The sequence below is a fragment of the Symphalangus syndactylus genome, chromosome 13 (assembly GCF_028878055.3).
Source record: "Symphalangus syndactylus isolate Jambi chromosome 13, NHGRI_mSymSyn1-v2.1_pri, whole genome shotgun sequence".
In the NCBI taxonomy this organism is placed as follows: Eukaryota; Metazoa; Chordata; class Mammalia; order Primates; family Hylobatidae; genus Symphalangus; species Symphalangus syndactylus.
Window position 1 is genome coordinate 86710351 of NC_072435.2, and position 288358 is coordinate 86998708.

The 288358-nt window shown below is 36.6% G+C and overlaps 2 long non-coding RNA genes across 2 annotated transcripts; one reads left to right on the forward strand and one right to left on the reverse strand.

Annotated features, from left to right (window-relative positions):
* Positions 1 to 41539: 41539 nt before the first annotated feature.
* On the reverse strand, positions 41540 to 131238 carry LOC134732154 (uncharacterized). The gene is made up of 4 exons (XR_010115036.1): positions 130962 to 131238; positions 130161 to 130283; positions 62345 to 62514; positions 41540 to 41643 (listed from the first exon to the last, which is right to left on the reverse strand). It is a non-coding gene; the product is annotated as an uncharacterized lncRNA (long non-coding RNA).
* LOC134732155 (uncharacterized) lies at positions 104766 to 219625 on the forward strand. Its single transcript, XR_010115037.1, has 4 exons — positions 104766 to 104801; positions 128385 to 128518; positions 185813 to 185975; positions 219390 to 219625. It is a non-coding gene; the product is annotated as an uncharacterized lncRNA (long non-coding RNA).
* The last annotated feature ends 68733 nt before the right edge of the window (positions 219626 to 288358 follow it).

The following is a 288358-nucleotide window of genomic DNA, read 5'->3' on the forward strand; positions in this document are numbered from 1 at the left end:
TTGTTGAAATGTCCACACTACCCAATTCTATCTACAGATTCAATACAATCCCTACCAAAAATGCCAACGGCATTTTCCCCCAAAATACAAAAAAAGTTAAAATGTATATAAAACCACAAAAGACCCCCAAATAACCAAAGAAAACTTGAGAAAGAAGAACGAAGCTGGAGGCATTGTACTTCCTAATTTCAAATTATATAAAAAAAGCTATAGTAATAAAAATAGTATGGTACTGGCATAAAAGCAGATCCATGATTTTTTTCAGACCAATGGAACAGACTGGAGAGCCCTGAAATAAACAGAGCATGTAGAGTTAACTGATCTTTGACAAAGGTGCCAAGAATACACAATGGGGAAATGATAATCTCTTCAACAAATGGTGTGAGAAAAGCTAGATACCCAAATGCAAAAAAACGAAATTGGAATTTTGTCTTAAACTACATACAAAAATAAACTCAAAATACATTACGTACTTAAACATAAGACCTGAAATCATGAATCTTCTAGAAGAAAACATAAGGAAAAAGCTTCTTGACATTGGTCTTGGCAATGATTTTTTGGATATGACCCAAAAAACACAGGCAACAAAAGTAAAAATAAACAAGTGGTACTATTTTAAACTAAAAGTCTTCTTCACAGCAAAGAAAATAATCAACAAAATGAAAAGGCAGTCTATTTACAAATATTTACAAATCATTTACCTTATAAAGGGTTAATATCCAAAATATGTAAGGAACTCATACAATTCAACAGCAAATTAAAAACAAAAACCTGATTTAAAAATGGGAAAAACATGAATAGATATTTTTCCAAAGAAGACATAAAATGGCCTTCAGGTTTATGAAAAGGTGCTCAACATTACTAATCATCAGAGAATGCAAATCAGAACCACAATGAGCTATGACCCTGCACCTGTTAGGATGGTTACTATAAAAAAGGCAAGTGATAACAACAGAATGTGGAGAAAAGGGAAACTTTGCATTGTTGGTGGGAATGTAAAGTGGTACATCAATTATGGAAAACAGCATAGAGGTTCCTCAAAAAATTAAAAATAGAACTACCATTTTGCAATCTCACTTCTGGATCTATATCCAAAGATACATGAATTCAACATATGAATTCACAAAGAAAATGTTAACAAATACATACACAATGGAATCTTATTCAGCCTTAAAAAAGAAGCATATCCTGCCATTTTAGACGATATGGGTGAACTTGGAGGACATTATGCTAAGTGAAACAAGCCAGGCACAGATATACAAATACTGCTTGATCTCAATTTTATACACAATTGAAAAAAGTCAAACTCATAGAAGCAGAGAGTAGAATGGTGGTTGCTGGAGGCTGGGGATGGGAGAAATGGGGAGATGTTAGCCAAAGGGTATAAACTTTTGTTTATAGATGAAGAAGTTTTCTGGGGAATCCAATGTACAGCATAGTGACTATAGTCAATAATACTGTATCATATACATGAAATTTGCTAAGAGAGCAGATACTAATTGTTTTTAACATACACACACATACAAACACACACACCACACACACACACAAATGAGTAACCATGTGAGGTGATGGATGTGTTAATTAACTTGATTTTGGAAATCATTTCATAATGTGTACATATATCAATTTATGTTGTATCCCATAAATATATACAAATTGTCAATCTTACATTAGTAGAGCTGGAAAAAAAAAGAGAATGTCAGAAGCCAATAAACTATCATCACCTTAAAAACCACAAAAAGAAGAGAAAACTATAAACAAAGCAATCAGAAGGAAGAAAATAAAGAACAGAAATGAATGAAATTGAAAAAAGAAACAATAAAATCAACCAGACACTATGGCTCATGCCTAGAATCCCAGCACTTTCAGAGGCTGAGGTTGGAGAATTGCTTGAGGCCAGTTTGAGCTCAGCTCAGCTTTGGCAAGAAATTGAGACCCCCATATCTAAAAAAATTATTTAAAAAAATAAAGGCCGGGTGCGGTGGCTCACGCCTATAATCCCAGCACTTTGGGAGGCCGAGGCGGGTGGATCACAAGGTCAGGAGATCGAGACCATCCTGGCTAACACGGTGAAACACCGTCTCTACTAAAAAATACAAAAAATTAGCTGGGCATGGTGGCAGGCGCCTGTAGTCCCAGCTTCTTGGGAGGCTGAGGCAGGAGAATGGCGTGAACTTGGGAGGCAGAGCTTGCAGTGAGCCGAGATCGTGCCACTGCACTCCAGCCTGGGCGACAGAGCGAGACTCTGTCTCAAAAAAAAAAATAAGTAAATAAAATAAAATAAAATCAGTGAATCTAAAAACTGGTTCAATCTAATTGATGAAACTATAACCAGAACAATAAAGAATAAAACAAACTAGAAAAAATTACCAATATGAGGAAAAAACAGAGGACATAACTACCTGTCTTATAGGCATTAAGTGGATAATAACAGAATATCGTGAGGCCTATGATAGTAAGTTTGAAAACATGAAATGGATAAATTCCTGCTAAAAGCAGACTACTGAATCTCACTCATAAAGGAGATAAACTGAATAGTATGTCATTTACTAAGTTATATGAATTTTTAATTAAACATTTTCTCCCAAAGAAGACTCAAGGCCCAGATGATAGCATGAGTGAATTCTGTGAAGCATTTAAAGAAGAATTATACCATTTTTATACAAACTGCTTCAGAAAATTTAAAATGAGAATGCTCTCCAACTCGTTTTATGAGACCTGATGATACCAAAGCCAGACAACAACATTACAAGAAAAAACGAAAAACTTAAACCAATACAAAAATGGTACCAAAAAATGGAATGCTGACATGGTTCAGTATCCTCACCTGAATCCTCACCTGTAAAATTCTTTAATACATTATTAGCAAATCAAATTTAGAAATGTATAAGAAGAATGATACAGCATGAAGAGTGGCATTTATCTCTGGGATGCAAGATTGATTTGCCATGTGAAAGTCAATCAATGTAATTCACTATATCAAAATAATGTAGTAGAAAAGTGTATTAGCTCAACAGATACAATGAAAGAGTTTTTTAAAAGTCAACCTGTATTCACAATAAAAATATCTCAGCAATCTAATAGCAGAGGGAAACTTCCTTAACTTGATAAAAGACATCTATAATAACCTATAACTGACAGTAATCTTAATAGTAAAAGACGCCTGTAATCCCAGCACTTTGGGAGGCCAAGGCGGGTGGATCACCAGGTCAGGAGATCGAGACCATCCTGGCTAACACGGTGAAACCCCGTCTCTACTAAAAATACAAAAAATTAGCAAGGCGCTGTTGCGGGCGCCTGTAGTCCCAGCTACTTGGGAGGCTGAGGCAGGAGAATGGCGTGAACCCGGGAGGCGGAGCTTGCAGTGAGCCGAGATCGCGCCACTGCACTCCGGCCTGGGTGACAGAGTGAGACTCCGTCTCAAAAAAAAAAAAAAAAAAAAAAAAAAAGATATTGGGAAGGTGACTCAAATTTTTTTTTTAATTTTTTTTTTTTTTTTTTTGAGACAGAGTCTCACTCTGTCGCCCAGGCCGAAGTGCAGTGGCGCGATCTCGGCTCACTGCAAGCTCCGCCTCCCGGGTTCACGCCATTCTCCTGCCTCAGCCTCTCTGAGTAGCTGGGACTACAGGCGCCCATCACCACACTCGGCTAATATTTTGTATTTTTAGTAGAGACAGGGTCTCGATCTCCTGACCTCGTGATCCGCCTGCCTCAGCCTCCCAAAGTGCTGGGATTACAAGCATGAGCCACCGCGCCCAGCCAGACTCTAAAATTTATACGGAAAGGCAATGGTGATAGAATAGTCCCATCAATTTTGAAATTAAATAAAACAAATTTGGAAGACACACAAAACCTTATTTCAAGACTTATTATATGGCTTCCGTAATTAAGACATTGTGGTTTCAGTGGTAGGATAGACTTGTTAATTAATAGAACAAAATAGAAAGTCTGAAAGAGACTCACATATCTATGGTCAATTGATTTTTGATAAATGTAATGTGCCAAGGTAATTCTAGAGAGAAAACATATTCTTTTCAATAAATTTTACTGGGACAAAAAACCTAACACAAACAAACAAAAACCTTGTCCTAACCCAACACAAACAAACAAAAACCGTGTCCTCTCTCTGTATTTGTATACACACTATATACAAATGTTAACTTGAAATGGATCATATAACTTAGTGAGGAACTTAGAAATATATAACTTCTAGAAGAAAATACAGGAAGAAAACCTTTGTGAACTTGGGGTGGATAAATATACAGCACACCAAAGCACAAACCATAAGATAAAAATTTTGCATTTGTATTTCATCAAAATTGAAACTTTCTGCTCTCAAAAAGTCTCTTAAAATACAATAATAAGAAGATAAGCAATCCAATATAATAGGCAAAAGTTTGAAAATAAATTTCACACACTCATAAAAAATATATATGCCAAATAAGAACATGAAAAAAATGCTTGGCATTATTAATCAGTAGGAAAATTCAAATTTGTTTTTTTTTTTTTTATTATACTTTAGGGTTTTAGGGTACATGTGCACAATGTGCAGGTTCGTTACATATGTATCCATGTGCCATGTTGATTTCCTGCACCCATTAACTCGTCATTTAGCATTAGGTGTATCTCCTAATGCTGTCCCTCCCCCCTCCCCCCACCCCACAACAGTCCCCGGAGTGTGATGTTCCCCTTCCTGTGTCCATGAGTTCTCATTGTTCAATTCCCACCTATGAGTGAGAACATGCGGTGTTTGGTTTTTTGTCCTTGCGATAGTTTACTGAGAATGATGTTTTCCAGTTGGAAAATTCAAATTTGAACAACAAAAATATATAACTATATACCTACTAGATTGACTAAAATTACAAAAATCATTGCTGGTGAGGGATGCAATGCATCTGTTTCTCCCATTTATTACTAGTGGGAATGGAAAATGGTACAGTCACTTCAGAAAATAGTTTGGCAGAATAGAGTTAAACATATAATTAACATAAAAGTCAATCATACTACTCCAAGGTATTTTCACAAGAATGTTGAGAACATATCTCCACACAATATCTGTATGTGAATGTTTGTAACAATTTCATTCATAATCACTAAAAACTAGAAACAATTCAAATAGCACCAACTGGTGAATAGATACAAGTTGTGGTATATCCATATAATAGAATATAACTAAGCAAAAAGGAACAAACACTACATCAACAACATGATGCTGTTAGCATTAAGCCAAGTGAAAAAGCCCATGTTTCCAGTTATATGACATTCTGGAGAAAGCAAAATTATGACCACAAAGATCAAATTAGTAGTTTGCAGGGGTCCAGGGTAAGTGGAACTTTCCTCCATGCAAAGATCCATAAAGACAGCTCTTTAGAGTAATGGCAATATTATATAAATTGGGTTAAAACTGTGGTCATACACATTATATATTTGTCAAGCTCAACAAACTGTGCAAATAAAATAGGTAATTTTCACTGTACATAAATTATATCTCAAGTAATAACAATGAACAAAAAACTAAACAACAAAAAAGAAAAATCCACATAGTAATACTAATGTGTGTGCCTATATATTTTAGCACCAACTGGAGCAGAAACATTTTGAGAAATAATTTGGCAATATGTATAAAAAGCTTTAAATATGGTCATACATTTAATTTGAACATCTTCATTATGGCACCAAAAGAAAATAATCTAACATATAAGAAAAATTGTGCCCATAAAGATGTTTACTGCAGAATTATTTATAATAGTGAAAACATGGAAGTAACTTTAAGGTCTAACAAAATATGTGAAATCTGTGAAGGACTGAGTAAGATTTAGAGTGGCATCTTGATTAGACTTTAAATAAATACAGTTATTCAATAAATATAAAAGGTCATGATGCAACGTAAATTAAAAAGAGCAATATACCCAATTTTATTTAAGGTCTTCTTTTAAATGATGGCTGACCAAACACACACATGTACTTTTCAGTTCCTAGAGCTGTTATAGTTGAATCTACAGGAGCAGTAGTGAAACTTTATCCAAATGGTCCTTTTTTTTTTTTTTCCCCTTCAACCTTCTCTCAACTCCTACTTCCACTTTTGAGGCACCTAATCACAAACAAAAATTCCATGAACCTCATTTAAAAAATCACCACGGTAAAGTAGTTTTCTCAGCCTTTTTTTTTTCTGTTTTGAATTTAAATAATAAATCTAAGGTCATGGCTATATAAATAAAACATATAAATAAAAATTAGTTAACAAAGAAAAACAAACAAACATAAATAGCCACAAACATACTACATACTTTTAAAAGTAACTTTATCATGATAAATATCTATTTGATTGTAGCATTGATTTGATCTGATATTAACTCTTCAGTTATTGATGATTAACAATAATAAAAATGGTGATATAATAGGTATGTGTGCATGCAACTTATTTAAACCCTCTTTGCCATTTTTTAAAATCTTAAATACTAAGAGATGATTTTCAAAGTTATAATGTTGTGATAAATATTATATTTTAAGGATTAACTACTAGACTACCAAAAAGTATTTAGGACTACCAAGACAATTTCTAAACAGTATTTTAGTAGGTTTTAAAGTTTCCTAATTATATTCTACATCGCTATCCAAACACAGCCTTCAAATATCTTAGTTTCTATTACACAGATGGAATCATTTTTCATTGATTTTTGTTCAATTTGACTGATTTTTAAAATCAATTTTTACTTTTGAATAAAGATAGATTCAAAACTTACTAAAAAGATGATATAGAATATTAACTACTCTGAATTTGCCTTACATAGAATCAGACTTGTAAAGATTGTCTTTAATTAATTGAATATTAAGAAATATATTTGCTGTATATAAATGTATTTACTATCATTAAATGTTATAAACTTTCTTTACCATCAGATTCTCTTTATATGGTAATCAATAATCTGAAATGCTACTGATTTCCGGCATTTCCATTCTCTTAACATTATGATTGTTTATGTAACTAATTAGTTCATAAGCTCTGAATCTTAGTTATCATTGTTTTCTAATGCTAATCACAGCTCAAGGAATTAAGTGTTTAAAAAGAAGTGTTTGTTAGATTTAATGGAGATATACCATTTAACAATTTTTTTAATATAATATCTTGTTCAGCAAGTACTGAACTGAGCCTATATTCAAATTTCATTGCATTCCTTTTTGAAATCTATCCAATTTTCCAGAAAATGCTTGAGGTAAAAATGGACTCATGTTTATGTGGGATTTTGGCATAATTTGCCCCAGCTTAATATCTTCCAAAGAATCTTCATTATCTTAAAAAAGATACTTAAAAATATACAAAAGTCACTCTCACAGCTTCTTTGTGCCTGTTTCCTCATTTATAAAATGAGGATGATAGTAGTACCTACCTCAAATGATTGTTATAATGATTAAATGAGTATAACTCTTAGAATGCTGTTTATGGCACGTAGTAAGTGCTATATGTGTGAGTGGCAATTAATATGGTCCCCAACTACACTTCCACCTCAGTTCTTACCCCAACAACCTTGTACACTTTCCTGAACTCACAGTACTTTACTTTCTAACCTCTTTTTACCTTGGTCGTGCTGTTTCATTTACCTAGAGTACACAACTTTCTCTAGTTGGCTAACTCATGATTGTCTCTTCAAGACTCAGTTTAGCATTGTGTGCTTAGGAGAGCCTTTTCCAGATCCCTTTGTAAGTGTTCCTACATAGAAAAGGCTTATTGATTATTATACTTTAAGTTTTACGGTACATGTGCACAACGTGCAGGTTTGTTACCTATGTACACATGTGCCATGTTGGTGTGCTGCATCCATTAACTTGTTATTTACATTAGGTATATCTCCTAATGCTATCCTTCCCCCCTCCCTCCACCCCACGACAGGCCCCAGTGTGTGATGTTCCCCTTCCTGTGTCCAAGTGTTCTCATTGTTCAATTCCCACCTATGAGTGAGAACATGAGGTGTTTGGTTTTCTGTCCTTGCAATAGTTTGCTGAGAATGATGGTTTCCAGCTTCATCCATGCCCCTACAAGGCACATGAACTCATCCTTTTTTATGGCTGCATAGTATTCCATGGTGTATATGTGCCACATTTTCTTAATCCAGTCTATCATTGATGGACATTTGGGTTGGTTCCAAGTCTTTGCTATTGTGAATAGTGCCACAATAAACATACGTGTGCATGTGTCTTTATAGCACCATGATTTATAATCCTTTGGGTATATACCCAGTAATGGGATGGCTGGGTCAAATGGTATTTCTAGCTCTAGATCATTGAGGAATCGCCATACTGTCTTCCACAATGGTTGAACTAGTTTACAGTCCCACCAACAGTGTAAAAGTGTTCCTATTTCTCCACATCTTCTCCAGCACCTGTTGTTTCCTGACTTTTTAATGCTCATCATTCTAACTGGTGTGAGTTAGTATCTCATTGTGGTTTTTATTTGCATTTCTCTGATGGCCAGTGATGATGAGCATTTTTTCTTGTGTCTGTTGGCTGCATAAATGTCTTCTTTTGAGAAGTGTCTGTTCATCTCCTTTGTCCACTTTTTGATGGGGTTGTTTTTTTCTTGTAAATTTGTTTGAGTTTTTTGTAGATTCTGGATATTAGCCAGAAAGGGCTTATTCTTGTAATAATCATCTACACAATGTATTGTAACAGTTTGTTTTTCTATCTCACTGTATTAGTCCGTTCTCACACTGCTATGAAGAAATATCCAATACTGGGTAATTTATAAAGAAAAGAGGTTTAATTGAGTAATATTTCTGCATGGCTGGGGAGGCCTCAGGAAACTTATGGTCATAGCAGAAGGGGAAGCAAACATGCCCTTCTTCACAAGGCAGCAGGACAGAGCATGAGTGCTGGTAGGGGAAATACCAGGTGCTTATAAAGCCATCAGATCCTGTGAGAACTCACTCACTATCACAAGAACAGCATGGGGGAAACCCCATGATTTAATTCCCCCCTCCCCCACCGGGTCCCTCCCATGCCATGTGGGGATTATGGAACTACAATTCAAGATGAGATTTGGGTGGGGACAAAGACAAACCATATCGCTCACCATCCCAGTTGAGTAAGTACCTTGAAGACTTTGGTTGTCCTTTGTCACCACTATATTCTTTGCTCCTAACTTCAACATTTGGCCCATAATAGGTGCTCACATAAATGTTTAACAGATGGGTGAACTGAATCAAGAGTATTATCAGTGAGAAGGAAATATTTGACGAAGAGAGTTGTAGAAAAAAGGTGAATACCAAGCTAGTTTATAGTCTATAAAGTTCCAAAAGAGTGGTTTCTAATGCAAATATACATAAGAATTTCTTTTCTTTTTTTTTTTTTTTTTAAAAAAAAAAAGGCTTTAAAAACACAGATTCCTGGGCTATGCTGCTAATCCACTGAATTAGAATCTCTGGTTACAGATATTTAAAACAAATTCATCATAGTATTTCTAACATGGTTAATAATCTCTGCTCTAAAATGAGCTCTTTTATACATGATTTGAAGTGTTCTACACTTTCACCCTTAGCAGTTATATAAAGTTCTCTTTAGAATAAGCTTTAGGTTAATTCATTATTTCAGATTTTTAAATAGTGAGCAGTTAATCAATGACTTGATAGAACATGTAAAATTATTCTGAAATATTTCCTATGTAAAAAATTCTAGTAGTTTAAAAGATATTTTTCAATCTTTTTCTAACAATTGTCATTTTATTCTCTTCATCCCAGCCCCTTAAAGTAAGTATAAAAGTTCCAGATTTAAAATGTGCCCTTGCTATAAACCACTCCAAAGTAAAGGGAACCAAGTAAATTCAGGCGATTTCTTACAGTGTAATTGCCTTCTTTTCATACTAATAAAAGTGGTCTCTCATGCCTACTTTCTCTGGCTTGTTCATATAACATAGGCAACTGTGTCAACATTTAGCAACCTTAAATATATGCCAGACACTAAGGTGCACATAAAAAAACGTTTCTGTATCCAATAACCATCTTATAAATGTTTCTGTGCTCAATGTGCATATTAAAATGCCAGTTTTTCCCTTCCAACAATGACACGTGTTGAAATGTGGATAAATGTTGAATATCTGTTATGTATGTTGGCAAATGATAAAACATTAAATAGACTGCTCTAAGTGAAATCTAATGAAAAGACCATTTCACACAAGTTCTTTCCACCATTAGCACACTCTAACCCTCATTCTGAAAAGATACGACCTCTGGGTGGGAAAAGAAAAACATCACAGTTGGAATACAGCAGTAAAAAGTATCTATAAAGAAAGAGACTGAGGGCATTCATTTTAAAATTTGAATGTAAATGCTACTTTTTCCACTTCAATTTTAATTAGAGAATATGTATCTAGAGTTGACAATAAACAAAATCTAGTAATACGGGTAACTGCAGAGCCAGTTATATTGATGGTAAAGAAGGTTATTATTTCTGTAATTTTAAGAGTGATAAATGCTCTTGGTGTTTTTTAAAAAATTAATCAATACAATAATATATTAAATTTGTATGTATAAAATAAAAAATGGAATTCCTGTCTTTGAATATCACTATTAATGAGTCAGCTAAATGTTTCCAGAATTGTAAATATATAAACACATATATACATAGGCATATACGTGTGCAAGTGTGTGTGTGTGTATGTGTGTGTGTATGAAAGGTGCCCTATGTTGAAATTCTAATGGCTTCCATAAATTTGGTAGAGACTTTCTGCCAGTATGTAATAGAGATATTCACATCACTGAAGGGAGAACAGAGCTGCTCCTAATTGCCTATCACATTACTTTTGGAGCCAAATGGATGTTACATTATTCAGGATTAAGGGATACATTTCCAAAGCACCAAGCAAGATGGATGCTTCAGAATCCCTTCGTTGGCTCCAAAAGCTGTTCATTGTTTGCCTTTTCATTGCTTTGTCATTGCCACAGTAAAGGATACCTTTGGTGCACGATGCTGTTTGCAGGGCAATTTTTGCCACGAAAAAAGGATTAATTTTTTCTGCCATTTTCCATTTTCATCACCAATTTCCAACTGTCATGAAAGTGAGCTCTGTTTTTACACGACATTCCACTCTTATTACCGTCTTCGTCCCAAGAATGAAAGTCTGTAATGAGAGCAAAGCCATGGCTGGCATCTGAGGGCTGTTATAATTCACTCTCTTGACAAAGATAGTAATGAGAAATGACAGTGGCACAAAATGAATCCTTTCCGATCCCAGCCCCTTGGATGATAATGAAAACAGAAGATGGCACCAACTTTATTCATCTTCTTGACACCTATTGTGACAGGATTGAAAGCTGCAGCAACAAACATATCCGAGATTACAATTTCCCAGTCTCATTCACATATTGCGTTTTTTTAAAAAAAACTCCCTACCACTATTTCTCCTGGGAATCCAGTTTTGGGGGGTGCTTTCAGAGGTTGAAGAATTTTCTTTACTGTCCACAACTTAAAGTATGTCAGAGAGGTAGAAGTGTTTCCAGCTTTGAAAAGTATGTGGTTTATTATTATCATTATTATAAAATCAGCTTAGCAATGCCTGTAAAAGAAATGATGAGGAGGAAGCAGAGAATATGGAAACAAAACCACTTTTTGAAGTTCTAATTCAATTCTCTGACTCTCCAGAAAAAAAATGCCAATTTAAGGTGTAAAATATTCAACTAACACAATGAATACAGGATCTTCCTTGCACTTGCATGATTTCCCTCTCCACTCCCCTCCCTTCCCCGCTCCCCCTCTTCCCTTTTCTCTCCTCTCCCCTACCTTCTCCTTCCCCCTCATCCCTCCCTTCCCTTTTCCCCCCTCTTTTAGCTATGATTATATCTTCATAAAATCTGAAAGGGAATTTTTAGCTAAGTTGATCCAATCTCCTCATTTTATAAATAAAAAAAAGAAGGCTTCAGATCCTGGCTAACACGGTGAAACCCCGTCTCTACTAAAAATACAAAACAAAATTAGCCAGCGTGGTGGCGAGCACCTGTAGTCCCAGCTACTCAGGAGGCTGAGGCAGGAGAATGGCGTGAACCCGGGAGGCGGAGCTTGCAGTGAGCCGAGATCGCGCCACTGCACTCCAGCCTGGGCGACAGAGCAAGACTCCGTCTCAAAAAAAAAAAAAAGAAAGCTTCAGGAGGTGAAGTCACTTACTCACAGTAACCCAGACAGTGTCGGGATATGTCATTCCCAGTGTTCAATCTCATCCTTCTAAAATATAAGTTGAAAATGCCAAAGACAAAGACAGCACGGAATATATGTATTACATTCAATTTCTTTGCAGCCTCTCTATAGAGGGAATGTGGCATTCTCTCAAGAAATTTATTTTGGAGTCACAAGACTCAGGCTCTGTGATCTCCTACCTCTGTGTCCTTTGGTCACTCCTCTTTCTGCATTTCAGTGTTCTTCAACGCAAAACAAGGATAACTAGCATACTAAACAGTCTTATCTTCAATAGAGTAAATAAAGTCGCCATTTATTCTTTCTTCTCCCTGCTGACTTCAAATATGACTTTGTTCTCTTTGTGTGGGCTTAATTAGGGCTCATAGAGACCAAAAGTAGAAAAACCTATTCTTTCCTGTTCTTGATCTGCTCTGAAAACCTGTTTCTCTTACCTCTTCCTCACACTGCTTCTAACTGTTCTGTGGTCAGGAGCTAAGAAGAGGCGCAAAGTAAAGTGGCAAAAGCCCCTCCTCTGTTGCTGGGTATCTCTGCGCTGCACCATTTCATGATGTAGTAATAGACCCTCTGGGAGACGTTTTACAACTCACCCTTCTCTCCTGGCAAAAAAAGGAAAATGGTCCATTTTTCCTCTTGGCAGGCATCCAAGTCCTTTCAAAAATATTCAAGCCTGGCTAATTTACTAGGTCTCCAGGTGGTCCATGTGAAAACGCATACCAGCTGGCCCTGACAAACTTCAGGAGTGAGGCCAATTCATTGCATTCTTTTTCTAGGGGCTGCCATTGAGACCTACTCTAGGCAACCTCCAGCATTCAGAACTCTTCAGGCAAGACACAGCCACCATTCTCTCTGCCTCTGCAAACTCCAGAATATAACTCCAAGCTGGAGATATCTGTTCTATACCAACATGAGCAGACTTAGGCATTTTTCTTGCTGCCAAGCATCAAGCAAGGAATTAACAACATGTTAGTGAAACATTAATCTCCCCTTTTAACACAAATTCCGATCTCTCTGGGTGGTTGTTGGGAGGCATCCTTACTAGACTAGAGAGAAAAGGGAATGTGATAGTCTTATATATACCTATTAAATTTGCTCATCAACTATGCTTTTCAACAACCCTCTTACCTACATTTACATTGGCTACTGGGAAGTATGATGGCTGAACTAGTTTGGCCGTTTGAGGATAGATCTGCTGCTTCTTTTTAGATAAGTAACAATACTTCTTCATTGTCTCAGCTTTCAGATGTTAAATGAAATGTTGAAACCCAGCAAAAAAGTCTTACTGTATTTTCTACAGTCCTCTCATGGTTGTTGTAATAAGCATACCATTTTCATATTGTGGTAACTTATTTTGTCTTTCTATTAAGTGCTGGTATAATATCTCTTGTGTTACGGGATAACTAAAGCATAGAAAGAGGAAATGTCTTCTTCCAATAAAGGGAATCAGTGATCTGGTTAAATCAAGTATTTAAAATAATATGAAGTAAGAATATGTGCTACAGCACACTGCAGTGCTCAAACAATTAGAACATCCAGGGATCCTAGAACGTCTAGAGCTTTCTATGCCTGATAGTTTCTGTGACATTATTAAAACTCAACTACAGTCTATCTGATAGATCCTCTAAACTGAAGGTCCAGTATACCTTCAACCCGATCCTAGAGTTAGCAATAGCTCTTGTTCTTGGGAAATACCTCTGGTCCTCTGGGATGAGGTACACAATAAAGCATTCATGGTTTTAGTGGCAGCCAGAGGCCCACCAGGCCTGTGCGACAATGGTACTTGGACTGAATAGTTTGCAGTCCCCTTAAGATATTGTACTAAGAGCTCTTCCAAATGTTTTGTAAGTTCTTTGGCCTATTCATAGGCTTTCGGGTGTTTATTTTCACAACACCATTCTCCTCTTGCACTTTCCTTTGAACATTTTCAGACAAATGAAGACAACATTCTATTAAACAACAATAGTAATTTTGATGTGAAAAATGCCCCAGATTTGTAGGTATGCCTCATTCACTAATTAATATAACATCCACCCTGGCAACTTTATATTTTGCAACTTAGTATGTACAAAGCTTTGTGTTCTGTGACCCTCATTTGTGACAAGTTGCTTCATGTCTTCAGGTTTTTGTTGATTTATTTGTAATATGAGAGAAACTGGAATTGCATTTGCAGTGTCTTCTGAGGGCCTCTTGTGTTCTGTTGAGATGCTCAACAGCCTACTTGGATAAAGATGGAATGGGACAAGTGAATTGCATGGGGAAACTCAGTAGCCTCTTACCCAGTCAGTGAAGGAGCTCAGCTTATGTCATTTTATGTATAGGGATTCTACACAAGATTGATTTTTAAAAAGGGAATTCCATTCCAAAACCACAGGATTGGAATTTTCTTCTGATTCTATTTATCCACGATTATATGAAATAGCATATGGATTAAAAAACTCCTGAACACCAGAATTTAATTCACATATTATTCATGACATGGGGTGAGACTGGAGTCATATGAAATTGCTCTGATGCTTGATATCACCTACTCAATGTTATTTAGTGAAGAAATAATATTAAAAAACAAAGTGCCTCTTTCCATACTCATCCAAGACAAGGAAAAACTGTATTTTAAATACATATTATGTGGTTCAAAGTAACCTCATAAATTGGTATAAACTTGTCAAGTGGGCAAAGAAATATGCTTCAGGCCTTATCACAAGAAGACAAAGAAAGAAGTCAGCCATGATGTAACTAAATAGCTGTGATAGTCTCAGTGGAATCTATTTCCATAGTTCCTGATTGCAGCTCCTTTAAGAAAAGAATGGCAATGTGCAATTTATTTCTATATGAAAAATAGATTTATTTTTGCTTAAGGATAACTGAATTTTTTTTCTAGTCATGCATGTAAAGATGAAAATTATACTCAGTTAAAATGCTATGGATATTTTCTATAGTCATTCAAACTATATAGAATTAAAATCAATGAATAATATCAGGACAAACATAGATTAAATGCATATAAAAATCTTGATTCTATTTCTAAACCTACTGTGGAGTTAAAACAATAGCAAGAAAAAAATTTATATTAGCTTTAATTTTCATTTTTTTCCATTTGTAGATTTACTAGAAGGTATAGAAGATCACCGAATATTTTTGATAAATTAGTCTTACATTTCGTCATTAAGGCATCTGTAATATTAAAAAGATGGTTCAAAAATTCCATTCATGGTGACTTAAAACGAAATTACAATTACTGCTTTGTCTTCCTGCTTGGTTAAATGCAGTGTTCCCACCATATTTGGATTGCTATGATAAGTCAAGCTTAAAAAAACGCATATACAAAAACTTGCTTGCAGTAACTTTGCCTGACATTCATGCAAAATGCAATTAAAAGGTTTGAATTGTACAGGTGCTAAAAAGAAGTGTATTACAAAACAAGCAAACCATAATGTCAGAAAATTCAGTTTGGTTATTAACATTTTATTACCTTAATTATGACATTCAAGCATTATAATCCCAGGTCTATTGCTAAGGAGACGAGGTTATAAAGGTAGGTTGTCAAAATCTTTATCAGAGAGTAATTTTAACATGTTTTTAAAGAGAATTTATTGTTTAATTATAAAGGTAATATAACTACAATCTAGAAAACATGTAAAATGGTGAAAAGAAAAATAACTGCCTATTATCCCAGCTCTCAAACCACCATTATTATTATTTTGGTGGAGTTCCTTCCAGGCTTTCTCCATAAGCTTTTATTAATTATTTTGTTTACAATTCTAATGTGTGCACATCACATTTTGTACCCTCCTTCTTCACTTTATTGTATATTGTCAATAGAGCTTTATATTTTCAAAATGAGTCTTGTTTATATCATAGGAAATTACTTGGTAAGAGAAAGTGGTCAGCATGAGCCTCAGTTCTGGTCCAGAAGGTAATTCCATTTTGCTGTGAGGCTTGAAACAACTAGGTCATTTTCATCCCCTGCAACCATTTCATGAGAAATACTTTGCTCTATCCTGAATACTAAATACAGGACAAAGTCTCCACCAATTAAGTCTTGGAATTAGGCCAGACCTAAATCACTGGGGGTAGAATCTTTGCATCTCAGCTTCATAGGGATGGCCATAAAAAGAGACCAGATGATACAGGACACCATAATTGCTGCCCACAGAAGCCAAAGAAGGGCATTTTAATACATTGAAATAAAAGCACTTTTTCCCAAGGACACCTTAAGGATGTCAGGCAACCAAGAGCTGCAAGAAAATCAAAACTGTTTCAAAACCTAACTGCAATGTATAAACCATTGTAAGAGTGAGTGTGTCTTGAATTTAAAAAAAAAACAAAACACATATAAGTAATGTAAACTCTCAGGGTCCCTGCATTTTGTTATTTGAGACAGGAAAGAGTGAACATGCAAACACATGTTAATAAAATCAACTTTATGTATATATGTATAGGCACAGTTTAGCAGACAAAATGCATAGCAACACTAAGTAATGTTTAATATAAGCCATACCTAAGTAATCAAAAAAAAAAAAAGAAGAAGAAGAAGAAGAGGACAAAGTTCATGAAAATGTTCTCAAACTCTGAATCTCTCTAAAGCTTCAAACAGCTTCATTCATCATTCAGAAACTGCAACAGGTTAACAATTAAAGCACTTTATTACTGGTGTATAGGAATGCTTGTGATTTTTGCACATTGACTTTGTATCCTGAGACTGCTGAAGAGCCAAATCATGAGCAAACTCCCATTCACAATTGCTACGAAGAGAATAAAATACCTAGGAATACAACTTGCAAGGGATGTGAAGGACCTCTTCAAGGAGAACTACAAGGAAATAAGAGGGGACACAAACAAATGGAAAAACATTCCATGCTCATGGATAGGAAGAATCAATATCGTGAAAATGGCCATACTGCCCGAAGTAATTTACAGATTCAATGTTATCCCCATCAAGCTACCACTGACCTTCTTCACAGAAATTAGAAAAAACTACTTTATATTTCATATGGAGCCAAAAAAGTGCCCGTATAGCCAAGACATCCTAAGCAAAAAGAACAAAGCTGGAGGCATCACACTACCTGACTTCAAACTATACTACAACGCTATGGTAATAAAAACAGTATGGTGGTACAAAAACAGATATATAGACCAATGGAACAGAACAAAGGCCCCAGGGATAATGCCACAAATCTACAACCATCTGATCTTCGAAAATCTTGACAAAAACAAGCATTGAGGAAAGGATTTCCTATTTAATAAATGGTGTTGGGAAAACTGGCTAGCCATATGCAGAAAACTGAAACTGGACCCCTTCCTTACACCTTATACAAAAATTAACTCAAGATGGGTTAAAGATTTAAATGTAAGACTTAAAGCCATAAAAGCCCTAGAAGGAAACCTTGGCAATACTATTCAGGACATAGGCACGGGCAAAGACTTCATGACTAAAACACCAAAAGTAATGGCAACAAAAGCCAAAATTGACAAATGGGATGTAATTAAACTAAAGTGCTTCTGCACAGCAAAAGAAACCATTATCAGAGTGAACAGGCAGCCTACAGAATGGGAGAAAATTTTTGCAATTTATTCATCTGACAAAGGGCTAATATTCAGAATCTACAAGAAACTTAAATTTACAAGAAAAAAACATCAAAAAGTGGGTGAAGGATATGAATAGACACTTCTCAAAAGAAGACATTTATGCAGCCAACAAACAGATGAAAAAAAGCTCATCATCACTCATCATTAGAGAAATGCAAATCAAAACCACAATGAGATAATATCTCACACCAATTAGAATGGCAATCATTAAAAAGTCAGGAAACAACAGATGCAGGAGAGGATGTGGAGAAATAGGAATGCTTTTACACTGTTGGTGGGAGTGTAAATTAATTCAACAATTGTGGAAGACAGTGTGGCAATTCCTCAAGGGTCTAGAACCAGAAATACCATTTGACCCAGCAATCCCATTTCTGGATATATATGCAAAGGATTATAAATCATTCTACTATAAAGACACATGAACACGTATGTTTACTGTAGCACTATTCACAATAGCAAAGACTTGGGACCAACCCAAATGCCCATCAGTGTTAGACTGGATAAAGAAAATGTGGCACATATATACCATGGAATACTATGTAGCCATAAAAAAGGATAAGTTTATGTCCCTTGCAGAGACATGGATGAAGCTGGAAACCATCATTCTTAGCAAAGAACAGAAAACCTAACACTGCATATTTTCACTCATAAGTGGGAGTTGAATAATGAGAACACATGGGCACAAGGAGGGGAACATCACACACCAGGGCCTGTCAGGGGGTAGGGGGCAAGAGGAGGGATAACATTAGGAGAAATACCTCCTGTAGATGACAACTTGATGGGTGCAGTAAACCGCCATGGCACATATTTACCTATGTAACAAACCTGCACGTTCTGCACATGTATCCCAGAACTTAAAGTACAATAAAAAAAAAAAAGAGCTTTGAAGAATCTACTACTTAGAATATCAGTTACACCAATATTTTTGACAGCATTTTCAAGAGTGTGGGGAAAAAGTGCAGAATTTCTGGAGAGTAGATTGCAAATTCACATCACAGTCTTAAAACTCATTAACTGTTTGACCCTTTAATTGCTCTTTAACTTTTTTAAAATTTTTCTCCCTCTGGCTGCCTTTCAATATTTCACTCCATGGTTTTCAGCACTTTGCTTATGATGTCCCTAAGTGTGTTTTTCTTTTTATTTATACCATGTGGCGCCTGTATATCTTTTTGAATTTATGGCTTGGTATCTTTAATCACATCTGAGGAATTCTCAGCCAGTATTTCTTCAACAATTGCCTCTTTGGTTAAACATGTTAGACGTTTCCCTTGTACTTTACATGTCTCATATGCTCTTTGTATAATTTTTCTCCTTCTGCATTGTGAGGCTTGAAACAACTAGGTCATTTTCATCCCCTGCAACAATTTTATGAGAAATGCTTTGCCTTTCTCATGGTAAATATACACAATGGAATACTATTCAACTACAAAAAGGAAAGAAATCCTGTCATTTGAAATAACATGGTTGAATATGGGAGACATTATATTAAGTCAAATAAACCAGACACAACAGAAAGTATCTGGATACATTTTATTGCTCTATCATCCATATTTACTAATTCTTTTGTGTGTTGATTTGTGATTTCTAATTTGCTAATAAACTACTCTAATGAATTCTTAATCCAAGCCACTATTATTTTTTAATATAGAATTTCCATTTGACAAGGTTTCTTTTTAATAGATTTTAGGTTTCTGCTAAAGTTTCCCATTCTTTCCTCTATTTTCTTGAATTGTATCAAATGTGCTTATTTTAAAGTCTCTCATAACTTCAATACCTGATTCATCTGCAGGTCTGTTCCAATTGTCCGTTTTTCCTGTTTTGTTCAGTTGGTCCTGAATCTTAATATGCCTTTAATTTTTAATTTGATATTTAAAATGACAGGGTTTTGAAAATTGTGTGAGCTCTGAAAAATGTAGTCCTCTAAAAAGGATTAAGTTTTCTTGTGGAAGACAGATATAATATTACAGTATCATCTTAGTCCCTTCCTAAGTTGATTTTCTTTCTTTTTTAAAGGTTTTTATGTTTCCATTTTGTCATTATTCTGGCATGGCCCTTCTGAGAACTCGGTGTATTTACAAGTTCCTCTGAGTTGATAGAACTTGAACTCCAATCTCATTCCTTAGCAGTAGGCAGATACTAAAATCTGCTCAATTATTTTCCTTCCAGATGCTGGTTTCTGTTGGTTTTCTTGCATGCATAATTAATAATCCACCAATATCTTGCAGAGAATCAGTAGGATTTTAGGGCTCTCCTGAAGCTTCTTAGTCTTTGGGATATTGCTACTCAATTTGTACCTTCTGTTTCAGTTTCAAACTCTGACTCTATCTCTTTAGTGGTGTAAGACTCTTCTGTTTGGACTCTATTCCCTCACATTGCAGAAAATTTCTAAATATCCTCTACAGAAAAGCCAGCTAAATGTAAAACTCCCCTAGTGCCCTTTCCTCCTTATAATGGTATAGTTATTCTTGTCCCTGACTACTTTGATTGTATGCCAGGGCCTTCAAATTATTTGCATTTTATATCTTGTTCATCTTTAATAATTATAACAAGAGGAAACTTAGACTAATAAAGTCATTCCATTCATAACTGGAACTCTAATTCTAAAAAAGAAATTAATTAAAGAAAATAATTATTGATGTGACCAAGGTTTAGCTACATGTATAATCTACAACAGAAATTTTTCTATCAGTAAAAAATTGGAAACAACCTATAGGTCTGACAATATGGAATTATTTAAATTATGATTGATCCTCTGTAAGTCAGAATTGCTGCCAACATTAAGGGCTTAACTGAGGTCATGAATTCAAAATGTGACCAAGCACTACTTGTGTCTGTGTGTTTTCCTCCAGTCCCGTTTACTCCACAGGTGCAAACATAAATTACAGTTATTATATTGACCCCCAAATCCCATCCAATGTCTACACAAATCAATAAATGTGATACATTACATTAATAGAATGAAGGACAACAATCCTCTGATCATTTCAGTAAATGCGGAAAAAGCATCTGGCAAAATGCAACATCCAGGCCAGGTGCAGTGGCTCATGGATGTAATCCCAGCACTTTGGGAGGCCAAGGCAGGTGAATCGTTTGAGCCCAGAAATTCAAAGGCAGCCTGGACAACATGGTGAAACCCTGTCTCTACAAAGAAGAATACAAAAATTAGGCAGGTGTGGTGGCATTTGCCTGTGATCCCAGCTACACAGATGGCTGAGGAGAGAGCATCACCTGATTCCAGAGAGATTGAGGCTGCAGTGAGCCATAACCTGTCACTGCACTCCAGCCTGGGAGATAGAGTGAGACCCTGTCTCAAAAGTAAAAATAAAGATAAAAATAAAAAACCAATAAATAAATACAAATTTAATATCCCCTCATGATAAAAAATGTTTAACAATTTAGATATAGAGGGAATGTAGCTCAACAAAATAAAGGTCATATATGACAAACCCACAGGTAACACTATATTGAATGGGGAGAAGTTGAAAACTTTTTCTCTAAAATCTGGAACAAAATAGGGATCCCCATTTTCACTGCTTCTATTCAACATGATACTGGAGGTTCTAGCCAGAGCAATAAGACAAGACAAAGAAATAAAAGGCATCCAAGCCAGAAAGGAAGAAATTAACTTGTCCCTGTTTGCAAACGGCATGATCTTATATATAGATAACCCTAAAGATTCCAGAAAAAAACTGTTAGAACTAACAAATTTAATAAAGTTGGAGGATACAGAATCAACATACAAAAATCAGTTGTGTTTTTATACACTGAATAAAATTTTATACAGTGAATTATTTGAAAAAGAAATCATGAAAACTATTCAATTTATAGTAGATGTATTTTTTAAAAATTAAATAATTAGGAATAAATTTAACCAAGAAGGTAAAAGATATCTACATCAAAAATTGTGAAACATCAATGAGAATAACTGAAGAAGGGGCACAAATAAAAATATATCACTTGTTCATGGATTAGAAAAATTAATAATGTTGAAATGTCTTTATTCCCAAAGTAATCTACAGATTCAGTACAATCCCTATCAAAACTATATTCTTCATAGAAATAAAAAAATCTTAACATTCATATGGAACCACAAATGACCCCAAATAGCCAAAGCAGTCTTGAGCAAAAGAACAAGGCTGGGAGGCATCACGCTACTGACTTCAAAATGTACTAAAAAGTTGTAGTAATCGAAATAGCATGGCACTGGCATAAAAACAGACACACAGACCAATGGAACAGAATAGAGAGACCAGAAATAAATCCATGCATTTACAGTCAGCTAATTTTTGAGAAATATTCCAAGAATACGCAATGGGGAAAAGACAATTTGCTCAATAAATAGTATGGGGAAAACTAGATATCCATATGAAGAAAAATGAAATTAGACCTTTATCTCTAATCATATACAAAAATTAACAAAATAAATTAATTACTTTAAAATCCCAAACTATAAAATTAATAGAATAAGTCAGAGAAGAAAAGATCCATGACATTGGTCTGGACAATGATATTCTGTCTATGAACTCAAAAGCTCAGGCAACAAAAGCAAAAAGAGACTAATGGAATTGTATCAAACTGTAAAGCTTCTACACAGCAAAGGAAACAATCAACAGAATGAAGAGACAGCCTACAGAATGGGAGAAAATATTTGCAAACTATACACCTGATAAGGGTTTAATATCTAAAATATATAAGGAACTCAAATAAATCCATAGCAATAAAACAAATAATCCAATAAAAAATGAGCAAAGAACCTGAATAAACATTTCTCAAAAAAGAGATATATAAAGGGTCAACAGGTATTTTTTAAATGCTCAATATTGCTAATCATCAGAGAAATGCAAATCAAAACCACAGCAAGATACCATCTCACTCTTGTTAAAATGACTTTTATCAAAAAGACAAAAAAACGTGTTGGAAAGGTTGTAAAGAAAAGGGAACCCTTGCACAATGTTGATGGGAATGTAAATTAACACAGCCATTGTGGAAAACAGTATGGAGCGTCCTCAAAAAATTAAAATAGTTCCAGCAATCTCACTGCTGGATATATATCAAAAGGAAACAAAATCATTATGTTGAAAAGATATCTACACTTTCACGTTTATTGCAGCACTATTCACAATACTCAAGATATGGAATCAGCTTAAGTGTCTATCGGTGAATACATGGATAAAGAAAATGGTAAATATACACAATGGAATATTATTTAACTACAAAAAGGAAAGAAATCCTGTCATTTAAAACAACATGGTTGAACCTGGAAGACATTATGTTAAGTGAAATAAGCCAGGCACAGAAAGACAAATACCACATAATCTCACTTACATATGGAGTCTAAAAAAGTTGATATCCTAGAAGTAGAGGGAGAATGGTGGTTACTGAAGCCTGAAGTGTTTAGGAGGGTGGGAGGCTAAGGAATTGTAGGTAAAAGGATACACATGTACAGTTAGGTATGAGAAACAAGTTCAAGAGATCTGTTGTACAGCATGGTAGTTATAGTTAATGACAACATATTGTATTTTTAAAAATGCTAAGTGTGGATGTTAAGTGTTCCTACCACAAAAATAACTATGTAAAGTAATGCATTTGTTAAGTAGCCAGATTTAACCATTTTGCAATGTATATGTACTTTTAAACATCATGTTGTACATGATAAACACACACAATTGTATATGTCAGTTTTAAAAATATAAAGGTTACACACTAGATACATTAAAAAAATTAATGCACAATGAGAACATATTTTGCCCAGGGTAGGCTGAGATAAAACTAAAAACAAAATGTCAGTTTTATCACATTAAAATACATGCATGAAATCATTTTATTTATTTATTTTTTCTTCCAACTTTTATTTTAGGTTTGGGGGGGTTACATGTGTGGGCTTGTTATATGGGTAAATTGCATGTCACGGAGGTTTGATGTGCAGATTATTTCATCACCCAGGTAATAAGCATACCACCCAATAGTATTTCCATCCTTACCCTCATCCCCACCTCCACCATCAAGTAGGCCCTGGTGTCTATTGTTCCCTTCTTTGTGTTGACATGTACTCAATGTTTAGCTCCCACTTATAAGTGAGAACATGCACTATTTGGTTTTTTGTTCCTGCATTAATTTGCTTAACTCAGTAACAGAAAATCAAATACTGAATTTTCTTTATCCAGTCTGCCGTTGATGGGCATTTAGGTTGACTCCACATCTTTGTCATTGTGAATAGTGCTGTGATGAACGTGTGTACGTGTGTGTGTGTGTGTGTATGTGTGTGTGTTTCTTTAGGGAGGCCGAGGCGGACAGATCACGAGGTCAGGAGCTTGAGAACAGCCTGACCAACATGGTGAAACCCCGTCTGTACTAAAAATAGAAAAACCAGCCAGCCATGGTGGCACACGCCTGTAATCCCTGTTACTCAGGAGGCTGAGGCAGGAGAATAGCTTGAACCCGGGAGGCAGAGGTTGCAGTGAGCCAATATCGCACCACTGCACTCCAGCCTGGGCAACAGAGCAAGACTCTGTCTCAAAAGAAAAAAAGATTATATTCCTTTGGATATACACCCAGTAATGGGATTGCTGGGTTGAACGGTAGTTCTGTTTTAGGTTCTTTGAGAAATCTCCAAACTGCTTTCCACAGTGGCTGAGCTAGTTTTAGTTTACATTATAATCAGCAATGTGTAAGTGTTCCCTTTTCAGTTAACCTGACCAGCATCTGTTTTTTTTTGTTTGTTTGACTTTCTAATAATAGCCATTCTGACTGGCGTCAGATAGTATTTTATTGTGGTTTTGATTTGCATTTCTCTAATAATTTGTGATGTTAAACATTTTTTTCCATATGCTTTTTGGCCATGTGTGTGTTTTGAGAAGTCTCTGTTCATGTCCTTTGCCCATTTTCAAATGGCTTGTTGATTTGTTTAAGTTCCTTACTGAGGCTCAATTATAGACCGTTATTAGATGCATAATTTGCAAATATTTTATCATTTTCTTAAGTTTCTCTGTAAACTAACTTGCAATAATCCAAAGCATTTTCAGATGGTTTAATTCTGTTTTAAATAATTAATATCACTTATAAACTCTCAAGGATTGATTTGTGCTATTTGAATTCAAGACATCTATACATAATTGAATATTGACTTTACATATATGTATATGTTTAATTTAATGGATATTGATAAACTTTTTACTACAGGCTTAAAGAATTCAGTTTAATGGATAGTGCTAATTTTTCAGAACTAATTTTTAAAATAAAGTTATAATGAGAAATAACCAAAAAAAGAGAGAAAGTGAGAGATAGAAGCAAGAATGTATTTGAGAACATTAGATAGCTCATAGATCTCTGGGAGAACCAGAGGAGTAGGAATGGGGCTACACTCCTAGGAATGGCTTCAAAAATCATACTCAGAATTGCTCCATGTAGACACTATAGCTGATATCTCTTGGCAGGGATGCTGTTACTGATCCCCCTGATACCACCAATATTTGACACTGGATGTTACTACTAGAAACATCACTGCTGTTTCTAAACTGGAAACAGCTTTGACCACTGTAGCAACTCATTCCTGAGAGATTCTGTAATTGTTCCTTAATTGCTATGACTCCTTTTTGAAACAGGTAAGCCCTTCCAAACACCAACTATTCGCAGGTAGTTTATGTAGCTGGAGGGCAAACAACATGTCCTTGGTTATCAATAATTCTCCATGTAATTCAGGATTGTATGCATAAATTATTTAGCTTTTAATTCTCTGAGCCATCTGAGACTGGCAGGACAGGATGCTCACCCTGGAATATTCTTCTCCTCCATCTTGTCTGTTTAAAAGACTGCATTCTGCAGATGTAACCTTCTGTGCATGATTCTGCATTTAGCCCAATCTTCTCTCCTTCTTAAGTTTTCATGGCCAAGCTGGGTCCAAATAAGGAGTTATCAGATTCTCCCCCTCAGTCTAGGTTTAGGCTATGTAATTTCGTAAATGGGCCATTTTTTTTTAATATTCAGGCACAGACATTGCCTTTTGGAAACCTTTCATTTCCCTTTATGATAGTCACTAAATTTAGCAGCCCTTTCACATATTTAGGATATTTTATTTGTTTACTGCTGTACATTTCAACTCTGTGACAGCACTTGGAGACTATAGGGTACCCCATAACCATTTTAAAAACATTTTATAACATTTCACATAATTACTGAATAAATCAGCTCTCTTCCTAGTTTTTTTTAGAGATTCCATTTGTATTTCTATCGCTCATTCTTCTGATGCTTTAATGCAGCTTCCTAGAAAAAAAAGAATGAAGCTGCCATCTTTGTTATTATAAAACCACTAAAGTAGCCAATTAATAAATTTTTTTGGGCTGAACTAGTAGATATGCAATAACAATGCTAAATGGCTGTCTGTAGGATATATCTAGGGACAAATACATTTATATCTCTAATCAAAAATTAACGTGACTGATTATTGAATTATGCATTTTTCTTTACTCTGATCTATACTTAAGGAGGAAAATGGGCCCTCAATATTCCAATTGTTCAGTGTTACTAACAGTGAGACTGTGGGGATAAGAAGTTTAATACAAAATTTCCATACCCTGCACAAATGGGAATTTGGGAGATCTGTATTTGGGGTTTATAACTTTCCTCTAACTAAATAATAAACAAATTGTCAAACTAAATTCATCATCAAGCAATGTGGAGACTGTTTACTCTGCCTTTAATTTTGTGAAGTCTGATGGAAGCCAGAAAGAAACAAACCAGTAAAAGCAATAAAATAAATCTGAAGAGGTTAGTAAGGTAAGACTTGTACAGAAGAGGAAATCACAATTATAGTTATAGAATAAATATGCGGTGTTAATAATTTACCCATTAAAAAAGATACCTGATGGAAAACTACAGAAACATCACGGCTTAGCCATCAGACCCAGAAACAAGTTTCTCTTTGGATACAGTATCTATTTGCCTTCTGTAAGAAGCAACGTGGAAGAACAAATCTCTTAAATTTATATTCCCCTTAAGTGATTCTACTTTTGCCAAAACTCGGTATTGTCAAACTTTATATTTGGTTTTTCTGATGGGTCTGTAGCAATATTTCATTGTGGCTTTCATTTCCATTTCCTTGATTACTAGAGAAATTGTTCTCCTTTTTATCTGTTTACTTGACTATCTTCTAAAATATTTGTTCAAGGCTTGCATAATTTTCCATTTGGTTACCTTTCTCCTTACCTATATGTAGGGGTTCTTTACATATCTTGAATATAAAATCTATGGCAGTTATCTGTATTGCATTTTCTCCCACTCTCTGGTTTGCTTTTTTGCTTTCTACATCTTATATTTTCTAAGGTGAATTTCTTATTTTTAACTAAAATTTGAAAATATTTTCTTCTATCATTAATTACTTTTGTATCCTCTTTAAGAAATTTCCCATTTCAAGGTCTTTAAAATGGTGTCTTATACAATTATTTACAAGCATTGTTTTGTTCTTCACATTTGGAAATCTAAATGTACCTGAAATAGATTTTTATTAGTGCTGTGAGATGAATCCTATTTTTAAAAATACAGCTATCTAAATACTCCAGCAGCATTTGTTGAAAAGAGCATGTAACATTAGCTTTGTAACAAATAAAGCATCCTTAAATATTTGGTTCTGTTTTTGGACCCATTGTTTTTCTTTGAGCAGTTTATATATTTTTTGCATCAATATTGCATCGCATTAGTGAAACTTTGTAAGTCTTAATGATAGATAAAACTAGTCCTTTATTGTTGTTATTGTATAAGAGTGCATTGGCAATTTTTATTTTTTATAAAATTTAGAATATTTGTCATGTTTCTTGTAAAATTTTTCCTAGCATTACATTCGATTTTAATATCAACTTGAATAAAATAGATACATTTGCAATAATGAATCTTCCAAGCCACGAACATGGTATGTCTCTCCACTTGTTTTTGTGCTCTTTGTCTCAATAATATTTTGTAGTTTTCAGTGACAAGGCCTTGCAAGTTTTTTTAAGTTATAGTTAGTAATTTGAGATTATTGGGTGATCTTTTAAATAGTACCTCTTAGTAGGTAAAGAGTATTGAATTATATCATATCTACAGGAAAGGAAAAATTAGTATGTCCACCGCTCTATGGATATTTACAAACCCATTACACTTTTGTAATAGGCAAGCAGATCAAGAAACAGAATGTAAGCAGCAGCCCAGCAGCCCCCATCAAGTCCCATTTTAGGCAGTATCATGATTTCTAAAACAAAAATAATTCTGCTTGTTTAGGGTTTACATAAATGGAATCATACAGTATACATAGTATCTTGTGTCTGGATTTTGTCCCCCAAGGTTTATTTGTAAGATTTCTCCATTCTCTTGTTTTAGTTTATTTATTCTCATAAAAATATAGTATTTTGTTAAATAAATACATCATAATTTATTGTCCAAATCACTATTTAGAGACACTTCAGTCGTCTCACATTTTTAGCCATTATGAATATGGCAGCTATGAACATTGATGTTTTCCTGTGTTGGTCTTGGTCTTGAGGTTATTTCTTTTGGCTGTTGGGAATAATGTTATTATTTATAGATTTTTACATGTCTTTTAGTGAATACATATGTATTTTCATTGGACATATACCTAAGAGTAGAGTACTATATCATAGATTATGCACATATGTACCTTTAGCCCACAGTTCTAAACTGCTTTCCAAAGTGGCTATGCCGATTTGCATTCCCACCAACAACATATGAGATTTGCAATATCCTTTCTCAATATCCTTGTCAAAACTCCATAGTGTATGTCTTTTTTTTTTTTTTATCTTAGCCATCCTGGTAGGTATATACTGGTATTTCATTGTGATTTTATTTTCTTAAAGACTAATAGTGTTAAGCAACTTTTTATTTACTTATTATTCAATTATTTTACTTTATTATGAAGTGTCTCTTCAAGCATTTTAAACATTTACTATTGGGTTAGTTACATTTTCAATTGATTTGTAAAAGTTTATATATATATTCAGAATAGGAACCATTGGTTAACTATATATTTTGAAAAACTTTCACTTTGTGGCTTTTCTTATTTCTTTTTTAAGAACTTCTTTTGACAAATGGATTTTCAATTTTAATGTAACCCAGTTTATAAATTTTTCTTTATAGTTAGGGTTATTATTTACTATTTAAGAAATTTATGATCGCCTCAAGCTTGTAAGACATTCCTTATGTTTTCTTTTAAAAGCCTTATTGTTTTACTTTTGCTGTTTACTTTTACACTCCATTTGGAATTAAATTTTGTGAATAGTGATGGTTATTGAAAATACCCAACTTTCCAGTGTACTGCATTTAAATCAGGTAGCTGCATATGCATAGGTCTGTTTTTGCCTTCTCTATTCTGGTAAGTTGGCAAATGTCAAACTATATTAATTGCTCTAGCATCTATATTGATTATTATTTTTCTTTCTGAGATTCATTCTGGATATTTTTTAGCTTATCTTCCACTCTACTAATCCCCTTTTTACTCAGCTCTAATCTGTTAAACCCATTTCTAGAGTTCTTAATTTTAATTCTTCATCTCTAAATTCTATGATGTTTTTAAAATATCTTTTCTTTTCTTTATTGTGGCACATATATACCAGGGAATACTATGCAGCCACAAAAAAGAATGAGTTCACGTCCTTTACAGGGACATGGATGAAGCTGGAAGCCATCTTTCTCAGCAAACTAACACAGGAACAGAAAACCAAACGCCACATGTTCTCACCCATGAGTGGGAGCTGAACAATGAGAACACATGGACACAGGGAGGGGAACATCACATACCGGGGCTTGTCAGGGGATGGGAAGCAAGGAGAGGGGGAGCATTAAGACAAATACCTAATGCATGCGGGGCTTAAAACCTAAATGACGGGTTGATAGGTGTAGCAAACCACCATGGCACATGTATACCTATGTAACAAATCTGCACGTTCTGCACATGTATCCCAGAACTTAAGGTCAAATAAAAAAAAAAAAACTCAATAATCCTATTTATCTCCATCAACACAATAAGCAGTTTTTCTGTAAAATATGTATCTGACAACTGCAAATACCGGTTCCTCTTTTTCTTCTTTCTTTCCCTTCCTTTTTCTTTTTTTTTTTTTTCCTCGAGACAAGTTCTAGCTTTATCATCCATGCTAATCTCAAATGTCTGGGCTCAAGGGATCTTTCTGCCTCAGACTCCCAAGTCACTGGGATTACCAGCATGAGCCATCATGCCCCCTGAAGCTCCTTTTTCTGCTCACTCTGGCTCATGCTGTCCAATCCCTTCATGTGTGTGGTTAAACTGCTTTTTTAATATTTTGTATCTCAGTATCTCAGAACATAATTTTCCCTTCCATACTTTGAGGTATAGAGCTCATTGAGGTATAGAGCTTATTGGTATAAAGCATATCTAAGAAGTGCTTTATAACAATACTAAAGCAAACTTGAATGTCCCAGTAACCTCCCCTTTCTCCACTTTCTTATCCACAGACCTGGATATCATGTGTAAAAAAATAATTTGAAGTCAAGGACAATGTTCTCTTTCTCCAGAAATGATGGGCTTTTCTTTCTGTCAGGCCTAACTCTTGAAATCTATAATCTCTTTAATCTCATTTCAGAGATTGGCATACTTCAAAACTGGGCTTCCATCTTTGTGAGAACCATATGACTTCCTAGTCAACCTTTGCAGTGTACATACTGCTTATACCCACCCTCATGGGTCTGCTGCCCCCATTTTCATATGGATCCTCACAAGATGCTCCAGTAATACCACTCAGTTTCCCAGATGTTCAGCAACTCTTTCAGAATCAGCAAATATCCACAGGGGACAAGCACCCTGAACACCAATCATTTATCTGTGTACATCTCTGTTTTCTTTCTGATCACAAACTATTCAATGATGATTTAGCATTCTAAGCCTTTAAGCAAATTATTTTATTTTTTTCTAAGTTTTCAAGGATTTCTTCAATCAGAGGATTGCTTTGAATTACTTAGTGCATAATTACAAAAACAAAAGTCTTTCTCAAACATTTTTAAAGGTATTTTTTTAAACAAAGCAAGTTTCTCCCCATAGCATTCCTAGGAATGCTACCGAGTTGCAGAACAAATATCATGAACATATACATGTTCAGGCCTGTGTGGAACAGGGGGAAGAAGAAAAGATTGCCCTTGCTGTGCACCTGGAATATTTTGAGAGGAGAATGGGCAAAGGTAGTCAACTGTTGGTATATGTGATCAGAATTCTCCTTAGCTTAATTATATTATAGCTGTAGGAAATGTTTTTTTTTTTCCCACCTGTTAGGGAAATTATATTTAAACACAGCAATAAATGAAATAATCTTCCCAGAGGATTGGACGTTAGCATAGAAGAGGGTCATAGAAAGTGGGAGGGCTTCAAAATCAGAGCATTTTAGAGCTTTGGTGAGTCTTGTGGTACCCTGTTGAGGTCTAGAAGTAACTACTGGGGCCAGAAAGTGTTGCGGTGGGGAGAATTCAGCCATACTTATCAATGCTGTTGTCCACATCTGCTCTATTATCCTTCTCTGAGCTAGCAGACTAGGATAGACCTGTTAACAATGACACAAATGGATATCTGCTATTAAAGAGGTGAATGACAGTCTCCAATGAAGGTGGGAAGAGGGTCATGTCTGATTTTATTGATAATTGGACTGCCATGCCCAGTGTGGTAGGTAGAAAAAAAAAAGAAGAGAGGAAGAAAAAAAAAGGGAGAAAGGAAAGAAAAAATGTGTGTTCAGTAATTCCATTAATTTTAAAACATCTGACTTAATAAATTTATTGCTGAAAAAGGACAAAAGAGAATCCATGAATTGTGGGTCTTCATTCTTGCAATAAAATCAAATGCTTTTGCTTATTACTAATATAGGAGGTTTTTGTTTTCAAAAACAGCTGTACTATGACTTCGGGCCATTCTGTGGTACTTTTCTGGTCAGTGCAATACATTGCTAATTTATATGATAAAATCAGTATCTCAGAACATAATTTTCCCTTCCATACTTTGAGGTATAGAGCTCATTGAGGTATACAGCTTATTGGTATAAAGCATATCTAAGAAGTGCTTTATACCAATACTAAAGCAAACTTAAATGTCTCAATAACCTCCCCTTTCTCCACTTTTTTTCCAAATTCCCCACCCTGCCCACACAGATACATACCTATTCTCCTACATCCTACTATTATGCTTTCTGAAAATTATATGGTTTTCTATATGAGTAAGAAGGCAAAACAGGCGCCTTACATTCCAGAAGATTTTATAAACTCTGCCATCTGCACATCTGGTATGTAAGATGCCTGTAGTGCTCTTTAATCAGCAACACAGATGTATGCGCTTTAGGCACTTGTCAGAGTTACTTCACAAATTGACTATAAGTAACCAGGTCTTGTCAAAACTTTACTTGAACATGGGATGATTTAAAGAGACAAGCTAACCACCTACTTATACATTTTCTCCAAGCTCTTACCTATGTTAAGAAATATAATTAGAAAACAACATTGTTGAATGATGCCATTCATTTTCCTGAAATTAAAATTGGTTTGGTCCATAACTTTAAATATGTATAATAAAAAAGAATTCATCTTTATAAAGATTTCTACAATCTTTTGGTGAACTGTGTTTTTACCTATTGTCTATTATCATGTACACAGCTTTATATAATAATCTGTGAGATAAAATTTTTTTTCATATACTGATTTGTTTGTTGGGTAAATGCCTATCTCCCTCAATGGAACTTAAGCTGTATGAGGGGCAGAGACATTGTCACATTTATAGGACTCGAAATGGCATTTGGTATACAGTTGGTATTCAATGATTACTTGTTAAAACTTATTAGCCATGTCTGATACAATCTAAAACTATAGAAAATTTAAAATTTATTAGACAATATGAGACTTTTGTAATATTTAAATGTTAAAATAGGGGACAACTTCCTAAATTTTTATTTTCATTGATAGAAACTGGGGTTGTTATATTGTCTAAAGTAATATCCACTGAAAATGAAAACAATTAAAATGTAAATATATTGAGTGGCAACTAAAAAGCATGCTTGAATTATTTTTCCAGGAATAAAGGAGTTGCTATGTGCTAAGAGTGTTTCTCAGTCAAAACCTAGAGTCATAGTCTAAGCCTCTGACCTTTCTTCCATCCAGACCCTCCAGCTAAACCCTTGCTCATCCTTTCCTTTCCTGCCTCTGTATTTTGGCTCACACTCTTCTTTTATCCAGAACACCCTTGCCCCACATCTATGAGATAAATTTATCCTAGAAATCAGAAGCAAAAAAAAAAAAAAAAAAAAAGGCTTTTCAAGTGACCTTATTATGTTTTATTCAGTGGACAACTAAAAGTACATACTTTAATTTCTTTTATCATTTTTTCCTTTTTTTAACAACTTATCTCCAAGTTCTATAATTCCTTTTTTTTTTCTTTGTTGTCAGGAAGCTCAGAAAACAGTTTAGTATTAAATTCCCATTTACTACAATTTAACAAATATAAAGTGAATAATAAAAATAAGGAAGGTTCTGTACTGGATGCTGCAGAAGAGAGAGAGATAAATGGTTCAATCCATCCTTTAGGCAGGGGGACAGTCCGGAGTTCTTGTTGTAGGGAGAGGAGAAGCTAAGGCCAATAAACAAACAAGGTGGATAGGACAATAACCATTGATGGTTCCTGCAGACAGAATTAAGGGGAGGCAAAGGAGGAAAGGAAACATTCAGGTCTGGAACTCTACAATCTGTATAAAAGAGATGAGCGTTTTGCATTAACATTTTGGCTGAGTTTTCGTTCAAGTTTTGGGGTAGGAGGAGAAAGCACTTCAGGTGGAAAAGAAAAGGAAATGAGATATGTAGGGCTTATCAAATGGTCTGCTTTGATTGGAGCAGAAGATGTGTGTTAGGACAAAGTGTGAAATAAGCACAGAAAGGTAGGTTTTGCTGTATATTGTGCATGACTTTCAAAGCTATGATGAAGAACTTCAGTTTTTACTTCATGCCAGTTGTTTTCTTATCTTCCTGCAGAGATTTATTCTGTATGTTAATTTAAGTATTTTTTAATAAATGTATTTCCTGTTTTTCTAATGATTTAAATTGCCTCAGACTCATTTTGATGGTAGAAAGATATAAACACTATAACGTATAAATGTTGCTAAGAAAAAAAACTCTAATAACTTTCATTTAAAAATATCATTCAAAACAGTTATCTGACGTAGGATAGAAAGGACATAAAATGACAACTCAGTTTGTCTAGAGCATCTGCAAGTCACTATGTAATGTATTTTTCCATGTTTTATTTAATCAATGAAAATCTGATTAATAAGCATTTTTATCTCAATTTTATAGAGGATATTCTAAAGTTCAGAAGATTAAATGGCTTTCCCAGAGATACAGAGCTCATAAGTGTTCAAATTCAGATTGGAACACAAAACTCTCTGACCCTGAAGCTCATTTTTTTCCTATGACATTGTGCCATAACCAATATAACCACTAAGTTATCAATTCACCCTGATTTTTACATTTTTTGCTGATTATCCTGACACAATCTTCCTATACTTTCATATAAATATAACATTAACAATACACTTTCAGAATTTAAATAAATGAGTAAAACAAAATGAACAGGCAGAAAGGAAAATCTAGAACATGAAACCAGTTTCTGCTTTTATCCATAAGAGTATTTAAATATGGATATAATTCGTCAACAGATTTAACTGGTACAGAATGGATACTTGGATGATGGTCGTATTTACTATTTTATTTTTTGAAACATGCTGAGATCATTTATTTTGAGAACAGAAACTGCCTAGGTATGTAGTGAGGCTGTTTTATCATTGTCTGTGTAGATGTTGATTGACAATAGTTGTCCTGAAAGTAGCCACACAGACTAGTCTTCTTGGCTAAGACATCATAGCAATTAACAAATTCTAGACCTTAGAGGAACATACCTAGAAAGACATGAGAATCCAAGGTTCTTTGGAATTCAGAAGATGGTTTCTCCTGTGAAAGCTCTATTCTGTTCAACAAGGCAAAGTAACATCATGAAATTTGTTTATATAAACCCCATAACTATAAATTGAAAAAAAGAGCTAGTTTCTCTCAATGTAGTATATATGTCATGACTGAAAGACTTAATTCCTTTTCCTGTGCATGTATTTACATTTCAACGTAGGGTGAAGCAAAATATAAGCTACAAAATATGGAAGACTGAGGGACCCGACATCCCTCCGTCAATCTCCCGGTCAAACACCTTCAACAGCTACCAATTACTATGGAAGAAAGCTCAAGTCCTTACCATGGTATTTGACATTCTCCACATTCTATTTCCATCTGCTCTTTCTAACATTCTTCGCATTACAACTTTTCACGTACCCAGCATACCACCTAAATGGAAATATTTGACATTTCCCCAAATATTCCTGTGTCTTCTGGATAATATAATGAAACTAGACAGGCTTGGGCCCCGCCCCCATGGAGCTTACAGTTCACCTTCCATTATATAAGCAGGTCTTGCTGGGCTTTACCAGCCTGTGAATATAAATGGGACCAGACTAGTAGCAATAATAATTATATCACCCACTCTTGCTAAGTAGCAGACTCTTTAGCTTCCTTCAAAGTTTTTCTCGGTTCCATCTGAAGAGTCTCAGATGGTTCTCACTTAACACACAAATCATCTTTTCTAGCATGTGGCACTGGCCACGTTCTTTATCAGCACCCCTTCTTGACTGCCCCAAAGCTACAGATCAGTCATAGGCCAAAACAGCATTGTATTTCCCAAAATCCTCTGTGGTTCACACAGAAACAGAAAAATGTCCCTGTTTCCCTCTGCGTGTCCACTTTCCCACCTAGGCATGAAAGTATGTAGCTTGTGAACATGTATTGTAGGATCCTGCATTAAATCCAGCAACTTCCTTTCCTGCTCATAGCTCGTCTCAATGTAGCTGAAGTGATTCTCTTTTGATGGTAAGTACAGAAGATATTTTCATAAGAGACATTTCTGATACTGTTAGGGTAATATTAAATGTAAGTATTCTTCTCAAAATTATTCTATGCTTTGGTTACGAGCAGTCTGCTCAGCCTTCAAATCTAATGTGTTCATGTGTCAGGAAAATTATTTTCTTTTTCTTGACTAATTTTAGAATAATTGTAGAACAAAAACTAGAAAGACTTCCCTGTAAGGAAAGGATTTAGTGGGAAATATATGCAGTCATTCGTGTATATTATACTCCATAATGTCAAATGGTCACTTATTGAGTGTTTGGAAAGTCAGTGGAGTCAGTCTTGGGGACCCGTCGCTGACATAGACTCCAAGCTGCTCTTCCCGCTCTATCCTCCTTCATCTTCCCCTCAAACTGTGAGATCCTGCTTGGGGTCCTTTAGGCTCCTTCAGCCCCAACTCCTTCAGTCAAGTGGCAAAATATAGGTCCTGAGAATTCATCCTAACTGCTAGAGGAAGTCTGCACTGCAGCAGGAAGCAGAGACTAGGCCATAGCTTGGCCCCCTGTTTCGGTTTTTTATCTATGTAGCTTTTCATCCTTTTTAGTTTTAGAACTTTTAGAAAAAATAACCAGAACTAGGTTCCCTGTAAATCCTAGGACTCCTTGCACATAGTATTCACTTGAAAAATGATTGTTGAATTGAATTTTTAGGGTCAAGTTATACCCACTAACCTCAATTTGTTCTAAATTAAATATTACCACATACACTTTATATCTAACCTTAAGTCACTTAGGAAGAAATATAATCTCATAAATAATTTCAAAATATAAAACTGATTGTTTTTTGTTTCAAAATGAAATAGATTTTCCTGCTCTTTATTCAGAAGTATGATGTTGTGTAGACACTGCATTGAAAGTAGTTGTAGAAAGTACCTGAATTATGTTACAAAGCCATCTGATAGAAAAACAATTATATTAGTATTACTCACATGATATTTGATGAGGAATGATTAAACCATCAGTTCCTTGGAGTACTTCTAAACTACTGCTGCTGGAGACAGAAAGGAAATATAACAGTGGCTATATTTTACACAATGAGGGATTCATTTTTGATGGGAACTTTTCGAGGGAAACTATATTTAAAACAGCATTCTCATCAGAAATAATAAACCTAATAGAGACTGCAGACAGCAAAGAAAACTGAGACTCAGAATTCTTAGAGAAAGAGAAAGCTTAAGTATCACAGTCTTTGCAACATTTCGTAGAATGTATTGGAAGAGAGCAAAGATTTCAGCAGAAATCAAAACATACAACTTTTGTATTTAGAGATGATATTTTGAAAGTAGGCATAAACAAAATCAGACTTAGTTAAGAGATACCGTACATCAAAAAGTAGACATCCTAGGAAATATGTAAGTTGGGACAAAGTAAGCTGTGATTCACGGGAAATTTCTCCCACCTTAAATGAAAATACCTGTAGCCATTCTGGACACCCACTTATCCTTATTGAAGAAAGAATAGAGAATGGTCTCGGGTAGCAATGATGTAGTTCAGAATAGTCTAAACTGTAAACTGCATATATTCCTTATTATAGTGTATGGATTCAGTTTTATTAATGAATGCTTTCTTTGCCTGCATAAAGTGCTAAGCTGACAAAGCCATCTGGTTCTAATTATAAATACATAATGGACTAGTGGAACCATGAAAATTTGTAGAGTCAAAATTACTGTGGGTGAAGTTATACAGTGCCCCTTAAAGAATTCTGTCTGAATGAGGCCCTTTCTCTCTGAATGTAACATATTTTAAATTTTGACACTAGATATTCTTCACTTTAACCATAGGTGATCCCTCAGTACCTCCTTCAATAATGTAGGTCAGCAAAGATCATTCTTCAAAGAGTCTGAAGAAGCTGATGTAAAATTATTACATAAAGCCAAAAGAAAAGAGTTATATAAGATGTAACCCAGAGGCAATGTGCTGTGGAGAAAGAAAGTCTGAGAGGGAGGCAAATAATGAATTCTACCCTTGGCTTATCTCTAGCTCTTTTTTTGGCTTCAGTTAAATCCCTAAACCTCTGCTAGAATGAATCTTTGCTTTCCCCAGACTGGTCAGGGCAGGCCACTCTTGTGAGCCTGTAAAACCCTCTTTTCACCTAGGAAGCTGGACTGCAGACCATTTTTGGCCATCATTGTTACCTGGGGACCGATTATTTCCCATTTTCTGGGCTCAGGAGGGTGCATGGCTCATCCATACATGGTGGTGAGAACTGGGCTAATTCAGTAAACTCTTGACCAATGCCGTCCACCTCAGTCCCCCATGGAGCACAACCCTGCATGAAGCTAATGGTTATATGGCATGTTTAAAAGTAAAACAAAACATTATTGTCTTTTTATAGCGCCTCTGAGCTGGGCTCCTGTTGCTTGATTTGAACTTGTTAAAAACATTTAGGATAGAAACACTCCGGTGGCACTTTGAAAAGGACAACTGTTAAAATGATGACTCACAACTCCAAGAGTATGAAATTAGTAGTGGTTCCCAAGTGAGTAAACAAATATTACATAAAAATTTTTCTTGCTTGCATATTAAAAAGTATTTAGTTTGGTGCTATGTAAAAATAATTTTCTAAAATAAAGTCTAGATTTTTCTTTCCAAAAGCAAACCCTAGACACGAACACAAATGGATTTTTTTCTATATAAGTAAAAGCAAGGCATCTGGATATTTTAAAATATTAAATTTGGGGCATTTAGCAAAAACTCAAAAGCTTTTTAACATGAAATTATAGAATCAATAGCATATTTGAGGGATAATAGTCTAAAGAATAATCTTATCTGGCCATTTGCTGTTATAGATGAGAGGAAAAAAATTCTCATGTCCTCCCTGAAAGATTTTTATTCCAAATATCCCATAGGTGTCTCTTGATTAACTCAAAATTTCTAAAAACCTTTAATATAATAATAGTATTAATTTCAAAGAGCATTTGTTGTGTAACCTTAACTAATTGGACACAACTGAGAATCAGTCATTTAAAAGCCAAAATAACACAAAGAATCCTTGATGAACCAAAATTGGCTCATTAAGTTTTGACAGTAAACTTCTACACTTATCATAGGTGATCCCTTAGTCCCTCTTTCAACAAATATTTATAATTGTTTTAGGTCCAATGACAATAATTTCACTTCTCATCTTTTGCAAATCACATTAAATTTAAAATAGCAAATATAAAAAGTATATTAAGCTCATACTAAGAAAAGGCCTGCAGTGGTACACAGAGGTGATGTAAACAACGATTACTCTTGTTTTGTGGAGTTGATAGTTCAGGATAGGAATAGAGAATTCCTGAAAGAGCAAGCTGACTGACCATGGAAATAAAGTATCTGTAGAATGACAGAAAGAAACAGAACAGAAAATTTTAGAAAAATAGATGCAAGAGCTGGACTAGCATCATTTGTTTGTTGAAACTTAATGCCTAGACTTAAGGTCAAGCTGCTCTGTACATATCAGGAATTCCTGAGCACATCATCACAATACAATATTTTGTAGTCTGTGATGTTCTAAATGATGGACTTGGTCATCAGGAAAATACTCAATAAGCTCTATTTTAAAAGGCAGAAAAGTATGTGCACATTGCAGATTTCTAAGAGGGATCTCTTCCTGAGCCAGGTTTTTGTCTAGTGATGAATGTTGCAAGATATTTGGTTATTTCTGGAGAATGACTGAGGGATCCCACAATGTCCACTTACTGGAAGGAATGTCATATTTTGTCCGAAGTTGGTTCCTGCTGGTGGGTTTGTGGCCTCGCTGACTTCAAGAATGGAGTCATGGACCTTCGTGGTGAGCGTTACAGCTCTTAAAGATGGCACAGACCCAAAAAGTGAGCAGCAGCAAGATTTATTTTGAAGAGCAAACCAGAGAGGGTTGCTGTTGCTGTTTGGGGGTGGCCAGCTTTTATTCCCTTATTCGTCCCAGCCCATGTCCTGCTGATTGGTCCATTTTACAGAGTGCTGATTGGTCCATTTTACAGAGTGCTGATTGATCCATTTCACAGAGCACTGATTGGTGCATTTTACAAGCCTCTTGTGAGACAGAAAAGTTCTCCAAGTCAGCACTCGACCCAGGAAGTCCAGCTGGCTTCACCTCTCAACATAAGGGATCTCAGAACAAAAATGTAGCCAGGTACAATAAATGGACCCAGTAATAAACCTTAATCATGGAGTAGAAATCTTGAGAAAAATATGATAGTTATTATTTTAGCTAGCTTCAGGATTCTATCTCATTTCAAAGAGGCATACAACAAAGATTGAAGCTCACCTTGAAAAATTTAAAAGCACTTCTCTGTATTAACAATAACTACCTAGACGACATAAAAATATGAATTATACCTCACAATAGAGGCGGAACCAATAAACTATACAGGAATTAATAGAAAACAAAACGATCTCTATGGAAAAAAATATTCTTTTCAAAGGCATAGAAGCTGATTTGATAAATAGTAAGGTATTCCATGCTCTTTAATAGCTCTTTAAAAGGAAAAGGGAATGTCAATCTCCTCTAAGTTGTCAATAAATTTAATTAAAACTAAATTAACATTTCAGTTATGGTTTTTTTTTGAGAAATATGAAATTAAAACATAATACAAAGCCACCTTTGAAAATAAAAATCTGTGGCATTGGTGGTAGAGCAGAGAAATAGGGTGTCTTAGCTCATTTGTTCTGTTATTAATAAATACCCAAGACTAGGTAATTTATAAAGAACCTAAATTTATTTCTTACAGTTCTGGATGCTGGGAAGTCCAAAATTAAGGCACCAGCTGGTTTGGTGTTTGGTGAGAGCTGGGTCTCCATTTCCAACATGGCACTTTATAGATACTCTGGAGGGGAGAAATGCTGTGTTCTTTCACAGTGGAAGAGTGAAATAGCAAAAAGGGACCAAACTCTTTGTCATGAGCCCTCATGTCTTAAATGCCTCCGAAAAGGCTCAATCTCCAAATACTGTGTTACTAGGGATTAAGTTTCAACATGAATTTTGGAGGGAACAAAAACATTCAAACCATAGCATGAGCCAGCTGAAAAGAACAGAGATCTCAGAGCAGAATTATGTAATAAACAATTGTGGCACTATAAAGCAATTGGAGTGTTTAGTAGATGTTATTGGCAAAACTTTTTCATATTTATGTGCTAGATTCGTACCTAAACTACTCAAAAAGACAGCACTAGAAAGATGAAATAAAAATGTGAAAATTAGGACTGTGATGGTAACAGAAAGGAAATAGTGTAAATATTTTTGTAGCTTAATAAAAGGTAAAAACATTTTAACTAAAACTTCAAAAGCAGAAACTATAAAGCAAAAATGGATCAATTTGATTACATCAAAACTCATGATTTCTGTTTACAAAGGACAGCTTGAACAAAATTAACAGATGAGACACTGGAAAGAGATATTCTGATTGCCTAACAAGAGCTAATGTCAGAACATAGAAAAAAATCTACACATAAAATTTAAAAATAAATCGCAGATCTCCAGGTAAAGAAAAATGAATGAGAAATAAATGCTATATTGAGTAAAGAAGAAAACAAAAGGACCAAGAAATACATGAGGAGGTGGTCACAGCCACTAGTTATCAGAAAACTATAAATTAAAATTACTTAATTATTACTTTGTGCTTCCTATACTGGCAAAGTTTAACAAGTTGTATGTGTGAGTCAGAATGGGTTAGGTTATGTTGTGGCAAGAAGCAACACACAAATTCTAATTACTTACAAAAGAAGCTTTATATTTTGCTTACGCTACTTGTATATATTAGACCAATGGGTCAGTTTGGCTCACTTCATCTTCTTTTAGGCCTAAGACTTATGGGCTGTACACAATCTAGAATGTTATTGGTTGCAGTGTCAAAGGCAAAGAAAACAACTCAGGCATCAGCTCTCATGCTGCTTCTGTACATATTCCATTGCTTGCCTGGACAAAGGAAATAAATGAGTAAAGGAGTAAATGAGAAATTTACATTGAGTAAAGGAGAAAATGAAAAGACTAAGTAATGTTGTGAATCAGAAATATTGGAGAACATCAGTAAGTTGCTAGGTAATTCCAGGTGTTAGTATAATGTGAATATGGATAGGATGTAGTGGTGGAAATGTACACTGATATTGATATTCTAGAGGGAAACCTGGAAGCACATAGTCAAAATAGCTGTATTTATATTGTGTCACCCAGCAATTCTTGTTCTAGGCATGTAACTCAAATAAATTCACACAAAGGACCCTGAGGTGGTGTGACATTTCATGTCAGTTTTGGCATTATTAGATGAGCTGGCTGCAATCTAGGTGTCTATCACTAGAAGTGGATAGGCAAAAATGCTGGACTTACACACACTAGAGCACCATGCAACAGTCAGAAGGAATGGAGTAGACATTCATAAAGCATACTCGAAAGCATAGTGTCAAGAGGAAAAATAAGAAATAATTACAATATATGGCATGATATGACATTATGACATCCATTCAAAATAACAATACATGTTTCAAAAGCGTAGTTACAAGACCAAATAGATATGCCTTAAACATGTTAGAATTATTGAGCATGAAGAGAAAGGAGAAAACAAAGTGAGAAGTGGACCTAAAGGAGTGTGTATAAATGAATACATCACAGAGGGACTTTGTGAAGGCCAGTGATGAAAGAGATTAAATCAATGACCTGGACCTACAGTCCAACAGAACAAGACAAGCAAGCAAAACAACCAGTAAAACTTCAGAGAATTATTTCAACTAAATCATAAAACAAACCTCCACACAAACATCATTGCCTTGAGGTTTCCCACACTGTCATAGCCAGCTTTTGCCTTTGGCACAATGAATATTTGGGCAGCTATTGAGGAGTCCTTAGAATAACAGCAGTAAAGTTTCTAATACTCCAAAGAGCAGCAGGTAAAACTGGTGGGGACCTCCTGGAACCTAGTAGAGGGGAAACAGTGGCAGGGACTGGAGCTAAGGGAAATGGAGAAGGCAAAATTCATTTTGCACTGAAGGGGCAATGGCATAGTTGTTTCGCCACCTGGCAAAAACTTTGTAGGCCAGTGAAGCAAGGCCCAGTGAAGAAGCAGTCACAAGGGTGGGAACCTAGAGGTTCCAAGGAGCTCAGGGAAGAACACAGCATTTATTTGAGTAGTGTGAATGCTCTGGTAGATCTCTCAAATACCTAAAAATAATTGGCAAAACCCACAGGAGTGCAGGTGGGATGTTAACAGAAAGGGATAAAGGAGTCTAAAAAACTCAGGTGTCATATTAAACTAATATCTCTGGTCACTGGCTTGGAGACAGTTGGGTTACATATAGTTAAAACAAAAATGGTGCCTAAAGTAATATATTCTTCAAATATTCAGAAAATTCCCTTATATAAATAAAATTCTCCATTTTGATGTTATTATGAATATAAAGCATTAATGTGATTGAATAAATGCTCCATTAATTCATTCTAATCTTTTCAGTTAAATGTGAATGTATAGCTGTTATAGTGAAACAGTAGCAATCAGTTTGTGTAAGATTATAATAATGGGACAGAAAAAGTTGAGTCTTTCCTGAGAACATAAATATATACAAGCTGGGTATCTGTCTCCAGATTAGTATTTCAGAAAAAGAGAGAGAGACAGCATCAAGAAATACTGTAAGAAAAAAATGACTAGTTAATCCATTCTGTATGTCAAAAGGAATTAAGAAAGGGTCTCAAAATCACACTGAGGCTGAAATCTTCAGAGACAGGAAAAATAGTGCCATCATAAACACTAACGTGAAAACAAAAAAGAGAGAATACTTGGAGAGAAATATTATAATTTTAGTTTTTTAAAAAATCATCAATATCTGAGGCTCAGCACATTCATAAATCAAGGGATAATAGAAAACACAAGGACAGAAAACCAAACATCACATGTTCTCATTCATAAGTGGGAATTGAACATTGAGAACACATGAACACAGGGAGGGGAACATCACACACGGTGGCCTGTTGGGGGGTGAGGGGCTGGGGGCGGGATAGCATTAGGAGAAATACCTAATGTAGATGAGAGGTTGATGGGTGAAGCAAACCACCATGCCATGTGTATACCTATGTAACAAATCTGCACATTCTGCATATGTATCCCAGAACTTAAAGTAAAATTTAGAAAAAAAAAAAAGAATAAAAAGAAAACACAAGGGAGAGATCTCAAAGAGACAAGATATCAATGTGAATTGATGAGTTCTATTCCTTGGTAACTCTCTGCTGCCACAGATTTTAATATTATGAAGTTGGGAAAAAAGTCTTCAATCTGCAAAGTATGTAATTATACATGTAATTAAGTATGTAATGTATGCCTTTACCAATTCAATATTACAGGCTCTAATTTATATATAAAGAATAGTGGAGAAGCAGAAGAAAAATGAGACAAGAAGCAAAAGACAGAGATTTCACCATAGGCCAAGACTTGAATATCTTTTGGCAAAGAATTTTGCTTATAACTTCCAATTTCCTGGGCTATGAGATGGAAATAATGGTATGATTATATCTGTCAGGGTTGTTAAGTACTCAGATAAAATCACCTGTTTTGTTAAAGTCCTTTCTCAGTGGAAATGTGCTACAAAAACATTACTTATTGGTGTTATTCTAAAATGTTCTTAACAGTGTTTCTTCTCCTATAAACTGTATTTAGTTGGAATATCAAATTCTAGGACTGTCCAATGCATAGCCAGATAATATTTAATACGCCAAATCTTAGATAGTATAATATAATCGAACTTGCCCATAACTATTACAGAAATTGTTCCTGTTAAAGAGATCACTGGAAAGGAGAAAAAGATAAAATCAGGAAAAGTGTTCACACCAGACTTCCACAGACAAATAAAAGGTGAGATGTTTAGATTCTTGAGCCAAAATACAATAATATACAGGAATAATATACAGGAGTTATAATTTTTTAAATAAAATCTAAGATATATTTAATTCTGAACTTTTCAAACTGAACTTTAAAATCATATTGACAAAGTTGAACATTTACATTTCAATCAATTTTTAAATATCCTAGATATGAAGGAAAGCATTATATTTTAAAAATGAGTGTGGTTGCTGTATTAGTTTGTTCTCACACTGCTAGAAAGAAATACCTGAGACTGGGTAATTTATAAAGGAAAGAGGTTTAATTGACTCACAGTTCTGCACGGGAGGCCTCAGGAAACTTACAATCATGGTAGAAGGAGAAGCCAATATATCCTTCTTCACATGGTGGCAGGAAGGAGAAGTGTGGAGCAAAGGGGGAAAAGCTCCCTATAAAAGCATCAGATCTTGCGAGAACTCACTCACTATCACGAGAACACCATGGGGGTAATGGCCCCCATGATTCCATTATCTCCCACCTGGTCTTTCTCATGACATGTGGAGGTTATGGGAACTACAGTTCAAGAGGAGATTTGGGTGGGGACATAGCCAAACCATATCCCTTGCTAAAGTTGAATTAAAAAAAAAAAAAAGGTAATGGCCGGGCGCAGTGGCTTACGCCTGTAATCTCAGCACTTTGGGAGACCAAGGTGGGTGGATCATGAGGTCAGGAGATCGAGCCCATCCTGGCTAACACGGTGAAACCTGGTCTCTACTAAAAATACAAAAATTAGTCAGACGTGGTGGCAGGTGCCTGTAGTCCCAACTACTCAGGAGGCTGAGGCAGAAGAACTGTGTGATCCTGGGAGGCACAGCTTGCAGTGAGCAGAGATGGCGCCACTGCACCCCAGCCTGGGCGACAGAGCAAGACTCCGTCTCAAAAAAAAAACCAACAAACAAAAAACAAAAACAAACAAACAAAAAACAACCAGGTAATATGTTAGGCAATCACTTGTCCCGGAATAAAAATCAGTAGGATAAGTGGTTTTGACAACCACAAACTATAGAATTAACTGTAACGCCAATCTGGCAGATTGTATGAAAATTAGTAACAATAATAATAAAACCAGCAATTTAAATAAAACTAGTTGAGTTGGTTTACATATTGATTACATATTCCAAGCAAAATAACATGTGATTGAAATACCTGACAGCTTTAACCCATCCAATTTCATTTATAAAATGAAAACATAATATTTTCATTTTAACCCATAAGGTCTTGTTGGGTCTCACTTGTCTATGCTATTTCATTCTCAATACATAGCAATATCACCTTTTCTCTCTTAACCCCAGCCATAATTGCCTTTGCTTAGTGCCCTGTGTGCATTAGCCTCTTTCTGCTATTCAGAGACTTCCAGCACACTCTGACATGCTCCTTCTCCCATGCTTTGTGCTACTAATTCTGACATATCTTCCATGTCTTGTCTCAAGATCATTTCTTCATTGAGGTCATCCCTAACTCTCCAGACATGGCTGGCATCTCCTCCTATAGTATTCCATATGTTTGTTTCTGGTATTCATTTTATAATTATTAATGTATATCTCTCCTACAAAATAATAAATTCCTTAAGAGTAGAGACCATGTATATCCTTCTCATTATTGTATCCTTAATATCTATCAAAGTGCTTGCCCATAATAAGGAATCTATCCTCAAATATTAAATGATGAACTAAATATTTATCTTCTAAATGGCAGAGATGCCATACAATCTTCAATTAACAAGTAATTTTCTTTTATGTATTACCAATAGAGAATCCAAATGCTAAATATCATTATGTAATATTTATTTTGTTGGCCATGTTGAACTAGTTATACAAAATTAATAGTAGAAGGGAAATAAGATTTACATTCAAGAGAACATTTAAGCTCAATTTGTAGAGCACATATGGACTGGTTACTCTATTCTCTGTTCAGATTCATTCCCATCTTCACTACCCTGTGGTGGGTGAGTATTCCTATATATAAGCTGAGGACAAAGTTGTTCAAGTAAGTGTTTCAGCTTATGGTCTGCAGGTGTGACATGCGATACATAAATTAAATAATAAATGTATAAATAAATCGCCTATATAAAACCCTTACAATGATTTCTCAAAGCAATCTGCACTTCCATCTGTGTGAAACTCAGAAATTCCCAGAGCAGTCAGCACATAAGAACTAATCAATACCTGGCTTCATTCCCAATATCTGCTCCTGAATTTTATTACACTGTGGAGCTGTTGTGATCAGAGGAAAGTAAGATGCCCTATTTATAGGTGGGCTCGCGTTTTCAGACCCCACCAGCCCTGTTGGTATATGATTGCTTTCAGAGAAAAGAGTGATAAGACAGTACCAGTACCATGCTTAAATGCGATTAGTCTTTAAAATTTCGGAAGGGAGAAAGTCTTTCTAAAACAACGGAGTTTTGGAAAATGTCATATATAAAGCAAGTCTGAGAAATATTTCAACTGAGCCCAGTCACTTATGGTGTGAATATAAGTAGGAAGGCAGCACAGTGAAGTAGGGTGTACTTAGAACCACACAATCTAATTGAATCCCTATGTTCACTTTTGAATAGTTGCATGACTTCAAGTACATTTTTGAGCACTTGAGCTTTACTTCCTTCATGTGTTAAATTGGGAATATAGAAATTACCTCTCAGGGTTCTGCTTTTTCTTTTTAAAATACAGTCATCGCTCAGTATCCCTGGTGGATTGATACCAAAACCTCCCTCTGATAACAAAGTCCACGGATCCACAAGTCCCTGATACAAAATGTCATAGGATTTGCACATAAACTACACACATCCTCCTGTATACTTTAAACTATCTCTAGGTTACTTATAATACATAATAGAATGTAAATGCCATGCAAAAAGTTGTTATACTGAATTTTTCATTTGTATTTGTTTATTGTATTGTTTTTTATCGGATTTTTTTTCCTGAATTTTTCAATCCACAATTGTTTGAATCTGGGATGTGGAATCTGTGGATGCTGGATACTGAGGGCCAATTGTACTAAATAGTACCTTCCACTTGTTGAATCCTAGGTAGTGCTAGGTACATTTACCTGTTTTCATCTAAATTTTCTGTAAAGTGGTATCAACATTTCCAGTTTACAGTGAGGCTCACAGAGGTCAAAGTCTCACAAAGAATAACTATCAGAGTTCATGACATTGAATGACATCTTTAGGGGGCCTCTATCAAAGCTGAGACCTTACAGCTGTTGCCACAGCTGTTGAAGCTGTGGACCAAATCCCAGCAGCTCTGAACCAAAAAATGGTTCTCAATGGTGTCTGACCTTGGACAACAATATTGTTAGCTTTAATGTATGCACCATTATGATTATCAGAGGATGCTCCTTTGTGATTTTGTAACCACCAATTCCAAGCTTAGTTTCTCCAAACATAAGGTAAATCGACAGGGATACTCTCTAAATATGGATATTATGATAGTTGTCATTGTTCCCCTTCTACAAGTATGTCGTCACGTTAGAGATGTCGCAGAACTGAATTAAAAAAAAATTTACATAAAAGGATTGTGCAACCTTGGGATCTTGAGAGGCCAAACTCATCATATTTAAAAGTGCTTAGGGTTCGAACAAGCTCTTTCCTTAAAGCCATCTCACCTGCATATTCCCTCTCTGTATCCCAGCAGAGAAAATGCACGTGATAGTAGTAGCACAGAATAGGAGAACAATATGTTCAATTCTCTCTGTGAGAAAGTAAAAAGTTATTCTAAAAGTCTGAACCCCAAAGTTTTTACACAGAAAATTTTCAGAGCACACATGACATGTGACTAATATTTTTAGATTTAAAACAGTTTAGGGGGGAAAGTCCTGGCCTGGTTGTTAGAACACCTGGTTGTAAATCCCAGTTCTACCACCTATGGGCTGTGTAATGTTTTCCATTGTCACAAAACATCAGCCTGCTTCCTCATTGTGAAACAGCCATAACAATGCCTTCCTAGCCACTTTCCAGAGTGTAGTAAAGTCCAAGTGAATAAGAGAGCGTGGCAAGGATATGATTCCCATATTTTGTTTGATTTATATAGTAAACTCTTTTTATTATAGGGAGTATCTTCGAAAATGTGTTTTACAGAACACAAGTTTTGTTAAGAAAAGCAATGGAAGTTATTTTTATAAGGGGTTTTGCGCTCAAATATGTTAAAAAAAAAATCCTGGAGTAAACAAACTTAACCCCTAACCTCAGGACTTCACAGAGCCTCTAATGGGCTAAGGTAAATTTCCAGAAAGGGAAAATTCTATTCAATACTTTCCTAAATTCATTTAAGTTCATACCTTTTACCTTTAAGGACTTGTATTATCCAAAACATATGGGAAACTTAGCTCTTTGAAGAAATGGATAGGTCTGAATTAGATTATCAGATAAAACCTTTCTATACATAAAATAATGGCTCCATGCATGATTTTCTGTGTGCCAAAAACTGTACTAAATGCTTTAAACCTTGTAACACAGTTATAAACATGATATAAACAACTTAACAATAATTTGAATTTCATGCCTTATCCTCATTTTATGTGAAGGAAACAAAAAGGTCAAAAATAGTCCCCTGCTTGATGAGTAACTGTGACATCATCAAAGTACAATAAAAAATGGCAGAGCCTCAAAAGAAGAATATTGAGATGCAGATTAACCTGTCAAGAATATATATTCAAGTCAATTTAACAGTTTTATATAGAATTTCAAGATTTTAAGGATCCTTTTTTTCACATAAAGCTATCTAATTTTATCTCATCCAACTCAGCTTATTTTTATATTAAATTATTTAAGAATATTGGTGTGATCCATAAAAAAAGAATGTGAATATTATAAAATCTCTTAAAACATACCGAATGTGACTGGGCACTGTGGCTCACGCCTGTAATCTCAGAACTTTGGGAGGCCGAGGCAGGCAGATCATGAGGTCAAGAGATAGAGACTATCCTGGCCAACATGATGAAACCCTGTCTCTACTAAAAATACAAAAATTAGCTGGGTGTGGTGGCGGGCGCCTGTAGTCCCAGCTACTCTGGAGGCTGAGGCAGGAGAATCGCTTGAACCCAGGAGGCAGAGGTTGCAGTGAGCAAAGACTGCACCACTACACTCCAGCCTGGTGACAGAGCGAGACTGTCTTAAACAAAACATACCAAATGTATCTATCTGTGATCTTATCATAAAATCAAAAGTTTTAAATTCAGGCATTTACAAAAGACACCAAATAGAGGCATTGAGTATAGAATTATTCCATTACTAAGACTGATCTAATGCCAAACAGCTTTATCAGCAGTGTTCATATTTTTTTAACTAAAAAAATACTCTCTTTAAATAATATTTTACAAAGATATCAATATGTTAAATGAAAAGAGACAGAACTTGTCTGCAAGAAGCAAGAGTGGAAGGCTGGAAAAGCTACCTTCTCAGACTATCCCTTTTACCAACTTCTCCAGCCCCTGAAGTCTGACAAAAGACCCCAGGGTCCTCTATGAGCCTGTGAACCACTGATCCAGATAACATTTCAAACAAAAACTGGGGAGAGGTGATTTTTCTCTGTTACTTAAGCTGACACATAATACTAAGCACACGCATAAGGGCATGAAAAAAGCATTTTAAAGCTGGAAAAGATCTTGATAATCAAAAAGTCCAATGTCCACCAATGTTATGAATGATGAAATAGGCCCAGAGAATTGTACTGATTTGGCCAGGATCACACAGCTAATTAGGGGCAGAGTCAGAAATGAAATGGCTGCCTCCTGACGCAGTCTGGTGCTCTCCTTAACACACTACATGGACCTGCATAAATCATTTGGAGGTAGAATAATTTTCCAAAATGCTTTATCATGAGAGAAAATATATAAAATATATTAAGAATGTATCAGACCGTTCCTTCAATTTGAGGCATAAGTATAACATCTCCAGTGAACCAATACAGTAATCAATGCATGTTTATGCATCCTGAAGTCTCCTTCTGGTGCCATGACATTTCTCTGCACAGAAGAGCACGGAGAGGGGATCTACATATCACCCCCTCACCTCTACTATAGTGGGGAAGCCACTGCTCAGCTGAGTGCTTTTGTCATTAGTCCTTCTCACCATCCAGAACACATGCTGAACAACTGCCCCAGAGATGATCCTTCAGCATTTCCAAAGGTTTACATTGCACATAATCAAAGTACTTCAAAAATCAAGGATCATAGCAATTTAATATTCTCAGCTTATTCCAGAATGTTCCAAGTACTTAGAAAATGATTCAGAAAATAATGACATTTTTCATGAGAACATTTTCCTTTCCACATCTTATATTTTAATGTATTTAATATGAACATATGCATGTGCACTCTTGTCATCTTTTCTGCTTTTATTCCATTTTTTTTTTTCTGAAGAAAGAAGATCCCTTTGGAGAAATCAATAAAGATCTGCTACCTAAGTGAGGATAAAATTTTCTTCCTTAAAAGTGTCACATGAACTCAAATTCCAGAAAGATGATACAGTGACAATATTTTGATCATCCCTTCGGCTCTAAACAAATAGCAATGATAGGTAAAATATAAAAAAGATATGCCTTGGCTCAAACACAAGATAAACTACTTTGTGACAAGAAATGAGACAATGTGCAGAAATGGTACCGTGGAATGGTCAAGGTTCACATCCAGAAGCAAATAGTGGAAGCCAAGAGTTTGACTCCTGTCAGAATAAGAAAATTAAAAGTATTCTTTGTGGTATTTGGGAGCTGACTCCTGCCTTTCTCAGTGAAGCCAGAGTCCTCACCTAATAAAAAGAGCCTGAGAAAGACTCTTCCATTGCAGGGGCTGTGGCACATGGTGTGATCCAGGTCTACGGGGGCACATGGTGAATGGCAGGCCTATGGGGCAGGAGGATATAGATAGCTTTGAGCTGAACCAACTCAAACCCTCACTGGGTAGCTTCATTTGGGTTTTCCCTCATACCTTCAGGATGAAATATCACAATTCGAAGAATGGTTTTGAATTGAGCCCCTGAAAGGAAGCCTTTGCTAGAGAAGGATGGATGAGGTTAGAAGAGCAAAGAGAAAGAGGAAAACAAGAAGATAAAAACAAACAAACAAAAAAAAACACACCCCCCTCTACACACTATAAACGAGTCTGTTAAACTGAAGGCAGAAACATGTATTTGCAAAGCTTTCAATAAAACTTTCAATGAAACTTTATTTATAAAAACACATGGTGGGCTGGATTTGTTTCACAGGCCATAGTTTGCCAACCTCTGACTTGGAAGATTATTATGAAAAGTCCAAGAAGTAAATGCTAAAATCCTGAATGGAACTTTGAGCATTGTGATCTTAATACCTTGTCCTTATTTACAAAATATCTGAAAATGTTTCATAAAAATATTAGTTAAAACAATTTTAAATGGATGATGAAGATTGCAGTGAAATAAGCTATCCCTCCTCAGAGGTTAGAAAACTGAGAGCACATATCCAGAGATACATGACCAGCACCTGCTAATCCTAACTGAGTTTCATTTTAAATGGTCACACAATACAAGGAAGAAAAGTCTTCAGTCCATTCATGGTGAGAAGGTCAAACAGAGACTTCCACATAAAATGAAGACTCTCAAAGACATAGCCCTTGTATAAATTGTGACTTATTAACAACAATGACAAAAAAATTCCCACAAAAAGGACCAGGGCGGAAATTGTTCTGTCTGGACTTTAGCTCTTGGTGGAGGAGAAATATCAAGTGTTCTTAAGCCAACTGTAATACGTTTTTTGTATTACGAATTCACACTACCTAAAGGATATAAAAAATCTCAAGTAGAGAATTGGATTTAGGTTGCTGCTGCCAGGTTGGTAGTGCCCCTTACCCCATGTTCTTTGAAAAGGGAAAAAGAAACCCTTTCGGAATAATGCATTTTAAATACAGGTCTTAAAGAAGGCCCACAAATAAAATTTTAATATGTATGACATCACAATTATTTTTTTTTAATTACAAAGCATGCCCCCAAAAAATACCATGAGGGAGAGTAAGCAGAAAAATAGCTTAAGAATGAGGCCTGCAGAGACTTCATACACTGAAATTATCAGAAAGATGATATGCTTAATATGATTGAATAAATAAAAGAAGAAATTAAAAGCATAGGTAAGGAGTAATAATCAATAAAAAATAATCACACATATTTGAAAAAGAACCAAAGATATATAGATGGACAGATACAGATGTAGACATGTAGGTCTAACTATCCATGTCTATCAACATGGCTAACTATGGAGCTGTTTCTACTTCAACTTATTGCAGATTACAAAAGCTATGGTTGAGAAGCTTTGCAGAGCTGCAAGTAGACACATGGAGCTGAAGAGGCAAAAACTGGCATTCAGAGATCTACAGGTATAGAGTCTCTCAGCTGGGAACCTTTAAAAGCTATGTCCTAAGATAAAGGTGAATTGGAAGTAGACCAGTCCTCCCCCAAAATCTCAAAGCCTAATTTCATGCCCTTTCAATCCATTATAAAGAAATTTTCATCCGAAAATTTTCCCACTCTGAATAAAGATAACATCCTGTGCCTTCATGTTATTTCATATTTTTTGTTATAATGTTTCATACTTTTTAAAAAATGGTTAGACAAAAAGCTAGTCTTGAGCAAAAACTGAAAGAAAATAAAGCAATAGAAGAAAGAGATCTAGATACAGGCATACTCGAACACAGATTCTTAAATGACTATAATTTATATACTAAAAGAGTTAAATGAAAAGATGGATAATTCTGGTGGAGAATCAGAAACTATCAAGATGAATCAAATGAAATTAGAAAATTAAAGTACAATACCTAAAATTAAGTACTTGGTGGATGAGTCTACTAGTAGTTCAATCACAGCTGAACAGAAAATTAGTAAAACTGGAAGATACCCAAAATAAAATACTGAGAGATAAGATGGAAAATACAGGAAAAAGTACTATAAACCGATGGGCTGTGGTGAATTGAAAATGACTAAATTAACTAGGCACAAAGAATCTCACAGCATATTATTGAACATAATAAGAGTAATTCACATACATACAACAGTATTTATTTATGTTGTAAAATTACAAAACTGAAAAAAAAACTTTTAAATTTTCCTTATTAGTACAAGTCTAAGGAAAAGAGAATAATATATGCTCAATTCAGGATAGAGGTTACCACTTAGAGGTAAGAGGGATGAGCTCATGGTGGGCCACACATGGAGCTACAGCAACATTGTTAACCTATATGGTGGGTACAAAGATCTCTGTTATATTATCTTTAATATAACAAACAGATAACTTAATTTTCTGTTACATATGAAATATTCTAAATAAATGCATCCAACAAAATTAACAATAGAAACAAGTTTACTCTAGATAAAATTAAACAACACAAAATTTAAAATAAAAATTATTGGTATATACAAGCAAATTAATAAAAACAATGAAATTCAAGCTAGCAGAAATGAAACAAGAACATACAGCTATGTAAAATAATTAGAACTCTTGAAAATTTTTAAAAATACTGTAATTAAAATATTCAGAAAAATTCAGATTGGACACAAAGAGTTAACTGGTTAATTGAAACATAGTGAAAGGGCACTCACTTGGAATCTGGGGCAGACAGAAAGGAATAAAACTATGAAAGAACAATTAAGAGTCATAGAGGATAGACTGAGAATCTTCAGTGTTTCTTATTTATGAAAATGGAGGCCGGCGCAGTGGCTCATGCCTGTAATCCCAGCACTTTGAGAGTCCCAGGTGGGTGGATCACAAGCTCAGGAGTTTGAGACCAGCCTGGCCAACATGGTGAAACCCCATCTCTTCTAAAAAAATTACAAAAATTAGCCGGGTATGGTGGCGTGCACCTGTAATCCCAGCTACTCGGGAGGCTGAGACAGGAGAATTGCTTGAACCCGGGAGGTGGAGGTTGCAGTGAGCTGAGATCGTGCCACTGTACTCCAGCCTGGGTGACAGAGTAAGACTCCATCTAAAAAAAAAAGAAAAAAAGAAAATGAAAAATATAGTAAATGACAAAAATGAAATATATTGATGAAACTTTAAACTAGAAACAGTAAATAGTGAAGATGCTATTTACTGTGTGAATAGTAAGTGAAACCCCATCTCTACTAAAAATACAAAATAGCCAGGTGTGGTGGCGGATGCCTGTAATCCCAGCTGCTGGGGAGGCTGAGGCAGGAAAATCGCTTGAACCCAGGAGGCAGAGGTTGCAGTGAGCCAAGACCATGCCATTGCACTCCAGCCTGGGTGACAAAAGCGAAACTCGCACCACCCCCCCAAAAAAAGGCAAGAAAAATGAGAACATGAGGAATATGATTGTAACATGAACTACATTGTTTCCTTTCCAAATATTGAAATCCTAACTCCCAGTATCTCAGAATTCCACTGTATCCCCAAATAGGGCAAAAGGAATAAATTGAATTCACATGGGGTCATACTGGAATAGCGTAAGCTCCTAATCTAATATGACTGGTGCACATATAACATCATATTGTACTACATAAATACGTGCAATTATTATTTGTCAATTAAAAATAAAAGAAAAAATGTAAAAATATGACAAATACCCCTTTGAAAGGGAAAATTTGGACACCCACACAAGGAGGACGTCATATGAACATGAATGCAGAGATCAGGATGATGCCTGTAAGTCCCAGAATGCCAAAGATGGCCAGCGAACCACAAGAAGCTAGGAAGGAGGCTTGAAATAGATTCCCCCTCACAATCCTTAGAAAGAACAAACCCTGCCAACACCTTAATATTGAACTTCTATCATTGAGAACTATGAGACCATGAATTTCTGTTGTTCAAGCTACCCAGCTTGTGACACTTTGTTCCAGCATCCCTGGGAAACTCATACTATGATCCTGTTGGCTTGTGATTACATGAAACCATATTAAATTGTCATTTTAAAAAATAAAAAATTGTCAAATAATGGCAATTTCCTAAGATTTAGGTATCCATGGAGCTGCATACTGGCAATTTTTATGGCTTGTTATCTACAAAAGAAGTTTTGCAATTTGGAGAGAAAGAAATAAGCAAACTTTAAATCACACCACTGAAGTTCTTCTTACATAAAGGCATGTTAGAATTGCAAAAATCTCCTCTGTTATATCATTATACAGTTTGTTTTTTTCCAGTATGTGGCCTGCTCAGCATCACAGAAATGCAACTATTACTCTGAATTGTTATATACAACAGACTTATTTCTGAGCCACTTTTGCCTTCACCAATCCCATACAAAAGAAAACAATTAAATTTTTTTTTTCTCTCTGACCTCATGACTGATCATGAATCATTGATTTGCCTTCTCACCCACTGAATCTGAAATTCTCTCCGTTTTTTTAATCTGAAAATGTCTTGATTTATGGATATCTAGTAGACTGTATTGTTTAACTATTTAGTACTTTGCAGTATACAAAATGAGATGACAGGGTACATTGAATGGTAGATAAATAATTAGCAAAGAATAAGGCCCTCAAATACAGCTGCCACTGAAGAATTTCTGTAAGAGAGTAGGACTGGTAATACAAGATCAATTTTAACTTTCAAAGATAAAATGAAGAGTTTATATAGATCATATTGTTACAGCTCAAGACGTGTTACTGCTCCCAGTAGGGATGCAATAACAATTTGTAATAACATTCAACTTAACCGGCAGCAAATTAAACTGGGCTTTGAATAAATAAAAAAGAAATTGGGGCATCCATTCATTAATATTTATTATTCCCTAATAAAAATGAGAAACATCTAGGCCATTTTTCTAAGATTTCCTAAAATATTTCTAAAAAAAAAATGATATATTCCTTAAAATCTATTTCAAAGGCTAAAAAAACTTACCATTAAAGATTTTTTTTGGTCTCATCTAATTCCCTCCAGCTGCAATTTAAGCTTCTTTTTGTCAGTCTGATCTTTCTCATATTTTAATTGGCATTAACAAAGGATATTCTTACCAGGGATTTCCAAGGCACTGAATTTCCACTCAAGAAACCTTGGAAGCCTGAATGTGAAAGAAGAACTCCAAAGTAACTGAAAGTGGCAAGACTGTGTTTGTGTTATGAGATTATAAGGAAGAAGAGAGAACAAACGATCATAAGCCTCTAGTAGGAGAATAAAAACATTTCTCATGAACTATGTATTACCTTTTTTTTCCTATTTTTAAAGTCTTTTTCTCCATAGTATCTTAGCAAAGGAAACCATTTAAAATTTTGCTTATGGACGACATTTGAAAAATGTTCAGCCTCCAAATACAATCTACAAAGTATATGTTTTAAAGGTTCTTTGAACACAGAAGTTATTGAGATTCTACAACTTGTCAGAGAAAGAAACACCTTCTTGAGGTCTTCAACACTCTTTTTAAATTTTTGTATGGCTCATAATTTACTTCCCAAATGTAGGTGGAACCTGACCAAATACTGAAGTCTTCAGAGATTAAGAAATTCATTTTAAAGAACAAAAATTACAATTCTTGATCATAAAACAGGCAAAATTAAGGTTTCTGGAAAGAAGGAGAAGTTTTGTTATCTTGAAGAATGATCCAGGAATTGGAATTTCTGAATAAGAAATGTTTCTGAAATTGTAGCCTATGGAGTAGTAAACATACTTTTCCTTAAGGAAGCATCACCCAAGGTGGTGCTCTCATTACCTCATAAAAAAACTAAGTTTCATATACAGAATTGCTATTTTGCATATTTATTATGTCCAAAATATTTATATATGCATTTTAAATCTGATCCTTTTAATAGCTCTGGGAAACAGGCATTTTCTTATTTATTTAAAGGATATGAAATTGTAAAATTATAGCAATTAAGTAACTTGACCATAGTCACAAAGACAATGAGTAAGCAAACTAGGACTCAAATCCATATGAATTTGTCTCATTTCCATTCTATGAGAGCAAGCATACTGCGTTTGAATTAGATCTCTAGAAATAGAGACTCCTATAATATTATATAAACATATTTAAACACAATTAGCCTGTGGGAAAGAATGTATTAGTCTTGTCCCTTGAAATCTTTATTATTAAGGGGCTCTGTTTTCAATGAATGAGAGTATTTTCATTGTCAATATTCCAAAACTTTAATTTAATTCTCATTATACTAATTTACATAGTAATTTTATTCTAGTTTCTACTTTAATTTGACAAGAAAATTCTAGTTGTAGTAAAATTTACATTAGAACTCATCTAGGAACACAGCTCATCATGTTGATAGCCCCAGGCACCAACTGATATATTAAAGAATAGCTTTAAACAAATATTAAATATAGAAACCTAGGATATAGATCATACTGAAAGATGGTAAGAGGCTTTGTTCATTTATTGATAGGAAAAATCAGTTGTGTTAATGAAACTAAATATTAGGAAGGAAAACAAAAGTGCTATTGAAATGGGAGAGTTCCCTGATCCCCCTCACAGGATGTGTGACAGAGGTGTGGCTTGCCTGTTGTTGCCACTGCTACTCAAACCCCTGATGGGAGGCAGACCACGCAGATGGTCAGGTGCAAGAGGTGGGGCGAGTGCTTTGGGCTCCAGCCCCATGGCAGTATCTAGGGGTGGGTGCCTGCAGCCCCAGTGTTACAACGCTCTTTTAGTTCTTTTAGCCTTGCTGTCCACAGACAGCTTAAGTGTTAACCAACTCAACGGACCCTCTTTTTGCAGGGCAGAGGCCCAGTGTGACAACTTTGCAAGGGCAGAGGGCCGGTGTGACAACTTTCTGTATCCTGAACTCTTGCCCAGAGTCCTGGAAGAATTGGGTTACACATGGGCTTGTAGGATGAAATTGGGGTTTTATTGAGTGGTGGAGGTGGCTTTCAGCTAGATGGATGAGGAGCTGGAAGGCGGATAGAGTGGGAAGATGATCTTCCCCTGGAGTTTGGCCATCCAGTGGCTGAAATCCTCTCTGAATGCCCCCAGCAGAACTCCTCTTGGTGTTCAGATGTTCCTTCTATTCTTTCTCTTTCTCGGCTGTGCCATTCTGCCATTCACTGGCTTGTCTCCTTGTCTCCTCATCTCTGCTTCTGGAGCCTGGAGTTCGGGGTTTATGTGGGTACAAGATAGGGGGCGTGGTGGGCCAAAAGGCAACCTTTTGATGCAAAAACAGGAATGACTGTCCCCATTTAGGGCCACAAGTCTCCAGGCTTGAGGGTGAGGCCTTTGCTGGGGAAATGCCCACTTTTACCCAGTATTTCGCTGTCTCCTGCCCATATCATTATAGTGCCTTGAATAAATAGCTCCTAAAATGTTAAACTTACAAGCATATGTGTGTATGTGTGTGAGTTGTATGTGTGTATCTGTGTAATGGTAATAGCTCTGGTAAGGGGATAGTACAATGAACACTCTAAATAATGTCAATGAGAATATAAATTGCTTCAGTATCAATGAGAATATAAGATGCTTCACTACATACACAAGGCATTTAACAACATTTATCAATAATTTAAATATATTTAAATCCTTTGTCCACACAATTTCTAGAAATATTTCAGAATATAAATAATAAAAAATACAGATAGAGCTTATGCACCAGATTATTGATCTGAGTATTATTTTACATAGCAAATAGTTGAAAACAATTTGATGTCCCACAATAGGATAATGATTAAAAATTATGCTAAATTTGTTTCACAGATAATTACATACAAGTTTAAATGATATTTTCACAGATTGTTTGCTACTATGATGAAGAGTAAACTATAAAGTTATCTACAGTAGGAGCTCAATTATATGTGCACATATGCTCATAGAGAAAATAGATAATATATAGCAAAATGTTAATAGAGGTCACCTGTATAAAGTGTATTTTCTTTTTGTTCTTGCTACTTTTACTAAAAAAATTTATAATAATTATGTGTTATATTTTAATAAAATAAATCATCTTTAGAAATGAGCACTTGAGAGGTGGTACCCATAGAAGTTAAAATGGAGTCCTCAACACCTCACTAGGGTGATTCCAAGGAAACCGGCACCCCATATGAATGCACATCTCTGCTCAACTCCACATGCAATGGTATCACCTTGTGCCAGTCAGATAGTGTGTTTCAACACTTTTCACCCGCCTCTGTTTGGGGTAGTTCTATAGGAAATAAAGCTTTCAGTTGTGATGATTATTTTCTTTCTCATTTATCTCAGAACAATACTAGATGCAAGTATTATAATCCACCAGGCATTTAGAGGTAATAGACTGGGCAGAATGGTTCTAAGAGAAACTTTTCTGAGTTTCCAGTTGAGATAACTATGTTACATATATTATCTTTTTAACATTATCTTTACAATATCCCCTTTTGCAGATTTGGAAGCTGAAGCTCTTGAAGACTGTGAGATTTGCCCATGTAAGCATGGTGAATGAAGGGCAAAATTAGAAGTCTTTACTCTTTCTACTGCAGGTAGTGGGGTACTGCCTCATAAGAAATTACCATAGCTTTTAAGCTGTATTTGTACTTAGTGTAATAAACATAATCAACCTGGTATATAACTTTTGGGATAAACTGAATTTCAAGGACTTACCTGAAGGGTAAAATTCAGCCAAACTATGCTTTCCTCAAACAATCCTTGTGTTCCAAACAGGGAACATAGAATGCGTTGAGTTCGAAGGTATAGTGGAAAGAATTCTGAACTAATTCATATGTTGAATAGGGGCAGACCTAATCACTTTGTATATTTTTGGTTTCATATGTGCAAATAAAATATATTCAGACTGAGATTAGTAATTAAGCAAATGGATTACATTTTACATATATAAACCCAGACAGGCCTTAATATAAAAATATATAAAGATACCATTTGTATTTATTTATCCTCACAAATTTATAATAAAAATACAAATAAATTCTAAACTATTACATTCAAATAAGAGAAATGATACACAAGATGGACCACAAAGAGGAAGGTTATATTACATCTGTTAGAAATATGCTTTGGAGAAATCTATTTTTCTATACACTGTGGGGTTCATTCCAGGTAGCAGTTCAAAGTTGTATTTACCATTTTAGAACAATCACAAAAAAAAGTCCCTGCTTGCTAATTTTTTTTTTGTTTTTGAAAAAGTCATCTTGCGTTTTTTTTTTTTTTTTTTTTTTTTTTTTTTTGTACCAAATAAATGAATATCCAGCACATTAAGGAGCCACTAGCTCTAAATTCACTATTTTAATCAATGCTGTGCAGCAGCACTGGGCTTAGTCCAAAGAAACTTATTGTTAAAGTAGAAAACCTCCTCCAACTCTTCCAGAATGTTATTTTAAAGGTCTCAGGAATTAAAATTAAAACAAATGCTTTAAGCCTTTTCAAAACTCTGTCCGAGAAAATAAATGTCAAGTGCCTGCTCTCCAGAGCATTACGAAGAAATGCATTTGGCTGAGTTTGAAAATATCTCTTTAATGTGAGCAATTGGAAAAACTAGGATTGAACAATGCTAAGTAACTTCCTTGAAAGATTAAAAAACAAAGTTAGGATTATTTAATCAGCAATATTCATTCTAAAAGAGAAAATGACCTTACACATTTAAAAGTATATACATTACTTTTAAAATATAATTTGGCACATGTAGCATTATGAATAAGAAAATTTAAGTCTCCATTTCTGCTCTAATACTCTTTTAATAGACCAAAACAAAGCAAAACATGACCTATCTCAACCAACAATTACTTTCATTAACTTCTTTTCAAGAGCTCTTAGGAAAGGAAAGCTGTAAAGAGGTTGTTTCTATTGATATAATTTTGGACATTTATGTAAGTATAAATGTTGGTGTTGACTTTAAAATATTAATGTAATTAAAATCTAAAATGCTCAATCTATATAAAAATAAAACTTTTTAAGGTTCTGATGCATTTTTCCCATCTTATACTTTAACAGACTTTTTTTAAAATTATATTTCAAATATGTTTATTTGAGAACTAACATTAAAGTTGAGAATAATTGTAATTAACCTTTTCCACCAAAATATTTGTGGAAATGGTTTGGGACCAGTAAGTCCAAATAATTGTCCTCATCTAACCCACTACTTTAGAAATGAGTAAACTGAAGACTTATTAGTGACAAACACAAGAATGTAATATCAGTCTTGCCCTCCATCTAGTATTCTTTCCTTTCTCGTCTTCGGCATTGTCTCCATCTACACAATAAATACTAAGAAAAATGCTAGTTACATTGACTCAATTTTTGGAAGTAAATGCTCTAACGCTTCAAAGCCCAAGCTTTTGCTTTGTTTCTTTAACACGGTCCCCCACCCCTTGACCAAAAGGGAGGAGCTGAAAAACAAATTTCATAATGCATGTTCATTACAGAGACAGTCTATAAACCCAAATTGAGTAAAATATGCATTATTTCATTTCAGGATTTGAGTTTAATACAAAACTCAGAAAGGGACCCACTTTTTTTGACTCTTTATTCATTCTTATGGCATACTAAAATAATGGATGTTAAAATGGTAACACTTTCAGAGGATGCTCCTCAATGGAGTAGATTAAATTGATATCTCGACTAGCAAAATGTACAATTGTTCTTGTCCATATAGGAAACTATAACATCTTTATAGTATTTTTAAGGAACTGTAGTTAAGATATAAATCAAGGTGACCATTTCAATGAAAGACCTATGAATTACTTGGTGGTTGTGACTTTTCCATTATAATTCAGAAGATTTCTATTATGCTTAGACTAGTCAATGGTTGTCATGCCGATGCAAATATTAGCTTATCTCCATGGCTATATCCACCTATTTGATCAAGTAACAATGGTTTATCTAACTCCAGATATAAAGCTTTCAGAAAGAGGAACATAATATATTACTCACTTGTTTTTTTATGGAACTCCAAAGAGTAGATGGGAAATTAGTTTTGTATTTTTGTTTGAAGAAGACTATTTAGGGGAGAGTTCTTTGAGCTCTTAGCAAAGTAAGCTCCATTTGCCTCTTTTCTTTTCGTCTGTCTAGTTTTTCCATGAGACGAGGATAATTGTAGGAAGCTGGAAATAATAACACAAAACTTCATAGATTTCTGATTTTTAAAAGTGTTTTAAGCATTAGAACTTTTTCTCAAGGCAAATCTTAAGCAGATTTCCAATATATAACAAAGGTAAGTGTCAAGCTTTTAGCTATGAAGCAGATTTAGAGAGCTGAGAGTAGGGAAATTCAACCCCTCACCTCTCTCCTGCATTATCAACTTGACAGAATCCCAGGGCTCTGTAGAACACAGCTTTGAAAGCATGGTTGTGAATGACACAAAAGAGTAGGAGAATAAGTGAAAGAGTCTACAAAGTGTCATTACTTTGCTAGGTTAATAAAGATTATTTATGATAGGAAAACATGTCTGCAGAAGGTCCGATGCATACAGACAGAAATTTCAGTTCAAATAGTTAAATAGTTTTTACGAAACCTAGAACTGAAAATGAATTAACAAGAAACATTTTTAATGAAGTACATATGTATCATGGCTTGATTAAGTTTTAAAAGAAAGAATAAAGAGAATAGAAATTACTAGTTACTTTAAAAGTTGCTTGATAATTTTCTTCTAGTAATCAAAGACTGCACATCTTTTATAAAACTATGTGCTTGAAAATTTGGACATTTGTATGTCTGGAAGTAATTGGATGGAGAGAAACAAGGCTGAAGGTCTTAATATTTGCAAGCAATTTGGGTCAGTAGACTAATGAAAAGCTAAGCTATAAAACTAAAAATATTTCTGTTGATGAAGAAACAATGTTAGTATTCATTTCAAACAATTGATGAAATTATGAAGTTTTTTCACCAGTAAGAAGAGAAAGTCTTCTCCAGATTAGAAATGAGTTATAATAACGGGAACTAACATACTCAGTAGATTTAATGAGAATATTGGTATATTAGATCCAAAATTGACACCTTAACATCACAATTAAAAGAACTAGAAAAGCAAGAGCAAACACATTCAAAAGCTAGCAGAAGGCTAGAAATAACTAAAATCAGAGCAGAACTGAAGGAAATAGAGACACAAAAAACCCTTCAAAAAATTAATGAATCCAGGAGCTGGTTTTTTGAAAAGATCAACAAAATTGATAGACCACTAGCAAGACTAATAAAGAAGAAAAGAGAGAAGAATCAAATAGACGCAATAAAAAATGAAAGAGGGGATATCACCACCGATCCCACAGAAATACAGTCTACCATCAGAGAATACTACAAACACCTCTACGCAAATAAACTAGAAAATCTAGAAGAAATGGATAAATTCCTCGACAAATACACCCTCCCAAGACTAAATCAAGAAGAAGTTGAATCTCTGAATAGACCAATAACAGGTTCTGAAATTGTGGCAATAATCAATAGCTTACCAACCAAAAAGAGTCCAGGACCTGATGGATTCACAACCGAATTCTACCAGAGGTACAAGGAGGAACTGGTACCATTCCTTCTGAAACTATTCCAATTGATAGAAAAAGAGGGAATCCTCCCTAACACATTTTATGAAGCCAGCATCGTCCTGATACCAAAGCCTGGCAGAGACATAACCAAAAAAGAGAATTTCAGACCAATATCCTTGATGAACATTGATGCAAAAATCCTCAATAAAATACTGGCAAACCGAATCCAGCAGCACATCAAAAAGCTTATCCACCATAATCAAGTGGGCTTCATCCCTGGGATGCAAGGCTGGTTCAACATACGCAAATCAATAAATGTAATCCAGCATATAAACAGAACCAAAGACAAAAATCACATGATTATCTCAATAGATGCAGAAAAGGCCTTTGACAAAATTCAACAACTCCTTCATGCTAAAAACTCTCAATAAATTAGGTATTGATGGGATGTATCTCAAAATAATAAGAGCTATCTACAACAAACCCACAGCCAATATCATACTGAATGGGCAAAAACTGGAAGCATTCCCTCTGAAAACTGGCACAAGACAGGGATGCCCTCTCTCTCCACTCCTATTCAACATAGTGCTGGAAGTTCTGGCCAGAGCAATCAGGCAGGAGAAGGAAATAAAGGGTATTCAATTAGGAAAAGAGGAAGTCAAATTGTCCCTGTTTGCAGATGACATGATTGTATATCTAGAAAACCCCATTGTCTCAGCCCAAAATCTCCTTAAGCTGATTAGTAACTTCAGCAAAGTCTCAGGATACAAAATCAATGTACAAAAATCACAAGCATTCTTGTACACCAATAACAGACGAACAGAGAGCCAAATCATGAGTGAACTCCCATTCACAATTGCTTCAAAGAGAATAAAATACCTAGGAATCCAACTTACAAGGGATGTGAAGGACCTCTTCAAGGAGAACTACAAACCACTGCTCAATGAAATAAAAGAGGATACAAACAAATGGAAGAACATTCCATGCTCATGGGTTGAAAGAATCAATATCGTGAAAATGGCCATACTGCCCAAGGTAATTTGTAGATTCAATGCCATCCCCATCAAGCTACCAATGACTTTCTTCACAGAATTGGAGAATATTGGTATATTAGCCCATATAGTTAGATCTTAAGAGGATCTTTATTTCTTTCCTCCAAAAAAAAAAAAAAAAAAAAAAAGGTGGAAAAGAAGCTGTGCCCTTCAGTATCCTCTGTTTTTCTAAGTTCTTCTAAATTTACTTTGGTGAACAAGGTAAGTGACCATTTAGCTAGAGACTGCCTTCCTGTCCTTCCTTATAGTCAGTGACTATATTTAGGCCAGTGGGTCATGGCAACAATATGTAAAACTCCTAGATTGTTTTCTTAAAGATAAGACTGCTGGCCTAATACATTCTTGTTTCTCCTACCCTTGGCCAAGAGTAGGAGATTTGCAGCTCTAGAAGATCTTGGACCCAAAGATGGAAGTCACATGTTGAAGATGATATATTCAGCGAGTCAATCAGGGTTATTGGGCCCCATACACTTATCACAAGAGAGAAATGTTTTATCTAATTAAAGATCCGTATTTTGAGGCTTCTTTGTGATAAATCTTTAGCCTAAGTCTCAGCTAATGAAAAACTTGGTACCAAAGTGGTGTAACTGCCATAGAAAATATGTGGCATTTTCTTAGTAGTTGAGTTGCAGACTATGAGGACATAAACATTGTAGGCTGGAAAGCTAATGACCTTTCTTAGGTCACAGCAAAATATTTACTAAAACTGTTTTCTGTAATGAAACAAAGATATACCTCTGAATTCTCTTGCTCTAAGAAAGATTATTAGGTAAAGGCAAAATATTTGTCTATGTTATCTGCCCCTTGATGCTTTTAGCCATATACAATGAGAGAGAATAGCCTGGGTAAGTATTGCCAATGTGCAGGTAGAAGTAGAAATAAATAGACCTTGCAAAGGGAATCAGTCTCTGACAGAGGTCTAGACTTGAACAAAAGTGGTACATCTTATGAGAGGACAATCTCCTGCTTGTATGTCTTAACTAGCAGAAGATAACAGAAGATAAGACTATTGCTCAGAGACGTTCTCAAAAGCCTCTCATATGTACTTTTCAGCCAGACAATGGAAGCTCTACTCAGCTACAAAGGTAAGGTAAAATTGTTTTAACTTCTCTCCAGAGTCCAGTCTCAGAGAGATGGTTCTAGTACAGAAGCAGAAAACAAGAGTGAAGAAATGGGAGAGATCATCAAGTATGGTAAATTTCACACAGAACTGATTAGAAAGCAAATAGAAACTTCACTACGTTTTTGAGGAAATTAATATTGCTTTCAGAAAAAGAAAAAAAAAAGAGAGAGAGACAAAAGCCTGGCCTACAAGCAATACAGCTAGGTTCCCAAATGCGTATCATCAAAAAACAGTGTGTAAAAATTATACAGCCCCTAAACACAGCATAACCCCAAGAACTCACTTCAAGTTTGTCCACAAAGTATAGCAACGTCAAGAAAAATTTTCAGAGGGCTTCAGAAATCATGGAGGACAACGGCCAAGAGAGTCATCCAAGGGAGCAAAGCCTGGGGTAAATTAAGCAAAGACGGGGATATTTCTGAGTTTTTACATGTCAACATGTAACCGCCTTGGACCACTGAGTGCTCTGTGTTTTCTATTTTTATCTCTATGAATACATAATTTTCTATTAATTAATTAATAGATGAGGATCAGCAGAAGAGATAACATGTCTCTTGGTTTATAGATGAGGGGGTCACAAGAAGAGGATTGCACATTAGTAACAGATTCTGGACTTTAAATGGGATGCAGAAAATATAAGGGGTATGTGTGTCTCCACTGAGGATGGTGAATACATTCTGTGTATGCAAAAATGATATACAAAGGGAAGGCTATTGTCAACAGTCTCCTATATCTATTCTGTTTTATCTCTTGAAGCAGAAATTTACATATGTTTAAGGCCTAAAGATGGACACAAGAGACCATATTTCCCAGCATTGCTAACAATTAAGGTAGCCATGTAATTAAGTTTAGGCCAATGAAACATGAATGACTGATATATATGAATGAACTAATGATGATTGAGAACTGTCCCTAATCATAGGGGGAAAATTGCTAAAACTAAAATAGAAAGGCCTATGAATTAAAATTATGATATAATGGGAAGAATCACACTTCCCCACTCAAGATTTCAGTTATTCTATAACATTTTCCATAAAATATCTTCGAATCTCCACAGTGAACTAACAATCAGTTGATAGTTTAGATTAATTCATATAACTTGAGTTAATCCTGATTTATAACTTTAATCCAATTAGAGGAAAAACTGTTTGATTTGGAATTAAAGATTTTTATTCTTTTTGCCTCCCCATGCTTCACAAATTGAGCGCAAATTAGGGGGGAAAGGCATATTAACAATTAGGTAGTTGATCCAAATTAGTTTTTGCTAGTTCAAATTTTAGAATATCTACCCCAGCTTTTATGTTCCTTATTGTTACTGATTTTTAAAACTTATCAAAATACTTTTTTCATTCCACTTGACTTGGCTTAGTTACATGTTTCTGCATTTTAAATTACAAGACTTGCACAGTATGTTCTTTTTAAATTTCATAGAACACCACAGGTACAGATGGTCCATTAATAGCAATAAAAAGGCAAATTAAAATTATGCAAAACTCTTTGGAAAGCAATTCATTCCACAGCTATTTCAAGGAAAGTGTCTGCATTTTAAATCTAATGTGATAAGACTTCCTGCTGATATGACAAGTCATCCCAAAAGAAGTGTGTATCATCTGAATTATCTTCTTTTGGCAAGAAGGACAGACTACCTAATTGATTTTAATAAACAATAGCTATGAGTAGGATTCCAATCTGTCAGGGTTACATCCTAACTCTTTATATGATTTGATAGACAATGACATTCAAACTCACGCATTTCTGATTCATGTATCTACTATTTACTAATGTATCTCTATCGACATGATAGAATTTTTCTATTATCTACAATTATTATGCTAATATTTCTGTAGGTGCTGTGGTTTATGAAGCTTTTGGTTGAATGAGGCACTATGTTGCAATAGATACCAATAAACTTTGCAACTAAACACACACATGGGTTTAAATCTGCTTTTTACTCTTTGTTATTTGTATTTATTTGGAAATATCTATTGGTCTTATTTTTCACCTATAAAATTATAATAATAACAAGCCTTTAAAATGTTGTAGTCCATTATTATAAATGTAAAAGTATATTATATATTTTATGTCCAAACAAATATTAGTGTTACACATCTAGATTGGGAAGAGAGAAAGCAAGGTATACGAAAAGACTTTCATTTAGGATTTGATGTAACTGCCATTTAGTTAATTTTCTTAGAAGTGTAAGGAATGACTTAAAGAAAAACGTGTCAATGGCAGAAAGGAAAAATAAATAACAGTACATTTCTGAAAAGGAATAGATGAATGCAGTAGAAAATTGGAGAAAGATCCAGAGAAGAAAAGAGGAACATACCTAAAAAAGAATATCTGAGCAAATGAATAAAGCCTTCTCCGGTGATACATTGTCAGAATATTAACAAAGGGAGAAGCAAGATCAGGCACGGTAAAGAATTCTGACAAATTATTCTCCAAAAGAAATGTATTTTATGGTAACCCCCAATTGTAGTCTTATCTATATGAGTGAATGAATTAGGTTAAAACCATACCAAACAAATCCCCATTCTTAGTCGTTAGTTATAAAAATGTCATGCTTGAATGGGTATTTTTGGAGGTTAAAGGACCAGAGATACTTCAAGCAAGGAGCATAATCAGATTGCATTGGACCTATAAAAAAGAAAGCAGGGTACCTCTAAATTTTTGGAGCAGCTGTGCAATAATTATGCCACAGTTAATTTTGTGTGCATCTGTGTATGCGTGTGTGTATGTGTTTTATTCTCAGGATTACATCTTTATCTTGTCCAGCAATTTAAAATAATCTTAATTTCGTGGAAGTTGTTTGGAGTTTATTATGTGCCAGGATGCTGAGATACTGAGTTTACAGCAACTTCCTATGTTATTTCTTATAATGCTACAGATGAGTTGTGTTCTTTGTACAAAAATATATTTGAGGTAAAATTCTTAAGGATAAACCATTCTGTATTCATAGCACAAAAGGAACTGTGTATACTAAGCAACCTCATTTATGATAGGACTATAAAATTTTGATGTTTTTCCTGGGGCCCATTTTCTCTTAACTTACCACTTAAAACCCTTTGAAAGGTTTCCCAGGGATTAATGGTCAGCACCAGGGAAGGAATTGGGGCTGTTTCAGAACTGCTAAGTGAGGCTGACACAGACTTCATTCTTTAGTGTCCTGGGGTACCAGGTACACACTTTTAGACTTCATCACCATCCTAAAGAGATGAAAGCCCCTTGAAGTCAGTGGGAGATTCATTTTAAAATTAGTTCTGTAGGAAGCAGAGTAATCTGAGAAACTGGGCTGCAGGTACTATTTGAATAAGGCTGATATGCACAATGCCAGCTTTGTTATTTGAACTCGTCTCAGTGTAGGTGGCTCTGTGTGTGTGTGGCAGGGAGGTGGTGGTGGTGGTGGCGGGGGGGGGGGGGGATACATTGTGGAAAATGTGCATTTGAGACCTTACTTTGTTTCAGTAACTTCAATAGTTTAGGAAACTTCTCATCATTTGTTTCTAAAATACCTGTGTGCACATAATTGCATAAATATCAAAACCAACGTCCATTAAGAACAGATTGCAAGTAAGCTGTGTGCTTACTTATGTTTACATCCTCAAAATATGGTTTATTTATGTTAGTGTATGGTGTGGACCTCATTGGAGGCAACTGAAATAGCCAAAAGGGGTTTTTGAGACTGGATTTTAAGAACCTAAAATGAAACAAAATAAGGAGCATCATGCATTGGGGAGAAACCAGAACTTGTTGCCAATCTCATACCACAAACTTCCAGCAATGACTAGGATGAGGAAAGATACCAGAAGTCCATATATAACGCAACTCTCCTTTTGCTAAACTGTAGGAAACAAATGTTAAAACAAAACAAAAAAACAAAGTGAAATCCCCCAGTAATTGGTATGCCATGGAAAGATGAGAGGCACATTACTTAAGTACTGCATCTCATCATTGTTACATTTGCTTTCACAAAAGTTGTAACCCAGCGTCCTGCAGCCAGTTTAGTAATTGCAGCAGGGGCTTCCTCAAAGGGTGAGTTCTGGAAGGAACTGTAATCAGTAAGGGAGACCCTGGGGAAGAATTAGAGGAGATAAATTTTCACAGCTGCTTACTATAAAAACAAACAAAGGTGGCTGTGACGAGGAAAATGTGAAGGTTTCCACTAATCAGATAATTAAACTGCAGATCATTTTTATAATCTAACCTGATGCCATCTCCTGGGTGTGACTAGCTCACTCTGAAGAGAGGAACAAATTAAAACTTAAGGATTCATGTGATTATGTGTGTGTGTTTCCCCAATCAGGTTTCTTGAAGGATTTGAGTCCAAGGAGGAGGATTGAAGGATAGGAGAGTGTTACTCTGAGAAGAATGGGTCATTGTGAAGGACTTTGGAGTTAAAGTAGATGGTATACACATGTCACAGAGGCAGGAAATTGGGCACCAGGCAGTTCCATGCTACTGCAAGGATGTGGCAAGAGATTGGGTTGCAGAGTCAGAAGCCTGATTATCTATCATATGTATATTTATAGAAATGTACAGATTCATGCATATGCATATAAGTGACTCAAGGAATGTGTGCATATACAAGGAAGCAGAGCTCGCATAAATTTTTACCTTTACTCTTGCACCCCAGCTCCAAGCAGAAGAGCAGCATGATTCACTTTGTCTTTGACATTTCTTGCATAGCTCTTACATAATGCTTTGTCTACAGTGGGCCTCTCCAACAACATGGGTTTACTAATGCTGTGAGCAAAGTGTTTTCAAACCATATGGATTTAAACTTTGGGGACAACGATGCAGTTGGCATGCATAGGAACACCATATTGATAAAGAAAAATCAGAGTCATTAATTAGTTTAATAAGACACATGTACAACTAGCTAACAGCATGACCTGACTCCTATTATGGTCCAGGGACATGGCCGAACTCCTTGCATCATTGCCTCATTTTCTATTTGTTATTCTATTATTTGGAAGATTACCTGCTTTACTTGTAGAAGTGAATGGGTACATTTAGAATAATAAGAAAAGAAGTCAGCCTAAGGGAAAATAAGAAAAAGGTATGAAAGCTTGATTCAAGGACAGTGATTCAGGTTTGAAAGTGGCAGATATTTGTGAAAACTATATGAATATATAATGAGTAGAAACAAGTGTGTGTTACTGCTACAGTGAATCTAGTTTTCTCTAACATGGTTCTGTGTACTGGGACAGCTGGATTACAAATATCAACATAACCAAAACCTTTAAGGAAAAGTATACGATGATAATATTCCTGCCATGTACATATGCCTTTTTCTGGAGAAGTTAAATCCCAAAAGGTTTTCATTGGTTTATTCTTTAAGCGAAGGTGGCAGGGTAAATAAAATTGTAATGTTAACAGCTGGCTCAGAGTTCTCCTTAGAGAGAAAACTGTCTTTGTTTAGAAAAACACCTTGCTATTTTGCTTTAGATGTGTGAGCCCCAAGCATGTGTTCTGAAAGGATCTCAGAAGAAAAAAAAAAAGACATCTTTTTTTTGTCCAAAAATTTAATAAGAATTTAAAAGAACACATGAAATAGGAAAGGGCAGAAACTCAGACATTGCCCCTTCCAAAGTAAAGATAGAGATGAGAAAGAAAGAGAAGAGAAGAGAGAGAGAGAGGAGAGACAGAGAGAGAAGACAGAAGAAAGAGAAAGAGACAGAAAAAGTAGCAAAGCAGGAATCCAGAGATGCAGGAACTCTGTGATTACTAAGAAATTTATAGTGGGTGGCTCATGGACAAAAGCCCCTAGAACAGGTCTAATGCTCAGTATTAAACAGTTTGGAAACTATTGCTGCTATACAATACTCTTCTTGGTAAAATCTGATGCACCTGCAAATGACTTGTGTGGGTGGCACTTTGGAGAAGGCAGAGATGAATAGGTCAGCATAGGACCATATGTCATGAACAAACATTGGAGATGAGACACTCTTGAGAACCGGAGTTCAGTGGGAAGTGCAATTCAAGGCTGGAGGCAACCATGAGAATGTCAGTCATTGGAATATTGTTGAGAACCTCAAACTTACCATCCAGGAAGAGAGATTGTTGCAAATTTATGTAAACCTTGAATGATGGTGCAAACTCAGTTGGTATTAATGTTGTTTAGGACAAGATCAGGAACTAGGCTGGATAATTTCTAGTTATTTCCTTGGAAAATCACAGTAAACAAGAAGGGAGAGAAAAGAAGGAGGAGGAGCAGGAGAACAAGGAGAATGAAAAAGAGGTATACGTGGCATGCAGATAAGTAAAATAACAGAAAAGCTGTTATAGCTGAATCCAAGTATAAGGACTAATGAGATAAACAGTGGACAAACTAGACTCCAAATAGTATGTATTGGGAAAACCTGTAGCTGCCTAAATTCTCAGTCTTCTTCCTAGGACCACTTTTATTTAATTCAGAGTAATCCAAAAGTTATTATAAATTCAGCCTAAGCTAAATAGCCATGACTTGATTGCTAGCATAAGGATCGTATCTGGCATGAAGGTCATAAAAGCTAAAACTCCATTATTATGATTCTTACAATCAGTCAATTCTTTTTAACAGGAGGCAAATTCTAAATCATTTCTAAAACAAAGCAAGGGAAAATTAGAAATATGAGCCAAGTTCTTCCTAATATGTTTAGCCATTGACATTAAGTAGTTCTACCAAAACATTTTGGTCATGGTCACAATCAGATTCTAAATAAGCAGGTTTATAATAAGGGGTAAATGGGGGTAAAGAATTTGCATGGATCATGTATGTATAGTGCATTTCAGGAAATATATTTCATGCATATACCTTACACAGAATATCCATTCTGCCTACCACTAGCCATTTATGTAAAAAGAAGTTCTTCACAGGGCTGCAGCATCAGATCAGGGAGACTATAATTCTATTACATTAAGAATGAGTGAACAAATTAGGAATATTATACTCTGACAACATTTTAAGAACATTAGAAAAGACTGATGTTATCGAACACAATCTCTAGTAACAGCAATTAACATTCATTGATCCTTTATGCTACCCTAAGCAATTTTCATGTACTATAATAATTCATTCTTACAAAAATCCCATAAAGTAGCTCCATCTTATAAAGGCAGAAGCTGAGGCACAGGGGAGCTCAGAAGAGTTTAATTACCTATCCAAGGTCACCCAATTAAGAAGTAGAAGGGAGAAACTCAGGACCTTTATGCTCATTTGCCTAAGAATCATGTTATTTTTACTTACTAAAAATGGATGTCAGCTTGGTTCATCTTTTCTGAGTTTTCTCCTAGGTTCTCTCACTGACTCTGGCTTTAGCTCGGCCACCTATTTAATTCCTGTGTGTACCTAGTCTATTATGATTTTTATTTTTCTTCCCACTTTTGACTCTATGTTTACTTTTGAACTTAAGCATAGATTAGCCTATTTCCTTATGACTCTTCGATATATGGCTTGTTCTTATCTTTAGCTCTTTCTCCACTTAGCTTTTCAGCACTCTAAACATTGAGAATTTATTATGTTCAAGATATTTTGTCAGTCTCATAAAGGGAAGTGCCAAAAGAAAACACCACAGATAATAGTTATGATTGAATTCTTTATTTTAGAGAACTAATCTCTGTATAGGGTGGGGGTTGTTCTAAAAGTCTTGGGACATAAGAAAAATTGAGATCTGGATGATATAGACCATCACATAAGAAAGAATGACCTATCCACTGGAGTCTCTGCCTGCACAGGATGTTTATCAGGGCAAACCCCAACCCAGCTAGTCATGTGCACCTGTACATTAATCCTGACATCCTAAAAGTCCAGGAGTCCCAGAATTCTACTGTGGTCACTTGTTTGAAGTAAGGCACATAACCATGGCCTTGGCCTTGCCTGAGCCTCCCAGCAAAGCTTAAATCCTAGACCTGCCATAAGGAAGGATATCAAACAGTCTTAGTCTTTCATCAACATAAACATTTATTTCCCTCCAGTGCTGGGTCATTTTATTATCAACTTGATTAAGCTGAAACATGTTTCCAGAATGTCCTTCTCTGTGTGGTGCTGGGTTAGACTTGATAAAGAGGGAGAGAAACAGACAGAGAGAGAGGCACATACACAGAGAGAACTTTGAGAGATTGGGAGGCAAAACTAAATCAGTCTCTCAGTAACTATTACTCTTGGATGGTTTTCATGGTGATATGTGATATCACTATGAAACTCATTCTACTGCATTCTCAATACAGTAGAATGCATTTGAGAATCTGCATTTGAGAATCACTTATCAAAGTGATGACAGGCAATTTTCCATTGCAAATGTGCCTGGTGGTTTCCTCTTCGTCCTTGATCTACATCATTCTACAGCCCCCAGCTCTTCACCCTAATTGTTGGACATTCTGACCAACACAAAGGGAACAGCTTCCAATAGATCTGGCCACACCCATCTCTTTCATAGCTCCACTTCAGTGGCTGGACTTGCTTGGCTTTTCAGATTCTGCATGTGAGTTCCAACTTGTCATCCTGCACCAAATGCTTTGGGAGAGCAGATTAAAGATTATTTTTCTGATCCTTCAACTCATTCTTCAAGACTTTTACTTCCCAGATCCTCTAAAAATTATGTAAGATCTAAGTCTTGTACTAAATACCTTAATGTTTAATACTCAAATTGACTCTGTTTCCTTGACAGAACCCTAACTAATTCAAGCTTTTAAAAGTGGGGTGTTCCAGAGATAAAGCCACACACCTACAGCCATCTGATTTTTGACAGAGTGGATAAAACTAAGCAATGGGGAAAGAACCCCCTCTTCAATAAATGGTATAGGGATAGGTGAGTAGCCATATGCAGAAGAATGAAACTAGACCTTTCCTTACCTTTTACCATGTACAAAAATTAACTCAAGATAAAGATTTAAAGTTAAAACCTCAAACTATAAGAATCCTAGAAGAAAACCTAGGAAACACCATTCTGAATATCAGCCTTGGGAAAGAATTTATGACTAAATCCTCAAAAGCAATTGCAATAAAAACAAAAATTGACAAATGGGACCAAATTAAGCTAAAGAGTTTCTGCACCACAAAAGAAACTATCAACAGAGTAAACAAACAACATACAGAGTGGGAGAAAATAGTTGCAATCTATGCATCCAACAAAGGTCTAATGTCCAGAATCTATAAGGAACTTAAACAATTGATCAAGCAAAAACCAAAATTTAAAAAGGGGCAAAAGATAAACAGACCCTTTTCAAAAGAAGACATATACGTGGCCAACAAACATATTAAAAAATATTCCACATCACTCATCATCAGAGAAATGCAAATCAAAACAACAGTGAGATATCATCTCATACCAGTCAGAATGGCGATTACTAAAATGTCAAAAGCAACAAATTGCTGGTGAGTCTGTGGAGAAAATGGAATGATTATACACTGCTGGTGGGAATGTAAATTAGTTCAACCACTGTGGAAAGCAGTTTGGAGATTTCTCAAAAAACTTAAAACTACCATTCGATCCAGCAATCCCATTACTGAGTATAGATCCAAAAGAAAATAAATCATCTGCCAAAAAGACACATGCACTCACATGTTCATTGCAGCAGTATTCACAATAGGGTGGACATGGAACCAACCTAGGTGCCCATCAATGGCAGATTAGATAAAGAAAATGTGGTACATTTACACCATAGAATACTACACAGACATAAAAAAGAAAGAAATAATGTTCTTTTCAGAAAAATGGATGCAGCAATAGGCCATTATCCTAAGCATTTAATGTAGGAATCGAAAACAAAATACCACGTTTTCACTTACAAGTGGGAGCTAAACATTGGGTATTCCATGGACGTAAGGATGGCAACAATTAAAATTGGGGACATTTTTTCACGTGACTGTTGGCTGCATAAATGTCTTCTTTTGAGAAGTGTCTATTCATGTCCTTTGCCCACTTTTTGATGGGATTGTTTGTTTTTTGGCAGTATGGCCATTTTCGCGATATTGATTCTTCCTATCCATGAGCATGGAATGTTCTTCCATTTGTTTGTGTCCTCTTTTATTTAGTTGAGCAGTGGTTTGTAGTTCTCCTTGAAGAGGTCCTTCACATCCCTTGTAAGTTGGATTCCCAGGTAATTTTATTCTCTCTGAAGCAATTGTGAATGGGAGTTGACTCATAATATGGCTCTCTGTTTGTCTTTTATTGGTATATAAGAATGCTTGTGATTTTTGCACATTGATTTTGTATCCTGAGACTTTGCTGAAGTTGCTTATCAGCTTAAGGAGATTTTGGGCTGAGATGATGGGGTTTTCTAAATATACAATCATGTCATCTGCAAACAGGGACAATTTGTCTTGCTCTTTTCCTAATTGAATACCCTTTATTTCTTTCTCCTGCCTGATTGCCCTGGCTAGAACTTCCAACACTATGTTGAATAGGAGTGGTGAGAGAGAGCATCCCTGTCTTGTGCCAGTTTTCAAAGGGAATGCTTCCAGTTTTTGCCCATTCAGTATGATATTGGCTGTGGGTTTGTCACAAATAGCTCTTATTATTTTGAGATATGTCCCATCAATACCTAATTTATTGAGAGTTTTTAGCATGAAGGGCTGTTGAATTTTGCAAAAGGCCTTTTCTGCATCTATTGAGGTAATCATACGGTTTTTGTCTTTGGTTCTGTTTATATGCTGGATTACATTTATTGATTTGCATGTGTTGAACCAGCCTTGCGTCCCAGGGATGAAGCCCACTTGATCATGGTGGATAAGCTTTTTGATGTGCTGCTGGATTCAGTTTGCCAGTATTTTATTGAGGATTTTTGCATCAATGTTCATCAGGGATATTGGTCTAAAATTCTCTTTTTTGTTTTGTCTCTGTCAGGCTTTGGTATCAGGATGATGCTGGCCTCATAAAATGAGTTAGGGAGGATTCCCTCTTTTTCCATTGATTGGAATAGCTCATCATCACTGGCCATCAGAGAAATGCAAATCAAAAGCACAGTGAGATCCCATCTCACACCAGTAAGAATGGCAATCATTAAAAAGTCAGGAAACAACAGGTGCTGGAGAAGATGTGGAGAAATAGGAACACTTTTACACTGTTGGTGGGACTGTAAACTAGTTCAACCATTGTGGAAGACAGTGTGGCGATTCCTCAGGGATCTAGAACTAGAAATACCATTTGACCCAGCCATCCCATTGCTGAGTATATACCCAAAGGATTATAAATCATGCTGCTATACAGACACATGCACACATATGTTTATTGGGGCACTATTCACAACAGTAAAGACTTGGATCCAACCCATATGTCCATCAATGGTAGACTGGATTAAGAAAATGTGGCACATATACACCATGGAATACGATGCAGTCATAAAAAAGGATGAGTTCATGTCCTTTGTAGGGACATGGATAAAGTTGGAAACCATCACTCTCAGCAAACTATCACAGGGACAGAAAACCAAACACCGCATGTTCTCACTCATAGGTGGGAATTGAACAATGAGAACACTTGGACACAGGAAGGGGAACATCACACACTGGGGCCTGTCATGGGGTGGGGGGAGGAGGGAGGGATAGCATCAGGAGATATACCTAATGTAAATGATGAGTTAATGGGTGCAGTTCACCAACATGGCACATGTATACATATGTAACAAACCTGCACGTTGTGCACATGTACCCTAGAACTTAAAGTAAAAAAAATAAACAAAAAACTGAAGACAGAGTAGAAAGAGAAGGAGGGGGACAAGGGCTGAAAAACTAACTATTGGGTACTATGCTCAGTTCCCGGGTGCCGGGATCAATTGTACCCTAAACCTCAGCATCATACAATATACCTAGGTAACAAACCTACACATGTACCCCCTGAATCTAGAATAAAAGTCGAATTTTTTTTTTAAAGAAGTAGGGTGTTTGTAGTCTCAAAAACCTAAAACATGTGGCAGCGGCTAGGAAGTAAGTGCTAGACAGAGACTGAAAGGCAGCAAGAAATCTACTAGGAAATGCTTTCGAGAAAATAGGCAAGATGTCTTGTAGGTTAGAGGAAGGTTGATCCTTACTATGTGACAGTGAAAAAAAATGCAAAATGCTTATAACAATGTGAAGGACAGAAAATAAATCTAATGAGTTTGTAGATCTGGCCAATTTTACCTTTACATAAAATGTTGAAAGTGCCAGTTGGCTTCTTCTAGCTGCATATGACAAGTTATGTGAAGATAGAAATGTGAAAAGGAACTGTTCTGTTTATAAGCAGAATGCTCAAGGAAATATACAAAGGTCAGGACTTACTGGGCTGAAAAATAAAACTATATTTCATCTCAAGTATTATCAGCCACTAAAAAATTCTCAAGGTGACATGAGGCATGAGACCAAAGATCAAATCTAGGGTTTATCTCTAAGACCCCTTGTTAAGATCGCTGGAAGATTTAAGGCAGTGTTACACATGTAAGTCCAGGTGATTTATGGAAGAGCCACACTGTCAGCTTACATAATTGTGAGAAATAATAAGTCATCGTGTTTTTAAGCCACTAGAAGTTTTGGGATAATTCACTGTGCAGCTCACAAATATAAGAGTTATCTATAATTAATTTCCTTAACATATTTTAAATCAAAATTTACTCAATATGTAAATCTAAACATGGGCAACACAACTCTCCCTGCAGACAAATTAATTAATTTAGTGTTCATTAAGATATTACTCATATTATAATTAGTAACCCAATTTCTCCCAAAATAACACCATGAAATTCTTTATAATGATGTACTTCTTACAGGTAATACATATTTTTATTGTAATGAAAGCTTTCTGGAGCTTACTGTACATAGTGGTTGAATACATCATTATTGAACACAATAATCTGAATGCAACTACTTGATATTAAACAAGATACTTCTCTGAGCTTCAGTTTTCTCATCTATGTAATGATGATACATGTTTTCTCAGCGTTGTTGTGAAGAATAAATGAGGTTATGCCTGGTATAGAGTAAGACTTAATATATGTTAGCTGTTATTAGTTTTCAGACAATGATTTACATGCTAGAATGAAGGTCAAGTGGCATTAGGCATCAGACCATATCCAGAAGAAGAGCCCAATTCTGACACTGGGCAGAAGGAGGGATGTATAGTTTTAAATCCACTGCTGGTACTACAAAAGCAATCCAGAGGGCAGATCTGCTATGGGCGCATTTTCCTTCTTTCTGAGCATCTATCCAGAGAGATATATTTACTGTTAATATTTCTGGAAAGGCCAATAAATTATCAGATGAATTTACAAGATCCAAACTGAAGATGTAAAACATCCAATGATTATTTGTCCTGGCAAGATATAGGCTGATGTGAAAAACTGGGAGAAAAGTCAGGCACATTTTCCTTGATTGCCCCCACCAATTTCTAATTTTTAATAAAGAAATAGTTTTGTTTAAAAATGTTCCCAGTGTGCTTTTATTATGTCTTTATAGTTTTAATTCTTTTTAGAAATGTAGCTATTTATCTAAAATCTTAATAGGTATTCATTATTGGATTACTCATATAACAAATATTTATTAAATGCTTGCTATGCTCCTATCACTACTTTAGATGTGGAAATACAACAGTGAACAAGAAAGACATAGGTCTTGCCCTCTGGGAACTTTCAGTTTAGTTAGAAATACAGAGGAATGGACAGAAAATATTACACAATATTATAATTATTGCAAGAGGGAAAATATGTGTTACTAGAAGCTCAAAGAAATGGTATATGGCCCCAACGTGGGAATAAGGGATAGTGAAGTCCCATGTAGAGCTAAACAGTACAAGCACAGCAAATAGGAGAAGGTACTGGAGGCAGTAAAAAGGAAATGTACAAGAAGACACTCAGAGGCAAGGAAGCATAAGACGTCTGTCCTGCCAGTGAAGAAGGGAGATCCCTGTGGACAAAGAAGCAATTGCATAGATACCTGGAATCTAAAGCACAAAGAGCCCACATACCTTATTATGAAGGCTCCTGTTTACCTGGAGGACTATGGGGACCTCCTACTAGGTTTTGGGCAGGGTTTATGTATTTAAACAATCACCCTGGGATGTAGAGAATGGCTTGGAAGAGAAGTAGAAGAAAAAGTGGGAGACAGGGAGCTTTGTTAAGAATCTGCTTCAGATCTAGGTGAAGTATCTATGCCAGAACACTTAGTGGAGATAGAAAGGTGGATGGTTAGAGAGTTATTTATAATATAGAAACCATAGAACTTCTGGCTTAATTAAATGTGAGATACAATAGAGGTAAAATAATCAAATTTTAGACTTTATCAACTGCAAAAATAGTGGCATCTTTTTGTGAGATGGGGAATATAGGAACAATAAGGGAGAAACAAGTGTTTAGGATGAGATAAATAATTTACTTTTGAGTATGATGAGGTGTAAGTTTAGAGGCCCAGTGTGTAAGTGAGTATAGTGGTCTGAATTTTAGGAATTTGGCCAACATTCCTAAGGAATGTCTTCCTGAGGAAGAAGAAGTTTCCTTCTGAAGGTTCAAGTCTAAATCTTTTTAAATGAATTGACAATAAACAAATTAACAGTATAGAAATTTACTGCATAAAGGAAAACAGTATAGAATTTATTAATGAGCATAAATGTGGGAGCCATACGCACAATATGAGACTCCAAGAAGGCTGGATGGTTAAAGCTTAAACACCCTCTTCAGAACCGAGAGAAAACTGGGTGGCTATAGGCAATTTTAGAATATTACTAAAGGATTTTAGGAGAGACGAATGGCCCCATGAGACAGAAATTAGCTTGTAAATAATTCTCTTTGTAAAGTGAATAGGACATGAAAACAAACAATAGTTTGGGCTCTAGATGTGCTGTTAAATTTTCAGTCTTGTTCTCTGTGGTATGAAATTTAATCTTCTCTGGTTAATGAAATTTTAGGGATGGGATCAAAGGCATTTGTGTTCCTCTTTGGCAGGTGCAGTTTCTAGGTAGATAAGGGAATTTCAGAGAACAGCCTTATCCTGTGCTTTGAGAGAAACAGAGGGTTCAGAAACAGGAGGAAGTGAGGTGGGGAAGGTCAGAGACAACTTGAGGCTGCTTGTTCAGATCAGTATGTCAAAGCACCATATTTTGAGGTATAATTTTGATCCCCTATAGTCTGAAGCTTTTTTGTTGTTGTTAACAGTTTTAGTGAGGTATAATTTACGCAATGAACTCATTTGAAATGTATGGTTTGATAGTTTAATATATATGCAACCCATTAAACCAGCACCACAGTCAAGATAATGAACATAAACTTTACCACCCAATAATTTTCTCATACTTCTCTGTAATCCCTTTTTCTCACTCTTCTGTGAACCCTCATTCTCAGGCAACTACTTAGTCACTTTCTAGCATAATAGGTGAGTTTGCATTTTCTATAATTTTACATAAATGGAGATATCGGGTAGGCCATCTTTTAACCTGGCTTCTTTCATTCATGATCTATTCATATTGTTGTATGTACCTGATATGTTTTGGCTGTGTCCCCACCCAAATCTCATCTCAAATTGTAATACTCATAATCCCCACATGTCCGGGGAGAGACTTAGTAGGAGATAATTGGATCATGGGGCCAGTTTCCCCCGTGCTGTTCTCATGACAGTGAGTGAGTTCTCATGAGATTTGATGGTTTTATAAGTGGCAGTTTCCCCTGGGCTTTTCTCTCTTTCCTGCTGTCTTGTGAAGAAGGTACTTTCTTTTTCTTTGCATTCCACTATGACTGTAAGTTTCCTGAGACCTCCATAGCCATGTGGAACTGTGAGTTAATTAAACCCCTTTCCTTTATAAATTACCCAGCCTCGGATAGCATCTTTATAGCAGTGCAAAAATGGATTAATACAGTACCAATAATTCATTTCTTTTTATAGTTTAGTAGTATTCTGTTTTATAGATGCACTACAATTTATTTATCCATTGGTTCACTGACATTTGAGTTGTTTCCAGTCTTTGGTTTTTACAAGTAAAGCTGCAAAGAACATTTGTGTACAAGTTTTTGTATGGAAATATGCTTTCATTTCTCTTGAGAAATACCTTGAGATAAAGGTAAAATCACATGGCAGGCATATGCTTAATTTTTAAAGAAGCTGCCAAACAGTTTTGTAAGGTGATTGCACCATTTTGTATTCCCTCCAGCAATATATGACAGTTTCACATGTTCCACATACACAGTTGAAATGATAGGACTTTTTAATTTTGGACATTTAATAGGTGTATATTAGTATTTCATGGTGGTTTTAATTTGCATTCTCCTAGGGAGTAATGATGCTAAGCATCTTTTCATGTGCTTGTCATCAGTATATCTGTTTTAGTGAAGTGTGTGTTAAATACTTGACCGTTTTTAATTGGGTTATTTGGTTTCTTATTAAGTTTTGAGAGTGATTTATCTATTCTGGATAAGCCTTGTCTTAGATATATAACTAGCATTTTTTTTTCCACGTCTTTGGCTTGACTTATTTTGTTCAGTCTTTTAACAGTTGTTGAAGAGAAAAAGTTGTTAATTTTGATGAAGGCTATTTTTTTCTTTTCTGGATAGTGCTTTTGGTCTTATATTTAAGAACCTTTGCTTAAGCCAATGTCACAATAATTTTCTCCTATACTTCTGGAGGTTTTATTCTTTTGGGTTTTACATTGAGATCTCTGATCCATTTGAGTCCATTTTTGTATATGGCATAAGGTATGCATCAAAGTTCATTTTCTGCACATTGTTACAGGTTGAAATGTATTCCCTGTAAAGATGTTGAAATCTTAACCCTCATTATCTGTGGTGCCTGTGAATATGACCTTATCTGAATACAGGGTATTTGCAGATGGTCAAGTAAAGACAAGATTATTAGAGTGACTAATAGGTTATTAATGTGACTGCCAGCCTTATAAAAACAGGAAATTTAAACATAGAGACACACACACACAGAGGACCATGTGGACATAAAGGCAAGGTTTGAGGTGATGCCAAGTTATGCCAAAGATTGCCAACAAACTACCAAAAGATAGGAGAGAGACATGGAACAGATTCTTTCTCACAGCCTTTAGAAGGATCCAAGCCTGGTGGCATCCAGAACTTTCAGACAAGAAATTTCTGTTTAACAAGCCATCCAATATGTAGTACTTTGTTATGGCTACCCTAACAAACTAATATACTCATGCATATATAATTGTTCTAGAATTATTTGTTAAACAGAAAATTTTTCCTCCACTTAATTGCTTTTGCATTTTGTCTAAAGACGATTGTACAGTTGTAGGTCTTTTACTGGATTATCTTCTGTTCTATCAATCATTTGTCTATCAATAGCAATAACACAATACATTGATAGCATAGAATATATAATTATCTTGAAGTCAGTATAGGACCTTAATTTTGTTCTTTTTTAAAGTCGTTTAGCTATTACAGATATTTTGCATTTCTATAATATTTTTAGAATCAGCTTTCCAAATTTTACCCAAAAGGCCTGATGGAATTGTATCAAGATTGCTTTGAATGCATAGGTCAATTTGTGAATTGACATATTTTCAATACTGAGTCTTCTGGTCTGTGAACACGGTATAATTTTCCATTTATTTAGGTCTTTAATTTACTTCAAAAAGTTTTGCCATTTTCATTGTACAATCTTTGCATTTCTTTTGCCCATGCATTTCTGGGTGCTTCATAGTTTGGATTGTATTATACAAAAATAATATTTTAAAAAATTAATTTTCTGATTGCTCACTACTAATGAATTTTTTGTATGTTGACTTTGTATGCTAAAACCTTGCTAAACTCACCTATTAGTTCTACTAGACTTTTATTGATTTTATAGGATTTTCTACTCACATGATTATATATCTTCACATATAGTTTTACTTACTCTTTTCAAATCTGGATGCCTTTTATTTCTTTTTTCTTGCCTTAAGGTACTGAGTAGAATCTCCAGGAAAGTATTGAGTGGAATGGGTGAGAGCAGCCATCCTTTTTTTCCTGATCTAGAGGGAGAGCATTTAATCTTTGCATGTTAAGTATCATGTTAGCTGCAGATTTATTTTAGGTGTCCTTTATCCAGTTGAGGAAATCTCATTCTATTTCCAGTGTGCTAAAAATTTGTATTAAGACTGTATGCTAAAGTTTTTTTTAAGTCAAATTTTGCATTTATTTTGCAACTATTAAAATGACTGTATTTTATATGTATATACATATCTTCCTTATATAATAGATATCTAAGTGTGTTTGTGTAAATTATACACACACACACATATGTACCCATACACACACATATAATACACCCATAATACAATAGACCCATTTGTAATATAATACACCCATATATATAAGGGTGTGTGTGTATATATATGCGTGTGTATATGTGTGTGCAGTGTATACACATAAATACGCACACACTCATACACACCCACCCATATATATGTGTATTATATATATTATAATACACATACACCCATATATATGGATGTATTATATTACATACACACACATACACACACACATATATACACACATATATATGAGTGTGTGTGTATATGTAATTATATACATCCATATATACAGATGTGTTATATTACACATACACATACACACATATTATTAAGGAATTAAATTGATTTAATATCGAATGGTAACCCAACCATTCCTGAGATAAACTCTACTTTGTGATGATGTATTATCCTTTTATACATTGTTGGAGTCTTTTGCTATCATTTTCTTAAAATTTTTCTAGGTATGCTTTTGGGTACTATTTGTCTGTAGTTTTCATTTTTTGTAACATTTTTGTTTGGTTTTGGTTTAAGGGTTAAACTAGCCTAAAAATCAATTGGTAATTATTCCCTTTTTGTCAATTTTCTGGAATAACTTAGACAGAATTTGCATCATTTATTTCTTCTTTGAATATTTGATAGCAATAACCAGTAAAAGAATCTGGGCATTTAGTTTTCTTGTAAAAATATTTTTAAGAGTAAGTTCAATATTGTTAATAAATACATAACTCTACAAGTTACGTATTTCTTGAGTGAACTTTTTAAATTTATGTCTTTCAAGGAATTTTTTCATTTCATCTACATTGGCAAATTTATTGGCACAGTTTTTCTATCATTATAAATTTAATACCTGTAGAATCTATAGTAGTGCCACCCCCTTCATTCCTGATATTGATCATTTGTTTATTTTTTTCCTTATCAGTCTGGATAGAGGTTTATCAATTCTATTGATATTGTCAAATAATCAACTTTTCATTTTAATAATTTTTGTATTATTTTTTTTTTTTTTAGTTCATTCATGTCTGCTTTGATCTTTGTTGTTTCCTTTATTCTGATTTGTCCAGATTTTATTTGTTCTTAGTTTTTTAAATTTTCCTTGTGCAGTCATGAATTTTTAACTTTTCTTCTTTTGTAATATAGGTGTTTAGTGCCATAAATTTCCCACTAAATATTGCTTTACCTATGTCCTACAAATGTTGATGTGTGCATTTTTATTTAGTTCAAAATTTATTCTAGTTTACCTTTCAGTTGCTTATTTGGCCTACAAATGTGTGATATTTAATTTCTAAATCTTTGAGGTGTTTAATATCTTTCCCTAATTGATTTCTTTATTAATTTCATCATGGTGAGACAATATATGTTCTATAACTTAAAATATTTCTATCATTGTGAGAACAGTTTTATGGCCTAGAATATTATTTATTGAAGTTTTACTTATTCCTTAGATCTTTGTTCAATTTCAGTAAATGTTTTACATGCACAAACTTTGTTCAATTTCAGTAATATTTTACATATACAAAGTTTTCATGTGTTGCTATAGTCTCAATAATTATATGTCCCTAAAATTTACATGTTGAAACCTAATCACCAATGTGGTGGTATTAGAAGGTGGGGCCTTTGGGAGGTGATTAGGACATGAGGGTACGGTCCTCATGAATGAAATTGTTGCCCTTATAAAAGAGGCCCAAAGGTACTGCGTGCACCTTCCACCCTATGAGGACACAGGTGTGAACTATGAACCAGAAAGTGGAGTATATGTCCAATACTAATATCTTCACTTCAGCTTTCTTTTGGGTAGTACTAAAGTGGTATTTTTTTTAGATTATTTTGCCTTGCATCTATTACATCTTTATATTTAAAGTAGGTGTTTTATAAGCTGCATATTAAACCCTGCATCAATTAATGATGGAGATACATTCTGAGAAATACATACTTAGGCAATTTTGTCATTCTACAAACATCATAGAGTGTACTTACACAAACCTAGATGGTATAACACACCTAGGTTACTACATGATATAGCCTATTACTGAAATCATCGTCATATATTTTGCCTGTTTTTAACCAAAATGTTATGCAGCACGTGGCTGAAGTTGGGTCTTGCAATTTTATACAACTTTATAGTCTCTGCCTCTTAATTGTGATATTTATATCATTTATATGTAATGTAATTTTTGATTTAGAAAATTTTAAAATTACTCCATTTTTATTGAAGTTTTACTTGTTCCTTTAGATCTTTGTTCATATTTTGTTTTCTTTTTTTGCCTTCTTTTACATTAAGTACTTTTTATGATTGTGGTTTTTCTTTTCTATTGGTTTTTAGCTACAATTCTGATTAGTGTTATTTTACTTTTTCCTTTATGGTTTAGGGCAAACAACATTAGCCTACCTCAGTCTACCTTCAAGTGATATTATACAACTTTCTTTTTTGTTGTTTTTGTTTTTAGATGAAGTTTTGTTTTATTCCCCAGGCTGGAGTGCAATGGTGTGATCTTGGCTCACTGCAACCTCTGCCTCCTGGGTTCAAGTGATTCTCCCACCTCAGCCTCCCTAGTGGCTGGGACTACAGGCATGCACCACCATGCCTGGCTAATTTTTTTTCTTTTTTGTATTTTTAGTAGAGTCATGGTTTCACCATGTTGGCCAGGCTGGTCTTAAACTCTTGACTTCAAGTGATCCACCAAACTTGGCCTCCCAAAGTGCTGGGATTACAGGTGTAAGCCCCCACTCCAGGCCCATATTATAAAACTTCTTATATAGTATAAGAACTTACTGACATTGGACTCCTAGTGTATTGACTAGGAGTCCTAGTGTATTTCTTCCCATTCCTTGTCTCTCTGTGCTGCTGTTGCCATACATTTTATAACCCCCTTGAATAGTATGTTCTTGTTTTGTGCTTTAAAGAGTAAATTCTCTTTTAAAGAAACAAATAATACATTTCTTCATATTTATTCAAGTAGTTACAATTTCTGTATTATTCATTTGTTTGTGTAGATCCAGATCTCCACCTGGTAGTATTTTTCTTTTTTTTTATTTTTGAGACAGGGTTTCACCATGTTGGCCAGGATGGTCTTGATCTCCTGACCTCGTGATCTGCCTGCCTTGGCCTCCCAAAGTGCTGGGATTACAGACGTTAGCCACTGTACCCGGCCAGTATTTTTCTTCTGCTTGAAAACCTTCCTTGTGATATTTTCTTATAGTTCAGGTCTCCTAGTGTTAAATTATTTCAGCCTTTGCATGTCTAAAACTGTCTTCGTTTCACTTTTTTGTTTGTAAGTTGTTTTCTTCTGGGTTAAAAATTCTAGTTTGACAGTTTTAATCTTTCAGTACATTAAAGATATTGCTCCACTCTCTTCTGGCTTACATTATTTCCAAAAACAAAATGAAACAAAACAAAACAAAACAAAACAAACAACCTCTGTTATCATTACCTTTGTCCTCTTCATCATGTCTTTTTTTCCTTGTCTTCCAAGATTTCCTCTTTATTATTGTTATAAGCAATTTGATTATTGCATGCTTTCATGTTTTCTTCATGTTTCTTGTGCTTCTAGTAACTATACCTTTATGGCTTTCATCAGCTTTGGGAAATCCTTAGCCATTATCTTTTCACACATTTTTTTCTCAACCCTCCCTCTTGATGCAAAACTCCAATTGGATTCAGTACTCCTAGTGTATTGACTATTGTTTACAATAATCTCTTGTATATTTCAAAATAGCTCGAAGAGAATAATTTCAATATTTCTAGCATAAAGACAAATATTTAAGTTACATTGATTTGATGTTTTACAAAGTATATGAATATATTAAATTATCACATGTTCCCTAAAAATATGTACACCTGTTATGTACAAATACAAATTTTTTTTAAAAAAAAAAGCTTAAAATTTTTTTTAAAAAAAGCTTAAATCTTCTTGGGCTTTGTATTGGATGCAGTTGTTACTTGCAAATTGTTTAATCCTTTCAAGTCTTTATATTTTAAGCTTCATTAAGTGGACCATAGTACTGTTTATTCTTGGGTTAATTTCCCCCACTACTGAGGCAAGGCCTTTGTTAGTGCTCTAATTGATGCCTCATGAATTGTGGTTTTCCACTTTGGGTGTTAGGAACAGACACTATTGTCAACCCTTTGGAACTTAGGACACTCTTCTTTCTAATTCCTTTGGATAGTTATTTTTTTTCTGTATTTGCTAGCTTTTTCACATGAGTGTGCAAATCAGCACCTAATTGAAACCTTCATGGGTACCTTCTTCAGGTCCTTAGAGTTCTTTTTCTGTACATCTCTCTTTTCTCTAGCACTCTGCCCTGAGGGCTCTAGACAACTTTGCTTCCTCAGACTCCCAGCTCCATCTCAACTCAGGGAAACCATCAGATTCAGCCTGGATTCCCTTTCTCTACACTGTGGCTCAGAATATTTCTCCATCCAGTAATCGGGATTAATAATAAGGAATTCTTTATTTCTTTTCTTCTCTAAAACATCACTACTCTTTATAGAATGATGTCCAATGTCTTGAGCATCATTGTTTTATGTATGCTCTTACTATTATTATTTTTTAGTTATTTCCATTACTCTATCTGAAACACAAGCATCCTGAACTGGAATTCTTGACTACTTCACCATACAACTTTTTCTTCATGTACTATTTGCTAGTTTAGTTAAGATAACCCTTCCTTCTTTAAAGTACCCACTACTTTGATAGAAGACAGATAAATAATTTTTTCTCAGTTGGCACTGTAACAAGTCTAACTAGATTATTCCACATTTCTATTAAACCACAGATAAGTGATAAGCCCCATGAGTCTCACGGACACTGGACTACTTTTTTTTGCGGTAAATGAAGTTCCTTGGTTGAAATGGACAAGGACCGCCATATGGAGATTTATTAAATGGAAGTCCCGATAGAAACAAGATCAACAAGGAAAGTAACTATAAATTTGAAATAAATGTCTATTTTAATGAAAAAACAATAAGTAGTTTTTCCCAAGATTAATCGTGTTTCAGAAAATACATTTTACACTAAGGATACTCCCTTTAATGAGACCACAATAGTGGCTTTGTATTAACGTAAATGGAGCATTACCTGTGGCATGCCACATTTGGCCTTGGTGAAGGGACATCTCTCTCTGCCAACATAGCCATATTGTTCTTGAGTTCTTTTGAGCATATTATATGATAGTTGCAGAGGAAAGTGGCTGATAATTGCAAAACAAGTAAATTATCAATATAGTTATTTAAATCCTCCTCTACAAGATCAACTTTTTGTTGTATATTTATGTGGTAATCTAATACTCTTATACTAGAAGCACATTTTGAATGGCCTAGACATGTGCAACCTTCTCTCATTATGACCTTCAAGCTATAACATAACACCACAGAGTTTTAATTTCAAATGTGATCACTATGTCATGAAGAATCACCTATAACTGAGGTTTCATTTTTTTTCTCCTCAGCCAACTTCTCAAAAAACAAACAAACAAACAAAAAAAAACTTACCACAAAGCCACAAATATGGGTTAAAGAAGAGCCATCATTGTGCCTAGTACAGGCACACAATGTGTGTGAACCACCCACTCATTCAACTCAAAGGTGTCTTCAGGAGCTCTTGATTTAGTTTTCATAAACTAGATTATTTATATTTGATAGTAGATTGCTGCTGGGCACGTGCCAAGTAATTAACAACATATATTTTATTATTAAAACTTGGATTGCATAATCATTTGGTGAACCTATGATCAAATACCCATCAATGCCTCTTAAATAGTTGACCATATAATTTATTAACAAAATTAGGATGCAAGGGTAAAGTAGGACTGTGCCAGAAAGCAGAATGTATAACCACTTTATAATACTTAACAACTCTAAGCAAGCCAAGAGTTAATTTTTTTTTTTTTTAAGATGGAGTTTCACTCTTGTTGCCCAGGCTGGAGTGCAATGGCACGATCTCAGCTCACTGCAACCTCCACCTCCTGGGTTCGAGTGATTCTCCTGCCTCAGCCTCCCCAGTAGCTGGGATTACAGGCACCCCCCACCATATCTGGCTAACTTTTGTATTTTTGGTAGAGACGCAGTTTCGCCATGTTGACCAGGCTGATCTTGGAACTCCTGACCTCAAGCGATCTGCCTGCCTCGGCCTCCCCAGGTGCTGGGATTCCAGGTGTGAGCCACTGTGCCCATCCACAAGAGTTAATTCTTCTTTTTTTTTTTAAAATTATACTTTAAGTTCTGGGATACATATGCAGAACATGCAGGTTTGTTGCATAGGTATACACGTGTCATGGTGGTTTGCTGCACCCATCAACCCGTCATCTACATTAGGTATTTCTTCTAATGCTATCCCTCCCCTAGCCCCCAATCCACTGACAGGCCCTGGTGTGTGATGTTTCCCTCTCTGTATCCATGTGTTCTCATTGTTCATCTCCCACTTATGAGTGAGAACATGTGGTGTTTGGTCTTCTGTTCTTATGTTAGTTTGCTGAGAATGATGGTTTCTAGTTTCATCCATGTCCCTGCTCCTCTATGTGCTCTTCCGTGGCCCTACTACTATTCCCTCTCTAGAGTAAACTGGGCAGCTGGAAGCCCTAAATCCTGCATGTCTCCCTGGAACAAAAGCTGGTGTCCTATGTCTTGGATCCTTAATCATGGTGTTTCTCAGTCTTGAGCCTCCTGTCTGCCAGGTTCCCATTGTTCTCAACCTGAAAGGGTCTTGAGACATCCATTGTGATTGCCATCCTCTGTCTTTCCTGTCAGACTCCCTTCCCCTCCCACCAAAAGAGGCAGAGATTTATGATCATTTTTCAATTTAAATAAAATACAATTTTAACATCAAAATGAAGAATGAAGGGAATATAATTCTTCCCTTCTCATTTCTTTCTTAGAAGCTGGACAACCTCCAGTTCTTTTTCCACTTCCATTCCTCTACTCAGATGAGAGGATCCAGACATTACCTGGTTTAGTAACCAGGCACGTATTTGGAAGATCTGTGTTTTTATCCCAGCTTTGCACTAAAGGAAGTCATTTAATTTCCTTGAGCTTCATTTTTTACCTCTAAAACAGGAAGTCAAGCAACTTGATGCTTACCATCTCGCTGGCCCATAAGTAGAGTCATATCCTAAGGTCAATTAATCTAAGCTAGAAACAACAATCATTTTTAAAAATCATTAATTAACACTCATAAGAATCTCCTCTGACCAGTGGCTCCAGGTGTTTATACAGATCTCTAGTTATTGTTTTAGTCTGAAGCCAATGTCTAATAATCCCCTAGATGTCTGTCTAGATCCTTTTACCTAGTAGTCACTTGCTGTCACAGGTGTTTCTACATTTCCTCAGGGAAGGCCACCTCCACAGACATACTTATGGTGTTATTTTAAGGTTCTTCATAAAGGATGTCCACTAATACTTTGAAAGTCAGCTCTCAGATATGGGGAAAGGTCATAATTTTTTAAAGTGATGGGTGAAGTCAAGTCTCTCTTCAAGTCAGGGTGGCTGTCCATTTCACATGCTAACTAGGACCTTAGCAGGATGCCTATGTATGTAGCTCCCAGGAATGTCATAACCATTAATCACCAATAAATCTCTCTAATTACCATGTAGGCTCTGCTGACTATTTTAGAAAACATGACTAATTTGCCTTAGCCAGTTAAATGCTACTTCATGGTCTTAGCCACCTCAGAATCCTCTTTTCTTCAACAGTACTTGGGACCCTATTCTAATTACAGGATATTTCACCTCCCATCTGCATTGTGATGCTTCCTTTATTGATGTAGGTTTCTAGGTCATGGTGAAATGAGTGATCTGGATTCCTGAACAGAACATAAGTGGTGGGAACACGATGATTCAAGCATTAAAATTATACCCCAGCCTCTATCACTCAAAGCCCTTTTATTTCATCTAATATATTATAGTAGAGAAATTTCTGTAAGTTATCATCATTTAGGGTGGACCACCATTGAATCCCAGGTTTTGTTAGTCAAACCACACCATTCAATTAAGAATCTTCAATAAATTCATCAGCTATCAATACATTCATCCAGATTCTTTATCAAGGACCCTAGAAATTCATTCCTGCATCCTATACTGAAATTTTAACCAATAAAAACACATATATATCTTTCTGGATTCAATCCTTTGAATCCTTTCTGGATTCAAATTCATAATGTCTCTCAGGTTGTGCTTGCATTTTCCTCCAACTAAAATATAAGCCACACAAAAACAAGATTTGTTTAGTTTATTGCTATATAAAGTTGGCATTAAGGAATATTTAATTAATAAAATAGGGAATTAGTTTTTTGAGTTTTAGATCTGGAAATAATGCAAGCTGGTAATATAAGAGAAAAATTGACTCCTCCTCCAGGTGTGACTCCTTCAGCAAAGAGTAATCGCAATGTATTAGCACTTTGTAGGAGTTATATACTGAATTGTCTCTGTGATGAATCCTAGTTGATACCCAGAATATGTACAATATGTTTTTTCTTATTACTGTAGATTAGTCAGTCATTATATTTGGTAGTTTTGATCCCAGTGGCTTTTGCTCTCTGTGAGAAATAGATTAAGTGATAATTTTCTTAATAAAATGTAGCATTATAAGTTTCCAAGTAAATGCAATATTAGTATTCAGAGCAATAGATCTAAAAATTAGAATGACTCTTTCTCAAAAAATAGCCTTTCTATTGAGACTCTCCTTAAACAAGCTTTGATGCACACTCCAAGATGATTAGTGGAGTACATTGAACGACTCCTTCATGTTATACTTTTGACTCTCTGCTGCCTTGCAAGATTCTGCAATGTTTTCCAGGACTAAGATCTGCAGAAGGTAAATTTTTGACTTCATTAGTCAATTGCTATATTTAACAGAAGTTCTTAGATGAAAGAAGTGGCAAAATGTCTATTTTTCCTCATAGCTCTTCTAAATTAAATTAAAACTGAACTGTAAAAACTAATGCTTTTACTTCTTCTTTTTCTACAAAATAGAAACATGCACTGGGAGAAAATTAACCAACAAATCAGAAGTAGGTCTTATCTCCTATACTATCGCTTGCCAAGTTGCCTAGGCTTGTCCCAGCTATTTAGTGGTAAAAGAGAATTACTCTTTAATTTCACCTCATCTAAAACCAAAAAAGCACTCTGGTTTCTTGGAATACCATTCTTTCTTACATCAAATAAATATGAACACCTTTATTATAAATTAACCAATGCTTCCCCTGAAGCCTCCCTCTGGAAACTCCCCTATTTAGAAGATAATAGATAGTATCTTCAAAAGCATCATCTTCCATGAAATTTCTTTTCCAATCCAGGCAATCTTTCTTGTGATTTCTTCTTGACTAAATTGTTTTTAATTACATTCCTGTTTGCTTTTAGTCTCATCGTCTAAATTAAATTTAGCATTAATATGATGTGTCCAAGACAGCCATGTAGTTTTATTACTTTTCCAATCTGGATTTTTTAACAGAGGTGAATTGTAATGGCTCATATTTCTTCTTACCTTTATCTGTATCAATGAACACTTCAAACCCTTTTTGAATATACAAAATAGAATAGTATATGAAGATTCAGAGATGTTTCCACCATTAGCTAAAAATTAAAACATTTAAAACTGGTATTAAAACAAAAAAGTGGCCGGGCGCGGTGGCTCACGCTTGTAATCCCAGCACTTTGGGAGGCCGAGGCGGGCGGATCACGAGGTCAGGAGATCGAGACCACGGTGAAACCCCGTCTCTACTAAAAATACAAAAAATTAGCCGGGCGTGGTGGTGGGCGCCTGTAGTCCCAGCTGCTCAGAGAGGCTGAGGCAGGAAAATGGCGTGAACCTTGGAGGTGGAGCTTGCAGTGAGCCGAGATTGCGCCACTGCACTCCAACCTGGGAGACAGAGCAAGACTCCATCTCCAAAAAAACAAACAAACAAAAAAGAACACAAAAAAGTACTCCTTAAAATTAACAATAACTGAGAAAAAGGTAATTTTTAGCATCCAAAATAAGAAGTTCATTTGGAATATTTAGTACAAATTAGTTTAAGCTTTCTTAGGGGAAAAGAGGAGCATTAATTTCTATTGCTATGTACCAAAGCATCACACATTGAGCAGCTTCAAACACCACCTGTTTATTAGCTCACAGCTCAGTGGGTAAAAAGCATGGCATACCATTGCTGGTTCTCTTTTCAGGCTATTGTAAAGCTAAGTAATGATGTAACATGGCTAATATATTTTCTAGGGGCTCTGAGGCAAATTCTGCTGTCAAGTTCATTCTTGTCATTAGAAGAGTTCAATTCCTTCCTTTTGCAAGACTGTCTGTCTTTTCCTGCTGGTCAGCCAAATATCACTTTCAGCAACTAGAGGATCCCACCTTCATTATTTGGCATCTGGCCCCCTTCATCTTCAGGCCAGCAACAGCACCTTGAATCCTTGTGCTCTTCTGACTTTCTCCATCTCTGTCCCTCTAGAATCAGATTTGGAAGGCCAGCATGATGAGGTCAGGTCCACTTGCATGATCTCCCTATTTTAAGGTCAACTGATTTGGGAACTTAATTAAATCTAATTACATCTGCAAAATGCCTTTGCCATAGAATGTAAAATAATCATGAGAGTAATATCTCTCAGTAATCACAGATTCTACCCATACTTGAAGAGAGATTATACAAGAGCAAGGGTCATTAGAACTCATTTTAGAATTCTGCGTCCCACAGGGAACAATGCATAATTTGGACAAAAACTACTGAGAATTTCCCCTATGAAAAAAAGAAAAAACTATTTTGTTTCTTTGTTAAGGCAATACTAAATTTACCATTTACTATAAACCATTACTGAATAATATCGATATTTACATGGCTATTAAATACTAAAGTAAAATTTTAGTTTTGGTTTTTATTGTGACAGGAGTAAAAATCGAAATCATAAAAATATTCATAGATATGTAGCCACATGGCCCTTCAGGAATCAATTTCTTTTTAATTGTTTTCTTATAAAGTGTGTGAATCATAGTAGCTTCAGTCAGCCTTGCAGAGAAATAAAGACCTTGACAGCTAAGTAGCTAATGAAGGCAGTAGAATTTTCAGCATCTTGTCATTTGCTGCCATCTCTGCCACCACCTCTGTGCCCCAGGGAATTAGCTATTTGAAGAAAGGTCAAAGGGCCTCAAATGGTGTTGGAGCTTGCATGTAAAATGACACCATCTTGACTCAATGCTAAATGTGCTGGAAGAAAGTAAATAGCCAGACATAATCAGCAGTTCAAAATAATAAATTTGAAAAATAAGGCAATATAAGTGCAATTGTGTTAATAAAGATGAAAAAGCACATCATTCCCAGCACCATACGATTCATTTTAAAAAATAAAACAATTTACAGACAAGAAATGCCTCTACCTAAATTTCAAATTTTATTTAATAAAAATTATTCTGCCATCTATATTTTTAATTTTTTTTAATTTTGATAATTTAGTGAGGAGATATTTTAGTCCTTTCAGCACATCAGATATTTTTTATGTGAATATTTTGAATCCATCCACCTATTTCAAAATTCATTTTAGTTACTGTGTTGTAAGAATCTGATATCAAAATGAAAATCCTCATTTGCCTAAAATGTTGCTTCAGAAATGAAACTAAAATGAATAATATTCATTACGTATCCTCTTACATTTTGTAGGGTGTGTCTGTAGAGAGACGTTAATGCAAAGATTTTCACTTTGCAAATTGTTAAGCATTTACAAAGCATTTACAAAGCAGCAGACAAATGTTTACAAACATTTTCTTGGATTTAAAAACATTTTCTCCTTTGCATAAGAAATTGAGTTCTTTCCAACCTCTTTCCAACCTCCTTGGACTCCTAGAAAACTGCTCAATAGCTTGAGATTGTGGGTACCTCGTCCTTAGTCCAGGCATTATAATATCTACTACTGACTGACTATGGATGGTCATCAATTTACCATGGTTCAACTTACAAGTTTTTAACTTTACATTGCTGCAAAAGCAATATGCATTCAATAGAAACTGTATTTCGAGTACCCATACAACCATTCTGTTTTTCACTTTCAGGGAGGGGAATGAAAGGAGTGAGTAAATACAGCACCTTCAACCAAAACATCCAGGTACTTGTGTTGGGACTAATTAAGGAAATAACTTGACCCATGGAGAATGAGAAAAACAAGGCAGGACAACAGCCCACCCCAGAGCCACAGGAAGCCAAGGGAACCTCACAAGCCCAAGGAAGCGGTAATTGAATGTGCAACCTGGGAACCTACGCTTCTCCCACAGATCTCTGCAACCCTTGGGTGAGGAGATCCCCTCGTCAACACACTCTACCAGGGCCTTCAGTCTGACACACAGAGCTAGGTGGAGTCCTGGCAGAGCAGCCGCTCAGGCACACACAGAGAACTGGGAGCTTTAGATACTCAAGCTTTCCAGGCTTCCTAGCAAAAGTAGCTGCAACTCCAGCAAAGCAGGAGGTTAGACCCCCGTACATATCCCTTGGAAAGAGGCTGAATCCAGGGGGCTGAGCAGCGACAGTCTGCAGGCCCCACTTCCACAGCACCTCACAGGATAAGACCCATTGGCTTGGAATTCCAGCCAACCACTGGCAGCAGTGTTGTGCATCCCTGGGACAGGGAGGCTGCCATCACTGTTGTTTGGGCAATTTAGCCATAAAGGCCTTCTGGCTTTGGAGAATTCAGACCAACTAGGGGCAGAAAGGTTCCCCCAGCACAGCACAGCTGCTCTACCAAAACATGGCCAGACTCCTTCTTTAAGTGGGTCCCCGATTCCATTGCTCCTCACTGGGTGGAACCTCCCAACTGGGTCCTCGAGCTACCCTTGCCCCTGTTCTCTGGCTGACAGAGATTTGAAAATTATCTGGGACAGAGTTACCAGAGGGAAGGGTGGGCCACCATCTTTGCTGTTTGGGGGACTTAGAGATTCCAGCCTTCAGGTTTTGGAGAGCCTAAACTGACCAGGGGCAGAAGAAGAAACCCAGCACATCAGATCTGCCCTATGAGAACATGGCCAAACTGCTCTTTTAAGTGGGTCCCCAATCCCATTTCTCATCACCAGGTAGAGCCTCCCAACTGGGGCCTCCAGTTTCCCCCACTGGTATTCTCCAGCTGACAGAGGTCTCAGTTCTCCCTAGGATGGAGCTCCAAAGGGAAAGGGTAGACCACCATCTTTGCTTTTTGGGAGACTTAGTTATTTCAGCTTTTGGGCTTCAGAGTGTCTGAGGCGACCAGGGGCAGAAGCAGACACCCAGCATAGCACAGCTGTTCTACAAAAATGTGGCCGGACTACTTTATAAAGTGGATTCCCAGTCCCATTCCTCATCATAGGGTAGAGCTTCCTAACTGGGGTCTTCAGCCACCTTCTACAGATGTCTGGGCCAGCAATAGGCCCATATCTCCCTGGGATGGAGCTCCCAGAGAGAGGGGAAGGCTGCCACCTTTGGTGTTTTGCAGCTTTCACTGGTGATACCTCGAGTTACTGGAAAATTCAAGGTGACAGGGGACTGGAGTGGACCCCCAGCATACCACAGCAGCCCTATGGCAAAGTGGCCAGACTGTTACGTGGGTGCTTGTTCTCACATCTCCTCTCCAGGCAGGTCTTCCAGGTTTAGGCCTCTAGCCAGCCCCCACCAGAGTTATCAAGCCAGTAGCAACTTGCCACCCCCTGGACAGACCCTCCAGGGGCAACCGAAAGCTTCTCTGCCACTGCCACTGCAGTGGAACTGTCCTTGCTACCCTCGGACTAACAAAGGAACAAAGACCTTAAGTGTCTTACCCATATCTTCAACAAGCTGCAGTCGACCCAAGGAGAGGAGGCCAGTTTATCTCCCATGGGTCCCACACACTGTCCACTGCTTGTCACGAGAAAGGAAACTCCTGGCTTTGGCCCACAGCACAGACACTTCATCCTGGGCTAACTGCACTGAGCAATTGTTAACCCACATCTCTCTGGGGAGAAGACCCCAGGAGACAAGCAAAGTGTTGGAGCAGTAAGCCAGCTGATGTGGAGCCCAGAAAGTTTGGTGCAGGAGCATCTATAGTGGAACATGGCCAGGGGCGGCCATCCCTCTAGGCTTGACTTGCTTCCATAAGAGACCTTAGCCCTAGGAGAACTGTTGGATCTGATCTTTGCCGGGTGGTCTTGCATATCAGACAGGTCTGATCTGACTTGAGTACTCCTTGGTCTGCTATGTCTCTCCAAGGGCCCAAGTCTGGCCATGCCTACTTATAGGGCCCTGATGAGCCAACACCATAGCTTCTGCAGTGGACTGTGCCTAACCAGTGGAGAAGCTCCAGTGATGTGGCCCTTATGGCCATGCACCAGCCTGCAAGTCCCATGCAGCTTCCCTCGAGCCCATGGAAACTCCCAACATCACTTTGCTGGCGTGTGTCTGCAAGTGCAGGTTTTGCTTTATTTGCCCTGCCAGCATGCAGAGTGCACTACATCCCCCAGAACCCTGCTGACCACCATTGCAGATGGAGCCTTGGCCAGCACAGAGCTAACAAGCCCCCATTCCTACCAGAATGCTTCTCTTGCACTAATGCCATACAGAGAACATATGATTCTCCTACACCCTGAGCCATTACTCCTGCTTTCAAGGTGCAGAGAAGGCACTCAGACCTGCACCGGCCAGCACCCATCCCCTAAACCATCACCACCTCCAGTGCAACAATGCAGTCTCTAGCAGGGGCCCACTACTTTCCCCCCAACTGCCTTGCCTTCGCCACTATGGTAAAAGCCCACACAGAGGAAGGCACCCCTGGATCCACTAGTACTCTGCTGCAGCTGCCACATATTGGTCTTCCCAGCACAGTAGACTCCAAACCTTGAGGAGTCAGAGAACAAAATTGCAGCCCAATACAAATCCCCCAGAATCAGAGCATGCAGTCCATGAGTGGGGAGCTGAACGTTGGTGCCCTAAAATCTCCCAGAAACAAAGCCAGTTGGTTAAAGCCACCTTATACCACAATCAAATCCTCAAGGTCATCACAAAGGATTTAAAAAAAAAAAAATCCCTACTTAAAGGTCAACAACCTCAAAGAATGAAGGTAAATAAGCCCAGAAAGATGAGAAAAAAAATCAGTGCAACAATGCTAAAAACTCAAAAAGCCAGAGTATCTTCTTTCCTCCAAATGACCGCATAACCTCTCCGACAAGGGTTGGAAACCAGGCTGAGATGGCTGAAATGACAGAAATGGAATTCAGAATATGGATAAAAATGAAGTTCACTGAGCTACAGGAGGAGTGCATTGTAACTCAATGCAAGGAAGCTAAAAATCATGAGAAAACATTGCAGGAGTGACAGACCAAGTGGCCAGTATAGAGAAGAATAAAGAAAAAAGAATGAAAAGGAATGAACAAAACCTCCAGGAAATATGGCATTATGTAAACAGACTGAATCAATGACTCACTGGTGTACTGGAAAGGCATGGGGAGTATGCAACCAACTTGGAAAACATATTTCAGAATATTATGCATGAGAACTTCCCCAACATAGCTAGAGGCCAACATTGAATTTTGGGAAATGCAGAGAACCTTAGTAAAATATTCCATTAGAAGATCATCCCCAAGACACATAAATATCAGGTTCCCCAACGTCAAAAATGAAAGAAAAAATATTAAAGGCAGCTAGAGAGAAAGGCCAGGTCACCCACAAAGGGAAGCCCATCAGACTAACAGCAGACTTCTGTAAGTTTCAGCAGAAACCCTGTAAGTCAGAAGAGATTGAGGGCCAATATTCAACATTCTTAAAGAAAGGAAATTCCAACCTAGAATTTTATATCCAGCCAAACTAAGAAATAAGATTCTTTTGAGACAAGCAAATGCTGAGGTAATTTGTTACTACCAAATCTGTCTTACAAGAGCTCCTGAAGGAAGCACTAAATATGGAAATGAAAGATCATTACCAGCCACTACAAAAACATAATGAAGTACATAGACCAATGACACAATAAAGCAACCACATAAGCAAGTCTTCAAAATAACCAGTTAGCATCCTGAATGCAGGATAAAATCCACACATATCAATATGAATCTTATATGAGCAAAGGCCCCAATTAAAATACAGAGCGGCAAGATGGATAAAAAACCAAGATCCATTAGTATACTATCTTCAAGAGACTTTTCTCACATGCAGTGGCACATATACACTCAAAATAAAGGATGGAGAAAAATCTAAGCAAACGGAAAACAGAAAAAAGTAGGGGCTGCAATCCTAGTTTCTGACAAAATAGACTTTAAACCACCAATAATTATAAAAGAAAAGAACGGCATTACACAATGGTAAAAGGTTCAAATCGACAAAAAACTAACTATTTTAAATATATATACACCCAACACAGGAGCAACCAGATTCATAAAGCAAGTTCTTAGAGATTTTCAAAGAGACTTAGTCTCCCACACAATAATAGTGAAAGACTTTAACATCCCACTGACAAGATTAGACAGATCATCGAGACAGAAAATTAACAAAGATATTCAGGACCTGAACTCATCTCTGGACCCCATGGACCTGATATATATCTACAGAACTCTTCACCTAAAAACAAAAGAATATACATTCTTCTCATTGCCAGATGGCATGTACTCTGAACTCGATCACATAATCAGAAGTAAGACATTCTTCAGCAAATGCAAAAGAACTGAAATTGTAACAAAGAGCCTCTTAAACCACAACACAATCAGACTAGAAATCAAGACTAAGGGATGCACTCAAAATCATACAATTACATGGAGCTTGAATATTCTGCTCCTGAATGACTTTTGGGTGAATCATAAAATTAGGGCAGAAATTAAGCAGTTCTTTGAAACTAATGAAAACAAGGATACAACACACCAGAATCTCTGGAACACAGCTAAGGCAGTGTTAAGAGGGAAATATATAGCACTAAATGCCCACATCAAAAAGCTAGAAAGATCTCAAGTTAACAAACTAATATCACAACTAAAAAAACCTAAAGAAGCAAGAGTAAACAAATCCTAAAGCTCGCAGAAGACAAATAACCAAAATCAGAGTTGAACTGAAGGAGATTGAGACACAAAAAATCATTTAAAAGATCAAGGAATTCAGGAGGCATTTTTTTTGAAAAAATTAATAAAATAGATATGTTTCTGGCTATACTAATGAAGAAAAGAGAGAAGATTCAAGTTAACACAATCAGAAACAACAAGGGAGTACTACCACTGACCCCACAGAACTGCAAAGAACCATCAGAGAACATTATGAACACCTCTATGCACATAAACTAGAAAATCTAGAGAAAATGAATTCACTACTGGACACATACACTCTCCCAAGACTGAACCAGAAAAAAAAATTGAATCCCTGAAGAGAACAATAATCAGCTCTGAAATTGAGGCAGTAATTAATAGCCTACTAACCAAAAAAAGCCCAGGACCAGATGGATTCACAGCTGAATTCTATCAGACGTACAAAGAAGAGCTGGTACCACTCCTAGTAAAACTATTCCAAAAAATTGAGGAGTAGGGAATCCTCCCTAATTTATTCTATGAGGCCGGCGTCATCCAGGTACCAAAATCTTGCAGAGCTATAACAAAAAAAGAAAACTTCAGGCCAATATCCTTGATGAACATTGATGCAAAAATCCTCAACAAAATTCTGGCAAACTGAATCGAGCAGCACATCAAAAAGCTTATCCACAATGACAAAGTAGGCTTTATCCCTGGGAGGCAAGATTGGATCAACATATGCAAATCAATAAATGTGATTCATCACATAAACAAAAAAGATGAAAGCCACACAATTATCTCAATAGATGCAGAAAAGGCTTTCAATAAAATTCAACATCCATTCACATTAAAAACTCAATAAACTAGGTATTTAAGGAACATATCTCAAAATAATGAGAGCCATATATGACAAACCCAGAGCCAATATCATACTGAATGGGCAACAGCTAGACGCATTCCCCTTGAAAACCAGCACAAGACAAGGGTGCCCTCTCCCACCACTCCTATTCAAAATAGTATTGGAAGTCTGGCTAGGGCAACCAGGCAAGAGAAAGAAACAAAGGGCATCCAAATAGGAAGAGAGGGAGTCAAATTCTTCCTGTTTGCACACGACAAGATCCTATATTTAGAAAATCCCATAGTCTCAGCCAAAAGCTTCTTAAGCTGATAAACAACTTCATCAAAGTCTCAGGATACAAAATCAATGTAAAAAAATCACTAGCATTGCTATACACCAATAACAGTCAAGCCAAGAGCCAAATCATGAATGAACTTCCATTCATAATTTGCCACAAAAAGACCAAAATACCTAGGAATCCAGGTAACTAGGGAGATGAAAGATCTCTACAAGGAGAACTACAAAATACTGCTCAAAGAAATCAGAGATGACACAAACAAATGAGAAAGCATTCCATGCTCATGGATAGGAGAATCGATATCATTAAAATGGCCATACTGCCCAAAGGAAAGTATAGATTCAAAGCAATTCATATTATACTACCATTGACATTATTCAAAGAACTAGAAATAACTATTTTAAAATTCACATGAAATCAACAAAAGAGCCTGAACAGCTAGTACAATCATAAGCAAAAACAACAAAGCTGGGGGCATCAGCTACCTAACTTCAAATTATATTACAAGGCTACAGTAACCAAAACAGCATGATACAGGTACCAAAACAGATACATAGACCAATGGAATAAAATAGAGAACCCAGAAATAAAACTGCACACCTACACCTAACTGATCTCTGACAAACCTGACAAAAACAAGCTATGGGCAAATAATTCCCTACTCAATAAACGGTACTGGGATAACTGGCTAGCCATATGCAGGAGACTAAAACTGGACCTCTTCCTTACATCACATACAAAAATTAACTCAAGCAGAGTAAAGATTTAAATGTAAAACCCAAAACTATAAAAACCCTGGAGAACAATCTAGACAGTACTATTCAGAACACAGCCACAGGGCAAATATTTCGCTATTAAGACACCAAATACAACTGCAATAAAAGCAAAAATTGGCAAATTTTTACAAACCTAAAACCTAACATATCTAAATCTAATTAAACTAAAGAGCTTCCACACAGTGAAAGAAACTATCAACAGAGTAAACAGACGACCTACAGAATAGGAGAAAATAATTGCAAACTAGGCATCCTACAAAGGTCTACTATCTAGCATTTATAAGAAACCTTAACAAATTTATAAGAAAAAACAATCCCATAAAAATGTGGGCAAAGGACATGATCAGATACTTCCCAAAACAAGACACACATACGGCCAACAATCATATGAAAAAAAGCTCATCATTGATCATCAGAGAAATGAAAATCAAAACCATAGTGAGATACCATCTCACACCAGTCAGAATGGCTATTATTAAAAAGTAAAAAAATAACAGATGCTGGTGAGGTTGTGGAGAAAAATAAATGCTTATATACTGTTGTTGGGAGTGTCAATTAATTTAACCTTTGTGGAAGACAGTGTGATGATTCCTCAAAGACCTAAAGACAAAAATACCATTCGAGCCAGCAATCTCATTACTGGGTATATACCCAAAGGTATATCAATTGTTCTATTATAAAGTCAAATGTACATGTATGTTCATTGCAACATTATTCACGATAGCAAAGACATGGAATCAACCTAAATGTCCATCAATGATAGACTGGATAAAGAAAATGTGGTGCATATACACCATGGAATACTGTGCTGCCATAAAAAAGAATGACATCAGGTCTTTTGCAGGGACATAGATGGAGCTGGAGGCCATTATCCTTAGTAACTAACACAGAAATAAAAAAAGTAAAATAAAAAAAAGTAAAATAAATTACATGAGATATTCAACACTTTATTTAAAAATAGTCTCTGTGCTAGACGATTTTGCCGAACTGTAGGCTAAGGTAAGTGTTCTGAGCATGTTTAAAGTAGGCTGGGTGATGTTCAGTAGGTTAGGGATATTAAATGCATTTTTGGCTTATGGTATTTTCAACTTACAAGGGGTTTATTGGGAGGTAACCCATCATAAGTTGTGGAGCATCTGTATTATTCAGTGCCAGAGACTGCTCCAAGCTTTCCTCCCTTAAACTATAAAATTATTATCATTCTATGTAAAAGGTGAAAAACTAAAATCAAAAACATTTGGCAGTTTGCCTGGAGTAGTAAGTGGCAGAACGGAAATTAACTGAATTTGGGACTCCCTAAATCCTTAAGTAACCATTCATACAGAAAGCATGAAGGTCTAAAACAGAAGAATAAAAAGTAAAAATCAATTCATCTCTCTCAATATGACAGTCAACATTTTTAGTAAACATTTTAACCATCAGAATCACCACTCATTGTCCATCTGTACATTTTTTTCTTCTTCAAAAATATTTTTGGTTTGTTTTGTAGCTGCTGCCTCACTAAGTACAGTATATTTATTTCAGATCTTAGAAAACTCTTTTTTTTCTGGAATAATCAACAACATGTGAAAATTCTTATTTAAAATAGAATTAAAGCACTCTAGAAGCAAGGGACACAACAATTAGTCTCCATAGCAACTGGATATTATACAAGGAAAACGGTGAGCACGAAGGAGAATTTGGGATGAGGTAAGAACAATTCATGTGAATTGTGAAGAGTCCTACAAGAAAGCCCGATTGTTCCCTGGGGTCTCTTTGGGGGCAGGGAGAGATAATGAAAATACAGATAATTGAGGATGACTCTTGGCAGGTAAATGTGTGTAAAAGTAATGTCATAATGGAAAGGCTGCAGAGGTGAGAGGTTAAACCCAGGAAGGGAGGTGAATGGAAACTTGAAATTTGGAAATTTTAAAAGTTTGATCTTAGCACAAACCATTTACAATAACTTTCGATATAAAAATTGAAACATGATATAGAGGTATATGACTATTTTTCAGCATATGCTATGCATTATAATTTGGAAGAAGGCCTAGATCTCTGTGTAATAGTGGAATCTTGCCTATAGCTATGTCTAACATGAGAGGCAGTAGGTTTAATGAAATATTTTTAAATTGCCATTAGTCCTGCCTTTCCTCATTTTGTTTCAATGAATAACAGTTCTAGTTTAAAAAAATAGCATATGAAAATTTCCTCCAGTGAAATACCATATTTAGTCCATAATATTAGATAAAATTTAAAAGATTTATGAAACCCAATTTTGGCAATGATGTAGGGAAATGAGTACTCACATACATCATATATTGTTGGTAGGAACATCTTTCAGCTTAGCAACACTTAAATGGTGTATGGTTTTTAACTCAGCACTTTCATACCAGAGAAATATTTGTACTTATGTACCTAGATATATGTTATTAAAGTAGGATTATTGCATCACTGTTTGAAACTTATGAAGAGATACAAGGTAATAATTTATCAAAAGAACAAATATTTTTAAAGTTATCTTGTGCCTGGACAATTACATACTTTACAATAATAAACACTTAAATAATTTGCAGTCATTTAAGAGAAAAGGTCTACCTATTGTTATCGATATGGAAAGTTTTTCAAGAATGTGTTGAGGAGTAAAAGTAAGATACAGAAAATAATGCATGTCATGATCTTATTTGCTTAAAAAATTGCAACTCCACGTATTTGCAATTGTAGAATATAAAAAAACCAGCAATAATCACACTAACCATGTAACTGTAGTCAACTCTGGGTGGAATTTGGAAAGGACAGAAAAGAAGATGAGAATTTCACTTTTTATCCTACACCATTTACTTCATTTACTGTTCTACTGTTTGACTTTTTACAACTGGAAGTGTTAGCGATGGGAGTTGACTCACATTGCACCAAAATATGCTAGCGGCGGTGAATCCATACAAGTCTGCAACAACCTCAATTTGTGTCTCCTTAGAAGAAATAATTTGACCGAGGGGCGTAAGGCAGAAGGAGACGCCAAGGGAAGGATTAGAGCAGAAGTGAAACTTTATTAAAAAAACTTTAAAGCAGGAACAAAAGGAAGGAAAGTACACTTGGAAGAGCGCCAAGTGGTCGACTTGAAAGACAAGTGTGCAGTTTGACTTTTTGACTTGGGGTTTTATATGTTGGCGTACTTCTGGGGTCTTGTGTTACCTCTTCCCGGCTTCTTTCTTTGAGCTGGGCTGCATGAACAGTGGTGGGCTAGCCCTTGTGAGGGGAGCATGCGCAGTGTTTACTGGCGTTGTACGCATGCTCCCTTGAGGTGTTCTTCCCTTACCAGCTGAGTGTCCCTGGGAGGTCATTTAGCAGTTAAACTCCACCATTTTGCCTCTTAGTGCGCATGTGTGAGCCCACTTGCTCAGCTCCTAAGATCTTATTGGGAAGTTGCCGATCACCAGTTTCAGGTTTTTTCTATCTATAGGGAGACTGGCTATCCCTGGTGCTGGCTGTGAACAGTTATTATTTCAGAAAAACAGTGTAACAATTGCCTGACCATCACCTGATGGTCGTCTGACATTTCTGGTGGTGGCGGACGCTCTTCTGTCCCTGCTCATGCCTGACTAGTTACCTACTGTAATAGAAGGTATGATTTTTGTAATTTAAAAAATATGTAATGTAAGTATTATATATATACACACATATATATATATATATAGAGAGAGAGAGAGATTCTATATGTAGTTTCTAATTGTAAAAGGTAAAGTTTATAGATTTAGTAGGGCCATGTAGTTGACTTCATCTGGCTTTGCAATTAAGTACTGATGTTTTAACATTGGCGATGTTGCCAAGATGTTTTATTCTCCACCCTCAGCCACAACTTGTTTATATAAAAAACTAATTAGATTCATCAATCGTGATTTTTTTAAATGAAATCATAGTTGTACTAATGGATATTCTTGAAAACTCTGTTAGAAGTCAAGTAAGTAATATTGTTAGAGTAGGCAGCTAGGCAGACATGAGCAGGAAAAGAGAGGTTCCTCTCCTCCAGGATTATCAGGCTACCATCAAGTGATAGGTGGTTGTTAAACTGTCTCTCTAAAATAATAACTGGTGGCAGCCAGTGTCAGGGAAAGGCAGTCTCCCAATAAATACAAAACACCTCAGGCTGGTGATCAGAAGCTTTCTGAAAAGATCTCAGGAGTTGGGCGAGTGGGCTCAAATATTGCATTAAGTGGCAAAATGGCAAAGTTTAACTGGCATATGATCTTCCTCTAGGAACACTGGACTGGTAAGGGATAAATGCCTCAAATAAGCATGCACACAACTTCAGTAAACACACTGTGCATGTGGCCCCTCCTAAGTGCTGGCAGACCATTGCACATGCAGGCAGCCTGCCCCAAGAGAAAAATCAAGGAAGGAGAAATGGAAACCCTGGAACCATGTCAATAGGTAAAACCCCAAGTTAAGGTGGGACAGAACACTTGGATCTCTCAAGTCACCCACTTGGCCCTCTTCCAAGTTTACTTTACTTCCTTTCATTCCTGCTCTAAAACTTTTTAATAAGCTTTCACTCCTACTCTAAAATTTGCCTTGGTCTCTCACTCTTCCTTATGCCCCTCAGCCGAATTCTTTCCTCCAAAGAGGCAAGAATGGAATTTACCGAAGACTGGTATGGATTTGCCACTGGTAACAATATGCATAATTTGTGTGTTTTCAGGTTGCTATAGTCATTTCAAAATGAAAAATTTTAAGTACAAACTTAATACCTTTTGAACACATGTCAAAGTTATAATGTCTTCAGTAAGCTTAAAAATAAAATATGAAATTGTTCTTCACTAAAAGCAAGCAACTATTTAGTAAAACAATCAAACCCCATGGTTCCAGGTTTTAGTTTTATCTTATGTAATGTTTGCATTAAGTTTTTAATAACAGTTATTTCATGATATATTCACTGACATTAACCAGAAGAAAGCACAGTACCAGACACATTATAAACTCTAAGTAAATATTGCTTGATTTATCCACTTTTATTGGCCATCCATAGGGAACTGCCTTTAATATCCTTGGTATTAATGGAAAGTATACTTCATTAGAGAAGGAAAAATCATTATAAACAAAATAATAAAAGTAAAATGTTTGTCTAGAATAAGATATAGGATCATGAAAATAATAACTTAAAGGATCTATTCTGCCTTCACCTAACCATAGCTCTCATACCCATGACTTAGAATTTAATAAGAATTGGGCTGGGTGTGGTGGTTTACTCAATCCCAGCACTTTGGGAAGCCAAGGTGGGAGGATTGCTTGAGCCTAGAAGTTGAAGACCAGCCTGGACAACATAGTGAGACCCTGTTTTCTCTTCAAGAGAAAACTGGACCATGCTGGATGTGGTGGCATCTGTAGTCCCAGCTACTTGGGAGACTGAAGCAGGAAAATCACTTGAGTCCTGTAGTTTGAGGTTACAGTGAGCTGTGATCATGCCACTGCATTCCAGCTAGGTGACAGAGTGAAACTCTGTTCCCAATAAATAAATACATATTTTTTTAATTAAATAAGTAGTATGCCAGGACTTTATAGCAGTGTGTCATGTCCCTTTTCTGTTTAAAATTTTTTAATTTTCTTTGACTTCCTACTGTCATCAATAAAGGTAAAACTTCTTGGCATATCAACCAGGGTGGATTCATGGTGTGAACTTGCCAAACTCTTTAGCCTCACTTTACATCCAATCCACACCATGATAGCTGCCTTCTACCCTTGTGCATTGCCGCAGTAGTTCCCTAGGTAAACTGAATGCCAAATGTAGGCATCTGGGAATAAAAGGAAACACATATCTATCTCATCTCACTTCCCCAAAATGATAAAGATTAGTTTAGATGAATATATCTAGAATGTTGCTAGTAAAAAATCTAGGAAAATAAAAGTATTTTAATTTCAGCATCTACAATATCTTGTGTCATTTCAAAAAATAGTGTTTCATTTTGAGTTTCCACCTAAAGGTCTTTCTCTAGCCCTACCTCACTGATTTCACACGTGCTTTTCCTTCTTCTTGAGATGTCCTTCACTCATCTCATCTCACTTCATTTCACCCAGGCTAACCTTCATCTTATCCTCCACCTGATTGACTTTAATTCATTTACCAGAAATAGCTGCTGACATCATCTCTGCCAGGAAGGTTTTCCCAATATCTTCCCCTTGGGTTAGGGATTCTTTCTTTGTGGTTCCAAATATGTACCATGAACACACATCTACTGCTATGTGGACTCATTTTATTATAATCATTTGTTTATATGTCTCTCTCCTCTCTACATATAAGCTGGTTTATTGAATGAATGAATAAATAAATAAATGAATAAATAAATGAGTGTATAAGTTTGTGGAAGAATTTTTTTTTATATTTTACATTTTTAAAAAGAATTTTCTCAAATCTTCACATACATATGTTCATATAATTTATACTGTTCATAAGAATATAGTGCTACCCAATGAACTAAAAAACAAAATAGAATAAATTATGATCACCCTTCTAGTAGAAAGCCATTAATTTATCTTTTAGAAAATGCCATTGACGAGGTCAAAATTGCCAGAAGAAAGTATGGCATTGAGCAATGTTCACCACTAAGTAGTCTTTATTTAATTGGCATTTAAGGGATTTTCAAAAGGTGCCTGGTCAAAGAGATGTATAGTAGCCTTATGCTGAGCACTATTTAATTATTTCAGTCCTCATCTGTCATATTCGCACTCTCCTGTCTCATTTTCAGTGCCCTCAAAGCAATGCAGTTGATAGATTATGGAAAATAAATCTAGTGTGGAAATACTCATAATTTCCTCTAGGTCAAAAGAAAAAAATTTCACCACATTGGCAAGAGTAATTTGCAACTACTAAATTGCTAGATATAAAGCTTTGGCTTGCCGCTCTGCAAAAGGTAGGGGGGGTGCTTGACAAGAGTCAAGACTCTTTAGAGAAGTATGCAAATCAAAAATTTACCTCCTTTTTAAACCTTTTTAATCCTTCAATTAATCTCAACAATGACCCAGTTTTTAGAACATTGAATATGCGTGGCCACCTAATCACATTATCTCACTTCTCTTCAGCAAACTTTGAAGCGGGAAAGATACATGTATAAATGAAAACATTGATAAAGCACGGCTGCCTGTCACATTTCCAATCTTCTCAGGAAAACAAGTGATTTACAGCATGATGAGATCAAATCTTCCTCTACGGCATGCCATTGCCTATATTTTAAAACTCAGCGGAACTCATGCAATAGCCCAGGCTGATGACATTAACGTCAGATCTTTGAGCAAATCTAGTTAATGTAAAAGCAAGAGAGAAAGATGATCTCATTTTGGAAACAACAATAAAAATGATGCTGTTCAGTAAGAATTGAGACCATGAGGCTTTAATGCTGTATCTTTGAGCTTGTCTTTTTTTAGCCAACTTTCCACTATAAAATACATTAAAAATTCACTTATGGAGAATATAGCTCAGAACTGTTATAAAGTGGATGGTTTGTTAAAGAAAAAAGATCTGCGTGGGGCGGCTGGCAAGATGGCCAGATAGGAACAGCTCCAGTCTGCAACTCCCAGCAAGATCAACACAGAAGGGTGATTTCTGCATTTCCAACTTAGGTACCTGGCTCATCTCACTGGCACTGGTTAAACAGTGGGTGCAGCCCATGGAGGGTGAGCTGAAGCACAGTGGGGCATCGCCTCACCTAGGAAGCACAAGGGGTCAGAGAACTCCCTCCTTTAACCAAGGGAAGTGGTGAGGGACTGTGCTATGAGGAATGACGTGTTCCAGCCCCAGAAACTAGGTTTTTCCATGGTCTTTGCAACCCACAGACCAGGAGATTCCCTCGGTGCCTATATCACTAGGGCCCTGGGTTTCAAGCACAAAATTGGGCACGGTTTGGGCAGACACGAAGCTAGCTCCAGGAGTTTTTTTTTGTACCCCGGTGGCACCTGGAATGCCAGTCAGACAGAACTGTTCTCTCCCATGGAAAGGGGAGTGAAGCCAGAGAACCGAGTGGTTTAGCTCAGCAGATCACACCCCCATGGAGCCCAGCAAGCTAAGATCCAGTGGCTTGAAATGCTCCCTGCCAGCACAGCAGTCTGAAGTTGATCTGGGACTGTCCAGCTTGCTGGTGGGAGGGGCATCCGCCATTACTGAAGCTTGAGTAGGCAATATTCCCCTCACAGTGTAAACAAAGCTCCTGGGAAGTTTGAACTGGGCAGAGCCTGCTACAGCTTCGCAAAGCTGCTGTAGCCAGACTGCCTCTCTGGATTCTTCCTCTCTGGACAGGGCATTTCTGAAAGAAAGGCAAAGGCCCTAGACAGGGGCTTATAGATAATACTCCCATTTCCCTGGGACAGAGCAGCTGGGGGAAGGGGCGGTTGTGGGCACAGCTTCAGCAGACTTAAACGTTCCTGCCTGCCAGCTCTGAAGAGAGCAGTGGATCTCCCAGCACAGCATTCAAGCTCTGCTAAGGGACAGATGGCCTCCTCAAGTGGGTCCCTGACCCCCATGCCTCCTGACTGGGGGATACCTCCCAGCAGGTGTGAACAGACACCTCATACAGGAGACCTCTGGCTGGCATCTGGTAGGTGCCCCTCTGGGACAAAACTTCCAGAGGAAGGAACACACAGCAATCTTTGCTGTTCTGCAGCTTCCCCTGGTGATACCCAGGCAAACAAGGTCTGGAGTGGACTGCTAGCAAACTCCAGCAGACCTGCAGCAGAGGGGCCTGATTCTTAGAAGGAAAACTAACAAACAGAAAGGAATAGCATCAACATCAACAAAAAGGATGTCCACACAAAATCCCCATACTAAGGTCACCAGCATCAAAGACCAAAGGTAGATAAATCCACAAAGATAAGGAAAAACCAGCACAAAAAGGCTGAAAATTCCAAAAACTAGAACATCTCTTCTCCTCCAAACGATCACAACTTCTTGCCACCTAGGGAACAAAACTGGACAGAGAATGAGTTTGACGAATTGACAGAAGTAGGCTTCAGAAGGTGTGTAATAACAAACTCCTCCGAGCTAAAGGAGCATATTCTAACCCAATGCAAGGAAGCTAAGAACCTTGAAAAAAGGTAGGAATTGTTAACTAGAATAACCTGTTTAGAGAAGAACAGAAATGACCTGATGGAGCTGAATAACACAACACAAGAACTTCATGAAGCATACACAAGTATTGATAGCCAAATTGATCAAGCACAAGAAAGGATATCAGAGACTGAAGATCAACTTAATGAAATAAAGCATGAAGACAAGATTAGAGAAAAAAGAATGAAAAGGAATGAAAAAAGCCTCCAAGAAATATTGGACTATGTGAAAAGACCAAACCTACATTTGATTGGTTTACCTGAACATGACAGGGAGAATGGAACCAAGTTGGAAAACACTCTTCAGGACATTATACAGGAGAACTTCCCCAACCTAGCAAGACAGGCCAACATTCAAATTCAGGAAATACAGAGCTGACCACAAAGATACTTCTCAAGGAGAGCAACCCCAAGACACATAATTGTCAGGTTCACCAAGGATGAAATGAAGGAAAAAATGTTAAGGGCAGCCAGAGAGAAAGGTGGAGTTACCCACAAAGGGAAGCCCATCAGACTAACAGCAGATCTCTCTGGAGAAACCCTACAAGCCAGAAGAGAGTGGGGGCCAATATTCAACATTCTTCAAGAAAAGAGTTTTCAACCCAGAGTTTCATATCAGCCAAACTAAGCTTCATAATCGAAGGAGGAATAAAATTCTTTACAGAAAAGCGAATGCTCGGAGATTTGTCACCACCAGGCCTGCCTTACAAGAGCTCCTGAAGGATGCTCTAAATATGGAAAGGAAAAACCAGTACCAGCCACTGCAAAAACATAACAAATTGTAAAGACAATCAACACTATGAAGAAACTGCATCAACTAACAGGCAAAATAACCAGCTAGCATTATAATGACCTGATCAGATTCACAGATAACAATATTAACCTTGAGTGGAAATGGGCTAAATGCCCCAGTTAAAAGACACAGACTGGCGAATTGGATAAAGAGTCAAGACCCATCGGTGTGCTGTATTCAGGAGACCCATCTCACATGCAAAGACACATATAGGTTCAAAAATAAAGGGATGGAGGAATATTCACCAAGAAAATGGAAAGCAAAAAAAAGCAGGAGTTGCAATCTTAGTCTCTGATAAAACAGACTTTAAACCAACAAGAATAAAAAAAGACAAAGAAGAACATTACGTAATGGTAAAGGGATCAATGCAACAAGAAGTGGTAACTATCCTAAATACATATGCACCCAATACAGGAGCATCCAGATTCATAGAGCAAGTTCTTAGAGATATACAAAGAGATTTAGACTCCCACACAATAATAGTGAGAGTCTTTAACACTCCACTGTCATTAGACAGATCAACAAGACAGAAAATTAACAAGGATATCCAGGGCTTGAACTCAGCTTTGGACCAAGCAGATCTAATAGACATCTACAGAACTCTCCACCCCAAATCAACAGAATATACATTTTTCTCAGCACCACATCTCACTTATTCTAAAATTGACCACATAATTGGAAGTAAAACACTCTTTAGCAAATGCAAAAGAATGGAAATCATAACAAACAGTCTCTCAGACAACAGTGCAATCAAATTAGAACTCAAGATTAAGAAACCCACTCAAAACCATGCAACTATGTGGATACTGAACTACCTGCTTCTGAATGACTACTGAGTAAATAAAGAAATTAAGGCAGAAATAAATAAGCTCTTTGAAATCAGTGAGAACAAAGACACAAATACCAGAATCTCTGGGAAACAGCCAAAGCAGCATTTAGAGGGAGATTTATAGCACTAAAATGCCCACAGGAGAAAGCAGGAAAGATCTAAAATTGACAACCTAACATCACAATTAAAAGAACTGGAGAAGCAAGAGTAAACAAATTCAAAAGACAAGGAATGGCAGAAGACAAGGAATAATTAAGATCAGAGCAGAATTGAAGGAGATAGAGACACGAAAAACCTTTCAAAAAATCAATGAATCCAGGAGCTGGTTTCTTGAAAAGATTAACAAAATAAATAGACCACTAACCAAACTAATAAAGAAGAAAAGTGAGAAGAATCAAATAGGCACAATAAAAAATGATAAAAGGAATATCACCACTGATCCCACAGAAATACTAATTACCATCAGAGAATACTATAAACACCTCTACGCAAATAAAAACTAGAAAATCTAGAAGCAATGGATAAATTCCTGGACACATGCACCCTCCCAAGACTAAACCAGGAAAAAGTCAAATCCCTGAATAGAACAATAACAAGTTCTGAAATTGAGGCAGTAATAGCCTACCAACCAGAAAAACAAAACAAACAAAACAAAACAAAACAAAACACCCAAGACCAGAGAGATTCACAGCTGAATTCCACCAGAGGTATAAAGAGGAGCTAGTAACATGCTTTCTGAAACTATTCCAAACAACAGAAGAAGAGGGACTCCTCCCTAACTCATTTAATGAGGCCAGCATCATCCTGATAGCAAAACCTGGCAGAGACACAACAAAAAAAGAAAATTGCAGGCCAATATCCCTGATGAACATCGATGTGAAAATCCTCAATAAAATAATGGCAAACCAAATCCAGCAGCACATCAAAAAGCTTATCCACCATGGTCAAGTTGGCTTCATCTCTGGAATGCAAGACTGGTTTGACATACAGAAATAAATAAATGTAATCCATCAAATAAACAGAACCAGTGACAAGAACCACATGATTATCTCAATAGATGCAGAAATGGCCTTTGATAAAATTCAACAACCCTTCATGCTAAAACCTCTTAATAAACTAGGTATTGATGGAACATATCTCAAAACAATAAGAGCTATTTATGACAAACCCACAGCCAATATCATACTGAATGGGCAGAAGCTGGAAGCATTCCCCTTGAAAACTGGCACAAGACAAGGATGCCCTCTCTCACCACTCCTATTCAACATAATATTGGAAGTTCTGGCCAGGGCAATCAGGCAAGAGAAACTAATAAAGTGCATTCAAATTAGAAGAGAGGAAGTCAAACTGTCTCTGCAGATGACATGATTGTATATTTAGAAAACCCCATTGTCTCAGCCCAAAATCTCCTTAAGCTGATAAGCAGCTTCAGTAAAATCTCAGGATACAAAATCAATGTGCAAAAATCACAAGCATTCCTATACACCATTAATAGACAAACAGAGAGCCAAATCATGAGTGAACTCCCATTCACAATTGCTACAAACAGAATAAAATACCTAGGAATACAATTTAAAAAGGATGTGAAAGACCTCTTCAAGGAGAACTACAAACTACTGCTCAAAGAAATAAGAGAGGACACAAACAAATAGAAAAACATTCCATGCTTATGGATAGGAAGAATCGATATCAAGAAAATGGCCATACTGCCCAAAATAATTTACAGATTCAATGCTATCTCCATCAAGCTACCATTGACTTTCTTCACAGAATTAGAAAAAACTACTTTAAATTTCATATAGAACCAAAAAAGAGCCCATATAGCCAAGACAATCCTAAGCAAAAAGAACAAAGCTGGAGGCATCACACTACCTGATCTCAAACTATACTACAAGGCTACAGTAACCAAAACAGCATGGTACTGGTACCAAAACAGAAATATAGACCAATGGAACAGAACAGAGGCCTCAGAAATAACACCACACATCTAGAACCATCTAATCTTTGACAAACCTGACAAAAACAAGCAATGGGGAAAAGATTTCCTATTTAATAAATGGTGTTGGGAAAACTGGCCAGCCATATGCAGAAAACTGAAACTGGACCCCTTCCTTACATCTTATACAAAAATTAACTCAAGATGGATTAAAGATTTAAACATAAGACTTAAAGCCATAAAAACCCTAGAAGAAAACCTTGGCAAAACCATTCAGGACATAGGCATGGGCAAAGACTTCATGACTAAAACACCAAAAGTAATGGCAACAAAAGCCAAAATTGACAAATGGGATCTAATTAAACTAAAGAGCTTCTGCACAGCAAAAGAAACTATCATCTGAGTGAACAGGCAATCTACAAAATGGGAGAAAATTTTGGCAATCTATCCATCTGACAAAGGGCTAATATCCAGAATCTACAAGAAACTTAAATTTACAAGAAAAAACAAACAACCCCATCAAAATGAGTGAAGGATATGAGCAGACACTTCTCAAAAGAAGACATTTATGTGGTGAACAAACATATGTAAAAAAGCTCATCATCACTGGTCACTACAGAAATGCAAATCAGAACCACAATGAGATACCATCTCATCCCAGTTAGAATGGCGATCATTAATAAGTCAGGAAACAACAGATACTGGAGAGGATGTGGAGAAACAGGAATGCTTTTACACTGTTAGTGGAAGTGTAAATTAGTTCAACCATTGTGGAAGACAGTGTGGCGATTCCTCAAGGATCTAGAACCAGAAATACCATTTGACCCAGCAATCCCATTTCTGGGTATATATGCAAAGGACTTTAAATCATTCTACTACAAAGACATATGCACACGTATGTTTACTGTAGCACTATTCACAATAGCAAAGATGTGGAATCAACCCAAATACCCATCAATGTTAGACTGGATAAAGAAAAGATGGCACATATACAACATGGAATACTAAGCCACCATAAAAGAGGATGAGTTCTTGTCCTTTGTAAGGACATGGATGAAGCTGGAAACCATCATTCTCAGCAAACCAACACAGGAACCGAAAAACAAACACTGCATATTCTCACTCATAGGTAGGAGTTGAACAGTGAGAACACATGGACACAGGGAGGGGAACATCACACACTGAGGCTTGTTGGGGGGTAGGAGGCTAGGGGAGGGATAGCATTAGGAGAAATACCTAATGTAGATGACAGGTTGATGGGTGCAGCAAACCACCATGGCACATGTATACCCATGTAACCCTGAATATTCTGCCCACGTATCCCAGAACTTGAAGTATAATAATAAAAAAAGATCTTCACATGGTTATCTAATTTCTGCCTTTACATCCAGAAATGTTTATTGAAGACCAACTATGCTCCTAGTATTATGCAAAGGACTAAAAAACTACAAAGATAAGGAAGAACATATCTTGCCTGCAAGAATCAGTAAGTGGGCAAGTAGAGAACACAAGATATATAAACATACCTTGTATAACATATGTGTATGCATATAAACATATGCATATTTTTAAATAGATGATCTGATAGTGAATGTCTTCCTTCAGGTTCCCTAGAAACAGAAGCTAAAATGAAAATTCTTATTTAAGATTTAAGTAATTTATTGGGGACCTCTTTCAAGAAAAAGTAATGATGGAAGCAGAATAGAACTGGGGGCAAATAAAGCAAGGGCATAGTCTCAGATGGAGACTAATTTCAGTCTGATCACATGGGCAAGTTTGAGGACAAAGATTGGATCCAGAATTCTTCCTACTTTGAGAGAAGGAGGTCCGTCTTTTATATCCCATGCCAGTTAATTATGGGCCAAGTTCTGCGTCTAGGAATTTATCAGTGGACAGCACTGCCTCCCAGGCAAAGTAACTCCCATTTGGCTAAAGACAAATCTCTAGTAAAAGGGACAGCTGCGAGCTGATGAACACAACAGTAAGAAATGGGGGCAGTGGCTATTAAAAAGGAATCAGGGTGAGGCACCAACAGCATCAATTCTAATTTACCACTTGCACCACTCAGAATTATTTTCAAGATCCCTTTCCAACACTCAGAAGCACCTTCACTTTAAGTTCACTCCATCCAGACACAGCTTCTTTGTGATATTTGTTGGTTACAATTTCTTGGAGATTTTTCTAGAGAGCTACTGGGATAAACTACAAACCTGACTGCTACAGATGAAACTGAGGCCATAACTAATAACTCATCATGTTCTTTCTCCATCTCTTATTTTAGATTCCCCTCGTCCTCAGCTAGCACATCTGTTTGTCTGGGTGCCTTGCCTGCTGGGTTTTACTTAAGCCCTCATTCCTGAGAGACTTGAGTGCCTGTTTACCATGCTCTAAAATGACATGATTGATATACTTGTACATTTAAAATTATAACTGGGCCTAGATGTACCATGAGCCTACCAATGGATCACTTAAGTGCTATAGATGCTCCTATTGTCCTCTTTATAAAGCAACACCTCTACTTCCCATGGTGATAATAGTTACCTTATGCTAGTATGGTAACTCCTTTCTTTGGTTCCTAGTCCACTGACACAACGATCCCAAAGTACCGGAAATAGTCATAGTTTTGAACTTAGCTAAACTCAAGTTAGTGTGTCACTTGGTGGAACCCTCTTTACTTTGGGAACCAAAAATTCTAGACCCATAGTACTTAAATTACCAGGGAGAGAAAGTGATGGTGAGTGCTGCCACTTCCTTAATTCCCAGACCTGTCTATCTATTAATGATGTAGCACCATATACTAGCTGTTAAGTTGTGTTCTGCTCTATGAAAGGTACAGTCTCATCTTTGCACTTTTTCATCTCCAAATTGGAGTTTCAGCTGCTCTTTCAAGAGGTCATTTCTGTCATCCCAGCACTTTGGGAGGCCAAGGTGGGCAGATCACCTGAGGTCAGGAGTTCAAGACCAGCCTGGCCAACGTGGTGAAACTCCGTCTCTAGTAAAATACAAAAATTAGCCAAGCACGGTGGCGCATGCTTGTAATCCCAGCTACTCAGGAAGCTGAGGCATGAGAATCACTTGAACCTGAAAGGCAGAGGTTGCAGTGAGCCGAGATCGCGCCATTGCACTCTACCCTGGGCGACAAGAGCAAAACTCCATCTCGAAAAAGAAAAAAAAAAAAAAAAGGTCATTTCATCACTCTATCAGATCAGTAGTTTCTGGATAGTAAAGTGGGTACCTTGATTTGAAACAATGTCATGCAGAATCCCATGTCAATGGATCAGTTACTCTGAGTCCTTCTGTAGTGGTACTATCTTAAGTATCGCAGGCAAGAAAGGAAAATCTGTACATGGAATATATGTCAATCCTGTTATCACAGGAAGAATAATGTTTCCACCCAAGATATCTATGTCTTAATCCCCAGAACTTGTGAATATGTTTTTTTTTAATATGACAAAATGGACTCTGCAGATGTAATTAAGTCAATATTTTTAAACCAAGGAGATTATTCAGGATTATTCAGATGGGCACAATGTAGTACAAGGATCCTTAAAAGATGAAAGAGCAAGGCAGTAGAGTGAGAGTCTGAGAAGAATATGTGACTGTGCAAGTAGATGATGGGATCACCGTTCACTTTGAAGTATGGGGCAAGGAATGCAGGCATTCTCTAGAAGCTGGAAAAGACAAGGAAAGGAAATCTCCCCTAGAGCCTCCAGAGGGCACAGCTCATTCTTTATTATTTTAGCCCAGTGAGATTTATGTTCAATTTCTGACCTCAATATTCTAAGAAAATAAATGTGTGCTGTTTTAAGCCTTACATTTGTGGTAATTCGTTATAGCAGAAATAGGTATGTTGTGATTTTTAGGGTGCAAGAGATGTGATGTAATCTAATTGCCAATATATGGTTGGCTGCTTTCCTCAAAGCATGTTACCCCATTTGGGGTTCAGTTTCACTTTCTGTTCCTGGAAGATCAGACCTGCATTGGAAGCAAGAGTTAGGCCAGTGCTGGTGAGAGGGAGCCCAAGCTGTTGAGTCAAGGAATAGCCTCTGTCTCTACCATAATGAGAACAATATTCATGAACCTATTTTGCTAGCATTGAGATGGCTGAGGACAGAATCCAGCTGATATCAACAAGTGAAGTCATTCTCTCCACTTGGTTGCTTAGTGCCTCTTCTACAACGGCATTAAGAAGTATTAGAGTGATGCTAATACTTTCTGTTCATTTCCATAAGTCCATATAAATTTTTCCCCTCCTTGAACTTCTAATTTCACTCATTATAGGCTCTTCAACAGGGAGCTAAGTTATTTATTGCTCATGAGTTTATGTATACCCTTACTTAAGGCCACTTCTTTCTCCACATTAAGTGAATGACCAGATGTACTTTCCAATACTCTCCCAGTTGATAGGATTTTCCTCCATCACTATCCTCCAGGACCATCCTGGCCTGGAACTTTGTTGCAGAAAAACAAAATTCCATCTTGCAATAATATTTTAAGTTGGCCCTTTCATGAGCTCAGTTTGGGCCTTTTCTTCCTCTCTCAGCTGATAGCTCATGAAGCCACAGGAATGAGCTGAAAGAGTGGTGTCATACAGTTGACAGCATAACTACGTGGGTCATCTTTTTGTGAAGATTACTGTAATCTCTAGCATGTTCAATTCTAATCCTTCATGTATAATAGCCATCTTAAGATAAATTGCTGATTAGCCTACTTCACCTTATATCTTGGTTGGTCTTAGTCAGTACATGAAGGTTACTTGAGTTTCCACAGTCAGACATTTTTGTTTTTAATCATGGCATTGTAGCATGTCATGAGCTGCTTTTAAAATGATACATAAATTCTTTTCTCCAGATGGCAAGGCCTAGTTCCATAATCTCAGAGGTCTGTGCTGTGATTCTCCTACTAGGCTTGCCAGGGGCTCCATTTGGCATCTTTCTTTCCCACAGATGCTGCTAACCATGGCACTGCTAGGTTATATGCCTCATGTGGCATAGTTCCTCATATCTGTTAAAGTGGTCTTTCTTCCCTGGCCTCACTCAAAGTGAGCAGTTCCACATCTTTCCCAATACATGTGTCAATGCAATATTTACAAGTTCAAAATATGCTATCCACCAATGGATGTCAATATCAAAGGGCAAAATTTTGAAGAGAAACAGTATGTTGGCATAATCTTGAAGTGGCTTTCCAAAGATATTTATCAATTATAAAGAGAAATACAGTAACTTTATAGTGGTGAAACTCAGCAGATACCACCTATGCCAGACAATCAAGGTTAACACACCAGCAATGAGGCACATCAAAATATTGTGCTCCCTGGTATAGCATACTGACAAAAAGACAACACTTCTGTGGTATCCTTGCCAAAAAATGCATAATCTCCATATGATCATGACAAAACATCAGACAAATCCAAATATTCAACAAAATGACTTATTAGAGCTCATCAAAAGTGTCAAGGCCATGAAAGATAAGAAAACATTTACAAACTTAGTGATTGAAAGAGACAAAGGAGCCACAATAATTAAATGCATTATGAGATCTTAAATTTGATTCTAAAAGGATAAAAGAAACATTAGGCAGAAAACTGGTGAAATTCAAGTAAGGCTTATGGTTTACTAAATTTATTTAGTATTCTACCAATTTTCTGGTTTTGATAATTATACAATGGTTGTGTAAGTTAACACAAGGGTATCAGGGTATAGGTTATATGTGAACTCTCTGTATGAGTGCTGTAACTTTTATGTAGATCTAAAAATATTTCAAAATACAATAGTGAAAATAAATTAAACATTAAAAATGTAATTGGATTAAATATTCAATTTTTTAATCCAAAATGGATGAAAGAACCAGACTCAATTTATGTCACTTTCTAGAAACACATTTTAAACATAAGCTACAAATAGGTTAAAATGATGTAATACTAAGCACAAGAAAGCTGATATAGCTAAATTAACATCACACAAAGTAGACTTTATGACCAAAAAATACTATTACTAGAGACAAAAAGAGATATTTAATAATAATAAAAGTGTAAATTTTTCAAGAAGCTACAAAAACCTTAACTATGCAAGCACCTAATAAAAAAGCTTTAAAATAGGTAGAAAAACAAACAGAAAAAAAGTCGTAGTTGAAGATTTTAATAACTCTCCGTCAGTAATTTGTAGAAGAAATGGGTCAAAATACCAGTAAAGATACAACCCTATTAAACAATCGACCTATTTGACATTTTTAGAATACAATACCCAACAACTGAAGAATACATGCTTTGTTAAAATTAGGAAGAAAATCCTAAGATGGAGAAAATTTTAAGAGGCTGACAATATAGAGCTTTCATATTAAGGTAACAAATTAATATTTAACATGAAGGGCAATGAAAAGACAAAGAAGAATTTTAGCAGGGAAGTGGATTATATAAAGCTGACAGTAAATTTTATATTGTTGATTTGCCAAAATCTATACCAAATGTCATCAGAAGAGTGCTAGCAAAACATTTAAATAGGTTTGGGCCATGAAGAAGAAATTTCTAAAAATAAAATGAAACATAAAGATTACCAGACCAAATAATTTTTAACATATAAAAATAAAATTTACAGAATGAAGAAAGGGGATATTTTCTAATACTTAGATATGCATTAGGCCTAACTAAGAATAAGCAACAACAAAAAAAGGAATTCTATCATAATGCCATTCCCAAAGCATCCACACACACACACACACACACAAACACACACACACACAGTCACACCCACACACCCCCCACCCCCCACACAGAGCTGAGTCAGCAGGAAGAATTTGTTCTGGTTCAGAAACTTTCAAGATACTCGTGTGGGATTAAAGTGATTTTCTAGTTTCCTTGGTCTTTCTTGACCACAAAGTCCACAATTCAGTCACTGTATGATTTCTCTCAAACGTTAAGTCTTTGATACAGGAAAGGAATGTAAAGATAGCATGTTTTATTTTCAGCATTGTTATGTGCTTTGAGATTTCTCTTTTTAAGTACTAGATATTTCTACACCATTAGTCACAGGGAAAACCCTACAGGCTACTATGTAACCTAGAGGCACACATCTGGGCCAAGAACAGTTCAAAAATAAGAGCTGTTTGAACACAGAGATCTTACAATGACAAGTTAAAGTTAGTTTTGTCATCCTTTTGGTCTCATAAATTTAAGGAAAGACCTAGATCACACGAAACATTACTTCTTTCCTATAATTTTTCTTGCCTCTATTTTGGTCTCACAGTTTCTTGGGGCTACCCAAAGAAATCCATTTTCTGTCTTGCTTATCACGCGTCCGAAATCATCTTTTAACCTTTAGATTTCCAGGCTAAAAAAACTGACAAAGCAAAATCTAACCTGACTTGAAATGTAAATGTTGACCCAGTTTTCTCTTTTATCTTGTTCCCTTAGTACTGATTTGTGTGAAATGGGAACAGATGGCAATGTGTTACTTTTGGGAAAAGAAAAAAAAAAAAACCTTACCTCTAAAATGCCCCCATTCACTCAATAACACATTGCCATCAATAACTGTCTCATTTGCTTCATTTAATTACTTTGGTCCAGAATCCTTTGGCTACGCAAGTCAAATAAAAACTCAAAATAGATGGTATTATTCTGGAAGGAAAGTGAAGAAAGTTATGATAATATAAATTATTTTGATAGAAAAATTTAGAGACTGAAAGCTTTGTATCTCAGGCTGAAGGGCCGTTGAAGAGATGGTCTCAGGGGCAAGTTTCAAAATAAGCCATGAAATTAATAACATACAACTTTGTATATTCAGCAGCCAACACAAAACAGGCTTGAAGCAAATCGAGGACTGAAGAACAGATGAGAGCCTCAGTAGACTGAAGGTGTGCAAATGTTGGCTGGCCAGCACAGACACTAGAGTGCGTTATTATGTTTATAAAACAGTTTACTGGAAAACAATCCTAACGTTTCAAATTTGCAAATAGAACTGAAAAAAAATAATTTTGAGCTGCAAAATAAAAGAGTTCTTTTGGAGTAAGAGAGGAGTTCCCACAGGGACTAAAGGGAACAATCACCTGCTTCTATTTAAAGTCTCCCTGTGTGTATGATTTTCCCTCTAGAGAAAGGGCATGAAGAAATGCTTTAAAACCTCCAGTTTCACAGTGATCACGCTGAGGTAGGAAATTGGGTTCTTTCCTTTTTTTCCATTCCTCTTTCCTCCACCTTCTTTCCCTCCCTTTCTCCTTTCCTCCCTCTTTTTCTCCCTCCTCCCCTCCTTCACTTCTCTCCTTTCTTTCTTCCTCCTTCCCTTCTTCCTTCCTTCTTATCATCCTTCTTCCCCACCTTCTTCCTTTCCACCTCCCTTCCCTCCCTCCCTCCCACCTTCCTTCCTTCCCACCTTGAAACTTATAAATAATCCCCTTGACAAAATATTAAAAAGCAGTTATCTCCCCCTGACCATTGGACATAATGGTTGTAAATTTTAGGTGACTTATGTCAATATGGGTCATGGTGGAAACTGAATTCTCCCCAGCTGGTTCAGATGAAGTAGGTTTAAAGAAAGTACTACTCTCAAGAGTTCCTGAGGTTGGATCACATGACAATGGTCCCAAGATTGAATTTTCAAAACTGTTTTTTTGCTGTAGAATGAACTGGCATTGTAGCAATGTGGTTGTATCAATCAGATCATCATTGACTCATCACTCTTCTGGCATAGTTTCAAAAACCCCTTCTAACATAACGTGCTAATTTTATTTAAGCTACTGAGAAAACTCTTAGCGAATTATTACAAAAGACACTGGTTACATAAAGCATAGCATGATATTTTACCTATCAGGAGACCTGGGCTTGATCGCTCTAACCCTTCACAAGATATTGAACCTCAGGAAGGTCATCTAAACTTCTGTGAGCCTCAGTTTCCTTATTTATAAAATAGTAATAGCATTAGTTTTTCCCTTGAAGGGTATGAGTATAAAATTAGACAAAATATGAGAAAGTGCTATGAAAGCCACAAGACACTTTGCCTATACTAAGTATTGTTACTGTTTGCCAAATGGAGACAGAATTAGAATATTGATCTTAATCTAGTGTTTAAAAGGCAGACTTCAGAATCTACCTGATACCTTTGATTTCTCAGTCTACCATCCAAGGGATTATTTTGATTCTTGACTGTTTACTAATTGTACTTACCCTTTCTATTCTCAGTATTTCCATCCATAAATGAAGGGTAGTTCTGTGAAGTTTTTTTTTTTTTTTTGAGACAGAGTCTCGCTCTGTCGCCCAGGCTGGAGTGCAGTGGCGCGATCTCGGCTCACTGCAACCTCTGCCTCCCAGGTTCAAGGGATTCTCTTGCCTCAGCCTCCTGAGTAGCTGGGACTACAGGCATGTGCCACCACACGCAGCTAATTTTTGTATTTTTAGTAGAGATTGGGTTTCATCGTGTTAGCCAGGGTGGTCTCGATCTGCTGACTTCATGATCCCCCTACCTTGGCCTCCCAAAGTGCTGGGATTACAGGCGTGAGCCACTGCGCCAGGCTGGTTTTGTGAAGTTTTAATGAGATAATGCATTTAAAGCTTTTAGGACAGTAACTGGCACATATTTCTTCTATATACATGTCATATCTAGAAATCTGTACCTAAAACAAATGACTCTTCTACAAGTATACAACAATACATTTTATATATGTTTTAAGTTCCCATTTTAGACTCTACCATAACTTACATTTTGTACTGCAAAATAAATATTTTCCAACAAATTATTTTGCAGAACTACTCAGGGGATCTCAAAAATTTAGACCAGAGAATTGAAATTACACTGGGATGGAGCTAAGCATTGGTTATATAAATTCAGTTCAGCTGGTCAGGAGATGAAGGCCATGTATTTTTCTGCTGTGTCTGCATTCTCCATTCTCCAGCCATCATAGCTAAAAAATTCTCTCTTATGTTTTCACCTTTAAAAAAAAATTATAGAAAGCTTTTTCTCTTTTTAAGTTTTGTGTCTCTGATACATCACTTATTTGGTATTTTTGAGAATCTGATTCTACCGTTTATGTTTCTAATGTTGATTTTAATCCTGCTGCTTTTAAAGGTTCTTATAACATTTCCCTACCTCAAAAAATGTCAAGTTTTCTATTAGCATCTGCCAATTTTTCAGCTCCTTGTTCAGCTGACCCTTTTTATATTATCTCATTTTTATCTTTTATAACCTATTATTTTAGAATGTTATTGAGAGCATATGGCCATTGTTTTAAATTCTGCTGAGAGGTCAGACTCAGACTACCTGGGCTTATACTCCATCTTTATCATTTACAAAGTCATACAGCTGTGAGCATGTTACTAACGTTTTGTTTCAGTTTCCTCATCTGTAAAATGGGAATAATCTCATAAGTTATGTGAATTATAAGATACACTATATATTAAATGTTTAGAACTCTGTTAAGCAATAGCTCTCAATAAGTAACTATTATTTTCTTAAACTATCATTTTTTTAAAAAATAATTATTTTCCCTATAGTAATTATCTATAGCTCTAGATCTAAATATAGATTTAGAGATCTAGATGTGATGATTAATGCTGAGTGTCAACTTGATTGGATTGAAGGGTACAAAACAGTGATCCTGGGTACATCTGCGAGGGTGTTGCCATAGAGATTAACATTTGAGTCAATGGGCTGGGAAAGGCAGACCCACCCTTTATCTGGGTGGGCACCATCTAATCAGCCACCAGCACAGCTAGAATATAAAGCAGGCAGAAAAACATGAAAAGACTAGACTGGCCTATCCTCTTAGCCTACATCTTTCTCCCGTGCTGGATGTCTTCCGTCCTCAAATATCAGACTCCAAGTTCTTCAGTTTTGGAAGTCGGACTGGCTCTCCTTGCTCCTCAGCCTGCAGACGGCCTATTATGGGACCTTGTGATCGTGTGAGTTAATACTTAATAAACTCTCCTTTATATGTGTGCGTGTGCACACGTGTGTGTGTGTGTGTATTCCATTAGTTCTGTCCCTCTAGAGAACCCTGACTAATACACTAGATTTCTCTCTTTTTATTTCACAGTAAGCTGTTGGCTCAACCTGCCCCTCTTCTATTTTAGAGGTATTAAGATTCAAAAGTGGGAGCTTATTCCTGCCCCTAAATTCTGAAATAAGTATGAATTTCAGTCCACAAATATAATTGTTGAAGTAATAAAACTTGGTTTACTTTCTATAATTCAACTTAATTTCTAACTCTAGATCTAGAAGAGATTTAGATACCCAGATCTACAGATATAGATATAGACATATATACAAAAACATATATATGCACGCATATTTCTGTGTCTATGTATATATGTACATACACATATATATTTCCTCTTCTGCATTGAGTATGGTGTTTTTAGGCTTCTTCATATTGCAGATTAAATATGTAATTAAAAACTTTTCCACAGACATTATAAAAAAACTACAGATATTCCTCATGAAAATATATGCTGCATTTTAATAAAATATGCCAATAAAAACTCTATAAATGTTTGAATAGCTTTGTGTTAGTGATAGAGAAAAGAGTGGAACTATCGCGTTAACTGGTTTCTTCAGAGAGATTAAAGGTGGTGAGGAAATCTAGTTCTTCACATGTGTATTTCTTGAAAACAAATATACATCCATTCATTTTAAAAATTTAAATATTTTTTAATTGAATTTTTAAGGGATTCTACTTTATCATTTATGACAATAGGAAATTTTGAATTCAGCGTACTTATTTAACACCTACTAAGTCTTAGGCTTTATATATGGTGCTTGGGACACAACAATGAATTAGATACAATATCAGTCTTCAATGACCTATAATGTAATTGAGTGAGAACACACACCTAAACTACAGCTGCAACTAGTGTGCATGGCTGTGAAGAGCATAAACCTCCTTCCTCAGTATGAAAGCACCTCACATAGCATCTGGCACACAGAAAATATTATTTAATAAGTGTTTGATGAATGATTAAATGAATAATGTGTATGGTGTGGTGGGACACAAAGGGAAAGTGGACCATTCTACCTGACAGGTTGGGGGGAATACAGTGTAAGGGATGCATAGAGGAGATGCTTTAATTCGCCTTTCTGAGTTGCAGGTGTTCATCAGAGCTGCTATGGAGTAGATGTAAAAAACTGCAGGTAAAGTGAGCTGCATATAAAAAGGTGAAATCACACAGCATGATTAGGGAATGGAAGTTCCTCACCACAATTGCAGCACACAGTAAAAAGAGATGGCTGGGTCTGAAAATCTATCAGGAAAGGAGATAAGGGATGGCTTCATTTGCTATGATAATGCATGTGTGTCAGAGTGAAGGAGATCAGAGAAAGCACAAGAGGAAGACTGTTACAGGCAAAGGAGTATTCCTTCCTCTGATTACATATATATGGATATAAATTCATATGAATATGTCTATATTATATCTAATATTGTGTATATATGCATATTTGCATATGTTAGGATCATGATTGTTCATCATACTCTTTCTCTATTAAATAAGAGACAGGAGGAGAGTAAATGTGAGGTTAGCTTGAGCTAAGGTGCTTGAAGACAACGTAGAGGATTTGTAATTTCTGTATTCATTGTATGAGTCTCCTGGGTCTTTAGGAAAAGGTACCAAAAAAGAAAATCAAAGCCAAATGGTGGTGTTTGTATTCTTATCCTGGTGTCTAGTTATGGAAGGAATGACACAGCAGTTGCCTGAGAAAACAATGTCATGGCTGCCCCTTTGAACTTCAGGCTTTTATGATAATGGCCTCAACACTTGCATTGAAGTAGAAACTGTCTCCAACAAAATACCAACTCTCGTAAGTAAATATGAATGTGCAAATTGGAGTATCCAGAATTCATTTTTATTTATCTTACACAATTTTACCTCATTCCAAATGGGCACATATTTTGACACTGATAACCTAAATTCTATTGACTTGAGAGTTTCAGGAGGGGAAATGAGAACATCAGGAAATCTTGCCAAATGATTTCTCTTTTTATTTCACAGTAAGCTGTTGGCCCAACTACCTCTGCCCCTCTTCTATTTTAGAGGTGTTGAGATTACGGAGTGGGAGCTTATTTCTGCCCCTAAATTCTGAAATAAGTATGAATTTCATTTCACAAATATAATTGTTGAAGTAATAAAACTTGGTTTATTTTCTGTAATTCAACTTAATTTCTTACACAGAGCCCCTACGCCACCACTGATGGGAACCTTGATCACATAAGCTTTGAGGATTTCTTTCCTGTGGTTCAACTCCAGCTTCCCCTCCAGAATCTTATGCAAGGCAGGGTGGTTGGGGAATTCAAGTGGAGGAAGGGGAAGCAATCTGCTATCTAGTCAGTTGGGCATGATGATCTTCTCTGGAATATCCATTATCTCCATCTGCCTGGTTTCCTTCAGATTCAGAGATTCTCTGCTATTCTGAGCCACTATTCAGGCATAAAAATCCTTTCCCGTACTGCATACAGGGGGCCACCTGCCTTATGGCCTCATGGCCATTTTCTCCCTGGGCCTTGTTGTCTTGCAATGTACAGTTTTTCCTCTGCATTTGGGACACAGAGACTGCTCTATTTCATTTCTCATTTCTCTCCCACCCCAACCCAGAGTTCTCTTTATAAGGATATTTGGTGTATGTGTGTGGGGGGTGTTGTTTTGTGTACTAGTTTATTACAAAAAAAACCCATCTATTCTTTCAAATTCCTTCTTCCAAGTGTTCAGATTTTTTTTTTTTTAAACCAAAACTCAGAAAGACTCATGGTGAGTTAGGGGGTAAGAAAAAGACAGTATTTCAAAATGTTTACTAACCACGTTTTTGTCTATCATAGCCATCCATTTTGCTAGACTATAATAAAACTGGTAAAGAACTCTGGCATCCATAAATGTCCTTTCGTTGGGAGAAGGACTCCTACCATACACCTACCGATTCAAGCTCAGTTTGATTTAACCAATGCTTACTGAACTTTTCCTGTTTGTAATATACTTTGCATAACACAAAGTTGAAGAAAAATAAGATGCTTGTCCTAGAAGAATTTGCAGTCTAGTGGAGAAGAAAGACTAGAACATAAATAACAGTAACGCAAAACCTGAAATGATTAATCAGCTCACAAGACTCATAAACAAAGAGCTCTGACTGTACTGAGAAGGCAATTAATTTAAATCAGGTAATTGAAGAATACTTCAGACCAGCATTGAGTCATAGTCTACCAGCAAAGACAATATTAACAACTCTCTGGACATTTCTTCTGCTCTCTGGGTAATTTGGAGTTGGGGTACAGAGGATTATTCTGGTTCTTCAACCCCTGCATGACAGCATTTGTGTGCTTTGGAGAGTCCAGAGCTTAAAAGTAGTTTTATGCTCAAGGATTCTTCTCATACATCTTCACTCACTGTTAGAGGTCCCCTTCGCTCCCACCTCACCCCATCCTTCAGTCATTATCTGCTTTTCTAAAGCTTACGTGTTTCAGAATCTAGGTCAGTCCTTCTCTTGCCATCTTGTCTTTTGGTGGTGGTGGTAGTATGTGTTTGTTCCTCTCTGTATTTTTTTTTGTGTGTTTCCATTAGCTCTTTTTTTCCCCCACCTGAAAAATTGATTTCAAATTTTGAAGAAGTTGGTGTTTGGCATTTTCTGCTAACAAAACCTTGATCAGAAGCCTTTGGAAAATGAAATGGTCACATGACAGAAAAGGAACATGAGATTTCCTTTAAAAATATGAAAACCTTAAATGTATACTACAAAGTGAAAGAAGCCAGTCTGAAAAGGCCACATACTATATGATCCCAGCTCTATGACATTCTGGAAAGACAAAACTATGGAGACAATTTAAAAAAAAAAAAATCAGTGCTTGCAGAGGTTAGTGTGGGAGGGTGGAATGAATACACAGAGTACAGACAATGTTTAGGGCTGTGAGACTATTCTATATAACACTATAAGGATAGAAACGTCATTATACATTTGTCCAAACCCATAAAATGTGCACCAAGCTTGAACGCTAATGTAAACTATGGACTTTGGGTGATAATGATGTATTAATGCAGGCTTACCAATTGTAACAAATGTAATACTCTGGTGGGGGATGTTGATGGTTCGGGAGGCTGTAGGGGAACGGAGTATAAGGGAACTCTGTACTTTCTACTTAATTTTGCTATGAAACTAAAACTGCTCTAAACAGTAAAGTCTGTTCAAGAAGCTAAAAAATTAATATGCACTGTTCTCTCTGCCCCACTTCTCACGAATTAGTGACTGCTCTCATACTCACCTAGTCACAGTACTGTCTTCTGATTGTGTATGAGTCTCTGTTGTCTGTCAACCTTGGTGAGTGAAATTGTTTTTCACTTGGCAGAACATAAGTGGTAAGGAAAATCTTTGACTATCTTGGTCCACATGAAAAAAAAGAGATTCACTCGATTTTGCTTCCCACAATAAGTATTGTGCCTTGATGTATACTTCAAAGAGACATGGCACAGATAGAGAAAGGGCAAAAAGAAAGAAAAAAAATCAATATGGGAAAATATCATTTCTGATTGCTGTGAACCATTTCAATGTTCCCTATTTGTTTTATCACTCAAAGAAAGACTCTGATGGTATACAGGCTTATTTAACACCATAGAAAATGTGTGTTTATGATGCCGAGAGAAGACAGTCTGTCCTGGCCAGTCACCATGGTAACCTCTAAAAGCAAAGATTATGTCTGATTAGGTTGCCCTTCTCAGGAGGAAGTGACCAGAAAAAATCTTTTGAAAAGTTTAAAATGAAAGGTAGGAAGATACTGGTACTAATTTTGCACAGCTGTTCTCCTCCCTGACTCCCTTAATAAGAGTGACTCACACTATTTTCTAGAACCTTTTTTCAATCCCATAGAGAGCTTCCAAAGACATCCTCCCCTTGTTGAAAATGTACCTCGGCTCAGTCCTTTGTAGTTATTGTTGCCACAGCCCATAATCAGAATTCCTGACACCTTTGTGATTGCCTGTAAAGAGATTAATGAATGTTCCGAAAGAAACAATTAAGGAAATAAAAGAAGTGAAATGTAATCTGCCCTGAAGAAGTTGTGAAAGGAAGCAAAAACTCAATCATGCCTTTCCTTCAGTGATTTGGAAGGCAAGCAAATGCCGGCAAGGTGGAAATATTGAAGAAGCCAGAAGACTACTTAATGTTAGAGTTAATTTGTGGAAGTTATTAGTGCTCTTTGTATTAAAAATAATCCTTTTTGAGCAAGATTTGGTTTTTTTTCTCAAGCGTCTACAGCTAATACTAGTGCCTTTAAAGCAGAGGGTATATCAGTTATTCTGCTTTCTATTTCATTTTTTTACACAATGTAATAAATGAAATTATTGGGGAGTTACTAACATAAAGAGAAGTATCAAGTAGAGGAAATGATAGGTGTACTCCTACTTAACTGAGATGGTATATTCTTACTGGACTGATAGAATATTCTGGACTGGCAAGATAATTGATGTAAAGTCTGCAAAATATTTGCAAACTTTTTGGTGTTTAATAAACCTAAAAAATAGGTGGCATTAAATGTCACTGTAATCATTTACATGGTAAATGTGATTATTTATTCAATTTATTGCATAAAAATCTGCATTTGAGCGAAAGATAAAAGCTAAGAGTCATTCTTTTCTCTCTTTTTATTGAAAGTAAATAGTTTTTTAAATTATACATGATTATTATAATAAATCTGTGGGAAATGTGGTAATATATATACAATTAAAACTGCACAACGCCTTTGCCTACGGGTAGATTTCCACATGTGTACATGAAAATGTGTTAGATGATTCTCACTGAAGCAAAAGATACAAAGCTATATAAATGCACTCTGTGGGCACCAGGTTTAAAAATTATGATGTATCCATATGATGTAACACAATGTTGTTTTCAAAAACAGTGAGAACATGCTATATAGGTCAATAAGGAATATTCTCCAAATATCTTAAATGATGATGCAGCAAATACATAATGTTTATGATGTGTCAGATATATTCTAAATGCTTTTTGTGTATCAACTAATTTGATCCTCACGACAACTCCATTAAGTAAATACCCTTATAAGTCCCATATTATAGAAGAATAAAGAGAAGCACAGAAAAGTTAGGTAAGCTGCCCAAGGTAACACAGCTAGCAAAGAGTAATGACAGGTTTTGATCCCAGTCTGACTTCAGAGTCTGCTGAGCAATACTGTAAAGCAACTGTCAGAACAGTGTATGTAATATATTGCTAGTGTATGATTAAAAGAATATATATATATGCACACACACATACATATAAATACATACATATATATACAGTTGATCCTCATTATTCATGGGTTCTTCTACTTGCTAAAATACATTTGTATTAATAACTCCAAAATCAATACTTGCAGAACTTTCTAGGTTAAAGAAGGCAATGCTCTGCCTTCTTATTTCAGCTTCCATATTATAAACAAGTGTCCTTTTCATGGTCTATTTAGTGCCAAATGTTTCTAATTTTTGTGCTTTTTTGCTGGTGATTTTACTGTTTAAAATTTCCCCCAAGCATAGTGTTGAAGTGCTGCCTACTGTTCCTAAGCACAAGAAGGCTGTAATGTGCCTTATAGTGAAAATATGTGTGATAAACTTTGGGCATGAGCTATAGTGGCTGTGAGTTTAATGTTAATGAATCATAAATAAGATGCCTTCAAACACAAAAACACACAAAACAAGGTTACATATAGATCAGATGATGACACTGTTGTGACCAAAGGCTTTCAGAAACCTAACTCTGTATTTCCCATAGGAGCAATGGTACAGTAGTGACTAATTCAGAGTTCACGAAGACTATAGAACACACCTACTGAAAACAAACATTGTGTATATATATTGCCTAGCAAAATCTTACAAAAATGATGAACTATAAACTGTGGGTGTCTTTGAGAGGGAAATTAAGGTACTGGAGTTCAGAAATGGAAGATTTACCTTTCACCTTAAGAAATTTTACCAAGTATATTCTTTATGAAAATATTTTTATGTAAACCGTACAGAGAAAGAAAAAGTTTTCCAAACTTCTGCCTAATCCCAACTTCCTGCAAATAGATTCATAAATAATTTTTAGGCTTTTAAAATATAAATAGAAATATATTATTATATTCTATAGGATCTTTCTTTTTTAAACTTTATATGCTGAACTTCTTTCTAAGTAAAAACATAAAGGACTACCTATTTCTCCCTTTCTACGTCCCAACAAAAAGAAATATAGCCCCACAGTCCCACACTGAGAAACAGAATCATGGATTTCTTTTTCCAGACTGTCCACCTACGACTGGCATTTCTGCAAGAGTCCTGTAACAACATTTTGAAGATAAAATCATGCCATGACTCTGAAATTGGAAGTACAGAACATATAAAAAAATAAATCAAGAAATGAGGGGAATCTCCTGAAAGGTTTTGCTAATGTTTATATTTTCACTTCTTAGCTCCAACCAGAGAATTTTTATTACAATAGAAGAGAAAATAATTTACTCCAAGTCAGTCACATATTAAGCATTTTCTAGATTTTATTTGGTCTTCATACTAGTAGAAGGTGATATAATTATTCCTATTTACTGATAGGGAAGATAGGCTCTGAATGATTAGGCAGCTTTCGCAAATCAAATCATTCATGTCTCTTGAAAGCAGGATAAGGAGCCCTTTCCTATGCTCATCTTCAGGTGAATGTCTATGAATCTTTTTGTACCAATTCTAATATTTGACTGTCATATCTGCAGGTTACTGGACCACTTTTTATTGTGATACTTAATTTATACAACATTAAATGGCCTCCAGTGTCCTCAAAGACTGCCTAGCAGATGTAATGTGGATATCCCAGAACACACTAATTAGACTTTTAGAGTCACAAATACACACCGCTCATTATATTAGAAACTGAAACTCTAACCATTTCAGTACTGCTCTTCACAAGGGTTAAGATTTTGATTTTGTTGTTTAAAAAAACAAAAACAAAACAAAACAAAACAAAATAAAAATGACCTCCTTAAGATGCTGACGCCTTGGTTTAAAGGAAAAAAGTGCTGCAAACTTAGAGCTACTTAAGATAATGGCTTCCAGAACTGAGTTAAGTTGAATACAAATGAAGTCAAGGAACAGTTCTCAGGATCGTGCTGTATTTAAATTAGACCTACTGGCATATTTAATGTTTGAATTGTAATACTCACTGATATCCTCTAGAGGGAGAATGAAACAAGAATAGGCAAATTATTTATTTTAAAAAGTGGGTGAATTTGAATAATCCTGCAAATTGTCCCTTAACAGAAAGAAGTCATTCAGCCAAATCTGTCATAAACAAATCACAGATTGGTTAATTTTATTGTGGCATATTTTCTAAGTAGCTGAATTAGCTTCTATAATAAAGACCCAATTTTTAGTTTCCTGTTAATTTTGAATTAGAAAAAAAGCTACATGCACACACCCACAAAATTTCACCCACTTTACTACTTATAAATTGCAAAAATGTCTATATTATAGCATAGATAATGATCTGCTTAAAACACTTTCTAAAAACTGTGCATTTTGTTCTTAGTATTCATAAAGTAAACACAATGCCCATCTACCCAAATATAATGTGACACAGCCTAAGAAAAGGAGGCAATCTGCAAAGCAAATTACCAAAGGCTACATAAAATACTTCACAAGGTTAAATATCAGAATAATTATTCCTCTTCCCATCACAATTTTCTTAGGATGGTCAATGTTCTGCTAAAATGATCCAATCTTTTAAAGTTTGGAGACCTAGAGAAAAAGTATGAAAATAAGTGTTTATGTGCATTGTACAAGAACTGAAATCCAGGTAGCTTCACTGTTATTACAGAGTCTGAAGAAATAAACATCCCACGGAGATGAGATCACTATCTCCAGAAATAAAGGTTTCCAAAAGAAAAACAATTGTGAAAGGAAATTATCCTCTTTACTAACAATATGGTGATCAGCCATTCCCGCTTTCTCCTGATGATGAGGTGATGTCACTGGTCAGAAGCACTGGCCTATTTTCTGTACTGCCTATGGTGGGTTGGATTGGATGAAAATAAACATCTTACATAACAGGCCGGCTGTGCTCTCTGTCTTTTTTTTTTTTTTTTTCCAAAGAGATTTTCCCAGCATGAATTCAGTGTGTACAATTAACATTGGCCAAATTTCAGCTGAAAAATCTGTTAGGTTTATAAGCAGATTAACAAATACAGCTTATGTATGCTGCCTCCCATTCCTCTACCAGCCCAGCTCCTTTTTACACACACACACACACACACACAAACACAAGCACACACACACCACCACCACCATCACCACTGACATCACCTCACCCCCACCACCTCCACCCCTCCTGTAATCAAAACAGCTTTGTACCAAGAGAAAAGGGACAACAGGCAAGTTAAAATTGAAATTGGTCTTTGAACAGCAGAAACAAAATAGAAGATTGCAAATTAGAGCCATTGTCTTGTCCCAGTAATGTAAACCAGACCCCCCTCAGTGCTTATTTTCTCAGAATTGAAGAAGATAAATCTAAGATTATGAGCCTAACCAAAAAGATGCATCCTTATGCTAGTGGCTTTTATAGTCATAAAAAGTGCAAAGCCAGAAGTGAGTATTTTCAATTGTCATTTGTAATAATTAGTAAAAATACTGCAGTTTTCTGTCATAAATCCTGTTGTACATGGAGGGATTTATTAATCTTTAAGCTTTGGTATTTACTGTAGAGGCTACTTATAGAGAGGAAACATAAAACTAAAGGACTCAGCTTGATTTTCCTAATTCCTGAAGGTACAATAAAATCAGAGATGCCAAAGATCTGAACGAAACATGTGCTTGAACAGCCTGGATAGAAGCTCATTTAAAATCAGCAGTATAATTCACAGTGGGGTTTGGACGGAATACTTTAACTGACCTAGTGGTCTTAGTTTCAGAGAAAATCTGTCATACAGTTTAAACTCAGTAAATATCTGAATATCTATCATATGCCTAACAAATGGCAAACATTGATTAACTTAAATAGTATAGAGTTAAACTTAGATGATGAGATAATTCTTTGCATTGTTAAGCAATAAAAAACATTAGTAATTTGTAGGCCAAGATAGAAAAATGATTCAGAGTGAATGCAAAGGAGATGATGAATTAAGATGATCTGATCCTTCCTGTCATAAAAAATAATCACCATTCTTCTAACCCAAATAAGAGCCACATTGAAAAGGGCTGAAATGCAGCTCTCTTTTACTTGGTGCATATACATAATGTCAAGTCAAGAAAGCCAGTCCTGTACCTGTGTATGCCTTACTGTGTATCCATTTACAGTTGCTTATCTATGTTTACAGGCTACTCTATCTCTTAGAATATGCTTCAGTATGTTATATATGTACTTAATATATATCAGTAATACCCATTTGCTTGAAGATAGAATATGCATGTGAAGAATTAGCTGTAATATTTTGGAAACATAATTAAATTTGCATTCTAAATACTTGCATTTAAATCTCAGCTTTGATTGTTACTGACAGTAAAACCTTAGACAATTAATTGTGCTTCTCTAATCTTCAGTTCTCTCATCTGTAATGTGAAGACAATTATGTTTTTAAGAGATGTTGGGAGGAAAGAAAGAAAACATGTACAATGGATCCAACACAGTGCATAGCAAATAGTTGAATATCCATGTATGTGTGTATATGTATGTGTATATATACATAACTTTGAATGATCAAAGCAATATATATTCATTGAGTAATTTTGCAAGGAAGCAAGATTGAATTATTTAATATTTAACAATAAAGGAAAAATATAGCTTTTTAATTTCTTAGAACAATTACTTATTTACTTGGCTTAAAGGATGATAATGACCCGTAATTTTTGTATATGTATAGTTATTTGCATTGAGTGGGTAGTATTCAAATTAATTTTCAATTGTTGGATCAAACAAATATTTTTGAATGCTTATTTTATGTTTAATAATAGAAGAGGGGAAAAAATTATTTCAGCAGTTTATTGTCTTCCAGGAGATTTCAAAGTTTTGGGAGAGATGATACATTAAAGAAACAATTATAAGACACTTAGTAATTATCTTATTATGTCAGATATAAGTGTTCTAGGAACCAAAAATAAATGTTGGTAAATTAAGAACAGTTACTGCTTTTATGTGCATTTAAAAAATGGCAAAAATCTGTTTATTTTATGAAAGAAAATTCTTTATGAATGTCTAATATGAAATTATGATCTCTTGAAATATCTTCTATACATTTAGGAGAATAATGTTTCTTGAAGTATTTTTTGACAGTGCTAAAAAACTCAAATCTCAGTAGGTTTACAGCTGAAAATAATTTAAAAGAAACAGCAAAAAAGATGAATATCTTCAGAGAAATATACTTGTAACAAGGTAATATCTTTAAAAACTACATGTATAAAATAGTAATGTATAGAAAATATTTTCAAGTTATAGTTCTGTGAGAAAATTAAAAATGTGGAATCATGGTCCTTTTTTTACAAGCTTTGAATTACCATTGTTAAAACTGGTGGTGAAAGCTGATTGATTTTACTAGAGTTTTATTTTGCTATTTTTGAGAAAATTCTGACTGAAGGAAATATAGGATACTCTGGAAAAGAAGGAAGAAACCCAGCTTTTTCTTTGTGTAGAATCTCAAGTCCAGATGCTGTTTTTTTTCTTCATGAAAATTCATAGTGTATCTATTATAGCTTCCTAATTAAAGTCACACATGTATGAATAATGTTTTGAAAATCAGTCACTATCCACTTTACATATGTTAACATATATTATGTTTTAGAGTCATTTTTTGCCAAAGAGCTCAGGATGCTACATAACTTACATGAAGTAGCAGTACTACTAATGTTTTGCTCATTGATTAGCTTCAGGAATTTTATAATGATGAAAAGTGAAAAAGCTAGAGTTTAATATTTTTTAAAACCCAATTAAATTCTGTGACTATAAAGGTGTTGTTTCATTTTCTTATGCTTCCAAAAAGCTGTACCTTTTAATTAATTCAACAAATATAATTTTTAAATATCTAGTTAATGCCAGTCACTCTTGAAAACATCTGGACTATATCTGTGAAGAAAGCTGACAAAAACGGCCAAGCGCAGTGGCTCACTCCTGTAATACAGGCACTTTGGGAGGCGGAGGCAGACAGATCACCTGAGGTCAGGAGTTCAAGACCCGTCTGGCCAACATGGCGAAACCCTGTCTCTACTAAAAATACAAAAATTAGCTGCGGGTGGTGGTGAGTGCCTGTAATCCCAGTTACTCAGGAGGCTAAGGCTGAGGCAGGAGAATCGCTTGAACTCGGGAGGTGGAGGTTTCAGTGAGCCGAGATTGGCCACTGCACTCCAGCCTGGGTAACAGAGCTAGACTCTGTCTCAAAAAAAAAAAAGAAAGAAAGAAAAAGAAAAAGAAAAAAGAAAAGAAAGAAAGCTGGCAAAAATATTTCTACTCTAGCTTCTATTCTGGATCAATGGTAAGTTAGAAATACAACAAATAAGTTAATTGTATAACATATTCGAAATTGCATAACGTATTTGAAATTGTAACAAAACTGCACATTGTACACATGTATCCCAGAACTTAAAGTATAACAATAAAAAAGAAAAAGAAAAGAAAGAAGTGTGGTGAAGAGCCACAGAATAGGGTGAATGGTTGGAGAAGGAAGCGTTGTTTTAAATGAAATCTTCTCTTTGTTCAGAGAAATTAACATTTGAACAAAGATGTAAAGGAGGTGAGAGAGGTGAGATTTGAATGTTTTATTGCTATTAAACAGCGCAGTATCAATTATCAGGAGTCTGGCTCAGTCACTAACTGAAATTGGTGATTCTGGCCAAGTATTTTACTTCTTTATCTGTAAAACAAGCACAATAAAAATATCTACTCAAGATTGAGGAGAGGGAATATAAGACCATTTATTGCACAAATACATTGCTCATTGCCAATGGGCGCTATGCACGCAAAATGAACAGTACACAATCTCGTCCCTTCAGGAACTCATGTTCATTTCAATAATGATTACATGCCAGCAATGAACAATGACAGTGTATTGCAAGGCTTTTTGGAGACTGCCATGTATTTTGCAATTGAATGGATATTGGAATGCAAAATTGCCTTTCTGATTTGTCCTTCTCTTAGAGCTGTGTATCACTGAACCTAACTGACTGGATCTTCTTAAAGCTTCTCATTGGCTGTCTCTCTCCTTCTGTAGCTTCTCCTACCTCTCAGTCACTCATTCTCTATTTAATTCACTGACTCTTCTTATTCTTTCAGATCCTTTATAAATAATATACCTTAAGAATTCTTTCTCAGTCCTCTTTGTATTTCTTTGTGCATTCTCTCAGTGGATAATTGAAATGTTACTGATTTTAAATATCAGCTCTAAAGACACAGTTACCTCTCCATCTTACCCAAATTCTTAATTGAGATGTAAGACAAGTCTGCAGATAGAGATTAAAATAACTTTTACATTGCTACAGTTAAGAAGGAGGACTCAGCTTTATATGGGGAGCAAATGAGTCAGCTAAATGGCCCCCACAATTCCCTGCCCACTTACCACAGCTGGGGGCCATGGCACGTCTCTCCATTTTGAGTATCCTCCTGGGACCCCAGCAGGCAGTGTCAATTTCATCTGAAGCCTCTGTACCAACAGCAAAAATTTTGCTCTGTATTCCTTTGTCCATCCCAAATTATGTTCAGCCATGTTGTGCAACCTAGCATGTTGGGGATTCTCCAATAAAATTAAAGAACCACATTAGGATACCCATATGATTAAAAAAATAAAGATTATCCAGTAAAAAATTTAACCCGAATAGATAATCAAAATGTGAATATAAGCTCTCTGACATTATAAAATTACCAGAGAGAGGCTGAAGATTCAATAAAATTTCAATAGAATTAAAATCCAAATCAAATTCCACATGAACTAAAAGTTCACAGAAAAAAGAGTCAAAAACTCATCTCTGTATGACCTACTGTTCATGGTTGTGGTTGGAGATGTTCTTGATGCCTGGGTAGATTTCAGGCTCCTTTAGAAGTTCAAGCCTAGGGTGGCATGGATATGGTTCTTTCATATATCGGAATTTTATGCCTCATTTTTTAATGTAGAGATTATTTATTATTTATGTTTCCATTGAGGGGTGATTTACAAATAGTGTCATGTGCAGATGTTAAGTGTATAATTCAAGCAGTTTTGAAAAATATACACACCCACACTTGCATTAAGTAGTAGAATATTTCTGTCACTCCAGAAAATTCCCTTGAGCCACTTGCCAAGAAATTCCTGTCCATCAAGAAAGGGCCATTGTTCTGATTTCTCTTACCAAAGATCAATTTTGCCTGATCTAGAAATACGTATACACAGAATCATAAAGTGTGTACTCTGAGGTGTCTTCTTTCACTCAGCATATTTTTTGAAATTCATGTATGTTGTTATATATATCGACAGTTCATTCCTTTTTATTACAGAGTGATATTCTACTGCATAAATATACCACAGTGTAATGGTTTTTTTAAATTAATTCTCCTGTTGATGGATATCTGAGCTGTTTCCAGCTTCTTGGAGTTTATGATATATACATAATGTACTTTTGATCTAAATATTTTCTGTTGGTATAGAGCCTACGTGTGTGTGTATATATATATATATATATATATATATATATATATACCCACACTTGCATACATATCTATATGGCAGTGTTGTACAAGGATTCTAGCGGGTAAATTTTCATTTTTCTTGGATGAATACTTAGGAGTAGAATTCCTGAGTAATATGGTAGAAACATATTTAATTTTACAATAAACTATCAAATAGATGTATCACTTTATACTCCTATGGTAATACTGAGAGTTTTGGTTATTGTCTTTTTAATTTTATCTACTTTTAGGTGTGTAGCAGTATCTTATTGTGGGTTTAATATTTTTACCTCACAGTAATGGCATTCAAACATCCAGGATTATTACAGCACTGGCCTCAAGTCAGTTAGTTTTTTTCAGACAGTACAGTCCCCAGCTCCTAGAATAGCTTTTCTCTTATGTAAAATTAGAAACTCAGTACTGAATGATATATTAAAGAAATAGCGAAACTCTTTCACATTATTTGAGTGAAGGAAAGTGTAGAAGGGGACATTCTGCTTGTTTCTAGTGTCATTAGGATGTCAGTCTAATCGATCCATTATCCATAACCAATGGACTTAATCTCAACTGATAGAAACCTATCAGCAAGATGATAAATTAAATCTTAAGCATTTACTCTTTAGGGGGAAGCAAGGTCTACTATGTTTGATACTTCTTAATTTTCTCCTTAGTTCCACTATCTTCCACAGGTGGCTTCCAAGGTCACCTTGTTCAGCTGACTAAGCTGATGGAGAGGACTAAAGCAGAGAGGAAGGTATCAGGAAGGTTTATACGAGGCAGGGCTGAAAATGGTACACCACCATTACCACTCATATTCCATCAGCAAAAACTCAATCATATGGACCCAGCTAACTGCAAGAGAGACTGGAAATGGAATCTAGATGCAACCTGGAAGAAGAGAAAACAGGTCAAAACTAGCTAGTAGTCTCTGCACACCTCATTCTAGCCTGCAGTACCAAGCCTTACGGTGACTGTAATGGTGCTCTACACCAGCCCACACACTGAAATTGCCTGTTAATTGCTAAAACCATCATCATTTTGCCAAAATCTGCCTGGCTGAAGTCCTTTGACACAATCTAAAAAGTGTTCAGACCTTTACTGAACCTCCTTTATGCACCTTCACCACCTGAGCACTTCTGGCAAGCCCAAGTATCTTTGCCGTGGTCTGAAAGCCTTTCTTGAGGTCTGTGTGTACTCAGGTTGCTGCCTCTATAGAAAGACCCCACTTGGGTGTGACAAACCTATTATAGTCTGAGGTCACTCACCTAAGTAAAAAATCTTTGACCCAAAGTTTTAAGCTTTCATTCAGGCTGCGGCAGTTTAAAGCGGATCCATATAACATTTCAAAAGCCACCAACATCAAAACATCCTGCCCACATATAAAATTTAAAGCCCTAAGCCGTATACTCTGGCAACACCAGATGCTTCATCACTCACTATGTATATTTTTCCCCCCCAAATTATTCTTGTTTCATTTTTCAATGTTCCCAGCCAACATATATATATTAAAAAAAATGCTGGATCTTGATATCGCTTTTCCAAAAGCCACAATTCTCAAATCCTCACCCTCAGCAGCAGAGGCTGTCCCAGCACAAGGATTAGTAGAGGGGAAAATGACTGAAAGCACGTACTGACTTCCAAGGATGGAAAAGGGCCAAGCATGCCGTTTCTTCTCACATTTAACAACCATGCCTCCATTCCCTGGTGCTGAGTACATGGAGAGATAGGAGACCTTACGAGTTCTTGTTGTTGAGCTTCCATAAAATGGAAGTTAACACCAGTGAAGAAGTGGTTCCCTGGCCCTTACAAACAAGAGCAGTGTCTATTTCTCTGGCCCTTATCTCTTTCCTAAACTGGTCTAGAACCCTTTTTAGAAATCACTCAGTGACTTCCCATTGCTTTTAAAGGTCAAAATGCTTTAACTAGGCCACAGGCCCTGCATAAACTTTCCCCAATCTGGCTCAACTTCATTCCTTCCTCACCTTCCCTGTCGCTACCACACACCAGCCAAATTGACTTTCTTTCATATCCTTGAGCTAAGCAAGCTTATTTCTGCTTATTTCAGGACTTTTGAATGTGCCTAGAACAATCCCTGTGTCCCGCTTCCCTTCACCCGCTGTCCAAACTTTTTATCTAATTAATGCCCACGTATCTTTCAAGTCTCAGCTTGAATGTCACTTATTCAGATGAGCCTTTATTGACTCCTTAGAGAGTACCAGGCTTCCCTTCATATTTAAATATCATCTTTAATTTCCTGAAAGAACTTAAGACAGTTGAAACTACTTCTTTAATGTTTTGTGTTTACTTTGTCTTTCCCAGATAAAATCTAAGCTTCACAGTGGAAAACATGTCTGTCTTGGTCATTCCTGTTTAAGACAATACTTGGCATTTAGTGGATGTTCAATAATTATTTGTTGAATTAATATATCTAAACTTAAGGGGACTCTCATGATATGACCCTCAACATAGATCATCAGTTAAAATTTACAAAAAAGACTAATTAAGTTTTCTCAAACACACTATGCTGTCCCACAGTGATAACGTTACTTACAATTAATCTAGTACTTGGAATATTCTTGTTGTCTTATCTATGTCTGAAAGTGCCTTAACAAGCCTTCTATGCCAACCTGTAGGATTATTATTTTCTCCATAAATCCATTCTGATATCTTTCATAGGTTGTCATCTCTTTCTTGCTTCTTTAGACTAAAACAAAACAATGTACTTTGATACATTTTTCATTACAGTACAATTATGTGTGTCCCTTTTTTAAGCCCCGATAAGACTACAGACTTCCTTAGAGGGGAGACTTATTCTCTCTAGCTACATCAGTGCCTGCTACAGTGCCTCATAAAGATGTTGTTCAATAAACAGTACTGAATTTAATACCACAGGATATAAGTCTAAATCTCACTGCCATAGATCTAAAAAAGAACTGATGAAGATCATGATATAAAAGCCACAGTCTCAAAAATTTATTTATATCAGTCCATTGATACAAGCTTGCTATGAGTTAAGCCTCCCTCCCTTGTAAGGCTGTCTTTTCTTTTTTTTCTTTATTTTTTTTCATGTTCTTTTAGAGCATAGATAACAATGGTGCACTTAAGCAATCTCCTTGAAGTAAGGAAAATCTGTACTGAAATGTTAGTTCTGCCCCTTACAAGCTTTAACCATGAATTGTCTCCTAGACAGTGTCAGACCGATACTTTAAATTCCATATCTCCTGCATTTGTAGAGCACTCTAAAGTGGATACACTGCTTTTATTGACATTTAATGGATTCTCCCCTAGATGCTATGCAAATGCTTTAAAATGATCAAATTGTCTTTACCTAAAAACCAGCTGGCTATACTTATTAATCTATTTTTTTCAATTATTTTATTGTCCCTCAGGCACTAAAGAAAGAAAACTAGTGTCTTACATCTAGTAAGTAGTCAAGCTCGATAAACTGTTTCTAAGACCTCCATGTCGTTATTTGATCAGTTGTGTGATATCACAGAAAAAGCATAGAATTTTCATTCAGAAAATAAACTTTTATGTACCTTAGCTCTACCACTTTCTAAAGACCATGTAGTTTTGAGCAAATCACTCTAGTTTTTGCTTTTGTAAAATGGAATTAAAAATAACACCCAACCTATTTCTTTCACTGAGAACTTTTTCCTAAAGTTTAATTGCATGTATCTACGAATACTGTAAAACCCAATTCAAATAATCCTGATAGAAGTCATAAGTATTGCGGTTGTTCTCAGTATATAATTTGCTTATCATTTTTGATAATAAATTTATGTCAGATTGTACATTCTACCACCAACAGTGCTATACAGAAAGCAAATTCTCAATATTATAAATATTGTTTGAATTTAAACATAAATGTATTTCTGATGGAAAAATATTAAATACATATATTTGTATTTATAAATATAATAGTAGGTATTATATGTATATTTATCCCTTTTTCTCAACTAAAATTAAGAATGTAAATATTTTAAGTATAAATTTCTGAGAAGCAAATGTCTATATTTAAAGTAATGGATTTTAAACAAAACATGAGTTTTTGTCTTTTAGTGATTAGAAAAACTAAACGTAACTTATCCAGATAATTCTATCAATTCTCTCCCCTCTGTCCTTATTCCAAAATTTCTAAACTAACTAGATGTGAGGAAAAATTGCATCCAAAATAGTTTTAGGTGGAGGTAACCAAATATTCAATTCCAGGTGTTTTTATGTTCATTGACAGTCATTCTATTCACTAATCTGAAATGGTAATGATTATTGCAGGTTTTTTTCTTTCCTGAATTTTGAAATATTAGATTTAAAGTTGATAGTTTAAAAATCGTCATAGGTCCTTTTCCAGCAGTTCATTCTCAGTTGTAGGGACTCTGCAGAATCTGCACTAGTAAAAGTGCTGAAATTGACTCTCTTAGGGTCACAGGAGAAGGCTGCATGTGTGCATTCAGGTGCTCAAAGAAGTATGCATTCTACTCCAGCAAGATGACTTGGCTTAATGCAACTTGCCTCGTTAATAACAGAGCCCACAAACACACAAGTCAGGGCTGAAGGCTTGCAATTGGGAGCAATATTCAGATTATGTAAACACCGTCTCCTGGAAAAGACAGGAGTTGAAATCAACTCTGAGAGAACTCTCGGAGGATTCCAAAAAAATTCACCTCACTTCCTCTTTTGGCTCAGAGGGTTCAGAAAAGCAAAGGAAGTGAGATATGACTCTATGTTCCAGAGCAGAGAAAAAAATATGCAGTTGGCACCTTTTACCTTCAAAGTGCTGCACATGGCTTAGAATCAGGAATTGGGCCATTGTTTTATCTTTTTTCTACCTTAGCACAAAACAAAAGATTTGAGAATAACAGTGAATCAAGATCCTAAGGGTAGTTCAGTAGGCTGGAGAAGATTTTATGAGATGAGAGAAGAGGTAAGTAAAATTCTTCCCAGAAGTAGAGGGAAGAAATGAAATCATCTCTCCTTGTCTCTGGTGGGAAATGTGCCTTTTAATCCCTGAGAATAAGTGCACACAAAAGCTAAAATAGGGTTTGGTTTCTCTGAAATAGCAGTCTTCAAAATATGTTCAGATTGCTTGACATACTACTAAATGAATGACTGTGAAGAAAATTAACTAGAGCATGTAGATATGTCTAGTAGATTCTTAACAATCTGCTTAGCTCCAGGTAAACATTTTGTTCAGAGTGGCATTGAGAGGGTGAGTTAGTCAAGCAATGGTTGGCAAATGCTTCCCATGTGGAAAAGAAACACCAAACACTTGCCCCTGGTATAATTTGGCTACACACACACGCACACACACACACGCATGCATACATGCGTAAAGATACACACAAACATATACATGCAGTTGTGTTTGTATATAGCACATATTTAGGTGTATATAATGTACATTATTTGTAAGCACAGATTACATAAATGATAAAAACGTTTCTGTAGCTGGTGATTATTTCTTAGACTGAGTGAAAAAATATTTCATGTGACACCTGAGTTATATCAATACATTAAAATTTGAAAAATATACAAGTCCTACAATAGAGGAATGAGGTTCAAGAAGAGTTAATTAAATAAGCCATAGATATCATATGTGTGTCTATGTGCACATATAACCTACATGTACATATAATATTTGTATGTATGTATGTGTTTATGTATGTTTGTTTTATAGATATACTTACATACATACACATACAGATATATTATCAGTAAAGACAACTTTAACCATTAAGATAAACAATGTTTCTGAGGATAAATATCCTCAGATTTTCAAATTTGAAGCATTAAAAACATATTTTCCACTAAAACAAAGAATTAGCCCCAATTCTCCCCCAAAACACAGACATTTATATACAACTGAATTTTTGTTGTTGTTGTTGTTTGCCTAGCCTCTATTTCCCATATTCCCGCTCAATTTATGTGATTTGAATTGAGCTGGCCTTAATCCCAACCCCTTAGGAAGATAAAGTGACACAGAGCTGAAACATAATCTTTGTCATTGACAACAGTGATTGGTTTAGAAATGGTCCATGACCCTATATGGGAAAATTAGTTTCAAGCCCAAGGTTTGAGTCAAACTGCTACTATCAGAGAAACTGCCTGGAAATGGCATCAGCACAGAGGAAAGTAGAGTGGAGACCCAGAGAGAGCAAGGCGGTCAGTGTGTAGGTTTTAGAGTCGGTACCACAAATAAGGGAGAAGGCACCATCTGAAATGGATACTTAGCAAACCAATATAATGTGAATAATCTAGGCCATGTCAATGCTATAGACTGAGAGGAGGCTTAGAATTGTGTTATTGACTGGGCTTGGATCGATATATATCTTAAAGACTCAGTGCTATTGCATGTCAGACATAATATAATGATAAGGTGACTGATTTTTTTTCAAGGGATTGGGAGTAATTGAATAATATTGTCCATACTCTTTTTTTTTTTTTTTTTTTTGAGATGGAGTCTGGCTCTGTCGCCCAGGCTGGAGTGCAGTGGCGCAATCTCGGCTCACTGCAAGCTCCGCCTCCTGGGTTCATGCCATTCTCCTGCCTCAGCCTCTCCGAGTAGCTGGGACTAAAGGCGCCCGCCACCACGCCCGGCTTTTTTTTTTTTTTTTGTATTTTTAGTAGAGACGGGGTTTCACCGTGGTCTCGATCTCCTGACCTCGTGATCCGCCCGCCTCGGCCTCCCAAAGTGCTGGGATTACAAGCGTGAGCCACCACGCCCGGCCGTCCATACTCTTTTATCCTTAAACCTTCCTCCAAAAGAAGGACCCCATTTAATGTCATATAATGAAGCTGTCAAGGAAATGGAAAGACTTGGAAGGGATAATAAAGTTTCACCATCTGTTTTCCTCTCTAAGCTATAGCAGAGCCTGAGGAAGCTGAGCCTCCTATGAAGGAGCAGGGAAGGATTATAAAAGCCTCTTCTTACCCTATGTCCTTTCCAATTGTGGGCAATATTAAAGAGGTAGCACCATCCTTATTGGGGTTTGGAGTGTTGTCCTTGGGAAGGGCACTTGGTCTTTAAGACAAAACAGGGCATGGAACTAGAGGCTTAGGACTAATTCTGGACTCTGGGTTTTAAGGGGTGGATGAGTAAAAGGATAGGAGCTTTCCTCTCTGTTGTTTGGCTTCATTTAGCAGCCTAGGAAATCATATCAAGAATACGTGGATGTATTATTTTATATGTACAATTATGCATTGCTAAATTATGGGGATAAATTCTGAGAAATGCATCATTAGATGATTTCATCATTGTGCAAACATTGAAGAATGAACTTAAACCAATATAGTCTAGCCTACTACACACCTAGGCTACAGCCATGTATAGCATGTTACTGTACTGAATACTGTAGGCAATTGTTAACACAATGGTAAGTATCTGTATATCTAAACATATCTAAACACAGAAAAGCTATAGTAAAATACATCATAAAAGAATTTAGAAAGGTACAACTGCACAGGGTACTTAGCAGGAATGCAGCTTGCAAGACTGAAGGTTGCTCTGGGTGAGTCAATGAGTGAGTGGTGAGTAAATGTGAAAACCTAGGACATTACTGTTCAGTACTTTAGACTTTATAAACTGCGTATCTAGGCTACACTAAATTTATATTGAATATATTTCTTTGATAATACATTCATCTTAGCTTACTCTAACTTTTTTACTTTATAAACTCAAATTTTTCAGACTTGACTCTTACAATAACACTTAGCTTTAAATACAAACCCATTTTACAGCTGTACAAAAGTATTTTCTTTCTTTATATCTTTTTTCTATAAGCTTTTTTTCTCAATTTTATTAAAAATTTTTTTTTTTACTTAGAAAAAAATTTTTGAAAACTAACACACAAACACCGTATTAGCATAGGTCTACACAAGGTCAGGATCATCAAGACATCAGGAGAAGATAGGAATTTTCCAGCACCATCATAATTTTATGGGACTATCATTATATACGCAGTTCATTGTTGACTGTATGTTGTTATGCAGCACATGAGTGTATTTGGCTGCATGTCATACAAATAGATAATGGCCAACTTAAACCATAACGGGATATATTACAAGTATGCTTGGATAACTGATAGAATTCAACAAAATACAATACTAAATCTCTGGAAGAGTATAAACTAGTTTAGGTCAGGGAGTCTCAGCAATAGAAATTTGTAAAACTTTTCTTTAGACAGCTGGCATTAAGGTGAATTAGTGTTGCATTTTCATTCAAGATTCTCAATTTGAGGGAGAAAGTTTTTTATTAAATCTTAAAACTATGGAAGGAGGTCAAAGTCACCTTCGGCCCACCTTTGAGTATCAGAAATGGTTGCACAAGTGAGAAATTATAAATAGGGCAAAAATGGCTTAGATTATAAAAGAGAATATTTGACCAAGAAGAAAAAAAAGTGTACCTTTGGCCAGAACAATCCAACATATTTGGGAAACCCGACTGAAGTGACAGATAACTGGATGGGTCGCAAAACTAATAGATAAGAAGGGAACAACCCACCCCTTCCCCACTGAAAATAAAAATTTAAATTTTCATGTGTTGATCTTCAGGGATACCCATGAATGGGAAGATCCTTGAGTTGAATTTAACTCACTTCATAAGCGTTCTTGAGTAGAGGGAGCCTACAAAAGATAGAAAAGTGTTTAAAGAGTGAAAGAAAGCAACCTTAGCCCTTGAGTGTAGCAGAAATGAAGAACGAAAGTTACAAAATATGTCAGGAGCTTTGTATTAACCTGGGATTTAATAGATTAAGAGCTCCTGATTCAATTATGATTATGTTGATTGAAACAGCTTAGGATACAGAGCAAACCACTGGGATTTTACAGACCCTGTTTGAATCGTCCTTCAAGATTATCTGAATCCCTTTGCTCAATCTGTATATTTACCCCAAACCTTCAGATGGCTATTTTTCTCTTGAGATAATAGTAGAATAGAAGCAATACAGGCCTTTTAACATATACTAACTGAATGATGTTCTGAACTGTATTAATTGCTTGAGGATTTAATGAGATAACACATGTAAAATTCTGGAAATACACTAGGTTCTCAGCAAATATGATTTTCTTTTCCTTGACTTTCCCCTTGATACTGTGAAAGAGATACTCAGGATGTGAGATAGTTGCATTCTAATTTCTGCAAAGGTACATTCTTATTGTATATAGAAAATGTGGGGATAAATTTGTTGAGAAATCCCTCCTGAATTTGCCTACCATTCATCAGTCTTGCAGAATATCTGAGTAACGGAATTGGGAGCATCTAGTTTCTGTATGCAAACCAAGATCATTCCTTATCCTTTGTGGCTGCAAAAAGGCTTTGCTCATAAAGCAAGCAGCAAAGCAATATTCTTCTTTAAACATCTTTTAATACAACACTGTCCAAGAGACATGTATACTCCTGGATTGTTCATTCATTTCAGTCATTGATGTGATCATTTGAAACTGGAGGAAGGTAGCTCTTTAGCATATGGCCTCATTTTTCTTCTTAGCTTAACTCAGAAATAACTTGGCTTCTCCTAGCAAACGGTTAGTTGTGAATGATACTGGAGCATTTCCTAGGTTCTAGAAGTAGTTAAATATACCTATGTGTGTACCATACAGTATACAGTTGATGTGTATCTAAATTTTTGCTAAAATTTTGGGGGAGATAAATCAACTCATTTGAAATGCATGGGAAAGTTTGTTCTTTGAAGACACCCACAAATAAATCCCTTTCCTAAATGATACTTTTAAATACAGATTTTTCATATATTGGATTTTCTAAAATAGATAATTCATTCTTTATGTGAATCTATAAAATGTAACTTCAAAGGGAGAGTGACTCCGTAGTGACCATCAGCACACACACATGCACACACATTCTCAGAGACATATACACACTCATTCACTCTCTAAAAATATCCATATGTAATTGACTAACAAATGAGTTGAAAGCTTTGGTAGTTTGTGTGGCCACTGGTGAAGAAGCTTTGTTCTGCTACTTCAAATAAATATAACTAAACTCCTGCCAGGGATTGTATCAGACAAACAATAGTAACACTGTCTCTTTACTATAAACTCTGCCAGGGTAGACACAGGTCTTTGAGCTTTTAGGAGCTGAGCAGAAGGAACTCTTCACCATGTCTGCCCCCAGAAAGCATCTTTGTTATGACAAATGGCAACTTGTATTTATCATTCCCCACTATTGGTGGTAAGGGAAACAGTTCATCCCCCATTATCAAAAGAAAAATTAAAATTAAAACTGGAAAGAAATCCATGGTTTATCTCACACAGTGCTTTTCAGACTGTCGAATTTCATGGACTAGCAGCATTTGAAAATATAACCCAAAATTCTAAAAAGTAAAATAGCTAGAAGGAGGAAAGATACTGATATAGAACTTTTATATAGTGAAAAAAGTATTAAAAAATACCACTGCCAGTTTGAAAACGGCAGCTTAGATTCAACATCTTTTTCTCTTTTTTTCTTAGAAATCATTCAAAGCAGAAAGAAGACCACGAAAAAAAAAAAGGTACAAAAAACACTTTCAGTAAAACTGGGTGGTATCTGTAGCCTCAAATTTTAGAACAGGAAGGCATTTTCAAGGGCAGTGGCAATAGAAGAGGAGTGTCACAAAGAACAGGAAAGCCACAAATGTCAGCAGAGTACTTTTCTAGAGCTACTTTCTGAAAAGTAAAACCTTAACCACCTGTTAGCAGCATCAAAAATGGGTGTACACATTAAGAACACACACTTCAATTTCAGTTTAAATATATATATATATATGAATGCCACAGCTACTATTGCCATTGGTTCAAGAAAAGTATAAACTTTTCACCCCAAATATTGAGTCTAAGGAAAGTTTAGAAAAACTTTAGTTTCTCCTACTCATGAGCCCCTACAAATAAATGATAAAGTACACACTAACTTCAAAAATAAGTATTCTAAATATAACCCAAAAATGATTGACACAAATATTCTACAATGATCAAAATAAAGTAACAGAAATGCAGACATTAAACCTTTACAAGAAAATTATGTTCATGGAGTATCTTCAAATTGAGACCATATATTTTGTCATCATTAAAAATATATTAACATTTTTCTCTTTATGAAATATAAATACAAAGAAGAGATGTAGTAGTTCAAGGGGGATATAACAATAAAACAGGAGGATATAAAACAGGAATTAATATAGCTTGGGAACAAAGTGGAATAAAAAAATGGAAACGAAAATAGGCTGGGTGCAGTGGTTCATGCCTGTAATACCAGCTCTTTGGGAGGCTGAGGCAGGTGGATCACTTGAGGTCAGGAGTTTGAGACCAGCCTGGCTAACATGGTGAAACCCCATCTCTACTAAAAATACAAAAATTAGCCAGGTGTGGTGGCAGATGCCTGTAATTCCAGCTACTTGGGAGGCCAATGCAGGAGAATCATTTGAACCTAGGAAGCAGAGGTTGTAGTGAGCTGCAATCGTACCACTGCACTCCAGCCTGGGCAACTAGAGCGAGGCTCTATCTCAAAAAAAAATTAAACAAATAAGTGAATAAAAATGAATTTCGAAGGTCTTATATATATTATATAAATATATAATTTATATTTAATAAATTTAATATATATTATATAAATATAAATATATGAATATATTTGTATATGATTAAAGCACCACAGAAAAATGTAGTTGCACACTGAATAAATATGTAAAAAAACTTTAATCTAGCACATGAATAGGTGCTCAGACTTATTATTAAGAAAATATAAATTAAGACTTCAATCAAATACCACTACCCAGATACTAGAATGGTTAAAATTAAAAGACTGACAGCTCTAAATATTGGGAGGACATGGAGTGCCCACAGTTATACATTTCTGGTAGGGATCTAAAATGATCCAACCACTTTAGGAAAAGGTTTAGCAGTCCTTTACAAAGATAAACATATATGTGCCTTAGACACGGAAATTCTAATTCTTGGTATTTATTCAGTGAAAATAAAAAACATTCACCATAATAAGCTTGTATAGAAGAATATTTATACTAGTTGCATTAATAATTCACAGAAGAAAAGATATACAAAGAATATAGTGAGGAATGATACTAAGTTATCAAAAGGAACAAATTACTAACATACCCAATATCTAAATGAATATCAGAGACAATATGCTAGGTGAAAGAAGCTGGATTCAAAATATCATATACTGTTTGATTCCATTTATGTGAAGTTCTAGAACAGGCAAACATAACTGTATTTTTAAAAAATTCGGGCTAGGCACAGTAACATATGACTGTAATCCCAGCACTTTGGGAGGTCGAGGCAAGAGGAATGCTTGAGCTCAGGAGTTTGGGACCAGCCTGGGCAGCATAGAAAGACTCCTTCTCTAAAAAAAAAAAAAAAAAATCAAAAAATTAGGCAGGCATGGTGGCACACACCTGTGGTCCCAGCTACTCAGAAGGTTGAGGTGGGAGGATTGCTTGAGCCGAGGAGGTTGAGGCTGCAGTGAGCCGTGATCACACTACTGCAGTTCAGCTTGGGCAACAAAACAAGGCCCTGTCTCAAACAAACAAAAACAAAAAAATTGAAATAGCTGTTGTCTTTTGTAGGGAGACCAATTGAAAGGGGGCATAAGATAACTTTCTAGAGTGATAGAAACATATTTTATGTTGATGGGATTTGGGTTAAGAAGTGTATACATTTGTCAAAATTATGCAGTTAAGATTAGTAAATTTAAATGTCTGCCCATTTAACTAAAAAATAAATAAGAAAACCAATACTAATGAATAATCAAATGAGAGTTACAGAGTGGGTGGAAGCACAGATAGAGCAAAAATGGCAAAATTTTGTTTTTGTTTTTGTGGTTTTTTTCTTTTTAAATTATTCATTTTTAATTTTAATAGGTTTTTGGGGAACAGGTGGTGTTTGGTTTCATGGATAAGTTCTTTAGTGATAATTTCTGAGATATTGGTGCACCCACCACCTGAGCCGTATACCTTGTACCCAGTGTGTGGTCTCTTATTCCTCATTCCCCTCCCACCCTTTCCCCCAAGTCCCCAAAGTCCATTGTATCATTCTTATGCTTTTGCGTTCTCATAGCTTAGCTCCCACTTACAAGTGACAACATACAGTGTTTGGTTTTCCATTCCTGAGTTACTTCACTTAGAATAATGGTCTCCAGTTCCATCCAGGTTGCTGCAAATGCCATTATTTTGTTCTTTTTTATGGCTGAGTAGTATCCCATGATATATATAGAGATATATATATATATCTATATATATATCTCACATTTTTGTTATCCACTCATTGATTGAGCTGGTCTATATTTTTGCAATTGTGAATCATGCTGCTATAAACATGTGTGTGCAGGTATCTTTCTCATATAATGACTTCTTTTCCTCTGGGTAGCCACCCAGTAGTGGGATTGTTGGATCAAATGGTAGATCTACTTTTATTTCTTTAAGGAATCTCCACACTATTTTCCATAGTGGTTGTACTATTTTACATCCCCACCAATAGTGTAAAAGTGTTCCATTTTCACCATATTCACGCCAATATCTATTACTTTTTGATTTTTTGATTATGGCCATTCTTGCAGGAGTGAGGAGGTATTGCATTGTGGTTTTGATTTGCATTTCTCTAATAATTAGTGATATTGATGATTTTTTCATGTTTGTTGGCCATTTGTCTATCTTCTTTTAAGAATTGTCTATTCATGTTCTTAGCCCAGTTTTTGATAGGATTGTTTGTTTTGTTCTTGCTGATTTGTTTGAGTTCCTTGTAGATTTCGGATATTAGTCCTTTGTCAGATGTATAGATTGCAAAGATTTTCTCCCACTCTGGGTTATCTGTTAACTCTGCTGATAATTTCTTTTGCTGTGCAGAAGCTTTTTAATTTAATTGAGTCCCATCTATTTATCTTTGTTTTTGTTTCATTTACTTTTGAGTTCTTGATCGTGAAGTCTTTGCCCAAGCCAATGTCTAGAAGGGGTTTTTTAATGTTATCTTCTAGAATTTTTATGGTTTCAGGTCTTAGATATAAGTCTTTGATTCATCTTGAGTTGATTTTTGTATAGGATGAGAGATGAGGACCCAGTTTCACTCTTCCACATGTGACTTGTCAATTATTCCAGCACCAAACATGGCAGAATTTTGATCACTGTTAAAGCTGAGAGATGGCTTGATGGGGATTTATTTAGTCACTCTTTCTTTTTTTGTATAGGTTTGAATTGCCCCCAAATAACAGTTAAAATTTCTGAAATAAGAGAAAACTTCATTCTACTTGTAGAATTGGCATAATGATGAAAGGAAAACAGGTTTTGTTTTTTGTTTTTGTTTTTTTTTTTGGCCTGAATTTCATTTGTCTGTTATTAGCATTATGGCTGATGTATTTTTTATGTGCATTTGCCTATTAATTCTTTGCCAATCCTTTTCATTTTAACGATCTAAATTTCTTTGTTTTAAGCATATCTTTTCATATAGCCTTGAGCTGCATTTTGTTTTGTTAGCCAAACTGAACTTTTTTTCTTTTAATGTGTGCAATAAGCTCACATTGATATGCGTGATTGGTTTAGTCTTAGTTCTATGACATTGTTTCATATTATCTTTTCAATGTCTTTCATATTGTGGTTTGAGTTCTCTGGTTTTAATATTTCTTTTGATATTTAGAAAGTATATCTTTTTTTCTCTAGTTGTTACATTTATATTAATAATTGTACATAACACCCTTAAGTCACCTCTTTCTTTGGAAGCTGAGTTTTTACTATTAGCAATATTGAAATTAGGCAATATCTATTTATTTTCTTCTTTCCTCTTTCTCATTTTCCAATTTTAACCACTGATATAATTTTAATTTTAATGTTTTTATTCCTAAATATACTAAACTACTCCATTTGTGAATTTCAGCTAATACCCTTACACTCCCTATTAAAATCTCTGAAAATATCGGAGAGCTAATTTGACTTTCCATTAATTGTCCTCGTTTCATATTTTTGTTAGTTTTATAATGCCTTTTGATATAGTTTAGTTATGTGTCCTCTCTAAATCTCATGTTGAATTGTAATCCCCAGTGTTGGAGGTGGGGCCTGGGGGGAGGTGATTGAATCATGGGGGCAGGTTTCTCATGAATAGTTTAGCGCCATCCCCCAGGTGCTGTCTTATGACAGTGAGTGAGTTCTCATGAGATCTGGTCGTTCAAAAATGTGTGGCACCTTCCTTCCCCTCAACTCTCTCTCACTCCTGCTCTCTCCCTGTGACGTGTCTGCTCCCACTTCGCCTTCCACCATGAGTAAAAGCTCCTTGAGGCTTCCCCAGAAGCCAAGCAGATGCTGGCGCTATACTTCCCTTACAGCCTGCAGAACCATGAGCCAATTAAACCTTTCTTCATAAATTACCCAGTCTTAAGTATTTCTTTATAGCAATGCAAGAATGCACTAAATACACCTTTTATTCTTAAAGCATATTATATTTATATATTATTCTGCCAAGGTTTATCTTCCTCTTTTTGTCTCAGTTCTACAGTTAAATATGTTCAGTTCACACCTCACAGACCTTATAAATGAAGTTTCTCCAGTCATTTTGTAGTGGCAGAAGTTTATTCTCTACTACATTCCTGAGCAAATACTCATGGGAATGATATTCCCAGGTAGCTCACCTGTTCAAAACTTCCTTTGATTGGTTGTCAATGGCCTTACACTTGAAGGATATAAAAATTCATGTCTCATATTTCTTTCCTGAGTGTTGAAAAATATGTTTTATCACTTCCTAACCTAAAAAAATGCATTTTACTGTTTCCCTTTTTTTCTTGATAGAGGTAAAATTTATAAACATTGAAATTTACCCCTTTTATTTTATATTTCTGAAGCTTCTAACTATGTTTATTAACGGGTTGTAAGAATTCTGTTCCAAGTAGACTAAAGTCCCCATTTCCTTACTCGCTGTGAGCAAAGGGTTGTTTTTAGTTTCAACAGGCTCCTATATTCCTCGGCTCATGGACCGTTTCTCTGTCTTTGAAGCCAGCAATGACCAATCGAGTCCTTCTCATGCTTCAAATCTCATTGACCTCTCCTTCTGCCTCCTCTCTCTTGCCTTCCTCTATTACTACACATCTGACTGACTCTTCCATTTTCTGTTCTGCTTTTAAGGACTTTGTGATTAGATTGGGCCTATGCAGGTGTTCCAGGATAATCTCCCTATTTTAATGTCAGGTGATTAGTAACTTTAATGGCATCTGCAAAGTCATTTTACAACAGTATGTAAAGTTGTGTTTGATTATATTTTCTTTACAACAGGAATGAGAATCTTTGGGGGACACCTTTAGAATTCTGCTTACCACATACAGACATGAAAAAACTCACTTGATATTACTTACAAGGAAAGTATAAACTAAGCATACAATGAGATACCATTTTTCACCTTTCATTTAGGCTAAGATCAACCAGTATGATAACATACTGATGAAGGATAGGAGTAACAAGAACTTGGGTATATTGCTACTAGAAGTTTTAACTGTCATAACATTGATTGGGGGTAATGTGGCAAAATCATAACTACAAACATAAATTCGTGTTTGTCCAGAAATTCTACTTCTAGAAGCTTTTCTACAGATGTTACACACGTATGAAATGAACAAGGTTGTTTACTGCATGTTGATTTTTGTAGCAAAATATTGAAAGCAAACTAAATACCCAGGGGACTAGTTAACAAGGTAGCATCACTTGATATCAATAGAACACAATACATAGACTGCAATAAAATACATAAAAACAATGATGAGCTTCTTTATATACTATTATAAATGATATGTAAGATATATTATTTTTAAAAGTTACAGAACAGCAAATATTATACGCAACCAGTTGGGCAAAAAAAAAAAAAAGAGTAGCAGAATATATACACCTATGTGTATTTGCTTACATCGGCATAAAATATCTCTGAAAGTATATGAAAGAAACACAATAATAATTGATGCCTTCAGAGAAGAGGAATTGGTGGTACCTGGTGGAAACTTTTGGAACTGTTTGCATCTTGGATCACATAAATGTATAACCCAGATAACAGCCACATGAGTAAAACAAACTATGTAAAGTTATTTCTACCAACACCACCGTTTCTTGAAAGTAAATATTTTTACAGGAGAGGCAGGCATCTAATAAGTATGAATCAACCAGCTAGCAGAGCAACTTCTGAATATCATGTTTTTCCATCTTTAGCAGAGTTTGTATGATTAATGGTAGTCTCCCCATTTTACAGTTGAAAATACTGAAGCCCAGAAAGATATGCAATTACCCAAGACTGCAGAAGTGCTAAGACATTTGTCTAGGGTTCAACCTGGGGCAATTTTCTATCACAATTTTAACCACTGCATGATAAGACCATATATTTTTTTAAAAAAGAATATTATCTTAGAACAAAGAATACCTTTTTTAAAAAAAATTATCTTTACATAAAATTAAACCCATTTCCTATTTTCCATTTTGTGTGTACAGTGGCATTGGTCTCCAAATTAAAGTTTAAGAAATACTGATGGAGGCCAGGCACAGTGGCTCACGCCTGTAATCCCAGCACTTTGGGAGGCTGTGGTGGGTGGATCACCTGAGGTCAGGAGTTCCAGAACAGCCTGGCCAACATGGTAAAACTCCGTCTCTACTAAAAATACAAAATTAGCCAGGTGTGATGGCGCATGCCTGTAATCCCAGCTACTTGGGAGGCTGTGGCAGGGGAATAGCTTGAACCTGGGAAGCGGAGGTTGCAGTGAGCCGAGATTGCACCATTGCACTCCAGCCTGGGCAACAGGAGTAAAACTCCATCTCAAAAAAACAAAACAAAACAAAACAAAAATACTAATGGATTTCAGTCTGCAGCTGGATACTGCAGTCCCTACTATAACACCCTCCACAGGAAGACCCAACACCTCTCCTTGAAAAACTTTATTGACAGTAAACTTTCCCATAAGGTAACTTTCTCACAAAGCAGTCTATTCCTTGTGTTCAAGCAAGTTTCAGTGCTACTAAGTTTGTGCTACATCAGTCTGAAATAGGCTTTCCTTGCAACCTTGGTGTCTTTTTCCTAAATTTCCCCCGTGGAGCCACCATGAAAGGTTGAATTGATTCTCTTCCTTGACACAGCTCTTCAAGCATTCAAACCATTTCCATTTCAAGTTCAAACCTTCCAAGCTTCTCTATATCACATACAACAGGATTTTTTTTTTTTTTTTTTTTTTGAGACAGAGTCTCGCTCTGTCGCCCGGGCTGGAGTGCAGTGGCGCAATCTCGGCTCACTGCAAGCTCCGCCTCCCGGGTTCACGCCATTCTCCTGCCTCAGCCTCCGAGTAGCTGGGACTACAGGCGCCCGCCACCGCGCCCGGCTAATTTTTTGTATTTTTTAGTAGAGACGGGGTTTCACCGTGGTCTCGATTTCCTGACCTCGTGATCCGCCCGCCTCGGCCTCCCAAAGTGCTGGGATTACAAGCGTGAGCCACCGCGCCCGGCCTACAACAGGATTTTTTAAAGTCTCCCAATCTGCATAAATAAATAATTCTCCTCTGAGGCCACTTCAGTTTATCAATGTTTTTGATAGAATATTTTACCAGGGAAAATTGGCCAGCATTAAAGCAGGCAGGGGTTATTGCCATCAGTTTCTATATATCATCCTGTTAACACAGGCAAAAACAGATTATCTTTATGACAGGAAGATCAGCCTGTTACCTGTTATATCAGCCTGTAAAGCAAGCAGGCATATACAACCTTTAATTATTTTTCACATTTGCAACTTAGGTTTCCCACCACACACACACACACACACACACACACACACACACACACACACACAGAGAGACACAGACAGAAACAGAGAGGGATAAAGAGAGAGAGAAAGAATGTATTTTTTGCCTTAAGGGCAAGATTTTCATATTTCCATTTAATGTTTTTCAGAGTCAGGTTGTTGAAAAACAAGAAAGCTAAATTCAGGGGAATAAAATGGAGAAAGTAGAGAAAAGTTAAAAATGGAAAAAAAAGAACTTGAAATATATACCAGTATGACTTGGTGTATTATTTTTTCATTATATTTATCTATTGAAGCTCCTGGCTTTTTTTGCACAAAATATTTAAGATGCTTTGTTAACATCTAAATTTCAAACCATTAATAAAATTACATCATTACATGTTATAAATAGCTAACATTTACTGAAGTACTTGTTTACCAGGAACTATTACAAGGGCTTTCAATGAAAGACATGTTTTTATTTCACAATCCTATGACGTAGATATTATATTCTATTTTTAAAGATGAGAAAACTGAGGTCTGGAGGAGTTAGCTTATTTGCCCAAGCTCATAGAACAAATGATCAATAAAGCTGCCATTCAAAGCTAAGAAGTTCAGTTTTGAAACAAATGACATGCTGTTAATTATATAATAGTTCTGGAAAGGGCCATGCTTGCTTGAGTTCCTTCTTGAAAAGGGTAAAAATATTGAAATTCAGAATATGCAGAATCAGTAATGGCTACAGACCAGGGAAAAGTTGCAGTCAAATTAGCCAAAAACTCACTCACAGAAGGAAAGCAATAGGTTTGGTTGGTTAGGTGCAACACATATGCTTTGAAACCACATAGACTGAACTTGAATTCAACTCTGCTGTTTACCAAGGTAAGGACATGGACAAATAGCCTAACCTGAAGCCCCAGCTTCCTCGTCTACAAAATGAAGCTAGTATCTCCTTCAAAGGGCTCTTACCAAGAACAAATGTGATAATATATGTAAATCACTTCACAATACTGGACACATAGTATGCACTTAATAAATGATGGCTATTATATTATTATTACAGTCAAGTTTGAGTCATGACGCCGGAGGGAGCTTATGCCTGGTAAATTCAATTTTCTCCCTCAGTGAAGTTGCTCGTGTCCCTAACCTCTAGTAGTGCCTAATTCAGGAATGTGTGCTCAATAATTAATCATAGATTATATTTTATTGCATTAGCTGATGTTGCTTTCCACTTTTAGCTGTTTCATAACTTCATGGGGAATTTGTCATTTTTTTCATTAACAAAAAGAAGATGTAAAAAAAGAAATCTGGAGAATATTCTCATTTCTACTATTTCTAAATTGTATTTTTCCTTCCATGATATCATTTATTGTTTACTATAAAAGACTATTAAAATGTCAGTAACAATGGCAGTTTCTGTGGCTGGAGAACACATATTGTTTAGAATAAAAATTCAACAGAGTATGTAGCTGAGCACCTGGGATAGTCACAGACTTTTATCAGAATCATCATAAGTGGAAAAGGTGGAAAGAAAATAACCATTTTGTTTAAAATAAAAATGTTATTTTTATTATTTACCTTGGGTATCAGTATTTTCACACTATTCACAGCTGTGACTACAGGTGCGTGCCATTATGCCCGGCTAATTTTTTGTATTTTTAGTAGAGATGGTTTTTCACCATGTTGTCCAGGCTGGTCTCGAACTCTTGACCTCAAGTGATCTGCCCTCCTCAGCCTCCCAAAGTGCTGGGATTACAGGGTTGAGCCACCTGGCCTTTTCAGGTTTCCAAGGACTTGTGTCTCCCGGGAAAAGTCCCTCCAGGCACAAATGACTGACAACCCTGGAAATAACCAATTCTAGCCAATTTTACTTCTCTTCGAATAGCAGATTGATACAATTATATTCAATACTTTTAAACACAACACAATTTTACTAATGGAGACTATATTATTGAAAAGTGAAGTTGAAATTAAAGTCAGATCCTCTGATTTTTTTTTGTCTTAAACTGGATTATCTTCCTATCGAATTTAGAATATAATCTACACTCCTTACCAAGTTCTTTAAGGTCTTCTGTAGATTTGTTGTTGCCTCTTTCTCTGACCACGTCTCTTTTGCATCTTTCCCTGTGCCCTGTCCTCTAACCACACTGACATTCCTTCACGACTTGAGCTTTCCTGGCTTTCTGGCTTTTTGCCAGGGCTCTTCCTGCAAAATTCACTTCTTCCAGACCTTTACTTGAAAGGTCCCTCTTATCATTTAAGTCTCACCTCAAAGGCCTGCTCTGAGATATCCCTACCTTGATTATCCAATCTAAACTTGATCCCCCTTTCCAGTCATACACTGGGCAAACCGTTACATTTTATTTTTAAAGATTGTTATCTGAAGTTATCATTGTTATTTTCATGTTAATTGTCTGCCTCTACTAGAGTGTAAGAATTGTGAGAGCAATAATTATCTGTTTTGATCACAGCTGAATCCTCAGTGCTCTAGAGGAGTGCCTGGTACATGATAGATACTCAAGACATATTTGCTCAATTAAATTATAGGGATTTAAAATATATACAAATTAGCACAATAGCATAGTGGCTACACCTACTCTGGAATTAGCCTGCTTGGGTTTTCATACCCCATTTCTGCCACTTGCAGCTTTTTATTATTCTATCTGTCAGATTGTATCTATTAGATTGGGGCAAGAGCTATTACAGTTTTTACCATTACCTAATGGCAAAAACCACAATTACTTTTCCACCAACACAATATCTTATGGGATCACTGAAAGGATTGCCTACAATAATGAATGAATGTATTCAGTACAGTAAGTTCTCAGTAAATATTAACTATAACTATGCATTTCTTTTGTATTTTGAAAGCCTTGTTTTCTTAGAGGTTTTACCATATACACATTTAAAGTAGAACTGTTAAGAATCTCCTGACTAATGTGGGTAATTCTTCATATTATTAACTCATATGTGCATTATTCTAGGATTAGCAAATGCAAGATAGCATCCCCTTCTCTCTTTGAAATTGTTGTGTTCCACAGGCTCTTATCCACTCTATGCATGTAACTTTTAATTTCTGTGCCAACAACTTTCACTGCTTCATACATGCATCAAGTAAATGAATTTATCTAAAGAACAGCTTTATGCTAGAAACTAGAGATAGTCTCAAGCTATATGGGAGGGCAGGTAACTATAAAACACATTAAAAATTATATAATTACAATCTAAGTCCTATGAAGGAATTATAGAGGGTGCTGTGAAAGTGTATCATAACAAGACTCAATTAGATTTAGAAGTAGGAACAGTAAGGGAAGGCATCTTGAAAGAAATTATATTTGAGCTGAAATTAAAGGCTGAGTGCAAGTGAACCAGGCAGAATCCAGAAGACACAGAGTTCTAAGGAGAGGAAACCAAATTTGCAAAGTTCCTGAGAAATAAGGCTGTTAAAAATTTAAAGGAAATGGAAAAGGCTTGATATAAGGTGATGAGTGGAGAGTAAAGTGTTAGAGATGAATCTGTAGTGGAGACAGAGGCCAAGTCCTAAGTACCTTAAAGACGACATCAGGAATTAAGGATTTTCTCTTTCATGCAGTTGAAACCCATGAAGATTTAATGGAGATGAGTCAAGATCATATGTGCATGTTTAGAAACTCACTTTGACTGCATTGTTGAAGATGGATAGGAAGGCAGGCAGAGGTTATCTCATTCAGGTAGAGAGGTGTTAGCTTAGAATAGAGGAGAGATGGTGAGAGAGAGAAGCGAATAAATTCCAGAAATATTCCACTTTCAGTCGTGAAGCATCAGAAGTTAGTATGAAGTATGTTGAGTATCAGAAGTCTTTAATTAAGTAAGGATGACAATGAAAAATCACCTAGCAAAGATTACTGACCAGTCTATCAACAGGTCGTTGTTACAGCTATCAACTGTTATCTTAGATATGCACATGACAATGGTATCCTTCATTAACTCCAGTAAAACAGGTATGGAAAGGAGTCATATTAAATAACTGACCTCTTTGAAAAAGTTTAAATTTAAATATAAAATATGAGTTTTGATTGGTACATTTTCCTAGATACACAGTTGTATCTGAAACCTGTTTCTTTCCAATTTATCTACAAATAAATTGCCACCACTGTTACATAAATTGGATGTGTATTCTCCAGCTATAAGAAATAGGATGACAGTTCATTTTAACAAACATGTATTCAACATTGCCTCTATGCCAGCCACTGTGATATGTAGTGGCAACATGAAGATCAAAAGACATGTCTCTACTAAAGAATACAACAGATGTGCCTTCATTCTAGTACTTGTAATTTTTTATTATCATAAACTGGTTTTAAGGAACAGCTAAACCCACCGGCTAACTATGGTCAGAATGGCATTTTTACAGCTAGTGTACTATAAATAAAAGCACTGCATTTGTTGAATGTTCTCCAACATTTACGTGAACAAAATAAAAGATAAGTAGGTACTTAGATGCAATATCATCAGTTCCATGACAATAGGTGCTATATCCATTTTGTTCAATATTGTATTTTCAATATTTAGTTCATTATCTAGGACATGGTAGATATCTGTCACGGTAATAAATGACAAAATTAAAATGCTTGAATTCTGCTATGTGGGGTAGAATTGAAAACCTCTACATTTAGAAGGGCCCATCAGATACATAAATATTCAAAATCAGATACTACACAGGAACAAAATAATTAGTAAGAGTTGTCCTTTGGCTTTTTCCAGATAAAATTGCTTTCTATCCTTTTCAGCCAAAAACTCTAGGGTTTTTCCTGAGAGTTCATTGAAACAATCAGCAAATACAAATATATACACATTTGTATTTCTGATTGTTTCAATGAACTCTCAGGAAAAACCCTATTTGTGTATATATATATATGTATATGCATATGTATATGTATATATTTGTACATATGTATGTATTACACATACATATAAGTACACATGTATGTATAATACATATGTATAGTACATACATGTATATATGTATAATACATATGTATAGTACATACATGTATGTATATATGTATAATGCATATGTATAGTACATACATGTATGTATATATGTATAATACATGTATGTATATATGTATAATACATGTATGTATATATGTATAATACATACATGTATTATACATATATATGTATGTATATATGTATAATTTTCACTCCTTATACATGTCTCTCATATATACAGTAGTCTCATACCTGTACACACTCATATATATATACACACACTACATATAGAGTATATATATGTGTATATATACAGAAGTATATATATAGAACTCTCAGGCAAAACCCTATTTGTATATATATATTTGTATATATGTATATATATTTATACACATATACATATATCTGTATAGATACTTGTATGTATATATGTATGTATAATTTTCACTCAATTTTTCTTATACATGTCTCTCATATATATAGTAGTCTCATACCTGTACACACTCATATATATATATGCTATATATATCATATATACTCATATATATATACTGGAATATATACGAATGTGTATAGATACATGAGACTACTATACATATGAGAGAAACATATATATAAATTGAGTGAAAAGTATACAAACATGATATATTATATATAGTGATATATAATACATATTTACTATACAGAGAGTGAAATGTCCTGCTCATTGGTCTTGCTAAGGTCTACTTCTATGTAGAAATCAACTAATCCGTCTGGGAAAGAAGTTAGAATCTAAGCTTTCACAAAACTTCCCTTCCTTGGTGTCTGGTAATCAATTCAAATCAGTTGCAAAATTCTTTCTTAACATCTACTATGCCTTGGGTACTTGCAGGTTGTTGGGAAATAAAAATAAACAAAATAAGGCCTGCACTCAAATAGTTTCCAGTTTAGTTGGGGAGAAAGAGAAGTAAGCAAACAATTATAATGCAGTATGCTATGTGCTATAAAAGAATGACATCAGAGCCTTGAAAAAACATGTCCCAGTCAACTTGGGCTGCCATAGCAAAATGCCATAGATTGGGTGGCTTAAATAACAGACATTAGTTTTCTCAGTTCAGTTTCTGGTGAGAGCTTTATTCCTGCTGGCAGACACCTGCCTTTCAGCTGTGTCTTCACATGACAGAGAGAGGTAACCAGCCCTGGTCTCTCTTTCAGTTCTTATAAGGACACCAATCTTGTGAAGTTAGATCCCCACCCTTATGACATTATTCAACCTTTATTATTTCCTTAAAGGCCCTTTCTCCATATACAGTTGCACTGGGGGTTAGGGCTTCAACATAAGTGAATTCTGAGGGACACAATTCTCAGTCCATAGTGAGGCATTGAAGGCAGAGAGGGGGCTGATAGACATCACAGAGAAAGAGCAGCCACGAAGCAGTCCTATTAGGAAAATGATTATGACTTTCTGTTAATATGAGGAGGGGACAGTGTGAGCATATATGAAGGCAAGAACTTGAAGAATGATATACAATGTGAATGACAGTGGGGCCATTGTTGGAGGCTAGAAATATACATTCAGGAGTCATCAGCATGTTAGACTGAATGAAACCACCAAGGTAGATAAAGTGCTGGTGATTAATCTGTGGCATGGCACATCCACAAGTAGAGTTTGCTGAAAGGAGGGGGATCCTGCAGAGGAATCTGAGAAGGAGTTACAAGTGAAGTAGGTGGGGGGGAGATCCAGCAGAGTGTGTGTTTCAGATACCAAGAGAAGCCCGAGTTTCAAAGACAAGGGTCAAAGATCAAGGATGGTAAAACTATTGATGAGTCTAGGAAGATGCACACTGAGATTGACATTAGATTAGCAAAGGGAGAGAGTATTACTTGTAACTTGAACCAGAGCAATTTGCCTGCAGTTGTAAAGACTGGGCTGACACAGGTTCAAGAAAGAAGGGCATGAGCCTGGGAGAAAGCAAATTTCAAGGCTTCAAGGAATTTTGCTGTAAAGGGAAACAGAGAAGGGGTATATAGTATGGGATAGCTCCAAACAGAAATAGAGCCCCCAGCACCCCAATACATCTACCTGCTCCAAAATCCACATTATGCCAAGTATTAAGTTTATATTTATGTGTAATACCACCTGGAAGAGGTTTGACTATGATAAAAACAAAAGATTATCTGAGAACAACTGAACAAGCCACACTTTGAAATATGAACTATAGTTCACTAAACAGCTTTCTAAAGCTTAGTTACATATTTAACAGACAGGAAATTACATGTTTTTAGTTTTGGTTCTTACTTCCAATTCCTTCTTTAGATAAAAGTCTGTGAACTTCTTAGCCATATTAAGTTAAAGGAAGTGTCTCTGCTCTGGCTATATTGAAATCCACTTCTTTTCAAATTCAGCAGCTTCATCACCTACTTCTTATTTGTTTTTACTATTTATTCCCTTTATATTATGAATGACAATGGTAATTTTTTTATAATAATAGTGACCTCCTTTTCTCTGTTATTTGTTTGTTGTTTTATGTTGGCTCTGGAAAATTTGTATCACTCTGAGTATTATACAAAAGTTTAACTAAATATGTATCATCAAGGGTTTTTTTAAGGTTTATTTTCCATCTGTCTGCTCTTTGATAAACCACTAGGTTCCCTGGCCATGGCTTCTTCTGATCTGCTTTAATTCTTGTGGTTTTATGAATTTTTATTTTATTCTCAATTGTGACAGAGATATCCTATGGTAACACCCCTAATGATCCACACCTTTGTGTAATCATCTCTCTTCAATTGTGAGTAGAACTCTTTCTTCTGTCCAGTTGAATATAATAAAGGTGATGAGATATATCTCCTATGATCATGTTACATTATATAAGACTCAGACTGGAGAGAAAGACTCTCCTGCTGGCCTTGAATAAGCCAGCAGGCACACTACCGTCTGCCCCTGGAGAAGTGCACGTGACCCAGTTCTTGGGTGAACCCTAGGACCTGTATGACTGAAGCAGCTTCTTACTGGCCATGGCTCCAAAACTGAATGAGCTTGCAAGTGGATTATTCCCTAGTCCAACATTCAGATGTGAACAAAGCCACTTTCGATTTGATTGCACGTTTGTGAGATTTATCAGTGGACCCAGTCAAAGCATGCCTGAACTACAGACTCAAAGAACCTGTCAGATAATAAATGTTTGTTGTTTTAAGGCACTAAATTTGTGATTTGTTATGATGCAATATAAAATGAATACATAATGCTTTTTTATTCTCTAAGACTATGTATGTATCTTTTTATGTACATATCACTGGATGTTTTTAGACCCAATTTGATAGTCTCTATCATTAAGAGATAGTTTTGACAAATTTCAATGCATTATATCTATAGTCATTTCAAATTATTTCTATTATCATATTTCATATTGTTCATTTGTAATGCTTTCTTTTTTTTTCTTTTCTTTCCCTCACTCTGGTTCTTGGTTAGATAGCTTGAGTACCCTTCAAGTCTCTTAAAAATTATATATTCTATTTTTGTTTATGGCTGGGTTTCTTGTATATACTTAAAATTATTTAATCCTATTTATTCTTAAAACGATTAATATGTATATCTTTCCCCTAGTAAAATAAGTATCTAAGCATATTAGCATGCCAATATTGTCTCCCCTTGCTATTATATTAGTAATGTCTCAAATTTTAATTAGCAATAAGCTATACCACCTCAACTTCACATAGCATCTTCTCGACTGATTAATTAATGAGAATTTCCTTTGAACGTGTTTTGATTTGGGTCTTTGGCAAAGCCTGTGATGTCTCATATGCCTGAGAATATTTTAACATTATGCCTTAATTTTGGAATGACAAGTTTGTTGGCTATAAATTTGGTTCACAGCTTCTTTTACTTAAAAACTTAAAGATGTTGTTCCATTATTGTCTAGGTTTCACTGTTTCTATTAAGAAGTCTGAATCTAATTTTCAGTCTCCCTTAGGTAATCTGCTTTTTGCCCTCTGGAAGCTGTTAGAATTTTCTTTTGGCCTTTGGTATTCTTAAATGTCACTCTCAGGTATCTAGATACAGGTTTTTCCCTTGTCCTGCCTACTTAGAACTTCAATTGCTCTTTTAATCTAATGTGTTTATCAATTCTGGAAATTTGTCTCCAGTATTCCTCCAAATATATCCTTCTTTTCATTTTTATTTTTCTCTCCTTCTTAAATTCCTGTCATTTTCTCTGTACCTCTTAGGTTTCTTTTATCCTTTCCTTCTGTCCTCTGATCTTCCAGCTCACCATTTTTTTTCTCTAGTTAAGTTCATTCTTTAAAAAACATCTTATCTACTGTTTTCTCAATTTCAACTATTACAATATTCATACCTAATGTTTGCAATTGCTTGTTTTTTATTATTTTTGTACTTGCTTGAAAATACTAATATCATTCTCCATATTCTTTCTCATATTTGTCATGACAACTTTTAATTGTTGGTCCATGTGTGTCAATAGCTCTGCTTCAGGTGGGATGCTAATTCTATTGTAGCTAGTATAGGTAGTATATGTTGTTCAGCTTTTGCCTTTCTTTTACAATATTATATAATATTATTTCTCAAATGTCAACTTATTTTGTCTTGTAACTTTACATTTAGCTTCTTCTCTCTTTGGCTCCTGTATGTTAGGAAGGGGCCTAAGCCTAGGCCCTAGATTATGACAGCAGCACTAAATTCAGAGAGAGGGAAGATAAAGCCCAATGTAGAGAGCTCCTAGTACCAGGAAGCCACTCCCTTGGGGGAAATCCTCCAACCTGACTTTAATTCTAAACACTTTAGGAGAAGCAGGATGGGGAGATGAAACCTCCCTAGGCTATAATCTATCAGACTTGGAGGTTTAGAAGGGAAGGAGGGGAGGCTCAAGGGTGTTACTTACTCTGTATCTGTTTTTATCAAGTCCTTGCCTCAGAAAGGCTTTGCATTGCTGTGAAATTACCCCATGGACACCAGCAGCAACAGCCTGATCCACATAGGTTCAAGAATACATGGTAGTCAATGACTGCCAGCTGCCATGTGCCAGCCACCAAGAAGCAAGAGCAGATCCTCCAACCAACGTTCTGTCTACAGCCTTGCAGCATCCTTCTCTTCCTCCTCTCTCCTCATTACCCCTCCCTCACACTTTCCAAAAGCGCCAGCTCAAACAGCTTTCAGAGCTGGCTTTCAGGAAGAGTCAGCAGCTTATGCTAGCTCACTGTCTTCATTGTATGTTTTTTCTCTACTTGGTCTCAGTCCTGTCCATATATCATCTCTAAGCTTCAGCAGAGAGAGGACATTTTTAGGAAAAAAAGGAAGAAATTTTCCAGGTTCAGTAAAACAGAAAAGTGCTGCCAATCCCACTAAGCACATACATTCTAATATTTCTGGTACTACAACATCAAACCCTTTTTGGTAGCTGTAGCTAACTGTGATGTTATTGTTTAACCAGTTAGTTCATTTGTGTAATGATTTAATACAATTGAACATTCATATCCACCTTTATCAACCTATAGAAAAAACACAAAGTCCTAGAAAACGGTGGTACAATTCATCCATTCAGTTAGTCAAAAACCATTTAAGGAGCATTTTCTATGTGCCAGTCTCTAGGCTATAGCAGTAAATGTAACTAGAATGAAGTACTTGTCTTCAAGAGACCCTCACTAAATGAATCCTAATTGAGATAAACAGTCTTTAAGAAATAAAATTAAATATATTCATAGACTTTGTACAAAGTCCCAGTGGAGCCCAGAGAAGGGAGCTCATAACTTACTAGGGAGGAGTACAAAGATTTCCTGGAGACGAGTCACCTGAGGATGTGCCACAAAATCAAGGTCATGGTGTTCTGGACTCTCAGAAAACTTTTAATTTACAAGATCTACCCTTAACTACTCCAAAATCTCTATGCACGGACTTTGCCTGCCATTGCAAAAAAGTAAAAATAAAACTGATCTGACAGTTGCTGCCTGAGCCTACAAGTTGTTTGCTAATAGTTTGTATTGATTACAATTATTATAATATATACACTTTAGTATATACTGATTCTGAATGCGAGTGTGGTTATGTGTAAGCCAGTGTCTCCCTATCTAGATGTGGGCTTGCATGTATACCAACGGGTAAGCACCAGGGCTTTTGAAACCCTGACATGTGGTCATGTACATATTCAAGATGAGGATGTGAAGCCATGAAAAGTTTATCTCCTGCCTTGTTGCTACTTACTTTTCACCATTTCCTCTATCTAGGACCAATGAACAAATCAGTTCTGTGAGGAGAGTTAGAAGTTTCAGCTCTTAAGCCTCCAGTAGGTACCTTAATATCAAATCTACATGAGCTCTATCATGACGGAGCAAGGACTATCTCACTTACATCATTTCTTACTCTTAAGTCTTCATGAAAAGATTTTACAAACAAAAGGCATCAAAGGTTTATTTAGCAAATATCATTTGGCATTACTGTGTTCCAGGTATCGGCATAGGTGCTAGGGATATAGAAGTAACCAACACAGAATTTCTACTTCATAAAATTTATACTCTGATGAGGCAGGGAGACATTGAACAAGTAATTACAAATACGACGAATGCTATAAAAGAGAAGTATGGGGTGCTGTGGAAGCATAGAGCGGGGTGCTTTAACTTGTCACTTCTAAAGAACCACTGTGGTAAATTGAGATTTCACATTAAAACCAATAGGACTAGAATCGTATGCCTCATTTTTCAGAGGTTGTATTGTGAATGGTTTATGCTTTTCATATGTGATACCCATGGAGGAATCTTGAGGCCACAGGATAAACACAATGCATATTTCTAGGGTTTCAGTTTTATTTGAAGATTTCAGAAAACAAACATTTTATATTAAAACAAATATAGATATACTATGGAGTAGACTGTATGCATGTTAAAGATAAAAGATGAAACTTCAAAGAAATTTCACACTTGCTGTGCTTCCCTTTGAACTATACCCCCAGACTCCCTAGGGGTGTATATTCATTCTCGTCTGCCTTTAGGGGTACTTTATAAAAAAATAATGTTTAGCAAGCGATGGATGGAAAGAGCATGGAGTCAAACAGATTTGGATTTGGGGTCTGGTGCCATTCAGAATAAGTGGGTAGCCCTCATCAAGCTAGGTAACCTCTGTGACTCAGTTCTATCGGGGATAACATAGAAATAATCTTGTACTTCTCCACATTGCTGTGAAGATTTAGTTGTAGCAAATAGAAAAATTTCAGGGCAGTATTTGCTACAAAACAGGCACTTAAAATATTAGTTACGTCTTCCCAATAACAGTGAAATAAATGATTGTCTAACAATCTTATTGCTTAAACTCAGCACGGCTAGAACTATGGAAGGAACAACTCAAGAAAGCAGGTTTTAGAAAGCCCCGTGTTATGTTACCATCTGTTTATCCATTCGCATAATAGCTACTGTAATAACAGCTAACAAATGTGAGTGTATGTGTGGGGAATCTGAAATGTTGTAAACTGTAATTTAAGGAAACAAAACAAACAAACCTATCCATGTTCCATATGTTGATATATTTTTACTCTGTGTTGCTATTTTTAACCATTTCATATTATAAAGGGAAAAAATAACAACAACCAAAATTATATCCATCCCTGTTATGAATGAAATACAGGATTAAAGAGTATAAGAGTCTTTGGTAAACCCTCTATCAATATAAAACTGTAATATGTGGTTGTATAATTACAAAGATAGGCTAATAAAGGGCTTCGTGATTCTTGATACTAGGTACTCTCAAATCCAGGCAGTTGTCATATTCATTTTTTAAAAATTCAGTCTCAACTGAATTTTGTTCTCTCCTTTAACATCCTAAGCCCCAATGAATGAGGCAAACTGAAAGATTAGCTGATTATATCTTGATATTTTTCATATATAGAAATATATATATATAAGAATGATATATATGTTAAAATTCATTTTAATTTTTCCAATTTTGTATCTAAAATAGAATTCAGTGTCTTAAGATTGCAATAGACTAATTAAATAAAGAATTTCTACTTGCTTTACCTAATGGAACCAAGAAAAAAGAAAACATATCAGGGTTGTGTTTAGTTTCAAACTTTGTTACTTAAAATATATTATTTTATAATAAAAGTGCTGTGACATAAACCTGAGTTGCTGATTAAAGGCTTCTTTATCAGTAGCCGCAGTGAAGCAAAAAGAAGCTTCATAGGGAGCATGGTGGGCCTGAGCCATGCCGCCATGGAAAAGGTCACAACAGTTCAGCAGGTATAGATCAGGCAGCGCTCCTGGCCTCACTCAGAGGAGGCCCAGAGAAGTGATTCCCAGTGAGGAGAAGCATGTGTATGTCCTTGACTGACTGCCAAGTTTTAAAAGGTACAAAGGGAGGCTTCAGCTCCTAGCAGTCCTCAAGACTGGAGTGATGGAATGATGGTTTTAATGTCAAAAGATCCAGGAATTCTAGTTGCCTCAAGGTAAGACAATAAATGTCTTTAGACTATTGTAAATGGGTAAGTGTCTGGCATTTTCTTAAGGTTCCTGGTGGCTATTTCACATTATTGCTTAAATACAAGACAGAATTACTCTTACCAACAACTAAGTGTAGGGCAGAAATCTTTGTCTGCATTGGATGTGCACAATCATACCAAATACATTAGCTTATGACTCTAATTTAGCAGTGTAAACAGAAGCTACTGCCAGCATCATTCTAAGGCTGTATGGCCAGCCCCCACTTTTTTTTTTTTGTTTAAGTTTGGGGCTTGTGGAAAAGTGGCATCTCACCACGTCCCACCAACTTCCCTGTTGCGGTGGATCCTGCTAATCCCTGCAACAGAGAGATCTGGATACTCCCCTGAGGGGAAGCTTCCTGAGAAAGCCTCAGGCCCATAGAAAATGGCACAGCTCCTCCTATTAAAAGTGAAGAGACAGAAATCTGACACTTCAAGCTTCTGCAGCTGCTTTCTCTATCAATTTATTTTCATGGATATGTGAAACACTAAGTCCTTTAACATGACTTTTCAGATTTCTAGCAGCTCTTGAATTTATTTGACAACTTTAATTGTCTAAAATTAAGACTGATTTTTTGTTGTTGTTTCTAAGATTCATCCTAGTATCTGGTAGACAGTACATGTCTTTAGTAATGCTAAGATTCTTGGTGAATGTGCCTTTCTTCTCAAAATAAAAATATCTAAGAGGCCTTCATGTTATTCTCTATCTCTGTGCATTTCTTATAGTCAAATTGGTTCCCTTGGATAAAAGATAAGCACGTTCTCATTCTGAAGCCCCAAAATACTAAATCCACATTTTTAAGAGAGATTTAGTATAAAAATTAGTTAGGGTTCTCTAGTTGCAAAAAACAGAAACCAACTCTAGGTAACTTAAGCTAAAGAGAACATCAGGGGCAGGGCACAGTGGCTCACGCCTGTAATCCCAGCACTTTAGGAGGCCGAGGAGGCCGGTGGATCACCTGAGGTCAAGAGTTCGAGACCAGCCAGGCCAACATGCCAACATGGTGAAACACTGCCTCTACTAAACATACAAAAAATAAATTTAAAAAAAAGTAACCGGGTGTGGTGGTTGGAGCCTGAGGCAGGAGAATCGTTTGAACTCAGGAGGTGGAGGATGCAGTGAGCCCAGATCGCACCACTGTACTCCAGCCTGGGCAACAAGAGTGAAATTCTTAAGAAGCAAAAATGGATAATAGGTTAGTCATACATATTATTTTTCTTTATGAATTGCAATATTCCTGACAGATTGTACAATAGATTTATTTGTACCCTCAGTTCTTCCACAAAACTGTTGCTGGATACAGTTATTGATATTAATAGTGATCAAGGTTTCTTAAGCATTAACCTTTAACTGCTGTCTTTAACCAGAACTGGTATCTTTGATGTCTATGGTTTGCCATAGCACTCCCTGTTTTGTGAAGTCCCTATTATCCTCACCAGAGTAATATTTCCAAGTAAAAATTATTGTGAAAAACACCAGGAGTTCTTGCTTTCCTACAACCACAGGCATAGGCCCAGGACTTTATTTAAAGCCTCAAATTTTTATCACAAATATTCATTAGTGAATTAAACAAATGCCTGCCTGTGGTATTACTTTTTAGACTTGATCTAAAGTTTCAGAAAGATATCTAAATTGAATAAACTGCAACAAGTGTAAACCCAAAAGCTGCAGCAACATCCTTTTTTTTACCTACTGCATTTCTCTGCTCTTGAAGTAATGGCTCAGTTCTTGAGAACCTCTGGTCTCCAGGCTCTGAAATTCTCCAGAAGTGATTGGCACATGCCTAAGTTTCCAATTACACTTTCTATGTGTCCCAGATGAAAGCTTCTCTTTTTCACTTACATTTTTCCTCAATTATTTTCTCATTCAGGGAAGGGCTCTAGAGAACGACACAACCAAAATTATGTCCAGTTAATTTGCAGTTCTTGGGTTGTTCTCATGCTGCATTGGCAGTAATAAATCTTTGTGTCTTTGTCCTGACATAATTTGGTCCTTAAGTTATGTGGAAAGTTGACTTCTTTTTAAGGTGGGATGGGAATATAGTGAGTAATGTAGTTTAATTTGAACATTAATCTAAATATCTGTTCACTGTGGGGAAACATTTGAGAGGAACCATTATTGATGGAGATGAAACTAGAAATTGTGTGAAGAGTCCTGAGTCTGACAAGGTGTGATTTTAGAAAGCTAATTTTACTGCCTTGAAATTCCAGTGATGATGCCACTCATCTTACAAGGTGGTTATGTAAATTATCTGATATGATCTATTTACTCAATTATTCAGCAAATATTATTTGTGCTCCAACTGCATGGCAATCCCCATGCTAGGCACTGGAAACACAGAAGTTAATAAAACAGACAAGGACCCTGCCACGTGAAGCTTGCATTTTATTGGGAGAAGAAAAATATTAAACAAATAAATACAATAAAGATGTATATAATAGAACAGTACCAGATAATGATAGGTGATTTTAAGAAAATAAAACAGGATAACAGAATGGACAGTGAGGGCAGCTATTTGTTTAGGATGGTTGAAGAAGACCTCTCTGAGAAGATAACATTTGAATAGAGGTGTGGATGATAGAAAGAAGCTGGCCAGGCAAAGGGATGGAAGAACAGCTTTCTGGACAGAGAGACCAGCTAGTGACGAGGCTTAATAGAAAGAGTTTGACATGGAGCAGGATGGACAAGGAAATGAACAGTAAGAGATCACCCAGGAGAGGTATGCGGGGATCAGACACCAGTGGATCATTTAGGCCATAAGAAGAAATCTTAATTTTATTCTGATTGCAATAGGAAACCATTGAAGAGTTTCCACCAGGGAATAATAGATTAACATATTAATATCCTATTTTCTGCTATTTTAGCATTGGTTGTAGAAGGGAACTGTAGAAATTGAGAAAAAATTAGGATGCTATTGCCCAGAGATTTGAATAAACGGTCACGAAAATAGTCAGAAGTGTTGGGATTTGGGATATAGTTTGAAGATAGAGCTGACAGGATTTGCTGATAGATTGGATGTAGGGAGATGGTGCTGAAGAAAGGAAACCTGGATGATACATTTTGGGGCTGGGAAACTAATGGAATGAATAGTAGTGCAAAGAACTGTTTTGTGGAATATTGGGGAAAAAGTAGGTTTGGAGGGTGGTGGGAGTGAAGAGATGTAGGTGAGCAGGGTAAGAAATTAAGACAGTTTGGATGTGTTAAGTTTGAAACACTTATTAAGCATCAAGTAGAAACACCTACATGACTCTAGTGCACAGGGTAAAATGAGAGCTGAAGGAATAATAAATGATCATCACTCTGTGTGTAAAGTGAGTGTTGAATTCATCCACTCATCCATCCATCCATTTATCCATCCATCCACCTATCCATCGATCCATCTATCCATCCATCAATTTTTCCACCTATCCAATATTTTCTAAATGTTTACCTTCTTATTACTTACAAATTATAATTACTTGTTATTACAGATGCTCATTAAATGTGCGTGGGGCCTGAATAATAAACTTTTATGAGATATAGGTTCCATCATGTTTCTTATGTATAATCCCTCTTTGTGAAATCTGTAGCCAACAATGTAAGATACAATTTCATATTCAGGAAAATTTAATTTGATGAAGGACACCACTGAGTACTACTTAAGGTTTTTTCCCCATTAAAGTAACTCCAGTGAATCTCTAATTTTTCTTAATATTTCCAAGAGAATCCATATATAAACAATTGACAAATAGTCCTAAACTGGACTCCAGTCTAAAAAACTAATCTACCTGAAAAATATGTAGAGTTGATAAGTCTTATCATCAGTTTCCATTTGTTTCTTTCTGTCGAGATTCCTTTAGTTTATTAATAGAATTAACAGATTAGAAAATGACCTGGGAAAATTGCTCAGGAAAGAGGAGAGAAAATTGAAAATAGCTATCACTTACAAGAAAGAAAATACTACACTTGAAAAATCTAAAGATTTGCCATCAGCTTAACATTACAGATATTCTAAGGAATTAGAAATTCTTGGTACTATACAATAAAAAATTTGCAATTTGTTTTGGAAAATGTTTTATTTCTGAGACAGAGAACTAGAGACTGGGAAAGAATAAGGGTTGCATGACTGAAAAGTATCCAGAATGTTACAACAGGAAGAAAGAAAGGAAAGAAAGAAAGAAAGAAAGAAAGAAAGAAAGAAAGAAAGAAAGAAAGAAAGAAAGAAGAAAAAAAGAAAGGAAGGAAGGGAGGGAGGGTGGGTGGGCAGAGGGAGGGAGGAAGGAAGGAAGGAAGGAAGGAAGGAAGGAAGGAAGGAAGGAAGGAAAGAAGAGAAAAAGAAAGAAGAAAGAAAGAAAGAAAGAAAGAAAGAAAGAGAAAGAAAGAAAGGAAGGAAGAAAGGAAGAAAGAAAGAAAGGGGGGAGGGAAAGGAAGGAAGGAAGAAAGGAAGGCAGGAAGGAAGGAAGGAAGGAAGGAAGGAAGGAAGGAAGGAAGGAATGAATTAATTTTATGTGGTAAGCTAAGGAGATTTTTTTGTAACAAAACATGTAGTAGTGGAATTTTCTGCTGCTACAAAATTTCAGCTTTCTTGGATTCAGAGAAGATAGTATTTGCTAATCATTTGAACCATAAGATAACACTTTAATGAGAATTATATAATTTCACTGGAAGGGAAAATGTTCTAAAGCCTCCCAGTAGAAATTGACGGCGTGTATTTAAAACTGTCTGACACGTTCTACAGTCAAACATGGATTCAATACTGGGAAAGAAAGGCTGGGGACTCTTTTGTCAGAATTTTTGTCTTTTGGAATTGCATTCTTTGATGTTAGAAGTCTGGATTTTTGGTGTAGTTCCACTTCCTCACACCATGGCAAGGGAGTCTAAATAATTGAAAGTAATGGAATCAGAAATAATCTTTCACACTTTGTTCACCGTCTGAGCCCCATGGGCAATAATTGTTCCTGTACCGTCTGCACAGTGTTTCTCAGGCTGCCTATCAGACTGTGAAACGCTTTTACAGGAGAGGGCGCCTGAGTGAAGAGCTTGCAGGCTGAGAATGCATAGGACAAAGCACATCATGGGCGAAAGTATAGAAAAGCATACATCTGCAGAAACAAATGAAGAGTGATTAGAGGAGCCACAGTCACTGCTGAGGGGGTGAATATGAAAAACAAGGGATGAATATTCAGAGACAGTAAGTCCTCGTGGTTGAGAGCTCAGGCTTGAACCAGACTGACCTGTCCCATGCCAGCTCTTCCCCTGAATAGCCGTGTGACCTAGAACAAGTGGCTTAACACCTCTATGTCTTGTTTCTCCATTGATATAATGAAGATAACCATAACACCTAACGCATAAGCTGCTGTGAGGTTTGGTTGTTGTTGTTGTTATTGTTGTTTGAGACAGGGTATTGCTCTGTTTCCCAGGCTGGAGTGCAGTGGGACGATATCGGCTCACTGCAACCTCCACCTCCTGAGTTCAAGTGATTCTCCTGACTCAGCCTCCGGAGTAGCTGAGATCACAGGCGCTCGCCACCATGCCCGGCTAATTTTTGTATTTTTTGTAGAGATTGGTTTCACAGTGTTTCCCAGGCTGGTCTCAAACTCCTGACCTCAAGTGATCCACCAGCTTCAGCCTCCCAAAATGCTGGGATTACAGACATGAGCCATTGTGCCCAGCCTATTGTAAGGTTTAAATGAGTTGGTGTGTGAAAAAAAAAAAAATAGAATAGTATCAGGCAAGTAATAATCTCTTGGTAAATATTTAGCTTTTATTTTCAAGCCTTAGGAGAGTTTAAGATTTAGTTCAAAAATCACATGAAGTGAAGCATGGGCTAATATTCACAACCACTCTTTATCCTTACCCAAGGACATTTTTAATAGACACTAACACACACACACACACACACACACACACACACACACACACACACACACAGTGTCAATCCAATCATGGACCTGGCTGAGGTAGGGTTAGGAATACATTTCAGGAGAAGCCTAGTATGTTTCAACTGAAAAATAATAACCAGAGATTAAAGAACTGTGTTATGGCTCCAGAGGGGAAAAAGAAAATTCTTCAGGGCACATTATTGATATTTTATGAGAATTTGATAAAGCAGAGCATTAGAGAGTGAGTGCTAAATTTGTGCAGGGTAATAAAGGCTTCAGTAGGTAATAAGAATCTTAGATCCTGCACACATAAGTTGCTGTAAGAGGCTTAGTAATTGCCTAAATGAAAGGACATTGCCATTTCTGCAATCACAATTCAAATCCAGGGGTCATTTATGGCTGACAACGTTATTGATGCTATTCCTTCTTCTGTGGCACAGGAAGCTTTTAGCATGAAGTGGTTTTCAGCTGTTTCCTGTATATTGTTCATTTCACCATCATTTCAATGAGATGTTTTACCTTTGTTTAGAAAACATTTTGAATACTAGAGCCTTCTCATATAAAGCTTTGTGGTCTGAATATAACATCAATGATATGAATGTGAGCAACAAAGAAAATTTGATGAAAACGAAGTCCAAAGTACTTACATCAGTGACATTTTTGTTTTTATACTCCTGGAGATTATCACATGCAGAATTATAATTCTAATCATACTTTCATCTTCTTCAGGTGAATCGAACAAATTCAAGATATGTTAAAGGGATGCACTCACATTTGAAATTGTCCTAAATAATCTTGACCCAAAGTACGTGACAAGTTCATTACTCTCTTGAATTATAATATTGATAATCCATGGCCAATGCCTTGTTAGAGGAATAACTCCGGTGACAACAAGATAATGCTCCCCAGTAATTTACTGTGTTGGAGATCCCCACGACCACTTCCCTACAAGGACTCACAGGACTCAACTTATAATCATGTTCATGGCAAAGATTGGTTACAGGGAAAAGGAACAAATCAAAATCAAGAAAGGGAGAAAGCACATGGGGCAGATGTCAGAGGAAACCAGGCATAAGTTATCAAGAGTTGTCTTCCAGGGGAGTCACACAGAACGTTCTTTATTCCCCCAGCCAGTGATTTGTAACAACATGTGTGAAATGTTATCTGCCAGGGAAGCTTGTTAGAGACTCAGCACCCTGGGTTTTTATTGGGGGCTGGTCACATGGACACTCTCTATGTAGCTTGTACCAAAATGCCAGGTTTCCAAAAGGAAAGCAGATGTCTAGCATAAACCATATTGTTTATATAATTTAGGCACAGTGAGCCACTCTTATTATTTAGGGAGAGTTTTATATTAGTGCAGGGAACCATTTGCCACACAAGCTCATAGACACCAGCCAAGAGACAACCTTGCAAGCAGATATCTCCAAAGACAGCAGTTCCAGGCTCTTTTCTGCAAATATGCCAAGGTAAATTTCTGGACTATTTTTTAAGACTGAAGAGAAGAGATCTTAGCTTTTCTGACAACCCTGAACTTGACTTATCTAATGAAACTGTCAGAAATGGTAGCAAGGCTCCATAATATAGGTCACTGCCAAGTGACAAGTGAATAGGCTCTGTGAACATATTTCATCACTGCCACCCATCCACTGCTTTTTCTTTTCTTTTCCTAAGAAACCCTCATCCCCACTTCCCATTTTAAAGAAAAGAATCTGATAAGGCATTTGGAAAGGTCAGAATCCCGTCTACCAAGAGTATGTTTAATTCTACTAAAGGGCATCTTCACAAATATCAAAAAAGAGGCAAACGTTTTCGTTAGAGATTCAAGAGCCTTGAAGCAATTAAAGTCAATTCTTGTTTTTTCTTTCAAAACTGTAAGTTTGAAAATGAGACACAAAAACATGGAAGTCATTTTAGACATCACCCCTTTTTCAGCCATTATATTGTCAATTACTAAACTTATAATGTCAGTGTTAGTTCCTAAAATATTTCCCAAATCTGTCTACCTTTCTCTATGTCCACTCTGTGACTCTAGTCCAAGCTACCATTATAAATTGATGATATAACAATATAGACCCCTAATTGGCCTTCTTGCTTTCCATGTTGATCTTGCTTTATCCATTCTCTATTTTACACAATGATCTTTTGATAACACTGATCATTTCAGGATACGCTTAATGTCTTTCCATATATTGAACACCAAAATTATTCGTAGGTCTTATCTGGTTATGCATCATCTCAACATTAGTACCTTCACTTTACACCTTTTGTTTTCTAAATTCCAGTCATGGAGACTTTTATACCATGTTGTTTCTGCCTGTCAGCTGCTCTTGCCAACACCCACTATTCTTACTTGGTTAATTTCTCATCATCCTTTTGGTCTTGACTTAAAGTGTTACCTCCTTTGAAAAGCCTTTCCTCATTGCTCTTTTCTTTCAAAGTGCACATGCCTTGCTCCTTTCTTTCAAAATGCACCTTTCAAAGTGCGTGTGCGCGTACACACACACACACAAACACACACACACACTCTTGGTTGTATTTCCCACCTGGGTATTCTTTAGCATGTCATAATTCTCCTTTAAAGATATATTGGAATTATATCTAATTATGTGCATAATAAGTTGTATGTTGGATGTCTCTACCTTTACAGTATAAGCCACTTGAGGGCTGCGACTCCTTTTATTTTGTTTATTTCTCTATCCCCAGTATCTAGCACAGTACCTTGCAGACACTAGATGCTAAATATAAATGGAATGGATCGCCAATCAATATATCATTATTTCTATGCCTCACAGGATGTGTTTTCCCACTTTTTTTTTTAACTAGATGCTTAGATGAAATTCATCTCTCTTTCTCAAAGAGCTTTTCCTGCATATGAATCAGACATCTAGTATGCACCTGTGGCTTCTTCTCAGTTTCCATCTAAAAGAAAAAAAAGGAAGAGTTCTTGCCTTTGATTATCAATCACATTTCATTTACTCACAGATGTTGAACTTTGAATGTTGTCCTTATTTCCCTGTCTATGACATCTTCCTGTTTATTCGATCTTAAAATCAAGACATTCAGAAATTTTCTTCCCATTAGCTTGGGTAGAGTTGGATTAAAAACTTTTGAGTTTAACTTTCATACAAATGTAATTCATAAAACAAACCATTACTAACTATAAAGCAATGAACTGTGTTGGACTTAAAATAGCATCTTCCTAGATGTTCTAGTTGCAAAAATATAGACAAAATTTCTCCATCCTGTTTCTCTCTCCTCCTCTTTGGTAGTTAAATAGAAGTACATAAGACACAATTTGTTGGTTTAGTTGGATAATACAGCATTGGATGTAGCCCTGAAAATATGCCACACCTATTACCCAAACTTCCCTCCCAAGGACTTTTTCTACTTGAATTATATGGAATCCAATCACATGCCATGCTGACACTGAATTTTTCAAGGTTTTGAGGTTTATCTAGGGCTTTAGTTTTTATTTTATGTAAACACAATTCACTAAACACCACTGCCACTTGTTTTTAATGCCTGAAAACCTTTTGATAAATGATATAATTGACCCATTTTCCAACTGTAAAAACACTGGATCCAGGTGACTGATAGAAATTACTCACTAGCCGAGGCCAGGCGTGGTGGCTTGTGCCTGTAATCCCAGCACTTTGGGAGGCGGAGGTGGGCAGATCATGAGGTCAGGAGATCGAGACCATCCTGGCGAACATGGTGAAACCCTGTCTCTACTAAAAATGCAAAATAATTAGCCGGGCGTGGTGGCAGGCACCTGTAATCCCAGCTACTTGGGAGGCTGAGGCAGGAGAATGGCATGAACCCGGGGGGCGGAGCTTGCAGTGAGCAGAGATCACACCACTGCACTCCAGCCTGGGTGACAGAGTGAGACTCTGTATCAAAAAAAAAAAAAAAAAGAAAGAAATTACCAGCCACAACAGAGCAATAACTGGATGTGCGCACCTATACTGATACTCCTAATTTTGTAGTTTGTTGCTGTGCTTAATTGCCTGGGGGTGCGTTTATTATTCATGGTGGGCCTCTCTTACCACACCTAATAGTTGATGCTAACAAGGTGACTCATGGTGTGTTCCTCTTGCCACATGGTATCAGCTAGACCTCTTCAATAGGGGCAGAATGTGGCTGGAGACTGAGTTCAATCACGTGGGCAACCAGTCAGTCAATTAAGCTTATATAATGAAGCCCCAAAAAAACTCTGGACACCAAAGCTAGGGTGAGGTTCCCAGGTTGGCAATCCTCTTTGCATGTTGTCATATTAACTACGCTGAGAGGATAGAACATCCTGAGAAATCAGGAGCTTCATGTTTGGAAACCTCCTATACTCTGCCTTATACACGTTTTATTTTCACTGGTTCTAATTTATATCCTTTCCCTGTAGTAAACCATAACTGTGAAATAATAGCTTTTGGTGAGTTCTGTAAGTCCTTCTAGTGAATATCCAGCCTGAGGGTGGTTTTAAAACCCCTCCAACCCAAACTTGCAGTTGTTATTAGAAGTGAGGGCAGTCTTGGGAACTTTTCCACTTTTCCATTTTTCTAACTCCAGGTATCATCTAAAATCAAAGTAAAACAGAAAACACGAACCTATACAAATAGTATAAATATGAGAAAGTCTGTATTAAGATTCACACACCAAAGAATGAAAAACTTTGATATTGCAAATTAGTAAGTGTAATAGCCACAGGATACCCCACAAATAATTCCACACTATGTAGCCTTTTTCAATATACTATTTAAGTTGGCATGTGTTAATCTGTTTCACTTGTCATTGATACGTGTTAAACACAATCCACTAATGCTGGTGGCTTAGATCCAACTATTTATTGCCTGGACGCTTGAAGAAAACATTTTCTTATCTATTAGCATCTTCACCTCAGTACCTTTCTTACATCCATTACCTATTTCTTAACATATGTTCTTGACCTTACTGTGGATATCATGCTTTCTTAGTCACATACTTATCTTTCTTCCTGGAATAATTGTCCTTCCCACTCTTCGTCAGACTAATAGCTACTCATCTTTAAGTTTAAATTAACTTAAGTTTCACTTGTTATATGCTCTACTTTTCCTCCATTAGGTTTCTTATAATTTCTTATAATTGGTAGTTGTATTTGTATAAATGCAAATATATTTACTCATATATTTTAATATAATTGACTAAGCTTTGGTCTGTTTTGTTTACAAATATAATAATAATTATTAACAAACTTTATTTTCAGAGCAATTTTAGTTTCACAGCAAAATTAAGCGGAAGATACAGAGATTTCTCACATACCCCCCACCCTCCACCAACACATGCATAGCATCCCCGATTGTCAACATCCCTCACCAGAGAAGTACATTTGTCACAATCCAAGAACCTACACTGACACACCCACAGAGGGTGTAGTTCATGTTAGGGCTCATTCTTGGTGTTGTGCATTCTGTGGGTTTGGACAAAGGTATGATGACATATATCTACCACTGTAGTATCACACAGAGTAGGTTCACTGCCCTAAAGATCCTGTTTGCTCCACGTATTCTTCCCTCCCCACTAACCTCTGGCAACCACTTATCTTTTACTGTCTACATAGCTTTGCGTTTTCCAGAATGTCATATAGTTAGAACCACACAGTATGTAACCTTGTTAGATTGGATTCTTTCATTTAGCAATATACATTGAGGTTATTGGCATGTCTTTTCATAGTTTGATAGCTATTTTTTTAGCAGTAAATTATAGTCCATTGTCTGGATGTACTGCAGTTTATTTATCCACTTACCCACTGATGGACATCTTGGTTGCTCCCAAGTTTTGACAATTATAAATGAAGCCAGTATAAACATTCCTATGCAGGTTTTTGTGTGGACATAAGTTTTCAATTCATTTGGGTAAATACTAAGGAGTATTGTTGGATTTCATGATAATAAGAGTATGTTTAGTTTTGTAAGAAACTGCTGAACTGTCTTCCAAAGTAGGTATACTATTTTGTTTTCCCACCAGCAGTGAATGAGAGTTTCTATTGCTCCCCATCTTTACCAGCATTTGGTGGTGTCAGTGTTTTGGATTTGAGTATTAATAGGTGTGTAGTGGTATATCATTGTTTTAATTTGCCATTTGCTAATGACATATGATGTTGAACATCTTTTCATATGTTTGCTTTCCATCTGTATATCTTCTTGGGTGAGATATCTGTTTAGGTATTTTGCCCATTTTTAAAATCAGGTAGTTTGTTTCCTTATTACTGAATTTTAAGAGTTCTTCATAATTTCATAATTTTTGGATGATATTCCTTTATCAGACGTGTCTTTTACAAATATTTTCTCTCTGTCTGTGGCTTGTCTTCTCATTCTCTTGATTTCCATTATAGCTTAATGTCTTTTATGTGAAAATATGGGTGATAAGAGATGCTATTTTTAAAAAAAGCAACTTACTTGTCTTAACTGTGATCTTTGCAAATTGGTTTTAGGTATGTGAGATATTTGATTGACAGAAGATAAAGGAATAACAAATTAGGAAGCTTAGTATTTGATTAGCCCCAAAGGTGAACAGATGGAGGGTGGGGAACAAGAAGAAAATGTCTGCAGAAGATGATGAGGAAAAAGATTTGGAGATACAAACATTCTTTTGTGGTAAGATGACCAGAAATCCAATAGTAGGCTGAATTTGACTGAGACAGAGAGAGGATGTCTAAAGAGCTTCTAGGCAACAGATTCATGATAAAGCAATATACAGCTCAATGCAATACAATTGCTGGTGGAATTTATCCATTTAGATCCAGACTCTGTGGGTGGATTGTACATCATTCTTTCCCAGGGCCTGGAGCTTCTGAGAAGAGCCTGACTTGGGCACAAATCCAGCCAAAACTATGAAAAAATACTTCTGTGTTAAGCCAGAACAAATTAAATTCTGTGACACAATATGTGCCCTTATCCTTTACCACCTGTTGATAATTTGTGCCCCAAGATTAATCATGCAAAAGACACTTGAAAAAAAAAAAAAAACTCACTCATTCCTTCTTTCAGTTTCCTGATGTCACCAAGCTCATTACCATCCAAGAAACTCGCACATGCTCTTCCGTGTGATCTGAAAGATCTCCCCTGCTCTGTCTTCTAAATTCCTGTGATTCAATGTACTCCTTTTAAAAGGCTTTCTTCATTTCACCCAATTTAAATCAGTGTACTGATGGCTTTATAAAATAAATTCCTAATTAGACATTTATATAAATTGTTCTTAAATTCATAATAATTTATTTTTTGTGTGTTTATATTTGTTGAACAACCTACCTCCTCTACAAGAATATTAAGGTTAGAAATATAAGATTAGAGTTTGTCTATTTTGTTATAACTGTTTCTCTCTTAGTACGTTGACCAGTACAGTGATTAATAAATACTGATTGAACAAATGAATGCCAGTTTATGAATGTGCACTGGGCTAATAATCCCATATGGAAGAGGAATAGGAAATTGGTAAAGCCTGTGAGCACAAAGTCTCAAACTTATATGGAAAATTCCTACTAAATTGAAACATAGTCAAGCATGGGTACCTTTCTGCTGTGGGTGCCTTGATGGTTTTATTATAACTTATCTATGCAATTTTTTTTAACTTCATATCTTTCAGGGCTGCAGACACTAGGTTCACCTTAATTGGTCTGGTTGTAAATTAGTAAGTGCATTAGGTCATTTTTATAATGTACTATCCGAAAGAAGAGAGTCTATCTGGTGAAAATAAATTTAATTAATCCCACTAAACAAAATCAGATGATCTCAAAAATAATCATATTTTGAAAGAGGCTTCATTTATACTGAATACATAAATTGCCCTATAAATATCCACTAATATTCAAAAAAGAATAAAAAGAAAAAACATGAGTACATATTAAGTTAGATGATTTTCTAATCATGTTTTTTAAAAGAAATAACTGAAGATGTGGAATAAACTTGATCCTTTTTCTTCTTAAATAACCATATACCAAAAATCTGCTTTGAGCACCCTATTGTCATAAGACACACATTAATTTCTACTAACATTGATGAACAACCAATAGTGGGTGGGACTAATGGAGCCCTACCTTCTGTAATTAGGGATGCCATCTAACTTTGTTACCGCTTTAGATTAGTTCTTAACTGAAATTGCTTATATGTGACTGTTATCGTTAATGAGAAAGGATATTAAATATGGATTATGACTTTCATAGTCTAGCTAGCTGGGCATCTTGGACTTAATTCTCCCCATCTGTGACCCTTTACAATACATTAAGCACACCTTTTCAGTAGCAGCCCTATTACAGTTAATCATGCTGAGGAAGAGATTGCACTAAACGTATTATCAAGACACTGACATTAACCAAATGCTAGTCAGATGGGTTAGGGAACAAAGAGCTAAATCTGGGCTCTGCGTTTTCAGTGGACTTTGAGCTTTTAAATCAATGGTATCTGAGTCTTTCCATCCATGAATATGTGGGGATTTCCGGCCTCTCAGATGACACTGACATGTGGCCACATGTTTTGTTACTAAAACTATAATATTCAACTCATTTGCTTGTTTAGCAAATTAGATGCAAATTTTGCATTTATTTCTCTGTAATACGTGTATTATTTTAGTAAAAAGTAATATGTAGTAAGTACATGGAGTTCCCAGAAAGAACATAAGAGTTTTAGATTCTTCAGGAAAAAAAAAACGTCAAATAGTAAGTATAATGATACTCTTAACAACATATGGACTGTGCTGTAGTGATATTTTTTATTTTTGGAAACTTCATTGCCTCATGCAAACATTATATAGGCGATATAGCCTTACGGTAAGAAAAATGTACATGTTGATGGAATGTATTAAATGTCTGGAGGAGAATATGCTGCTGAGAGCCTTGAAACATGGAGAGAAAACATGGAACTGGTTCCTGCATCTATCAAAGATGTTTGTTAAGTTGAATTGTTCTTGCTTGCCTTTTATAAAGGAAAGCGGCTAAAGGTCTGAAGGGTGGGGCTGACAGATGGGCTTGCCTTTCATCAGAGAGAGCCTGAGATCCAGAAATAAGCTTTTTAACAAAGAACAAATATTCCTACAGTTCTGTGTGGGTCATAGGCCAGAGTGTAAAGAGGAAGTTGATTAAAGGAGACTGCAGATCTGGTGTTATTTAGGACGAAAATAGTACTGAAAAAACGCTGAGCTGTCCACACGTAGCTGAGGGCTTCATCAGTTCCTTACTCTTCATTAGAAAATGGTGCATGATCTACTCCATAGAGTAATTTTAGCTCCTCTCAGGGAATCAATTTAAAAATACATTTCAATTTTGCTTTGTGTATTGAAAGCCTTAATATTTGTATAACCTCTCACTTGAAAATTCTACTCCCAGAAATTTTTATGTTTTTAATTATGAATTACTAACCTATATATACATGCACTCACCATGAGCCAGCCATAGTCTACACATTTTGGATGCATCTAAAGCCTCAATTAATCCACACAGTTACCCTGTAAGATAGTTACAATTACATTTCACATATGAGGACACTGAGACCCAAGATGTTTAAGTAGCTTCCCTAATGTCTTACAGCTTTTGGCACACATGGCAGTAAATCCATAGGATCTGGATAGGGTCTGGTCTGGTTCTTGAGGACTGTACTTTTTTTTTTTTTTTTTTTTTTTTTTGTAGATGGAGTCTCGCTCTGTCACCAAGGCTGGATTGCAGTGGTGCGATCTCAGCTCACTGAAACCTCCACCTCCTGGGCTCAAGCAATTCTCTTGCCTCAGCCTCCCAAGTAGCTGGGATTACAGGCGCGCCACCACACCCCACTAATTTTTGTAGCGACAGGGTTTCACCATGTTGGCCAGGCTGGTCTCAAACTCCTGACCTCAAGTGAACCGCCCACCTTGACCTACCAAAGTGCTGGGATTACAGGCCTGAACCACCGCACCTGGCCAAGGACTATGCTCTTTAACACTAGGGAATATATCTTCTCACAGGAATGGGAATATCAGATAACTAATATTGTGAAACCATCTAGATGCAATAATTGGGGATTTGTTAAGAAAGTTAGGGTGTATCTACATAATGGATGACATAAAATATTATTTTATGAAAAAGAAAACAATCATGTTATATTGATTAACCAGAAGAGTAGCCTTAGCCGTGGAGCATGGATGCTGAGGAGCAGAATCCCCAACTGACCAGCAAAGGATACATAACACAAACAAGAAATAGACCTGTGCTGCTTTAAGCTATTGAGATTGTGGGCTGCTTGTTATTGCAGCATATCCCCCATCCTAATTAATACAATTAATGCTCTAAATACAAGGACAGAATCTGAAGAAACAAGCAAAGCATAGTGGTGATGATGAATTCTAATCACACAGAGGATTACACTAGGACAGAATAAGGCACAGAAGCACTTCAATTCATTTATCATGACCTCTGAAATGAGACACATACATTTTTAAACACCACCTTTTAACTGTTGCCAATACTTAAGCCTCAATCCCCTTGTCTGAAAATGTGAATAATTTGCTGTGAAAATCAGATAAAACAAAAAACGTCAGGCACTTAGCACAGAGCCTAGCACACAATCATAACTCAAACCGCAGTAGCTTTCATCCATCATTCATGGGATGTCCATCTTAGCAACATAACAGAGACACAGGTTGGAGCTAGAGTTGCCATGAGAAGGGATCAAATTTCTATTGTCAGACAAGGACTCATTTGTCTTTATCTTTTAGCCACTTTCAGAGTCTACGCAGAAGTGGGACGTTGTGGGAGGGCTTGCTCCGTACCCCATTTGTTCTTTTCGATAAAATGATTATAACCTTTCATATGATCCATATTTCACAAGTAAGGAAGCCAAAGTTCCTTAGACAAAGTCAAAAGCCAGTAATCCACAACTATCAATTTCTTTTTTAAAAATACAACACGGTGGAACATTTTTATTTGATGTCTGATCTCATCAGCTCAGAGGGAGAGTCATGATAACCTGCCTGAGAGGCTGGGACCCCTAAGAACTCACTGAAAAATCATGAGAAACATCTTTAGTCCACAGAGCTCCACCAGGGTGGCCACAGTTATTTTTGGCCATGAGGAAAGAGAATATGTTGAAGAATAGCCTATCTTTATTTGACTGAATACTCCTAGTGTTTGTGTGACATAAGAAAAGATTGTTTGCTCTGAGCAATGCGAAATTCTTAGATTCTTGTTGACTTCACTGCTCCATATGACTTAAAACAAACAGAACACCCTATACTTATCATAACAGACTCAGGAAGCCTGAGGAGGGGTGAATATTTTATATAACAAAAAACAAAGCAGTGGCAAATGGGAACCTATGTTAACAATAAGATAAAATGAATGTCATAATATTAGAATATACCACCTTCTACTAAGTTTAACAAGTGTTACCTGACTTTGAAGAGAAGATGGCAAGGAACAAAATGCTGTTGACAAATTCTGCTTTTATCAAGATTTATATTACCATCATGCTTCATGAAAGCTGTTTTATAGAGTTTTCATTTTTTGATGAATATTAATGAGACAAATATTTTTGGAATAGATTTGCTCCAGAAATATTGGGACAGATTCTTAGATATGTAGGAGAAGAAATAAGAGATCAATATCAATTCATTCCCATCTACTAAAAAACATGTTTTCTTACTTCTCAAGGGGTCCTCTTAACTACTATTTTGAACTTAGTAGCTTGAGCCTCTAAAACAGAATGAACTCTGCTACTGAGAATTTAAGATTATATCCCTACCTTGTTTATTTGTAAAGCAGATCCCAGATAGTCATAGTGAGAGGTGACAGCATGCTGTCAGCCGTCGCAGCCTTCGCTCACTCTTGGCGCTTCCTCGGCCACGGCGCCCACTCTGGCGGCGCCTGAGGAGCCCTTCAGCCCGCCGCCGCACTGTGGGAGCCTCTTCCTGGGATGGCGGAGGCCGGAGCCGGCTCCCTCAGCCTGCGTGGAAGTGTGGAGGGAGAGGCACTGGCGGGAACCCGGGCTGCGCGCCTCCCTTGCGGGTCAGCTAGAGTTCCAGGTGGGCGTGGGATTGGCGGGCCCCGCCTCCCCAGGCAGTGTGGGACTTAACACCCGGCCCAGCAGTTGCGGAGGGTGCGCTGGGTCCCACAGCATGGGGACATGGAGAACTTTTGTGTCTAGCTCAGGGATTGTAAACGCAGCAGTCAGCACTCTGTCAAAACGGACCAATCTTTTCTCTGTAAAACAGACCAATCGGCTCTGTAAAATGTACCAATCAGCAGGATGTGGGTGGGGCCAGATAAGAGAATAAAAGCAGGCGGCCAGAGCCGGCAGTGGCAACCAGCTGGGGTTCCTTTCCACACGGTAGGAGCTTTGTTCTTTCAGTCTTTGCAATAAATCTTGCTACTGCTCACTCTTTGGGTCCACACTGCCTTTCTGAGCTGTAACACACATCGCGAAGGTCAGCAGTTTCACTCCTGAAGCCAGCGAGACCACGAACCTACCGGGAGGAACGAACAACTCCAGGCGGGCCACCTTAAGAGCTGTAACACTCACCGCGAAGGTCTGAAGCCTCACTCCTGAGCCAGTGAGACCACGAGCCCACCGGGAGGAAAGAACAACTCCAGGTGGGCCACCTTAAGAGCTGTAACACTCATGGCGAAGGTCTGAAGCTTCACTCCTGAGCCAGTGAGACCACGAGCCCACCGGGAGGAAGGAACAACTCCAGGCGCGCCGCCTTAAGAGCTGCAACACTCACCACGAAGGACCGCAGCTTCACTCCTGAGCCAGCGAGACCATGAACCCACCAGAAGGAAGAAACTCCGAACACATCCCAACATCAGAAGGAACAAACTCCAGACACGCCACCTTTAAGAACTGTAACACTCACTGCCAGGGTCCGCAGCTTCATTCTTGAAGTCAGTGAGACCAAGAACCCACCAATTCCGGACACAATAGTACCTTTTTTAAAAAGTTTATATACAAAGAAATAAAATTATTTGTAAAAAAATAAATTAAAAACGTAGATATTAAAGTTATTGTGAAAGATGACACGTTACTTGTTATTGTGTATTTTTACACTAAAATTGAATTTAATTTTTATTTTTAATTCCGATATTACTACAGATCTAGCGCTTATTTACTACAGAAAACAGACATTTGAATTTAAACGTGCTTTCTGAATTTAAGTGTGTTTATGAGCAGCACATTTAGATTCTCACTGGCATATTTAAAAGTATAGATTCTTTCCATCTAGAATTTTAAATAATTCAATATTTTCCTATGTCCTGAAAATTAGAAACTTTACTCCTTAAAACCCTTGAAATCCAAAAAATTACAAGTTGCTGAAAAAGGGGTGTCTTAAAATATTTTTATCTCTTTTATGCTATGGGGTAGATTTTCTCCTATGGATTTGATTCTTAAGTTAATCAACCTAATATACACATACACATGCACACACGTATACACATACAATGTAGACATATTGTATGTATCACCTAGCTCTAATTATTCTATTTAAATAATGTTTTTTAGGAAGTAGAACAAAAAGCTAATCATTACTCCCAGGTATTACTTACTTCTGCATGCCATTGTTTTCTAATCTTTGAGAGTGACTCATTTAAGTATATCATTCTGTCCAGTTTCTGTTTGCAATATTAACAAGAATTCTTTCTCTTTCTACTTAATGTGGATACATTTTTTTAAAAAAAATCCCTGGTGTTGGTTAAAATGCCATTTTAGAACAAAGCAATAAAAGTCCTTCCTTTATTTTACTCACATCGTTCTAAAAAGGTTAGCAAGGTAATTACTTAGGAGAACTTACAAACTTTAAGCTTTCTTAAAACTTAAAGCAAACTTTAATTTCGAGTTCACGGATTATATTGTGAACCACTTATTTAAATAAAAGTGTTTATATTTTTCCTAATAGAGTATCTCTTCTGACACTGAAAATGTTAATAATTGGTACACAGCTTTTAAAGCTTATTTGAAACAAAACACACTGATATAGTTTGCATGTGTGTGCCTGCCCACATCTTATGTCAAAATGTAATCCCTGATGTTGGGGGTGTGGCCTGTTGGGAGGTGATTGGCTTATGGAGGTGGTTTCTCATGAATGGTTTAGCATCATCCTCTTGGGCGCTGTCCTCTCAATAGTGAGTTCTCGAGAGATCTTGTTGTTTAAAAGTGTGTGGCACTTCCCCTCTCTCTCTCCTGCTCCTGCTCTGGCCATGTGATGTGACTGTTCCCCCTTCGCCTTCCACCATGCTTGTGTCTTGAGGCCTCCCCAGAAGCTAAGCTGATGCCAGCATCGTGTTTTCTGTGCAGCCTGTAGAAGGATGAGCCAATTAAACCTCTAGTCTTCATAAATTACCCAGTGTCAGGTATTTCTTTACAGCAGTTTGATAACAGACTAATAGATGCACAAATGTGTGTATGAACCATAGGCAAACACAAGATTTCCATGAAGTAAATATTTTCAAATGAACAATTATGCCTAGTGTTTTTTATTTGCACCCACATATTTTATGTCATAGAAATAGAAAGTATGAAAGATAACACAGGGATGAAACTGCAATCACACAGTTAAAAACATGTAATTCTAGTCTGAAAAATTTTCCTCTTGGTCACAGTATATTCAAAAATAATACCAAAAAGATTAAAACAATTTTCAAGATGGCCCATTTCCAAAGGATTTTTTTTTTTTGAGAATTTTGGTGTCCTTGTCAATTGATCTGAAATAATTCTAAAGGCCCTCTATGTTCCTATTTCTCCTTTCCCTGTTCCAACAGGGTGCTATGTACATAATTATGCGGTATTGCAATTACCCATTCTAATATCGATTTGATGTGCTACATTGAAAACTTCATAAGCCTAGAAATATATTTTAATTGTGCTTTTACTCAGTGGTGTATTTATAATACATGGGTTGCTATAGTAACATTATTTGATAGCTGGAGCAGATAATTTTTTAACATCCTCCCATTTGACAAAATTATTTTCAGTAATAGTAAGTGCAACAAATATATTTTATCTGTAAACTAAAATTTGCACTTACCAACCAAAAATACTACACCTGAAAGTTTGACCTCTACTTTAAGAACAAATACAAATTCCAAGTGGTCCCATAGGATAAGAAGATTGTGGTAACTCAAGTTCCATTTTTCATCTGTATAATATGCTACCTTTGTTTGCTTAGAAACAGCTGTTTAAATGAAGGAATATTTATATATTATAAAAGCTGGACAGTAGTTGCAACATTGGCTTCAAATATTTATACTAACAAGATATTGGGGTAGGTAGAGTACTTTATGACTAATTTTGCTTACAATTGCCAGTATATAGCGATAATAAAAAGAAGACTGACTTTTGGTTGCCTTTATGATTGTCTTCAAATTCTCTATGAACAACATACCCCCTAATTGCCTGCACCTGGGACAGACCATTCCTTACACCCTGACCTTAGCACACCTTGTATTGCTTTTATTCCCAGTATCTAGACTGTGTCTTCTGTATCATATAGGCAAAATAATTTTTTATGAATGGGTTATTAAGAAGTACCCTTATGCTTATTATTTTATTTTTTCATGGATTTTTGGGAAATACTGTTCGGCACAAGAATAACTAGAATATGGCTCTGGTTCTTTTTTTTTTTTTTTTTTTTTTTGAGACGGAGTCTTGCTCTATCACCCAGGCTGGAGTGCAGTGGCCCGATCTCGGCTCACTGCAAGCTCCGCCTCCCGGGTTCACGCCATTCTCCTGCCTCAGCCTCTCCGAGTAGCTGGGACTACAGGCGCCCGCCACCACGCCAGGCTAATTTTTTTTGTATTTTTAGTAGAGACGGGGTTTCACTGTGGTCTCGATCTCCTGACCTCGTGATCCACCCGCCTCGGCCTCCCAAAGTGCTGGGATTACAAGCGTGAGCCACCGCGCCCGGCCCATGGCTCTGGTTCTTGATATGATTGTTCTCTGTTACAACTAAAAGCCACAAAACCACACGCTTTACTTCTCATAGTTTAAGAATCAAAAGGGCATCTGACACCAAGTGAGAATCACTTCTTACTGTAGTTTGCACAGCAGGCTTGGGCATCCCCCAAAATATATTTCAAAATGAAAACAAATAAGATACTTATACCATTAGCAGACTATCCAAAATGCTGTGCACATGGAATACATGTGAATTCCCTTCTGCTTGATTTATGATGCTGGCCACTTGGAAGAGCAAAGAGAGATAAAGGAGGTAAGAAGTCATCACATTACTATTACCAGACTTAACTAGTATTAGACTTAACCAGTCTAACTAAAATTAAAATAGTTTTTATTCATGTCATTGGAATAGTGAAGACTCATAAAAAATGTGTTGTTATCTATATTCTCTTGATGACTGCAGAAAAAAAAAATAAGTATTTACTGCCAGTTTGGTAACATAATATGTTTCACTGCATATTTCTTCATACCCGTTTTATAATATAAAAGCAAAACTGCTATTTTGAGCTTTCCCATGTCAGTTTGAACATTTTCTTTTTTTTTTTTTTGAGACGGAGTCTCGCTCTGTCGCCCAGGCTGGAGTGCAGTGGCGCAATCTCGGCTCACTGCAAGCTCCGCCTCCCGGGTTCACGCCATTCTCCTGCCTCAGCCTCTCCGAGTAGCTGGGACTACAGGCGCCCGCCACAACGCCCGGCTAATTTTTTGTATTTTTAGTAGAGATGGGGTTTCACCGTGGTCTCGATCTCCTGACCTCGTGATCTGCCCGCCTCGGCCTCCCAAAGTGCTGGGATTACAAGCGTGAGCCACCGCGCCCGGCCAGTTTGAACATTTTCTATTCCTTATAGTATTTAAGGTTTAAATCAAGAATAAGAAGTGTAGTCCGAAATGTTTCAGGATTTAAGACGATAATGAAAAGTATATTTGGATGCTATTTTTTTCTCAGTAGAATACCCTGCTTCAATTTGATTAGTATATCGTAGAGTGTATTCGACAGAAAAAAAAAAAGGGTTACCAACAGACAGTTAATATTGCAGAATTTTTTAAATAAACATTAAGGTGGCTGCAATTATTTACTCTTTCAAGCAGCTGTCTTTTAACTATGTAATGTTAATTAAATATTGATCAATAAACACAGCATGTACGTTTCTAGCAGAATCTCTGCAGACAGCTTAAATCATTCCCATTCATTTTTCCAGGGCCCTGGATAGGCATTGGCTTTCCACATTGAGTCTGGGCTTGGCCATGTGACTAGGTTTGGTCAATGGGATAGTAGCAAATGTGTCACAAGCTAAAAATTGCAAACTTTTTGTGTGTGCATTGACTATTGCCCTCCCTTGCTGCTTTGGTAAAACTGTCATCATCACTATATCAAGAAGCCCAGGCAAGCATGCTGGCTAATGAGAGATCAAGACCCTGTCATCCCAGACACTTCTGCTGCCCTGATCAACAGCCTGCTAACTGCCAGTATACGAGCTACCACCTGACTCACCAGCTAGACACAGGTACATAAGAGAGCCTGGCAGAGACCAGCCAGGCCTGCTTAGACCAGAAAAACTGTCTAGCTGACCCACAGAACTGTGGGCTAAATAAAATGATTGTTGTTGTTTTATTTGACTAAGTTTGGAAGTAGTTTGTTCCACAGTAAATCCAACAAATATATTTTTAGAAAATTTCCAAACACACAGCCAATACTGGTGGAGCTAGCAATTTCATTCAAAGAGGAATTTGTTTCAAACTTAAGAATATTGACTATATAGGCACAAGATGTCTTTGTACAAGCACCTCTAATTGCTGTCCTTTTTCTAGTAAAACTACAGACACCACACCCTTTTTGGCAATATGATGAATGCAATGATGGTCAAAAGCTACCAACAGTCTTTGGGAAAATGAGCAGCATGACACATGGATGTAATAGGAAACATCTATTGAATATGTATTAAGTGCTGGGCATTGAACTAAGTACTTCTCATTCATTATTATCCAATTTATCTTTTTAAATATGTTGTATTTTTAATCTCCATTTTAAAGACAAAAAATATACAAAATGACTAACTTATTAGCCCAAGGTTACCCAACTAATAAGTTGATGAATCAGGCTTCAAAAGCATGTTTGACTCAAAAGGCATTTAAATATTTCTCAATCTGCAAAACATCTCACAGGTGTTACAAAGACTTAAGACTACTAGAGTTTAAAGATACCTAACACCACTTTTAAAAATGAGGAGGCAATAATCTAAAGAAAATAAATTCAAGATTTCACAGCAAGAGAGAGGCATAGTGGGAAGAATCTGCATTACAGGAAATTAGAGTCTTCAATTCTAACATGGTTAAGTATAATTCCTGGAGAGTGATAGTGGATTGATGGCAGGTGAGGGTGGCAAGGATACAGAAAATATCCCATTGAAATTTTTGAGGTTGGCAGCTGCCAATTTCCCTGTTAATAAGCCAGCATTGCATGATTGTTTAGCTACGGAAAGCTCAAATTTCTAACTTAAGAAATTTTCAAGGAGACAATTACATGAGCAGTTCCCTAAATATAGCAATATACTTTCTCTCATTTCCTTATTTGGGATAAAAACACCATGGTATTTTGACTTGCAAGGCTAAGGCAAATTCAAACAAGATTCTCTTTAATCAATTCAATAAGACCTAGAGCCAGAATTAACTATTTTTAAAGGAAACATCTGAAAAGACTCTTTTAGTGTTCAGGAAAATGAAATGTCAGTAACAATGTTTCGGCACAAGAATGTCTCCTATTAAAGAGTGTATGTAAGCTGTTCCTTATCTGACTTTTAATCACCTACCCTAGATTTCTGCCTTACCTCTGATTTTGTGTGTCCTTAACTTTTTTTTATAATTGTATGGTCCCTATTTACAATATTATGTTGGGTAGTATAATTTCATTCAAACAGGTAGAAGAATTGAGTGATTTAGGAATTTCAACATTTAAAATGGAATTTTATTTCTGATCTTACCCATGACTTCTATTATTTTGCATGCTGTGTTGAATATACCACGACTAACGCATTGCTGTAATCAGACGGTTACACTGTCTTTGGAACCATAAATATGTGACAACACCTTATGCTTAGGCACTGGGGAATCAAGTGTTAACCAACCACATTTATTCGGTCTTTGGTTTGCTAACCTTATCAGTCCCTTTAACAGTGAGAACTTCCATTATATAAAATAATGTGGTTTGCCCCACCCTGCCCCCTCCATTCTCTATTCCTTCAACTTTGTTCCATTTTTCTCTGTAGTACTATGGCCATCAGATATAAAACATACTTATTTAGTTGCTAATTGTTATCTCATGTAAATTCCATGAGGTCAGTGACACTTTCTATCACTATTGTATCCTTAATGCCCAAAATGGTGCCTGACACATTGTAGGTGCTCAACAAATATTATTTGAATGGGTGCATTAATCCTCTTTCCACCTTTTCTCTTTATAGAAAATATTGCAAAATTAGCCTTTTAAACTTCAGTTTCTGGAATAATCTATTAAAAGTGTGAACTGTATTCCTCAGCTACCACTGTGTAGTCAAATTATCATCTTCTTATCTCTTGCTCCTCCACACTTATTTCTGGGGTTTCTCATGATATATGTAATGTGCAATATCTACTATATATATTTTCTACTATATGTATCTACTACGTATATGTCTACCATATGTATCTTCTATTGTTTTTTCTTTCCTATTTCCTTCCCTTTCCTTCCTTTCTTTTATTTTTCCCTCACTCCCGCCTTTCTTTCTCCTTCTCTCTAGTCTCCCTCTAATCTCAGCTATTGCCTTTGGTATCCACAGACAAGCTGCTACTACTAGGTGTTGCTATTTCTCACCAGGTTCCTGCAATTCTCGGAATGGCCCTAGGTTCTCAAGACACACAACTTAGGCTTTATCTGGGCTTTTGTATGACTTCTCTTCTTGAAGACATCTAGTGCACCAATTCAAATAGAATCCTAGTAGTTTTGATTGATGTTCTTATCATGTATCTTCAATGTAAGCGAGGGACACAATATAGGCTGACAAACTCCCACTGAATTTTCTCCTAAACTCCTGGGAGACAGTAGGCAGCAAATGAGTATTAGTTTCTATCCAGAATCTAGAATGGAATCACAGTTTATTATTGTGGATCTAAAAGGGATTTAATTATTATTCATTACAATTTCCTAATTTAATGTATGAGAAAACTAACCCATAAGAGGCCAAGAGAGAAGCTTAAAGTCAGTGAGTAGTAGGAACAATGGTAGTTGAGACTAAATAAGGCAAAGTACGCATGGAGGGACAGCGATTTTGAAATATTAATCAATGTATGTCTGCATGTGTGTGTTTCTGTTTCTTGGAGTTTTCTTCTACCCTAGGCTCTTCCTCTATTTAGACAACACATATGTTCAACAATTATTTGACACAGAAAGGAAATTACATAGCAGAAACAAAAATGGAAAACATTTGTCGCTTTTGTGTTTTAGAAGCATAAAGTCTAGGCTTGGAAAATGGAAGATGTGTGTTCTTAGGCAAGATTATGGGGAATGTGCAAAGAATAAGAGAACAAGTCACCTCTCCTAAAACTAGGAAGATGTCTTTGGTTACACAAGAAAGTTGAGAAGCAGAAGAGAACTGGCCTAAGGAGAGGTCAGTGGGGCCTGAAATGAAGGAATAGGAGCTGGTGGGACCACACAAACAGGAGGAGAGTCAGTGTCCAGAGACAGAAGAGTACTGTCTGCCCCTCCTACCTTAGCACCTCCATGAGAAGAAATGCTTCCAATTCTCAATAGACACTAAAAGCGTTTGGGCTCAGAAACCACTTTGTCTGTCCTTTCTATTGACATCTAGATTTAACTGTAGACTTTGACCACTGACCACTAGGAGTTATGGTCATCCTTGATTCTTTTCTTCACCTGAATATCTACATGAAACCCTTTGGCAAACGTATCAGGTCTCCTTCATAAGCTCACCTCCACACCTGTCTACTTCCCTTCATTTTGTGCTTCAATTACTTTGGTGCAATCCACCCTCATATCTTTCCTGGCAATAGCCTCCTCACTAGTTTCCCAGTGGCCTACTTTTTCTTTTGTTCTAAAATCTATGCTTTATGTAGAAGCCACAGTGATTGAAAAAATCAGAATGTAAAGCAGATTACTTCACTGCCTCCCATGGCTTTTCCTATCCTCACAGTAACATCTAACTATGGGATCCTGGCTTATCAAGCTCTCTTTAGTCTAGCCCAATTTCCTTATCCCATACTCCCTATCATCCTGGACTTTTCGGTTCTTCAAAAATTTCAAGCTCTTCACATGTTGGGTGGTTTTTGTCTAACTCTTCCTTCTCAAAATGCACTTTCCTCTAATCTTTCCATAGCTACTTCCTTTTTATCATTCAGATCTCAGCTCAAATGTTCAGAACGGCCTTTCCTGATCACTAGATTTAACGTAGTCAGTCATCCTCCGTCACACAGTTCAGCCCTTTATACTGATACATATTATGGTTTATTGTTCGCCTGTGGTCTTTCTTCTTCATTCGTGGAGTTGTAAGCTCCATGAGAGCAGATAACCTTTTTTTTTTTTTTTTTCTTTTTCAGTGCTAAGCCTCCATGCCTGGAATAATGTCTTGTAGACATAGAAGATAGAAGACAGTCAATTTGAGAGTGGATGGTGAAGGAATAGGTGGCTGAATCTTTGCACATTGCTAGGATATCATCTGGCTCATTATTTTCAGTGTCTCTGGACACTGATAAGCACTTTCTAAGAACGCTGCTGGAAGGGTGGGACAGGTTTGGAGGGGATCTCCTCTCCTTATACCATCCTCCATACACAGCACACACATGTATTACCTGATATCAAAAGAAAGCAGCTGAAGATCTGCTTCCAGATGTCTCAATGGGGAAACACAATGCAGAATAAAGACCCCATTGAGCATAGGTACAGCCCAATAAATGGTAGTTACTTTTCCCCCCAAAAGACTTTTTTTTTTAATCAGTTGTAGGGTCACAAGAAATGAGCAGGAAGTACAGAGTTTCCATATACCCCTTCCCCTGCCAACCTCCTCCACTACCAACATCCTCATTAGAGAGGTAAATTTGTTACAATTGATGAACCTACATTGACACATCATTACCACCCAAAGTCCATAATTTACATTACGGCTCACTCTTAGGGTTGTACATTCTATGGGTTTGGACAAATATATGACTACATGTATCCACCATTGCAGTATCACACAGGATAGCTTCACTGCCCTAAAAATCTCCCACGCTCTATTTTTTTTTGCCTTTCCTCCTAACCTCAGGTAACCTCTGATCCTTTTACTATCTCCACAGTTTTGCCTTTCCCAGGATGTCATATAGTTGGAATCATACAGTATGTAGCCATTTTCAGATTGGCTTCTTTCATTTAGCAATAATGCATTGAAGTTTCTTCCTTGTCTTTTCATGGCTTTATAAAGTTATAGAGTTATAACTCATTTATTTTTAGTACTGAATAACAGCTCCTTGTTTTGATGTACCACAGTTTATGTATCCATTCATCTTCTGAAGGACATCTTGCTTGCTTCCAGCAATTATAAATAAACATCCATATGCAGGTTTTTATGTGTATAGTTGCCTTTTTAAATTTGTTTTTGAATTATTTGCTTTAACTCAGAGGCAAAAACATATAATCCCTCACATTTTGGAGTTAGACAACTTCTGCCTGGTGCTGCCAATCATTGGTCATATAATCTCAAGCAATTTATTTTTTCTTTCTTGACTTTCTGCATAAGGAAGAAACTAGAACCATGGTTAAGAAGGTTTTTCTGAAATTAGAAGAAGTAATGCTTAAAAAGTAATGACACGTGTCATGTATGATCACTGGCTAGAGTAGTTATAATAAGTTATCATGAATGATAAAAATTATCATTAAAAATAGTTATCAGTAATGCTAACATTAGCATTATTAATTACTAATATTAAAATTATTATTTTAATGCTAATAGTTGTTACAAATGATAATAGCTATTAATTGTTATAATTAACATTAATGATAATATTTGTAAGTCCTTAAGATGTGCTAGTCAACATTCTCAGTGCTGTCCATGTAGTAACTCTTCACTCTTACTATAAGTAGTTGGTTCTATATATTATATAGGTGAGGAAATTAAGACTCAAAGAGTCTAAGAAACTTCTCTAAAGTTCTAAAACTAGTAATTTGCCAGAGCTGGAATTTGAATCTGCCTCTAAAATCTGTGCTTTTAGCAGAGAATATAATTCATAATAAATATTAAATTAGTTTTAAATCCTATTGTACCATTTACTTATTTATTTATTCCTTTGGACATTTTTAAGTGTACGTATAACCTTTTTATATAGATTTTGTCATATTTAGTACCCGGAAAGATCTTTTTAATATCACAACAAAATATCATGTATAAAATGGCAGTGTCTATTTGAAGTCTTTAGTTACTTAAAACTAGAAAGAAGTAAGCTTTTTTGGGAGAGTGGGGAGTAGCTTAAATCTAAACGCTTGACAATCATGTGAGCAATGTAAGCTACATAAGTAGCTAGGCTCCCTCAGTTCTGCCATCCAAGAACAAAGCTCAATGTCACTGGCAATTGTAAAACTGCCATTTTCATTTTAGAGTATAATTTTTGATCTGTGCATTGGTATCTTCTAAATCTGAGAATCCCAATGATGACAGAAGTGAGAGAAGTTAAGCTGTAGCTGCAATATCTCGCCAAATTAATTCTCTTTCACAGATTTAGACTCAGTGGCTTCTGTTAAGAGCATGTTGTGTCCGGTATTTGTCTCATTATTTTCAAATTGTGCTTTAGAAAACGCATCTGGGCATTTTGTGGTTCCTCACGAAGGGAAAAGATATAATTTGCTGGGCTGATGTGACACAGTGGGAAGATGGACCACATTCTCTACCAGTTTCAAAGGATGATGGCAATAAAGCTTTTTATGAGCTTCAGCTATGCTGCACTGCAATGATCAGCTTCCATCCTAGTAAAGAATATTGTTACACATGGTTCTAATAAAAAATAAAGCTACAGGCAGTTCAAGGTCGGAGTGGAGATGGGGTTTACAGAAGAGAAGAGAGACATCTTTCTGAATTTCATAACATTTAAAATATAAAACCTTAGAAATTAAAAAACCAAGAGCCTTTTCTTATTCTTTATTCAATAGAGTAATCAGGCATACAGACATTTAATGAACCCCCAGATTTTGGCTGATTTTCCAGGATATGCTGGCTTCAAATAGTCAAATATTCTTTCTAGTTGTCTCCATCCATTTTAACCACACGTTGACTTTTGTTCCAAAAATATGCTGTATACCTCGTACACACAGTTAAAAAAGATTAAGATATATTTGGTTTATAATAATCACTATTTTGTTTCTAATAGATCAAGCGCATATATAGATATCTATGTATATATATATATATACATAGATATCTATATATGCCCATCTTTATAATGTGATACTGAAGACTCAGAATGTGAATAGTATTTGCCTTCTTGAATATGGTTCTTTGAAAATACAGACAAGCCTCAAAGACACTGGACAGTGGGAGGGATAAAGCTATTTCAGTCTGCAACACATTGGAAGAAGTAAAAATATGATTCTTAAATTATGCATTATTTCTTTTAATGCAATGAAAGATAACATGTAGTATGCAGAATTTAACAAAACAGGAAAGAAAACGACATTTTACATGGTGATTATTCCTTTAAAAATATGGAAAATATTTTTCAACATTTGAAACACATGAAAATATACTTTATCTCTATCTAAGGAAATTTTTGTGTAGTTCTTTTGGTTTTCAAACATTAGTTTGCTAATAACAACTTGAGATATTGGTTTAAAATGTAGATTTCTGAGTTTGGTTCTAGGATATCTGACCTGCTAGGTCTGGGGAAGGGCCTTAGGATTTTGCCTTTTTAGAAAGTACCCTTGACCCTGCTTAGGGAAATACTACCCATATCTATATTTTCCACCTGTGAAAAGAAATCTCACTTTCACGGAACACCTATTATGTGTCACTTTTACAAACGATTTGTTTTTTTACTCTTTATGCCAGTGTTTTGAGTTAAGTATTATTATACACATTTTATTGACAGACTAATTGAGGTGGAAGGAAGATGTTTCTTATGATTACAACTTACAACAATTACACAGTGGACTCCAAATTCAAACAGAGTTTGATAAGTCCAAAGACCCTGATCTTTTCTATGTACTATCTATCATGATAAAGACACATTTACAATCAAAACTAAGGTTAAAGCTTTTTTCCTACTTTGGAGAGAAAAACATTAAAGAATAAAACAAAATGTGAAGAGAATTACAATATTTTTAATGATTTCTTCTAAATTCTCATCAGAAAATCACAAACCGTTGAAAGGAAAAGATTAAGCATTACATTAAGAGAGTAGTTTAAAATGACAAAGCCAATTACATTTTCTATAAGTTGGTGCAGAAGTAATTGCGGGTTTTGCCGTTAGTTTTAACGGAAAAAGAAAAGAAGGAAAAGAAAACCAGGAAAAGAAGAGTAAACTCAATGCCACAACCACTTGGAACTTAATTCTGCCAATAGCTATATGAAATTAAAACAGGATCCCAAGCTCCAGAAAACAGCACAGCCCAGTAGATATTTTGATTTCAGCCTGATGAGACACTGAGCAGAGAATCTGCCTTAGCCATTGGCTAGACTTCTGACCTGTGAAACCATGAGAGAATATGTCTGAATTGTTTTAAATCTCTAGGTCTTCTTCTTTGTAATTTGTAACACGTGAAATTAAAAAAAAAAAAAACTAATACAAGTACCTACTATATGCCAATGCTAATATAAGCACAAGGGCACAGCAATGAACGTGATAGACCAAAATCTTTGCTGTAGTGGACCTAAGATTGTAATGGAGTGAAGGTAACAATACAATTGTGAGACAGAATAAAGCTATACATAGGTATTCAAGAGTGGTAAGAAGTGCTACAAAGAACGTAAAACAGGATGAGCTGGATATTGGCTTGGTGGGGACTGGGAATTTTATCACAATAAGAGCAGGAGGAGGTCAAGAAGGGGAAAGGAAGAAAAAGGTGGAAATTTTTGTAACTAGTTAGAAAGCCAAAAAAATCGACCTGATGTTTTTAATAAATTAGTAGAACAGAGGAAATTGAACTTTAAAGCTTTAACCAAAGTGATCGGAGAACTGTCTAAAGAGATAAGAGGTGTACCAAGGACAAAATGATGAAAAGAAAGCAGCACATAAAGACTGGAGTTTGGATCTTATTATAAACCCTTTGAAGAGTTGTAGACTGGAGGAACGGTGTTTATCTGAGTTACACTTTGAAACGATGTCTCAGTGGAGAATGAACTGAAGGGGTCAGGTGTTGGGGGCAAGTGTGGAATCATCCAAGTGGAATACTGTTCATTGCAAAGATTTTGCCATCACTCAGAAAAGATCGTGAAGGATTAGATTGAAGAGATAATCACCAGGCTTGGAAGAGGGATTCCACTTAATGTTGTCATAAATCACACATATAGACTCTTTCTTTCATAATTTATAGTACAGAAATTTTTCTCTAGGGTATTTCCAAATCCAAATAATGCAGAATTTTATCACAATAACAGCAGGAGGAGGGCAAGATGGGGAAAGGAAGAGGAAGGTGGAAATTTCGGTAACTGGTTAGAAAGTAAAAAAAATTGACCTGATGTTTTTAATAAATTAGTAGATCACAGGAAATTGGGCTTTAAAGTTTTACGTGCTTAAAATATTTCTAAAGATTATCCAAAGTCACATTCAAAGCCTGGTAATCATTTTTTTTCCCAATGATAGATCACAAGAATTCAGTTAGCATTTTTTGTTTTGCCAAAGACATAAATGTTGAAACTATACTGTGAATCCTGCTTAGTTCAAAATTAATTTATTACAATCAGAATAAGTGTTAGACTCTAACAATTGGAGGCTCATTAACATGTATTCTTCTTTATTACATGGACAGTGTTCTACAACAAAAAAAATGTAAATATGGCATATATTTAAATGTGAGCATTTTCCTCTACATATCAACCTCTCAGACTAATAGTAAAAAATAACAATTTGCACAGAAAAGTAAACCTGAGAAATTTTCTTCAGAATTAATTAACTCCAACATGCAAAATTTAATACATGCTTTCAAATAAAATTCCCAGCTCTAATTAGTCCCAGAGAGAGAGAGAGAGAGATTACAATGGAGTGGAATAAAATTTTCTTTTCTCACTCGTTGTTTTTGTCTATCTTTCTATTTTCATCCCCTGGGAAAGCTGAATTTAAAAATTAGAAAACAAATAATATAATCACACATGTAGAACATCAGTGATATCACAAACTTTAAAAGAATTTGAGTTTTACACAATCAAATCAACATCCTTAATCTTTCAGCTAGTTAGTCTACTTTCCATTAGACCACAAATATGGGGATCCCTAATGTTTGAGAGTATTAATGTTACATTGGCCATTGAAGAGAACTTTTGTTTTTAATGCCTAAGATTCTGACCAGTTTTAGTGAAATTCTTAACAAAGTTAAGTTTGCCCTGTTCTGAATTGAAGATTAGTTTAGGCAAACATATTATTCATAGAAAGCAATTTTTGTATTAAGATAGTAGGCATTGACTAAAATGACTAAATTCCCTTTACTCCTTTGAGAAGGAATTGTCTTATCTCCATATTTAATTGACAACAACAAACAAACAAACAAACAAAAATTATGGCCATATTACGCTTCTCAGGAATAATGGCTGAGTGGCAGGAGTAGTAAGAGTGGTAGTAATAGCTTAGGGTTTTTCTACCTCAGCCCAAATGACATTTTGGGCCAGATACTTCTTTGTTGTGAGAGATGCCTTGTGCATTGTAGGATATTTAGCAGAATCTATGGCCCATATCCAGTAGATTCCCCCCAAGTTGTGACAATCAAAAATGACTCCAGAAATGAACCAATTTTGCTCCCCTGGTAGAGCAAAATTAATGCCTCATTGGGAACCACTAATCCTAGCTCATATTTGTTCAGAACTGACTATGTCCTAAGTGAAGTGTGGCAGTATATGCAATACTCAAAATATTGTTTTGATCTAAAGGCACTTAAAAAACAGCAGGTATAAGAAGGGCCCCTATGACCTCCCCTGCTTTTCCTGAAAACAAACAAAAAAACAAACAAGCAAAAAACCCATATGGAAGATGTTCTCTTTATACCAGGAGAGTCACATTCTTGTCATACAAGGACTAGAAATTGAGGCTGAGAGAAGTCTGTGCAAACCAGACTTTCCAGTCACTTCTCCACAATTAACTGCCCTAGTCCAAGTCCCCTTGCCTTGCAACATTTTCATAAGTTACTGCACTTTGTCCAACTCAGTATATAAGTGTTCAACTGTAACTGCTTATTTGGGTCTTCATTTTCTTATGGGAGCTCCTGTGCCATGTAAAACTTATATTAAATAATTCTGTATGCTTTTCTCTTGTTAATAGGTCTCAGGTCACTTTAACTTACAGGCCTACCCAAAAACCCTAGGAGGATAGAGGTAAAATTTTGCCCATGCTACATAAGTAAAGTTTAAGCACATTTACAAGTATAAATTAACTTAATCCTCAAAATCTTTTTATAATGGAAATATTTTTATTAACTCCATTTTAAAAATTGTGGAAATTGGGGCACAGGAGTTAGGTTCCTGTGGCTACACAGCTGACACACATTTAGTAGAGCTGGGATTTAGACCCAGACAATCTGGTACACTTTGTAGAGGGAAGCTATAATCACTCATTCATTTAATACATGCAATTGATTGAGTTTAACATGTAGAATATGAAGAAGGAAAATAAGTTTGATAAAAGTGAATAAGTCTTGATTCTTGTCTTCAGCTTACTCATAGTTTAATAGCAAATGCTAGGAAGGGCTGTTGGTGTTTAAGTATGTAACAATAGGGTGTTAAGTCTTCCTCACTCTTCTGGCTCTTCATCCAACATAATTCCCTTCTTGGTCATTTTCCAGCCCCAGCTAAACTATCTGGCAGTAAATCCCTGAATAGATGCTACCTGATGGTTAAAACATGAGCTAAATGGCAGTCAAGAATACCATTCCCTGCTAGTAGTATTTGCCATTCAGTAAGAAAAGTATGTGGAATCAATGACTTTCACATTCTACAAGAATCAATCTTATATTTGTGGAATGAAGGGTAATATTTAGGCAGTACATTTACTGTATATCCTTGCAAAGAGAAATACTGAGATTTGTGAAATGAACTTTATAAATCTTTAGACTGAGTTTCACTTGTAGCACTACTCAAGCTAACTAGATAACTGGGAGCATTTAGGCATCTGTCTCAGGATGTACATTTAGAGGATAGGGTTAAATAATATGTAAAATCAAGTCCAATTCAAATACTCTATGAATCTCTGGATTATACACGTATAAGACATACTTACCTGGATTATCCCACAGCATTTATCTGGAAAAAAGTAGTTACATAAATGCTGGAGTTGGTTTTAGAATTTACAGATTGTGGAGAATTTGTTTTATGATTTAAAGATTCTAAAACGCTGTATGGCTATTTTTCAGTCTTCTTCTGTAGGCCAATAAGATCAATATAATTTGAGGACACTTAGTTAATGACAGCTCAATGTTAATTTTAACAGCTTCTGAGGGCATGTTACATAGTCTGTGGAGCAGTTTATATGCTTGGTATATTTTAGCACCGTACTTTAGAGCTATTTTGACAAGCAATTTGGTATCTCCCTTATGTTTTGAATGAGGAAACAACAGAGGAACAACTCCAGTGTGCTAGCTTGAGGTCAACTAGCAAAGGAGAGAGAAGAATGGAATCGAATTTACACACCAAGCACATTTTAAGAGTCATTGTTTTTCAAAAACAATAGGACAAAAAATTATTCTCTGGACTTTATTTTATCAAACTTATGAAGCAATTGATTTGCCAATTTAAATTCATTTTGTTAAGCCCATTAAAATGTATTATAACCATAATCAAAATAAGAAAAGACAACAATAAACCAGTCCATTTACTTTTTAATCAATTCTGTAGACAAATTAAACTTAAAATTCTCCATGAACTGCCATTTTAAGAGGCATATCCAAAGAACACGAAGAATAAAGACGATCTTCTAATTCGTTTCATTTCTCTTTCATGCACTGAAAACTTATATTTGAATAAAGGCAGACAAACAAAATATATCATGGGTCAGCAGGACATCTAATCTGTGGAAAATGCTATGGGAAAAAAAACTTTCTTTTTAAATGTGTAGAACTCAGTTTCTCAAGTATATTTAGATTGTGGCCAAAGTTATTGAATACCCTGCAATAATGGTTTTGAAAAAGGAAAAAGAGACTCTTTTTATTTAAAGTTTGGATAATGCTACCATTTCTGTTTTATTGTTTTCTAAGATGATTTTATCCTCAATTTGATATATTGCTTGTTAAAGTAAAATAATATGTAAGGCAATATTATTATGATTTATACCTCTTGATGTATCTATATTTGTGTACAAATATATATTTGTGTGTATATACACGTTTTATGACAAAATGTTTTTGTCTTGATAATAACTTTTCAGAACTCCAATATAATAGCTACTTAATATGAAAAAGACATGCATATTAGTTTCTTGTGCTTGCTGTAACAAATTACCACAAATTTCACGAATTAAAACAGCATGAGATTATCACCTTACCTTTCTGGAGGTCAGAAGTCCAAAAATGGGTCCTACAGGAATAAAAGCAAGGAGTCAGGGGACTGTGTTTATTCTGGAGACTCTAGAGGTCCCAGCCCTTATCTTTTCCAGCTTCTCGAAACATCCTTTACTTTTTGGCTCCTGGTCCCTTGCAGGAATGCCACCTCTCTCTCCTCTGCTTCCCTTGTCACATTTCCTCTTCTGACTCTGACCCTTCCACCTTGCTCTTACAAAAAACCTCATGTATACCTACCTAACAAACCTGCACGTTCTGCACATGTACCCTGGAACTTAAAGTAAAATACAAAACGTTAAAAAAAAAAAAAAAAAAAAAGCGTTGGCCAGGCGCAGCGGCCTCATGCCTGTAATCCCAGTATCTGGGGAGGCTAAGGCGGGTGGATCATCTGAGGTCAGGAGTTTGGGACTAGCCTGGCCAACATGGCGAAACCCCGTCTGTACTAATAATACAAAATAATAAGCTGGGCATGGTGGCACACGCCTGTAATCCCAGCTACTCAGGAGGCTGAGGCAGGAGAATTGCTTGAACCTGGGAGGCAGAGGTGAGAACCGAGTTCGCACCATTGCACTCCAGCCTGGGAGACAAGACCAAAACTCTGTCTCCAAACAAAACAAACAAACAAAAAGAGTTAAGAAAAAACCTCGGCCGGGCGCGGTGGCTCACGCTTGTAATCCCAGCACTTTGGGAGGCCGAGGCGGGCGGATCACGAGGTCAGGAGATCGAGACCACGGTGAAAGCCCGTCTCTACTAAAAAATACAAAAAAGTAGCCGGGCGTGGTGGCGGGCGCCTGTAGTCCCAGCTACTCGGAGAGGCTGAGGCAGGAAAATGGCGTGAACCCGGGAGGCGGAGCTTGCAGTGAGCCGAGATTGTGCCACTGCACTCCAGCCTGGGTGACAGAGCAAGACTCCGTCTCAAAAAAAAAAAAAAAAGAAAAGAAAAAAAACCTCATCTGATTCCATTGGCCTACCCAGATATTCTAAAATAATCTTCCCATCTGAAGATCCTTAATCACATCTGCAAAGTGCCATGTACAGTAACATAGTGACAAGTGTGGGGGATTAGGACCTGAAAACCTTGGGGGAGACATATTATTTTGCCTACCACAAAACCTCTACCATACTATTTTCTATTTATTATGTGTGTTGGTGTGTAGGATTTGAAGACATATTTAACTGTGTATAGTTCATGCTGGAGAAGACAATATAAAACATAAAGTATGGTAATGAAAAAGATGTGTAAATATTCAATTAAGATTCGTTTATTTTTTCTAAATTTCTTCTGTGAAAAATGTTATATTGATCTAGAAAAGGTATCATCTCACACAGGATATACTGCAACCCTAAAATCTTCAAAGGCCATTATAAAAGTACCTTGCCAAATCTTAACATCTGGAAAAAAGTTATTCAAAGATTGGTATGAGATGTGTTGACAAAGAATTAAAATAATTTAGGGGGCAGATTCTTTCTATTTGGGAAACTTGTGCTCTAAGCTATATTATCGATATTGTGAGAGCTACTATGTTAATAATAAAGATCAATGATGAATTCTTACTATGTGCTAACAGCCATACTACACCCTTTACATGCATGCTTATTTTGTGCGATGTGCACTTTTATGATCCCACTTTGTAGATGCAGAAACTGAGGTTTCAGTTGCCTCAGCTATTACACAACTTTCTTGTTATTAAATAAATTGTGCTGGTATTCCAAGTCAGGTCTGTTTACAAGCATATGATAAAACAAAATTGCTTCAGTTAGTACAAAATGCTCATCATAAAAAGTACTGATATTTCCCAGTCGGGCGTGGTGGCTTACGTCTGTAATTCCAGCACTTTGGGAGGCTGAGGCAGGTGGATCACTTGAGGTCAGGAATTGGAGACCAGCCTGGCCAATATGGCGAAACCCCCTCTCTACTAAAAATACAAGAATTAGCCCAGTGTGGTGACAGGTGCCTGTAATGCCACCTACTCAAGAGGCTGAGGCAGGAGAATTTCTTGAACCCAGGAGGCGGAGGTTGCAGTGAGCTGAGATCACGCCACTACGCTCCAGCCTGGGCGATAGAGGGAGACTCCCTCTCAAAAAAAAAAAAAAAAAGAAAGAAAAAGAAAAGAAAAAAAGAAAGGAAAAAAAGTACCGATATTTCCCAACTGCTCAGTAACTATTGTTTTTCATGTACCTTTCATAATATCCCCGGGAAATTTAGATTATACTTTTCATCTTTTAAAGTAGAAACTTGTGGTCTGGCAATTTTATTTCAATCGTTCTCCCATTTTTTAACTTTCTAAGTAGTAGCATATAATGCATGGAAATAATGAACTAACCTTCAAGTCAGATCCTAATAACAAAAAATGTATTTTTTCTTTGAACCTATGGTAGATATTTTGATCTCTTCTTAAATTTTGAAACTGGTCAGATGTTCAAGAAAGACTATTGATTTTGGAGAAAGTACAGATTATATTTGTATCTATATTTTGCAAATTACTCTCTGTGGAAAATAATTAACTTCCCAGAGCCTTGGATTCCTTATCTTTAAAATGGGGAAAACAACACTGGCATCATGGATTGTCATAAACTCTCAAAAAAGCTAGATCCCTTCTCTAATGGAGTATTATTTTTACAACATTCTCAAAAGGTAGAACTCGCCTCTTTTCCTTGATTATTTTGCTATTTTTAAAGATATTCTGAAGCCTGTGGGGCTGGGTATGGAGGAAAGCTACGTTTTCTTTTATTGTGTTTAGTAAATAGTTTCCCAAATCCTATTTTTTTCTTTTTTTTTTTAAACAAACAAAAACACTATATTCTTGGTTGCTTTGAGCAGAGCTGGTTATTATTTCATTATAAATCAATAGAGCATTTTCACAATGACCAAATTACAATGGGATTCATTAGGAATATTCAAGTTTGCCACTGTTCTTTGCATTCTCTCTTTCTCCCTTCCAAGAGATGCCAACATATTTACTGTGAATAAAAAGCCAACATGTCTCTGATTAGTCGAGCCCAATACTACGAAGAATGTATAAAAGACCAATAATAAATAACCTTTTTAAAATGCTGCTTTTTTGAGGTAATGCAGCTTCATGTTTTAACAAACCCAACCTGGAGTAATAAAGGTCTCTTCTGACACCCAAGACTAGCAATAACTTGATTCCATTGAGGTCCAACTCTAAGTGAGTGTCAAGGCAGGAAGGACAATGTTCATAGCAGTAGTTTTAGAAATATTTTATTTAATTTTGAAACCCTTCTAGACACATTTACTTCATCTCCCATTTGCTTGGTGTGGAAAACCAATTACTTCGTGGTGATGATGCAGTCAAATCTGTAAACAGTTATTACATTTCAATTAGAGCTGCATGAAACTATATATATTTGGCTTGCAGGAAATTAATGCAAATCTTTTTTGATATTTCAATACACAAGGGGTCATACCCCTACACATTTGGCTTTCAATGTAACATTCAGAGCCATTCAAATATCAAAGACTATTTTCCCAGTATAAAACATCTGGCCTGGAGTTAAAATCTTCTATAGCATTCATCTGTATTTAAACTCCCCCCTACAAACTACACCAGAAACTTTGCCAAAAGAAGTCAACTTAGATCGCCTTTTTACTATAAAAGAAAATTTCTGGTGAATCTTTTACTATAAAACATAAACTTGATCACATTCATGGTCTTGGTTGAACACTCATAAATCACTGAAACACAAACAAGAGTTTTTCATCACTGATAACAGGAATGACAGTGAGATGGAAGGATGAGAATAAGGAAACAAATACTTACTGAACACTTTCTATGTTCTAGTCACTATTCTTGTATTATCTTACTAAATTCTTGCATTAGCACTGTGAGGCTATGTGCCACCATTCTCCATCTAAGAACATTCAGATTCAGATTAAGAAACTTGTCTGGATCACATAGGTAGGTGGTGGTACTGGGAATGAAGCCAGATCTCTCTACTTCCAAAGCCTATGATGATTATCCTGTCTCCCATTGTGCATAGACTTGAGGAATATAGTTAATGTTTATAATTACAGTTGACCATTGAACAACATGGGTTTGAACTGTGTTGGTCCAATTATATGTGGATTTTCTTCAGCCTCTGCCATCTCTGAAACAGCAGGACCAACCCCTCCTCCTCATTCCCAGACTACTGAACATGAAGACCATAAGGATAAAGACCTTTATGATGATTCATTTCCACTTAATGAATAGTAAACATATTATCTCTTCCTTATGATTTTCCTAAGAAAATTTTATTTTTTCTAGCTTACTTCATTGTGAGAATACAATATATAATACATACAACGTACAAAATATGTATTGACTGCTTATGTTATAGGTAAGGCTTCTGGTCAACAGTAGGCTATTAGTAGCTAAGTTTAGGGGGAAGCAAAAGGTATACATAGGTTTTCTTGATTTTTCCATTGACCACTGCTTATCATAAATGCCTTTCAGAAGAACTGGGTTGGCCTAGTACCTCTGATCCTCTTTAAAATCTCCATGTTACTTGAGGAAAAATGGAGGCTACAAAAGTCAAATGATAAAGGAATTATTCTCTTCATTCCCAAGATGTGTTACATATGGTGGCAGTGGGGGCGGGGAAGGAGAGCAAGCGTGCAGGCTGAATTTATTGAGGAGGACTTCACACTTCCATCAGTTACCATGAAAAATAACATATGGACTGAACATTTATTCCAAGGAACAGATTTGTTTCTAGTTACTCTCCAGCAGTTGAAAGAGAAAGAAAAAAAAAAAACATTTTAAAAGCCATCTGAAAATACTCACCAAATGAGAGAAATAAGGTTGATCCTTTTTAAGACTGCAGAACTAACATTTAAAAAAATGAGTCATAACGATTCAATTTAAATGTATTGACTGAGCTACTATTATCATGAATCGACTTCTCCACTAGGGATGATGTGGTGCCTTTTCTCAAAAGCTTAAGCTCTAATTTTTTGGAGAAAAAGTGTCTTGTGTTTTTTTTTACTGTTTTCAAATTATTTCCTTTCATTTATTTTCATCATTATCTTATACTTTGTCAGCCTTTCCAGTACGATGACAAAAATACCCCCAAAATTTATATAAGCAAATGGGGACATCTTCCTGTACCCCATCATTTGTTTGTAATCAATCATTTGCTTCACGTCACCCCAGCTACTCCTTTGAGTCTGGAACAATTCATAACTTTAGGCATTGTGAAATTCCTCAGGCTCAGTAAAAAAGCATTGTCAAGAAACCAAAATTAAAAAGTTAAGTTTAAAATTGTTTCTACCCTTCAGGCTCCTGACATATAAAAGTATTAACGGCATATGTCTATGTTAGATTTTTAAACCACAGGAGAGTTAAATAGGATGAGCTTTTTCAAAATACAGGGGTTTTTGAAAATAGAAAGCAAAAGAGGATAAGAGAGAAAGCCTATAATTGCCTTCAAAAAAATACATGAACTTTTCTCATGCACCCAGGCAAACTAATCTTATAAATGGGCCTTCCTTTTATGTGAGCCGTCACTTCTTTTAAAGCCAAGTTGAAGATTCTTCACCTACAAGAAGCAGTCTCTGACAAACTCATTCCTTCTCCCCATTAAGACTTTCTCTTTTTTCCAATCATTGTCAGTGTGTGTAGTTGAGGTTCTGTCTTGCTTTGTAATTGCTCCTTTAAATAGCTATTTATCTGACCTTCTGGGGGAAAAAAAAAAAAATCTTTTGGAAATTTTTTTCAGTGAGGGTTGGTCATAGAAAAAGAGGTTGCAAAATTTAGACCTCCATAGTCTGAAAAGACAAATGCTCATCAAAACATAAAGTAGGTTTAGAATGAATGTGAAATTATCATCAAATCCTGTTGTTAAGAAAAATAAAGGAAGTATTCTTTTAAATTGCAGTAATGAGGAGAGATAAAAATTACATTTTTAAGATACAAATAAATTTAGATTTGGGTGATCCAATATGCAGTTTCATGTGCTGGTGGATATTTTGAAAACATTCTCTCATCTTGAGATTGCTTTTTTCCCAGGTATGCCAACCTTCCTAGTCAAATTTTATTCCTTATACCACCTTAAGATGGATCATGGCTCTGATAGACTGAGGTTGCATTCCTATCTTCAGTCTTAGAGAGACATCTGTTTACTAGAGCCTCATATTTTCCCCAGTTTCATTGAACCTTACATCATGCAAATCATATATAGACATCCCAAACCTAACATGTCCGAAACTGAAGTATTTATCCTCCACCCTAAATCTTTTTCTACCATAATGGCAACTTCCTCTTTCCAGTTGCTTATACTAAAATGTTGGAAGTCTTGATTGACTTCTCTCTTTTTCTCAGACCACTTATTCCATGGCTAAGAGAATCCTCTTGGCTCAACTTATAAATGTTTCTAATATCTGATAACCTTTCCCTACTGCGAGACTTACTATGCAGGTCCAAGCCGCCACTGAATCTCACTGAGCCACCTTCTAACTGTGCTTTCAGCTTCAGCCCTGGGCCTTTCTATTTTCCATATGGTGGGCAGAGTGGTCCTTTTGAAATGTAAGCTATATCAGGTCACTCCTCTGCTCAAAACATTCTACTGCATCCCTCCCCACTAAGAGAAAAAGCCAAACCCCTTAGAATGGCCTAACAGTTCTACATGATCTATCCTACCATCTATAACTCTCCACTCCTCATCGTCTCCTGCTTTCACAGGCTCACTTGGCTCCGGTTCACTGGTCTTCTATTTGTTCTTCAAATACAACATGTACAGTCCTGGCTCAGAATTTTTGAATTGGCTTTTCTTCATTCTCCTTAATGGGCTTCACCCATATACGCATGTAGGCCCTTTCCAAATCTCCTCTATATATTTGATCAATTGTCACCCTGCCAGACAGGACTATCTCCACTACTCTGTTGAAAATTATAACTACTCCATCTCTTTTCATCCCCTTCCTTGCTTTATTTTTCCACATCACCTTCTAATAAACCACAGAATTATTGTATTTTAATTTTTGTTTTTCTTCTACGCTAGACAATAAACTCCAAAAAATAGGACTTCTGTCTATTTTTTTCCACCACTGTATCCAAGCATCTAGAATTGGGCCTACTACATCATAATGATAAATATTAGTAGAGTGATGGATTTCAATGCTATATACTTGCTGAGGAAAATCTTTTGAAGGGTCTCATTCCAAATATCAAAATCCTGCCAAAAACAAGAACTTAAGCTAAAAACATACATAAAAGATCATAGTAATTCTACTGCCTAGACACAGCTCATTAAATATGCACCTAATTTATCTATTGCCATGATGAAATTAATATAAGAGGAGGATAAAAATGAGAAGAAATATATGGAAGGAAAGATAAAAAGAGGGTCCCAGAAAGAGAAAGAGTCCATAGCTACTTAAACTAATTTAAATAAATTAGGATATGATTTAAAGTCTACTGACCTAATTTCTCATATTAGCTCTTCTTCTTTGTTGCGTGACATATAATTTGCAATTTTATTACTTTCTCTGTAAAATGAGGCTCGTAAAACCTAACTCTATAAAGCTTCCGTGAGAACAAGACGAAATGAGAAATAATAAGTGCCTAATATGGTGTCTGACATATAGAAGACACTCAAAAATAGAAGTTGTACCTGGTTTCCTATATGTGTTTATGTTTCCCAGGTTTCTCTGCAGAGAGGGCCTAGAAGCTGCAACACTCCAGGGCCAATGAATACAACTAATGCTCGGATCTTAATTTCCAATATCATTCTCCAAACAAACAAACAAACAAACAGCTCCTTGAAAAAAATACTAATTCTGGACTTGGGCAAAAAAAAAAAAAAAATCAAGATAAGCTTAGAATATTTTGTGGGGTCAGAAAGCAAGAAGTTGTTAAAATTAAAAAAAAATGAAAAAAAGCAGCAGCAGCAGACAGGTAGATGAGGGGAGGGGGGATGGTCATAAAAATATAGGCAGCAACCTGAAAGACTTTTCATTAGCTACCTGGATCAATTTGAATATTAACACAAATAATGACAGTATTGATTATAACCAAAAATATAAAACACATACTCATGAGCCTATGTTGATATATAAACAAATGATTGACTAGGTAACTAAACGGAGGAGAATGGAGAGACTTTTCTAACAGACCAATTCCTGTGAATGGATGCAGAAGGAATGAGGGGACTAGAAACTCACTGTTAGGATACCACAGCAAGGTCTACTGATGGATGTTAAAATTAGTGGGCAAACCTTTAAAAAGAAACAGGATATTTGCATATCTTCAAGATATCTCACCCAAAATGTTTACTAATGACTATGACGGCTTTAACTTACATTTACAAAGTCTTTGGGGCTTCTCCCTCCAGCAGGTAGAGTTTAATTCTTCTCCCACTTGAGTGGGATTTAATGACTCACTTTAAAAATATAATTTTGAAATGAAAAACCAGTGACTTCACAGTAGAGAAACCTGCCAGCACCATTACCAAGTAATCATGGTTAACATTACCAGTAACAATAATGCATATTGCTATCATAAAAAGGGCACATCAATTCTATGGTTTTGTTCCCCAAAGTCCAATACCCTAAGTCTAATTAAGAGACAATATCAGACAAACTCAGATTGAGGAGCTTTCTACAAAATATCTGACCAGTACTCTTCATAAGACTCAGGTCATGAGTGTCAAGAAGAGATTGAAGAACAGTCACAGATCAGAAGAAATTAAGGAGATATGGTGACAAAATGCAATGTGGTATCTCAGATTGGAATCTAGAACAGGAAAAGGATGTTAATGAAAACACTGGGGAAATCTGAATAAAGCCTATAGTTTAGTTCATTGTATTGTATCAATGTTATTTTCTTAGTTTTCACACCTCTAGGAAGGTTATGTAAGATGTAAACAACAGGAAAATCTGGGTAAAGGCAGAAGAGAATTATTTTTATTATCTTTGCAATCTTATTTAAAGTTAATGCCATTTAAACTATTTTAAGAAGTTAGAAAAAAATAAAGTTGTGATCAAATGAGATAATGCCTGTGAAAATATTTATAAATAGTATAAGGTTATTATTATAAGCTAGGCACTATTTTTATGTAAATAATAATGGAAAGAAGTATTTGAGAAAGTGATACTGTGCTTAAAGTAGTCAACAACTGTATAATTTGAATTGACCAGCCCATTTAGCCAAATCAAACAACTATCCTAAATGTAGACATGGCGTAAGTTTAAGTGACAACAATTGTGAGGCCAGCTTCCAAGATAGCTCTGGAAGATCCTCAATTCTTGGTCGTTATACCTTGTAGAATCTTCCCTCACACTTAGCAGGGTCAACCTCTATAATTAATAGAACAATGAGGAAATGACTTACTTACTATTGTGTGACTTCCAAGGCTAGTTCATTAAGGACATTCTAATTTTCATTTTGCAGTCCTGGATTGATCATTCTGGAATAAGTCAGCCACCATATTGTGAGGACATACAAGCAGGCCATAGAGGGATCTACTGGGGAGAAATTGAAGCCTCCTGCCAACTACCAGCATCATGTGAGTAAGCCTTCTGGGAAGCAGATCCTCCAGGCCAAGCCAAGTTGTGAGGAGATGTAGCCTCAGCTGACATCTTGACTGTAACCTCATGAGAGATCCTGAGCCAGAATCATCCAGCTACACCACAACCGAATTCTTGACCCAAAGAAAATGTGAAACAAATTCTTACTGTTTTAAGCCATGAAGCTATTGGGTAATTCTTATGTTCCAGTAGATAACTAATACAACAGTCTTTGAAAAATAAGCAATAAACATTTGTGTAGGAGACCAGGGCCTAAAGCCATTAGTCTCAAAATAGAAGCAAATGATATTCTGTCATGAGCCTGATGAGAAATGTAGTAGACTCTTTGTTTTCTTTCTTTCCTATTCTTTGTTTTATTTTTATAATAGTCCAGGTTTACGTATATTTAGAAAGTAGGTTTTTGCTACTTTTCTGATGCAGCATTATGCCACAAAACAGAACAAAGCATGGCAAACTACAAGGAGGAGATTAGAGTTGATGTCATTTGAATACACCAAAGATAGCTTGCATAGGACATGCCAGTAACAGGAAAGACTAGCACTTGAAGGATTTGTTTTGCTGTGTGGGGAATCTTTTTATTGCTATTGTTTTGTTTGTTGGTCATTTGTAATCATCAAAATATCAAGGGTCCCTTTCTGGAAATATTATCCAGAAACCACCAACTTGATATTTTTCCACTGAGAATTTGAATGGAAAAAGGATAGGGTTAGGATTTAAAATTCTGGCTGCCTCTTTACCACATCTAGACATGTGGTTTGAGGGAGTCACAACTTCTTCTATCCTAAATGCTTTCATTGGTAAAATGAGGATGTATAAGTCAAAGGCTAAGTTTTCTGGAGCTTCCTAAGTTCTCAGAACTATTTTAGAAAATTAAAAGTGTCATATATGTTGCTTCTTTTGAATGAAATAATTTAGCTGCAATGCCTCCCTTAATTCAAATAAAATATGGCAATGTTCCAGAATAATCATTTATTGAACACAGTTCCCAAGGAAACAGGCACCACCACAGTATTACCAAATACGTAAATGTTATAAAGCTATATCTGGTGGCTGCAAAAACAAACCTTTGCCTCACTGAACAACCACTATTTTGTGATGCTGAGGTTCAACATTTTATCCTACATAATTCTTCCTGGAATTAATATTTTTAAATTGAGAAGCAATTTATTGTGCTGCATAGCCCTGCTCTATTGGCCCAGGCCAACACTAATGACACATTTTAATAGAAAAATGGGCAGTTGGGCACCTAAACTTTACCCTGTCATGGATCATTTTTGGCAGCTGTGCTTTTTATTCATCAGTCTGATTGAAACTCCCTTCCTGACTGAAGCAAAGATATTCTCCTTTGTTCAGGATTTCCATAAAAGGCGAAATGGAAGTCTTTGCAGACAAGCTGGCGTGCCTGAATAAATTTATTTTCCTAGGCTTCCAGCCATAACAGTGAGCAAACAAATGCCACTTACCTACATCTTTATTTACACCATAGGATAGCAAATTTATAGGTTTAAATAATGCTCATTTATTTTGGCTTCTTTCTTCTCTGTTTTAAATTATTGCCCAAACTTGCGTTTTTGAATCTTTCACTCATAATTTTAACCTTTACCCTTGGGCTAGTTGGGCAATATATGGCCGTGTGTGTGTTTGTCTCTGTGTGTACACATACATTGTCTATGATGTTATGGGGCGGGAGGACCGGGCTTTCTTTTTAATCCTCTTTCTTTATAGAGAACAGACCTCAAAGGGTTTCCTTTCCTAGCTTCTTAACTTCTCTTCCAAGCATAATGATTCTAGACAGACTGAACAACTGACCAGTGATCCATCGTGTTTTTAATCATTTACAGTCTGATTCCTGCACAGCCGTGCCTGATATTTGGTTTTGAAGAATGCTTTTCTGGGGAACACATTCAATCCAGTATTTCTGAGCAATAAATTACTCATGTTTGGGGGCCCTCGACAGCCTATATTATTTTGCCCTGGTTGAAAATAATAGACAATTTGGAACAATGTTCCCTTTTGAATTGAAATACAAAGGGTTAGATTCTTAGGGTTCAAGATAATGCATAGGCTCTCAACAGACTGGATACAAATCTCCCCAAGAGAGGAAATATTTGGAGGGTGAGGAGACGAAGACATAGGGTAGAGGAGACAAAAGCATGAGCATTTGTACAGACACATTACTTGTTTTTTCAGGGTTGAAAAACTCATTTTGCATCCCTCACTGTCCCAGATGTTCAGTCATCTATATAGTTATAGTTATACTAACAGGAGGCAGAACAGAGCTCTGTGCGATGATTATGATCATCCTGAATCATCTGGAAGAACTCTGTGGTCTATCTAATTGGTGAGCTAACCTCTATCTATCCCCGACTGGGAGGTTAGGGTGAGGGAGTTGTAATGGTTGGCATTATGGATAGATCTTAGGAGAAACTGATTTTTGGTTGAAAATGGATCTGTTTGCACATTGGTACAAATTAATCAACATTGATTAAATTGTCAAGCTATAGTTTAAATACTTATAAAAGAAAGAAACATGTGTTTTCATATGTGAGCATGTATTTACACATAGGTGGTCCCCAGAACAGAAAATAATCCCAAGGTGAGGATGAGGATTAGAAATAGGAATATCTTTTGCCATATAAATAATGCTTTTTTAATAAATAGTGATTAGCTTTCCACACTGAACAAAGGTGACCTCAGTTAAACTAGAGTTTAAGATTTAGATAAGACTTAAGATAACTGTCCAACAGGCAATATACTACAAGGGTTAAAAATCAGAGGTATTTACTTTTGAGTCCTGGCTTCCTCAGTTGTTGGGGCTATTGCTTTGGAAAAGTTCTGTGTTCTCTTTGAACCCCAGTCTCCTAGACTGTATTCTACTGGGGTCAGCAAACTATGGCCTATGGGCCAAATCTGTCCTGTTCACTGCTTTGGTACTACTTGTAAGCTTAGAATGATTTTTATATTTTTAAGTGTTAAAAAGGTCAAAGAAAGAATAAGGTTTCATGACCTGTGAACAGTATATGAAATTTAAATTTCATGGTGGATAAATAAAGTTTTATTGGAACATGGCCATGCTCACTTGTTTGCATACTATCTGTCTGCTTTTTATGTTGCTTTCATACAACAGCAGAAAGTTACAATAGAGACCATATGGCCCACGGAGCCCAAGCTACTTAATCTAGGGTACCTTACAGAAAAAAGTTTGTCTACCCTGTTGTGATGCTTACCTTGCAGCATTGTCATAGGGACTGAATGTTATATAAAGTGCTTGTCACAGAGCATTGCAGTGAGGAAACACTGAGATAATGCTACTTGTGAAAATGAGTGTGGCTGCGTGGGAAGACTTCAAAAAAAGACAGAGACAAAGCAGAGAAATAATTTCAGCATACTAGAGTCTTTTTTCAGTTTACAGGAGTGCATGATAATGTCAAAGAGTATTTATAGAAAAAAAGGAAATTTTTCAATTTTGTCAATCTATTTTAATCTACTAGCAACTGGACTATAATTGCTGATAGCGAATTCAGCATCGATTTCAGTAAGAAGTAAAATTGTGCCATAGATAATACTTCCTTATTAGTTATTGTTGTTCTCATTATTTAATATTTTATAATGACAATCTATTTAAGTAAATAGAGGCACATCAATATGTCTAACAATTAAAAAATACATTCTAAGGATAGTTTTCATGGTCAGATGCTTCATTACTAAAGTAAGGATGATGAATGAAATGTAGGAATACTTTCCATGACAGAGGTTCTTTTCCTGTGTTTTTTTTTTTTTTTTTTTTTTTTTGAGACGGAGTCTCGCTCTGTCGCCCAGGCTGGAGTGCAGTGGCGCAATCTCGGCTCACTGCAAGTTCCGCCTCCCGGGTTCACGCCATTCTCCTGCCTCAGCCTCTTTGAGTAGCTGGGACTGCAGGCGCCTGCCACCACGCCCGGCTAATTTTTTTGTATTTTTAGTAGAGAAGGGGTTTCACTGTGGTCTCGATCTCCTGACCTCGTGATCCGCCCGCCTCGGCCTCTCAAAGCGCTGGGATTACAAGCGTGAGCCACCGTGCCCGGCCTCCTGTGTTCTTAAAAATAATGGAAGCTACCCTACATTTAGCGCTTCCTCTGTTAAGTGCTATGTGAACATTTATTTTTAGTTTTAAACTGGGACTAAGGATAGCTAATTCCACTGATTTGGAAATTTCATACATATAGCGACCAAGGGAGAGCATGATGGAACCCTGTGGAATGTATCCTCCTCACTCCTCAGCACTTTGGTGGGGCCACAAGGGGCCTACAATCAAGCCAGAAACTCACCTCTAATGGAAGCATCTAGCTTTGCTTTGAAATGAATTTCTATTGTAATTGTAATGTTATTATTAAATCAATACCCATAGCAATATTGGTAAGAATACCACTACTAACAGTAATGCTCACTTATTGGTTCATACACAAATAATTATGGCCCACAATGTAACAGACACTGGATTAGGCTCTGGGTACACAGTGGGAAATAAAACAATGACTCACCTCATGCATCTTACATTTAATAAGTGGAGGCAAAGAGAAATCTAATGAAAACAAACTAGAAAATATCAGAAAATACGAACTCCTATGATTGACTATGTCGTCAGGAAGTGGAGAGCAACATTTTGATTGGTGGTCAGGGAAGACCTCTCCAAGAGGTGATATTTAGGCTGAGATTTGAGTGACAAGGGTTCTTCCATATGAACATTTGTGAGAAGAGCATTCTAGGGCGAGGAAATGGCTAACGCAACGGCCTTAAAGTAGGAATGAGTTAGATATGTTCAAGGAAATGAAAGCAGGCCAGCATGCCTAGAGCCTAGGGAATAGTGAGAAGAGTCAGGATGTCAGAATGGGAGGCAGAAGAAACATTACGTAGAATCTTGTAAGACATTTTTTAAAATGTGATAGAAAGCCATTGGAGAATTGTAAGCAGGAAAGTTGCGTTATCTAATCTGTACTTTTTAAAGACATTCTGGCTACTGGATGGGGAATGGATTGGAGGAATTCAAGAGACACTAGAGTCTCCAGATGTGCTGTTGGATTAAATAGAGAATATAGGGAATGTGGGAGTCTTTAGTGTTAGTGGTCTCCAGCTGGTCAAGTTTCCTGGTATCGATGCCCTTGTACGGTGTCTTCCCTTTAAATCTGGTCTATCCCTAGCTATGAATCACTGGAACCAAAATAATGTGGCAAAAGTGATGTTATACCACTTGCAGGCCTAAGCCATAAAGGGACCTGGTAGTGTCTACTTCTGTGTCGTTGCGATCCATGAGCTGTTATGTAAGAAGGAGAGGTCACATGGAGAGGGAGAGAGTCAATGGAGTGAGAGGATATGAAACCTCCCAGGCATCCTGCCTAAGTCAACCCCAGAAGGTCTTTCAGTGAAATGGAAACATATAATAAGTACCTGTTTGCAAGACTATCACAATAACCTCTAAATGGAGATGATTCTTTGCCGAAGAACTTTGAACAAATAAAATGATTATGGGTTTAAGCCATGAGGTGTTGAGTTGTTTGCTGTGCAGCAAGAGATTACAGAAAAATTGAAATAAAATAAAATTTTGGCTCAAAGTCCATCAGGTGCTACTGAAAATAAGTGAAATTTATTTGTTTCGGAATTAGGTGGTTCTTTCATAATTCTTTCACTTTTCAGAATATAGTGATGACTGAAAAGGTGGTAAAAAACTTGCTGTTGGGGACTACAGGTAAGAGGATGTGAATTGTGTACTGGTAAAATCATTAGGGAAACTGCCACCTGCAATAATGTGAAAGAAAGAAAATGTGCCTAAGGAACTTGTGTATATGGCGAAGGAAATTCCTCAGTGGAACGTTGAAAATACCATCTGGGTTCATTTAGCTGCTTATGATAATGTATAGGAGGACTGAGATGAGCAAAAAAAGGGGCTGTTCCATTTTCAAGCAGAATTTAAAAGAAATACAAATGAACCAGGAAATGCTGGGTCGAAAATGAAAATTGTTTCTCATCTCCGTCTTTCCTGTGAAAGACTATAAAAGTAATAAATAGTCTCAGGGCAGAGATCAAAGCTAGGACTCTGCCAATAAAATATAGCCTCAGGGTAAAGGTCATATGAAAAGGGACTATAAGACCTCTTGCTGTGACCTCAAAGAAATTTAAGATTGCATCTCAGAGATCATCTCATGTAGATAAAGGGCTTTAAGAATCTTAAAGGCCTTGTCCAGAAGACCCTTATTTCTGCTTAGCCCCCAGTAAAGTGAAACCTGTCTCAAAGAGTTTTGTGGGTGTGGCTTGGTCTAATGGCATAAACTACAATAAGAATTTATAAGAAACTCAGAAAGCTTTTAAGAGAATTGTATTTGTGGAAGTATTTCCAGCTTTGGTTGAATTAAACACAAGTCATTTACCTTGAAAAAAAAAAATGCCTGGCTCCCAAACTTTTATGAGCAGAAAACAGACTGAGAAAACTACTTAGCTGCAAACACAGGCCATTTCTAAAGAAAAGGAGGGTGACTTACGAAGAGATATGGAAAACCACCTGCAAAAAGTAGAATGGAGCCTTAATTGAGGGCTGGAAAACAGGTGCTTGATTGGAATTTTTAATTGTAATTGATTAATGACTTCTTTGGGCCTTCTATTTGCTGGTTTTGAATTGCAATTATCCAATCACAGTGTGTGTGTGTGGAAGGGGTAAAATGGGGAACTGGGGGAAGTCAAATAACAGGTCTCTTAGTTCACAAATCTTCAAATCAAGAGAAGCCATTCTCAAAAAGCTGCAACTGAGAAACTTTTGCTGAGAAGCGTCATCTGATCCCATTCCACCTCAAACAAATTTACGTGATGAAATATTCTGGACTTGAACCTAAACCTTACCTTGTAAGGGGATAAGATTGGGAAAGCATAAGTTCAATCTGAATGTGGGAGAATTGTCCATCATTAGGGCCTAGAAATTCCTTTTTAGTTCATTCCTCCTCCCCTCCCCTAAATTTCTGACAACCATCGATCTTTCTACTATCTCTCTAGTTTTGCCTCTTCCAAATGTCTTATAGTTGGAATCATACGGTATGCAGCATTTTCAGACTGACTTCTTTCACTAAGTAATATGCACTTAAGTTTCCTCCAAATCTTTTCGTGGCTTGATAGCTCATTTATTTTTATTGCCTAATGTAGTCTGTTCTATGGATGTATCGTGGTTTATTTATCCATTCACCTTTTGAATGACATCTTTGTTGCTTCTAGCTTTATGGCAATTATGAATGAAGCTCCCCTAAGCATTCATGTTTAGTTTTTGTAAGGACAAAAGTTTTCAACTCATTTGAGAAAACACCTAGCAGCACATGGCTGGATCATATTGTAAGACCAAGTTTAGCTTTGTAAGAAACTGCCAAACTACTTCCCAAAGTGTCTGCACCACTCATTGTTCCCACCAGCAATGACTACAATTCTTGTTGTTCCACATCCTCACCAACGTTTGATATCGTCAGTTTTGTTTTGTTATTGTTAATTCTTTGGGATGTTCTATGGAGGTCATGTAACCTGTGGACAATGACAGTTTTATTTTTTCCTTCCCAATCTATTTACCTTTCATTTCCTTTTCTTGTCTCATTGCATAAGCTAGGACTTATATTATGATGTTGAATAGGAGTCATGAGAGGGGCAACCTTGTCTTGTTCCTAATCTTAAGGGGAAAGCATCTAGTTTCTCACTATTAAGTATAATGTTAGGTGTAGGTTTTTTGTTAATTTTCTATATTGAGTTGAGAAAGTCTTTCTCTATACCTAGTTTGCTGAGAGTTTTGTTTGTTTTGTTTTAAATCATGAATAGGTATTTTTGTGTATCTATTGATATAATCATATAATTTTTCTTATTTAGCTTGTTGATTGTTGATTTGAGAGATTACATTAATTGTTGAGCCAGCCTTGAATATCTGAGAAAAATCCCACTTAATTACATTGCATAATTCTTCTTCTTCCTTTTATTTACTTATTTATTTTTATTTTTGACACATGGTCTTGCTCTATCGCCCAGACTGGAGTGTAATGGCACAACCATGGCTCACTGCAGCCTCAATTTTCCAGGCTCTAATGATACTCCCACCTCAGTCTCCTGACTAGCTGGGACCATAGGCATGCACCACTATGCCTGGCTAATTGTTTAAATTTTTCTAGGGATGAGATCTCATCATGTGGCCCAGTCTGGTCTCCAACTCATGGGATCAAGCAGTCCTGCAACCTCAGCCTCCCAAACTGCTGAGATTCGTAGTGCGAGCCACTGCGCCCAGCCAATTCTTCGTATATGTTGTTGGATTTGAGTTGCTAATATGTTGTTGATGAATTTTGCATCTTTATGGGAGATATTAGTCTGTAGTTTTCTTTTTTTGTATTGTCATTTTCTGGTTTTAGAGGGTCTGGAATTTATCCCCAATTCTTCTTGGCATTCTAGCTTTGAGTATTCCTCTTGAAAAGTCTATTTGGATCCTAAATTATTTTCTTTTGTATGTGAACTTTTAAACTTTTTTATTCGAAAATTTTTACATCTGCTTATGATTGTCAGTATTTTAAAGTTTCATGCCGATGGGCATAGTGTGGTAATTTTTAAAAATCATTAAGCTGGACATTTGCTAGGCTTTTCTTATTTGGAAACTTGGGGGCATATGTTTGGGAACTTTTTCTTCCTTATTTGTTTACTAATTCCCTACCTTCTCTTAGCTTTATAAAAAAGACAAAATCTCTTTTTGATCAGTGTCTGGACCTCCTGAACCGATCTACTAATATTCTTACCTATGGCTATTTCCATTTCATTTTGTTCTGCTATATGTGAGGATGCTTTAATTTTATTATTTAGCTCTTCCAATAAATCTTTTATTTCATCTTAATATTTCTAGTTTTCAAGAACTCCATCTGGCTAAACTGACACTCCACTTTTATGGTAACCTATTCAATACAATGACTTTTCATTCATCTGAGAATAAAAATTATAATTTTAATTTTGGAGAGCAGAATGAATCTACTTTCTGCATTCCTTGTTTTCTATGAGTTCCGTTTTTTCTCTTTGGTCTTTGGTGTTTTTGATCTCTGGTGGGGCTTTCCTCAATAGCCAGTGATTTTTGTTGTCCACTTATTTTTAAAATTAAGGCATTAAAATCCGGAATGGTTGCCCTGTATGAGGAGATGGGGCCTTCCCGCTTAGGGGCTTCTACATGATGGGGATCTATTGGGAACCTTTTCATTTCATATTGGGAATTTCACCATACTCCTTATCCACAGGCTTGCCATTTTCTCCAAAAACGAACCCTGTAACCTCCTGCAAGCAGGGTATGCCAAGTAACGGTAGGGGCTAGTGGCTGCCTAGTTTGGTATGCAGACTTTTACTTAACTCTCTGTGTTCAGTTTAGCTCCTTTCTTATGCCTTCTGCTTTACCTCCTGAACCTGAGCCCAGAGCCTGTTGTTCTGATTCAAAATAACAGTTTCGAACTCAGTTCAAAACAACTGAGTCAACTGGCTATCCACACGAGGAGAAGAGATCTCATCTCACTGTCTCTAAAGAGACTTACCACCACCTTCTTGATTGTAGCCCCACCCATTCCCCTGCTTTTTGTGATACTCAATTCCAGAGCCTGTACAGGGTCTGGAGAAGGAATCAAGTATAGGTATCCTTGCCTTTCTGCCCATCCAGTGCTGTTGCGCATCTTTCTGTGCTCTGCTAACTCTTCCATCCTCTTAATAGTACCATTTCAGTCTACTATTGTCTCCTCTTGCATTCTTTGTGTGTATTTACTATTTTTATTTTTTTATTGTTTACTTTCATTTTAATGAGGTTTTGGGAGGAGCAGAAATGAGAAGCATGTGTTTAAGCTATGTTTAATCAGAAAGCTACTGAATCACTACAAACATAGCAAAAACATTTTTAAAGGACGTTTTGCTACTTTATACTAGCTATACCAAGAACATATTATTGCTAATCTAGACATGCAATTAATTTAAACAAACAAAATCTTGGTCTAAACATTCATGTTATTAAATACCAGAATTCCTAAACTGTATAATTTTATAATCCTCACTTCCTAAAAGTGCTATAATCGCTATAGGAAAAATGTTTTTCCTGGGTGTTAACACTGACAATTTTAATTTTTTTCCTTCATATCACTTATATGAGATTTTGTGAAAGTCTATTGGAACTGAACTTAGGAATATTAGAGCCAATATGAACCATAAAGTAGGGAAATCCTTTTCATCCCCAGCCTCATCCCAAACTTGTGTTCTCATTCTAGGGGAAAACGAAAGCACAAGTAAACAGCAAATATCATCTTTCTTTTTCTGGGCATGCAATGAATCTTTTTCAATATTTAAAATCACTTCAAATTACCCTGCCCCCATTTTCTCTTTTGGGGTATTCCCCACTGTGTGTAGCACCCACCTTCCAATTGCAGAATCCATTCATGAATAGAGACTAAAATTTATCTGGGATCTGCGTGCAAAGCCTGGCTCCTATAAGGCTGCCTCTCCCCAGATGAGATGTCATGTTCTAATTAGCATGAAGACTCCAACTCTTTTCTGACTAGCAATAGTTGTGGTCACTCAGATCTTGCTTCTGGGGTTTTGCATAAAAGGTGCCCTCATATGCATCTCAGCTATAGTAGCTTGTGGACCAGATAGATTCTGCATCATCACTTTTAATCTGGTTTCTAATGCCCAGCCCTTAGGTGTTTCCAGGTTTTATCATTTTTCTACACTTGATCTCCCATTAATATTGTGAACCCCAATAACAGCTCAGTAAATTTCACTTTAGGTGAAGATAGCCAGTGTTGATGTCTGCTGTTTGAAATCAGAATTGATAGACTGTATAAATGCATCAGTGGAATAGCATTGCCTATCTTTGGGGTGGGTGTGGGGGTGTGGAATAGAAAGGGTGGTTGATAAATTATTGAAAAAATGTGAGCTCTGATTCTTTGTAATATTCTCTAACAAATACTTCCCCTCCACTACCATCTCTCTACCTTGTCTGCCCACCCCCACCCCAACTCCTTGACCTGCAGCCTAGTGACAAAGATGTGAGGGTGTCCAGCACTTTGGACCTAGGGGCAATTGCTTTGGTAGGCTTTATTCTAGGGACGGCTCTGTCGACACCAATAAGAGCAGACAACAGTAATAGGAGTGAATAAGATGGTGGGAATGTGAACATGAAAGCAAAGAACAATATTCAGCCTGAAACAAGGCCACTAGCTCTTGATGTAAGGTGAGAGTGGGAGGAGGAGGATCTCAGACCACAGATTTTTAAGTTAGCAAGAAACCAAATAGCAATGCTTAAAAAAAAAATTGCTTCTTGGCAGAAGTCAGTGAAATGTAAGTTTGCAAAGTGAAATAAAAGAATCAAGAGTCTAAGTTTTTTTCTTAAATCTGAGGCACCAAAGGAATAGAAGAGGCTAATTAAAATGAGCTACTTTATCAGATACACACATTATTTTATTAATTCCAGTGCGTAGTATTCAAAAAGGAGAAAAACAGAGCTCAGATGAACACTCTTAAAAGCAGTGTGAGCTTGGTTTTCTGGGTAATGTAACACATAAAGGGAAGTATAGATAAGCAATTCAATTTGGAAAATAATGACCCATACTATGAACTGGGCCCCACGTGACAAGCTGTTGCTACAATATACAGCAAAAATCTGTCATAAAGGCTTATGGAACTGGAACCTCCCCAAATGATAGAGTACTTACTGTTTACTTTTGTTAGCTTTTCCCTCCTAGTCCATAAGCCTCACTGGACAATAACATACACCAAGAAACTTATTAAGAAAAATAATATTTCCAAGTGGATTTAACAGCTGCCTTTGCAGTGTTTGAGAAGACGAAAACATAATGAAGGGGACAGAGGTAAGGTGTGTACACAGTTGAGTGTACAAGGGGGTCTCCCTGGTTTTACTCTGTTAATTGCACTAAGGAGATCCTGCGGTAATTCACATAGAAGCTGGATTGAAATGTTCTCTACATTATTTAGTTCACTTAAAAGCTATTTGTGATCCTACTAATGGATTTGATGATGTTCGCTAAGTAAATCAATTCAGAAGATGCTTGAAAAATGTGCAGGTGAACTATGCAAGAATGAAATTGAAGACCTGTATATAACATATTGTGATTTATTTCGCTGAGACACAAATTTGAAATATGGACTCTACAAAGCTGGAGATCCCAAGCAATCATTTGATATGATGTATTTTTGTTGTTGACTACATATCTGTAAATAAACAGTACCTCTTGCCTTTACATAAAAATCAAGATTTTGTTTCATTCCAGGAAAACTTGCCTTTTACATTAAAATCTTGCCTTTACATAAAAATCAAGATTCGGTTTCATTCCAGGAAAACAGCTGGATGTTAATTGCCTACATCTAGAGAATACATTGGAATGATGGAATTTCACTTTGGGATGCTTTGGCGGTAATTCAAAGAGGTAATGTGTTATCTTCTAGACCAGGTGAAACTGAGAACAGATTTTTGTACCAAATTGTAAGAGTAAGCCTATCCTGATCTGCCATAAAGAGCTGGGTTTCAAGTACACACAAAAAGCATTTGATGCGGTGAGAATACCAGCACATAAGCATGGTTCTCCAGGGGAGCTGGAGTAGGAGCTCCTGCAGGGAGCTGACTAGAAGACCAGACATACGTACTGAGCCCCACATTGAGACTCACAAGAACTGATCCTCTTATTTCCAGGTTTAATTTTCAGGGTAGCTGCTTCTCACATGAGAAGCTTCTAGTAGGCATGTTCCAATGTTGAACAGCTGCAAATAGTTCATTATTTAACAGTGATTAACAACTTGTCAGAGCAATTCCAGATATGTCATCTTCAAAAGTGATAAAAAAAAATGGTCCTTTGTTAGAAATGGTCAAGAAAATAGAAGACAGTAGTTCATTTTGTTGGTAGTAGTGACAGAAGGTGAAACAAAAACAAAATTTTTTTTTCAACTTTTAAGTTCAGGGGTGCATATGCAGGATGTGCAGGTTTGTTACACAGGTAAACATGTGCCATGGTGGTTTGTTGCACAGATCAACCCATCACCCGGGTATTAAGCGCAGCACCCTTTAGCTATTCTTCCTGGTGCTCTCCCTTTCCACTCCCCTTCCCCACAGGCCCCAGTGTGTGTTGTTCCCCTGCCCTGTGTCCGTGTGTTCTCACCATTCAGCTCCCACTCATATATTTAATATTTATTACAATAGTTGCTCACCTGTGTGATGTGATGAATTATATTAAAGGCACTAATAGAAATTAGAAATATAAAAAATATGTTATTTGTGAATTTAAAGTTTTTTCTGTAGTCTTAGCGTATGACTGTCCGAATGTCAAGCAACTACCATAGTGTAAACAAGACTTGATAGGAGGTGTTTCAGCTACTTATGGGATTAAATGGATTTCAGGTAGCCTCTGGCATTAGGGTTCACACACTTGACATTTGCCTCTCAGGCCTTCAGCGAGCATTCTAGCCTGTAATCCTGAGCTAGTTGTTTAATATCTCTCAGCTTCACTGCTTCATCAGTAACACAGAGTTCAAAATGCATTCCTCATCTACCATATAGGGGTACTCAGAGTTTTAAAAAGAAAATAATATTCGAGAAACTTTTTTTGGATCTCTAAATTACCAAAAAAAAAAAAAAAAAAAAAAAAAATTATCATTACTTCACCATGGAACCATGTGCTAATTTCTTACTATTCCTATTTGTTCCCTGAAACAAAACAACAGTGCTGCTTAGGACTATTTCCAGCTGTCTTAGTTCTAGTTACCCCTTCATACCCAATGCCAAAACACTGCTTTCGCAAACAAAATTCTGTAATTCACACTTTCCACTAATGTTTGGCTTCTTTCTTCAATTTATCCTAATGGAATTTGATCATATTTGTTGAAAGATAGTATCACGTTTCTTCATTGCCTGTGCTTGGTTTATTTTCTGCCATTCTAACTAATTTCTAAAAAATGAAACGTTTCAGATTTATTTTTATCTTCCTATGATATTTTGGTAGGCAAAATAATGGCCTCCCAAAGACGTCTGTGGAACCTGTGAATATGTTCTTTTACAACGCAAAAAAAAAAAACACAGAATTTTTTTTTTTTTTTGAGACAAAGTCTCGCTCTGCGCCCAGGCTGGAGTGCAGTGGCGCAATCTCGGCTCACTGCAAGCTCCGCCTCCCGGGTTCACGCCATTCTCCTGCCTCAGCCTCTCCGAGTAGCTGGGACTACAGACGCCCGCCACCACGCCCAGCTAATTTTTTTTGTATTTTTTAGTAGAGACGGGGTTTCACCGTGGTCTCGATCTCCTGACCTCGTGATCCGCCCGCCTCGGCCTCCCAAAGTGCTGGGATTACAAGCGTGGGCCCAGAATTTTTGTCTATGCGATTGAGGACCTTGAGATGTGAGTACCTTGGGTTTTCCTAGTAGGCCTATTAGAATCACAGGGTTCTAGTAATGAGAGGCAGGTGAATCAGAGTCGTAAAAGGCAATGTGAAGTCAACATACATGAGGAGCCTCTAGAACCTGGAAGAGGCAGGGAAATGGACTCTTCCCCTGGAGCCTCCATAATGAACACATCCCTGCTGGCCTATTTTAGACTTCTGACCTCCAGAACAGTATGTGAATAAATTGGTGCCAATTTAAGCCACTAAGCTTATGGTAATTTGTGACAACAGCATCAGGAAACTAGTACAGCTATTTCTGTGGGTTATTTATTATCTGTTGGAGGAGGAATATCGGTGTCGGTGATATATGTTTTAAAATTGAGTCAAGAAATCAAAGATGAAGGAAATGCCGGGATGGGAAGTATACCAAACCAAGAGCTCTATTACAGCTTCCCAGTTTCTCACATAAGTTAATAACAATAGACAGGAATGAGGCAATTTGAGAGACTCAAAGAACTTGAGAAATAATAAAAATCAATACTTAAATAGTTACTAAGATATTATCAGCTGAGAAATTTGAGGAAGTGCAAAAATGGTGTTGAAATATTGCAAACTCCAAATTATTTAAAACTTTAATTTTTTTAGGTCATTATTGTCTGTTTTCTTGTTTATTTTTTCACTACATAGAGCTTCCATTTTTACCAGGCAGTCATATCTCATTTTCCTCTTCAAACAACTCTGGAGGTGTATATTGTTAATATCCCCCATCTTAATAGGGAAATTGAGGCAGGGACAGAATGAGTAACTTATGTAGTCCACATAGCCAATAAGCATTATATCTCCTCTATAGCCCTAATTACAGCAAGTTGAAATTGTGCTTTTCAAATGTCATTTTCTTGTCTTTATGAAACTCTTGTCTATTTTTGTGTCCCCAGTGCTTAACATAGTGACTGCTACCTAAGAGACACTCAATTTGTTGGTTGAATAAATAGATGCCATTACTATGCTGTGGCTAATTCTTAGGTTGGAGGGTGAGCAATTTATTTGATCTTTGGACCCCTGTTACAGCATGATATGGTTAGACTTTGTGTCCCCAGCCAAATCTCATTTTGAATTGTAATCCCCATAATCCCCACATGTTAAGGGAGAGACCAGGTGGAAGTAGTGCAATCATGGGGGCAGTTTCCCTCATGCTGTTCTTGGGATAGTGAGTGAGTTCTCACGAGATCTGACGGTTTTATAAGGGGCTCTTTCCCCTTCACTGGGCACTTCTCCTTCCTGCTGCCTTATAAAGAGGGTACCTTGCTTCCCCTTCACCTTCTGCCGTGATTGTAAGTTTCCTGAGGCCTCCCTGGCCATGCCAAACTGTGAGTCAATTAAACCTCTTTCCTTTATAAATTACCCGGTCTCGGGCAGTTCTTTATAGCAGTATGAAAATGGACTACTACACAGCATCTCATCCAATAATTATCAAACAATCTTTTGACCTTCACTTCATGAGACCTGTGAAAATATAAAAAGACCTTGTTGAGATTTTTTAATGAATCACCTAATATACAATAAAACATGTGGCTATTTAATTTTAAATGGGTTTGTGAAGGTCAATATTATGTTAAATAATGCAATAATAATGATTCCAAAAAGAAACTAACAAAGATTCTTCAACAATGTAGTAAGAAATTCCCAAGAATTAAATATTTAATCAAAAACGTTTAATAAAAGTGAAATTGCTTCTGAAAGCCAGGCTGCATTTTTGGTAGATTAACTGGACAGATTCCACAAACATTTGTCTAAGCCATTTGGAAAATCACTTTCAACCCTAATACAATGAAAATATATTATCCATGTTAATAACAATGTCCCATCTGTTTAAGCATTTTACAACCAACTGAAAGCCATACCTGCAGAGAGCCTTATGGCTCTGAATTCAAAAACAGTTGCAAGTTGAATGCATGTGACAGTATTACCTGGTAAACAGGCCCTATGAACTTCCTTTTAAAGGACTTCAATGGTACTGCGAACCAGCCTTTCAAAATAAACCCACTGAATCAACCAATTTTACGGAGAAATAGAATCTCTCCAGTCAATAAGTGACTTCTCAGTTTTGAAGATACTTTAATGGAACTGCTTCTTTAAAATTGAAGCCTATCTAGTATGAACACCAAAAGGGTAGGCAAGCCACACAACCCCAAATGAAATGCACTTATAAGCCATCAGTGTTTAAATGTCCAATATATTTAGAATATCTATTAACCCATCTAATTAATGATATAAAAACTTGAAGGTAAAGATAATTGTTTCATCCATTATTTCAGCTTTAAAATTAAAGAAGGAAGGTTGACATTTCTGTCTTCATTGAATAGAGAGACTAGAACTAAAATATTCCATTCTGGAAGCAAATTGGGAATTAAAAAAACAAATATTCAAGAGATAAATTAACCAAATGAGGGGTTCATGTGTAGATACTAGATAACCAGTAAATATAGCTAGATTTTTAAAATAATAGTTTAATTTACAAAGCACTTTGAATATGGTATATGATTTTTATGATAGCCACATGTAATAGGTAGATTTAGAATCATCTTCATTTTACAGAAGATTAAGGCTCAAGGTGGCTTATTTATTGCCCAATGCCACACAAATTTTAAGAGGCAAAGTGGAGGCTTTTGGCTCTAATCCAAGTATATATTTTTCAATATTTGCCTCTTCTTTACCGTCTCCACCAATTCAACTATATTTATCACTAGAAATTTTAAAGAGATTACCTACATATTATATTACATCTGAGAATAAAAGCCTTAATATTAAGGCTGTAAATTCTAGAAACATTACATACATCAAACTCAAAAACACTCTAGGATCATTTAGACATAAAAAGCTACTTGCTATGTTAGATGGCAGTGTTCCTTGTGGTAGACTCAAATTTTCTAAAGCCTGAGTGATTTTCCAATGCCAACTCAAAGCATTAGAAAGGTGATATACCAGGCTGTTTAATCAGTGTCCAATTTACTAACTATAGGGCTACAAATCGCACCACCACACCTAGCCAAATTTTTTGTATTTTTAGTAGAGATGAAATTTTGCCATGTTGCCCAGGCTGGTTTCGAACTCCTGGCCTCAAGTCATCTGCCCACCTCGGCCTCCCAAACTGCTGGGATTGCAGGCATGAGCCACTGTGCCTGGTCACAAATTGCAATAACTTCTGATGGTGTGTATGTACAATCAAAGACACCCAAGCAAAAATTTTGGCAAAATGCTGAAGGACAGGAAAAGTAAGAAATCAAAGGAAGAAGTTTCAGAGTAAGTTAATAATAATTTGGCTGTGTCAAAAGGCGTTCCAATGGAAAGAAATTAGAGCTGAAGGGGATATTCTAAGCACTGATCCAGAGGCATCTAACTATCTCCGGAAATGTGAACTTCTCTCCGCAATATTTAAGGTTGATGAATCAGACAGCAGATAATTGTTCATGAAAACAAAAACCTTGTGGAAAGTGTCCTGATCCTGGTTTACCATCCAAAGACCTTGATAAGCCTACTTGCAAATCAAATCTTCAGTGAAAATTTTGGACAGATGATAGTCTCTTTAAGTGCAGTTCTAAGAGCTTTGGAGCCCTGAAAACTCTTAGTTTTTACTTAGGGGGAGATTCTGACCATTTTTTGTTTGTTTGTTTTGTGTTTTTGAGATGGAGTCTCGCTCTGTCACCCAGGCTGGAGTGCAGTGGCGTGATCTCGGCTTACTGCAAGCTCCGCCTCCCGGGTTCATGCCATTCTCCTGCCTCAGCCTCCCGAGTAGCTGGGACTACAGGATTCTGACCAGTTTGGTGTGTTCAGCTAAACTTCACTAGATTCATATTTTAAGAAGCTATGGCTGATCCATCTCAGGTGGAATATTTTCTTAAAGTGAACATTTAAAATGTAGTTTTTAAATTGTTTAGTTTTGTTTATTTGATTAACTTATTTATTTGTAACATCAGTTGTTTATATTTTCATAATATAAAACATATTATTAGGAAAAGAATAGCCAAAGTACATTTTGTTAGTAAAAAATACGATTACTATATGGCAACATGGAAAAGCTGGTCAATTAGTTGAAAAATACCCATATGAGATGATCCAACAGTGAACCTTTCTTTTTTTTTTTTTTTTTGAGATGGAGTCTCGCTGTGTTGCCCAGGCTGGAGTGCAGTGGCGTGATCTCGACTCACTGCAAGCTCCGCCTCCTGGGTTCAAGCGATTCTTCTGCCTTCGCCTCCTGAGTAGCTGGGACTATAGGCACGTGCCACCACACCTGGCTAAGTTTTTGTATTTTTAGTAGAGATGGGGTTTCACCAGATTGGCCGGGATGGTGTCGATCTTCTGACCTCATGAACCACCCGCCTCGGTCTCCCGAAGTGCTGGGATTACAGGCATGAGCCACCGTGCCTGGCCCCGAAACTTACTTTCAACAAGAGTTAGAGGAGTACAGAGAAGAGAATAAGTTGGAGAGGAATTTCATGGAAGAGGTGAAATTTGAGAAGAATTTTAAAGAATAGGTAGAATTTGGTTATGTGGAAAGGAGTCAAAAAGTTTTTCCAGGCAGAAGGAAAATTGAGTAAAAACTTTTGAGTCAGAAAAAAGCATGATCCAGAAATGTGGGAAAACTAGTCTGGGACATTGATTTGTTTTTTTCTTTACATGTATTCAACAAATATTTATTGAATAACTACCAAGTTTCCAGCACCATACTAGGTGACCAAGAAACAAGATAAATAATGCATAGTTTTGCTCTCAATAATCTCATTGTCTGGCTAGAGAAACTCTATTAGTAAGATATTATGTTCAGCTGCCTGAAAAGGCGATCTTAGCAAAGATTCCAAACAGGTGTGCTATATAATGCACTCTTGTTTTGCCAATGTGTTACAGGTGTGACAAGATAATGAACCTCCATTCTTCTGAGAGAAGCGTATTGTGAATATTCGACTTTGCCCATGAATTTCCCTTTCCATGCAAGTATTAAATATTTCAATTTTCTATGTATTTTATGATGTTAAAAGAAAATAGAAACACTGGCTTCATCAAAAAGGTTGATATTTTATTGTTTTTTAAAAATCTATAATACATACCCAGGCATGGTACAGAGTTTCATAACGTCACTATAGCTTCCTTTTTATCTTGTTTCATCATCCTTCACACATGGCTTTTATTTTCATGGTTACCACATGGCTCCAAAATGCATGCTCTATGTCTAGCCTCTCATCAAAATTCCAGTTATGAAGAAGGAGGCTATGCCTATATTAGGAAACCAAAATTTATCTTAAAACCACCAGCAATATTCTAGTTGTTCTCATTGATTAGACCTGTGTCGAGTGGTTAGCCTAGCAGCAAGAAGGTCAGAGGGAATACGGGTTTTTAGCTGGGTAGAAAGCTATTCAAAAGAAAATTATAGTTCTTTTATTAAGAACAAAGTAGAGGATGGCAATTGGGTCTCTTGGTTCTGTTCCAGGTGCAAATACATAAGCAAACAATTATCGTGAAATATATTAACTAAAGCAATGCATAGATCTTGAAGGAAGAGAAGAAATACAGGGAATCTGAGATGACAGAGTAGGAAGCACCAAACATCTGTCTTCCCACCTATCCAGCAACTGCATTTGCAGGATCTGCTAATGTAACTGTTTTGGAACTCTGAAGTCTATTATATATTTGCAGCTTCCAGCAGGAAGGCCTGGATAGTAAATTGCAGTTAATTTTGGTCTATTTTAGCTCTTGGCAAAGGAGCAGCTACCCAACCCCCACTCTTTAGCCCATGGCAGACAGCTGTGCATTTGCTCTAGGAGCAGCTTGCACACAGCTTGAGGAGGCCAAGGTAGGAAAAGCGAACTCAGTCTTCCAAATATCAGGGATTTCTGCTCTGATTGCTGATCATGGCTTCTGATCACAGAGGTGCAGATAGACAGGTAGTGGTCATTGTTGCATCTCTCACCATTGCTGCAGGCCCCTCCTACTTCAGCTGACATATTCCCCAGGGAATTTAAAGGGGCAGCATCTTTTTCCCCTTTTATTCCCACCCCTGCCCTGCCTTTTGAGAGTGAGACATTGAAGAATAAGACATTCAAAAGCAACCGCATATGTGGGAGTAATTAAAAAGTTACTGTGCATGCCTAGGTAAAGGAGCAGGCTCAGAGAAATACCTGAGAAGACCTAAAGTTTATATCTCAGGCTGGTGCTGGGTAAAGAACAATAAAATACAAAGATGAAAACAATACAAACAAACAAAAACCAAACCCTGGGGAAAGGGAAGAATCTGCTATTCCGAATTACTATATTATTCAAGTCAAATGTTAACACTTTAGAATATAACTTTAGGATATTTTGCATGATGCAAAATGGTAATCACAAGAAAAATCACACAAAAGGAAATGAGAAAGGAATTTAAAGTTCACTACAATAAATTGGAGAAACACAAAAGAAAACAGTAATGCAATAAATGAAGTTGAAAAACCTATAGGCATATAGAAAAAAATCTGAACACGACACAAGCAAATTCCACCATATCAGTAATCACTCTAAGTGTAAATTGCTTAAACTATCCAGTCAATAAACAGACTGGCAGAATGGATTTTTTAAAAAAATGAGCCAACTATATGCTGTCTACTCACATGAGATCCAAAGACACGAACAGGTTGATAGTGAAAAATTGGAAAGGGATATTCCATGCCAGTAGTAATCACAAGAGAGCAGGGGTGGCTATAGTATGTCAAACAAAATGGACTTTAAAAAGCTTATGGTTTGTATAATTTGAGATCTTACATTTAAATCTTTAATCCATTTTGAGTTCACTTTTGTATATGATAAAAGGTAGGGGGTCCAGCTTCAATAATCTTCATATGGCTAGCCAGTTATCCCAGCACCACTTATTGAATAGGGAGTTCTTTCCCATTGCTCGTTTTGTTGCCCTTGTTGAAGATCAGATGGTTGTAGGCTGTGGCTTTATTTCTGAGTTTTCTCATCTGTTCCATTAGTCTATGTGTCTGTTTTTGTACCAGTACCAAGCAGTTCTTGTTACTGTAGCTTTACAGTGTAGTTTGAAGTTGGGCAATGTTATGCCTCTGGCTTTGCTCTTTTTATTTAGGATTGCTTTCGCTATTTGGGCTTTTTTGGTTCCATATGAATTTTAGAATTTTTTTTATAATTCTGTAAAACATGATGTTGGTAGCTTGATAGAAATAGCATTTAATCTGTAAGTTGCTTTGGGCAGTATGGCCATTTTTGCAATATTGATTCTTACAATCTATGAGCATGGAATGTTTTTCCATTTCTTTATATTGTCTCTGATTTCTTTCAGCAGTGTTTTGTAGTTCTCCTTTGTAGAGATATTCTACCTCCTTGGCTAGCTATATTCCTAGGTATTTCATTTTCTTTGTGGCTGTTGTAAGTGGAATTGTGTCATTGATCTCAGCCTGGACTTTGTTGGTGAATAGAAATGCTACTGATTTTTGTACATTTATTTTTTAGATCCTGAGGCCTTACTAACATCATTTATCAATCTAGGAGCCTTTAGGCAGAGTCTTCAAGATTTTCTAGGTTTAGAATCACATCATTGGCAAAGAGAGATAGTTTGACTTCTTTTCCTATCTGTATATCTTTTATTTCTTTCTCTTCCCTGATTGCTCTGTCTAGGACTCTCAGTATTATGTTGACTAGGAGTGGTGAGAATGGGCATCTTTGTCTTGTTCTAGTTCTCAAGGAACATGGTTTGAGCTTTTGCCATTCAGTATGGTGTTGGCTGTGGGTTTGTCATTGATGGCTCTTATTATTTTGAGGTATGTTCCTTCAATGCCTGGTCTGTTGCAAGTTTCTATCATAAATGGGTGTTGAATTGTATCAAAAGCTTTATCTGTGTCTGTTGAGATAATCATATGGTTTCTGCTTTTGATTCCATTTATGTGGTAAATCACATTTATTAATTTGTGTATGTTGAATGACCCTTGCATCCCAGGAATAAAGCCTACTTGATTGTAATATATTAACTTTTTGATGTGCTGCTGGATTCAATTTGCTAGTATTTCATTAAGAATTTTTGCATCTATGTTCATGAAAGATACTGGTCTGAAGTTTTCTTTTTTCATTGTGTTTCTGCCAAATTTTGGTATTAGGCTGAGGCTGTCTTCATGGAATCATTTGAGGAAGAGCCTCTTCTCCTGATTTTTAGGGAACAGTTTCAGTAGGATTGGTATCAGTTCCTTGTACATCTGGTAGAATTCGTCTGTGAATCTATCTGTTTCATGGCTTTCTTCAGTTGGTAGGTTCTTTATTAGTGATTCAATTTCAGAAATTGATATCAGTCTATTTAGGGTTTCAGTGTCTATCTGATTCAATCTTAGGAAATTTTGTGTTTCCAGGAATGTATCCCAGGAAATACGCTTCTCGACATCAACTTTGGTAAAGAATTTTTGGCTAAGTCTGCAAAAACAAGTGCAACAAAAACAAAAATAGACAAGTGATACCTAATTAAACTAAAGAACTTCCACACTACAAAAGAAACTATCAACAGAGCAAACAAACAACATACAGAATGGGAGAAGATATTCACAAACTATACATCCAATAAAGAACTAATATCCAGGATCTATAAGGAACTTAAATCAACAAGCAAAAACAACCCTTTTAAAAACGGGCAAAGGACATGAATAGACATTTCTCTAAAGAAGTCACACAAGTGGCCAAGAAACATGAAAAAATACTCAACATCACTAATCATCAGAGAAATGTAAATCAAAACTACAATGAGATACATCTCACAGCAGTCAGAATGGCCATTATTAAAAGTCAAAAACAATAGATGCTGGTGAGGTTGTGGATAAAGGGAATGCTTATACCCTGTGTGGGAGTGCAAATTAGCTCAGTCACTGTGAAAAGCAGTCTGGAGATTTCTGAAAGAACTTTTGACAGAGCTACCATTTGACCCAGCAATTCCATTACTGGGTATATCCCCAAAAGAAAACAAATTATTCTACCAAAAAGACACATGCACTTGTATGTTCATTGCTGCATTATTTAAAATAGCAAAGATATGGAGATTGGATAAAGAAAATGTGTGATATATAATACATATCATGTGTTATATAATATATATAATGTATATAATGATATATAATGTGATATATAATATATATAATGTGATATATATAATATATATAATGTATATAATGATATATATGTATATATCTCACATGTCTTTATCTGATCTATCATTGATAGGCTCTTGGGTTGATTCCATATCTTTGCTACTATATATATCTATATATATATACCATGATATATCACCACCACTTTTTTTATATATGTATATAGATACATACAAAACTCTCAGGACACAGCATTTTTTAGCAATAAAATATTTTTAAGGTATGACCACTCTTTAAGACATAATATACATAACTTTTATATGCACTGGGGAAACAAAACATTCATGTGGCTCACTTTATTGAGATGTTTGCTTTATTGTGGTGCTCTGGACTCCAACTTCCAATATCTCTGAGGTATTGCCTGTATGGTCTCAATTAATCCTTACAACTCTTCCTTGAGGTAGGTACCTACTCTTAACATCCCAGTTTTACAGATGAACAAAGTAAAACTTGGAAAGATAAAGTAATAGTTAATATTGTAAGTAATAGTTAATATTGTAAGAATAATTTGGTTCAGGCAGCATAGGATTGACCTGCATGTTTAGGAAAGACTATTTAGCTTCCTGTGAGGTTCACTTCAATTTAGCCATAGATAACATATATTTATTGGGTGCATGGTAATCTAAATAATCCTTTACATATGTAGAAAAGTTACTAATCACAAATAACTTTCCAGCACTAAAAAACAGATAGGTAGGTGAAATTCTTCCCAACCTATAGGGTCCCATTTAAAGAGGTTAAGTGAGTTATCAGAGAGCTATCAGTGCTGCAGGTATAATTTAAATCTAATTCTTTTATATTTTTCTACTAAACCTTATTTCTCTCTCTCTTCTTTCTCTCTCTCTCTCTCTGTGTGTGTGTGTGTGCATGTGTATATGTGTTTCCTTTTACGTATTCATCATCACTTCATATGAGTCAGAGGGCATAGGACATTGTTGTTTGGTCTCCTTAGCAATCTTTTCAAATGCTTTCAAGGTAGATCCTGTCTCTGACACGAAAACTAAATCTACAAACTCTCCACGTGGTGATTTCTATTGCTAATGCGCCTTTTAGACTAACTAAATGCTCAACCAAAGCAAATATGTGAGTCCATTTCATCTCATCTCAGCAATATCTTTAACTTTACAATATTAATCTATGTATAACTCCTGTATACAATTATATTAATGTTTTAATTAAATAAGCTATCAAAAGGCTTTATTGGAACTCTGATGAAATATATAAAGAGCTATTGATCCAAATCCAATTTAATATAGAAGAAAGAAGAAAGAAGCAACATAGGATAATTAATGGATAGTTGCAATTTGAATAAATTGAATTGTTTTAAAGATGGGGAAGCATTATTGAGAATTAATGGCAAAATCAAATTATAGAAAAATTTAAAAAATATATGTTAGATCACTTAAATCCATCCGTATTGAGCTGATTTTAATTAAGCACTTACTATGCATATACCAAGTAATAAGTTAAGCACTTTCTATCTCCAAGCCTGGCTACAGAATTGCAGGGAAAATGGGAACAGAGGGAGTATACTAGACAACACAGAAGGCAGAGGAGAGGAGCCAGTGTTACAGAGCCATGTGCTGTTTGACTCAAAACATATGCCTCCCCTCACCTCTAACCAGGCAAGCATAGGAGACAGAGTCCCTGGAGTAAACTGAAATGCAACAATCTGAGAGGTAAGAAAAAAAGTTAAAACAAGAGAAAACAGTGTTTTGGATTATAATAGTCTCCAATTAACCACAGGGTAATGGTCCAAGACCCCCAGTGGACACCAAACCCAATATATTCTATGTACTATTTTTTTTCCTATACATACATATACCTAGGATAAATTTTAACTTATGAGTTAGGCACAGTAAGATATTAACAGTAACTAATAACATAGAACAGTTATAACAATATAATGTAATAAATGTTATATGAATGTGGTCTCTCTCTCTCTCTCTCAAATACCTTATTCTACTGTACTTACCTTTCTTCTTGTTGTGATTTGTCAATCTGATAATGAGATGGCTCCTGAGTGAGTGTCTGGCCAGTAGTGTCCACAGGGTAGATACATAGGACAAAGGAATGATTCTTGTCCAGAGGTGGGATGGAGCAGGAGGGAGAATGACGGTGCAGGAATGCAATATAAAACATGAATTATTTCTGAAATTTACAATTTAATATTTTAGGGCGACAGTTGACCTCAGATAACTAAAATCATGGAAAGCAAAACAATACATAAGGCAGAGACTACTACTGTAGAAGGAAGAAGAGAGATAATGAGTAATGTTGACTGCCACCGAGATCAAAGGATGGTTGTTGAATTTGCCAGTTGGAAAGTCGTCATTGTTTTAATGAGAACTTTTTCTAGTAGTGCAGTGTGGCTAGAAGCTGGTTTGCAGTAGGTGGAGAACAAACAGGGAATGAGGAAGTGGACTGTGGTATGGTTTCCTTTTCAAAAAACTTTTTTAGCAGTGAGAGAGAACATTTGTGAGGGTTTCTGCTTATTATGACCTTTTATCTTTTCATACCATAGGGAAAATGTTATCTGTTGAGAGTAAGGATCATGGAGGTGGGACAGGCAAGCCAGATAATGATTGGGAACCAGAGGGGAGATGTGAGCTATGCATTAGGGGGTGAGTAAGATGTACAGCAAGATGACAAGAGAATTATTCTGTGTCCATTCCTTAAAAACGAGATCTGCGGTTGCAGAGTGTGCCTATGCTGCAATGTATTTTAATGTACTCTTTAGTACACACCTTCTAGAGGCAGGAGATTCATTGTTCTATGTGCCACATAAATTCCTGTTCCTTTAAAGCTATATTATCTCCAATATTAAAGCAAATAGTCTGAGATGCACAATTCCCAGAGACGAAGAGCTCACTTTGACAGACACACGTAAGCTTGTGTAGCAGAGGGCAGCATCTACTCGATACTATCAAACGTATATGTCCACACTGGTCTCTCCGGAAGGAGGAAAGAACTTTTCAATGCAAATTGATGAGGTTACAGATACTTATTTTAAATGGCAGGAATAATCCATTTAAAACAATTTTATTAAACCTGTTTGATCTCAGAACCCTCCCAGAGCAAATGCATTGATTCATTCATACCAATTACCAGGTCCTAACATGGGTAGCTGTGATGCATTCCACAGCCCACGAATTGTCTTTAATCTGACCTCGGAAATGCACCAAAGGGCAACAATGACTCAAAATGGAAAAAAAATTGTCTTCAAGTTGCACAGCAGACCAAAGTATGACCTGGGAAATGCCATGTTAGCACAAGCCCATTCTTTTAGATACTAACCTGGGCTATAATTGCATATTGTGAATTTTCTTACCATTTTTTAAAATGACCGCCATGCCATGTAAATGCAACCTTATTTTACAATTAAATACTTTTCTATTTGAGTATTTCATGCCATCACTGTGGGCTACAAACCTCTGTCAATCAGGGCATTGTACCAGATAATCTGCCTTTCCCACTCCCTCTTGTAAAACTGCCATGAATTACATAAAGTTGCAATTCCCCTCTGCCCACAAGATAATGATCTGGCACATGGCGGAAGGATCAATGTCAAACAGAAGGGGGAGATAGTTTTGTAGCTATCACTTTCAGTTGCCATGTGATTCCATTTGCAGAAATCAATCTCCTCCTCCTTGACAACTCTGAGTATGCTATCACTGCAGCTCCAGTTCATTGGACAACCAAGTGCTCCCTTTAACTGAGGAGAACATTTTCTATCAGAGCCAAATGGAAATGCAATAATTTTTGCAGCAGTGGAGAGAGGAGAAAAAATAAGAAATTTATTGTATGTATGAAAATGGAGTATGTTCGAGTGTGTATGTGTAGGTGCCATATGTGACTAGAGTGGCTACTCCTATGTATGAAAATAGCTACAAAGTTGATGCCATCACCCATTATGTACTTAGAAACCAAAGACACCCGCAGCTGGGTCACAGCCTATTGTGGAAATATTCACAAACATACCCACGTGGATAATGGATGTAAGTCAACTTTTGACTCACTGTGCTAGTTCGAGGGGCAGAAATAATCTAATACCTATCACTTATGCTTGAATTTATAGTAAAGTTTTAATATTTTCAAAAGAAAAGCCTGGTGATCTAAAAATGCATAATACTGCAAACAAAATAATGGCCCCACATACAAGCATTCTAACTATTGAACTTGGCAGGAGCTGATACACAAAGAATAGGCTCCAATCAAAACTTGGAGGATCACAGCATTCCCACTACCGGGTATTTATCCAAAGGAAAGAAAATCAGTACATCAAAGAGATATCTGGTCTGCTCCCCCATGTTCATTACAGCACCATTCACAATAGCCAAGATATGGAATCAACATAAGTGTACATCCACATGTGAATGGATTTTAAAAATGGTGTACATATACAATATAATACTATTCAGCCATAAAAAAGAATGAAATCCTGTCTTTCAAGGCAAGATGGATGAACCTGAAGGACATTATGTTAAGTGAAATAAGTCAGGCACAGAAAGATGGACACCACCACATGTTCTCACTCAAGTGTGAGAGCTTCAAAAGTTGAGCACATTGTAGAGGGTAGAATTATGGCTATTAGATGCTGGGAAATGTATAGGGGAGAAGAGGATGGAGAGAGGTTGGTTAACAAATACAAAATTACAGCTAGATAGGAGGAATGAGTCCTAGTGTTTCACAGCCCTGTCGGGTGACTACAGTTAACAATAAATTGTTGTATATTCCCAAGTAGCTAGAAGAGAGGATTTTGAATGTCCCCAACACAGAGAGATGACAAATGTTTGAGGAAATGGATATATGCTAATAACCCCGATCTGATCACTACACATTGCATACCTATCACAACATCACTATGTACCCCATAAATATGTATAATTATTATGTATCAACTAAAAATAAAAGAAAAGCAAAGCATCATAATTGCAGAAGCCAAGGGCCAAAAGAAGATGGAAAGGATTTAGTCTGGCAGAAGCCCTGCTCCCGAACACCTTTGGTAGCATAGTGTGAGAAGAATGTGTCTATTGGAAAGGCCCTGCAGAGGAAAGTATAATTAGGAGAGGAACTAATCCATGCAGAATTGAGAACTGAGACACTGATATGGGTAGACGATCAGACCACAATGGTGTAATGAAGGATGAAAGCACGAAGGCAGGAAGAGAGCATGAGCCTTGGATGTGTAACATCAAGTTTCACAAAAATTCAAGAAAGGTTAGGATGGCAAAGAAGGTAAATTCTTTCTTGTGGTCACTTTCAAAATTAGCTGCCATCCATCCACCTTTCCTGGGGTAAAGGCACACACTTCCAGTTCTTAAAGTGCTCTGAAACTGGCTAGGGAAAAGAGCTATGTGCCTGTTAGTGCCAGCTTGTTTAATCACCCCACTATTCACTTCCCTTGGTGATGGAGAAATTTCTACCTCAGAGCTATGAGGATTTCTGAACACGGCACACCCAACACTGGACAGGTGATATAACAGCAGTCTATTAGTCACATATTCCCACAGTCCAGGGAGAAGGACACAGCACACATGCAGAACCACACATGGGTGACTCTTAACAGAGTGAATAACCAGGGTCTGTGGGAGGCAGGTTTTGTAGTACCAAGGAAATGGGGTGGTCCCTGGTTCTACGGCAGTGTGTGATTGGCTGTGTGGATATTCCATGAGCTGGCGGGGAACTGAAATCCACCACTCAGGGATAAGCAGGCACTGTGCTTGGTCCCCATGATAAGCAGGGTTGTTCGGTGAGAGGACCTGATTTACGGGAGAAGAGAACTGTGGTTAGGCCATTTGACGTTCTCCTTGCTTCACCCGATGTCAAGGCAGCACACAATATTGGGCCTTCATTGTAGGTCTTACACCACACGTCCGAGGAGGGGCCAGAAAGCTGGCAAATGGACCATCCCCTAGTTACAGCTGTTTCAGAAGTCGCCTTGCAGATCTGGTTTTTGCGGGAACACCCACCTCCAAAAATAAATGGACCCCTCCTGCTTCGTCCATTTAGGGCTTTGTTTCTTAACTGTGTGCTAAGAATCTATAACCTGTTCGACTGAGGAAAACTTTCTACCTAATCACTCGTCTCTTCCCCTAGACTCACAGCTTCCAGAAGGGCACAAGAAGCAATTAAACTTTTGGTTTCAAGCAGTTTGCCTGCTGCTTTCAAAGCTATATGTGAAGCAGAAACAGAGGTAGAACAAGAAGTCAACAGAATCCTTCATTAAGTAGAGTAGGTAGTAACAGCAGTAAGCATTTGGAAATAAGATTTGGTATATATGAGTTGCCGACACACTACCTGGAGGATGTAGGTGCTTATTGCTATTTTAAAAAATATAGTTTGAAAAATTCTCACTTGCCTAGACAATCATAGAGGAGATGGAAAGGAAATTGGCATCCATTCAATTACTCATTGGAAAATGTTATCCCCCAAAACAGTGCTAAAACTAATCAGACAAAATACAACATGTGAAAAATGTTTTTACTTTCCGCGTATGCAGTGCATCGATTCTTCGATTTGTCTCTATTTGTATTTGAGGTAATTTGTATTTGGGATGATTCCCCATGGTCTTTCTGAAGATATTACACTTAGCTTTCAAAGACCACATGGACATTTACAAGATTATTTTCAGAAATTTTACTCTAGTAACTTGGCATCATATTTGCACTAAAGATAAAATAGTATCAACGTCAAAATTTTAGCAACTCTGAAAATGTCATTCCTTACTATGTCCTTTACCAATTCCTTTAAGCAGAAATGGTCAAGCCATTGCTTGTTATTTAAAGTGCTCTGTTTCTTTCTTTATTATAGTACTTATTGCATTATATATTGATAGTAATTATGCGTCTGTATGTCTGCTTTCCCCACAAAAAAAAATGAACTTTTTTTTTTTTTTGAGACAGAGTCTTGCGCTGTTGTCCATGCTGGAGTGCTATGGTACGATCTCGGCTCACTGCAACCTCTGCCTCCCAGGTTCAAGTGATTCTCCTGCCTTAGCCTCCTGAGTAGCTGGCATTACAGGCCCGTGCCACCATGCCCGGCTAATTTTTTCTGTCTTTAGTAGAGATGGGGTTTCACCATGTTGGCCAGGCTGGTCTCGAGCTCCTGACCTCATGATCCGCCCACCTCAGCCTCCCAAAGTACTGGGATTACAGGTGTGAGCCACCGTGCCGGGCCAAAAAAATAAACTTTTTAAAGCAAGGGATGATCTTACTTCTTCTTTATAGTAACACCCCCATCGCTAGCAGAGTTAGCTAACATATAATAGTTTTCTACAAGTTTTTGTGAAATGAGTGAATGAGTTAATGAATGGCATCCCTGTAAACACTACATTTAGATACACAAATGTCTATTTGATATTTCCACTGGAATAACCATTAGCTACTTCAAACGTAAAATATCCAAAAGGACATCTTGACTTCCATTTCTTCAAATCATCTTCTTACTCAGAACTTTCTGTCTCAGGAAATGACAGCACTATACATAGTTGCTGAGCCCAAAAATGCACAAGTCAGCAGAAGGAAAACATTCCTTAACTTCTTAATCCAATCCAACAGCATGTTCCGTGTCCAAAGCATAACATGTACCCACTCACATATCTCCACTTCTGTTACTGTTGCCCTAATGTAAACCACCACCATGTTTCACCTGACCACCTGCTTCTTCTCTTGCCCTAGCCTAGTATCTGGGATAACCTTTTAAACATATAAATCATATCATATCACTATTTTGCTTGACATCTGCCAGGAGATTCCCATTTCTCCTACATTAAAGTACCTGGGCCTAAGGTGACTGATACGTGTAACCTTTCTACTCCCCTGACTTCATCTTTCACTGACTTCATTTCCCTCCATCTTTACCAGCCTCACTGGCTTCAGAAATTATCAGACAGCCCAAGCTCATTCACTCATGTAGTTTTATTTAGAAGTTGTTTCCTTTGCACAAATTATTTGTCCCCTAAATGTGTTTGTGGCAAATTCCTTTTGGTCACTGAGGTTTTAACTTAAATGTCATCTTCTTTTTAATAACTTTCTGACCTCCCAACCTAAAGCAAACCCTACGGCATTGTCTTTCACATCATCTGGCTGTATGTTTATCACAATATCAAAGGACCACATATTTATAGTGCTCTGATATTTTCTTATTTGTTTTCTCATGCCAGTGTTTATTGTTCAGGCTAATTTTCCAGGGCCTTGAACAGTGCCTGACACATAAAAGATATTTATTAAACAGTGGTTGAGAATAAATAATTTCATAAATACATTAAGAAACTGAATCAACGAGTATATTAATGAGTTTGTGAACAAATGTATGAATAAAGGAGTTTTATTTCTTGATATTTGTTATTTATATTATCTTGATTGTATCCATACAAATATGAAATATTATATATTATTAACCATAAGCTATCCATATTATAAACTTTATATATGATATACATACATTATAAATTCTTTTTTATTTATTTATTTATTTATTTATTTTAATTATACTTTAGGGTTTTAGGGTACATGTGCACAATGTGCAGGTTTGTTACATATGTATCCATGTGCCATGTTGATTTCCTGCACCCATTAATTCGTCATTTAGCATTAGGTGTATCTCCTAATGCTATCCCTCCCCCCTCCCCTCACCCCACAACAGTCCCCGGAGTGTGATGTTCCCCTTTCTGTGTCCGTGAGTTCTCATTGTTCAATTCCCACCTATGAGTGAGAACATGCGGTGTTTGGTTTTTTGTCCTTGCGATAGTTTACTGAGAATGATGGTTTCCAGTTTCATCCATGTCCCTACAAAGGACACGAACTCATCATTTTTTATGGCTGCATAGTATTCCATAGTGTATATGTGCCACATTTTCTTAATCCAGTCTATCGTTGTTGGACATTTGGGTTGGTTCCAACTCTTTGCTATTGTGAATAGTGCCGCAATAAACATACGTGTGCATGTGTCTTTATAGCAGCATGATTTATAGTCCTTTGGGTATATACCCAGTAATGGGATGGCTGGGTCAAATGGTATTTCTAGTTCGAGATCCCTGAGGAATCGCCACACTGACTTCCACAATGGTTGAACTAGTTTACAGTCCCACCAACAGTGTAAAAGTGTTCCTATTTCTCCACATCCTCTCCAGCACCTGTTGTTTCCTGATTTTTTAATGATGGCCATTCTAACTGGTGTGAGATGGTATCTCACTGTGGTTTTGATTTGCATTTCTCTGATGGCCAGTGATGATGAGCATTTCTTCATGTGTTTTTTGGCTGCATAAATGTCTTCTTTTGAGAAGTGTCTGTTCATGTCCTCTGCCCACTTTTTGATGGGGTTGTTTGTTTTTTTCTTGTAAACTTGTTTGAGTTCATTGTAGATTCTGGATATTAGCCCTTTGTCAGATGAGTAGGTTGCAAAAATTTTCTCCCATTCTGTAGGTTGTCTGTTCACTCTGATGATAGTTTCTTTTGCTGTGCAGAAGCTCTTTAGTTTAATGAGATCCCATTTGTCGATTTTGGCTTTTGTTGCCATTGCTTTTGGTGTTTTAGACATGAAGTCCTTGCCCACGCCTGTGTCCTGAATGGTATTGCCTAGGTTTTCTTGTAGGATTTTAATGGTTTTAGGTCTAACATATAAGTCTTTAATCCATCTTGAATTAATTTTTGTATAAGGTGTAAGGAAGGGATCCAGTTGCAGCTTTCTACATATGGCTAGCCAGTTTTCCCAGCACCATTTATTAAATAGGGAATCCTTTCCCCATTTCTTGTTTTTGTCAGGTTTGTCAAAGATCAGATAGTTGTAGCTATGCGGCATCATTTCTGAGGGCTCTGTTCTGTTCCATTGATCTATGTCTCTGTTGTGGTACCAGTACCATGCTGTTTTGGCTACTGTAGCCTTGTAGTATAGTTTAAAGTCAGGTAGCGTGATGCCTCCAGCTTTGTTCTTTTGGCTTAGGATTGACTTGGCGATGCAGGCTCTTTTTTGGTTCCATATGAACTTTAAAGTAGTTTTTTCCAATTCTGTGAAGAAAGTCACTGGTAGCTTGATGGGGATGGCATTGAATCTATAAATTACCTTGGGCAGTATGGCCATTTTCACGATATTGATTCTTCCAACCCATGAGCATGGAATGTTCTTCCATTTGTTTGTATCCTCTTTTATTTCATTGAGCAGTGGTTTGTAGTTCTCCTTGAAGAGGTCCTTCACATCCCTTGTAAGTTGGATTCCTAGGTATTTTATTCTCTTTGAAGCAATTGTGAATGGGAGTTCACTCATGATTTGGCTCTCTGTTTGTCTGTTATTGGTGTACAAGAATGCTTGTGATTTTTGTACATTAATTTTGTATCCTGAGACTTTGCTGAAGTTGCTAATCAGCTTAAGGAGATTTTGGGCTGAGACAATGGGGTTTTCTAGATATACAATCATGTCATCTGCAAACAGGGACAATTTGACTTCCTCTTTTCCTAATTGAATACCCTTTATTTCCTTCTCCTGCCTGATTGCTCTGGCCAGAACTTCCAGCACTATGTTGAATAGGAGCGGTGAGAGAGGGCATCCCTGTCTTGTGCCAGTTTTCAGAGGGAATGCTTCCAGTTTTTGCCCATTCAGTATGATATTGGCTGTGGGTTTGTCATAGATAGCTGTTATTATTTTGAGATACGTCCCATCAATACCTAATTTATTGAGAGTTTTTAGCATGAAGGGTTGTTGAATTTTGTCAAAGGCCTTTTCTGCATCTATTGAGATAATCATGTGGTTTTTGTCTTTGGTTCTGTTTATATGCTGGATTACATTTATTGATTTGCGTATGTTGAACCAGCCTTGCATCCCAGGGATGAAGCCCACTTGATCATGGTGGATAAGCTTTTTGATGTGCTGCTGGATTCGGTTTGCCAGTATTTTATTGAGGATTTTTGCATCAATGTTCATCAAGGATATTGGTCTGAAATTCTCTTTTTTGGTTATGTCTCTGCCAGGTTTTGGTATCAGGACGATGCTGGCTTCGTAAAATGTGTTAGGGAGGATTCCCTCTTTTTCTATCGATTGGAATAGTTTCAGAAGGAATGGTACCAGTTCCTCCTTGTACCTCTGGTAGAATTCAGCTGTGAATCCATCAGGTCCTGGACTCTTTTTGGTTGGTAAGCTATTGATTATTGCCACAATTTCAGAACCTGTTATTGGTCTATTCAGAGATTCAACTTCTTCCTGGTTTAGTCTTGGGAGGGTGTATTTGTCAAGGAATTTATCCATTTCTTCTAGATTTTTTAGTTTATTTGCATAGAGGTGTTTGTAGTATTCTCTGATGGTAGATTGTATTTCTGTGGGATCGGTGGTGATATCCCCTTTTTCATTTTTTATTGCATCTATTTGTTTCTTCTCTCTTTTCTTCTTTATTAGTCTTGCTAGTGGTCCATCAATTTTGTTGATCTTTTCAAAAAACCAGCTCCTGGATTCATTAATTTTTTGAAGGGTTTTTTGTGTCTCTATTTCCTTCAGTTCTGCTCTGATTTTAGTTATTTCTAGCCTTCTGCTAGCTTTTGAATGTGTTTGCTCTTGCTTTTCTAGTTCTTTTAATTGTGATGTTAGGGTGTCAATTTTGGATCTTTCCTGCTTTCTCTTGTGGGCATTTAGTGCTATAAATTTCCCTCTACACACTGCTTTGAACGTGTCCCAGAGATTCTGGTATGTTGTGTCTTTGTTCTCATTGGTTTCAAAGAACATCTTTATTTCTGCCTTCATTTCATTATGTACCCAATAGTCATTCAGGAGCAGGTTGTTCAGTTTCCATGTAGTTGAGCGGTTTTGAGTGAGTTTCTTAATCCTGAGTTCTAGTTTGATTGCACTGTGATCTGAGAGACAGTTTGTTATAATTTCTGTTCTTTTACATTTGCTGAGGAGAGCTTTACTTCCAACTATGTGGTCAATTTTGGAATAGGTGTGGTGTGGTGCTGAAAAAAATGTATATTCTATTGACTTGGGGTGGAGAGTTCTGTAGATGTCTATTAGGTCCACTTTATGTAGAGCTGAGTTCAATTCCTGGATATCCTTGTTAACTTTCTGTCTCGTTGATCTGTCTAATGCTGACAGTGGGGTGTTAAAATCTCCCATTATTATTGTATGGGAGTTTAAGTCCCTTTGTAGGTCACTGAGGACTTGCTTTATGAATCTGGGTGCTCCTGTGTTGGGTGCATATATATTTAGGATAGTTAGCTCTTCTTGTTGAATTGATCCCTTTACCATTATGTAATGGCCTTCTTTGTCTCTTTTGATCTTTGTTGGTTTAAAGTCTGTTTTATCAGAGACTAGGATTGCAACCCCTGCCTTTTTTTGTTTTCCAGTTGCTTGATAGATCTTCCTCCATCCCTTTATTTTGAGTCTATGTGTGTCTCTGCAGGTGAGATGGGTTTCCTGAATACAGCACACTGATGGGTCCTGACTCCTTATCCAGTTTGCCAGTCTGTGTCTTTTGATTGGAGCATTTAGCCCATTTACATTTAACGTTAATATTGTTATGTGTGAATCTGATCCTGTCATTATGATGTTAGTTGGTTATTTTGCTCATTAGATGCTATAGTTTCTTTTTTTTTTTTTTTTTTTTTTTTTTGAGACGGAGTCTCGCTCTGTCACCCAGGCTGGAGTGCAGTGGCGCGATCTCGGCTCACTGCAAGCTCCGCCTCCCAGGTTCACGCCATTCTCCTGCCTCAGCCTCTCCGAGTAGCTGGGACTACAGGCGCCCGCCACCACGCCCGGCTAATTTTTTGTATTTTTGGTAGAGATGGGGTTTCACCGTGGTCTCGATCTCCTGACCTCGTGATCCGCCCGCCTCGGCCTCCCAAAGTGCTGGGATTACAAGCGTGAGCCACCGCGCCCGGCCTAGATGCTATAGTTTCTTCCTAGCCTCGATGGTCTTTACAGTTTGGCATGTTTTTGCAGTGGCTGGTACCGGTTGTTCCTTTCCATGTTTAGTGCTTCCTTCAGGAGCTCTTTTAGGGCAGGCCTGGTGGTGACAAAATCACTCAGCGTTTGCTCGTCTGTAAAGTATTTTATTTCTCCTTCACTTATGAAGCTTAGTTTGGCGGGATAGGAAATTCTGGGTTGAAAATTCTTTTCTTTAAGAATGTTGAATATCGGCCCCCACTCTCTTCTGGCTTGTAGAGTTTCTGCTGAGAGATCAGCTGTTAGTCTGATGGGCTTCCCTTTGTGGGTAACCCGACCTTTCTCTCTGGCTGCCCTTAACATTTTTTCCTTCATTTCAACTTTGGTGAATCTGACAATTATGTGTCTTGGAGTTGCCCTTCTCGAGGAGTATCTTTGTGGCGTTCTCTGTATTTCCTGAATCTGAATGCTGGCCTGCCTTGCTAGATTGGGGAAGTTCTCCTGGATAATATCTTGCAGAGTGTTTTCCAACTTGGTTCCATTCTCCCCATCATTTTCAGGTACACCAATCAGACGTAGGTTTGGTCTTTTCACATAGTCCCAAATTTCTTGGAGGCTTTGTTCATTTCTTTTTATTCTTTTTTCTCTAAACTTCCCTTCTCTCTTCATTTCATTCATTTCATCTTCCATCAGCGATACCCTTTCTTCCAGTTGATCGCATCTGCTACTGAGGCTTCTGCAATCTTCGCGTAGTTCTCGAAACTTGGCTTTCAGCTCCATCAGCTCCTTTAAGCCCTTCTCTCCATTGGTTATTCTAGTTATCCAGTCTTCTAAGTTTTTTCAAAGTTTTTAACTTTTTTGCTATTGTTTTGAATTTCCTCTCGTAGCTCAGAGTAGTTTGATCGTCTGAAGCCTTCTTCTCTCAACTCATCAAAGTCATCCTCCATCCAGCTTTGTTCCGTTGCTGGTGAGGAACTGCGTTCCTTTGGAGGAGGAGAGGTGCTCTGTTTTTTAGAGTTTTCAGTTTTTTTGGTCTGTTTTTTCCCCATCTTTGCGGTTTTATCTACTTTTTGTCTTTGATGATGGTGATGTACAGATGGATTTTTGGTGTGGATGTCCTTTCTGTTTGTTAGTTTTCCCTCTACCAGATAGGACCCTCAGCTGCAGGTCTGTTGGAGTTTACTAGAGGTCCACTCCAGACCCTGTTTGGCTGCGTGTCAGCAGCGGTGGCTGCAGAACAGCGGATTTTCCTGAGACCACAAATTCAGCTGTCTGATAGTTCCTCTGAAAGTTTTGTCTCAGAGGAGTACCCGGTTGAGTGAGGTGTCAGTCTGTCCCTACTGGGGGGGTGCCTCCCAGTTAGGCTGCTCAGGGGTGAGGGACCCACTTTAGGAGGCAGTCTGTCCGTTCTCAGATCTCCAGCTGCGTGCTGGGAGAACCACTACTCTCTTCAAAGCTGTCAGTCAGACAGGGACATTTAAGTCTGTGGAAGTTCTTGCTGGGTTTTTGTTTGTCTGTGTCCTGCCCCCAGAGGTGGAGCCTACAGAGGCAGGCAGGCCTCCTTGAGCTGTGGTGGGCTCCACCCAGTTCGAGCTTCCTGGCTGCTTTGTTTACCTAAGCAAGCCTGGGCAATGGCGGGCGCCCCTCCCCCAGCCTCGCTGCCACCTTGCAGCTTGATCTCAGACTGCTGTGCTAGCAATCAGCGAGACTCTGTGGGCTTAGGACCCTCCGAGCCAGGTGTGGGACACAATCTCCTAGTGTGCCGTTTTCCAGGCCCGTTGGAGAAGCGCAGTATTAGGATGGGACTGACCCGATATTCCAGGTGCCGTCTGTTTCCCCTTTCTTTGACTAGGAAAGGGAACTCCCTGACCCCTTGCGCTTCCCGAGTGAGGCAATGCCTCGCCCTGCTTCGGCTCGCGCACAGTGCGCTTCACCGACTGTCCTGCGCCCACTGTTAGGCACTCCCTAGTGAGATGAAACTGGTACCTCAAGCAGAAATGCAGAAATCACCAGTCTTCTGTGTCGCTGGGGCTGGGAGCTGGAGACCGGAGCTGTTCCTATTCCGCCATCTTGGCTCCACCGCCATACATTATAAATTCTAATAGAAACCAACCTTATAAAACTAGGAGTACGATCAGCCCTCTATACCTGTTGGTTCCACATCTGTGCATTCAACCAACCACAGATCAAAAATATTCAAAAAATAAAAGATAATACAAATTTTTAAATGCAGCATAACAACTATTTACATAGCAACCTAATGAAGAGAATCTGTAATAAACCTACAACTAACATCATTCTCTCTTTTTTTTCTTTTTTCAAGACAGGGTCTTGCTCTGTTGCCCAGGTTGGAGTGAAATAGTACAATCACAATTCACTGCAGCCTCGACCTCTCCAGTTCAAGTGATCCTCCTGACTCTGCCTTCTGAGTGGCTGGGACTATACGCACGCATCACTATGCCTGGCTTTTTAAAAAACTTTTTGTAAAGATGGGGTCTCCCTATGTTGCCCAGGCTGATCTTGAACACCTGGGCTCAAGGGATCCTCCTGCCTTGGCATCCCAAAGTGTTGAGATTACAGGCATGAGCCACCATACCTGGTCCTAGCATCATTTTTTGGATACTGCACTTACTTCCCAAGATCAAGAACAAGGTAAGGACATCCACCCTACTCACTTCTATTTAACATTGTACTGGATGTTCTGGCCAGGACAATAAGGTAAGAAAAAGGAACAAAAATCATAGCAATTAGAAAAAAATAGGTAAATTCTCCTTATTTTTAAGCAACATGACTGTCTGGTGTAAATCCTCATAGATTTTACAAAAAAGTTATTAAAACTAATAAGAGTTTGTCAATTTAAAAAGTTACAAGATCAATATAGAAAAATAAATTTTATCTCTATATACTTTGCACTGAGTAATCTGAAATAGAAAATTTTAAAATATTACAATAATATCAAAAACATGAAACACTTAAGAATGGACCTACCAAGACATATATAATATCTGTCCACTGAAAATTACAAAGCATTGCTGAGGGAAACTAAGGAAGACTTAAATAAGTGAACATATTCATGGATTGAAAGGGTCAATATTGTTCAGATGTCAAATATCTCCGATTGATATATATACTCAATGCAATTCCAATCAAAATCCCAAGTTTTTTTGTACTAAATGTACAAATTTTACATTTAGTATGAGAATGCAAAGGACTTAGAATAATCAAAACAAATTTGAAGACTATGAAAGTTGGAGAGTTTATACATCTCTATTTCAATATTTACTATAAAGCTATAGCTATCAAACACTATGGTATTGACATAAACAAATAAATCAACGTGACAAAATAAAGTTGAGAAATAGACCATCACATATATAGTCACTTGATTTTCAACAAAGGAGAGATGATTTAGTGGAAAAAAATTAATATCTTTTCAACAGCTGGTGATGGAATCATTGTATTTCCATAAGACAAAAAATGAAATTTAATTCATACTTCACACCACATACAAAAATTAACTCAAAATAAACCATGGACCTGAATATGAAACCAAAACCTATAAAACCTCAAGAAGAAAATACAAAAGAAAGTCTTTGGACTTTGGATTGCAAAAGAATAAGAAGAAAAATATCATAGAACCTATGGTTCTTATTTAGAGGGGAGTTAAAAATGGGATTAGTTAGTTCTTCCCTAATGGAATAAATTTGCAGATTTTAATGATTCATAGTAATAATAAATCACTTGAAAATTTTTTTATTATTATACTTGAAGTTCTGGAATATATGTGCAGAAAGTGCAGATTTGTTACATAGGTATACATGTGCCATAGTGGTTTGCTGCACCTATCAACCCATCATCTACATTAGGTATTTCTCCTAATGCTATCCCTCACCTTGCCCCCGACCCCCTGACAGGCCCCAATGTGTGATGTTCCCCTCTCTGTGCCCATATGTTCTTATTGTTCAACTCTCACTTATGAGTGAGAACATGTGGTGTTTGGTTTTCTTTTCTGTGTTAATTTGATGAGAATGATGGTTTCCAGCTTTATCCATATCCCTGCAAGGGACAGGAACTCATTCTTTTTTATGGCCGCATAGTATTCCATGGTGTATATATGCCACATTTTCTTTATCTAGTCTAACATTGATGGGAATTTTGTTGGGTTTAATATTAATAAAAATTCCGCTGTAAGGTTGATTCATAAGGAATTTCTAATTCTTCTGATTTGTTATTAGAATTATTAATTGAACATATATTCAATAAGGGAAAGAAAGACATGTGACATATGTATTGAGCAGGATAAATTCTATTATTTTCCAATAGATCCTACCTGGATTATTTTGTTCATGTTTGCTTTTTGCACTCACTAGAAATTGCCTAGCTCTTTCTTGAGATATATCCATGACACGTCTTCTTCAACTTACAGCTTCTCTTAATGACAACCAGGACAGGTAGGACACCTACCATCCAGCAATGTTTCATGATGAAAACCCAGAGACAGTTGATTTTCCAAAGCTATAAAGAATATGGCATTGAGTAGGGCATTGACATCGCTGAGAAGCTCACCATCTGGTGGTGGAAGGTGCTGCTACAGAACTGATATGAATGAGACATGATAAGATCTCAAAATAATAGAGGCCAGCTGGTTGTGTTTAACTGTGAGAAGGCAGGTAGCTGCAATTATAGAAATAAGCAGCAAGATCTGAGTGGGGCAGCAAGCCAGAAAATGGGAGTGGTGCTGACCTTCAGAGAGATATAGGGATGGTCATATAGAACACAGTGCCTTAGAGACAGGATGGATGGGCAACCTACAAGGATTCTTGCTCAATCTATACAATCAAAATAATTCAAGGATGGATGATCAGGAAGCTAGGGCATCCATTTCAGTAAAAATCATGACCCCTTCCCACTTTCTAGATCTAAGTCAGATTTTAGACCCACAACAGAATGGTGGAAAGAGAGGCCAGGTCCTCAGGAGGAAGGACTCTGCAATACCACTACAGGTGTGCATTCTAGTTATTCCCTCAGTCTTTCCTCTGGGGGATTTGTGACCATTGATGCAACTAACTGTGCCCCAGGGAAAGGAGAATACTCAGACTGCTAAGACATTTAAAAATATGTTGGACATAGGATATGAGCTGATACCGATTCTTGGAGATGTGAAGGATAATCATGGTGCCCCTTTTAGAATAACGATGTATGGGGGCCAACCTTACATAGTTCTGGTCTAGGTTCAGCTTACAGTAGGTCCATTGAGTTCATGGATCCACTCAGTGGTCATTTTTCCAACTAAAAAGTAAATAATTTGAACATACTTGCTGGTTGGCAGAACTGCTATATTAATTCCTTGGTCTATAGGGTAAGAGCTGTAAGACTGAGGAAAGCCAAGAGGAAGACATACAGCCTCAGTACATGGTATGCAGACATCTGTTTGGAAAATACATTATTTTCCATTCTTATTAGGAACCAGGACAAGAAGAAGGATCAGAAACAGATTATGGTCACATGGGATGGGCAACATTGTGTCAACTATCTCATCCCCTGTTATAATTGAAGCTGAAGCGACTTGAACCATGTGTACATTTTACAAAATTTTTAATAGTACATTCTATTGATGACATAATGTTAATCAAACTGGATGTGCTAGAAATGGCAAGTACATTGGAGGTCTTGGTAAGATACTTGTGCTCTAGAAGATGCAGGGGCTCACTACATCAGTGAAGATTTTAGGAGCATGCTGGTTTGGAAAATGCCGGAGCATCCCATCCAAAGTAAAGAACTTATTCAATCTCATATCTCCTGTCACTAAGAAAGAAACACAAAGATCCACCAAGTGACACTGCTGTCAAGTTTGAATTAGGCCTAGAGTAGGAATAGACTTTGCAGCAAGTCTTTATTAGTCCGTTCTTGCGCTGTTAATAAAGACATACTCAGGATTGGATAATTTATAGAAGAAAGAGATTTAATTGACTCACAGTTTAGCATGGCTGGGAAGACCTAAGGAAACTTACAATTATGGTAGAAGGAGAAGAAAACACATTATTTTTCACATGGTGGCGAGGAAGGAGAAGTGCCCAGCAAAAAGCGGGAAAAGCCCCTTATAAAACCATCAGATCTTGTAAGAACTCACTATCATGAGAACAGCATGAAGGTAACTGGCCCCATGATTAAATTACCTCCCACTGGGTCCCTCCCATGACACATGGCCATTATGGGAACTACAGTTCAAGATGAGACTTCAATAGAGACATAGCCAAACCATATTATTTCTCCCTTGGCCCCTCCCAAATCTCATGTCCTCACATTTCAAAACACAATCAAGCCCTTCCAACAGTCCCCCAAAGTCTTAACTCTTTCTAGCATCAACTTAAAAGTCCAAGTCCAAAGTCTCTTCTGAGACAAGGCAAGTCCCTTCCACCTGTGAGCCTGTAAAATCAAAAGCAAGTTAAGTTACTTCCTAGATACAATGGGGGTACAGGCATTGCATAAATACACTCATTCCAGTTGAGAGAAATTGGCCAAAACAAAGTGGCCACAGGATCCATGCAAGTCCAAAATTCAACAGGGCAGTCATTAAACCTTAAAGTTCCAAAATGATCTTCTTTGACTCCAGGTCTCACATCTAGGTCACGCTGATGCAAGAGGTGGGCTCCCATAGTCTGGCTGCTTTCACAGGCTGGTGTTGAGTGTCTGTGGCTTCTCCAGGCACACGGTGCAAACTGTTGGTGGATCTACCATTCTGGAGTCTGGAGGATGGTGGCCCTCTTCTCACAGCTCCGCTAGGCAGTGCCCCAGTGGAGAATCTGTGTGGGAGCTCACACCCCACATTTCTCTTCCACACTGCCCTAGCAGAGGTTCTCCATGAGGGCTCCATCCATGCAGCAAATTTCTGTCTGAGCATCTAGGCATTTTCATACATTCCCTGAAATCTAGGCAGAGGTTCCCAAACCTCAATTCTTGACTTCTGTGCACCTGCAGGCTTGACATCAGTGGAAGCTGCTAAGGCTTGAGTCTTGCACCCTCTAAAGCCATGGCCTGAGCTGTACCCTGGCATCTTTCAGCCATGACTGGAGCAGATGGGAGGTGGGGCACCAAGTCCCTAGACTGCACACACCACGGGGGCCCTGGGCTTGGCCGACAAAACCATTTTTTTTTTGTAGGCCTCCTGGCCTATCATGGGAGGGGCTGCCATGAAGGTCTCTAACATGCCCTGAAGACATTTTCCTGATTGTCTTGGTGATTAACATTCTTCTCCTTGTTATTTACTCAAATTTCTGCATCCAGCTTGAATTTCTCCTCAGAAAATGAATTTTTCTTTTCTATTACATTGTGAGGCTGCAAATTTTCTGAACTGTTATACTCTGCTTCCCTTTTAAACATAAGTTCCAATTCTGAACCATATCTTTGTGAATATATAAAACTAAATGCTTTTAACAGCACCCAAGTTACACCCTGAATGCTTTTCTGCTTAGAAGTTTCTTCCAGATACCCTAAATCATCTCTTTCAAGTTCAAAGTTCCACAGATCTCTAGGGCTAGGGCAAAAATGATACCAGTTTCTTTGCTAAAACATAGCAAGAGTAACATTTACTCTAGTTCCCAATAAGTTTCTCATCTCCATAGCCTGGACTTCATTGTCCATATCAGCATGTTAGTTAAAGTCATCCAACAAGTCTCTAGGAAGTTCCAAACTTTCCCACATCTTCCATGAGCCCTCCAAATGGTTCCAACCTCTGCCTGTTACCCAGTTCCAAAGTCACTTCCACATTTTCAAGTATCCTTACAGCAGCACTCCAATCTAACCAGTAACAATTTGCTATATTAATCTGTTCTCACACTGCTAATAAAGACATACACAGGACAGGGTAATTTGTGGAGGAAAGTGGTTTAATTTACTCACAGTTTAGCATGGTTGGGGAGGCCTCAGGAAACATACAATCATGGCGAAAGGGGAAGCAAACACATACTTCTTCACAAGGTGGTAGCAAGGGAAAGTTCCCAGCAAAAAGGGGGAAAAGCCCTTTATAAAACCATCAGATCTCATGAGAACTCTCTCATTATCATGAGAACAGCATGAGGGTACCTGCCCCCATGATTAAATTACCTTCCACCAGTTCCCTCCCACAACACATGGGGATTATGGGAACTACAATTCAAAATGAGATTTGGGTGGGGACAGAGCCAAACCGTATCAAAGTGCAAGCTACAGAACAAACATCCCTGCCATTTGGGCCATGTAAACTGTCAGAATCTGTCATACTAGAGGTATCTGTGATGAAAAGAAAAAAATGCCTTCTAGTGTTTATGAAAGGCAGCAGTTGGAGAATCATAAAGTAGATCTTTAGAATTCTGAAGCAAGGCCATGTCATCTGTAGCAGGAAATTACAAACCATCTGAAAAAACAGCTCTTGGAGTGCTTTCTTGCTGCAGTAGACATGGAGAACGTAGCTATGGGGCATCAAGATGCTGTGTAGCCACACTGCTCATCATAAACTGATGAGCAAACTATTGAGAACAAAATTATATGATCACGTGGGCCCGACAGCAATCCACTGTTAGAAGGTAGTGGTGCGTACACCTGGGATTGAGCATTGGCAGCAACACAGAGCATAGGTCAACTCCAGGAGCAGGTGATCCAGACTCTCATGTCATCCACCATTGCTGCCCTTGCAGATCTCCCTCTGCTAACACTAATTCCACATGGGAAAGCAAACTTTACGATCAGTTGATAGAAAAGGTCTTTTGGCTCAATAAATGGCTTAGCTCAATATGTGAAAGCCAAATTGGACTATAGTTATACTATAGCTATATTCCTTGGTGGCCCTGAGAGACAGAAGTGAGGAGAAATCCTGCAGAGCTTTGGGCAATACGCCTAGCTATTATTTTGTGTGGAATAAAAACTGGCTGGAGGTAAAATCATATGTATATTAATGGGCAGTGCTGAATGGCCTAGAAGCCCCATCAGAAGACTGAAATGAGGAAACATTGGCATAGTCAGGATGAGGAGGCCTTGAGAAGAGGTACATGGATGGACACGTAAGAGTTGTCACAAAGCATGAGGATTTTTATATAATATGTTAATGCCTACCAAAGATTGTCCATTGTGGAAGAGAAATTACACAACTAAACTATTTGGCCAGCTGAAGTCAATCAGTCTCTACGTCAATCATTTCAGTGTTGGCACAATGATACCCATGTGATAAGTATGGAAACTATCCATGGCCAAGCATATGGACTCTCCATCACCAAATCTGATAGAGGTACTGCTATTATTGCAAGATGTCTACCTTGCCAGCAACCGAGCTCCTGGTATGATGCCATACTTCAGTGAAACCAACCAGCACTTACTGGCAGGTAGATTAATTCTTTCAACCTCTTCTACCCTGGAAGGAGCAGGAAATCATCTAGCATAGTGACACATAGTTTTGGTATTGGTTTGACTCTCTTAGCTACAGGGCCCCAGCTCATGTCACTATCTAAAGGCTTACAAAGTTTGTTCTATAAACAAGGAATCTCACATAGTATCACTTCAGTCCAAGGGACTTATTTTACAGCAAAGGAGGTAGAGCAGTTGTCTAGTACCATGGGATCCTACCACCCATAAACTGAGGCACCAGTTTTGGGATAATACTCAGAAAAATAGGCTGTCATCTTCCAGGCCACAGTATCTACTCTAAATTGACAACAGCTGTTTGCTGCTGTGACCTCTGACAAATAGAACACATAAATCCAAGAACCAAAGGGTAGAAAGAGGAGCTTACCATCATGTTCAGTCATCCACTTGGGAAATACATGATTCTCATATCTGGAAATCTAGGCTTTGTGGATCTAAAGATTCTGGTCCCCAGAGGGAAAATCTTTCACTGTGAGATGCCACAATATGTCCATGAAATTTTAAGCTGTGGCTGCCAAACACTTAGTTCAGGTTCCTCATGTCAAAAGGCCACCAGACCAGGAAAGGAGATACCAACCTGCTGGGGGTATTTGGCCTTGGTCATCAGGAGGAGGTAAGGCTGCTGTCATACTTGAAGGCAAAAGGCAATATACTTGATACCTGGTGATCTACTGTGGCATTTCTTCCTTCACCAAATTAGACAACAAAGAAAGCAAAGTAGCATCCATAGCCTGAACTCACACCTACCCTGAGGCTCAGACTCTGCAGTGATATTAGTGTCACCTAAACCAGCAGAAGTGCTGGATGAATTAAAGGACATCTAGAATGGGTACAGGAAGATGATGAGTATCAGTTGTAGTTCCAAGACCAACTATAGTAGCAGGGATCATAGTTTTTCCCACTAACTTTCCTCTTGTAAGTGTTTCTAGGAAAGAAAACTAGTAGAATTCCAGAGAAGCTGTTCATAGGCAGGTGAGCATATTTCATGAAGCAAGTGGTGCTGAGTGATTCAAGGTGTGGACCATGCTGTAAACTGTGCTGCACTCCTTCCTTCCTTCTTCAGCACTGACAAATTCATTCCCTTGGTTGCTGGCAGCGTTGCCCATCTATGATTTACAAGATTACCCTTGGCCAAAGGGAACTGCTGTCTCAAGGTTGTGTCACCTCCCTGTGTTAGCCCACTTCCAACATCTATCTGGTCAATGTGTTTGTATAATGTCCCAACACCTTGCCTCAGTTTCGGACACATCTGAAAGGCAATCTCAGCTTCAGAGCTCCCTGGGAAATCAGCTGAAGAGTTTGTGGAAACTGTTATCACAGTTCACATTCTTCCTCTGCTCAATCCTCTCTCCCTCCTTCCCCACAAATATTGTTCTTGAGATTGAAACCACCCCTTACCCCAATAAACTTTCTGCATATAAGTCCCTGTATCAAAGTCTATTTCTTGGAGAACTAAACTTGTAATGTTGGCAGATCATTTTAATCCGATCTGAGAAACTCTTTTGATCACTATATTTAATTTATTAACATTTATTGAAATTGTAGCTGAATTAGATTGTCTTTAGCATTTTGTTTCATGTTGCATATTTACCACACTCTCTCCCTTTCTTTTTCTTATCCTGCTGTTGGTTGTTTTGAAAGTCACACAAAACATTTTTATACATTTTTTAAGTTGACCTTCATTTATTTAGAACTTCTATTATATTTGTTTATTATTTTATATCAATTTCCCAAGTGTATTGTTATTTGTGAAAAGGAAGAGTATTTAGTATGTGCCCTACTCCTACCTGGTGTTTGTACGATAAGATTTAGGATTTTAGTTCTGGATTTTTTTTTAAGAGACAGTATCTGGCTTGGTTGCCTAGGCTGGAGGGCAGTGGCTCAATCAAAGCCCATGGCAGCCTCAGACTCCTAAGTTCCGGTGATCTTCCCACATCAGCCTCTCAAGTAGCTAGGACTACAGTTGTGTACCACCACACCTGGCTAATTTTTGTGGGTTTGTTTTTTTGGTTTGGTTTGGTTTGGTTTGGTTTGTTTGTTTTTTGTAGAGTCAGGGTCTTGCAATGTGTCCCAGGCTGGTCTTGACCTTCTGAGCTCAGATGATACTGCTACCTCGGCCTCCAAAAGTGCTGGGATTACAGGTGTGAAGCACGGCACTGGGCCCTGGATTGTCATTGATATTGTAGGGACAGAAATGTGTTATATGTTGTTTACTCACCCATCATAAGGGTCACTCCTATAACAAAAGATAGGTTAACAAGAAAAAAGCATAACAGAATTATTTAAGTTTCACATGACATAAGAGACTTCAGAAATAAAGACCCAAAGACCTGGGAAAAGCAGTCTATTGTTATGCTTAGGTGTGATGAAGAATGGACAGCCAGGTACAGACATGATTGGACAAAAGGGTATGATCTAGTACTAACAGACTGAATGGGGAGAACCCAACAAGGCCTGTTGTTGTTGGTTTTTTTTTCACATTTTTCTTGGCCTTTCTGTGCAGCAATTTTTCCTCCCAGGTATGGTGTAGGAATCCCTTGGATGAGAGTCTTCACAGGAGAATCTTTTTTTTTTTTTTTTTTTTTTTTTTTTTTTTTTTTTTTTTTTGAGACGGAGTCTTGCTCTGTCACCCACGCTGGAGTGCAGTGGCGCAATCTCGGCTCACTGCAAGCTCCACCTCCCGGGTTCACACCATTCTCCTGCCTCAGCCTCCCCGCGTAGCTGGGACTACAGGCGCCCGCCACCACGCCCGGCTAATTTTTTGTATTTTTAGTAGAGACGGGGTTTCACTGTGGTCTCGATCTCCTGACTTCGTGATCTGCCCGCCTCGGCCTCCCAAAGTGCTGGGATTACAAGCGTGAGCCACCGCACCATTTTTCTAGGTTTTATGTCTTGCTTTGTGGGAGAGGGGTTCTAGTATATATGCCTCACTTTGAAAAAAGGAATTCTGATTATTATGACTCACCGTCGGGAGAAAGAGGGACAGGAGACAGAAGAGCAGGAGAAGGTCAGGAAGACCTTGCATCAGAGACCTTCCAACCTCCTTCAGTTCAAAGTACTCAGCATGCCAAGATACCAAACTTTGGGGTGTCATGTCCTGAGCCTCATCAATACACATTTAGGGTATATGTATTTAAAGAAAATATTAAATGCTACTAAATTATTTACTCATCCTTGATTCCCAAAGTTCTTGTAATATCCTCCTGGAATTCTTATCCTTTATAATGAAATATTTTTTCTAATACTTTTTCTAAGATTCCTCTTAAAATTAGTCTTACTGTGATAAAACTTCTGGGATCTTATATGCCTGGGAATATTTGTAATTCACTCTTACATACTCTTACAGAGGTAAACAAATATAAAATTTGACATTAGGGTTTCTATTCTTGTTTTGAAAATATTATTTCACTGTATTCTTTTTTAAAGTTTTTGAGAAGTCTGAAACCAAGCTGTTTCTTATTCCTAATGAAGTAATCTATTTTTTCTCTATAAGCTTTTATACTCCCCTCACCACTTCTTTTACTGATATTTTTAAAATTCAGCTTAATGTTTTTAGAGGTTTTTTTTTTTCTTTGCTCAATTTGTTTATTTTTGTTTGGCATTCTATGGGCTCCTTCAAAATTAGGGTTTCTTTCCTTGAATCTGAGAAAGTAAGGTAAATTATTTCTTCAACTATTGTCTCATTTATTTACTCTTTATTTTTTTTCTCCCTTACGGAAAATCCATTATTTGGCTGCTGAGACTTCTAGCTTCCATGTGTCTTAACTCTCCATTTTGATTTTCAATCTCTCTAGTTTTTACTAATCCCTTCCTGAGAATTATTTTAAAAGTTTCTAAACCTGATTTTTAAGTTTACTAATTTATTCTTTGGTTGCTTTCAACCCATTCACTGAGTTGTTTATTTGAATTATTTTATATTTCATACCCAGTATTTCAAATTAGTTCTTCTTATAACTGCTTACTCCTGCTACACCAATGTCTTTCTTTATCTCTTTGAAAATTTCTTTCTTTCTTTGTTTTAGTCCTTTTTCCATCTGGTCAAGTACTTCTGCTTCTTCTGGTATAAGCTGTGGAATGTGTTTTTCTGTAGTGATAATCTTTCTCAGATAAGTTATTGTGGTTCCCTGTGGCCCCCTTTTTCCTGGACAAGTCAGCATCTGGGCTGATAAGGACTATAGGAAGGGGAGCAGCTGAAACAGCCCAGTCTTGTTTTAGCAATCTCGTATACGTTTAGGGCTTAGAAAGAGATAAACCTCAAAATAGCCTCTTGCTTTACAAACATTTCCACACTGGGCATATCCATCTTACAAGGAATCTTCTTGCACCCCTACCAACATTATATTACCTGGATTTAAATTTCTTACTTTCAGGTTTTGAGAAAGGGGTGGGGAGAAGAAGTAACAAATGCTTCATGGCCAGCCAGTCTACCTGTACTTATTATGTGCAGCTCACCCTAGCTAGATGACATTACCTTACAAGCCCACCCCCGAAACTGAACTGAAACTGCTATTTTTCTATCTTGCATTAATACTGGCTGTGTTGGCCTGGCCTGGTGGCTCACGCCTGTAATCCCAGCACTTTGGGAGGCCAAGGCGGGTGGATCACCTGAGGTCAGGAGTTCAAGATGAGCCTGGCCAACATGGTGAAACCCTGTCTCTACTAAAGATACAAAAATTTAGCCAGGCGTTGTGGCATGCACCTGTAATCCCAGCTACTCAGGAGGCTGAGGTAGGAGAATCACTTGAACCTGGGAGGCGGAGGTTGCAGTGAGCCGAGATTGTGCCATTGCACGCCAGCCTGGGCAACGAGTGAAATTCTGTCTCAAAATAAATAAATAAATAAATAAAAAATAACTGGCTGCGTGATGACCTTCATGAGACAATACTAGTGGAAAGCAAGGGGAGGAGGGGATGAGGGAATATCACAACTAAAAGCCTGTCTATCTACCTCTCTCTCACTCATTGTACCTGATCCTCTCTGGCTTTGGGAAAATATTCTCCTCTCATACTAGACATAGCCAATTTCTATTTCCTAAGGCTTTTTCATAGTAAATGTATATTCACATCTAAATAATGAAAAGTACTGAAAATTTAATTAATGTATACCTACACCAAAAATCAAAAAGTATCAAATATTTTATAAGTCTTGTAATGCAAATATTCTACTTATACCCATCAACCTTCTTGCTTCTGTGCATCTCCAGGGCTAGAGAAGAGAGGCATAGCAGCCTGTTCTAGTTTGTCTCCCTGTCCCTCATCACTCAATCTGTGTCATTCAGACACTGTATTAGTCAGGGTTTTCTGAAGGGAACGATCTAATAGGATAGATGCATATATGAAGAGGAGTTTATTAAGGAGAATTGACTCACACGATCACAAGGTGAAGTCCCACAATAGGCCATCTGCAAGCTGAGGAGTCAGGAAGCCAGTCTGAGTCCCAAAATCTCTAAAGTAGGGAAGTCAACAGTGGAGCCTTCAGTCTGTGGCTGAAGTCCTGAGAACCCCTGACAAATCACTGGTATACGTCCAAGAGTCCAAAAGCTGAAGAACTTGGAGTCTGATGTTCAAGGGCGGGAAGCAACCAGTACAGGAGAAAGATGAAGGCCACAAGACTCAGCAAGTCTGCTCTTTCTATGCCTGCTTTTATACTGGCAGCTGATTAGATAGTGCCCACCTAGACTGAGGGTGGGCGTGGCCCTCCCAGTCCACTGACTCAAATGTTAATCTCCTTTGGCAACACCCTCGCAGACATACTTTTCATCCTTCAATCCAATCAAGTTGACACTCAGTATTAACCATCACAGACACATTTCTTAAAAAATCAGATTTCTGAAAGCTCTTTCAATTTCTGAAAATACATAAAGAGCTCCCTTATATATGAAATTTCAGTTTTCTAACTGAAGATGACATAACATTAATTTCTGTACCTTATTTAATAGGAGTAAGAACCAAAAACAATAGCAGCAAAACAACCTGAGGCTCATTAACCATAGGGTACCTCAAGCTTTCATTTTGGCATCATTTCAACTTTCAGTTCTTTGTTTATAATTCATATAATATTTTGCTTTAGACAAATTAATTAGTTGTACGTGTCAAGCTAGTTAAATGCATGCTAAATATTTTCCCAAGAGAACTCAGTTGAAACTGGGTGCTATTAAAACCTTCAAATGAACAAAATCTGTTTTTAACAAGTCACACATTATTAATTGGAACTGGATAGTGAGGCATATTTTTGGATGCTTGCCGAGAATAATTATGAAACTTCTTTTTTTTATTGGAACAAGATGAGTTAATCAAGAAAAACATTCCAGCTCATGATGGCCAAACTTAAAAGCATGGCCGTAAACTAATTCAGCTTATCGGTTTGGTTTAGGGTTAAGTGGAGGTCCAAGGATCATTCTTATGCTGTAGTTGGTACCTTAAAGAGATCTTTGCCCAATTTCCTCATTTTAAATATTCACAAAATTGGATACAGAAAGGTAATATTGTCAACCCAAAGTCACATAGCTGGTTGGTGGCAGAATCAGAATTAGGAATTAAATTTATATTCCTACTATAGCTAAAAATGGCTAAAAACATTGCTTATTACGTACATTTTATTATATGTCATTCCACTTTAAATTTAATGGTACATTATCTTTTTGAAAAATTATTACAAAATCTGTATAAAAATTTGCATGGAATGTGTTTCTAAATAATTGAGTCATTGCCAGAAAGAACTCATTGCCTTCCATAATGAATATTTGTTTTTTCCTGATTTGTGCTGCTTAGCATCCACTTACTCTTTTTTTTTTTTTTCTTGGTTTGGCAATTTAAGAAATTGTCTTGCTTCCATGATTCACAGTGACAGTGGGACTTTAATTTGATGTGCCCTGCCCACTCCCTGCCCTCTAACCCAAGTTAGTTCAATCAGATTCTCTTTTTCAAGACTTGAAGTCTTTAGAATTATGATGTAGTGGCAGGAAAAATTATCAGCTGAAGCGTATTCATCCTTAGTAGTTTTTATTATTTAGAGCCATGGATCTTCCCTGACTCTTATCTTTTTGGGAGCTTGGTTCACTAGTCTTCTCATCACCTATGGAATTAGCCTGCCTGTTGCTCTTCTCATCACTGCTCTTTTCATCACTCTGTACTCTGTGTCTGAGGGAGGATACAACCTTGACGAGGTTGTGTGCATGGCCAGGAGTCGGGTTGTTCCCGGTAAGAATTGAGTTTGCATTCTTCATTTTCCCACTGTTTCATTTAATTACATTTTTGTAAAAAACATAAAAGTTTACATAAACTTTCACTTGTTAGCAGAAATTATCTAAGATTACTGGACCTATCTAGCCCTAATACCCACTGTAATTCACTAACCAAGTGAAAAGAACCAGAGGCCCTCATACTTGAGGCTTAAGAGAAAGATAAATGTCTTAATGGGACTCTCTAAAGAACACTACTAAGAATAAAAGTATTGGGCTTGGAGGACTTTAATACATTCTACTTCTACAGCTGAGGTTTTAAATTTGGTGTCCATGATGATATATATTTTGAAGAAAAATAAAACTGAATACATGTGTTACCAGGGGATTCTTTTATTATAACTAAGCTGACCGAGGAGCAACAGAAAGACCATACTAAGCCTATAAGAGCACTCGATGATTATTTTAGGTGCTGGGAGTAGTTTATTTGGGAGGTATGGATGGCAGCATGCCAATGTCAGCAGATGAATAATGCTTTTCGAAACTCCCAGACATCCTGCTCTTTCCATTCTAATTGAAAAAAAATGAATGAAAAAAGAGTGGGAAAAATAGAAGAAATGACATTGCTGATGTTAAGGACCTATTATTATATGTCAGGTGTATTCTAGGTCATTATATTAATCATCTCACTTATTCCTAACTATTCTGTAAGGCAGATACTCTCATGCTCATTTTTTAGTTAAAGAAATTAGGGCTAGAGGGGATTAATTAACTCCCACAAGGTCACACAACTAGTGAGCAGATGATCCAGTTTTGGAGTCAGATCTACCTGATTCTGAATTCCATGCTTATACTGCTACTATTGCTACAGCTGCTGCTAACCTAGTACTGTCACTATTACTGTTAGTACTATCATTATTATTAGGGCACAACCTAGAAAGACTCCATAAAGAGAAAAGTTGATTAGAAAGCTTTACTAAAATAAATTTGTCTTCCTTTAGTGTGTCTTAGGTGTTTATTAAGTTTCATTCATGTGTGGGAATCTGAGATACTCTGGTTGAATTCCTAAGTATTCTTCCTTCTTTCCTTTGTCACTCTCTTTATCAAATGAAAAAAAAATCATTTTTATTTATAGTTAGTTGATTACAGCCAATTTCTGCAAGGTAATATTTGCTACAGAACTATAATCAGACTCCATTATGGATTCTATTGATACATTTGCTCGTTTTTATTTTACTGAAATCAACATAGAACAGAGCAGAGTCTCAAGGCCAGCATAAGGGTACTGGGGAGGATGGGAAGCAAATAAATCCTTAATTGCATTTGTCTCCTAAAAACGTGGTCAAAAATGGAAGTTTAGTTTTACTTAAACTTCCTTTCCTCTACAGTATGGTTAAGAGAGACGAAACAAACTATTTGATTTACATCCATTTGATCTTAGCCTGTCTATGCCTCAGGTTTGTTTGTTTGTTTAATCTGCAAAGTAAGATACATAAAATAAAATAGATTAACACAAACAAAATGTTTGGAGCTTTCATACATGTATTAATACATGTATTCAGTTTTATTTTTCTTCCAAACATATATCATCATGGACACCAAATAAAACGTCAGGAGTAGAAGCAGAATGTATTAAAGCAGAATGTATTAAATCCTAGACACTGCGGGCTGGCATATAGAAACCTCTTAATAAGTGTTAGCCATTATTTAAATTGTGTTAGAATAAAGCCTGTGATTCTTCTACTTTTTGAGGGGCCTTAGCAGACCTCTAGGGGAAAGTAAGAATAGCTGGCCTCCACCTTTCTATGTCTTCTGGGTCATTCTGTTGAGCTGAGAGTGAAATCTAATTCTTTATTTGAGTCCACATGTTTACTGGGCATCAAAAGATGGTGAGCTGAATTAAAATGTGAATGCATAGAATAGATTAAAAGGGGAGGCAAGATTTGAATTAATCTAATTTTTAAAAAAGCATCTGAGTAAAAGAAATATAAATAAAATCTGCATCTGCATAGATGAAATTTTAAATTCATCTTTAAAAATGGTTCCAAACTTTTATCCATTCTCCACATCAGAAGATCTTAAAGATAAAAGGACACACTAGCAATTTACAAGTACGCCTGTACTGGAGGGCCTTGATGATTCTACCAACACAGCCTTTGAAGTAGCTTAATATAAAGCATGTACACTGTCTATAGACACAGCTTATGGTTGGCAAATATTCTAATAAAATTGATTTGCTCATCCCAAGGGAAATAGCCTAGCAATGAATCACAAGGCCTTTAAAAACACAGCAAGATATTTTAGTATCGATATCTGCTCTTCCAAACTTGAAAACATCATCCCAAAGAAATAAGGTTTTGTATAACCAAATCTCTTTATGAAGTGTGACAGGAAAAATATGCTATTTTTTTATGGTCATCTTGCTCAAATAGAGCAAAATTGTTGGCACCACAACATCAATTTGCCATGGTTTTTAAATATCTATGTTTACTTTCAGGACAAAAAGTCAAATAATAGAAGAGTATTGGTCACCGTGGATTGAGTAAATTATGAACAAAGACTCTTCCAGGAAAAAACATTTAGCTGTGTCTGACAACCTTTTGCTCTATGATAATAAAAATGTAACAAATATGAAAAGAAATTATGATAGTCAAGATTATCTAGGGTATGGGGAAACAAAACTCTTGGTGGAAACTAAATAAACAAAAATCTTTTTGGAAGAAACAGCATTTTCAATGTGCCAGTCCTTTGACTTAGTAATTTTATTTCTGGGAATTTATTCTTACAGGAAACATTTGTACTGGATAAAGTGCTCATGTGAGACCCCCTGATTCAATCTTAGATCTGTAACTTAAAAGTTAGGGAGACTCTCAGGGCCACCCCTGGCCCATAAAATGCCTTGGTGCAATTTAGAAAAAGTTAAAAGAACAGGAGATAGAGAGAGAGGGACAGAGAATCTACAGGAGTATCCTGTCAGCATCAGGTTTCTGGAAACCCCCTCTGTTCTCTTGCATTGGTTAGTGTAGAAGTTTCCTGGTTAGAACAATGTGGCATGGTGCAGTAATAGTTGCTACCTCATTATTATGCTAATTAAATAAATTAATATTTGCATAGTTAGAACACTGCTGGGCACTTATTAAGTGCCACAGAAATGTTTTCTCTCCTTGATAAAATGAATTCTGAGAAAGATCTTCCCAATATATGTTCTTTTTTTTTTTTTATTATACTTTAAGTTTTAGGGTACATGGGCACAATGTGCAGGTTTGTTACATATGTATCCATGTGCCCTGTTGGTGTGCTGCACCCATTAACTCATCATTTAGCATTAGGTATATCTCCTAATGCTGTCCCTCCCCCCTCCCCCCACCCCACAACAGTCCCCGGAGTGTGATGTTCCCCTTCCTGTATCCATGTGTTTTCATTGTTCAATTCTCACCTATGAGTGAGAACATGCGGTATTTTGTTTTTTGTCCTTGCGATAGTTTACTGAGAATGATGGTTTCCAGTTTCATCTATGTCCCTACAAAGGACATGAACTCATCATTTTTTATGGCTGCATAGTATTCCATGGTGTATATGTGCCACATTTTCTTAATCCAGTCTATTGTTGTTGGACATTTGAGTTGGTTCCAAGTCTTTGCTATTGTGAATAGTGCAGCAATAAACATACGTGTGCATGTGTCTTTATAGCAGCATGATTTATAATCCTTTGGGTATATACCCAGTAATGGGATGGCTGGGTCAAATGGTATTTCTAGTTCTAGATCCCTGAGGAATCGCCACACTGACTTCCACAATGGTTGAACTAGTTTACAGTCCCACCAACAGTGTAAAAGTGTTCCTATTTCTCCACATCCTCTCCAGCACCTGTTGTTTCCTGACTTTTTAATGATGGCCATTCTAACTGGTGTGAGATGGTATCTCATTGTGGTTTTGATTTGCATTTCTCTGATGGCCAGTGATGATGAGCATTTTTGCATGTGTTTTTTGGCTGCATAAATGTCTTCTTTGAGAAGTGTCTGTTCATGTCTTTTGCCCACTTTTCAATGGGGTTGTTTGTTTTTTTCTTGTAAATTTGTTTGAGTTCATTGTAGATTCTGGATATTAGCCCTTTGTCAGATGAGTAGATTGCAAAAATTTTCTCCCATTTTGTAGGTTGCCTGTTCACTCTGATGGTAGTTTCTTTTGCTGTGCAGAAGCTCTTTAGTTTAATTAGATCCCATTTGTCAATTTTGGCTTTTGTTGCCATTGTTTTTGGTGTTTTAGACATGAAGTCCTTGCCCAATATGTGTTCTTTAAGATAAATAATGTGAGGTCAGGCAAAGGCAGCTCACGCCTGTGATCCCAGCACTTTGGGCGGCTGAGATAGGAGAATCTCTTGAGACCAGCAGTTTGAGACCAGCCTGGGCAACATGGCAAAACCTTCTCCCTAAAAAAAATTTTAAAGAATTAGCCAGGCATGGTGGTACACACCTGTGGTCCTGGCTACTCTGGGAGGCTGAGGCAGGAGGATCCCCTGAGCCCAGGAATTTGAGGCTGCAGTGAGCCATGATAGTGCCATTACAGTCCAGCATAGGTGACAGCGTGAGACCTTGTTTCTAAAAAAACGAAAAAAAGAAAAAAGAAAAATAGATATGTGAATAATAGCTACTTAGAGACCATCCTTTTAGTTGTCTTGATATTATAAAACTGCACTTATACTGCTAATAATAAGGATAAAGAATGAAAACAATGACAAAAACAATAAAAGTAACAACTAATATTTCTGGAACATCCCCTCTGTGGCAGGTACTGGGTCAATGCTTACCCAGCATTATCTTCTGTAATTTTCATAAGGCAATGAGATAGCTGCTAATATCCCTGTTTTGTATGTGAAGAAATTAAAACTCAGAGGTTAATTTACCCAATATCATATGGCTAATAAGTTTTAGCACCAGGATTCAGAACCAAATGTGTTCTTTTCCTAGAGGGGCTTTTAAAGTTATCATTAGACATCATGAACACAATAATATATTGTATATAAATGTACACACACTTGCCCAGGCTGATCTCAAACTCCTGGACTCAAGCCTTGGCCTCCCAAAGTGCTAGGATTACAGGTGTGAGCCATTGCACCTGGCTTGTGTAATTGTATGTACACTGTAATGTAATAAAGTGTTAGAAACAGGTTTATGCCAAGTTTTAGAAAGGTAGCATTGATAATTTCTAGGACGTGGTCTGAAGATACAAAGGGTAAACTTCATATTTCTGATTGTGTTATTTATTTACGAGTAGTCTCTTTTGGACAGGTACAGTTGTTTTTCATCTGTGTATACCTCTGTTTAACAAACGGTTAGTGTATAATAAATTTTACTAAATTTTACAATATTTAAATAGAACTTGAAATCATTTTAAAACAGCAAATCTCATAGAATCCATCCTGCTTACATTTTTGAAATGAGACTTTTGTCATTGAGCTTTGCCCCACAAGATGAACTGCCACTGTCTGCAACTTCCTTAGGATCACTTTTCTTGTAAATTTTCTATACTAGTTATATACAAGGTGATCTGTCTGCCCTGTCCAGTTAGAGTGACCGAGCCTCATTGAGACAATTCCTAAGAAACCTTGGCTTACTCAACTCAATAATTTACCTTTTCAAAGTAAAATATTAAGATTAATCCTTTGCCACTAGACTGAATATCAATATCTATTTATTTTTTTATTTTTATTTTTTTGAGACGGAGTCTCGCTCTGTTGCCCAGGCTGGAGCGCAGTGGCGCCATCTCGGCTCACTGCAAGCTCCGCCTCCCGGGTTCATGCCATTCTCCTGCCTCAGCCTCCCGAGTAGCTGGGACTACAGGCGCCCGCCACCACGCCCAGCTGATTTTTTGTATTTTTAGTAGAGACAGGGTTTCACCGTGTTAGCCAGGATGGTCTCGATCTCATGACCTCGTGATCTGCCTATCTCGGCCTCCCAAAGTGCTGGGATTACAGGTGTGAGCCACTGCACCCGGCCCTGAATATCTATTTTTAATTTAAGAGTGGGCTTATATTGTAAAATACCACTAGACTAAACCTCATTTCTTCAAATTAATATTATATAGTCATTCCTTCATCTTCACTCCAAATTTTTGTCTTGTATTTTAAAAGAAGTCTTCCATATCCTCACATCTTCAGCTCTATTTCAGAAGCTTCACTACAGTGTAAGGACAAACCTTTAGAGGTAACTTCTGTGTATCTTTGCTCTTTCTCTTGAATGCCTGTTTCACAATCTGCTTCTGAAACTTAATCAGAAGACATGTTTCATATTCTCTTACAATTTCTCTGCTTCCCCTCTGCTGTTTTTTCTCCTTCTGTAATATACATAAGAAAGACACAAAGAAGAAGAAAATCATACTCACACAGGTGCGTAGTAAACTGGATTTCTGCAAACACGTGAATTGCCATTTCCAATCCAGGAAGACTGCCACACCCACCTTTGTAACTCTTTATACATGTTGGCTACCACTGAGTAGGGCCGTCTATTTATATTCTGTTGGTCTCATTAGACAGCCTATAAAAATAAACTTTGCTCAGAAAGTACAATGTTTAAAGATAAATATTTAAGTTTAGAGTTAAAAATGCATTCTAACGCAAGGAAGAAAAGGATTTTATCTAGCAGCATATCCAAAAAGTATGAGTTATAGTGGTGATAATAATAACAATAAACATAATAATCTTCTTTTTATTGAGTTCTTAATCTATGACAACCACATTTTACATATCTCCATTAATTCTTACAACTTGATTAATAAAATTAAATAGTATTATCCCCATTTTGTTGCTGAGAAAACCGGACTTGAAGAGGTTAAATGACAAAGGTCACACATCTAAATACTCACCAGTGAACCCAGGCCTCTGATGCTAATGTCTATATTTGGATTCGTTGTCTGGTGAGAGCCCGTTCCTCATGGATGGTACCTTCTCTGTGTCCTTGCATGGCAGAAGAGGTGAACGAGCTCCCACAGTCCTTTTATAAGGGTACTGATTCCATTCATGAGGGTACCTCTTAATTAATACTACCACTTTGTGGATTAAATTTCAGCACATGAATTTGGGGGGTTAGACACAAAATTTTAGACCTATAATATTTATCTGATATTGTGTGATGCTATAGATTTACTTATTAATTGACTACCTGTCTCTCTACCACATAAGTTTCAAAAGGGAAAGTTTTGGTCCATTTTGTTCAGCTCAGTATTCCCAGCACCTAGATTAATATTGAGAATATCCAAGAAATTCAGAAAGTATTTGTTGAATAAATACATTAATCTAGAAATGTATCCTAAAATCTGGTGATCTCAGGGTTACCAGATGATTCTTTCATCAACTAAATGGAGATCCCTGGGAAAATCCACAGGTTGCCACAGGATGTGGGAAAAACCATGCTTCCTAAATTTTATCCCAGCTCTAACTTGTTCTTTGCTTTCTACTTGCTACTCTAACATGTTAGGTGACTAAGTGTAGACTCTAGCAGCAATGAACAAAGTAACCCATTCCCTGCCTTTATGGTTTTTACCCTCTGTAAGCTTGTAATATATTAACAAACAAGTCAAGGCAAACATGTAATAGATATAGCATGATACTATAGAATTCGATGACAAATGATAAGTCCTGAAGAGTTCTTTCAGTGGTTTCCCACTTATTCGGGTAAGTTTGCTATTTAACTATCTTAAGGACATGTTGAAATAATTTAATATTTTCAGCCGGGCACTGTGGCTCACACCTGTAATCCCAGCAGTTTGGGAGGCCAAGGCAGGCGGATCACTTGAACTCAGGAGTTCGAGACAAGCCCAGGCAACATGGCAAAACCCTGTCTCTACTAAAAATACAAAAATTAGCCAGGCATGGTGGCAGCAACTGTAATCTCAGCTACTTGCCGGGCTGAGACAGGAGAATCGCTTGAACCTGGGAGGTGGAGGTTCCAGTGAGCAGAGATTGCACTACTGCACTGCAGCCTGGGTGACAGAGCAAGACCCTGTCTCAAAAAACTTAATATTTCTTGGGGTTTTTTTGAGGATGGTACTGGCTTGTGATGGTACGGACTTCTGGGTGAAAACACAACTCTATTCATTTTATTAATTTCAACTTGAAAATGCAGACCTTTATGGCTACACAAAGAATGTGAAATAATTTTGCCAGAACTGCTGCATTTCTTGTCTACTAAGAAAATTGCACTAAAGCTGCAGCTAAATAATTATGTTGAAATTCTGCTTCACATTGTGGCAGCAATAAACTCTGATGATGCTTTGTTTTCCCCACCAACAGAGTAGGGCAGTCTTGGGGAGAATGTTTTAAAACCAATTAGGCCTGTGATACTTCTCTACTACCTGCACCTATGGTGAACTAATTTTGTCTTTGGATTATCCAAATTTCTCTAACATTCCCATAGCCCTTGATTTGAAGAATGAATAAAGGCATTTTTCTAATGCAAATTATCTTCAGACTCTGCCTATATAAACAAAATCAATGTCTGAGATACTTAGCTAGATAATTCAAATTTAGGACAGACTTTGACTCTTAGAACTTATTTTTCATAAATGGGAAAGATAGCTAAGACATGCAAAAAATTAGCAAAATATAAACTATGTTAGGTGGTAATAACTGCCAATGAGAAGACACACAACAGGAAAGGAAATATGAAATGAAGACATAACATAGTTTTAGGGAGAATGGCCTAAGACAGTCTCACAGACAAGGTGCATTTTGGTAAGCACATGAAGTGAGGGATCTGGGTGTTCAAGTGTTTGGGGGAAATGACTTCAGACAGAGGAAATAGTAAGTGCAAAGGCCCCTCAGGAGTGTGCCTGGGCCTTCAAGGAGCAGCAAGGGGATTAGTGGAGCTGGAACAACTTGAGACAGAAGAAAAGGGGATCAGAGAGATGTAAGAGGGAGGTAGTGTGCTGCAAATGATAAGGATGGTGTAGGTTTTAATTAGGACTTCATTGAAAAGTTTTGTGCAAAGAAATGACATGATCTGATTTACATTTTGAAACAATTGCTTTGCCTGCCATGTTGAGAATAGACCATAGCTCAGAACAAGGGTAGAAGCAAGGAAAGCAGGTAGAAGGCTCTTGCATAACCCAGATGCAAGGTGATGATAGCTCTGCAGGCAGCATTAGAGTCAAGAAATGCTCAATTTATGAAAGTAGAGTCAAACAAATGCACCAATGGGCCACACATGGCATTCATGGGAAAGAAATGGGTCACGAATTACACAAAAGATAATAGCCTAAGCAGCTAAGAAAAATAGAGTCCCATTAACTTAAATGAGGAAAAGTCCAGGGGCACACAGGATTGGACAGTAGTAATATCATTAGTTCGGTTTTGATCATGCTGAATTTGTAATGCTTACTTTATATCCAAGTGAAGATAACAGATAGGCAGATATATAATTCTAGAGCTGAGAAAAAAACTCTAGGCAGGAAAAATAAATGTTTAGAATCTAAATGGCATTGAAAGTCATGAGAGTGGATGAGATCACCGTGGGGGCAGTGAAGGTAGATTGAGAAGATATCCATGGCTGGATCCCAGGGGCACTGTAGCCTTTAAGAGACAAGGAAATGATGAGGAAGCACTAAGAGAGGAGTTTCTCTAAAGGTAGGAACATGCAGAAAATACATTTCCTGGCAGGGATTGATCATGTTTCAAAGCCGAGGATAGGTAAAATGAGGTCTGAAAAAAATGACCATTGCATCTTGCAAGCTAGGGCAGGTTTTCTGCATAAAAAGAGGTTATCTATCCAGATGAATTCACACATTACTGTAGAAATGAAGCTCCAAAGTTACTATGAAAAGAGAGATGGAATTATTCGGTTAATTGTTTTTATTATATCTACTGCTCCCTCAAATTTACCGAGCCTAGACTCTGTGCATAGTGGCTGGTAGATTAGCATTAGTGTCAGAGAATTGCATACAAATCACCATCTTTAAAATAAACTACTGGTATTTGTAGAATGCTTGAAGCTTACAGTGGGTTGCAAGTGCACTATTTAATGTGTACTATTCAATATATAGGAATAGTAAATATAGTCACAATTAATGTCATCTAAAGGATATGGTGCCCAGTCTCACTTGGCATGCATTAGAAATGAAATTTAAATCCTGTCATCTTACTCCAAAAGCCTTTCTCTTCCTCTTATATTATGCAGCTGCTTTTGCATAAGGGTGAGTCCACTGATTCAAAAAAAGTGTATGTGTGTGTATGTGTGAATATATATGTATATGTGTGTGTTTGTATATTTGTGTATATGTCTCTGTGTATGGGGGTATTTGTTGTTGTTGTTAGTGTTTCTCTGCTTTCTAGTGATCTGCCCACATTCTCTCAATCATTTTCCCCATAACCACCAGCAAGCAAGCATCTGGGAATGAGAAAGTGGTTGGTCTGCTGCAGCAGAAAAAGCAAGAGCTTTGGAAGCAGAAATTAAAACTTCAGCTCTTGCAATTTCTACAGTGTGACCTTGGTCTCATCACTTATCATTTCTAGCCTCATTTTCTTTGTCTGCATGATGCAGATTGTCATATCTACTGTAAAAGAGTTTAAGCAGTCAAGAAACACAATATGTAAAGTCTTCCACCTAACCCCTCGGAGACTAGGCTGATTCGCATTCATATATTCTTCCATACCACTGATTCATAGCATTTATCACACTCCATTGTAGCTGTGAGCCTCCTGCCTTAGCATCTTGAGGACAAAGATGTTTTTTCCTGATTTGTCTCAAGAATATAGTAAAATGATGGCCGAATAATAAAAGTATAAAACTCATGGCATAATTAAGTTTACAATAAGTAATATTATTAAGACCATTTTTATAGTATCTAGATCCACAAAAATCAAGCCTATGACTTTGGCCCCAATGACAAGGGAAGTTGATGATTAGAATTGCATTGCCACAGTGTTTTGCGTCCAATTTAGATCTTATATCTCTCATATGCCCATGATAACTAATGATCTCCTAAAGATAATTGAGTGATGCTGCTAGAATAAATCACTTTTCAACTAATCCTACAGGTTGGCATGACTCAAATTAAAGGTACCTAACTTCAGTTAGACACTCACTCAACCTTACCATGAAACCTCATCTTTTCTAAGCTTCTGGGGTTACTTTTTCCTTTAATAACTATGAATCTCTATATCTGCACATTTTAAAGTAGAATCGAGTACATAGTAATTGCTAAGCTTGTTAGGAGAATTAAAAAATAAATGAATGATTAATGAATGTGGCAATGATAATTATTACCAAAAAGAAAAATTTTTAAAGACAAATATTTTTTGTAGGTTATCAAATTCCAAAGAATGAGTTTCCTGATTTTTTTCTATAAAGAACATAATCTTTTTTTCAGTAGTGCATGCATGCTGTGAAATGTTTTTGCTTATTAATTTCCTCTTTACACTCAGTTTTTAGACAGCTGAAAATTATGAGTTTACAGAACAAGATGTACTTTCAGTTCTTATTTTATGGCCTAGCACTATGGAATGCACTATTATGAAAACAATTCTAAACTGTGCTTTATTATATTATATTGTGCAATTTATATTCAGAAGATACTATCAGCACCAGGGAACAGACAAATTTAATAAAAGACACAGTGTTCCTGTTGTCCTAATAGTTATTAAAATGAAACTCTTTCCAGAAGACATTTATAGTGTCTTTTCAAAGATATTCTACATGCTTTGACAGATCAATTGGGACCTATAGTTAGGACCAGAGACATCAGGGATCTTAGAAACATACTGTACTAAGCTAAAAGGAGCCTGTATAATTGTCCAGACTAAATCCTTCATTTTACAGGGGAGGTCATTAGGCTAAGAGACACAAATTGATGCAATATAATTTACCCTTAAGTATGGCTAGAACTGAGGGCCCTGACATGTAGTCAAGGATTCTTTCCACTTTCATTGTCATTAATGTTAGTAATCTTACAGGATATCCAGACATTGCCAAATATAGCCATATCATCCCTAAAACAGCTCCAAAAGGCTCAGAGGAAAGATCTAGTTTTTACCACCTTTTAAAGGAGAAACCATAGTCTTGAGAGGACAAATAACTTAGCATCTATCCATTATTACCTTTATTATTTACCTGTTTATGTATTTTTATCTATTCTTTGATAGAATATAAGTTCCATGAGAACAAGAGTGTGCTCATTTGTGGTAATGCTTAATTCTTTATGCTTATAACATATCTAACACATAGAACTTATTCAACAAATATTTGTTAAATAAATATGGACTTAGAGGCTGTAAAAATTTATTAAAACTTAGGACCGAGCTCTAGAATGTAGTCAGAAATTATACACATACAAACACACATACATAAAACATAAGGCAGACTATACTAAATGGCACAAGCCAATTGTAAGATCCTTGAAACAGTCACTGTGATTCTTGCAGCAAGAAGTATACAAAAATTTCTAAGTAGCTATGAAATTTAAGTGAAGTTACAACTTAAGAATACTACATCATAAATTTGTGACATCCTTCAGCAACGCTGAATGTCTTGGTACTGGAGGGTAGGGATTGGTAGAATTGATGTTGGAAAGCCGAGTTCATCTGGAGTCTGTAGAGTGAATGGAAGCCATGGTAAATGTTGAGAGTATCTGAAAAAGTAACAGAATGCAGCCTGAGAAAATGATTAAGAGGTGTTTGAGAAAAAAAGAAAAAAAAACACCATTTTCAGAGATGTGGAGTAAAAATGATGGACAAATATTAAGTAAGAAACTATTGAGAGTGAGAGATTGCTCTTGATACATGGTCATAGCTTTGTGAAGAGATGATAGAAGGAAAGAAAGGGAGGGATATAAGGAAAGGAAGGAAGGAAGGAAGGAAGGAAGGAAGGAAGGGAGGGAGGGAGGGAGGGAGGAAGGGAGAGAAAGGGAAGAAGGAGGAAGTAGGAGTAAAGGGGAGAGTGAAAGAGAGAAGAAACAAAGGGAGGAGTGAAAGAAGGAAGAAAACAAGAAAGGAAGGAGGAAGAGAGGGAGAGAGGATGAAGAGAAAAGAAGGATGAGGTGAGAGAGAGAATAGGGAGGAAATAAACTATTGGGGAGAGACCTACTCTACACCCAATGCTGTATACACGATGCTTTTACATGCACTTTTATTATGCTTTTACATACATTTTTATTTTAGTCGTCGCCAAAACTTTCCATTTTTAGATAAGAACATTAATGCTCAAAGGAGTTAAGCTTCCAAATATAAAGAGGTGGAGTGGAGACGATATTCATTTAGAGTCAACATCTCCAAAGCCATGTATTGCACATAATTTCAATTCATTTTGTACAATTGCTTTATACAGTTTTACTTTTTTTTAAGTGAAAGGAAGTTTATTAAGAAAGTAAAGGCATCACATTTTGTTTTTATTTAGGCTTTAGTGATTACAGAGCATTTTCACATGATAACTTTGTTGTGTCTTTATAATAATCTTATGAAGACGTGTCCTTATGTCTATTTTACAAGTGAAGAAACTGAAAATCAAACAGGTGATTTACTTTGTCTAAGGGTGCACATTTATCAGTGGCAGAATAAGGATCAAACTTCTATGGCTCTCAATTCATGATCCCTTCTATCATCATCCATAAGGAAATCCATCACATGATTTAAAGCATATCCACACCCACACAGTGCCATGTATCTTTTGAATTTGGTCTTCACAAATAGGAAGAAAATATATTTTTTCACCTTTCATATGTGAGCAAACTGGCACAAATCTCTACTAAGAATACTATTTAAAAGAGGAAAGTAGATAATAAATTTGAAAATTCAAAGACAGAGGTAAAGATAGAAAGAAATGCTTCTCAGGATATAAAGGGCAATGTTTTTCTTATTTAGAAATGCCATGTCATTCCTTATTCCCAAATTAACTAAAATATTACTTTAAGCTCCTCTTCACCACTCATAATTATCCTTTAATTATATTCAATAACTCAGAAAATATTGAGGGGTTTTTATAGAACAGTAATAAACCCAGTCTGTGACTATGAACTTAGGTCTTTAACTGGCTCATTAGATGACTCTGAGATAATTTCTTGGCCTCCTTCTCCCTCATCAACTTAATGCTACTTGCCAATATGCCCAGGAAATGCATGGAAGAAGTTGGATGATTGTAAGACTCCTCGTTTACAAAGTGCTCCTAGAAAATCTGTATAGATGCCAACATTAGCATGGAATTCTTTCAACAATGTATTTTTAAAAGTTAGAAGCATAAGTGAGTTCATTTTGCCAGTTTAGAAGATACAACTTTTCTAAAAACACAAACAAAATTAACATTTACCTGAATATTCCAAAATATTCACGGCATGTGTCTGGAACTTTAGATTCTTCTCTGTCATAATATTTAGGGTATTGTATTAGGTTCTCCAGAGTAACAGAAGGAAAGTTTACAGTTTCTTCACTTGTAAAATAGAGATAAGAACACATCTTCATAAGATTATTATAATATTGATACCAAACATATTTAGTACTTGACAAAGGTCCAAAGAATTGACCAGCAGTAACATTTATTTGTTAGAATAACTCTATAATATTAATGTTACTTTTATTTTTACTATTCATTAATATTTTACTTAAATCACCACTGATTAATTTTTTTCTTTTTCTTTTTTACTTTTTTCAAACCTTTGTGTGGCATTTGGTGATAAATTAATTATGTAGAGATATATAATTGTATATATAATTAATGTATTTAAAACATATTAATAATATGATTATTCCTATTTTATAAATGAGGAAACTGAAAGACAGAGAAGTTAAGAAGTTTGCCCAGCATTCTAGCATGGCCAGGACATGGTGCAAGCTGCCATGATAAAGTTGTTAAGTTTGCCACTAAGGCCAACTTATGCAGCCCTAGCACTGCTGGACAGGTGAGAAAGAGCTTTCGGGTGCCTGAAGCACACCTCTTCTGGAAACAAGAGAGCAGTAGTTTAGTGTATCATAAGGTTCCTCCTCCTTTTAAACAGCAAGATTCTTCAATAGTTGCTATTCTTTACTTGTCATCATCAAAGCTAAAATGCTGGCTAGAGGCCACATTTTATGCAGATTGCTTGAGTAAGCCAGTTTCTATGTTCCATCCACAAGTGGGGCACGGGGAATATAACACAGAGGAAGAGATTAACAATACCTGTATTCCACCCCAGCAGTCTGACCACGACCCACTCATTACTTCAAGCCTGACAACCCCCAGTTCTGGGAGGCCTTAGACTTAACCCTATCTGTTCCTACCTTGACATTTGGATGGAGGATTAAAATAGAAGTTCTTCATATAATTGTATCTATGGTATAAAAGAATAATATTCTATCATTCATTCATTCATTTTCTATTTACTCAACATTCTATGTGCATATAAGTTGATGAGGAGCTTTCACTCATAGCTAGGAGCATTAATTTGCCCATTCTATGCCCATTCAGTTGATTAAGAACATTCATTTATTGTAGGTTGAGTGTTTATCACTTAGCACTCTACATCCATACAGTTGGTTAAGAGCACAAGTTTTACTATTAGACAGTTTCTAATTTTGGCTCCACTATTTTCTAATTGTCTTATCTTGAACAAATTTCTTTCTGACTGTCTCTAGAACTCATTGTCTCACCATAAAACAAAGAAAGTACTATTTTTTCTCTTAAGATGGTTCAACAATTAAGGAGATGATACAAGTAAAGCCCCTAACACTATCTGGAACCTAGGTAGCACTCAATAAAGTATACCTGTGAACATTAGTTGCTACCTGCTTTTCAAAAATCATAACAGTAAGAACACTCTTAGATAAAAAAATTAAAGATAAATTGAGACACAGTCTTTGACTGCAAGAAATTTATGGTATAGCATCACTAGACTC